Consider the following 247,047-nt stretch of genomic DNA (forward strand, 5'->3'; position numbering starts at 1 on the left):
GGCCCCTGCGTTGGAACCTAGTGTAGAAGGCAGGACTAGGTTCCCCTACCAGGTAGGTAGTGGCACAGGGCGTTGGAGACGTCAGCTGGACAGCTGGTCCAGAAAGACTGCAATTTCCCCAGAAGGGGAGGAACTTGGCGACCTGGAGGGAGGGCCAAACCACAAATCAGAAGCTGCCGCTCTGAGAGGGAGAGAGAGGCTACAGACAGAGAAGAGGATGAGTAGAGGGACTGCTGAGGAAGGCGAAGCACCTGTCAGAGCTGATCCCCTGAACAGCCAAGAAGATGCGCCACAAGCAGTGAGGGAACCTGTCACATGTGGTGGAGAATGTGGGCACACGGTTGCCCTGATAGAAGGGGAGGTACAGAGACTGTGGAGAAACTGTATAAGATAGGAAAAGAGATAATGAACCCCAGGAGCAGGCCACTAATTAGGAGTAGGCTCAGCTGTGTAGGAACAGGTGGGGCCAGCATATAGCCAGGTAGCTGACTGTTGCAAGGTCTGGGAAAGGCTGCAAGGAAGTAGGCTAGAGTCACTCCTTGAGCAGAGAGAGTTGGAGGCTGGCAAACCCAGGGAGAGGGGAAGCCAGAATGTAGGAAGAAGCCCACGGAAACAGCAGCAAGAGGTAGGACTGTACAGGAACTGTGACTGCTTGTTATTGGGTCTCTGGGGTGGAACCCAATGTAGAGGGTGGGCCTGGGTTCCCCTACCAGCCACTGGGGACCGGCAAGGGTGTTGGAGGTACCAGACAGACAGCAGGTCTGGAAAGACTGCAAATTTTCTGGAAGGTGAGGACTTTAGTGACCTGGCCGGAGGGCCAAGCCATAGAGATGAAGCTGCAGACCTGGGAGTGAGCGAGGCAGCAGAGTGAGACAAGATGAGAGAAGACAGCACCAGAGGGAGACCACAAGCTGGCAGAGCTAATCCCAGGACAGCCAACAGGAGGCACTACTTGCAGTGAGTGGACCCCGTGATAGAGGCTGTCAAGGTTCCTCCCCCACTCTGAACTCTAGGGTACAGATGTGGGGACCTGCATGAAAAACCTCCTAAGCTTATCTTTACCAGCTTAGGTCAAAACTTCCCCAAGGTACAAAATATTCCACCTGTCGTCCTTGGATTGGCCGCTACCACCACCAAACTAATACTGGTTACTGGGGAAGAGCTGTTTGGATGCGTCTTTCCCCCAAAATACTTCCCAAAACCTTGCACCCCACTTCCTGGACAAGGTTTGGTAAAAAGCCTCACCAATTTGCCTAGGTGACTACAGACCCAGACCCTTGGATCTTAAGAACAATGAACAATCCTCCCAACACTTGCACCCCCCCTTTCCTGGGAAATGTTGGATAAAAAGCCTCACCAATTTGCATAGGTGACCACAGACCTAAACCCTTGGATCTGAGAACAATGAAAAAGCATTCAGTTTCTTACAAGAAGACTTTTAATAAAAATAGAAGTAAATAGAAATAAAGAAATCCCCCCTGTAAAATCAGGATGGTAGATATCTTACAGGGAAATTAGATTCAAAAACATAGAGAACCCCTCTAGGCAAAACCTTAAGTTACAAAAAAGATACACAGACAGAAATAGTTATTCTATTCAGCACAATTCTTTTCCCAGCCATTTAAAGAACTCATAATCTAACACATACCTAGCTAGATTACTTACTAAAAGTTCTAAGACTCCATTCCTGGTCTATCCCTGACAGAAACAGCATATAGACAGACACACAGACCCTTTGTTTCTCTCCCTCCTCCCAGCTTTTGAAAGTATCTTGTCTCCTCATTGGTCATTTTGGTCAGGTGCCAGCGAGGTTACCTTTAGCTTCTTAACCCTTTACAGGTGAGAGGAGCTTTCCCCTGGCCAGGAGGGATTTCAAAGGGGTTTACCCTTCCCTTTATATTTATGACAGAGGCATAAATAAACATGGAAAGTCACAATCCAATTATTAGAGTCACTTTTCAGAGGATATTTTAATCTTTACAATGTGTAATACTTACTCCCAGTTCTTGAGATATTGGACCAAAGGATAATTATACTTCTAAAGAACAGACTGCACTCTGGTATGCCTCAATGTCCTGAGTACAGATAAGCTCCCCGCAAAAGTGCTTTGAATTACCTCAACTGCTTTAGCCTGCAAAACTACGCTATGTCTCCCAAGAAAAAGTTTTCGTCTGTTTCTATCCAACCTAGAAAAATGACCTGGATAAACTTGCTTTATGACATGTCAGCAGCTCTGGTCCCAGTTGGAGCTTGGGAGTAGGGCTAGTCACAAATTCTGTCAAAACTGTTTTTCTGATGGAAAACTTGGTTTACAACAAAAAAAATTGTAATAAGTGTCATCTGTCCCTGGAAAATTGATATTCTACCGAAAAACCAAGAACTTTTTGGTTTTAGGCCAAAAACGTTTCAATGTTGGAGATTTTCAATTTTGACAAAAAGTCCAGATTTTCCGCGGGAAGAAGAAATATTTTCTGGCCAGCTCTATGTGGAAGTGCAGATGCACAAGGAATAAATGCAGAAGCAGGCAGAGAGAAGTTTAATTTTTCAGAACCTTCTACAAGGTTTCTCTCTAAATTGCACTTCTTCCAGTGCAGTCACTAAGCCATTTACTTAGCTTTCAAGGTTTAAACAAAAAATCCCAACTGCACCAAAAGCCTTCTGTAGGGACAGAGGGGAAGTTACTGTTTACCATAAATTGCAAGATCCTTGGGACAGGAGGTCTGTGTATTTCAGGTTTGTACAGGGCTGAAAACACTAGTGGTGCTTAACTGCAACTAATACTGAGAACATATGAATCTCTGTGGGGGGGAAGGGGCAGAATGACAAAGGAAAAGCTGTGTTTACACTGTCCATTTTTTAAAAAGAGCTGCTCAAGTTCCTCACTGAAACAAAGCCCAGCATAACATATGGATGAGAGAGACATTCATGTTACAACCTTCCTGAGCCATATGGTTTGCTGTACTTGATGCTAAGACCATGGATGTCTCATTGCTACATCTGCATGTAGGGGTGTGAAATGCTCTCTGAATCCTACAGTCTGTGCCTAGCTTAAAGACAAGGCTGAAAAGGCCAGGAATTACTCAGAATTACCTGCTGGCAGCTGTATTGCTTTACTATAATTAATGCAAAATGCTGGGAAGCTGTTCATTGTCTGGGATTGCCACCGAACTACAAAATGATTCAGCATTTGTCCTAGACATCTGAACGTTAAGACATGATCCTGTGAGGTAATGGCACTGGGAGCTGAGGTTGCTCAGCACCTGCCAGGATCAGGTCCTATGGATCCTTAAAAATATTCCGTGTATAGCAAGGAAGTGAACGTTGCATTTAGTTTTGATGCTGCAGACTGTGGAAAGCATGTAGGTTATTCATACTCAAAACTAGACTCTAAATGGGCCATGGATTAGGAAAGCGTGGACTGTGCATATTTAAATGTCTGCAGAAGGCAAATATGACAGTACAAGCTACTATTTTTATCATAACAAAAACCTTATGCATAATTCAGATCTCATGAATAATTTGCTAAGGGACCTATTCCCAAACATATGATATTACATGAATTTCTTAGCTTTGAAACTAAACAAAGGGAAATGTCATCCACCAGGCATAAGAAGGGACAGACAGTCTAGGCAGCCCCATGGCAATTGAAGGAACTTGAGATTAGGAGACAGCCCTTGAGGAAACAAGTCCACAGCTGTGTGAACAGCTTTCACAGTTTCATCTCCAGCAATCCACATTGATACGCAGTGGATAGTGTTTCCATGAAGAAAATGAAGTATGTAGATAACATTTTAGAATCACTAATTTTATGGCAACATTACACAAAGCCTTTAAATTTCTGAAATATTTATAAGTATTGTAATGAGTTCCAAGCTGGCTGTTTATAAGCATGCACAATTTTAAGTAGAGAAATAAAATCCAAGGAAAATTGTGGCCTTGTAGGCATGCTGTCACTCCTTACATTTAGTAAGCAAGGAAATGATATCAGCTGTTATTCACCAATCTTTCCCTTATTTTTTTGTGTCTGAAATCCTTGAGTGATGTCATGGGAATAAAGATTAGGAATAAGCAAATTCATTCAAATAAAGCAACCTGTACCCACCTTTCTCTGCAGACCTTTGCCCAAAATTCATGCTACACATCAACTGAACATTTTTTGAGGTTTGAAAAAGGTTTGCTAATTTCTCCACTTGACCATTATTTTTGGAGTTCTCACTTTGGCCCTTCCAGGTTCCTGCTGGAAGCAGAAGTCACAGTAGCTGCATATTGAGAACATTGACAAATTTTGAGCTTAATTTTTGCAGGCTCAGGAGTTTCAGCAGCTTCAGAGAAGCACTCAAATTTATGGGTGCTTAGGTTTTGTAAAGTATTAAATTAACAATACTATTTCCTCAATCTTAATCAAAACAAAAACCTTTTATTGGAATTGAATATGCCCTTGCTGTGTTTTAGAGACATTATGGTAGTTCATGAGAAACAGGAAGTAAAATCAGCTAAAAACAAAAGTAAAACTTTTTGTTGTCCAAGCTGAAAAATGTAAAAAAGTAAACCATCTGCATTAATGGGACAGAGTTAGGTTCAATGCTCCATTTTAATCAGCTCAGGTGTTAATGCAAGAAGGAAACCTGTTTTTTAAAAAATATTATCCCTCTTTCACAGAACTAAATCAAACATCTGCTTATTTTGAGATTCACCAATCAGAAAGGTGTGTCGCAGTAATCCAACTAGAATGACATCTATTTTATATCTTGGTAACCAACCTGACTGGCTATTTTAAATGATATGCTTCACTACTTCCAAAACAAGATGGAGCTCAAGTATTTAAAAATCCACAAACATGGTCACCAGTGAAGGAGAAGAATGTATCCAATGTAACTCTGCCAAATTATGCTCTGTTACAAGGGTTTAACTCAGGGTGACTTGCACCTAGGCTCTATTTTTAGCTTACCAGCCTGCACAGCTTATTCCGTTCAAAGCATCATCTTTTGAAAAACTAATTCCCAATTAAGCCATAAGTCATAAGAAAACAGTAATGCACACAGAAATAACCATCCTTCTCTGGGAAAAGCAATAAAAAGAAAAAAGCTTATTTAATTCTCCATACAAGGAACAAAATAATCCTTCTCTTAGATCTGTAGAGGAGACTCCCAGTTGTTGGCTGGCTGTATGTTGCACTATTCTCCATGGACAATCTGGTCATCCTTCAATCTGCAGGGAACAATATAATTACTATTCCAGTTTAACAGCCACCAGAACACAACCTCATTATTTTCCTCTAGCATGTACTGTACCCGAGTAGGCTAAGTACTCCTTACACTATAAGCTGGAAATAACTGGTTGCTTTAGTTTTTATTTGCTTAGCCTAGATAAAGTGGTCCCTTCCCAAACAGTACAAGTTTAACCGGAGGACAGCTGCTTACACTAATTCCTTTTAGTGTAGGGGTTCATCTAGACACAAACTTGCACCAAAATAACTAAGTTGTTTTAAATTATTTTGCTGCAAGTTTGTGTGGTTACTCATTTCGTATTAGTTTTCCCCACCACCACCTCCTGTGGTGCTATTAGGTTGCTGTTTGCTGACTCAAGCACAATGGAAATAGGACACTTTTACTGCAAAATAAGTGTCCGCATTCTGAATATCAAAACAAAACTCAGGGAGAGCAAATTCAAACCACTTCCAGAAACCCGAAACTCAGTCAACACAGATTAACTTCACCTAGATTCTTGGCTGTAGTATTTTAAAAAAATGTGTGTACTACATGAAACCATCATTTAACCCACGTTTGCTTTGTAAGGGTTAAACATCAGCAAAGCTTTCGAGCAGCCTAAGCTGAGCTTTGAATTTATAACAAAACCTGAAACCAAACAAGTTCACTTTGGTTTCAGTTTTCATAACAAAACATTTGCCCATCTCTCTCCTAGGGTATTTTTAGTCATAATGTAAACCATTTCCCTCAATTTGTATTTTACTAACACTTGCTTTTCCTTCATTTTTCTCAGGTTAACTTGTCCCTATTTTAGTATTCTGAGCACAGCATGAAGGTGATTGATATAATAACATTGCTCAATGTGGTCTCACAGTGTTTACTTTGGGGGCTTTTATGGAAATTCCAAGTCAGTACTTTTAAGTACAAGTATTTAAATATGCAGATTACTAAAAATATGATTATAATTTTCATCTCAAAACTTGTAAATTACCATCTGCAGGTGACTTGCTCTGAGGCTTAGAAGCAGCCTCAGATATTTTTCTAATTTTTGTACCATTCAGTTTTTAATTGACAACAGGGCTTTAACCAAAAAAAAAAGTGAATATTTATTTATTTTTGGTGTATGCAAGCCACAGCATTCTTATCAATGATGTTCAAGGCATGAAAACCTCCAGGAAGTTGTCATTTTGCGGTCTTCAATGGTATGTGTCATGGTTTGTAGCTGCCCACATTGACATAGTGGACTTTCTCTAAAATGCCACCGAAATTCTGCGGCAGCACAAATTCCATGTCTGGTACAAAACGAGTTCAGTAGGCCTTCACGGTAAATCAAACCTGGGTTGATGTTGAGTGGGGTCTAAGACAAGATTATTTGTCACTTTCTCTGTGGACCATAAAGCTTGCCATGTGACATCTACTGTAAATCCCTCACCCGGTAAACTTATCCACAACATGTGACATGAGGGCAGATGACCATGTGGTGAATAGTGAAAGACTTTGAATGCTGGTGCTTCAGGTTTCATTTTAGAAATAGTGATACTCAGATTTTGGCTTCAGTGGAATTTTATTAATTTTAACCAAAACAGACACCCTCATCTAAACTCACTTATATGGTAATCAAAGGTTTTGATTCTTCCAGTGCTTATGCACATGCTTAACTTTACACACATGGCTACTCCCACTGAGTCATGCAAGTCAAGTTAAGCACATGCTTAAGCATTTGAAGACTCAAACCCTAACACTGAATGCATGAGAATCCTCCCTAGGGGAGGCTCTTTAAGTTTGGGAAACTGTTTTACTTCCCACTTGCTGTTTTTCCTTTGGTTTTCAGCTTTGGCCAGGGCTGGGGTTTTCCAAGATGCTAATGGAATTAGCCACCCAAGTCCTACTGAATATCAGTGGCATTTGGGTACCTGACTCCCACAGGTGAAAATATCTCAGTGAGACATGAACTGATATTATATTCTCATTCAAGCAATTCCCAACTTCAGGAGTCAGGTTGAATTGTTCAGGGTAGTGTGGTATTTTGTTAAACTGCTCAGGCTCCTAGATTGCAGAAAAATCTGTTTTAATTGCAGAGAAACCTCAGTAACAAATGGTAACAGAGACATTGTTTAATCTCTCATTGAAAGGCAAATTAATTGAAATCAAATTCTAAAGTTTAGCTGGCTAGTATTAATCAAATGAAGCCCAATCCAAGACAGTGTTGCCAGCTCATGATTTTATCATGACTCTCATATTTGGTGTTTGTTGTAAGAGCCCCAGCTTCTGTAATTATATTCTTCCATGATAAGCTCAAAGAAAAGGAGTACTTGTGGCACCTTAGAGACTAACCAATTTATTTGAGCATGAGCTTTTGTGAGCTACAGCTCACTTCATCGGATGCATACCGTGGAAACTGCAGTAGACATTATATACAAACAGAGACCAGTTTTAATCTAAAAGAAAATTAAGTTTTGAGCCCCTGTGGTTGCAGAGGAAAGACTGAAAATGTGAACAGTAAACATTCAAAGGCAAATAAAAAGAACTCTCCATTATTTTGGGGGTAGGAAGGTCTGATAATTTGTGAACGCTTGGGTTGAGCAATACTGCTGCAATCTGTAGTCAGGTTCATTGAAATCAATGGGAAATTTGCCTGAATAAGAGTTGTTGGATTGGGGCCATTATGAAGACGACTTGTTTGTGGGTAACAGTTACTGATTTAATGAGTTTTGTGGATTATAATTTAGTTAGCTGTTGTATTAGTAAAGAGAGCTTTTCTGGCACACATCTTTACTGTACCACAGCCTCCTTCTCTTGAATAGCCGCTAGACCTAAATAGTTGCCAAAATTCCACTTGATAGAGGTTTGACCCATTACATGGAGAGTGGAGCTATACTAATGAATAAAGGAGGGCTTGAAGCAACAAGCTATGGCTTCTGTACTTCTGTGGAACCAGTGGCCTAGATTCATTCTATATGGCATGTAGAAGGCCAGCAGCTCAGCAAATGGACTGAATTGCAGCTCTGCAATTGCAGGTTGGGCATGGATCCTTCACTATTACTTACTTCACTACACACTGGCAGATTGCTTTTGTGCAGGATGGGTGAACTTTACTCCAACATTACTAAATGTAAGAACCATCCCCAACTTTCACCTAAAACATGTATCAAATCCATCTTTCTTCAGGTTCAGAAACGTTTTTAACTCCGCTCTTCATTTCCACAGCAACCTCTGCATTTTGTCATTCTGTCCGGCACTGAAAGCAGAGATGCTGAAGTACTTTGATACAGGCTGCTCTCGTGGGATTTCCAGATAGAGTGGTAACCAGATGTCCTGATTCTATCACCAGGTGCATGTCAAGGATAGTTTGGATCTGGAGTTTTATTCTGGGCTCATGTCTAGTTTTCTAAGGAAAAAAAACCAGCAAGTCAGATTTATATTTGTTTCTTTAAAAAAAAAATCAGCTAAGAAAATATAAATACCTTGAGTGAAGCCCCTTAAAGTTCCCTCTTTCCTCACCAAACTTATCAAGCATCCTTACCCAGAGTCCTCCAGGATTATGCCACTCAGAACAAGTACAGCTAAACTCATTTTCTAAACTTTGGCTACAAAGCACAAGCTAATTTGGATGTTGGTATTGTAACAGTTTCTAAAAGATTTTTGAGCACGGAGAGGATGATAGAATCACAGCAGCTCTGCCTCCAGATGCCTACCCTTACTCCTATATAAACCCATTAATCTTTGCTGCACAGTAATGACTGTAGATTGATCGAGAGCGAGAAGTCCTCCGTTGATTGCATAAGACCCCCATTTCTTTATTTAAATATATATGTAAAGCTTCTGAGTTAAGGATCCTTCCCTCCATTTTAGCACCTCTTAAAAGACTCAAATTGGCTTCTATAACAGATGCACACAGCAGTCTGTGGGTGAGGATTAGACAAGTACAGATTTACAATAAAAGGAAGACTCAAATGGAGAAACATTCCTTCTTTTCACCCTGTGGGGGAGCATGTTCAAATGGAGAAATCTTCACACTGCTCGAAGCTTGCTGGCTATTAACTACCTTTTTGCTGTTTTCCTATTGATTGTGCACGAGTCCCACACAATCCAGTTTATTTAACCTTTTTATATATTTATATATATATATATATATATAAGGATTGAGGAAAAAGCTTGTGCAGTGTTATTTATACAGCAATTTCACATTGTAGCCAGGGTTGCTGAGGGGAGTAGACCCATAATATTAGGGATTCTATGGATTTATAGAAAGTTAAGCTTTCAAGTAAATATTTTAAGAATGTACTAGATGTGATAGGCAGTACTAGAAACTTGGGGGAGGGTGTCAAGATTTTTTAGAGTGATTAGTGATTTTGAACATTCAACCACCTTGAAAGGGACTGATTTTCAGAGATTGTCACTCAGCACTTTCTGAAAATCAGGACCTTTTTAAGGTGTCTCAGTTTTTGCACATAAAATGATTAGGGTACCCCAACATTAGGGCATCAGCACTACAGTTGGTCAAAAATTTTCAATGAAAAATTTCTGAAGTGGGGCCTAAAACAACTTTTTTGTGAAAAAATGGTCAATGTTGTCAAAGTATTTTGTTTTTCCACAAAAAATAATGCCATCGTTTGAATTTTAAAATATATAATCAAAATGGTTCATTTAATAAACACCAAGTTATTAAATAAAATATAAACAGTTTGTGTAAAAGTTTGAAAACGAATCTGAGCCTGTTTTGAACACTTCAAAATGAACAAGCTTTGTAATTTTGAAATTTGAGGAATAAGTTAACTTTTTCAGCCACCAGGAAGCCCTACACATGTATAGTGCTCCAGGCAGAAATAACATGCCTTCTGTGTTCCCTGAATACAGGTATGAGGATGGCCGTTAATTCAGCCAACAGGGCTCAGACACCCAGAAGCATGTGCCTCGATTCACTGGGGAGTGGGTTGCGGCCTAGTGTTTTTCCACCCACCCAACAGGGAGGAAGTGTTAGAAGGCCAGTGGTGGAGATGGCACAAGCAACGTCTTTTTTTTAATGCATGACAAGGGGTCACCAGCACGGGTTCTCCCCCTAGCACGCTGGGAGGTAGTGTGTCTGTACCAGGCCTACATAAGCTATATGTCTCCCAGACACCAGTAACAGCAAGTACATCACCTCTTCTTTCCCCTGCTGTCGGTCTGGAACTAAGAGAATTAATGGAGTCTGGTGTAGCATTGACCTTAAAACAAGAAAGAGGAGATGTACTTGTTGTTACTGGTGTCTGGGAGGCATATAGTCTGTGCAGGCCAGGTACAGAGACACTGCCTCCCAGCGTGCTAGGGGAAGAACCTGTCATAGGCCATGCTTAAACGCTATGAATGGAAAAGAATTTTACCAAGATGCACAATTTTTGCACAAACTCATTTTTACAAAGTTTAAAGCGTCTTTGTTACCTTTTACTAATATACTTTAGTAAGAATTTATAGATAGAATTTACATTTTGCTCAGTTTGAATACTGAAATTTGACTGGACAAATACTGTACATTCATCTGAAAGGCTGTTCTATTTTATACTGTCCGTACTCCCTTGCATATATGTGAAGGAGGTGTATATTCTAAAAGGGGAGGAGAAATTGGGAAAAGGGTAGCTCCCAAGAGAGCCAATTCCACTTACTCTGGAAAACAGGAGTTTTTTAAAATAGCCACTCATATAATAGAAAAAGGGTGGCAGTCCTTTTGAAGTATTACAGGGTCATTTTCATGCTGATTAACTTTTCAATTTTTTCAGCACATTCAGCTCGTGCCTGTTTTTCTTTAACTACAATGCTATTGTATTTACTGTTCCTTGGAGTTAGGTGCTCAACAAGTTATGCATCTTGATGGACAAAACCAGAAACCCTTCCCCTACATGGTGAGAGAATATAGAGTGCTTTGTGTGTGAATGTGTGTGATTTCCTAGCAATATGCTCCCAGCAATGTAGCTGTATTGATACTTGTTTTCTCTCAAGTTAGGATCTGTTTTTAATTTTACTTTTCCTCATACTGTTGTGGCAGTTGCCAGCCCTGAAGAGAAGAGCTGTGGTATTTTGAAAAAGAAATGCTTTCTCTCCCCATCTGTCATGGCTGGTGATATTGTACAAATTCTCTCACAGTATATTGAGCACAGATACCTTTATTTAGCTAACTGCTCCTGTGTTCCTTGCCTTTGAAAGATAAACATGATCAATTTATTCAAGTTATTGAAATTATAATTTACATAACTACAGTAAAGGTTTATATTGTAGCCCTCCTGGTCAAGTAACAGTTAGCGTAGCGTTGAGGGACACTGCAGCAGCTGTTGGAGGTATTCTGTGATTCTGTCCTCCCCTCAACCAGAATACAAATATAAGGGTTCTCATAGGAAGGAAACTACTGCACCATTTATAAAGATGCAACATGGACTCCCTGCAGCACCAGCCTCAGACTAACTGGTCTAGAAGATAGACGTGTAGTTGGCCATGTGTAGTTTGTTTAACCCTTTGGAGTATCTAATTGAGTTGATCAGAAAAAGGAAAGTTTTCTGTGGGGGGGGAAACACATTTTTGAAAAAAATTCATCTGGAACTCAGATAAAATATCAAAAAAAAATTGTGGGAAGGGATTTAAAGAAAAATTCTATTTCAGGAGAGCAGTAGTGGAATCTTTTGGCTTCCTGGCAGCCTTCTGAGGCGGCAGAGAGCTAGAGTGCTCAGCCTTGGCAGCATTCCTGGAAGCAGGCAGAAAGTAAAATTTACAATAGCTTTGCAGGCAGGCAGCTGGGGAGCTGTCATTTGGATTTTCTTGATTTTATTTTTTTAAATCAAAGTTTAAAAGGGCTTTTTTTCCTTTATCCAGAAAGCACATTCTGACCAGTTCTTGTCTCTAATACTGTTAGTTGCAGTATAACACTTACATCTTGCTGTCAATATGATCAAACCTGCTGGAGTCTGGTGGCTTTTTGCATAGGAGGGCAAAGGAGCAGTGGGCTCCATTTGTCCTCTGCATCTGTATTTGTGTAATCAGAATCTGCCCCTGCAATATATAAATAAGAACTGCCATGAGAGGAGCAAAGACCCAAGGATATTGGAGCTACGTGAAAATCAGGTTCATTAATGAACCTCTTACTTCAGTTTTCACTTATATGAACATATATTTTGGTCTCTGTCTGCCTGGCTTCCCCCGCTCTTAAGTTTCACATTGAGATTTGGATGCAAAAACTCAAAGTTAAATAAAAAGAAAAGGAGTCTAAGGTGCCACAAGTACTAACAAATTTATTTGAGCATAAGCTTTCATGAGCAACTGCTCACTTCATCGGATGCATTCAGTGGAAAATACAGTGGGGAAATTTAGATACACAGAGAACATGAAACAATGGGTGTTACCATACACACTGTAAGGAAAGTGATCAGTTAAGATGAGCTATTACCAGCAGGAGAGCAGCGGTGGGGTGGGGGGAAGAAAACCTTTTTTAGTGATAATCAAGGTGGGCCATTTCCAGCAGTTGACAAGAATGTCTGAGGAACAGTGGGGGGTGGGGGGTTGGGGAAATAAACATGGGGAAATAGTTTTACTTTGTGTAATGATCCATCAACTCCCAGTCTCTATTCAAGCCTAAGTTAATTGTATCCAGTTTGCAAATTAATTCCAATTCAGCAGTCTCTCATTGGAGTCTGTTTTTGAAGATTTTTGTTGAAGAATTGCCACTTTTAGGTCTGTAATCAGGTGACCAGAGAGATTGAAGTGTTCTCCGACTGGTTTTTGAATGTTATAATTCTTGACATCTGATTTGCATCCATTTATTATTTTATGTAGAGACTGTCCAGTTAGACCAATGTACAGGGCAGAGAGACATTGCTGGCACATGATGGCATATATCACATTGGTAGATGTGCAGGTGAATGAGCCTCTGGTAGTGTGGCTGATGTGATTAGGCCCTATGATGGTGTCCCCTGAATAGATATGTGGACACAGTTGGCAACGGGCTTTATTGCAAGGATAGGTTTCTGGGTTAGCGGTTCTGTTGTGTGGTATTTGATTGCTGATGAGTACTTGCTTCAGGTTGGGGGGCTGTCTGTAAGCAAGGACTGGCCTGTCTCCCAAGATCTGTGAGAGTGATGGGTTGTCCTTCAGTATAGGTTGTAGATCCTTGATGATGCATTGGAGAGGTTTTAGCTGGGGGCTGAAAGTGATGGCTAGTGGCGTTCTGTTATTTTCTTTGTTGGGGCTGTCCTGTAGTAGGTGACTTCTGGGTACTCTTCTGGCTCTGTCAATCTGTTTCTTCACTTCAGCAGGTGGGTATTGTAGTTGTAAGAATGCTTGAAAGAGATCTTGTAGGTGTTTGTCTCTGTCTGAGGGGTTGGAGCAAATGCGGTTGTATCGTAGAGCTTGGCTGTAGACAATGGATTGTGTGGTGTGGTCTGGATGAAAGCTGGAGGCATGTAGGTAGGAATAGTGGTCAGTAGGTTTCCGGTATAGGGTGGTGTTTATGTGATCATCGTTTATTAGCACTGTAGTGTCCAGGAAGTGGATCTCTTGTGTGGACTGGACCAGGTTGAGGTTGATGGTGGGATGGAAATTGTTGAAATCATGGTGGAATTCCTCAAGACTTCTTTTCCATGGGTCCAGATGATGAAGATGTCATCAATGTAGCGCAAGTAGAGTAGGGGCATTAGGGGACGAGAGCTGAGGAAGCGTTGTTCTAAGTCAGCCATAAAAACGTTGGCATACTGTGTGGCCATGCGGGTACCCATAGCAGTGCTGCTGATTTGAAGGTATACATTGTCCCCAAATGTAAAATAGTTATGGGTAAGGACAAAGTCACAAAGTTCAGCCACCAGGTTTGCCGTGATATTATCGGGGATACTGTTCCTGACGGCTTGTAGTCCATCTTCGTGTGAAATGTTGGTGTAGAGGGCTTCTACATCCATAGTGGCTAGGATGGTGTTTTCAGGAAGATCACCGTTGGATTGTAGTTTCCTCAGGAAGTCAGTGGTGTCTCGAAGATAACTGGGAGTGCTGGTAATGTAGGGCCTGAGGAGGGAGTCTACATAGCCAGACAATCCTGCTGTCAGGGTGCCAATGCCTGAGATGATGGGGCGTCCAGGATTTCCAGGTTTATGGATCTTGGGTAGCAGATAGAATACCCTTTTTTTTTTCTGAATCTTTTTGCGAATACAGACTAACACGGCTGCTACCCTGAAACCTGTCAAAGTTAAATGAAACTCTGCTCTCCTAGGTGAGTTTAATACCGCAAAACAATGGATTTCTTATGGTGTCAAAATGAAACCTTGACTAGTGAACTCTGGCTCCAGCTTTACCCAAAGGTTTTAATCTTTTTTGGTTTGAGTCTCCTGAAATCTGGGGACATTCATGTGCGCTGCAGGGGTTATTGCAACTGTTTTGCAGAGCTGTAAAGTGTTGCTGATCTTCGGACTCTCTCGCACTGCAAATATGCATACAGCACAACAAGCCCCAGGCACGAGCAGGTGAAATCATTATGGAGGGATACGATGAACATTTTTCGTGCTGATTGCCTCTCTTGTCTTTTACAGCTTAATGTTGAGTTGTGTGAGTGAGTGGTTGTGTGACTGACAAAGCCATGTGCAAAACTGCCAGTATTTGCTTCACGAGTAGGCTTGTTTAACCACTAACAGAATCAACAACCACAGTAGAGATGAGCCAGAGGTGTAAAACTCAGGTCCTGTTTCGAACATAAGTCTTATGCTTAAAGTCTGAGCATTCAATACAAAGCTGTGCTTCAGCCTTTAATAAAGAATGGCTCTACTCATAATTTGGGCTTGCATTTCAAACCCCCTCACTCCCAGGTGTCGCGGTGTTCAGGAGTCTAACACCATATAAGTCCATGGTATGCCCACATCTTGAATACTGCATGCAGACAGGGGCAGCAGGTTTGTATAATTTTTGGTGGTGCCCAGAACAGGTCCAAGTCCTGCCCCTCCTTTCCCCTCCCCCACCCCCCGCAACCTCAGGTTCTAGGAGGGAATTTGGGTATGGGTTGCCAGCTCTGGGCTGCGGCAGGGGGTTGGGGTGCAGGAGAGGTTCAGTGCTTACCTCTGGCAGCTCCTGAAAGTGGCCCACACATCCCTCTGGCAGCAGCTAACAGATGGGGGAGCCGGGCGTCTCCATGCACCACTTCCCACAGGAACTGCCCCTGCATCTTCCATTGGCCACAGTTCCAATGCCAGAGTCGGTGCTCTGGGCGGGAGTGCGCACGCACGCACGCACGGGGGCCGCAGGGACGTGCTGGTCGCTTCCAGGAGTGGCGTGTCACCCAGAGCGAGGCAGGCAAGAAGCCGCTTTAGCCCCGTTTGTGCTGCCGGTGGTGGCTGCGGGGGCCCCCACGCCCTTTTTAATCACCCAGAGGCAGCAGGCAGGGCCAGAACACACTTTGGGGAGGCGTGGGGGGTAGCAGGCAGGGCCGGGGGAGACTCGGCCCCAAACATTGGTGGATCTGGGCTCCCCATGCTCTGAATATTCCTGGAGCATGGGCACCAGGGGCCCATACAACTTGACACCCCTGCATGCAGATGTGGTTGCCCCATCTCAAAAGAGATATATTGGAATTGGAAAAGTTTCAAAAAGGGCCACAAAATGATGAAGGATATGGAATGGCTGCTGTATGAGGAGAGATTAATAAGACTGGGACTTTTCAGCTTGGAAAAGAGAGGGGGCTATGGGGGGATATGATAGAGGTCTACTTTCTCCACACCAGTCATGATTTTATAAATAAGGAAATTTTATATACTCCTTCTCATAACACAAGAACTAGGGGCCACCAAATGAAATTAATAGGCAGCAGGTTTAAAAAAAACAAACAAAAGTATGTATTTTTTCCCCACACAATGCAGTCAACCTGTGGAACTCCTTGCCAGAGAATGTTCTGAAGGCCAAGACTATAGCAGGGATCAAAAATAAATAAATAAATAAATAAATAACACTAGATTAATTCATAGAAGATAGCCATTGATGGACCTATTAGCCAGGATGGGCAGGGATAGTGTCCCTAGCCTCTCTTTGCCAGAAGCTGGGAATGGGCAACAGGGGATGGATCACTTGGTGATTACCTGTTCTGTTCATTCCCTCTGGGGCACCTGGCATTGGCCATTGTTGGAAGACAGGATCCTGGGCTAGGTGGACTATTGGTCTGATCCAGTATGGCCGTTCTTATGACCCTTCTCAATCTGGGTTCAGACTCTTTTCAGTCTGAGGAGAGTCTGAATTCAAGCTTCCAGTCTGGCCCATGGTAGAAGCAAATCTTAATTTATACTCAGATCCATGTTTGTGGCCCGATTTAGTTCAGAGAGGTCTGGATTTAGGTTACTAATCCAGGTTCCTTTTTCTATCATCTTCTATTAGAAAGCAGTGTGGTAGGACAGTGAGACCTGCCAAAACATCTCCTTAGGAGAGAAAATACAGTTGCCCTCAAGCCACTTGGACCCATGGCAAGTATCTGGACTAGTGCAGATCCACCTCAGAATCCAAGGGTCAAAAAATTGGCAAACCTCACCTTTCACTGAGGATTACTGCACTGACTATATTTATTTTCATTTTTATTTCAACAGCAATGTCTGAGTTTACTCTAAAATGCTGTTAATTACAGAATTCAGCATCAGGTTACAGCAGAAAGCAGTGGTTCTTACTGCAGGATTTAGGTCCTGCTCGCCACAGTTTACAGGGCCTTATTTAAGTTGAACTCAAATGAAAAAAAGGGCCAGATTCTCAGCCAGTGTAAGCAATCATAGCTCCATTGAATGGAAATCAGTGAAGCTATGCTAATTTACACCAAGTAAGATCTTACCTGAAAGGTAAGCAGGAGAGTGAGTTTGTGTGTGTATGGGGGTGGGGGGGATGTGAGAAAACCTGGATCTATGCAGGAAATAGCCCGACTTGATTATGTAAAGAGTTGTCACTTTGGATGGGCTAGCACCAGCAGGAGAGTGAATTTGTGTGGGGGGGTGGAGGGTGAGAAAACCTGGATTTGTGCTGGAAATGGCCCACCTGTTGATCACTTTAGATAAGCTATTACCAGCAGGACAGTGGGGTGGGAGGAGGTATTGTTTCATATTCTCTGTGTGTATATAAAGTCTGCTGCAGTTTCCACGGTATACATCTGATGAAGTGAGCTGTAGCTCACGAAAGCTCATGCTCAAATAAATTGGTTAGTCTCTAAGGTGCCACAAGTACTCCTTTTCTTTTTGCGAATACAGACTAACACGGCTGTTCCTCTGAAACCTGTTAATTATGTAGGAAACCTCACTGTAATGTCTGATTAAGTGCAAATTCAGAATCTTGCATTGATGATTCCATACTAATGTTAGAGGCAGAAGGCTAGAGCCACAATTGCTAACATTAATAGAGCATAGGCATTGCTACAATGAAGGTATGACACCTCCCCCCCTCCCCCCCCCCCCCCCAAAAAAAAGCACATTGGAATGGGAGAGTGCAGAAGCAACCCTATCCTCATTCAAATTCTGCTTTGACGATGCCTGGCTTCTCATACAATGAGAACTTAAAGAACAAGAACAAAAGAAGGAAAAAATGTACAGCATGATTAAAAATACCAACTCCAGCGCAACCCACTTGCGTGGAAATTGTGGCTTCTCTTAAGAGGTAAGGAACAGGTTTGTCATGTGTTTCTACGGAAACAAGATGGGACTGCAGTGATTTCAGTGGAACTACTCAGGTACTTACAATTAAGTAAGTGCAGAGTGTTTTCCTGGATCAGGGCCATAGTGTTCAGCACTTTGCAGGCTCATGTTCTACATCAGCAGAAAAGCAAAAAGAGTGACTGTAGGGGAAGGTGAGAATGAAGGAGAGTTTCTCCCTCCCTTCTTCTTCCTATCAGTGTGGGTAGTTGTGGAGGCTGGGTGGAAAGGAGCATAGAAGTGTATATTTCATTTGTTCTGTATGTAAGGGAGCAGTATGACTGCTCAGAGCTCCGGTACGAAACTGCAGAAAAACCTGAGTGTCTCTGGATTAAGTTTAGAAGTGTGTGCAACAAGAGTGATGTAGTGGTGGGAGTCTGCTATAGACCACCGGACCAGGGGGATGAGGTAGATGAGGCTTTCTTCCGGCAGCTCACGGAAGCTACTAGATCGCACGCCCTGATTCTCATGGGTGACTTTAATTTTCCTGATATCTGCTGGGAGAGCAATACAGCGGTGCATAGACAATCCAGGAAGTTTTTGGAAAGCGTAGGGGACAATTTCCTGGCGCAAGTGCTAGAGGAGCCAACTAGGGGGGGCGCTTTTCTTGACCTGCTGCTCACAAACCAGGTAGAATTAGTGGGGGAAGCAAAAGTGGATGGGAATCTGGGAGGCAGTGACCATGAGTTGGTTGAGTTCAGGATCCTGACACAGGGAAGTAAGGTAAGCAGCATGATACGGACCCTGGACTTCAGGAAAGCAGACTTCGACTCCCTCAGGGAACGGATGGCCAGGATCCCCTGGGGGACTAACTTGAAGGGGAAAGGAGTCCAGGAGAGCTGGCTGTATTTCAAGGAATCCCTGTTGAGGTTACAGGGACAAACCATCCCGATGAGTCGAAAGAATAGTAAATATGGCAGGCGACCAGCTTGGCTTAATGGTGAAATCTTAGCGGATCTTAAACATAAAAAAGAAGCTTACAAGAAGTGGAAGGTTGGACATATGACCAGGGAAGAGTATAAAAATATTGCTCGGGCATGTAGGAATGTTATCAGGAGGGCCAAATCGCACCTGGAGCTGCAGCTAGCCAGAGATGTCAAGAGTAACAAGAAGGGTTTCTTCAGATATGTTGGCAACAAGAAGAAAGCCAAGGAATGTGTGGGCCCCTTACTGAATGAGGGAGGCAAACTAGTGACAGAGGATGTGGAAAAAGCTAATGTACTCAATGCTTTTTTTGCCTCTGTTTTCACTAACAAGGTCAGCTCCCAGACTGCTGCGCTGGGCATCACAAAATGGGGAAGAGATGGCCAGCCCTCTGTGGAGATAGAGGTGGTTAGGGACTATTTAGAAAAGCTGGACGTGCACAAGTCCATGGGGCCGGACGAGTTGCATCTGAGAGTGCTGAAGGAATTGGCGGCTGTGATTGCAGAGCCATTGGCCATTATCTTTGAAAACTCGTGGCGAACTGGGGAAGTCCCGGATGACTGGAAAAAGGCTAATGTAGTGCCAATCTTTAAAAAAGGGAAGAAGGAGGATCCTGGGAACTACAGGCCAGTCAGCCTCACTTCAGTCCCTGGAAAAATCATGGAGCAGGTCCTCAAAGAATCAATCCTGAAGCACTTGCATGAGAGGAAAGTGATCAGGAACAGCCAGCATGGATTCACCAAGGGAAGGTCATGCCTGACTAATCTAATCACCTTTTATGATGAGATTACTGGTTCTGTGGATGAAGGGAAAGCAGTGGATGTATTGTTTCTTGACTTTAGCAAAGCTTTTGACACTGTCTCCCACAGTATTCTTGTCAGCAAGTTAAGGAAGTATGGGCTGGATGAATGCACTACAAGGTGGGTAGAAAGCTGGCTAGATTGTCGGGCTCAACGGGTAGTGATCAATGGCTCCATATCTAGTTGGCAGCCGGTATCAAGTGGAGTGCCCCAAGGGTCGGTCCTCGGGCCGGTTTTGTTCAATATCTTCATAAATGATCTGGAGGATGGTGTGGATTGCACTGTCAGCAAATTTGCGGATGATACTAAACTGGGAGGAGTGGTAGATACGCTGGAGGGGAGGGATAGGATACAGAAAGACCTAGACAAATTGGAGGATTGGGCCAAAAGAAATCTGATGAGGTTCAATAAGGATAAGTGCAGGGTCCTGCACTTAGGACGGAAGAACCCAATGCACAGCTACAGACTAGGGACCGAATGGCTAGGCAGCAGTTCTGCGGAAAAGGACCTAGGGGTGACAGTGGACGAGAAGCTGGATATGAGTCAGCAGTGTGCCCTTGTTGCCAAGAAGGCCAATGGCATTTTGGGATGTATAAGTAGGGGCATAGCGAGCAGATCGAGGGACGTGATCGTTCCCCTCTATTCAACATTGGTGAGGCCTCATCTGGAGTACTGTGTCCAGTTTTGGGCCCCACACTTCAAGAAGGATGTGGATAAATTGGAGAGAGTCCAGCGAAGGGCAACAAAAATGATTAGGGGACTGGAACACATGACTTATGAGGAGAGGCTGAGGGAGCTGGGATTGTTTAGCCTGCAGAAGAGAAGAATGAGGGGGGATTTGATAGCTGCTTTCAACTACCTGAAAGGGGGTTCCAAAGAGGATGGCTCTAGACTGTTCTCAATGGTAGCAGATGACAGAACGAGGAGTAATGGTCTCAAGTTGCAGTGGGGGAGGTTTAGATTGGATATTAGGAAAAACTTTTTCACTAAGAGGGTGGTGAAACACTGGAATGCGTTACCTAGGGAGGTGGTAGAATCTCCTTCCTTAGAGGTTTTTAAGGTCAGGCTTGACAAAGCCCTGGCTGGGATGATTTAACTGGGAATTGGTCCTGCTTTGAGCAGGGGGTTGGACTAGATGACCTTCAGGGGTCCCTTCCAACCCTGATATTCTGTGATTCTGTGATTCTCAGTGGCAATATTTTTTAGGATCTGAGGGCACAGCTCCTCTGGGAAATATTCTGAGGTCTTGCTTAAGCTGTCCATCTCTTGGCATAGCATGAATAAAAGGAAAAAATCAGCCTGTGGCAGCTGAATAAAACAAAATTGGCCTTTGACCCTTTAGTGAAGGTAATTTCTTTACAACATGTTGGTTGTTTTTGTTTTTCTGTTTTAACTGAGAAACTAATATCAGAGTCAGGCACTTGTCTGTTTACCTCACCCATGCAAAGAGGGTGAATGACTGTTCAAGAGGTACCTCAATCAAGACGTTGTTTGCACAATTCTGGACTGTCTTGAAAGCTACTGTCCTTTCAGAGGGATTGTTTAACCCACTGATATGGGAAGGCAAAAGCTGCTCTCTTGGATCTGAAGTAGGGGCCTGATCCTGTGCCCTTTCATGTCAATGCAAAGCTTCCACTGATTTCAGTGGTGCAGGAACAAGGCCTAGGTTTTTCACACTAATGTGACGTAGTAGTATTGTTTTAGTACAAAATAGCCCTAGTCTGTGACACTAGCTCCAGCAAACTCGTACTGTTCGATGCAGGAAATGACAGAAGCCTATATGCTGAGAACCTCAATTGTCTCCAAATAGATCAACAAAGCAGACTGGAGATGTTCCAACCAGCAAAGTTTCCCTTCAAATTCAGAAATATTAGGATCTCAGGGTTTGGGGAGTTTTTTGTTCATCAGAAAGAGATGGAGTGCCCATGAAAAGTGCAGCCCTGGATTCCAAACCCTCCCCCAGTTTTCAGGGTAGGCTGATCTAATTCCTAGAGCTTTTTGAAATCTAAAGTTTGTTTCCATTAGAGCTGTCGATTAATTGCAGTTAACTCATGCAATTAACCCAAAAATTAATCATGATTAATTGCAGTGTTAAACAATAGAATACCAATTGAAATGTATTAAATATTTTGGATTTTTTTCCTACATTTTCGAATATATTGATTTAAATTACACCATAGAATATAAAGTGTGGAGTACTCACTTTATACTATTTTTATTATAAATATGCACTGTAAAAATAGTATTTTTCAATTCTCCTCATACAAATACTGTAGTGCAATCTCTATTGTGAAAGTGCAACTTACAAATGTAGATTTTTTGTTACATAACTGCACTCAAAAAACAAAACAATGTAAAACTTTAGAGCCCACAAGTCCACCCAGTCCTACTTCTTGTGCAGCCAATCGCTAAGACAAACAAGTTTGTTTATATTTACGGGAGATAATGCTGCCCGCTTCTTATTTACAATGTCACCTGTAAGAGAGAGCAGATGTTCACCTGGCACTTTTGTACCCAGCATTTCAAAGTATGTTCATGCCAGATATGCTAAACATTTGTATGCCCCTTCATGCTTTGGCCACCATTCCAGAGGACATGCTTCCATGCTGATTACACCTGTTTAAAAAAAAAAAAAAGCGGTAATTACATTTGTGACTGAACTCCTGGGGGGAGAATTGTATGTCTCCTGCTTTGTATTTTATCCACATTCTGCCATATATTTCATGTTACAGCAGTCTTGGATGATGACCCAGCACATGTTGTTTGTTTTAAGAACATTTTCACTGCAGATCTGACAAAAACACAAAGAAGGTACCAATGTGAGATTTCTAAAGATAGCTACAGCACTCGACCCATGATTTAAGAATCTGAAGTGCCTTCCAAAATCTGAGAGGGACAAAGTGTGGAGCATGCTTTCAGAAGTCTTAAAAGAGCAACACTCCGATGCAGAAACTATAGAACCCAAACCACCAAAAAAGAAAATCAGCCTTCTGCTGGTGACATCTGACTCAGATGATGAAAATGAACATGCGTTTGTCTGCACTGCTTTGGATCATTATCAAGCAGAACCCGTAATCAGCATGGACATATGTCCTCTGGAATGGTGGTTGAAACATGAAGGGATATATGACTCTTTAGCGCATCTGACACATAAATATCTCACAACGCCAGCTAAAACAGTGCCCATGGAAACGCCTGTTCTCACTTTCAGATGGGATTGTAAAGAAGCAGACAGCATTATCTCCTGCAAATGTAAAAAAGTAATATTTGAGCGATTGGCTGAACACGAAGTAGGACTGAGTGGACTTATAGGTTCTAAAGTTTTATATTGTTTTGTTTTTGAGTGCAGTTATAAATGTATAGTTATATACAAAAAATAAGTTCAACTTTCATGATAGAGATTGCACTACAGTACATCTATTAGGTGAATTGAAAAATTAGTATTTTATTTTTACAGTGCAAATATTTATAATAAGAAATATAAAGTGAGCTCTGTACACTTTGTATTCTGTGTTGTAATTGAAATCAATATTTGAAAATGTGGAAAACATCCAAAAATATTTATATAAATGGTATTCTATTATTGTTTGATCGTGCGATTAATTGTTTAATCTCTTGACAGCCCTAGTTTCTACACAATAGGGATGTTCAATTAAGTTGGGTGCTGTATCCCCAGAGGTGTCCCTGACACCTATATGGATTACAAACCATTGAAGCGATGTATGGAATAATAAATGTATCAGGAAACAGGACACTGATCCCTCTTAAAAAAAAAAATGCAATGTTACCAAAGGCTTTCAGTACATTGGCAGCTCCTTTTAATTTGTACCTGTAGCTTTGCTTTAGTCACAGCTGCTTCTTACAGCTAAGTCTTGTATTCCACTGACAGGCTGAGTCCAGTGCAAGAAAGTAGTGCAGAAGTAGTGAGAAATCTAACTAGTGCATAAACTTTCAAAGTTACAGTCAAGCAGGACTGACAAAAGCTGGCCAGTGAAAAATTACAGATATCTCCTATGCAATGCCAAAGACTTATACAAACAGTAGAATGTTCAGAACTGTAGGCTAGTTGCCACCAGGTTCCCTTTTATCTGGGAGATTCAAGGAGCAAGTAAAACTTGATAGAAATTAATATATTATTCGAATGTGGCTCGGCAGATATTTTGCTGGTATCCTAGAAATATCCAATTTGCCGTTGTAACAAAAAGGAAATGTGTTGAAGAGAAGGTCAGACACAGACTTCCTTTATGGAAAATATAAATGTATATAAAGGTCACTCTGACCATTTCCTCAAACTACTCAGCTCAGACCATCTTACAGTACATTTGTACAAGAACACAGGTTGGAGAATTTCATCTGGTTACTCCAATACTCAGCCAGTATCTAGTGTATAACTCTTCTGGAATCATTTGGATCTTGCATTTTTGCGCTCAGGGAGGTTCAGGCAGGCAGGGATTGAGTGCTAAAATAGGCAATTTGTATATTCTTTAAGATTACCAAAAAAATCAAAGGCCAGTAAACAAAAACAAATCTATGCTAAAAACAAAATCATTCTGATTTATGCCCTCTAAAATTAGGAGCTCTAGTGCTAAACAGAGATTGTTTGTAACCTGTCCTGTTGTGAAATGTGACTATGTTGCAACCCACATAGTATGTAAAATACATAAGGGTACACAATCATACCTTGAAGTTCCAATTCATGTCTTCAAGTGTTTGTGGGGGGTCAGGCCCTAAAACTGTAGGGAGGAGCGTGTAAAGCTAGTATGGAAGCCTTAATTCTGATATTCCAGGCTCTTGTCAGTCTAAGCCAAACTCTTCATATTATATTGGTGAGGGTTTGTATTATCATGGCAGCCAGAGGTGAAGAAGAGCTGTTAAATCATCCAGTCAATCTCGAGGCCAATACAGCACTGCTCCCTTCATTACATTTTCAACACATTGCCCAATCTAGCTTTAAAAAGTATCAAGTGAGGAGTGATCAACACTTCCTTTGGGAGACTTTCACAACCTAATCCATTACATGGTCAGGAACTATTCCCTTGACAGTCCAGTCCAAATTTTTGCTATTTTAATTTTTCCCCATTACTCCTAGTTAAACCCCCCATATCCTTGGTGTGATGGTAACAACCATATCCTGAGCTCTACCACAGCTCTAAGGCCGTGATGTGATGGGGATTCTGTGTGGTTTACTCTCACATATGTTTCCTCCAATGCATGTATTTTTGTGCCTTACTGCTGGCAGCACTGCAAGAACATGATAGCTTCGAAACTCTGTTTTCTCCAGGTCTGAAAATAGAATAAAAGTAGTATTCAGGTCAGCTTATCTAGGGCCTGCCTGCAGTGGAAGGTGGGAATGAGCTACACTCAGCAACTGGAATGATCTTCTTGCATCGAGCAAGAGCTTGTGCAAGTGTGCCCAGGAGGCTTGTGCTGCGGGCCAAAAAAGGAGGTAATCTTTGGGATGACGTGATTTACCAAAGGCCATATGACAGGTCAGTGGCAGAGGCAGGAATAGAACCAAGTCTCCTGAGTCCTAGTCCAGCACCCCACCCAGTGGATTTTACTACCAGTTGCACTCTAACATTATCTAGTAATATTAGTCTAATACACTGGGTGTGTATATTTGCTTCAATAAGGTTAATTACAACAAATATTCTATATACAGTCTATATAGACCATAGACTATATTTTTCATTTCATTTATGTGAAGTATCCAAGAATAGTCTGCTTTCAACTGAAACAGAATGTGCTTTTGCCCTTCATCCTTATTCATGGGGCACAGTGCTTGTGGGCTGGACCACATACAATGAAGTTAGAGAACTATTGTTTGTATGGCAGCTGTATAGTATTGTTTATTGCAGGAGAGTAAGCCCACGTTGTGTTCTCTTTGGCTTTCCTGTTTTCTAGTTTTCAAATCTTTGCATTTTGACACTTTACTATCAGTCAGGAAAGCTTACCCCTATTAAATAGCACTAAATGTGTATATATAAGTGCTTACAGAGACCCCACTCTGAACTATTTAGACATGTGCTTTGCCTATAGTCATAGAAATGGAACCCGACCTCCCAAATGCTTACTCATGTAAGCAGCTCTTTCTTATTCACGCCTTTGGTTTCATTCAAGTCAATGGGATGATTGCTGTGAGGAGACTTTTCAGGATTGGGTCTAATACCTGGGCCCTAAAAAGTTGCTCTCTTTCAGTATTTAACATCAGATTTAGTGGCTGGTATATTAGATGAGCTCATCTTTTAACTTGCAGAGTTTCATATGTTCTGTCAGTTTCATAATATCATACATTAGGTTTATCAGGTGGTACATTAATATTTTTGAAATGAATGCATTTGATTTTGTATCAGTTTTTGAACTTGGGTTATACACACATCTCATGGTAGGAATGTTTGATTTATTATAGCATGAAGTATCTTGTTCAGCTGGTGTGGCATCAGGTGATGCCTTCCTAAATAGTGGATGCATTTCCTGAATTTTGTTCAATGTTTATAAAATGTGGTAACCAAGTTAAGAGATCTGATATGCTTTCAGAACATCATGGCCTGTAGCCAAACAGGAGCACTCAGAGTATAAAAGCATGAGTCAGAACTCATTAACCCTGTCACATCAGTGTTGCCAGTTTTACAAACCAAAAAATATGCAGGAGAGGTATAAACTGTTAGTTGCTTCACTTTGTCCTGGTTAAAATGTATGTATATGCATTTAGATGCTGCACAGTACAGTATATTTTACATGAAAATTTGATTTTATACTACTTAAATGATATACTAGACTCTGTAGGTGGTAGCTTCCTTTTTAGTACATGTAAAAAAAGACTGCCATAAGTATTTGCCATAACCTTGTCAAGCTGTCACGTTTCTTTCATTATTTCCTAAGAGTTGCTGGTTACTGATTTGTTTGTGTTTGATGAGATGCTCTCTTTTCTAGTCAACTTGATCCTTTGCCTGATTATGTCAGGGCTGCCCACACACCATTATCAAGTTAAAACTAAATGTGTGTTGTGTATCCTGTAGAACAGACCATCCTTATGAGGCAACCTCCCACCCTGATAGCGGAGGCAGCTATCTCCAAATCAAGTAAGAACAATTCTACAACTAGAAGAACATCTCAGCAACAGTTTTTGTTGGTCCCTTAGGATGGGGTTGTGTGCATGCATGAGAAATATTTTCAGCTGGCAAGGTCCTTTAAAAAGGCTTGTTTGCTGTGTTCAGGAAACAGTGCTAGCTATGACCATGTTGGATAATATCAAGCATGATTCTGCAAATTGTCCCAATAATAAGCAATCAAAGAGAAAGGGCCTATGCAGTAGAATGGCTTCTAAAATGCTGCTTTTCAAATCTCAGAGAGACTTGTGTGATTTTGTTTGGTTCTATGTTGCCTCAAAATGTCTGTCATGAATCACCGCTTTACTTCCACAATCAACCATCCACGTCTTTACATACAAGCTATTGCTAAGAATTAACTAGTTCTTTATCTTTACATACAGTAAATTTTAAACACTACTTAATAGCAAAGAACAAAGTGTCAAAAGAAATATCTACAGAAGAGAAGGGAATTAGAAGAGAGAACCAGTTAAAGACAGATAGAAGGCAGTCACAGAGGAAGGGGTGGGAGAGGCAGAAGAGGCCACAGAGATGTGTCAGGAATGTAGCAAAGGTTGGATATTGTTAACTTACTTCATTGTGGATTAATAGGAAGATTTACTGTGACCTCATTTTCTGGCCTTTCTTGATGTACTGAATATGGTTCTGATTTATCCAAACCAAAACAAGGCCTTTGGCAAGGTATGGCTTCTAGAAATGAGCCAGAACTTCAGGTTATTCCCCATATCTTAATTTCTGATTTGAAAGCAGTTTTTCATCTGACAGGTCAAACTCAAAAGATACTAAAATTCAATTATTCTTCTGTTCTACTTGCCAAACTAAAAGGGTGTCAAATAAAAGGAATTAAGTGGATAAATTGTATCAAATAAACCAACACTGAAAGCAAAATACTAGAGTTTTACCACTGTAGTAATTGCTTAGTTATTTGGAAACTTGCAATTAGCACTAATGAATCAGAGCTTCTCTCTGGTGCCTGTGACAATAGAACATTTTACCATCATGACAGTAGATAGAGATGTTACATGAGTGACTGATGTAACTCCAAGCTTTACTACTCTGTCAGGCTACAGGTAAAAAAAGAGTTCCAAGCTTTGCATTTAACTTCTAAAACTTTCATCGATTCTGCTCCAGTTTAAGCTGGAAATACACAAATTGGCACATTTGAACAGACCACTAGTCTATCTAGTTTGGTGTACTGTCGCTAACTGTAGCCAGTGGTGGATGGATTCAGAATAAGGCATAATACCTCTTCCCTCCTTATTCTCATGTAATTCATTGGGTGCAATACTATGCCATGGAAGAAAATTTCTTCCTTACCCCAGGTAGGGATAAGCATATGCCCTGAAGCAAGAGCATTGAGAGCTCTTATGTCTTCATCCCTGCTAGATGTTATTTTTGTTTGTGTAAATGTCTAATCCTATTCTGAAACACTAATTTCTGAATCCTGTGTGTTTTTCACAGGTTAGATTACAAGTTGGTTTTTTAATTTATTTTCAGGAGCTTTTTTTTTTTTTTTAAGTGTTGACTGCTCCCTTCTGATAGAACAGTTAAATAGGGCTAATTTATACCATTAGTCCATATTCTTCTACCATATTTTCTCTCCTTTCAGTATTAAGAAACCTGTGGGCAGAATTCTGTTCAGTGGATTTCAGTAGTTCCTCTCAGTCTTATTTGTGTACCAGCAGAATCTGGCCCCTTTTCTTAATTCTATCTTGCATGCAATTTGAGATCCACCCTGTATTGATTCTAGTTACTTTGACTGACATTCTCTCATCTGTTTCTGGTAAGGATAATTTCAAATCAATGAAACTAGAGTAAGTTCTACTTGATGTAAGAGCTGACTAGTGTCAGACATACAGGCCTAAATTTTCCATCGTGCCTATTGATTCTGGTTTCCCAACTTGACACCTAAAGGGACTTTTCTGTGAGAAGGTACTCAGCACTTTTTGAAAATTATGCCCTTTTGCATCTCCAGTTCAACATTCAAAAATCAAGGCACCAAAAATCAATCACTTTTAAAACTGTAGACCGCAATACAAATTTTAAAAAAGTTAAAATTACTTGTATCCAATTCATCCCATCTCCGACTATTTTAAACCAAATCTTTATCTGGATTCAAAATGGTTCATCAGCTAATACAATACAGGCAAGAGCTTGTTCTATTTCTCTTAATTTATTCTTGTCCCTCACATTTCTGCAGCGGATATTTTTGTTGTTGACATACACAGAGTACACTTCATCAGCTTTCTTATACACTGCACTATAGAAGAAGAAACACTTGATCTTACTTGGCTTGTCTGTTGCTAGAACATTTTCCAGATGGGCACAAACCCTGCAGCCTGTCACAGCGGAAGATTAAAAGGCTGTACAGCTGCAGTCCTGCCACTTGGGGAGAGGGTTCTGTCAATCTGCTAATTATCTAGAAATAAGTTGGAGGATTGAATTTCTCTGCTCACCTGTACCACAGTCTGCATCACACCTCTGGTTTCGTGCCAGGCAACATTACGAGTTTCATCCTGTTTGAACACTAAAGCTACAATTGTGGACAAGTGTTTGTTACTAGCATTCTTATAATTCAGCTTAAGGTATTTTTCTGCTTTGTATTGATTTGTAGAAATGTTTTACCATCTTCCTGAATATATAAATGTTTAAAAAAATATATCTTTCTAATTCAAATGGAAAGCTAAATGGGGCTAGCAACAATCAAGTTAACTTCCTTAGGATGTGGAGGCCTTGCCATTCCAAAGCCCAACAGGGAGGAATTAAAATCTAAACCTTCAGCCCACTACGCTAATTAAGGACATAGAACAAAAGAGTTTGTGTGTGTGTGAAAGCATGAGTTGATTCTCATGCAGGATTTTATGAAGGCCAAAAGAGGATAGTCAATGACTGAAAGTCACAGTGAATCTGAGAAACAAGAGAGGAGGAGGAGTCTGGAAGAGAGTGGGAACATCAAACAGTACTGCTGAGGAGTCCCTAGCACCCAAGCTGTAAATGCAAGCAACAGGAACAGTCAAGATTAGAGTTGTGGCAAACTATTAAATTAACCATTGTATAGGGTTGTAGTAGACTGTTCTAGAGAGTGGTATTTACCTTCTAGTCAGTGGTGTGGTAAGACATAATATTTGTACATAGCTTTGAGAGCCTCAGATCAAAAGGTTCTATTGAAATGCTAAGTATTTATTAATATCCTTACCATCTACTGAGCCCCTGTATGTCACTTTCCCTTAATATTGTGTGGTATGCTAATAGAGTTTGGTTTAGGAGAGGGGTTGAAGTTCTCAGGTTTTAGAATAGTACATTTGTTTTCAATCTTCCTTACTGTTTCAATCTTCCTCTGCACTGTAAATCTAACAGAGCCTATCTAAATCTCTAAAGGTTTCCAGATGTATCTTTTAATATGTTATTGGAAGGCAATAACTTTCAAAGGGCAGAGGGGCTCTGCTATCTGGCGAGTTCAATCAAAACAGATGCCAAAGTAGAATTGGGAGATTCACAGCAGCACAGTCTGCTTGCAGAAAGCTAAAGAAGCTGGCAAGAAGCAAGCAAAATGGAACTTCATACCAGAGTCAGGCTCTCTTATGCAGGGAAAATATCAACCTCACTACATGTATGTTATTAAGATATGACTGAAGAGATTGCAGAAGGGAACAGTCAGGACACTGCTGTATGTAGCTCACTGAAGGGTGTTTGGTGCTAAAGGTTTTGATGGGCTAAAGAATGTGGAGATCATAAGGAGAAACTGTGAAAATATATTAAAGAAGACTTCAAGCAGATCACAGTGGCTGTGCCATTTTTATATAGAGTGTTTCCCTCTCAAGCCTACATAGGAATTACTTTACAAAACAGTGTAATATTGAATGACTTTTAAAAGTGTTTTAAAGGTGATGCTGGATGTCAAAGGGAGGTCAAAACTCTCCAGAGTTTAACAAAAAGTAACCAGGGCCAGTCCAGAGTGATGCCACACTGCTATATTTGTGTACCTGGGCAACTCTCTCTCACTGCTTTGTTGGAGTTTTTAGCAGAGCTATTTATCAGTAGGAGTTGGCTACTTTGGAAGGGCAGGCCCACCCCATTTATGGCACAAAAAGTACTAAGGAAATCCAAATAGCTCTGCTTTTTGAAAACTTTAAAGGGATCATGGAAGGAGATGACTAATACTACATGCAACAAAGATGGTTTCAAATGTTTTAGTGATAATGTATCAATGGAATCTTTAAAACAGGAAGCTGTAGAAAATCACCTATCAGGTTATGCTATAGCAAGACTGGGTGTTGCATACTCAAGTTTTCTGATCTTTTAATCGTAAGGTATTTCCCAAATCTGTCACCTTCCTAAAACTGAAGAAAAAATTAGAAAGCTATGGTTGAGCAGGTGAGGTTTAGCCAGGCCATCACATTAGGTTTCCATGAATAATGGGAGGAGCACACACCTAAATGATCAGCCTGATTCTTGGAGTGCTGCAGATTAAATGAATGACAGGCATCAAGTTGTGTTAGAAATTTAGTCCTGGGTTTTCTGGGGTGCAAAGAAGAGTGAGATACCAGTAGTGAAAAATACAGGTTATTGAATAAATGGTGTTAGTAGTTTGTTTTAAGTTTCGCAGTGAAATGTTGACCGGAGTTTTACAGACTGCTGTCTCTGTTCTAAATTGTGGGATAGAGGAGATTTACCAATTTGGTTGCTCTTTTTACAATAATGGGAAGATAAACCAACTTCAACGCTGAGTTAATACATCCATATTCCCTCTCTAGCACAATATCACACATCCAATCTACCTCATGGACAGGTAGAAAATCTACTGCAAGTTAGTGCTTTGCTACAGACTACCCCTCTAGCAGGGCTCAAAGATGATTCTGTAATACGCTTTCCTAACTGTGTGGGAAGGACCCATTCAGGCTGGCTTGCAACATGCTTTTACATGTAGTTTAGCTAGACTAATCTTAGGGTTCATGTGTTTTTCTTCCTTTTGTGGTCATTGTTTGTTCATATGAGAAGTATCCATATGGTTTTGGGCACACAGTTAGATCTTGGTGGAAACCATGCTGATTTATTTCCTGCCACACTCTTACAGCCGTAACAATCATTCCTTCAACTCAGTCTTGTTTCCTTTGGCCTTCCTTGTGCCAAAATCTAGTTTAGTCACATACCTCCTCATGACTGCCACTTGAGTGTGTGCTGTGTTCCCACAGAGTTTCAGAGGTCATATTAATAGAACCCGCACAAAGTAGAGTGAGAGGAGGAGCCATTTGTTGCTGATGCAGCAAAGGAGATGCCTTTATCGCCCCACTCTTAAATTTAATCCTGTAAACCCTTCCTGACAAGAGTATCTGACACATGAGGAGTCCCACTGACTTTGATGAAAGCACTCATGCAAGACTAGGTACATGATCATTCTTTATTGGCTAGCCTTTTGGCTTCAGAAGTTTTTAATCTGTGTATCCAGGAGTATTAGCATTTTCCACTTGTATAATGAAGCAACCTGAAATAAATACAGTTAACTTAAAAAAATGCATATACTGGACGTACCATTTGTGTGTGTAAATATTTAACTATAGCCATTTTTAAGGGTCCATTTCTGATGCTTAAAGCAGGTTGAATCAGATGGAATTTTAGTTTGGTCAATCACTGTGTATGACAAATAGCAGTTCATGAAAGTTCTGAATCTCACTTCATTGATTCAGGATTAACAGGGTTTCCTTGAGGCTTATCAACTATTCTGTTTAGAAATTTTTTTAAAAAAATTAAAAGGCAAGGACTAGAAGCTGGAATTGGAGAAAAAGTTGACCAAAAGCTATGGCAGCACAGGCTAAAGTTACTGCTGATGCAACAGTTTACTAAAATGGTGTTAGAGCTTACAGAGTATAATGGTACTGAAGAATGCACTAAAAATCATTTGTATCTGGGCTATTTCGGCACAGGATACATTAAGTAAGGCCTATTAAGTGCTAAAGTTCTGCATTCAAACCTGCGTAATGCCACTGGTAGAAATGTCAGCATTTAAGTCTGAGAAATCTACCTCAAATGTCAGGGAATTTGAGAGACGGTGATGCTTACCTTGGCAATATTTTCTGCTATTGTAACAATTATTGTGCTGGCTGGGTCAGTGTGTGGCACATCCATCCACAGCCTCCTTAACTGGGGTGGCTTATCCCAGATGGGAAGAGTCCCTGTCTCAGGGAGTAAGTGAGAGGAAGATGAAGTATTTTTTCCCCCCTGCCTTGGGTAGTAGGAGACTGATTGTAGGAGTAGCATGGGGAGGAGAATGGGGGGAGGGGAATTGCTTTTATCCCCTTTGCCAGTAATAAATAGATGTTTTGTTAAACTGAGCTTCTGAAAGTGTCACTCTTCTGGGAACTCTGCATCTCTGTGCTACCCCACTAGTACAAAGACTTCAAGGGCATGTAACAGTATAGTTTTAAAAACTGAAACACAACTGGATGAACTGCTTACTGAAGATAAATTGGAGACCTGGGCTATTGACAACAAAATGAAATTCAACAAAGGCAAATGCCAGGTGCTACACTTAGGGAAGCAAAAAACCTAAATGCACAGATACAGAATAGGGGCTAACTGGCTTGGCAACAGCACTGCTGAGAAGGATCTGGGAGCTGTGGTGGATCACAACCTCAACGTGAGTCAACAGTGTGATACTGTTGTGCAAAAAACCAATCCCCACACAAATGCGATTTTAGGTTGCGTTAACTGAGGCATAGCATGCAAGTCATGGGAGGTGAGAGTACTGCTCTATTTGGCAGTGGTTAGGCCTCAGCTGGAGTACTGTGTCCAATTTTAGTCACCAATGTATAGAAAGGATGTAGAAAAACAGGAAAGAATCCAGAGGCAAGTGACAAAGATGATCAAAGGGATGGAACAAGCCATATGAGCAAAAGGCTGAAAGAACTGGGTATGTTTAGTTTGGAAAAGAGGAGATAATTGGGGGGTGGGGGGAGTGTGATGGTCTTCAAATACTTGGAAGGCTGCCATTAAAAAAAAAATGGAGAAAAGTTGTTCTGTCTTGCCACAGAGGGGAGGACAAGAGGCAGTTGGTTCCAACTATAGCATAGCAGATTTAATTAAATCTCAGGAAAACTTCGTAACTGTTTCATTGTCTTCCTGTTCTTACAGACTGCCTAGTAAGGTCTTGGAATCTTCATCACTGGAGGTTTTTAAAAAGGAGGCTGGATAGCCATCTGTCTTCGATGGTTTAGGCACAACAAATCCTGCATCTTGGTTAAAAGGGTTCTATGATTTTGCAGTTTTTTATTCATTAAGCCTGGTTTTTGCTCTTACAACTTATAAGTATTCACTGAATATTACAAACATTTCAATTTGTTCACCACTGTTCTTTCATTCTAGTATTTGCTGTTTGTGATGTGTGTTTGGAAGGCCTAAACTTTTTGGAATAAGTAGTTAAGTGAATGCGTAACAAGCTTTTGTTAAAAGATTTTTGGATGAACAATCATTTGTTAAAATGTATTAGCCTTTTGAGGTTTACAAACATTTTCATTGATACTCAGTGGCCACAGAGATAAATTCAGAAAAGTGATTTGATGCTGACCGATACCAGCAAAGCTAACCAAACCAGACTTGTTTTTATTCACAAACACGTTCATGAATCCCTTTCTGTAGTATTTGCCTAGTTGTAGTACACACTTAAAGAAAAACAGAATTATAAGAAACTAGAGCTGGAGAAGAATTCAAACAAGATTCCTTAAATAGATCCATTCAGACCGGATGATCACAACAGTCCCTTCTGCCTTGGAGTCTGTGAAAGATGTATAGTTGAGAAAGGATGATCTTGTACTTAAGGGACTGGGCTGAGACTCAAGTAAACTGTGGTTCTACCACAGACAGACCCCAGACAAGTCACTTAATATTTTTGCCTCCGTTCCTGATGTGTAAAATTGGGGATAATAATTACTTTCTGCCAGCCTTTGTCTTGTCTATTTAGATCTTAAAAAAATCTTCCAGGTACTGATGTGCATTTGTACAGTACCTCTGGGGCCATGACATCGGTCAGGGCCTCTAGGCAATAGACTGCAATATGTTCACACTTTGACCATGTGTGTCACATAAACATTTGTGTAGTTGAATTTTACTGGCCAAAGTGCATGTAGGAAACTAGTTTCACTTATGCCTAAGTATTTGTGGAAAATGAATTTTCAGTTTTTACAAGCAAATATTCACATCAAACATGCTTGTGCACTCATCCAGTCAGGGAACAGAATAAATATTATTCCTGAGCAACAGCCTGCCTTTCCAATATTCATAGAGTGTAGGGTAAACCTTGTGAAGTTTAATCAACTAGTGAATAATATGAGGAAATAGTGATCAGCTTGTGTGTATTTCATGAGCAGAATGCAGGCAAATTAAGTTACTCACTGCAAATTATTCACCTCAGTTTAGAATTCATAGATATTAAGGTCAGAAGGAACCAATTATGATCATCTAGTCTGACCTCCTGCACAATGCAGGCCACCGAATCTCACCCACCCACTCCTGCAATAAACCTCTCACCTATGTCTGAACTATTGAAGTCCTCAAATCATGGTTTAAAGACTTCAAGGTGCAGAGAATCCTCCCGCAAGTGACCCGTGCCCCATGCTGCAGAGGAAGGTGAAAAACCCCCAGGGCCTCTTCCAATCTGCCCTGGAGGAAAATTTCTTCCTGACCCCAAATATGACATTTAAATTTGTTTAAATCCTAACTAGTTATCTAACGATTAAGACTATGGTTTTGTCATAGAGGTCGCAGAAGTCACAGAATCCATGACTTCCAAAGACCTCTGTGACTTCAGCCCTGGCAGCTGGGAGCTGCAGGGTCCCACCGCCTCCAGCAGCAGCAGGGAGCTGTAAGGTACCCCCAGTGTGAAGCAGCAGGCCCCCAAACTCTCAGCTGCCATAGGCAGCAGAGGTACCCCACAGTTCCCAGCCGCATGTGGGAGCACCTTGGCAGCTCCCCTGCTGCCACTGCAGGGCAGGGGGACCCCTGCTGCCATGAGGCTACAGGGGGATCTCTGCAGCTCACCACTGCGGTGGTGGCAGGGAGATTCCTACAGTGCTCCCCGCTGCTGGGGAGGGGTTAGGGGGTCCCTGCAGCTCCCCTCTGCCTCTGGTGGCAAGGGTGCCCTGGAGCTCTGAGCTCTCACAGGTGGTAGGGGCCCTAGAGCTCCCAGCCCCCCTGCAGCTGCCCAGTCCCTTCCCATTTTATCATGGATATTTTTAGTAAAAGTCAGGGACAGGTCACAGGCTTCCGTGAATTTTTTTTTTTAATTGCCCGTGACCTGTCCGTGACTTTTACTAAAAATATCCATGACAAAATTTTAGCCTTACTAATCCTTAAAATCCCATTCTTAAAAAGGGGACACAAATTTCAGAGTTATTTTCAGATGAATGTTTTCCCCTGTTAATCTTACAATTAATTGCCAAAATGACTGGCCCAGAGATTAGGGGAAAGTAAATTTTATTTTTACTTTGTGCTCTTTATATGCACTTAACATAGGAGCTGCAACTATCAAAACTATGAAACTAGCAATATGTAAAGTTAATATTTTGGTATACAGAGGTGAAAATTAACTAAGGACCCATGTTCCCCTTTTGTTTCTTTGACTCTCCAAATTCAGAGTCAGAATTAGAATATGATTCCTGACTCTCACTTGCCTACTGATCTAAGCAGGATATACTCATCTCTCTCTGCATCTGGTTTGGTCCCCCGCTCCCCTTTGGAGACATGTTCCTTTCTCTGATAGTGTTCAGGGCCTTTCCCTCTTTGAATTTTCTAATTCCAGAGCCCAATTCCTTTTGTGCTTGTTGTGCTTTGTTATGGTAGCAACTAGAAACTCCGGTCATGGATTAGGGCTCCAGGGTGGCGTACAGACAAATAAGACAATCCTTGCCTCAAAAAGCTCACAGTCCAGGCATCACCGGATGTAACAGAACTAACCAACAAATATCAAGGGGAAAGGAGGAATAAAATGAATAGAGTTTAGCAGAAAAATGTAAGTCAGCCCCATTTATGTACTTTATCACAATGCAACGATTTAACTCAGAACATAGGAAGAAAAATAATTTGAATGATCACAAAAAGTGCTCTGTTGTAACAAGCAGAGGTTGCAGGTGAAATACTGTGACTAATACTAATATTGCATATTCTAGTATTCAAGCCAAAGAGTTCATGTAAACTGCACCACCTTCCCTGTAAAATAATGTGTTGCCCCAAACAGATTGAACCTCTTTCCCAAACCCCTTAAACCAGATATTCAGATTGCCAGCCAGTTTCCCCAAGCCTGGCCAACACAGCAGGATATATCAGGGTATGTCTAACTGGTCTCTCCAATCCAGCTGACTCAGCAGTCTATGAATGGGGTGATGGCTCTGTGTTCTCTGAAGTCTACAAAACCAGTACTCCCCCATTGCTCAACACCATTATTCCAAAGCCTCAGGGATCACCCAAGTCAGTTGTTAATTTATACTGTGCACGAGAAGGAGGTAGAGAACAGCGAGTGTGATCAAATAGCAAGAGAACAAGATGAGCTGAACAGCCAGTTTCAGCAGCATACCCTTGACTTTCTCACCCATACAGATGGGTACAGTTACGTGGGTAAGAGGAGATCACAGGAGTGAAGTGTTACAGCTACAGGATGCCATTTAGACAGAAGAGGATTCATGGGTAACAGGATTAGTGTGTTGTGGGGGACAGAAAAGAAGTGTTAATGAATAGAGTAATGTTTATCATCCATTTTGACCAGGCTTCAGTGATATAAGGGACACCAGGACTCTTTAAAAGGCTGAGCAAAATATTAGTTTGTTTCCAGTGGCTTGTTTGTGTTGTTGGTTTTTGATTTTGGCTGATTTCTGTGCTTTACAATGTCTGTAACAATGTTCATGCCCATTAAAAAATGTGAACTCAAAGAGTCCCTAATTAGGAGACACAGGTATGAGGCATCAGCTCTCCTGCCAAGAGTCTGGCATCTATTCCTTAGTTTCCAGCCCTCATTTCACTTTGATAAATGTTATGAACCTCTTAACATTAGAAATCTTTATTGATCAACTTCAGTGTACATGCTGTGAAGTAGTGGATCATAGGGTCACAGGTGCCTAGCATAGCTGCCTGTTCCTCAGCTAGTCCGACATTCAACTGGCTCACCGTAGGTACCTACTCACCTCCTTTTTAAACACTCTGCTCTAGGTTTTTCTATTACATGCAGCTTCTTTGTGAAGTAGTTACTAATGCCATTCCTGCAAGTCCAAGGCAAATGCATGTTGCAAATTAGAGATAGTCATTGTTCATAGCCATACTTCAACTCCTCTCCATACTATGCACAAACTCCCTAAATGTATCAATTCAGGGTAGGGTTTCTTTTTTCCCCCCCTTCAGAATAGTTTTAATGAGTCTAATCAGCATAAAGGATTACTATGAGTGTCTGGCCCCCATCTGTACAGTCCAAATCAGTATTCTATTTCTTCATGAACACATGCTTTGAGGTCTGAAGTTCAAACACATCCAAATTTTGCAGCTCAGGCTCCTTGGAGTTTAAACCATTCTTCTGAAAAGGTGACATCTTAACTCAGTTTTGATGTCTATATTGAGCCCTAATGGAGAAACACTAGACCAGATTCCGCTCTCATTTACACTACTGTAAATTTCTCCTTCAATGCAGATCTCTAAAACCAACACAACTGGGGGTTTTAGGCAGTGGTATTAATACTTTACTTGAACAAGAAAGGTTAAATGAAAGCCAGTAATCCAGAGAAAATACAATCTGAAGGAAAACACCCATTCTTCCTGAATATTTAAAAATATGCCCTCCAATTTGTGGTTTTGCAGCGTGTTTTGTGCTGGATAGTGAATAAAGTCATTCTTCTCAAGTCTCCAAATATCAAATGCACACTAAACAGACTAGTGGGAGTGTATTCATTGTCTGTCATGCTGAGATGCCTTTGCTTGATTTCTACTGATTACTAGCAGAAAATCATTACAATGAAAACCATTATTGGTATCAATAGAATTAGTAATGTTAAGGCAAACAAAGTAGGGTAGAGTTCTATCTATTTTTGGTACAATCATTTCAAATGTTTTTCCAAGCTGATGATTGTTTTCATTCTGAAGGGGACAAGGCTGTGTTTATTGAGACATAGGAGCATTCACTGGGATGCAGCCTAACACCATTAGGAGTAGAACAGTTGCTGAGGACCAATATCTACTAAGCGTTGTTTAGACCCCAATGGACAGAAGTGAACTATGATGTGCAGGTATACCTCCCTTTGTTCAAGCTGTTAGCAAGAAATGCTGAGTGATGTACACACAACAGTGGTGATGGTGATCACAAATGGATTTCATTGTGCCACAGTACCTTAGTTTCCATGGCTACCACAGAGATCACAGGTTTGTTATATAAATCTGTTAGCCAGCTCAGAACTCAGGCTTATGTGTGACTGCATCACTATAAAACCACTTTTCTACATCAAGAGTTTAGCCATGCTTTTCAGGGTCAGGGAGTTCCAGTAGCAGTCTGTGTAACACAACTTTTCCTAATTGCTACACTGCACTCAAGTGGTTTTAAGGAAACTGAGTGGGTCCAAATTCATCACTAGTGTTACTCTGTTTGATTCAATGAGTGTGTCACCTCTGTTGGCACAGAGAAGAGTGCAGCTCCCTGTACCGTGAAGGGTTGCTATGCCTCCAGTTTTCACAAGTTACGCTTCTGCTGCTACCATCCCTTCAGGGCTCCATTGTGTGGCAGTTGATTTAAGTTCCAACATGGGCTCTATAGGATCCCTGCACAGACAAGCTACAGCAGCAATCTACTGAAATGGCACCATACCATATTCCTACCACTGCTGCCCAATTCAAGGGCTGGGCTGTGTGCATGAAGACCTCCCTCTACAGAGGACAGCCTGCAACTTTCCTACACCAGCACACTTCCGCCCCCCCGCACACACACACCCACCCATCAGACCTGCCAGCATACACTCAGTCTAGAGTGAATGTTGTTTAGTTAGACTAACAGCATAACATTTCAAAAGCAATCCTGCCATCGAGATTAAGCATAGGTCCACAATCCCGCACTGGAAGAATCAGGTTTGTATCAGGAGCCATTTTTTCCTTTAAAATTTTGGAAGATTCTTACTCCGATTAATAATGTACAGTGCAATCACTTAAATTCCCTTCCTATCAAAGTCAATAGGCCACATTTTGTCTAAAGTCAATGGGGTTTGCAGGAATGTAACCCATGGCAGAATTTGGTGCAATTGGAGCTGTGTGCATATATCTGAGGGCACAGTTTGCCCTGACACAGGATTTAGGTTTAAGGTTTATTGCTCAGCATGAATTCCTCCTACACCCCCGCAGAAGCAGCAGTCAAGGGCCAAATTCTGATCTCCTTGAAAATTTTGCCCTTGACTTCAGTCCCAGATTAGAATTTCCAAGTGACATCTGCTGGCACAGCTGCTGGGTGGATATCACTTCCAAGCAGTCATACATTTCTTAATAGTATTCGCTGATTGTTACACTCCCAACCCAGGGACAGTTTAAAACAGGAATATTTAGGGTATGGTCACTTTAGAGAGTGGTGTGCTCGAGAGACTCAGCAGCAGAAGACCTTGTACACACTATGACTGTATTTGGGTTTTGGGATTTTAACTTTAATAAAATAGTCCTGTTTTAAACTGTCCCTGGTCTGGGAGTGTAATAATTCTACCTGTGGTCTCACAGTAAGTTGTTGTCCAGACTCAAATAGAGATAGAAAGGGTTAGGGAAAGACCACTGATTGCTACAAGTGTTAATTAATAATCACCCCCAGACCAAAACTGTGCAGGGAGATAGATCCTTGAGGCACTAGGAACCATATGGCATCCCTCCTCACCTCTTGCCACTTGGTTTTGGGAAAGGAAACTACAGGGAGGAGCCAGCCAGAGGCTGAAGGCAGCACAGCAGCTACAGAAAACTGTTAAACTAGGTACGGGGCACTGATGTCATATTGCTTTCTGCAAGTTTTACTCTGAACATTCTCTCCCTTGTGCTGATGGGCCATTTGCTTCAACTCTTTCTGCACCCTCTCGTGTTCTCCCACTTCCTTAGTCTTGCCATCTAGTTAATCCTCTCTTATCCCACTGAAAGGCATGCAACAAAACCCAAAATAAAAAACAAATCACAGAACTAACATGATGTTTGCTGCTTATATGCTCTACCTGCCTTTCCCCTATCCTGGGTCTGACTTGTCTATTTAGACTAGAAGCTCTTTGGAGCAGGGCCTGTTTCCTATTCGATTTCTCACAGTGCTTACACAAGGGGGTTCTGTTCTTGGCCACTATTTAAAAAAAATATAATAATAATAATAATAATAGTGTTTAGTAGGCACACCATGATATTAGTCACCTGTATGTGTTTTTAATGTATCATTTGCATCTGTTTGAAAGTGAACGGGAACAAAGGTTGCCTTTGCTTTGCATTTGTTATTTAACTCAGCTTGAATTTTAGACAATTTGTTAAGCAGATTTTTTTTTCCAAGACAATGATTTACTGTAGTAGGCAAGTCAAGTGGGTTTTTAAATTCTCATTGTAGCTGGTCATAGAAAAAAAAAAAGTACAGAAGCTGGTAATTGTAAAACACCTAGGCTTGTTCTGTTACAGTATTGAAGTAATGCTGTCACAAAGCATGCAAATACTGAGTGCCCCTGAATTCAACATGTTCCTTGCAATGCGTGCATTACATTGAGGCACTTAGCTAACCAAGAAGTGTGTTTATCTAGTGATAATCAAGTCACTGGAGTGTGTTATTACAGTTCAGTGTGTTATTGCAGTTATTAAATAGCTTTTCCCAAGTTTATAAAAAAGCTATTTTTCAATATCATTTTGTATTATCCCATCATGAAAAAAGTTTGAGGGTTTTTAAAAGGTGTGTTGGTACTGTACCAATTTAGTTAAGCATTGTAATTTTGTAAATGAACTCAATTCATGAATAAAACATGAAATAGATTTAACAAAATGAATGGAATGTTAAGAGAAGATACAAAATCTCTTTTGGCTAATGCACAGGGTATTAATTCTCTTGAAATGCCTTCTGCATACAGTACTAACTGAAACTGTTGGCTATTTAAATACCAACACAGCTGTTTTCTTCTGAATTTTCCATTTATAACTTTGGCCTGGAGCCCATATTGCAGATTAGCGCGCAATTAGGGTTAATCTAAGAGTCACAGTTAGGCAGTCAAACTGCCTTTACCCTGTCCTGTAATGGTGTCTTGCAATAGCAATACAATTATGATTAAAAACATAAGAACGGCCATACTGGGTCAGAACAAAGGTCCACCTAGCCCAGTATCCTGTCTTCTGACAGTGGCCAATGCCAGGTGCCCCAGAGGGAGCGAACAGAACAGGTAATCACCGAATGATCCATCCCTTGTTGCCCATTCCCAGCTTCTGGCAAACAGAAGCTAGGGACACCATCCCTGTCCATCCTGGCTAATAGCCATTGATGGACCTATCCTCCATGAACTTGTCTCGTTCTTTTTTAACCCTGTTATAGTCTTGGCCGTCACAACATCCTCTGGCAAGGAGTTCCACAGATTGACTGTACATTATGTGAAAATATACTTCCTTTTGTTTGTTTTAAATTTGCTGCCTATTAATTTCATTTGGTGACCCTGAGTTCTTGGGGGAGGGAGGTGTTTGTAATAAGCCATGAACCCAGGCTCTCTATTCAGGCCATGAATTTTAGCATCTAGCAAAATAATGAATTTAAACTCCTAGGCTCATCTTTTGAATGTGTGCAGGGTTCATTTGAGGATGAGGACTGATAGGTCAGATACAGAGTGATCGCTTTGTGATACAGAGTGATCGCCCACAGGTCATGTGGGGGCAAAGGAAAGACGGACACAGATGCTAAGTATCTTCAAAGACTGGGCCCTGTATAGACCGCTAAGGGACACCACTATTTACCGCTCTCCATTTTGAAAACTTACCATTTATTCCTACCCTTTGTTTCCTACCTTTCAATCAGTTACCAATCCATAAGAGGATCTTCCCTGTTATCCTATGACAGCTTATGTTGCTTAAGAACCTTTGGTGAGGGACCCTGTCAAAAGCTTTCTGAAAATCTAAGTACACTATATTCACTGGATCCCCTTGTCCACATACTTGTTAACCCCCTCAAAGAATTCTAGTATATTGGTGAGGCGTGATTTCCCTTTACAAAAGCCATGTTGACTCTTCCCCAACAAATTACGTTCATCAATAGGTCTAAGAATTTTATTCTTTACTATAGTTTCAACCAGTTTGCCAGCTACTGAAGCCAGGCTCACTGGCCTGTAATTGCCGGGATCACCTCTGGAGCCCTTTTTAAAAATTGACGTCACATTAGCTATCCTCCAGTCATTTGATACAGAAGCCAATTTAAATGATCGGTTACAGACTTCAGTTAGTAGTTCTGCAATTTCACATTTGAGTTCCTTCAAAACTCTTGGGTGAATACCATCTGGTCCTGGTGACTGTTTAGTTTATCAGTGTGTCCCAAAACCACTTCTATCACCTCAATCTAGGACAGTTCCTCAGATTTGTCACCTAAAAAGAATGGCTTAGATTTGGGAATCTCCCTCACATTCTCAGCCATGAGGACCAATGCAAAGAATTCATTTAGTTTCCCTGCAATGGCCTTATCATCCTTGAGTGCTCCTTTAGCATCTCGATCATCCAGTGGCCCCACTGGGTGTTTAGTAGGCTTCCTGCTTCTGATGTACTTAAATTTTTCCTATTACTTTGAGTCTTTGGCTGGCTGTTCTTCAAACTCTTTTTTCCCCTTCCTAATTATGTGTTTTTAGGTTTCATCTGCGAGAGTTTGTGCCTATTTTCCTAACTAGGATTTAACTTCCACTTTTTAAAGGATGCCTTTTTGCCTCTCACTGCTTTTTACTTTGATGTTTAGCCACAGTGGTACGTTTTTGGTTCTCTTACTAGGTTTTTTAATTTGGGGTATACATTTAAGTTAAGCTTCTATTATGGTGTCTTTAAAAGTTTCCATGCAGCTTTTTGTGCTGTACCTTTCAATTTCTGTTTAACTAACTTCCTCATTTTTGTGTAGTCCCCCTTTCTGAAATTAAATGCTAGTGTTGAGCTGCTGTGGTGTTTTCCTGCCACAGGGATATTAAATTTAATTATATTATTGTCACTATTACAAAGTGGTCCAGTTATATTCACCTTTTGGACCAGATCCTGTGCTCCACTTAGGAGTAAATCAAGAATTGCCTCTTCTTCTGGGTTCCAGGACTAGCTGTTCAAAGAAGCAGCCATTTAAGGTGCCAGGAAACTTCCTGACTGTGTACATGTCACCTCAGGACAATAGGGGGATAGCTGAAATCCCCCATTATTATTTAAAAAAAGGTTTTTTTTTTAATAGCTTCTCTAATCTCTGATCATTTCAGAGTCACTATCACCATTCTGGTCAGTACTATATCCCTACTGCTATATTCTTATTATTAGAGCATGGAATTACTATCCATAGAGATTCTATACTAAAGTTTGGTTCATTTAAGATTTCATTTGATTCTATGCTCTTTCACATATAGTGCCACTTCCCCATCAGCATGACCTGTTCTGTCCTTAGGATATATGGTTTTTGTTGCCAGATTAGATCAGTCCTATTTTAAAGGCATAGGATTTTTCTTATTGCATCTCTACAGGGCACAGTTATTTGTGTGCCTTAACTGCATTTCCATGCCTTAACGTGTATGGATTTCTTTTAAAGTGTAACAAGTTATGAATTTCTTGGGTTTATGGTAATTAATTTTGGAATAATTACAACATCCTGTAATAGGTTTACCCTTAAAATTTAGACTATTCATCAGTAACTTAACTCCATCCTTCGATTTTTGTCTGGCAATTTCTTTAGTTTTTTTAAATTAAAAATTACATACTTGAACATGAAATATATCAAACAGAATGCTACTGTGGCATGTTTTGGCTGATTTTAGGATGTAAAAATTTTAACTTCTTGCTGCAGATTTTCTGATGCACCAAAGCAGTACAAAGGAAACTGTCCACCAGCCCATTAAACTAGGTTTACAGCTGTTTGCATGACTAAACCAAAGTTACTGATAAGTCTGGTTCTTAATTTGCAAGGGATTTATTGGTTTAAGAGGGCTGTTATTGAGACAGGCACTATGGGAAAGGGGCAGGAAGAGTCCAGTTTTTAATACTGTAAGGGCTCTGCCTCAGTTCCTGCCTCAAATCCCCCAGCACTGCTGCCTCAATGTGTAGTGGAGTTCAGCCAGCAGTACCACATGGAACCTCAAGTTAGTATGTCCAAAATAAGATACAGCCACAGAGTCTTTGAAGAGCATTAGAGAGCCAAGGTGGGTGAGGTAATATCTTTTATTGGACCAACTTCTGTTGTGACAGATTCAAGCTTTTGAGCTTACACACAGTCTTCTTCAGGTCTGGGAAGCTACTAGAGTGTCACTGCTAAATACAAGGTGGAACAAAATTGTTTAGTTAACACATTTCAAGGTACCATTCAAGGTGGAGTGGCCTGTTAAACCCCACCAGTCATAGGGTGGAAAGGAAGGGGGAAGTGGGGGTAATAAGCCATAACCCCAGGCTCTCTATTCAGTCCACGATTTTTAGCATCTAGAAAAATTATGAATTTAAACTCCCAGGCTCATCTTTTGAATGTGTTGTGCAGGTTTCATTTTAGGATGAGGACTGACGGATCACTCTGTATCTAGGGTGACCAAATGTCCCGATTTTATAGGGACAGTCCCGATATTTGGGTATTTTTCTTATATAGGCTCCTATTACCCCTCATCCCCTGTCCTGATTTGCTGTCTGGTCACCCTATCTGTATCTGACCTCTTTGTGAAAAGTGTTCACCCACAGGTGATCTGGGGGCAAAGGAAAGACTGACAGATAAGTGTCTTCAAGGACCCAGTTTAATTTTAACTCAAGCTAAACCATAAATTTGTAAATTATTGAAATTCTTTCTATACTCAGAGTAAATGCTGTAAGTTGTGGGAGGATGTTGTATTTTTCATACAAAACAAGGAAGCTGAAACGCTGCTTTAAGTGCAAACAAATCTCTGGAGTTGCAATTAGCCCACCCATAACAATTTGAATTGCTGTAGTGCTTAGGGGCCAGAGTCATGATTCAGGATGCCTTTGGGCTAGATACTGTGCAAACAGAACAACAAAAAATGGCCCATGCCCCAAAGAAATTACAATTCAAATGCAAGACAAGAGGATACAGCTAAGTTGGGAATGTACAGAGATAATACAGGACAAACAAGAAAAGCAGAGGTCACAGCACATCAGCTGCCTACCCATTATCAAGCTTTTTGTAGGCATCATGGCAGAGGAGAGTTTTAAGGAAGATTTAAAGGAAGACAATGAGGTGCCCTTGTGGAGGGCTCTTTCCACACATGGGGGCAGCATGGAAGGAGACTAAAGATGCTTGTTTTAAAAGTTAAATGGGAGATGAAGGGTGGCATCATTGGTTGAGCAGTGGTGAAGACTGGTGTCTTAATAGGGTTAAGAGATTATACATGGGGCCAGGGATAGGCCACTAAAAAAAACTTACAATAATCACAGTGTTCCATCCTTCCCCTCTCTGCCCATTCCTGGCTTCAACATGAATATATAAAAATTCATGAAATTTTTGTGGAAGCAAAAATATGGGGATTGAAGTTACAGTAAGTATCTTCCTCCAAAACAGAGTGGATTTTGAAAGACCACATATTTTCTCAAGCCCCCCCACCTGCTCACTGCCGCCAAGAGGAGCAGATTAATTTTTAGACACCCAGCCTTATAATTTCAGTGCATTATGCGCAAAGACAAATAATGTAGGTCTTACCTTGCATTTTTCACCTGATTCTGCAGTTTGCTTCTGCACACGGCTGATTTACTCCATTAAGAACTGCAAACACATGAACTTAATCCACAGTGAAATGACAGATTTAAACTGGTCATAATTGACTGGCAGTGGTACTTGATCACAGTTTATTTATTAGCTGTCCAGGGGGCTAGAAGAGAAGGAGGAGTCCATAAGCTCCCCACCCCAGTTTTTGCATCTCTTATATTAGTTTTATTATAGTTTTTATATATATATATATATATATATATATATATATATATATATATAATATATAGTTATATTAGTTCTCCATTTCTAATGTCTTACTAGTTGCATCACGTCTAATGAGACAGGACCTTTTGTTTTCATTGTAATTTGAATTTTTCTCATGTAACTACTGAGCATGAGATCTGTTGATTTTATCTGTAGAGCAGCAAGGAACAGAAGGATATTTATGATTAACGTCTAATGCATTAAAACAAATCTAGCACACTGAAAATTAAAGGAAGAAATTACACAAAATACTGAAAGGTTTCAAGTTGTCCATCACCCAGCTACATTGATGGTGTCCTTTGGAAAAATGATCTAGTTTTAAAATGTCTGTTTGGTGTGACAGATATTTCCCATACACTTTTTCTTTACCATCACAAGGCACTACTCTACTTTTAAATAAGTCCTTTTTGGGGGGAAAAAAAGGAGAGCCGAGGATGATGTTACAACATCCATAGCTTAGTAGATGGGGACCTTTATCCCCAAATTATATTTTAATCAAAGAACTTTCTTCATATAGCATCACTTCAGATTAACGATTTATACTTAGGCAGAGGTGAAAGTAAGCCAGTATGACATACAGGCAAGACTCAATACAGCTGACTGTACTTGCAGAGGGCAGCTTCCCCAGGCTGGCGATTTAAAGGGCCCGGAGCTCCTGGCAGTGGCTGGAGCCCTGGGCACTTTAAATCGCCACCAGATCCCCCAGCTGCCACTGCAGCTACTGCTACCATGGGGCTCCAGCAGTGATTTAAAGGGCCTGGGACTCCCAGCCACTGTTGCCGGAGCCCAGGGCCCTTTAAATCTCACTTGAAAGAGCTCGGAGATTTAAAGGCCCTGCCCCCTTCTGGTTGAAGCCCTGCCTCCTGCTCAGGACTCTGGCATACTGGTAAGTCCTTTAAGTTACTTTCACCCCTGGGCAGAGGGGGAAGGGGAGTAGCAGCTGCTACATTGATCCACAGCTCAATAAATTGGACCTCAGTGTAGCCAACATTTTGAAAAGTTATTCATATTCTTGGGCCAAGTTCATCTCTATAGCGCAAACAAGTCCAGTGGAATTACATCTTTTGCATCTTTGGCCTGAGTGGTTAGCCTTTAGTTGGATCTTTGCAGGATTGTTTCCATTAGGATAAGAAATCTGTGCTAGGGTCAGGCATATTTTGTTGTGGGGGCTGGGTTGTAAATAAACAAAAGTATATCAAGTCCTGTTTCCTGAACATAGTAGAAACAGGCTCAGAAATCCAGGCCTGCCACTACAGTAAATTCTGTGTACTAAAAACTATCATTTTGCTTCTTCTCCCACAGAGACTTGGTGGGATAATACACATGACTGGAATATTGGTATAGAAGGGTACAGCTTGCTCAGGAAGGACAGGCAGAGGAAAAAGGGAACAGGTTGCCTTATATATTTAAAAAAGTATAACTTGGCCTGAGGTTGAGATGGACATAGGGGGCAGACTTGTTAAGAGTCTCTGGGTAAGAAAAAAAAGGGGTAAAAAACAAAGATGATGTCATGGTAGGGGTCTACTACAGACCACCTAACCACAAAGAAGGTTGAAGAGGCTTTTTTATACACAGCTAACAAAATCATCCAAGCATCCTCTTGAATACTAATTAACTGAAATTATGATGTAGATACTTGAGCACTGATGTTAACAGGACCCAGTCCATATGGATGTGCTAAAATTAATCATGAGTTACAACCTCCAGTAGTCAATCCGTTCACTCATTTCTTCCTAAATGGCTTTAAAAGAAACAAGCAAACAAAAAAAGCCATTTGCTTCCTTCAGGTTCCTTACATCACCCTCATATTCTTACAGCAGTCCGCTTGAGGCTGCTGTGATCTTTCCCTATAAAAGTACTTATGGATATCTTAAGCTGAACTGCCCCAGATGGTGCACTCTTTGCATAGGTAGGGCACTCAGAAATGTATGTCTGAATTAATGTGTATCTTTAATAAGTATTACATCATTGAAGACAATGGTAAATGAACAGGCCCTGGAAAACTGACAAGAACTTTCATCTGCATTTGTTTTTACTCGAAGTTTGTTCTTAAAGTGCTTAGGTGCAGGGCACTGCCAGACTCCTTCACATATCAGATGCTTTTGTACCTGTATAAGGACTTTCCTTCAAGCCTAGACTACACTGCATTGCTCAAGCCTCCTATGAGTGAGGTATTGTGTGTAGAAAAATCCTAACCAGTGATCAGCTGCAAACAGTCAAGTGATGAGCTTAAGTTTCACCCCCAGGGGTCAAATAAGAGGTCAGGAGCAGTGTCATCCAGTACATGTGGAAATGAGTACAGCATGTGTATGTCTACACTGAGTGGAGTTGCAGAACAGGTAAACTAAATTTGAGGCAGTTTCATCTCTTGGTTAGAGCTTGGGACCTGTAGGCAGGAAACTTTTATTCACTTTGTATTTTGTATCATTACATACTCTCTGAATACCTCTCTCTCTGATGATCTATGTCAAATGTAAATTTTTCTTTTAAAAATTAGCTTTCTGAAAGAGAAACACACTTGAGGTCTAAAAAAAGCTGCTACTCACTACTTCTGAAGTTAACTATATTTTATTTTTGGTGAAAGTAAAGATTTGTTTCAGATACTCACTTTACTTGTTCTATTTAGCTTTGGTCAATATATCTTGATACGTACATTATCAGAAGTCAATTTTCAAAAAAACTAGTTTTAGAGAATAATAAGAATTCACATAGTAGGAACAGGCATGCCTGGCCCATGATGTACTGGATTCCTCTTCCATACCCTATGTCACAGTGCTGTCGTCCCCGCCCCCCACACACCTCTGGGGAGCTTCTCTCTTCCACACATCCAACTTATGCAGCAATCTGGATCTAAGGTCCCATTAACTGGAAATGGCCCAAGCCACAGACCAGCCTTTTGTGGAAGCTCAGCATGACATTCCTCCTCCTGGGCTATTCTTTCTGGTTAACCCTTTGCCTGAGAACCAGCTTGTACCTTTGGCTCCAACAACCCTGTCATCACCCTTCCTGGACAATTCAGTGCCCATGACTTTGGCTGCTCCAGTTCCAGAGGACTTCAATTCCTACTAGGAATTGTTCAGGAGAATGACTGCATCTCTGGGTATTCAAGCTAATCTGGTATGGGAGAATACCCACAAAATAGGTTTCAGCCCTCCAGGCTTCAGCCCCAGGAAGCATTGGCCTCCCTGTTAATGATGCTCTCTTACAGCCAGTGAATCTTTGTGGTGCACACCAGCATCACTAGCCTCAACAGCCAAGTGAACAGAAAATTGATACCACATCTCTTCCTAGACATGTGTGTTTCTACTCACACCTGGCATGAAACTCCTTAGTTATCATGGTGACTAATGAGAGGTCACAACAAGGAAGATTTAAGCCTACCCCCAAAGGAAAAAACCTAAAAGACTGGACTCCTTGGGAAGAAAGACTTATTATACTGCTTCATTCCAGATGATTGCGAACAAGCGAGCTCTTTTAGCGAGATATGATTCTCAACCGAGAGATGTTGAAATTCATGGACAAATTACCAGATGACTCCAGTGAGGAGTTCAAAGCTTTCTGACTTAGGACCAGCTTGCGGTGAAGACCTTGCTGAAGTCAGTTCTCAACATTGTGGATGTTTCCTCCAGAGCACTATCTGGGATAAATGAAACCTATGAGTCTCTTGAAGTTTACTTCAGTGCAGTAAGATTGGGACCAAAAGCAGGAGGCACAATCAACTGATCCCTCCTCTACCCAGATCTGCTGACTTTGCCATGTTATCAAAAGTTACCAAAAAAAATATGGATAGAGAGAGCAGGGATGGTATTGTGGCTAAGGCACTGGGAGTCACCCAGGTTTAGTTCCTAACTCTCCCACAGATTTCTTGTGTGGCCTTGGGCAAGTTATTCGTCCCTATGCCTCAATTCTTCATACCTTAGAGGGGGATGATAATCTCTTTATATTGCCTATTTAGACCAAGCTCTTTGGGGCAGGACATGTACATACACTAGGGTACTAATCTCAGTTGTGGTCTTGATACTACTGCAGTATAAACAATTATGTGCACCACTTTCTGATGTGGTCTTCCTTCTGTACCAGTGGTGGGCAACCTGTGGTCCATCAGGGTAATCTGATTGCAGGCCGCGAGACATTTTGCTGGCCCCCCACAGCTCTCAGTAGCCACTGTTTGCTGTTCCTGGCCAATGGGAGCTGCGGGAACCATGGCCACTGGGAGGTGTGGGGGGCTATGCCTGAAGAGGGTCAATGTCAGCAAAATGGCTTGCAGCCTGCAATCAGATTACCCTGATGGGCTGCCCATCACTGTTCTATACCTTCTTTTGGCTATTCATCCTATCACTTCTTCTGTTGCTTGTAAAATCTCCCTAAAATAGGTCCCATATTACATTAATAGATCTGTTCTTGCTAGACCTTTGATGAAAAGGTGACAAGGCAGAATAAGTTCATATTCTTTTTACTATATCAGTGAATCATATCCACATGGACTTTGGGTTTGTCTATACCATGGGGTAATGTATTCACGTCCTGGTCACTGCCAGGGTAATAAATAGCAGAATTGGAATTACTTATTTATAAGCATAAATTTGACTGGTGTAATTAAAATCTGTTGGGAGGAGTCACATTTTTGGTATGTTAAAATAATTATAATCTATTCAGGAAGGATCAAATGGGCAAAAAGAGGAGAGGGAGTGGCACTCTGTCAAAAATGGTATTTTCCATTTGAGTCACTGACAACTTGGAAGAAAGTGATCTTGAGTGCTTATGGATCAATGTCCTCACCGATAAAGCACAAAATGGAGGTTCTCACTGATACCTGCTACAGACCAGCAAATCATACTAGAGTACAGGATGACCACCTCCACAAGCACTGATCTATATAACATGTAGGAAAAAGTGCTGTGTAATCATGGAGACCACAGTCTGAGTGCTGGAGGTCTCATGCTGCCAGTACTACTAAAACATACTTGTAATTTCTAAATTATAGATGACAATTTTCTATCTTAAGTAGTGTTATATCCAACACAGGGGAATTCTATATTGGATCTCCTCTTGAGAGATCCAGAGGCATTGGTCACAGAACTAACACACACAAAATAATTAAAAAAAAATTAGTGGTAGCTAAGGTACAAGTTATCATGACTTGATCACATTTGTTATGTGAGTAGAGAATAAAATTAAAACAAAATTTGAATATATATATGTACACACACACGATGCTTTAATATAGCCAGTTTCACAAAACTTCCCACTAGGAGACAGATCAGTTGGTAGAAAGAATTTGAACAGAATAATGTGAATGATAAATGAGCTGTTTTAAGAACATTTTATAAGATGTCCAAACAGCCACAAACCCACAATCAAAAAGGCAGCCCTGCTGGTTAAAAACCAACCTGGCTTAGAAGGGACACAAAACAGCTATTAAAAAGTACAAAAATTAACACATGAAAGAAAAGGGAAGTTGATAATTAATATAAATCAGAAGTTAGGAATTGTAGAAGATTGATGAGAGAAGCAAAAGGACACAAGGAGAAATTTATGTCCAGCAGAGTTAAGGACAATTATATAGTTTATTGGGAACAAAAAGAATACAAACTTAAAGAAGTATGGGCTGGATGAATGCACTATAAGGTGGGTAGAAAGTTGGCTAGATTGTCAGGCTCAACGGGTAGTGATCAATGGCTCCATGTCTAGTTGGCAGCCGGTGTCAAGTGGAGTGCCCCAGGGGTCGGTCCTGGGGCCGGTTTTGTTCAATATCTTCATAAATGATCTGGAGGATGGTGTGGATTGCACTCTCAGCAAATTTGCAGATGATACTAAACTAGGAGGAGTGGTAGATATGCTGGAGGGCAGGGATAGGATACAGAGGGACCTAGACAAATTGGAGGATTGGGCCAAAAGAAATCTGATGAGGTTCAATAAGGATAAGTGCAGGGTCCTGCACTTAGGACGGAAGAATCCAATGCACCGCTACAGACTAGGGACCGAATGGCTAGGCAGCAGTTCTGCGGAAAAGGACCTAGGGGTGAAAGTGGACGAGAAGCTGGATATGAGTCAGCAGTGTGCCCTTGTTGCCAAGAAGGCCAATGGCATTTTGGGATGTATAAATAGGGGCATAGCGAGCAGATTGAGAGACGTGATCGTTCCCTTCTATTCGACATTGGTGAGGCCTCATCTGGAGTACTGTGTCCAGTTTTGGGCCCCACACTACAAGAAGGATGTGGATAAATTGGAGAGAGTCCAGTGAAGGGCAACAAAAGTGATTAGGGGTCTGGAACACATGAGTTATGAGGAGAGGCTGAGGGAACTGGGATTGCTTAGTCTGCGGAAGAGAAGAATGAGGGGGGATCTGATAGCTGCTTTCAACTACCTGAGAGGTGGTTCCAGAGAGGATGGTTCTAGACTATTCTCAGTGGTAGAAGAGGACAGGACAAGGAGTAATGGTCTGAAGTTGCAGTGGGGGACGTTAGGTTGGATATTAGGAAAAACTTTTTCACTAAGAGGGTGGTGAAACACTGGAATGTGTTACCTAGGGAGGTGGTAGAATCTCCTTCCTTAGAAGTTTTTAACCCTGGGTCTGGGATGATTTAATTGGGGATTGGTCCTGCTTTGAGCAGGGGTTTGGACTAGATGACCTCCTGAGGTCCCTTCCAACCCTGATATGCTATGATTCTATGAATGGTATCAATCTGTTACTAGATTTAAATGGTAGAATTGTCAGTAATTCAGAAAAGAAAGAAGTGTTCAATAAATATTTCTGTTCTGTGATTGGGGGATAAGCCAGATGAAGTCATATTATGAAGCTGCTGAAACACTTCCCATTTGAACAGAAACCCATGATGTAAATCAGGTCCAGGTAACTTGCACCCAAGAGGTTTAAAAGAGCTGGCCAGGGAGCTCTCTGTAGTATTAAAGTTGATTTTCCAATAAGTTTTGGAAAACTGAAGAAGTTCCAGAAGACTGGAAGAAAACTAATTTTGTGACAATATTTTAAAAGAGTAAATAGGACAACCCAGGTAATTATGTCAGCCCAACATGGATCCCAGGCAAAATAATGGAATGGCTGATATGGGACTCAATTATGAGGACTTAAAGGAGGGTATTATAATTAAAATGCTTGCTAACATGGGTTTATGGAAACTAGATCCTGTCAAACTAACTTGATTTTTTGTATGAAATTACACATTTGCTTTATAAAGGTAATAGTGTTGATGTAGACTTTTGTAAGGCATGTGACTTGGTGCTACATGATATTTTGATTAAGAAACTAGATTGTGCCACATTAATTTTGCATCACATTAAATGGATTAAAACCTGGCTACTAGATAGGTCTCAAATGTAATTGTAAACAGGCAAATCACCAAGCAGGTGTGTTTCTAGTGGGGGCCCTCTAGGGATCATTCTTGGCTCTATGCTATTAATACTTTATCAATGATCTGGAAGAAAACAAACCAATTACTGAACATTGCAGGAGTGGTAAATAACAGAGGCTATGTCACTGATACAGAGTGATGTGGATTGCTTGGTAAACTGAGCACAAGCAAACAATGTCAAATGTAAAGTCATACACCTATGAACAAAGAATATAGACCTTCCTTACAGGATGGGGGACTATCTTGGGAAGCAGTGTCTCTGAAAAGATCCTGGGGTCATATCTGATAATCAGCTGAACATGAGGTCCCTGTGTGATGCTGTGGCCTAAAGTGCTAATGTGATTCTTGGACATATATACAGGGAAATCTTGAGAAGGAGTAAGGCAGTTATACTACCTCTGTATTTAGGACTGGTGCAACTGCTGCTGGAATCATAGAATATCAGGGTTGGAAGGGACCTCAGGAGGTTATCTAGTCCAACCCCCTGCAGGACCAATCCCCAATTTTTGCCCCAGATCCCAAATGGCCCCCTCAAGGATTGAACTCACAACCCTGGGTTTAGCAGGCCAGTGCTCAAACCACTGAGCTATCCTTCCCCCCTCTTGGGGGGAATGTTGTGCCAGTTCTGATGCCTACAATCCAAGAAGGCTATTGATAAATTGGGAGGGTTCAGAGAGGAGCCACAGGAATGATTTAAAACTGGGAAAACATGCCTTATAGTTAAGGCTACATTTTAGTCACAGGTATTTTTAGTAAAAGTCAGACAGGTTACGGGCAGTAAACAAAAATTCACAGCCTATGACCTGTCCATGACTTTTACTATATACTCGTGACTAAAACTGCCCCCCCCTCCCGGGGTGCAGCCCAAGGGGGGCGCCGCGGGTGCTGGGAGGGGCTCCCTACCCAGCTCCTGAGCTCCACCTGGCTGGGAACTGCAGCCAATGGGAGCTGCAGGGGCAGCGCCTGCAGGCAGAGGCAGCATGTGGAGCTAGGCGCGGAAGAAGGGGAGTTCCTGTTGCCCTTTCAGGGAGTCCCTCCCCCCAGGTAAGCACCACCCCACCCCCACACAAACACCTGCTGTTGGGGGGCAAGACTGCCCCAGCAGCGACAGGTGCAACTCGCCCAGGGGCTGCCTGAGCTGCTCACGCAGCCCCTGCGCCAGGCACACCAGCCGCTGCCGAAGTCACAGAATCTGTGACCTCTGTGACAAACAGAGCCTTACTTATACTGAAAGCCTTAAGGAGCTCTATCTGTTTAGTTTTACAAAGAGAAGGTTAAGGGGTTGACTTGATCACAGTCTATAAATACTGATATGGGGAACAAAACAAACAAAAAATAAGACTCAAATCTAGCCGACAAACATATAACAAGATCCAGTGGCTCGAGGCTGAAACTAGACAAATTCAGGTGCAAATAAATAAATTCCAGATTAACAGGGAGAGTAATAACCACTGGAACCAAAAATGCTCAATCTGTAGAAATTTTAAAATTAAGATTTTTTTCCCTAAAATATATGCTGTAGTTCAAACAGGAATTAGTTCAGGGAAGTCCTATGGCCTGTATTATAGAGGTAGTCATTCTAGATGGCTAGAGTGGTCATTTCTGGCTTCATAACCTATGAACCAGGTTCACATGGAGCAGCTTAATCAATTGTATTGTCCCATAAAGGGATACTTGTTAGTGTGGCAAAGCAAAGTGGAAGCATTGGTTGGTGAATGCTATAAAAGCTGAAACTACTGCTTTCTAATATGGTCATAAGCATTAAATAGCACTCTGAAGTGATTAGGTAAAAAAAGTGTCCCTTCTTACTCAATAAATCTCTCCTTCTGTGTGTTTAGAGTTTCACTTTCTGAGAAGGATTTGTTGTTGCGTTTTACTACTGAAGAGCAAACATAGCTAAATGAGCAAGCTGAATTCTGATGTTTTGCAATCAAACAGAATTGTTGGCTGTATTCCAGCCTGTTACACTTGTAAAAACCCATGAAGACAATCAACATGGAATCCCCAATGTACTATTTTCAGTTGGGTTTTTTAATGTATCCATACTTGAATGCCTGCATTTCTAAATGGTTTCACCATAATCCATAGATGAATAAAAATGCTGGGGTTTTTAAGTAGTCAGATTATTTTAAAAATACCATCTCAGTGAAATGTTTATTATGCAACTTGAAACTGTGAACTCAGCCCAGTTTGTGAAAAAGTGTGCAAATATGGGCTAATTTATGGTTTCACATCAAAACCAAGTTAAGATAGAAACTTCACATGATTTCAAGGTTAAATCCAGAAACTATTTTGAGTGATTAGTGTTGTTAGAGGAAAGTTGGAACCAAAGCAAGTATGCAGAATTCCCTGGGAAGCAAAACCACCAATTTGGCACACTCTTGCGTGATGGTAGCTCTTGTGAAAACAAAAAATTATATTCATTTTTAGTATAAGGCTACAACTATTAATTGTGTGGGAATAGGTTTTCAAGACCGTATGCAGGGGTATAGCTATATGATAACGGAATAATTGCCCTGGATTCAGAAAGACAAGGATTAAAAAAGTTAAAGGTATTTGTACCTGAAATTCAGTGCACCACTTGAAAAATATTCAACTGAGACAACCACATACTACTTACTATTAAGGATCAGATAAAGAAGATATTTTTCTGCTTATTTTGATTACACTTTGTCATCATTGCTCAGTTGTTAACTGACAGGTCCAATGACTATGTATTCAATAATCATCCTGGAAGAGGAGCTCATTCTTAATACCTAAATACCTCAGGTGTGAGCTTTGGGAAGTCATGTACATTCTGGGGGCGTTAGAACAACGCTTCCTTAGCTCTCGTCTCCTAACACTCCTACTCTACTTGCGCTACATTGATGACATCTTATTCATCTGGACCCATGGAAAAGAAGCCCTTGAGGAATTCCACCACGATTTCAACAATTTCCATCCCACCATCAACCTCAGCCTAGAGGAATCCACAAAAGCGGTCCATTTCCTGGACACTACTGTGCTAATAAGCGATGGTCACATAAACACCACCCTTTACCGGAAACCTACTGACCGCTATACTTACCTACATGCCTTCAGCTTTCATCCAGACCACACCACACGATCCATTGTCTACAGCCAAGCTCTAAGATATAACCGCATTTGCTCCAATCCCTCAGAGACAAACACCTACAAGATCTCTTTCAAGCATTCTTAAAACTACAAAACCCACCTGCTGAAGTGAAAAAACAGATTGACAGAGCCAGAAGAGTACCCAGAAGTCACCTACCACAGGACAGGCTCAACAAAGAAAATAGAACGCCACTAGCCGTCACCTTCAGCCCCCCCACTGAAACCTCTCCAGCACATCAGAGATCTACAACCTATCCTGAAAAATGATCCCTCACTCTCACAGATCTTGGGAGACAGACTAGTCCTCACTTACAGCCAGCTCCCCAACCTGAAGTAAATACTCTCCAGCAACCACACAACAAAAACACTAACGCAGGAACCTATCCTTGCAACAAAGTCTGATGCCAACTCTGTCCACATATTTATTCTAGTGACACCATCATAGGACCTAATCACATTAGCCATGCCATCAGGGGCTCGTTCACCTGCACACCTGCCAATGTGATATATGCCATCATGTGCCAGCAATGCCCCTCTGCCATGTACATTGGCCAAACCAGACAGTCTCTACGCAAAAGAATAAAATGGACACAAATCTGACATCAGGAATCATAACATTCAAAAACCGGTAGGAGAACACTTCAAACTCTGGCCACTCAGTAAAAGATTTAAGGGTGTTAATTTTGCAACAGAAAAGCTTCAAAAACAGATTCCAGTGAGAAACTGCTGAGCTTGAATTAATATACAAACTAGATACCATTAACTTGGGTTTGAATAGAGACTGGGAGTGGCTGGGTCATTACCCAAATTGAATCTATTTCCTCATATTAAGTATCCTCACACCTTCTTGTCAACTGTTTAAATGGGCCATCTTGATTATCACTAAAGTTTTTTTTCCTCCTGCTGATAATAGCTAGTCTTAATTAATTAGCCTCTTACAGTTGGTATGGCTTCTCTCTCTCTCATATATATATATTTATATATATTTTATATATATAAATATATTTTATATATATAAATATATAAATATTTATATATTTTTTATATATATAAAATAATCTACTTACTATATGTTCCATTCTATGCAGCCTGTAGCCTACGAAAGTTTATGCTCAAATAAATTTGTTAGTCTCTAAGATGCCACAAGTACTTCTGTTCTTTTTATCAGCCCATGTAAAATATTATGGATTCTCTTCACCTATCAACCCAGTAGTAGCCTTGCCTGGACTAGAGAATTGAACCAGCAAATGAACTGATTTAAGTACCAATGATTTTAACATTCTGGATTACTTTAAACTTTGCTCCACATTCTTACTAGCAATGTCCTACACGGCTTAGGGGCAATGGCCTCTAGAGAATGATACTACAATTCCCAGCTAAACTGCAGTGGCACTAATTAGTTCAGACTGAACCAGTTAACTTTGAAACAGTTATTATATTATTTGTAAACTTTGTGACCTGTTTGTACGGATGAAAAATGTTCTACAGGCATTCAAGGGCCTGTAAGCTCTCTAATGTGGACCCAGTTTAAATGAAATACTGTGCCCTTCAACCATATACATAGCCAAATCCAGCACCCATCTCAAAGCCTCAGGGGTAAGAAATAGCTTTAGCCTCAAGTCAGACTAAAGATGTTAGGACAGGATAGGAAGGGAACTAAGTTCCAGTGTAAAGGGCCCTTCACAAAAACTCCTTAGCAATATGCTTAATAAGATTAGTTGATGCAGGGTATGATGGGATGCACTCACCACTGTAGCACCTCCTGCTGGCTGTCTGGGAAATTGGTGCTGCACTCTCTTCTGGTGGTCACTCACCCACTGTCACCTCTAGGACCTGCAGTCTACTGTCCAGCCACTTCCTTCAGTGGCTTCAGGAGCTGCCTTTAGCGTGCGTGCGTGCGTGCGTGCGTGCGTGCGTGCGTGCGTGCCATAAGGTAGCCAGTCCTTCTCCCTTCTCAAGCTCCAGGGAGTGACTGACCATGCTTTCTTCTGCAGCCCTTCTTATATGGGACATCCTGGCCCTGACTGGCTGCTCCTATAAGCCCTTCTGTGATTGGCAGCCTTCCTAGGGCTGTGTTTAACCTCTTTTCTGCCAGTGTGGGGCAGACGCCCCATCATACAGGGAAAATAGTAGAAGTCAGCAGAGCCAGAGTTCTCATGGATGCTAGCAATGATGCAGCTGAGCCCAGGGTAGAACCACTGGGAATATTTTTTGTAGAATTCTTTAGTGTACACAAGACTATATGACTCAACTGCATCATGACATTTGTACCAGTCTGAGCAAAATACTGCTCTCATTGGAACATTGCAAAAATCTTCCCTGAATTTTATTGAAAGTGGGTTCAGGTCTTTTTTGAGCAACATTGAGAGGTGGACTCCAACAAAAATTGTCCATTCACTCATCCCAAAGTAACGTGGCTAGAAGACAAGGTCTTTGTGTACTTGAGGGGGTAGGGTTTTGAAATATGGAAGGGTTTGGGGTGCTATCTGGAACACATCATATCAGAAATGAAAGGCTAAGCACAAATTTCTTTATATACAGTATAGATGAAGCTTGTTTTAAATACTAAGGGTCTTATTCTCCCCTGCTTTTTACTTTGTACAGTCAGGTTTTTTTAAAAATCCATTTTAAGTGGCATGAAGAAGGGCTTCATTTTCCCTTTTAATTAAAACTTCTCTGCACACTAGTATTACCAAGAATTAAAATGTCAGCTAAAAAATCCATCTCCATAAATGAAGCAGTCAGTTAAGTACCAAAATACAGCACAGTGTAATTTCATAATTTTCTTCAGCACACAAGCTCCCGCAGCATAGTAAGTATCACTTTAAAACACCTCAGTCCTTTAACACAGGTCATTCCAGGGTTAATCTGCTGGAATGCCAAGACCACATTCTCTCCTACATGGGTTTTTCCAGATAGGGATTAGAAACTGAGTGTCAACAAAGAGGAGTTTGTTCCTCCTCCCTCACCACCAAAGCCCGGGAGATTTGGCCTCCTAAACCTGCAGCAGGCCCCATATTTGGATGTATCTTGGGATACCCTAAAGGGGCAGGAGCATCCACATGATGGCTGGGGACCTTTTTTTACCTCTCTTCCTCCTTCCCCGTGACCACACAAATCTTATGTGAGAGTAAAGAAATTGCTGTGGTGATCTAGAAGTCGGATTTTTAAGAAGTTCACTGTAAAGGGAGGTAAAAGGTAGTTTAAGAACAGACATGGAACATACCTCTCCACTCCCATACTAAAAAAGAGATAGAAGAGCCTGCATTTTAAAAGCCTTTAGACTTCTCCTTCCCAGCATGCTTTGTTTAAAAGGAGATTCATAGATTTACTTTCTTTTCAAACTTTTTGAACGTTTTGTGTATTATTTCTTGAAATTGTTCTCCATCCAGTTAAGGACAAATTTTTATGGCTGGTTTTTAGTTTTTGTCTTTTCCTTTTCATCCTTCTTCGAGCTAAAGTATTTATTCAGTAATTTTGAGTTACAAAATGGTCTCCCCCCTCCTCCCCACTATTCTAATCTCAGGTTTGTTTTAAACAAGCAAACCAGAAGGAGTAATTCCAGCTTATTAAAAGGTATAGTTTTCTTTGGAGATTCTTTTCTGAATCCTAGTAATGGCTTGTTCTGTCATGGAGAGTTTCTATTTTGCATTCCTGGGCCTGGTTTCCTAGTTGTAGGGAAGATGTCTGCTGTTCCTTTAGAGGAATATGCTTGGGGAGGGTTATGGTGCCACCATGATAGGAATGGGACTATAGTGGAGTCTTGGGACTCTGCTGAAGTGAGTTTTACCAGTGGAAACTGCATTGACTGCAAGAGCTTCTTCTGGTGAAACTTCGTATTATTAAAATGACAATCTTTCAGCATCCAGCATTTTTTTCTTCAGTTTGAATTATAAGTGACTCATTACATTATGGAAAATCCTTCTGTGCAAGTCTGGAAAACAGGTTAGTCATCTGTAGCTTTTAACCTTCTAAACTCTAAACAGAGTAACAATTAAAGCACCTAGTAGCCCGTTAAAACTGAGAATGAATTCCTCCTTTGTTTTCCAAAAAAAACCCATCACTATAGTCTCTTCTACACTTATATCTATTCCCTCATCATTTCTTTTTTCCTCTAGGGGAGAGGGAATGAAGGAGACCCTCTCACTGTCCTCTCAAGAGAAGAAGAGGATAGGAAACAACTTTGCTCCCCTTCCTCCCAGGGGATAAATAGTGCTGGAGCAACAAACTGGCCCTACCAGCTCCTCTTCCCTTTCCAGTGCTCCATGGGAGGGGAAGTTAAGGTGTAAATCTGAGAGGTAAAAGGGAGAATGTGTAAGGATAGGAGGGAACAGGAAAATAGAGATACTACAGGAGGAAAGAGAAGGAGAGCAGGGAAAAATCAGGAAGAAAACAGTCACAAAGAAAACTGAAAAATCAAGGGAAAAGCAGAAGGGAAGGTAATATTTGGAGTGATTGAGGAAAAGGGGGAGTGTGGGAGAAGCCTTCCCTCGGCCTCTGCACATTCAGGCTAAGGCCAGAAAAATCTTCTCTAAAATTATTTCAGTTTCCCAACATTTTAACATCTTATCTGCCCTCTGGGATCCCCATGAACTGACAGTTTCTTACACTCACTGCCTTTTACCTCTGCTGCCATGGAAACTTCTGGAACCTTCCTCTGCAGCTGCCCTTGGGAGCTCCTCTGATTTGCCAGGCTTCTAATTGGAGCTGGCTAGCACTCCATGTGCTTTCATGGTAGCTCCCTTATTAACGTCAAACTGCAACTCCGCACGTACTGTTTTACTTGCAGTTCCCTGCTAAGTATCATGGCTATCAGTGTAATTCCAAAAGATGCCTCATTCCACATCACAGGTAGAGAGACTGCCTATAATCAGGGTATAACCTGTGTGGTGATATAAACAATTGGTGAGTAACAGGCAACTAGCTCCAACAGGGAGCAGATGAAGAGGGAATCAAGGCAACCCCTTCCCAAGAAGGAAAAAAGATCAGGTTGAAAGTAAGGCCCCAAGGCTTGAAGGGTGGGGTGATCCAGGGAAATGGTCTTAGGAGGGCTGGCTCAGTGTTGTAGGGGGAGGGATACATTCTGTGACAGTGTAAATGGCATCATCCCAATTTGCAAATGAATAATAAACCACCTGGATAATTTTTTTTTTTAAGGAGGCATTAGTAATTGAACCCATCATCATTTTGCATGGATCCTGTGTTCCAGTCAAACCTTTTCATCAGGCTTATGGTTTGTAGGGTCAGCTGAAGGATGCTGGGACAAAGCTGATACAGCAAGAGGGAGGTGGGGGCTGTGCTGAACATTTATTATGGTTCTTCCTTTGAAGTGGCTACTGGCAAGTGACATCAAGAATAGCTCATTTCCTCTTGATGATAGGCTAGGACTAAAATGTATTGGTGGTAAACTCCATGTACTATAGGCATGGGGTAGTTTACTAATTATGTGGTAAACAATATTACAGATCATATTTACATCTAATGAGCTATCAGTTTCCTTACAAACCAGATTCAAAACATACATGGGGATAAAATCATGCCCACTGGCACAAGAACATGTAAATTGTACCTTCTTGCACTAGCAAGACCTGCTGCACCTGAGGAAATCATAGAATATCAGGGTTGGAAGGGACCTCAGGAGGTCATCTAGTCCAACCCCCTGCTCAAAGCTGGGCCAATCCTCAATTTTTGCCTCGATCCCTAACATGGCCCCCTCAAGGATTGAACTCACAACCCTGGGTTTTGCAGGCTAATACTCAAACCACCGAGGTATCCCTCCCCCATCATCCTGGGGAAGGAGAAAACTGTGTCTCATTTGCTGTCCTTTCTCAAGTGTTCTGCTGCAGGAGGACAGCTTTAATTTCTGCATTGGATCTCCAGGAGTGGCAGAAACTAAAGTTGCCCCATTCCCCAGCAGAACACTTGAGAAAGTGCAGCAAAGGTGTAGGCAAATAAGGCCTGGCCAGCAGTATCTAACCAAAGTTTGCATTGGTCTGAGGGGCACAGCTTCACTGTCTTTTCTCCGGTTTCAGAGTAGCAGCCGTGTTAGTCTGTATTCTCAAAAAGAAAAGGAGTACTTGTGGCACCTTAGAGACTAACCAATAACGTGCCACGAGTACTCCTTTTCTTTTTGTCTTTTCTCCCTACTTCTTGGGCTTTATGGCCTGCCTGGCAGAAGTGAGGTTATGGTGAGTTTGTACCATCATCTTTATACCTCTCTTCGGGTATGGACTTTCTATCACCAGGACCTGTGGACTGAATATAACCAGTTTTTTATTAATTGGAGTGAGGACAGTAACTTTACTCACTCTTATGCTGCCCTCCTCAGGCATAATTGCAGCAATGTCACACCACAGTGATTACAAATTATTCCTATTTCATATTCAACAATCAGAGCTCTGGCAAGCACAAATGAAGCACCTTTCCTACAACATAGCTTCTTGGCTTTCTTCTAATCCAGAGGGTGGAGAATGCTTCAGAGAACATAAAAACGGCCATACTGAGTCAGACCAATGGTCATCAATCTAGCCCAGTATCCTGTCTTCCAGCAGTGGCCAATGCCAGATGCTTCAGAGAGAATGAACAGAACAGGCAATCATCGAGTGATCCATCCCCTGTTTGTCAAAAGTTGGGAGTGGATAACAGAAGCTAGGGACATGGTGTTGCTTCCCTGCCCATCCTGGCTAATAGCTTCTTTCTTTCCCCTCTCAAACTTACTTGCTCTTTATATTTTTCTCAAGGCAACAGTATCTTTGGTATCAAAAGACACCTACCTAATCGAGTTCCTTCCCAGCCAATGATGATAGCCTGGATATTCAGTTTGTCTGCTCTTCTTCAGGTCTGGGAAAGAAGAGCTCTGTGTGGCTCAAAAGCTTGTCTCTCTCACCAACAGAAGTTGGCTCAATAGAAGATATTACCTCACCCATCTTGTCTCTCTAATATCCTAGGACCGACATAGCTACAACTACACTGCATACTTCTCCCATGATAGTCCCCTGAGCCTTTCTTCTGTGTCTGTGTTTACAACATCCTTCCTGAACTAGTGCACAAGGCCGCTAACCCCTGTTTTTCAAATCCCTCCTTAAGACCCACTCCTGTCAAGATATCTACTGTCTTGTTTCCCATTGGGTATATTACGTTTGAAATTGGATCCAAATCCTGCTGCATCTGGCCCTTTATTTGTAAACATATACTGGTAGTTTGAGGTGCCTCACATGCTTCTGGGCACTGCCAAAAATAACTCTCATGTCTAACTATGGTGCCAGTGCTACATTAAGTAATACTTTTCAAGCACAAAGACGTACAGTTTTTATAATCAGCATGTTCCAGAGACTGAGATGGATGATGAATAGCTAATGCATTGTCTACTTCCTGCTGCTGTTTGTAAGTAAGCAATAAAACTAACAGAGTTCACATAACTCATCTAAAGTGAATAACTGTTTGCAAATTATTGATTGTTGTCTGTAAAATTAACATTTAGGAATGATGAATTCATTTCTCATTGAGAAATAACTGGATACCGATTACTTGTGTCATGCATGTGAACTACACAGTGAAACAGGCCACGCTGGCAACACTCACCTTCAGTACCAGGTTGGCAGGATTAACAAGAAATGACAAACTAAGGCATTTTTGAACAAAGTATTGAGGTTCTGTCTCAAGTGAACAGTGGAAGTATATACTGAGTAAAGACTTTGGGATTTGGCTCCTTTAGCTCAAGATAGTCAGGAACATTTTTAGGATTTTTTTTTAAAGTAATGCCTCTGTAGTTACTTTACCAGTCTTTAGGGCAGTTTCATGTGATTCTGATGAGAGGAGTTGGCTCTCTTTTATTAGAGCTACAATAATACCTGCTTTTATAATAAGCCTTTATTATTTTATTTTGTAATTCATTATAGAATGAGAATGGGATTTAAGAACTGCTGAGGTTTAGTCTAGTGCTTCTTTGGTGAAAATGAACTATTGTGTACAAATTATATTTATGCTGTTGAACAGTTAGCCCCTCAATGGCTTTTCCCATTCTATTTGTACCACTTATTATTGAAAACAAGATTTATTCTCAGCTCAGTAAGATCAAGTGATTGCTTCTAATTTTGTGAATCTCCTCTGCAACATCCTGATAACCAAACTTGGCTTCAGATTCCTGTGATAACTTGGAGTGCCAAGTGCACATGAGAAAGAAAATAACCTGGTTTACAGTTGGCTAGATTGATCCACAAAATAAGAGGTTATAAATTGTAGCAGAGGTGTTGACACAACTAAATAAGATAATACCATCCAGTACAGCTATCAGTATAAATAGGAGCATCTGAGATCATCTCAGATCTGCTCTGATACTAAAGGGAAGTATCAACATTGTGGAATTAAGGTGTATTGTGGGTTCTTCAGGGGCCTCTGTTCATTTCCCCCTTTTGAGCTTGTCACTCCCAGTATCAAGCTCATGGAGCCAAACCCAAAAATAAGAATGTAGTGGGGGCACAAAACCCACAAATGGGATTGCAGAGGCAACTCTCAAAATAGCAGTTACTAGTAAGCAACCCTTATCTCTGTAACAGCAAACTACAAATGTAATATGATATCTAGACCTTGCTTGCCTCACTTATAAAAGCAGTCCCATTGACTGTTGCCATCTCATAAATAAGGCAACCAGGGTTTAGCTGTTAGTCATATTATACAAATATAATCCTGCAATCCTTATGCAAGCAAGCATTGTTCATATGAACAAGAGGCTTAAATTCTGTCCTCCAGAAGCAAACATTGTGAGAAGGAGAGAGTGCTGAAATTCCTCTTACAGGGTTTCTTCCAAATCCTCCCAGTGTAGCAAAGGGGTGTTTTAACTAACCTTGAGATCAGGATTTGATTTTTGCTATGATTCATAACATAACAGGGTAACATTCTGCTGACACCTATTGCCCTATACTCACTCCAAAAAGTTTTGGAGGTTCAAAAACTCCATTAATTTCCCCCAGTTTTTTGATTTTGTATATTTTGTGTTGCTTGCTTCTAGGAGCAAAATTTGCACAATACTACAAGAAAGGCTGTCTTAGCACTATTGCCGCCTGATGGAAAGCAGGAGTTAGTGGAAAGCTCGAGAGCCTTTTTTTTTTTTTAAAACAAGGTTTCTATGTCAAAGTTTACATGCAAGAGATCCTTATACTTTGAATTAGGTTTAACTGAACATCAGAACATTTAAGTGCTTATCTAGGTACAACCACAAACTCTGAATTGGAAGCCTGATGGAGTACTCAGTGAAAAGACTTCCACTGACCTCTATCGGAGTCAGACCCTTAATGAGGGTTGCCCATCCATGGTACAAGTTCAAAGCAAACTACAACAATCTATGTTTGAGCAAAGAGATGGACATTTTAATTTTGAAGATGATTAGTACAATACATTTTAGAAATGCAACTACAGTAACCTGGGAATTTGGAAGAGGGCAAACAGAAGGCCTTTGCTTTCAGGTAGAATTCAGTTACACTGTTTTTTATCGGGCTAACTGAAAATTTTGCAGAAAAAAATAAAATGTTGAGCTTTCCTTTTCATCTCAGTTTTGTGAAATAGGTTGTCACACACAAATCTACAAAATGTCTTGTTTGAAAACAGAACCATTTTTAATGAAATGGGCCCTCTAATTTAAAAATTGTCCTGTTTAAGAACAAAATGCAAAATATAATTCAACTAATATTTGTGCACCAAACATGAAATATTGCAACTTCACTTTTCATAATTTGAGCCACCAAATGAAACTGAGATTTTTTTTTTTAAACTTAAAGGTCAGAAAATACTTGGTGCCTGCACTTTTGTAATTCATAGTCAGAGACCTTGAATGTGAATGGAATTTCTGTGCCAAGCTCCACTGAAGATAATGGATTTTCTTGTAGGCACAGTTGTCTGCCCCCTGAACTAATAGAAGGTTGGGGTCAAAGATTCTGAGGGCTAGTCTACATGGTAGGGCAATGCACTTTATGAGGGTGTGATTTCTAAAGCGCACAAATGTGTTGTGTTTTAATTAGTTTGTGTAGACCACAGGTTTTCAAACTGTGGGGCACGACCCCCTGTGTGGGTGTGGAAGAATGTTGGGGTGGGGGGGGCAAGTGGTGATGCCAGGCTACTCATACCAGCCCTGTGGGGGTGTGGAGGGAGCGCCACCTCCACCCCCTGACTCACCTCAACAAGGCACCCAGCCTGTGGGTCATGACTGCACTGATTTCCACACCCAGCATCCTCTGCACCCAGTACTGGCTCCACCCCTAGAGACTGTCGCACATGCCTTCCTCTGCCCCCCCAAAAAAACCTGAGGTAGGAGAGTTCTGGGTTGGGGAGGGGCAGAAAAGTTGTAATTCAAATGTGGGGCTCATAATATAAGAACAGCCATACTGGGTCAGACCAAAGCTCCATCTTGCCCACTGTCCTGTCTTTCGACAGTGGCTGATGCCAGATGCCCCAGAGGGAATGAACAGAACAGGTAATCATCAAGTGATCCATCCCCTGTTGCCCATTCCCTGCTTCTGGCAAACAGAGGCTAGGGACACCATCCCTGCCCATCCTGGCTAATAGCCATTGATGGACCTATCCGCCATGAACTTATCTAGTTTTTATATAGTTCAACTCAAAAAGTTTGCAAACGGTTGGTGTAGACTTGATTGGTGCACAGTATAGGTTCCCTTGTGCACATCAACACAGTACTGTTTCAAACAGCACTAAATTAAAGCAAACCAGGAGGATCTATGCAGACCAATTCTGGGCACCACGTTAGTGCACTGTGTTTTAGAAATCTCCCCCACGCAGAGTGCATTACCCCACTGTGTGGACAAGCTCTTAATGTTCTTAGCTCTCCTGGAAGTCAACAGAAGTTGAAAGTACTCAGAACTTTCCAGTGGATGCTCAGCACCATACAGGGAAGGGCCTCAGTGACAATTTTATCACCTCTGGAAAGAGACTCTTTGAGAGAATTAAGATTTCTCAAGTTTTCCTAGATTAAATTTTGTCAGGGCTAGATCCAAATTATGACTTAGTGTTTTAGTAATATTGCCAAACCTTTACTTCATCATTTTCAGGGAGCTCTGTAATTCTTTAAATACTGGGTAGACACAAATTGGCTGTTTGCACCCCAAAAAAGGGGCGGGGAGGATGGGGAGGCAGCCTCTGTACTGCCTGTACTATCCATGCCTGACGTGGTTCTGGTGGGGTTGTAGTTTGACTTGTTGACCCATCACCAAACTAGAAAAGAATATTTTAGAATGAGTGGGCTTGTGTCCAACATCTGCCACAAATATCTTGCTCCATGAGCATCTCTCTCTAAAAGTGATGCTGAAAATTCTCTAGGGCACCTTATGTATGTTTTCTCCATGAAGAAATAGCAGGTAATATATATTCATTTTAGCTCACTTTTGTTTTAGATTAAGACAAACAACAAATACTTTCTCTTTGAGAGTCACGAAACTGACAGACTTCTGTAATATCTACATCTGAACAGGAACACAAAATGGCAGCTGTCTCTGCCGCAGGGAAGGTGGACTTAGTGGACCTTAAATGTGCAAAGTGTAGAAAAAAGAACAACCTTTTGTGTTATACAGCTACCTCCACCACAGTAATACTTAGTGCAATGTTCTCAAAAGTCTTAAGTAACATTAATTATAACTTTATAACAAGCTGACCTATTACTGTTATATTCTCTTTGCAGATGGATATATTAAAGCACAGAAAAACTAAATATTTCCAAGGTTTTGCAGTCAGTAATAGAGCTGGAAATAGTACCTAGTAATCCTGATCAAACAGTAGGTTTCCTTTAAATATTATGCCATGATTCTTTATTTTATTTTCCATTAAGTGGGGGCAATGAGGAAGGGACAAATTTAATTGAGAAAACAAAAGTAAATGTCCAATAAGTGTTCCCGTTAATTCCCACTGTTTGCATTGACTGGAGTCATTCAAAAACTCTGTATTAAACCTATTATGCTTCTCCCAGAAGCATTCCTTATCAAGAAACAGCATATTGAAAGGTGAGCTGAAAAGAGTTGTTAAATGAATAACATTTTGAAATGTCTAGGTTCAAATCAGTATGGGAGCATGTGGGCATTTAAAATATTTGAAAATCAGTTCCTCTTAGTTAGCAAAGTAATTTGCTTTGTCTTGTTTTACTATTTCTTCTGATTTTTCTTTTTCACTTGTAAATTCCCATTCCCTCTGCCCAGTCTTATTGGTCTTGGATATAAGCGTCTGTTACAAAGTCTGAGATGAGCATTCTACAGTATTAATTGCTTATGGTTGCTCTCATAACGCTCCAAACAAAGTATAGACACCGTCTCAAAGAGTTCACAGTCTAAAGGCAGACATTCAGAAAGAAATAATGGAAAAAGAGTACAATATAGAAATAATTGGTCAAAGTGGAATTCAGTCATGTTTTAGATCCTAGTTCATGGCTGTTTTCCAGGATGCCTCATATTGGGGAGAAAAGTGGTGGTGCTTTCATTTTTGGTTACAGTAAGTATTTCAGCACCGACTGGTCCTCAAAAGGTTCTGTATGTAGATTGTGTCTAAATGAGTGCCCGAAAATGGGGATGTTCCTCAAAATACTGCAAATATGTCTGGAATCACAAGTTCTCTCAATTTCTTTCTTGCTTGGCACAAGTAGTTGAACAGAAATAGGGATGGATTTAATAGATTTTCTATTGAATTCACCCACTTCTGATAAGTCCTGAGAATCTGTCTTAGCTTGTCATCTGTTTTAGTCTTTAGAAGCATATTCATTTTGCAGTCAGGGAAGATGAGATTTTGCTTGGTTTTGAAAAGCTTTACTATTGAACATTAGAAAAGTATAAAGCTTGCTGGTGGTTTTTGGATGTCTTGAATTCTGATGCTGGAAGTGCTGAGCGCTTAGAACTCTCAGGAGGATTTCACGGACACAATGTGAAATGTTGTCTTTCATAGTATTTAGTAAATGTACCTTAAAAGAAGCTAGTAGAAAACTATATTGGGCAGTTGGTTTCCAAAATAGGGTGGTGTTTATGTGACCATCATACATTTTTATGACTGACTTAGAACAACACTTCCTCAGCTCTCGTCCCCTAGTGCCCCTACTCTACTTGCGATACATTGATGACATCTTCATCATATGGACCCACGGGAAGGAGGCCCAGGAAATTCCCCCTGGATTTCAACAATATCCACCCCACCATCAACCTCAGCCTGGACGAGTCCACACAAGAGATCCACTTCCTGGACACTACAGTGCAAATAAGTGATGGTCATATAAACACCACCTTATACCAGAAACCTACTGACCTCTATACTTACCTACATGCCTCCAGTTTCCATCCAGGACACATCACACGATCCATTGTCTACAGCCAAACTCTACGATACAACCGCATTTGCTCCAGTCCCTCAGACAGAGACAAACACCTACAAGATCTTTATCAAACATTCTTAAACTACAATACCCACCTGGGGAAGTGAGGAAACAGATTGACAGAGCGATACGGGTTCCCAGAAGTCACCTACTACAAGACAGGCCCAACAAGGAATATAACAGAACACCACTAGCCATCACATACAGCCCCCAGCTAAAACCTATCCAGCACTTCATCAACGATCTATAACCTATCCTGGAAAACGATCCCTCACTCCCACAGACCGTGGGAGGCAGGCCAATCCTCGCTTACAGACAGTCCCCCAACCTAAAGCATATACTCATCAGCAACTACACAGCACACCACAGAAACACTAACCCAGGAACCAATCCTAGTAACAAACACCGTTGCCTACTCTGTCCCCATATCTACTCTAGCGACACCCTCAGAGGACCCAACCACATCAGCCACATCATCAGAGGCTCATTCATCTGCACGTCGACTAATGTGATATATGCCATCATGTGCTAGCAATGCCCTTCTGCCATGTATACCAGCCAAACCAAACAGTCCCCACGTAAAAGAATAAATGGACACAAATTGGACACAAGGAATAGTAACATACAAAAGCCAGTAGGAAAATACTTCAATCTCCTTGGACATTCAATGACAGATTTAAAAGTAGACATCCTTCAACAACAAAAACTTCAAAAACCGACTTCAAAGAGAAACTGCAAAGCTACAATTCATTTGCAAACTTAACACTAATAATTTTGGCTTGAATAGGGACTGAGAGTGTCTGGCTCACTACAAAAACAATTTTCCCTCTCTTGGTATTGACACTTCCTCATCAATTATTGGGAGTGGACCACATCCACCCTGAATTGACTGAATTGGCCTTGTCAACACTGGTTCTCCACTTGTAAGGTAACTGCCTTCTCTTCCTGTATTTATGCCTGTCTTTGTAATTTTCACTCCATGCATCTGAAGAAGTGGGTTTTTTACCCACAAAAGCTAATGCCCAAATAAATCTGTTAGCCTTTAAGGTGTCACTGGACTCCTCATTGTTTTTGTGGATACAGACTAACACGACTACCCCTCTGATATCTTATTGATAGTCATCTCAGCCTGCAGGGTAAGGGAATTAGAAGCATGTATGGCAGATCCACCACTCTGCTTTCCACAAAGACAAGGTTATGCTCAGGCCTCCTGGAAAAATTTTTCCAAAAGTGATTTCCAACTTACATTCACTTGTGTTCTTTCTTAAACCCCACTCCAGCCAAGGGGAAGCAAGACTTCAAACTTTGAATGTTCTCAGGGCCCTCTCATTCTACCTGGACAGAACTAAATCATTCAGGTCTTGGTGAGGCTGTTCATTGCCTTTGCAGAGAGAAAGAAAAGAAAAAGCCATATCCTCCCAAAGGTTATCAAAACGGATCCTGACTGTGTTAGGCTATGTTATCGACTATCTAATTTAGAACCTCCTGGTCAGATCAAGGCTCATTCCATGAACAGTTTCTTTTAGGGGTGTTCCCATCTGGGGGGATCAGTTAATACATTTGCCAAAAAATATTCCCTTTTACAGGCATCTAAGTCAGATGCCTGTTTTGGCAGAGCTATCATACAGTCTATATTCAGGTAGGCTCTGAGCAACTGCCTCCATCATGTCAGGGTACTGTTTGTGAGTCATCAAGAGTGGAATAGATATGGACAAGCATTTGAAATGGTTACTTACTTTACAGTAACTGTGGTTCAAAATGTTGTCCATGTATATTCTGTGACTTGCCCCATCTTCTCTGCTACTATGGAGTCTGATGACACCTGGATTCTGAGGGTCAGTTGGCCCTGCTCTGCCCTGTGTGCCCTTAGGTGGGGAGCTTGAGGTACCCAGGGTGCAGGCATAGCCCAACAGACCATGCTGAACAAAAGATTCTGATTCGAGTGCATGGGGTGCATCTGCACCCAAGTCTGGAACATATATATGTGGACAACATCTCTAAAGAACCCCAATTACTGTAAGATAAAGAACCATTTGTTTGTCTCCATCATTTTACTGTTCAAAAGGTCCCATTCCCGGCTCTCACCCGCAACATGGTGCCAGTTGAGCACATGCATACATGCTTTACTGGACAGGGAAGGACTTAATCATGTGCTGCTGATCAGGGTCCTTCTCTCCTCCTCCTTTGTATTTTCCCATCCCTTCAGAACATGAGTGTTGTTTACAACACTTACCTTTCTCACAAAAGTTTTCCTGTTTATAACCAGAGGAAAATCTGCTAATTCTAATAGGTTTGTATTTTGAAAATGTTTTTTGTCCACTATTGCCTTGGCCATCTAAATGGACTTCACCTCTTCAAGATTATTCTTAACAGAAAATAAAACTGTGAGCTCAAGTAGAGAATGACATTGGCTGTTATTTTCATGTAATCCTTGAAAGCAAACACATCACACATAGCATAGCGGCACCCAAAGAACAGCCTTATATTGGGCTATAGCATCAAAGGTAGCATTTAAAACAAAATGAAGTACAGCAAAAAATGACCTTATGACCTCAGTGTGTTCCGAAAAAGAGAGGGCAGGAGTTCTTATTTAAAAAAGACAGAGGATTATATACAAACTTGAGTAGTGGGAGAAAAGCTGAATGAAAGGCAATGAGGATTTCAAGAAATAGGAGCCTTTCTGGAGATCTGTGAACACTCCATATTAAACACAAAAAATTGCCATGGTACCTAATGCAGCCTGCCTGCATACAGGGCAATCTGTAGCTGAGCTGTGCATTCAAACACAGATTGGTTTCCACAAGTATGATTCAACACATTGTGTGTGTTGATTTATTTTGCTATCTTCCTCCTGCAGCGATAGGGAGACAAGAAACCACTTTGTGGGTATCCTAATATATCTAATGGCAACCCACTTTCAGATGGAGTATAAACGATAATAAATATTACCAGTCACAAGGAAAAAGAAACGATAAGGCACGTTAATTTTGAAGACTAAAAGCTTAATTGAGGAATATTGGCTTTGTCATAATGGAGCAGACTATTGGTCCATTTGATACAGTATGCTACCTCCAGTTGTGGTCACTAACAAAGGACTTAAAAGAAGAAAGAACAAAACAAGCAAAAATGTGCCTTCCCAATTGTACAATGACTTAAATTGGGAGGGAAGAGATTGCTTTCTGACCATGTAGTGCTCATCACTTTACACATTGAAGCATTAGAACTGACTGTTTCTATCCTAAGCATGCTATGATTTGTTCTTAAACTTATCTAGCTTTTTTTAAAAAAAAAAAAAAACAGCCATAATATAAAGTATAATATAACATTCTGTGGCAGTGCTGGCTGTAATCTGAAGCATCTTTTATGTTCTAAATTTCCTTCTTCATGGGTAGGATATTACATGTCATGTAACTTTCCCTTAAATAAGAGGAGAAATCAATGAATATTTAAAACTGCCATTAATTTGGATTGTCCCTTTAATATAGTCACAAACCTGTGCTGAACCAACAGATAGTGGTAGTACTTGCCAAGTATGACTGATAAGAATCCAAGGATCCTTTTACCTAGAATTCCTTCAGCTGTCTTACTTTTGTCTTCTCCTCCATGCACACCATTAGCAAACAAGCCAGACATGTTGCCAGAACAAAATTTGGCTTCTGAGAGACCCTCCTAGAACATGCAAGTGATTCCCCTGAACTAATGGAAATCATTCCATTGCAAACCAGTAATATTTTTACAGTGACTTTTTAAGTGACTTCAGTAGTAGTGAAAGCTGCCAGATTAGCAGCCCTAGAGACTGAACACCTCTATTTACTCCCAGAATAGGTACAGCAGGAGCTATAATAGTGAAGCTTCCAATGAAAATCAACTTAACAACATGCCTCAACCTTTCCCACCCCAGAGGGAACATCTGTAAAATTAAGAGGTCAGTTCATTCTCTGTGCACCTTTCAGTTCTTGGCTTTTGTTTCTCGTCTTGGTTCTGTGTCCCCAAAGGGTTTGATTCTGTCTTTAATGCATATAGGTGTCTTATATATATATATGGGAGCTAACCAATATGAATGCAAGAGGAGACATAAGGGAGCACTGCCCTTTGTGTAAAGCAGGAGCACCTCTATGACCTGGTAAATTATTTGCTTTCTTTGCTTAGTAATTTTGGTCCTGATAGTACTTTTAAAAGATAAGATCATTTTTTCATTCACGTAAAATATAGGGCCATATCTGCTATTTAAACTTCACTCCTGCAAAACTCATTAATGTTGGTGCTGGTTGCATGCACAAACTGAGGGCAATACAGTATATGGGGTATATATGCCAGTACTGAAAGACCTGCAGTCTTCTCACAAGACACACAAAATAACTTAATTAAAGTGAAGATTGCAAAAATTCAGGAGATTCTACTTCAAAGATGCTTGGGTCTGTCCCCCACCTGAATTAAAAAAATAAAACCCACTAGTAACAGGATTCCTGACACCTGAAAATTTATAAATCCACAAGCCAAAAAGAGAAATTAAACAGGCCTGGCTGCTCCATGGTGGTATGTTGTGGGTTTGTAACAAGATTTATAGGTATTAAAAGTTAATGGTGTAAATTGGTTATTTAAAGTTAATCTTGATTTGTTTCCAAGATTCTGCATATCAAAGGTTATACTTGAATGTCCATTACTTTAGCTCAGAAAGAAATATTTCCGCATGGCTGCATGTATTGTTTGGAAAAGAATCAGTTTTCACCAGTGGAAGAGGGACAGGTTGTTATTTAGGGTCACACGGTTTGTCCAGGGTGGTGCAAATAGGGAAACGAAAAGATGCAGCCAAGATAACTTATTTGATAGGTTATTTTGGGAAGAAGGATAAGAGTATGTTCCTGGATAAAGTAGGAGGCTTTCTGAATATGTTGACTTATTAGCAGGTAGAGTTAAATTTCCATTTGATGTTTCTGACTGGCAGTTAATTTATTGGTATATTTGTATTTAATGCTGCTGAGTAGTTGTCATTAGTGGAGGTTTAATTATTGTTATCATGCTCAGAGCTTCTGTATGGTTGTTCTTATCCTAAATAAGATAATCATACTTCCTCATCTGTTGTTAATGAAATTTTGGAGCATGTCTTATTAACTTCTCATGGTCATGGTTTACTTTGTGCATTTCATTCAGCTTGGTAATGAAACTAGACAGGTCAATTTAACTCTGTTTGTAATCTGCACACCTATTCTTTTCTTGAGCACTAGCACAATGCCATTCTTGGTTTCCAGAATTGCAAAGGAAAATTGAAATGTAAAAATACCTCTTTGTATTTAAATTAAATTAAAACTTCTAAAAATTAATGCAAACATCTATTACTAGATTTCATAATATGTTAAGTGTTTTGCACAACATTATTTCGGGTCTTAATTTTGTCTAGATATTGCATGCCGCCCTGCCCTTATTATATATCAAAGTGTTTCACGCTAGAAAATGCTGATCCCTTGATGTCTCTTTAACATACAGTAAAAGCTGTTGGCAGAACTATAGTAGAATATGGGATCTGCAATGTCCTCTTGTGTTTAATCATAATAAGAATGTGGTGGCCTTACCTAAATATAAGGTGTATTAGTTTTGGGGGGGTTAACAACAACAATTACCCTACAGGGATGTTAGGCTTAACCTACTGATATTTGCAGAGTGCTGATAAATTTTCAGAAGGGCATTATACATATGCAGATGAGTACTATTATAGTAAAAATAGAAATTACTCTGCTTCTTTACAGGACTGCAATATTCTAGTTTTAAAAGGGACTTGTCCAGAGCATATATTATATATTTTAACTACTCACTGTACTGAGACTAATTGTAGGCCTTGTATGCAATTTTTTATTCTGTGCTTATTGGGCCCAATCCTATTTCCATTGAAGTTGAGGTAAGTTTCACTATGGTGGCTTATGTAATGAAGTGGCTCTCTATGCAGGAGCATATGAGCCATGAGGGTGCTGAAGCAGCAGCCAGAATCTGGATGTTTACCTGCTCTGTATCCAGACACTGGATGGTAACACTTCATTTCTCTTCTATTCTCATGTAGTTGCCCTGTACAAAGACCATTTACTAGGTCTTTGTGATGGTTGAGAACTTCACCTTTTGTGCCTGGAAGTGGTCTGGTTCAGCTGAAGCCCTGACAACCTATTTAGACTGATGTATGTACTGAAATGTGTTCCTTTTCCCTATATTGTCTGTTCTGTCATTTATTATCTATTGATTGAACAGCTCATGAGAAACTGAAGGAGTTAACACTGGGGTCTCTTGTACATTGCTTTTAACATCACTATACGGGAAAATTCTACCCAGTTTAATCTATTTATGTTTCAAAATAAAGCAAGTCGACAAAAATTGATGAAACAATGAGAAATATGACTTGACAAAATAGTAAAAAAACAAATCTGCCCAGCCACCTAAAAGGCCCAATCTTCTGATAAATATGGAACAAATCTACTCCAGAAATCAAAGTATCTGAATATATAAACAAATAGCAAATTAAAGTATTATATTAAATAAGTGAGGTTACAGGTATACTCTTTCCTATATGTCAATTTCTTCTACTTTTAAAAGCACCAGAGAATCAGCTAGTATGCTTGGGTGGCTGTAAAAGGGTTAAATAATAGCTCCAGTGAAGACAATGACTCTGCTGTGCCAGTTGCTCATGCTTCAGAACAGCTTATTCTGCAGCATAAGCACTGACTGTACTCTGCTGCTCACACTCAGTACGTGCTGTGATGACTAACAGCGTTGCTACATCTCTAGTGTAGGCAGTAACCATTTTGTGCCAGGCCACATGCTCCTTAGGTAACTAGCAGCAAGCCATAGCTGCTGAACACATGATGACCGACTGCTGCAGTAATTGAGAGATGTAATCTTCCTTCTTCCTTGCATTTTTTTAAATGTAGAAGTCCAAATTCCAGAAAAATGTCTTGCCCATCTAACTAGAACCAAACCTCCTGTTGCATCTCAACATGCAGGCATGAAATTAAATAAACTGTTAAAGAATGTTTCTAGGAGCGGTGCAGCAGCTATACATCACAGTGATGTAAACATCACTAAATACATTTTAATGTTGTTCAGAACAACCAACAAAAGCAAAGAGTATTTGAACAAATACTAGAGGACAGGTTTTCACGTCAAACATCACCTTCATAATTGTGCCCTAGCTGGCAATTTCATTAGGTCATTATTAAGAGATTGTCCCCCCTCTGACTGCACAAGTGGATATTTTCTCCTTGCCTCACAGATGGGGAGTTGAAGATCAGCCACCTCTACAGCAATAAGAAAAGGAGTACTTGTGGCACCTTAGAGACTAACAAATTTATTTGAGCATAAGCATCGGATGAAGTGAGCTGTAGCTCATGAAAGCTTATGCTCAAATAAAGTTGTTAGTCTCTAAGGTGCCACAAGTACTCCTTTTCTTTTTGAGGATACAGACTAACATGGCTGCTACTCCTAAACCTGTCTCTACAGCAATGTAGAGCAAGAGCAAGGTGGGGTAGAAACGTGGAGTCCCCTTCCAGGCTAAGGAGCAATCTTTTAAGGCAGTTTCCTGGGAGAAGCAGCAGATGGGAAAAGGCCGGGTAGCATGGCTCTATTGGACATGTGCTGTCAGGGAGCAGTAAAAAGGGGGCAGATCTAGTACCAAGGAACAGGGCATCTCTGGATGACCATTTGCCAGTAACCCAGATCTGCAGAGTCTGGCAGCAAACACTTGTGTATGCAATGGCATTGCGGGAGCCAACCATCCCTTTCATTAAAAGACTTGGGGAAACTGCAAGGAGAGTCTCAGTTTTCCTCCCCTACCCCTCCCAAGCTGTACCCCATGGATTTCCTTCCCCTCCCCCCCCAGCAGAAGGGGCAATTTCCACCCCTCCTGTGAACTTTTAGCAATGCCATGTGTATACTACAATCCTCAAATATTTAACTACAAAAAGGAGCTGCATAAATCAGTTCATATACAAATATCCAGCCATGAGAAAAATGCTTGAAGTAACCAGCAGTGGGCATGAATAAAAACACCCTCTGAAGACATCAAAGCTGTGGCTGCTGTGTTGGGGAAGATGCAGATTGCTGCACTTGCTCTGCTTCTCATTCAGCAGAATCTGTAATAAAGGGGCATTGTGTCTGCAAGTGTACAACCAGGTTTTTTGAACCTGCTTGTATTTTGAGATTAAACTCTCACCATCTCCCCACCATTTTCGGTTATATATTTAGGCATATGTAGCAACACTTCTGTTTATCCACACTGAGGTGCAGATTTCTGCTGAAAGGTTATTGTACTCACAGTGGGGCTGACTTGTAAGCAGTTGTCTGCTTGCACATTCCCTCCTCAATAGATAAGTAGAGGACTTCAGTTTCAAGGACAACAACTCCAAAACTAAACACATTAAAAAAATTAAAACAATGTAAAATTCCAGAAAGGTAACATTAAAAGGAGAGCCCTTGTTTTGCTGGTAAATTATATGTTTGATGCAGAAAATATTTTTTTATTTCTTAATTCCCCCCTCTAAGGAAAAAAAAAGTGTGTGTGTGTTTATATATATATATGGGCTGTCAATCACAGTTAACTCAAGTGATTCACTCAAAACAAGTTAACTAGATAAAAAAACTTAATCGCCGTTTTAATCACACTGTTAATAATAGAATGCCAAGTTAAATTTATTACAAATATTTTGCATGTTTTTCTATATTTTCAAATATATTGATTTCAATTACACCACAGAATACAAAGTGTACAGTGCTCACTTTATATTATTTTATTATAAATATTTGCACTGTAAAAAAGAAAAAATAGTACTTTGCAATTCACCTAATACAAGTACTTTACTGCAATATCTTTATCATTAAAGTGCAACTTACAAATGTAGAATTATATTTTTTTACATAACTGCACTCAAAAACAAAACTTGAGCCTACAAGTCCACTCAGTCCTACTTCCTGTTCAGCTAATTGCTAAGACAAACAAGTTTGTTTACATTTATGGGAGATAATGCTGCCCGCTTCTCATTTACAATGTCACCTGAAAGTCAGAACAGACACTCACATATCACGTTGTAGCCAGGTTGCAAGGTATTTACATGCCAGATAAGCTAAACATTTGTATCCCCCTTCATGCTTTAATTTGTAGATTGTACTACCTTTTGTTTATCTTTTTTACAGTGCAAATACTTGTAATCAAAAATAATAATATAAAGTGAGCACTGTACAGTTTGTATTCTGTGTTGTAATTGAAATCAATATATTTGAAAATGTAGAAAAACATGGAAACATATTTATAATAAATTGAAATTGGTATTTATTATTGTTTAACAGTGCAATTAAAACTGAAATTCTTTTTAAATCTTGCAATTAATTGCAATTCATTTTTTTAAATAATTTGACTCTGTGTATGTGTGTGTGAGAGAGAGAGAGAGAGAGAGATTATAGACACTTAGCCCCCCATAACTGCTGTACAACTCTGAAAAGGATACTAGGCTTCAGATAGTGAAGGACTCATTTAGGCCCTAATCTTGCACACACTTATGCACGTGTTTTGACATTAGTGCTAATTTTATTACAAAACACTGTATCAGTCCCTTTATTCCCTTCATATGTAGGGACCTAATTTTGTCGTCTTTGCTCAGGAAAAATTCCTATAAGGAAGTCTGTTCTCATGTACATACATGTATTATTTGTATTTTCAAATATGTTTATTTCAATTACAACACAGAATACAAAGTGTACAGTGCTCACTTTATATTTTTATTACAAATATTTGCACTGTAAAAAAATAGTATTTTGTAATTCACCTCATACAAGTACTGTACTGCAATATCTTTATCATTAAAGTACTAAGGACCCCAACCAAGCCTGGGACCCATTACGTTAGGCACTGTACCAGCAGAATAAGATAGACATTGCTCAGAGCAGCTTAGTCTAAATAGACTAAACAAAGGATTTGGAGTAGGAGAAGGGTATATCATATAAGTAGAGTGAAAAATGCTATGGTTAGCAAATGTCATGATAGTTCCATTTAAAAAACAAAATTATTTTGAATGGAGTTTTGTTGGGAGAGAATTAGGTAAAGAGAGAAATGTAAGGTACAGCAGATATTAAAATGAGAGGGTAAAGAAGAAGGGGAACACAGAGGGAAGGTGGGGTGAGGATGAAGCGAAGGAGGATAGGCAGAAGGGCTTCTGAAAATGATCCGGGGGTTATAGTGGACCACAAACTGAATGAGTCAACAACGTGATACAGTTGCAAAACAGGCTGATATCCTGCTCTATTCAGCACTGGTGAGGCCTCAGCTGGAGTAATGAAACGGGTTTTAGATGTCACACTTCTAAGAAAGATGTGGACAAACTGGAGAGAGTCCAGAGGAGACCCACAAAAATGATAAAGGATTAGAAAACCTGACTTGAAAAGAAGATTGAGGAAGGGACACGATAATAGTCTTCAAATATGTTAAGGGCTGTTATAAAGAGGACAGTGATCAATGGTTCTATACATCCACTTAAGGTATGACTAGAAGTAATCAGCATAATCCACAGCAAGGGATATTTAAGTTAGATATTAGGAAAAAACCTTTCTAGCTACAGGAATAGTTAAGTACTAGCATAGGCTTCCAAGGGAGGTTGTGGAATCTCTATCATAGGAGATTTTTAAGAACAGGTTGGAAAAACGCCTGTCAAGGATGTTGTAGCAGATTGCAGACTCACGCCCCAGCACCTCCTGCTCATCAGTCTGGGAATTAGCTCAATTCCAGCACTTAGAGCACCTCCGCTAGCAGGTGTCCCTTCTGGACCCTGGTGCTCTTTACTTTGAGATTCTGCCCACAGCAGTACTCCCACTCTCTGGGTCTCCCCTCTCAGGAGAATCCCCAACCCTCTAAATCCACCTTGCCTCAGTGACTACCACTAGTCATCATCAAGCCCCCTTTCCCTGGGGCAAACTGAAGTCTGATAGCCACTCATCACTAGCAAGGGCGTTGGACCTGCTGCCTTTCTTGGCCCAGCTGTCTCCCTGCAGCTCCAATACTTCCTCCGGCCTTCAGCAAGGCCTCAGCCTAGGGACTCGCCAGGCCAGAGCTCCCTAGCCCTGCTCTACTTCAGGTACTCCGTACACCCAGTCAGCTAGGGCCTTTCCACTCCAAGGCTGGAGTGAGACTCCCTGTCTCCTGGCTCACTGCCCTTTTACCAGGGCCAGCTGTGCCCTGACTGAGCTCGCCACACCTGGGCCGGCCAGCCAGCCAGCCTCCTTGCCTCAACTGCTCTTAATCCCTTTTCTAATTGGGTCCCAACCACAGCCCTCCCCAAGGGTTGCTTTTAATCCCTGCTCTCCAGGAGTGGGGCAGTTGCCCCACTACAGATGGTCTATACTTGGTCCTGCCTGAATGCAGGGGGCCAGGCTAGATGACCTCTTGAGGTCCTTTCCAGTCCTACATTTCTATGATTTTCTGACCGTCAGAGTGTGGGAGCGAGCAGCTAGTCAGAGGGGAGAGAATGTCTTAAGAACTGTTAATACATAAAAAAACTATTTGGATGCTGCTGACATCATCAGAGTTCAGGGGTGCTGAGATCCATTGAACCAAACGGTAAACCCTGTATGTAATGGAAACTACTTCAACCCCAGTGCACAGCAGCACCCCTAGTTCCAGCATCTATTTCAGAGTCTGCAGGTGATTTCCTTTATTGTTCTGGCTGGTTCTTTCTAGGTGTTTTTGTCAGTGACCTAATGTGGCTGGAATGGAGAGAGGGGTGGGGCACATGAGTCTTGAGGCCCTCCACTATCCAATTCTGGTTCTGGGGATACTGTGGAAGGGTAAACAGAACTGGGTCTTGGCTTCCCCCTGCTCCACTGGTATAGCTGTACCTGTTTCAGCATGAATGCACTCCTACTCAGATTGATTTATATGTGAAGGATTAACTGAGTTGTTGATGCAAATGAGAGACATGTTTCAGTAAGGCTTGGCCCCTAATGTCAACATTGCAAAAGTAACTATCACATCTGGCACCTATTGGGATCTTTGCTGGCAGTGTCACTGACCAGGCCAATGATGAAAACAATATGAATTGCACTTGCCTCTAAATGTGGTCTTTGTCAGTGTTGAAGTATGTTGAAGGCACATTGTGGGAGAAATTTATACTACGGCAGAATGTGCTGCACATTAATCTGTGTTGTAGCTGTTTTTGTGAATAACTACACAGGGGTTGGAAGCAGACTATGGGACCTGTTTTGTTCTCATGTCGGTGAAAGGTTAAACTCACTGACTCCAACAAGAGCAGGATATGGCACTAAATTGCTTTTAGTGGGCCCAATCTTGCAGTCCTTAATTAAATGAGTCTTCTACCCATTTGAAGCAGGTAACTAAACTTGTAAACTAATGACTTTAATTAATTAATATTAAATTGGATATACATAACTAAAAGTAATTAATTGACCCAGGGTTTCACTGGCAATGTTTCTGATCCTGCAGACACTTAAACTCTTAGTGCCGTTGAATACTCCCACTGAACTGAGTAGGAGTACTCAACTGCATGAAGTTACATGCACGATTGAAACCTAAATCTTACTACCATGTTCAACATGCTGCATCGTCTGATAAAGGGCTTGAGCTTACTATTTCTGCTTCCAAAACTTCCATTGAAGTTAGTGGGGCATCTGGGTGCTTACAGATTGCAAACTTGTGCCATAATATGTAACATAAAAAACAAATGTAAGATGCATTGATATTTAGGATTATTAACAAAAGTGTAGTCAGTGCTCAAACATTTTTTCCATTAGTTTCCAATGGTTATAATGGAAGGTTTGGCTAAGCATAGCCTACTGGTGCTGGCATTTGTGTTTGGAGACTTTGAATGACTTTAGGTTACTCCACAGCCTGAACAACATATTGACAAACTTAACTCCAAGAAAGTGCTTCATTTATTATGATGAAAGGACAAAAGGATATGCTGAGTGTCTTATTAGTTATCTAATGTTCATGTGGCCTGCCAATATAAATACAGAGTTAGGACAAAATCAGGAGCACTTTCTAGTCACTTAAAGTAATTAGTTGAACATGTGTTTCTCCTAAATATGTTGCTCATAGTCTTAAAAATATTGTGTTTTGTTTTGGAAGATGTCTTTATTGTTTAACTTCATAGAAAGGATTACTACTTAGTATTGTCATTGAAGCAAAGGTAGCATTTGCATTAGTAAAATAGGGGGACTGTCTATATAGGTTCAGTGGTTCATTTTTTAAAAGATTAAACATACTTTGGAAACTTGAATGATCAATATTTTATTCCATGCTTATTTCATTTTAAATTTCTGCATGCTTTTAAACTGGCTTCAAGCCAGTTAGGTTGTATCATCCGCTTGCCAACCAAAGAGAAGAGGAACATGAACAAAAATAGCTTACATCAAGGAGAGCCTCTATGAATTGCCACTTGTTTTTAACAGTTGTTAAAGCCAGCATAATGAGCTACTGATACTTTTTCTATTGAGGAGTTGTGGGGAAACAGCTTAAATGTGATATTTAATATTTAGGTCCATGCTATCTGATCTTAGAATTAAGCCAGAACAGTACGAGACTGAAAGTACCAAATAATGAAGTCCTAATTGCCCGCAGGTCAAAGACAGCTCATGAAGATTTTATACAGCAGTCTCTTCAAGTTTTGCTCACAGGTCCTAAATTGACATGGAGAGACCACCCTCTAGTGGGCAGACAGAGTATTTCACTCTCCAGTCATTTATTTCTGTGCTTTACAGGAAGAAAAATTATGCATACTGCAGCCCAATATCTGGAAGTGTTTGTAATAAGCATGAAATTGAATTGAAGTGAGATAACGTAGGCCTTTTCTCACTTAACACCTTCGCCACCCCTGAGGATAGCTTTCACTTAGCTTTGCTTATGCTAAATGAGAGTTTTTCCAAGATGAGGCAGAGGCAGTGAGACACCAGGTCCCCCTGTGCAATCTTGGTGCTTCATTTTTTTTTATGTCCAATAACCTTTACATATCCGAAAAAAAGCATTTTGTTAAATAATGTTCTAACTCTATCCAGCAGCAGATTCTTTAAGCATTTTCATGAGTTAGTCAAGATGTCTATGGAATTTTATTTTAACCAAAGGGTATTGCCTTTGTTAGTTTGTTATCAAAATTCCCCTTGAAAAAAAATCCATTTAATATAAAAATACATATCTGGAATAATTTGACTTCACTGTATCTCTCAGATACCTCTCCTTTGAGAGAATAAAGAACAACATACATTTTGCCTCTTGGATACCTAATTATCCTGTTCATGCTTACATTTGTTCTTCCTGTCTGGAGTTCCAGCACTGTTTGGTCTATTTATTTCTTGGCACATCTCTGCTTCAGGAACAGATGATGATAGCTTATTCTGTACCGTGTGTCTTTCACCTCTGAACACTTATTTTTATATGCTATCAACTGGGCGTCAGCCACAATGGGATGAATATATATAAAATGCACAGTCTCCCTAGTAAATGTTAAAATGTTGCCTAAACACTAACACTGGTAGCTTCCATTCTGCAGATCATTTAAGGCGGTTTGATATTTCCAAACACAGCACTAGTGCGATTCATTCAATGGGATGTGCTAACGAAGGGGGTAGATAATAGAATAAAAGCGGTGTGTTTTCAGTCATATGGATGTGTAAAGTATTTAAAACCAATTATTAAAGAGCATGCAGTTAAATCAGTGAAGCAGGGATTTAGGTGGACAATGTCTTCTTTCTTGGGTAACGTGGTGAAATCCAAAGTAAAACTGGATCTGGGATTTAGCGTCAACTTTTTTTCTAATAGAATTCTAAAGCTTATTTTCCATTAGGGGTTCAAATACTTCTTGCCTGCATTAGTCTCCCTGCCTAAGTGGCTTGTGCGCTGTGGAAGTCGATTGCTTTCCCACCCTTCCCTCATTGTACAGGCATCTGGCCATGAGGAGCTTGGTCTTACACAATCCGCTTCCCTTTTCTTCCTGTTTTATGCTGTGCTTCGGTGTTTTTATAGGGGTTTAAAAATAGCGTACGCTGTCTTTCTGCCTACCCTTTTCAAGAGTAGATCGATTTAGGGCCCGCTCCCTGCAACCTTTACTCGCGGAAGCAATTGCTGGTGCAGCGGCACCTCGTTCCAGTGAAATCGTGTCGGGAAATAAATCCGTGGGGTGTATTTTGTGTATGTTGGAGCCAGCTCTGAGTGCCACCACTATGAACAATTCTGCATTCTCTTTTCTATTTAAAAAAAAAAATAAGTCGGACTTATTTCAGTGAAATCAAGCGTCAGGGAGCAAACCCCGGCAATAAAACATCAAAGGGAAGAGTGTGGGGGGAAGATCTGTGTGTATCCTGGTTTCGAATGGAATAGACCGTGTTTCCTTGCTGTGGACAAAGTCCTGCGATGAAAAGAAGAGGCCGGGTGAAAGGCTCCGGGGGGCATGTGTCATACACATCCGCCCCTCTCTCTTAATTTAACCCCCGGAGCGTGACTGAGCGCTGGATTTTAGTGGGTTAAAACGGGGCACCCCCTAGCCTTTTTCTGCTTTTACCCTCGCGTCCCACGGCGCCTTGCTCCCCAGGAGGCAGGTGCCGGGGCAGAGCCGGGGCTCGCGCCGCAGCGAACGGGTGCTAGGGCGGGGGGTGCCCAGCAGCTGCAGAAAGTCCTGCCGTGCCGACGGGACTGAGCGCCGGGGATCGGGACGAGGCGTGGGGGCTGCCTGGCCCGGTGCCGGCGCAGGTGGATGCCCGTCCCCGCCCCGCGCAAAACTCAGCAAGTCGCTGCGCGGGGGCGTCTGAGCGCCCAAAAAGCCGGGAGGGAGGGGAGGGCAGAAGCGGGGAGGCGGCGGGCGCATGCGCTCCGCCTGGCCGTGCCATATTGGAATGAGGCGGCGAGCGGAGCGCCGGAGAGCCCGAGCCCCGGCAGCCAGCGGCGCAGGGCTGGAAAAACTCGCCGCAGGTAAGGCGGGCGCCGGCCGAGCCCCCCCGCGGGCGGAGCGGGGCCGGCCGCAGCTGCTGGGCGCGTTTTGCCGGCCGCTTGCGGGCCCCGCCGGCTTTTTCTCGCCTCCCGAAGTTTTGCTGCGGGAGGCGGCCAGGCAGGGCGGCAGGCGCAGCGCAGGGAGGAGGGAGCGGCGAGCGCGGCTCCCGGAGAGATGCGCGGGCTGGAGAGGGGCCGCTGCGGATGCGCCAGCCCCGCGCGCAGCGGGCGGCCCCGCAACTCCCCGCAAAAGTCGCCGCGCGCTCGGACGCGCCGGCCGCAGGGGAGCCCCGGCGGCCGCCCCAGAGGAGGCGTCCGGCTGCGCGCCCCTTGGCGAAGGGAGCCCGCGCGGCGGCCGCTTGCCAAAGTTCCCCCTGGGGGCAGGGGCTGTTCCTGTTCTCTGCCCCGGCCTCGCGGGGGGAGCCTTCCACGCGGGGTCTGGGTCTCCCCGCTGCTGCCCGGCCACCTTCCCTAAAGCTCTGGCCCCATTTCTGCTCAGCAGCCTGGGGGGCCCGGCGGGGAGGGGGTCAATCCCGCTGGATGTAACCTCCCCCTCCCTCACTAACTGTGCGGCGGTGTGTGTTTTTTAGTTCAGCCTGAAGTCAGGTAGTTTTGTTCCCCTCCTGCTCGTTCCAAATAATTAAGTTAGGCAATTACAAATGTGAGCTGTCCTACTTGTCCCACGCCTCCCCCCTCCCCCGACAAAATGGCGTGTGGACGGGGATCTTTAAACGCAGGGATCTTTTGGATCTCCCTCCCCCGAAGAACAGCAGTGCAATATGCCGTGGGGCCGCGCTGCTCATGTGTTTTCCAGTCGGCCAGTGCATCCCTCCCGGGCGGAGACGAGTTCCACGGGGATCCGTGGGCGCTGCCCCATTCCGTGAATTGGCCTTTAAATCACTGACAAGGAGGTCATTGCTTTTATGCTGTGGCGAGAGCGGCAGAAGCCACAAATGCAGATTCCAGTTGTTTTAGTAAACGTTTCAATTGCAGAGTTGTATGAGGCCTCCCCTCCCCCCCAATGTAGGAACTGCTGGCAGCTCCCTCAGGACTTTTCACTGTGTTTAAAAACAATACTGCTCGTACTGCCTTCCCATTTTATATTTTGCTGCTTCTCCCCAGCCCCGTTTTCTTTCACTAACGGGATGTGCTCAAGAAAACAAGATCTTTGTTTCTTTAGGAGTTCATCTGCCTTGATAGCTCATTCTGCCCCTGAAGTGGTAAATCCTCCATTTGTGACACTAGCACTTGGTTGCTGTGGAGATTATGATGATGCCATAGGACTCGAACTTCACTTTAGGGGAATAAGATAGGGGGGAAACAAAAGTAAACTGCAGAGGAGAGGAGAAAATGTGACACAAGCACAATTGTTCCTAAATGGGCAAGATTCTGAAAGCTTTCCATGGGCATCAGCAGCAATTATTATTCTCTCTCTTCCCTCCTCCTCCCTCACCCCGCCCCCCAGCCAAAAAAAAAAAAAAAATCTTGGCTGGGTGAGGGGAATGAGTCTAGGGTAGAAATAGGGCAGGGAAAAGAAAAACAAGCCTGGCAGTTACTGTGAGTTTCTAACAAGGTGGGCTATTAATATCCCACAAGGCCTTCCTTTAGATTACATAATAGGCCAGGGTGATGGCTGTTTAATGGTCCCAGGTGGGCTCTACTGGAATGATTACATGTACTTTGGAGAAACTTGTTGCCATCATAAAAAGTGATTAAAAACAGTAACATTCATGTCATAGTTTTACCCACTTTGACAGTAGAATTCTACTGTAAGATGTTTTAGTGGTTTTTGTAGCGAAGAAAAAAGGCCTACATTGCTGCTTCTCTTCTGTCAGCTGCCTCCAGGGAGCTTGTTGCTGACAGTAGCCTGGGAGGTTACCATAGTGAACATTTTAGTAATCCAGAATGTAAGGTGCATGATTCTGAAATCACTGGAAAAACTAAGATCTATCTTGCAAGTTATAAAGATAACTTTGTGTTGCAACATACAGTAGATTTATGGTGAATGTGGATTAGTTACTTAGCAGTTGGCTTCTAATGACAAAGAATAAAAGTTTGTAAACTCTCCATAGCAGGGAATATCACTTATTGCTTGTATAGCACCTAGTACAATGGAGCTCTGACTTAGTTAAGGCCTGTAGTGTTACTGCAATATAATTATTCTTTGAAGTAAAGTAAATCAATGTAAGATGGCAGTAAGCTAGTAAATTGTGAACATTTTGAGGGACTTGCTTACAGTTGGTGTTCTAGCTATACACTTAACAATTTAAAATGTTAAATATGCATTATAAAATGATCTGCTACGGAAACACATCTGTTTGCCTCCTTTCTTAATTTCAGTTTTCTTAGGTTTTGCAAAATAATTGCATTTTACTTTGATTTGTTTCTTGCCACTCTGGTTGGAGGATGAGAATGTGATCTGTCTATTCCAGCACCATTATTAGTGGAGTAATAGGAAGAGATACTTGAATGAGTTATGGAACAACTTAGGCTTCAGTGGCTGTACAACTGAAAGAGCTCACTTCAAACACCTTTTTGTGGTTTGTGTTGCTTTAAAATGAAAGGGTGGGGAGAATGCAGTTTACTAATTTTTAGTTTACTTTTTGCTGGGTGACTTAATTTCACTTGGTAGAACAGTGAAGTGTTCCATGGCCCTAAAGCTGGTGCACAGATTTCACCACAGGAAAAATGCTGCACAGAATAAATATCGGAGCTAAAGTGACTGACTTAGTAATTATTGATCCATCACAATTTTTCTTTTATTCTTCTTCATTGACTTCCTACTGTTGAATTACCTTATCTGATTCTTTAACTGAACAATTGTTTAGTAGACTGCTGGTTTTACAGCATGGGGAAAATAGAGTGTAAGGAAACAAGCTAGCATCTGACAGTATTCCTGATTGGATGCTTGGATTTTTATATTCTCTGCACCCTTTCAGTGCCTTGCATCTGAGGTTTTCAAAGGGCTTTACACAGAATTGATCCTCACAACTGTTGCCAATCAAGGATTTTGTTAATATTTTATGGATAGTTTTTGGTGGTGTGTTCCTCAGCAAACCAGTGGCAGGTCTAAGAATAGCATCCTGGCCTTTTGATTTTCAGTCCCTGTGCCCTTCCACGCACACCTTTTCCAAATCCATACTGTTCCACTCTGCGGGTCGCTTGTAACTTCACAGCACTGCTTCTGTTTACAAAGTCCTGCCATGGTAACATGCCGCTATGATGCGGACATTGATACTGTCACCTTCTGGTAGCCAGACATAAGTAACCAGATTTAAGTAATGCAGTCCAAAGGGTTGGGAGCTTATTTACATGAGCATGTTATTTACAGAAGGGAGTAAATTAAACTTACTAACGGTTTCAGAGTAACAGCCATGTTAATCTGTATTCGCAAAAAGAAAAGGAGTACTTGTGGCACCGAAAGCTTATGTTCAAATAAATTGGTTAGCTTTCGTGAGCGACAGCTCAGTACTTGTGGCACCTTAGAGACTAACCAATTTGTTTGAGCATAAGCTTTCATGAGCTACAGCTCACTTCGTAGCTCACGAAAGCTTATGCTCAAATAAATTGGTTAGTCTCTAAGGTGCCACAAGTACTCCTTTTCTTTTTGCAAACTTACTAAAATGTGCTGTAAATGCAGGGAAAATCGAACATGGAGAAAGTATTACATGAGGAGGTCATATTAGAAGTTCCTTCTAATACATCAAAACATCAGTCTTACTACATAACTGAAATTCTTGTCATATGTGATCTTCCTGTATCAGTTAGCAGTGCTAACAATAATTTTAACACTACAGGAGAACAGGTAGATTGTCTTGTTATCCTTCAAGGTAGTTTCCTTTTCAGGTGCATATTTTCATAGTACTAGAACATAAGTTAATTATGTAGTATACAGAGGATCTTACCTGTCATGTCTTCTCTTATTAAATGCATGCTTGTAACATAAGATTTATGGGTTCTGAGGAAGTGAAGTGTTTACTACTACTACTACGAAACCTGTTTAGCCAGTGTACATATAATGTAGCTATGTAGAATAGCAAACAGGGATACTACTTGATGTCTAATGGATTTTAAATATTTGCCTGTTTGTGGTTTGGAGCAGTAGCATGTTTCTGTGCTAGACTGGTAGGGGATGTCAGTTTCTTCTGTTTATTTTGTTTTCCCCCCAGTGCTGCTGGAATATGGCTCTAAAGTTAGAGAGGGACTCAACTAGTTTTAGGCCCCCAATTTAGATGTGACAGACTTTTGTTTGTTTTCAGGGACTTTTACAAAATATGATAGCTCTTAATCTAAACAAGCTTTAAGTAAAAACAAACATTTTCCTGACTTTCTGAAGACAAACATCGTTTTAATAGGTAGGATCCTGAAAGTGAAACTCATTAGTCCACTTTTTCCAAACTGAGTAAAGGTGAAAAGGAAATTAAATTTAAAAATATGTTAATTTTTAATAATCTCATTTTAGTAACAAGCAAAGATTTGCTTTTTAAACTGAGTTTCATATGACTGACTTCCTAACAATCCGTAAAATACTCTATTCTTGCTAATATGAGACAAATATTGTAAAAGTGTACAAAAGAGGTATCAAAGTGCAACTTCCATGCTTTACTGCTAAGTGAGCAATGCGGGTTCCAACAGCACAAAATATATAAAGTCTACTGTTCACATTGCATTAAAACAGCATGTAAGATGCATGTCGATCCATAAAACTGTCAGCCAAATCCAACAAAAGGGAGGGAAAATCTTTGCACTTGCAGAGCAAAAGAAAAATCAATGTTCTCAGGGCGCTTTTTTTAAAAACAAGCTTAACTTATGATAAGTGAGGTCATAGTTCTAAAACTTACTCTGAAACTCACAAAGAAATATCTCTCCTGAAGTACATGACATTGAGTACTGCTGTAGGAATGTTACAGTGCATTCTTAATATGGCATAGTTTATGGGAACCCACTATTTAAAAATTTAAGAAGTGACTTTCTTTTAGACAAAGTGTGATCTGAGTATAGGTCAGAACCAGAATCTCCTGAATTTTAATTTCACCTCTAGCAATGACTCTCTATGTGGCACTGTGAAGCTTCGTATTTCCTGTCTGTTTCAACATATGTAGTAATAGGGCTATGCTCATATGGTTAATGTGTGGATTAGTGTTTGTAAAACACTTTGAAGATGTAAAGTATAAGTGCTAAGCAGTGGTAGCTTTATACTTCAATGTTGTTTTTTTGTTGTTTTTTTCCCCCACTACTGAAGTAACACCTAGAGTCTCCAATCAGGATTGCAGGGCACTGTGCCAGGCACAGTACAGACAAAACTTAAAATATATGTCAGCCACTTTTTGCAGGGACATGTGACTGTTGGGTAGTATACAGCAACAAGAGAGCATGATCAAGACTTGCAAGAACTGAATCTTTCTAAAGTGTTTTTTGAAAAACACTATGATTTCAGCTTTCTCAAGCCTTATGTATTTATTGGTAATAAACATAGCTGTGTGTACGGCTGCTAACTTTCTGCTGCAGTGAGTACTGTTGGCATGTAGTGCAAGGACTGCAAACCAGCTTTTGAGGATACCTTCCTCTTAGGCTGAAAAGGAGGTCCCTAAATTTTCAGTATTTAACAAAAATTTCTTATTGTAACTGGTTTCAGAGTAGTAGCCTTGTTAGTCTGTATCTGCAAAAAGAAAAGGAGTACTTGTGGCACCTTAGAGACTAACAAATTTATTTGAGCGTAAGCTTTCAGTCTCTAAGGTGCCGCAAGTACTCGTTTTTCTTTTTATTGTAACTGACAACTTTCAGCACAAATAACCCTGGTAAATTAACCTGGTTGCAGCTAATTATTTATGGACACTATAACTAGCAACTGACCAGTATCATAAATCTTAACAATTTGTGGGGGTTAAATGGACCATAAGCAGTCCTTTGCTCTCTTTTTGGGTCAGCCTTGGCAAGAACTTGCTGGTATTCAAAGTCACTGTTTGTACTACTGAGCCACTTAATTTATAGTGGTTTGGTTTATTTGCCATTACATTTTAGGATATTCTTCTTCATTACAAAAATGACCTCCTTTCTTCAGAGACATCAGTTAGAAGGGATTTTCCTTTATAAGAAAGAGATGAATCTGATGTTATCTGGAAATGATGGGGCTATCAGACCAACTTTGATATTCTGTGTGTGTGCAGATCTTGGCTTTTAGAACTAAATCCTATGCAGTGCTGAGTACTCTCATCTCCCATTTTAGTTGATAGGAATTGAGGGCTCTCAGTGCGCCTCAAGAGCACCTATCTTGGAGGATTGGGTCTTCGGTTTGAAAATAAGAGTAGAAATTGTGGAATTTGGTAGTAAGAAATCCTGCAGGCTCTTGATGTTTGTGTCATTGCTAATATTTTCCAGGAGTGCAGGTGGGTGAAGCAGGAACGCTGCAGTAGATAATTTTTGGGGAAAAGTGTTGAATTAATGTAATCTCAGACTTCCTTTCTTTTGGGAACAGAGATGAATTCTGGGAACAGCATGTTCAGGATCTTCATTTTCTTTTCCCCAAAAGAATGTGATTGAGTTGGAAAGTGAAGACCCTTCCCCATAATGTTGTCATGCACAATCAAAACTGATATCATGTTTCACTTCAGAGGTGGCTGTTTCTCACCTTTGGGTTAAGTAGTTTGTCAGTGTGTGTCTTGTCAATTTCTTAGTGTCCTTTGGGATTTGAGGTGTCAAATGTAAGATTTTTTCTTCTCTAAAAAGAGCCTGAATGCATAGCAATAAAGTGTCCTACTAAGATATATATGGATTATCTAGGTACCTGGGAAAATTGGGAGTTGAATTGTGAAGGTTCAGATATGGTCCAAATTCATCCCTAGAGTAATTCCATTAAATGCATTGCTTTTCTCATTAGAGGCAATGACAACCTTATTTCTAAACATGAATTATTTGTCTTCTGAGATGCATTTAAGGGCCATTACATTTTGGAAGCATTTTGTATAAAGTTTAATGGTGGCTTATTTCAGAATTTCTGCTAGCAAACCTCTTCATTCTGTAAAGGCTAGCCTAAACTAGGGACATCTGACAAGTTTCCCAATCTTGCCACCACTGTCTCTCTTGCAGGGAGGCTGCCACTGGCTTTCATGACCAGATTTGCTCTGAAAAAGGTTAGATGAAACAGTGCATAAAAAAAGCTGCCTTTCTAAATTTTAAAACTCTCTTAAAATAACCTCTTCTGTATTGCAAGCCTGACAAATATGCATATACACTTTCACTTTTTGTAATATCTAACTCTGTGTGGCAGAATATCTAATGGATGCAAAGACTTACTGCAATAAGGTATACTACATAAAAAGAAAACGGAGTACTTGTGGCACCTTAGAGACGAACAACTTTATTTGAGCATAAGCTTTCATCTGATGAAGCGTATGCTCAAATAAAGTTGTTCGTCTCTAAGGTGCCACAAGTACTCCTTTTTCTTTTTGAGGATACAGACTAACACGGCTGCTACTCCTGTCAGTATACTACATAGTTGCACAGTATCATATAAAGAACTAACCAAATACTAAGAACTTGAGCATATAAAAATAGGTGCACAACTTCTCACCAAATGCTATCGGATAACATGTGTTGCAGTTTGGCCCACCCACCTCCTCAGTACAAGATATGACAATGTTACACAAACTTCAATAGAGAAATAATTGAAGAAAGCAAGTGTTCCTTTTATGGTTAACTCAGTTCAGTGTGACTCAAAGTAATACCATGAGGGTTAAAATTGCCTAATGAATAAAACTCAGAACCAAAGTAGGAACAGTTTTAATCATACAACACTAATTGGCCAGCTGGATAAGACTTGAACTCTTTTAACTCATTGAGACTTGGAAAGCCAGGCCCCAAATATCTCTTCCATCCTTTAAAATGATTGTGACAGGATCGCCTGGGTGCAGCCTGGGACTGCTGTGCCCCCTAAACTCTCCAGCCTGGGCTATCTCTCACAATGCCTTGCTAGTGAGGAGCAGCAAACCCTCCAGGAGCTGTTATCACTCAGCACAACAGCATGTGGTGCCCCACACCCAGCTAGATTGTATGAATGCTCCCAGAGCCACTCCTGAATCATGCAGGGAAAGGCACCAGCCAAATCCCCACCCCAGCTCGCAGCACTGTACCTCAGGAATATACCATCTTGCACTGCTCCAGATGGGTAATGCCAATTTATTAATTGGTTTGCCACTTCATCTATGGAAAGTGGGTATACACCTGCCTTTGTAAACCTGAGCAGTTTTGTCACATACTTCATACAAACTCACTGGTAAAGATAAACAGTTAAAGAAGTTTGATTACTAAAGATTTTTTTAAATGACTATAAGTGATAGGCAAAAAGTCAGAGTTCATTACCAAAATAAAATATATAAGCACGCAGTCTAAACTCTCAACCCTATTAGACTAGGCAACAACTAGATTAAGCAGTTTTTCTCACCGCACTGGCTATTGCAGTCCTTAATATACAGATTTGCCCCTTAAATCTAGGTCAGTCTCCTCTGTTGTTGACAGGTTTCAGAGTAGCAGCCATTTTAGTCTGTATCCGCAAAAAGAAAAGGAGGACTTGTGGCAAGATAGACTAACCAATTTATTTGAGCATAAGCTTTCATGAGCTACAGCTCACTTCATCGGATGCATGTCCTCCTTTTCTTTTTTTTCTCCTCTGTTGGAGTCTCAAGTCTTCAGTGTCCTTGCTGGTTTCAGCATAGTGGGGGCAGGAGAAAAGCAAAGCATGGGCCTGCTATGTTCTGTTTTATACCCTCATGTGCTTGGGGAACACACAAGTCCAGGCATGTCTGGTGGGCATTACTGATTCTCTAGGCAAGCTTTCCCCTGGTGTGGCCTCCTGCAGGTGCATCACTGAATTGTAGCTTGATTGCTGGACGATGGTTGTTGATGTGTTGTTTGATACCCCACCCGGGTGTTGGTTAATTTCCTTGATGTTGCCTCTGGGGAGCTGATATTTGGCTGATTCCCTGATTTACAGCATGTTTTAGTGACATCCATACAACACAGTTCTCATAATTTCATATGCATTAATGATATACATATATGGATAGCAAAATTTCTTTCAGCAGATCATAACCTTTCTGCTGATACCTTACAAGGCATGCTTTATATGTAAGATCACGATTATATAAAAATGAGGAATATGAGCGTTACAGGATGCTCCCCCAAGGTATAGAATGTCACAGTGATAGATAAATATTTTTTTTCTTTCCTCCCTGCTCTCTTTCAAATCTGGATGCAACGAAGTTATTGGTGAGGTGCTATGATCCAGCATCCCATCAAATTGCCTTGAGACCCTGGAGCAGGGTGCTGCTTCTATGGTATTAGTATTGTAGAATGTAGATATTAAAAGTCAGTTTCACTTAATTATCATTAACGCTTGGCAACTGTAAAAAAAAAAATTTTAATTTACCTGGTAACAATGGTTTATAACAATTGTATACAAACTATATACTGTATCTATGGCAAAAATATCAGCATGGGATGTTTCCAAATAGTCATCTTTTCAGAAAGTCAAACTATAATAAGTTGGACTGATTCAGGGAGTTTTTCAAATGTATTTCAGAGCCCATAGACTTCTAGTCTAGGAATTCGGAATCAACTTATCCTGTAGAGGGATAAGTTTCAGAGTAGCAGCCGTGTTAGTCTGTCATCGCAAAAAGAAAAGGAGTACTTGTGGCACCTTAGAGACTAACCAATTTATTTGAGCATAAGCTTTCGTGAGCTACAGCTCACTTCATCAGTTGTGGGATAAGTACATCCAGTCATGAAGAAAAACACCTTATTTCTGAGAAATTGGATTTTGGTGTACTGTGGAATATCTTCCGCTCTTTACTTAACCCCTTTGCAAACTTTTACCTTTATAGTGGCCCTGGGGGTTCTCACAATAAATTTTTTGGTGGCCTCAAAGTGCGACCACCAACTCTCACTGGTGGCTGCACTGACACTTCTTCTGAAAAGTCTTAATTAACTTTAGGGAAAAGCAATTAAGTATGCACAGATACACATCCAAATAATAGTAATTTATATTTGTAGGTTGCTTTGGCAGACTCAATAATAAAAATAATGCTGCCTCCCCCTTGGGGAGTGATATTTGTATTAGGGCTGTCAAGTGATTAAAAAAATAATTGCGGTGTTAAACAATAACAGAATACCATTTATTTAAATATTTTTGGATGTTTTCTACATTTTCAAATATATTGATTTCCATTACAACACAGAATACAAAGTGTACAGTGCTCACTTTATATTTATTACAAATATTTGCACTGTAAAAACAAAAGAAATAGTATTTTTCAATTCACGTAGTGCAATCTCTTTATCATGGAAGTTGACCCTACAAATGTAGAATCATGTACAAAAATAACTTCATTCAAAAACAAAACAATGTAAAACTTTAGAGCCTACAAGTCCACTCAGCCCTACTTCTTGTTCAGCCAGTCGTTAAGACAAACAAGTTTGTTTACATTTGCAGAAGATAATGCTGCCTACTTCTTGTTTACAATGTCACCTGAAAGTGAGAACAGGTGTTTGCATGGCACTGTTGTAGCCAGCATCACAAGATATTTACATGCCAGATGCGCAGCTGGGGACTGGAACTGCGTAGCCAGGGATCAGAGCCTGCGCAGCCAGAGGTGGGGTCAGCGCCCTCGGCCAGTGCCTGCCGCCACATGGCCAGTAACCAGGGCTGCATGGCTAGATCCAGGAGTCAGTGCCTGCTGCTTCGTGACTGGAGCCTACACTCACTGCTGCGGGCCAGGGCTAGGGTTGGCATGCGTGGCCAGAGCCTGGGAACAGGGCTGTAGATTGACGCCTGCCGCTGGGGCAGGGGATCAGGGGCAGGGGCTGCATGGCCAGAACTGGGGGCCAGAGGCCAACTGCAGCTCTGTGGATGGAGCCGAGGGTTGGCACCCAAAGCCTTGCGGTTGGAGCCTGCTGCCCCAGATGCAGATTACCCACAGCTGCACGGCCAGCGCCCACCACTGTGCAGCCAGAGCTTGGGACTGGAGCTGGGGGGCAGTGCCTGCTGCCACAAAGCTGGAACCAGGGCCCAGAGGCTGATGCCCTGCAGCCGGAGCAAGGGGGTGTCAGTACCCACTGCCCCATGGTTGGAACCTGGGGTTGCATGGCCAGGCTCCTGAAATCCTACCTCTGGAGCCTGGAGCCAAAATTCCCTCCCCCCCCCCCCCCAAGAACTCACCTTGCTACTGCAGCGTTGTGCCCCACCTCCCCTCTCCAGAGGTGGTGCAGGGTGGTGCATCCAGGAGCAACAAGGGGGAGGGGGATGGGCAGATGCTTTACCTGCCTCCCCTCCTCCTCCTGCCCCCGCCCCCGTCCACCCCCACCAGAGGCTGCACAAAACCCCCCGGCGGCTGATAGACTGAAAAATACTAGGGAGAGTCTGACAGCTGTGGTTGAAGAAGAACTGCAGGGAGCTGAATAAAGCATTTTTTGTCTGTCTTCTCTGGGATCAGGTTTCATGTCTAGCTTTAGACCATGTCTACACTTCCACTTAAGTCAGTAAAACTTACGTTGCTCAGGGGTGTGAAAAAAATCACATGTTTAGCAGGCATAAGTGGTAGTGTGCACAGCGCTATGTCAGCAGGAGAGCTTCTCCCACCAATATCGCTGCTGCCGCTTGTTGGTCTCCCATTGACATAAATTAAACCACCCCCTCTCTCCCATTGGCGTAGAGTGGCTAACTGAGAGATCTTACAGTGGCTCAGCTGCATCAGTACAGCTGTACTGCCGTAAGGTCTCTAGTGTAGACGTTCATTAATAAATGAAATAAGTTTGTGGTCTAAGCTCCATCCACAGTGGAGAGGAGTCTACAGTGGAAGAACAACGCTATATATGGGCCTCAATTCTGCAAGCTGCTTCGCTTCTTTGTATTGTAGATGCTGAATGGGAATTCGGGGTGCTGAGCACTGAACAGGATCAGATCCATAACTGAGCACAATTGGTGGTACATGCACTGGAGAAGCTGGCACTCAGGTGATAGACTGTGCTCTCTCTGATTGTACTGAAACTTCCTAGAGTAGGTGGTCTCTAAGTTATGTCAGAGTTTCATAATAGAGTATGAGGAACAATATGGGGGAGCCAAGAGAGCAGCTGTACAATGGGTATTGGCCTTTGGGCCTATTCAGAGGGAACTTCAGTTTCTATTGCTGTCAGTCTCTTAATGTTTATGAACACATGTATTCTGAAACAAGAAATTTAGCCGATGAAGCCTAAATCGAATTATTTTAATACTGGAAAATTGTTCCCATATGCTCCTATGTGCAGAGGATTCTAATACTGGCAACTGTTATATAAAATGAGTTTTCTGTTTGTGTTTAATTAGTAAAGGCATTCTGTTTCAATGGTGGAAGGTTGGGGTATATGACAGACATCCTGAGGACACCCCTTTTCTGTCTCTGTAAATACTTTGATTTGTCCTCAGACTTGATTTGATCTACTCTATTCACTTAACTGTAGTGCCTGTATTTTGTTTTCATTATAAAATGACCTCTGTCTCTGCAACCATGAAATAAAGCATCCTTTAGTTCTGCTGTGCAGCACAGAATATTTTAACTAAACACTGATTATTGGCTGCTAGAAGAGCCTGTTGCACTCTAGAGCCCAGGTTCACTTATTTACATTTTTACTAAACCACAATAAAATCACCTAAGCAATGCTTGCCAACCATTTCAATGTACACTAAACACATAAAACAGTTACCCTGATCAAATAAATAGATTTGTTAACTTTACGTTGTCACTAACTTCTCTCTGCACGATCCCTGTTACAGTCCCACATCCCCAACACCTCTCTCATGTAAGCACAAGGATATGGGTCTTGCTCGTTCAGTAAGGTTAATCATAGCAATATGTTTATATTTTTAAAATCTAAGGGCCATATCTCCTACATGAACCACTCTTGCAAAAGACATGGAGTAATTTAGAGGGCCTAATGTGCTGCTACTTCATGCCTTGCAGTCAGTTACACCTGAGCAAACCAAGTGTAAAATGTTACCCTTGGTAAAAGTGAATGGAGAAGTTGGGTTAGCCAGACTTCTAAAAACATACTAGCCTAACTGAATCCAGTGAAATGAGTTTCCTTGCTGTTAATGAGTGTATCTGTTCAGTCTCAGTAAAATTCACTTCTTACCTCTCTGTACTCTGCATGGTTTCCTTTTCCGTTTGTGACAGTTTGCTCAGCTCTTCTGAGTTTACATTTGTCTAATTTAGATAGAGAGCACTGCATGGATTTAATCTTCGTTTGTGTTTCAAGGGTTATCTCCCCAACCATAAGGGCTAGAAACTTTTTTTTTTTTTAAATGAAAGCTTAGATTCTGGGGAATTTGAGGCTCTCCATTGGGAAAAATTCCTGGGTATTTTTGTAGCCCTGTTCTTTACTCATTTTGAATGTACACTTTGTGTGTAGGTGTGATGAGGCCTGAAGTAATTATTTAAAAAAACAAACAAAAAAAACCTCTTGCTACTCTTAGAAGTAAATGTTCACAGCATTGCTCAGCTGTGCATTTTTCTTTTGGAGTTGAGGGCAGTGCTTAAACCATCTCTCTCTTCTTAAAGTTGCACACAAGACCACACTGTCCACTAGTGTTCTGTTAGCAGTTAGATGGGGATTTATGCTTTCTTAGCACCAGAGGGGTGTTTTTGAAAAACCCTGTACAATAAAGATTTTTTTCAAAATTAAACGTTTCTCATTTTATTAGAATCTATCTTTGCTGATGGATTTGTACAGCATTCTGTATATATGGCACTCTAGAGAGCATTTAAAAAGCATGGTCCCTACTCTAAAGAGCTTGCTAATATATGTGAGACATGTTCAGATACAGCAGAAGAGTACCCAGAAGTCACCTACCACAGGACAGGCCCAACAAAGAAAATAGAATGCCACTAGCCGTCACCTTCAGCCCCCCACTGAAACCTCTCCAGCACATCAGAGATCTACAACCTATCCTGAAAAATGATCCCTCACTCTCACAGACCTTGGGAGACAGACTAGTCCTCACTTACAGCCAGCTCCCCAACCTGAAGCAAATACTCACCAGCAACCACACAACAAAAACACTAACTCAGGAACCTATCCTTGCAACAAAGCCCATTGCCAACTGTGCCCACATATCTATTCAGGGGGACACCATCATAGGGCCTAATCACGTCAGCCACACTAGGCTCGTTCACCTATACATCTACTAATGTAATATATGCCAGCAGTGTCCCTCTGCCTTGTGCATTGGCCAAACCAGACAGTCTCTACATAAAAGAATAAGTGGACGCAAATCAGACATCAAGAATTATAACATTCAAAAACCAGTTGGAGAACACTTCAGTCTCTCTGCCACTTTTAGGTCTGTAATCAAGTGACCAATATTACAACAAAAAAACTTCAAAAACAGACTCTGAGACTGCTGAATTGGCATTAATTTGCAAACTGGACACCATTAAATTAGGCTTGAATAAAGACTGGGAGTGGATGTGTGATTACACAAAGTAAAACTGTTTCCCCATATTTATTCCACCGCCCACCCCCCACTGTTCCTCACACGTTCCTGTCAACTGCTGGAAATGGCCCACCTTGATTATCACTACAAAAGGTTTTTTTCTCTCCTTCTGGGAATAGCTCGCCTTACCTGATCACTCTCCTTACAGTGTGTATGGTAACAGCTATTGTTTCATGTTCTCTCTGTATATTCCACTGCATGCATCCGATGAAGTGAGCTGTAGCTCACGAAAGCTTATGCTGAAATAAATTTGTTAGTCTCTGAGGTGCCACAAGTACTCCTTTTTCTTTTAGTAAAAAATTAGTCCTGTATTTTATATTTAGAAAGTAGCAATATAACAATGGATTTAACTTTTTGGTTAGTCTCGCTTCTAAGTTCTCCTGCACCAACATAGTGCTGCACTGTGACTTAAAATGGAGTTGTATTGCATGGAGTTGTGTATTCATTTTATTCTACAAATTTTAGCTTTCTAGATTTTTTAAAACACTTTTTTTTACATTTTTGTTTAAAGAAAAAAAGACAATATTGTCAACCCCAAGCATTAGTGTTTGTGTTTTCATTTTTAGTATTTGAATTACCATAGCACTTAGGAACCCTAGTCATGGACCAGGTCCCAGTTGTGCTAGGTGATGTAAAAACATCTCTGTCACTGTGAGGGCTAGAAATTTATTAAAATGAGAGCAGATCCTTGTGTAATTGCATCACTCTAGGACCTGAGGCTTTGACAATGCAATCAAATATTGTGAGACTTTCAGTAAAATCATGAGCTGCCAATACTGTTGGCCTGTAGACTACCTGGCAGTGTGCCTATGATGTTTAAAAAGTGTGTTGTAACTTGTCAATTTTCAGTCTTCTGTGTCTTAAATCTAATAATGGGAAATAACAGGACACAGCGCTACATTTTTAGGAGTTTAGGACCATTGTGTGGAGAGAGACAGCTCCTTGAGGCAGTACAGCATACTGAAAATATTTTGATTCCACTACTATAACAAAAGAGGTTGAAGGAAGAACTGATCCCCATATTGTATGGTAGCTTTGGAAGGTTATTGGTTGTGATTCACAGTGGAGCTCTCTTTTTCCAAGAAATTAAAAGATTTCAGTGGTTGATGTAAAAACATTTCATAAGTGATCGTGAAACTAGGTAGCCCTTTGATCCACTTGTCAAGGAGCTTGAAAGTCATGCTAGGTGAAAGAAGAATACTGAATGTGGTGGTTGTCATAGTCATGGCAGATTCTAAAGGGACACGGTCTCCTTGCAGATCAAGCACCGCCTGGTTGATCTCTGGCTGAGTTCTTGAGGTGGCCTGGTTGGATGTTAGTTTATGTCCATCATTGGCAGTCCTATTGTGCCTTTGAAGCTTTTGGCATCCATGTGCTCTCTGGCCATGTAGCAGCATTCCTCGGTAAAAACACTTCAAAGTTCATTGGTCTTCTGTTGTTAATATGGCCAGACCAAGGAAGTCAACAAAACCGAGGCAGTTGCTGGGTTTGGATTTGCTGCTTGCGAAGAGAGGGAAGAGCATCTTCGCAAGCAGGCTGGCTAACCTAGTGAGGAGGGCTTTAAACTAGGTTCACTGGGGGGAAGGAGACCAAAGCCCTGAGGTAAGTGGGGAAGTAGGATACCAGGAGGAAGCACGAGAGCACAAGAGGGGAGGGCACCTGCTACATACAGAGAAAGCAGGACAATCGGCGAGTTATCTTAAGTGCCTGTACACGAATGCAAGAAGCCTGGGAAACAAGCAGGGAGAACTGGAAGTCCTGGCACAGGCAAGGAATTATGATGTGATTGGAATAACAGAGACTTGTTGGGATAACTCACATGACTGGAGTACTGTCATGGATGGATATAAACTATTCAGGAAGGACAGGCAGGGCAGAAAAGGTGGGGGAGTTGAACTGTATGTAAGAGAGCAGTATGACTACTCAGAGCTCCGATATGAAACTGCGGAAAAACCTGAGAGTCTCTGGATTAAGTTTAGAAGTGTGAGCAACAAGGGTGATGTCGTCGTGGGAGTCAGCTATAGACCACCAGACCAGGGGGATGAGGTGAACGAGGCTTTCTTCCGGCAACTAGCAGAAGTTACTAGATCACAAGCCCTGGTTCTCATGGGAGACTTCAGTCACCCTGATGTCTGCTGGAAGAGCAATACAGTGGTGCACAGACAATCCAAGAAGTTTTTGGAGAGTGTAGGGGACAATTTCCTGGTGCAAGTGCTGGAGGAACCCACTAGGGACAGAGCTCTTCTTGACCTGCTGCTCACAAACCGGGAAGAATTTGTAGGGGAAGCAAAAGTGGATGGGAACCTGGGAAGCAGTGACCATGAGATGGTCGAGTTCAGGATCCTGACACAAGGAAGAAAGGAGAGCAGCAGAAGACTGACCCTGGACTTCAGAAAAGCAGACTTTGACTCCCTCAGGGAACTGATGGGCAAGATCCCCTGGGAGAATAACATGAGGGGGAAAGGAGTCCAGGAGAGCTGGCTGTATTTTAAAGAATCCTTATTGAGGTGGTAGGAACAAACCATCCTGATGTTTAGAAAGAATAGTAAATATAGCAGGCGACCAGCTTGGCTCAACAGTGAAATCCTTGCTGATCTTAAACACAAAAAAGAAGCTTACAAGAAGTGGAAGGTTGGACAAATGACCAAGGAGGAGTATAAAAATATTGTTCACGCACGCAGGAGTGAAATCAGGATGGCCAAATAACACTTGGAGTTGCAGCTAGCAAGGAATGTTAAGAGTAACAAGAAAGGTTTCTACAGTTATGTTGGCAACAAGAAGACAGTCAAGGAGAGTGTGGGCCCCTTACTGAATGAGGGAGGCAACCTAGTGACAGAGGATGTGGAAAAAACTAATGTACTCGATGCTTGCTGCTTTTTTTTTTTTTTTTTTGCCTCTGTCTTCACAAACAAGGTCAGCTCCCAGACTGCTGCACTGGGCAACACAGCATGGGGAGGGGGTGACTAGCCCTCTGTGGAGAAAGAAGTGGTTCAAGATTATTTAGAAAAGCTGGATGAGCACAAGTCCATGGGGCTGGATGCGCTGCATCCGAGAGTGCTAAAGGAGTTGGCGGATGTGATTGCAGAGCCATTGGCCATTATCTTTGAAAACTCATGATGATCAGGGGAGGTCCCGGATGATTGGAAAAAGGCTAATGTAGTGCCCATCTTTAAAAGAGGGAAGGAGGATGATCCTGGGAACTACAGGCCAGTCAGCCTCACATCGGTCCCTGGGAAAAATCATGGAGCAGGTCCTCAAGGAATCAATTCTGAAGCAGTTCGAGGAGAGGAAAGTGAGCAGGAACAGTCGGCATGGATTCACCAAGGGCAAGTCATGCCTGAGTAACCTGATTGCCTTCTATGATGAGAACTGGCTCTGTGAATGAGGGGAAAGCAGTGGATGTGGTGTTCTTTGACTTTAACAAAGCTTTTGATATGGTCTCCCACAGTATTCTTGCCAGCAAGTAATATGGGCTGGATGAATGGACTATAAGGTAGATAGAAAGCTGGCTAGATCGTCGGGCTCAACGGGTAGTAATTAATGGCTCCATGTCTAGTTGGCAGACGGTATCAAACGAAGTGCCCCAAGGCTCTGTCTTGGGGCCGGTTTTGTTCAGTATCTTCATTAATGATCTGGAGGATGGCATGGACTGCGCCCTCAGCAAGTTTGCAGATGACACTAAACTGGGAGGAGTGGTAGATACGCTAGAGGGTGGGGATAGGATACAGAGGGACCTCGACAAATTAGAGGATTGGGCCAAAAGAAATCGGATGAGGTTGAAGTGCAGAGTCCTGCGCTTGGGACAGAAGAATCCCATGCACCACTACAGACTAGGGACCGAATGGCTAGGCAGCAGTCCTGCAGAAAAGGACCTAGGGGTTACAGTGGACGAGAAGCTGGATAGGAGTCAACAGTGTTCCCTCTTGTACCAAGAAGGCTAATGACATTTTGGACTATATAAGTAGGGGCGTTGCCAGCAGATCAAGGGACGTGATCGTTCCCCTCTATTTGACATTGATGAGACCTCATCTGGAGTACTGCCTCCAGATTTGGGCCCCACACTACAAGAAGGATATGGAAAAATTGGAAAACGTCCAGCAGAGGGCAAAAAAAATGATTAGGGGACTGGAACACATGACTTATGAGGAGAGGCTGAGGGAATTGGTGTTTAGTCTGCAGAAGAGAAGAATGAGGGGGGATTTGATAGCTGCTTTCCCCTACCTGAAAGGGGATTCCAAAGAGGATGTATCTAGACTGTTCTCAGTGGTAGCAGATGACAGAACAAGGAGTAATGGTCTGAAGTTGCAGTGTGGGAGGTATAGGTTGGATATTAGGAAAAACTTTTTCACTAGGAGGGTGGTGAAGCATTGGAATGCATTACCTAGGGAGGTGGTGGAATCTTCTTCCTTAGAGTTTTTTAAGGTCAGACTTGACAAAGCCCTGGCTGGGATGATTTAGCTGGGGATTGGTCCTGCTTTGAGCAGGCGGTTGGACTAGATGACCTCCTGAGATCCCTTCCAACTCTGATTATTCTATGACTTCTGATCTTGTCCTGTCACTTAACATGGAGCAGCTGATAAAGACGGTGAGTAGGGGGAGTTGAACTGTATGGGATTACTTTAAATACTTAAAGTTTGTGAAGAAGGGTAAATCAGCTTAGATTTGTTCTGACTTCACAGCCAGTTCTTAGAACGTTTGGTTTTTTCAGCTCTCGATTAAAAATTCAGTACTCAAGACGTGGTGGTTAGTGTGGGGACTTCTTGAAACTCTTGTGGAACTTTGCTTATGCTCGGTACAGCACAAGCCCTGCAACTATATGGATGCTACATGTGTGTTATGTAGTCCAGCCAGTGTGGTGAGAAGTAACAGCATTACTTCTACATGATCATCTGAATCTGATAGCTGGTAGGAAAGGGATTTGAGGAGGCTGCTGACGTGAGAACTGAAAGGGTGGATAAGTTTTGTGGTGTAAATAAGAGCAGTAGGAAGAAATTTTTTTCCTTTTTTTTTATATATCTATATCTATAATCTATATCTAATCAAAAATACTCTGTGGTATTAAATTGGGTGCCAGTAGCTTTTATTGGTGATAAGTTCATTTGTGTGTCTTTCTGAGACATGGTGAACTCTATAGAGGAGAAAAAACAAACAAAAACATGGACTGCAGGTAAGTGCAAGATCTTGCAACTTTCTATTTAATAGGAATAATTCTTTTCATCTGTGTCTAAGCTCTATGGTAAAGTTGTTATGAACCTCTATATTATTGAGGTCCTTGTTTGGAACTGTTATGGGTCCCCTGCAGTGCTGTTTATTTTGTTATCTTTATCATCTTCCAGTATTCATAATTCCTATGAAAAACTATCGACCAGCCTGGACTGGAAGTCCTGAAAACAAAATGTGAAAGAATCCCTGGAAAGCTCTGGGAGAACAGCGCACTTTATTGGCCTGTCCAAAAGTACAATTCTTTGGGCCAAATTATGCTACAAGGTGCACCCAAGAACAGAATATGGCCTTTTAATTATGTTTTTTAAATCTCTCTACAGCAAACAAAATAATCGTAAACAAAAGCCACTACACCAAGAAAGACGACTCTTAAGTATAACATTAAGAGAGGCTGTTAATGTTGTTCTTCATTAATGATTTAACTGCCCCTCCCTTTGTCCCTTCCTTGCTTCATAATTGCATTTTCTTTTATTTCCGAAAAGCTGGATTTATTCACAAGAGGCTCTAGAAGCCAGAGTTCTAGGAGTATCTCACTTATTGCTCGCGTCTCAATCTTTTTAAAAAAATAAATAAAGCCCCAATTGAAGAGCGGCTTCTGCTTTTTCCCTTAACTACCAGAGAGAGGAGCAGTTGCCAGCACTACCCATCTTCCAGCTGGCAAGGCAGCAGATAAAACTAAAACCAGAACAGAGGCAGCTCCTTCATAAGACACTGATCCCCAATGCCTGCACTTATTTCTCAAAGTCTAGTAGTTTAACCCCTTCCATGCTCTTATTCTCTTATTTTTAAATGTTACGCTCTCTTTACAGCTTAAGTGATAAAAACGACCTTATTGTAACAAATTCACAGCCATTTTGTCTCCATGCCTCTGCACATCATAGTCATTCAGTGTCATGATGGCAGCACGGGTAGAGTGCATCTCTGCCTGGGTTGTGGGGTTTTTTTTTTCCCTTCTTCAAAACCAAAGGACCCTTCTACTTGAGCTAAAGAAATTCTGTTTGCAGTATGGTGCCTATGATAAATCAGTTCTGACTAAGCGTCTAAAAATCAAAGGCAGAATCCTAAAGCATTGATCAGTCATGGAAATTTTCAGATTTGGTACACAATCTACTTGCCTGTCTTCATTATGAAGGATGATAAATTACATTTTTACTTGCCCTGGATGATTACCAGAGTATTGTTTTGCACAAATAGCGTATATAAATATAACAGGGTGCCTAATATTAAATAAGACTCATCCAGCATCAACAATGCACTGAACTTGCTAAGTGTAAAATATTAGCATAATACCATATGGCTATATCTGTGACCACAGATGGCTTTAAAAAAAAAAGAGAGAGGAAAGTTGCTTATTTGGCATAGTGTAGATAAAATTTTAATTGCAAGAAGTGAAGTTTCCAGTTTATTAAGAATTGGAAACTGGGGATTTTAAGACCTAGATAAGGGCGTGTCTACACGGGTAAGTTTTACCAGTTATATTGTTATAGTTACATCATTAAAACTCCCTATGTGCACCCTTTTTTCAGTAGGAGTGACTTTTTTTTTCTTTTTTCAGTTTAGTTTGTTGCTTTCAAAGCAGTTTAAGCTAAACTGAAAAAAGCTGCTCTCATACTTGAAAAAGTGTCCACACAAGGAGTTACAGTGGTATAACTGCAGCAGATTAAATCATGCCTTAGCAAACACGATATAACTTTCCTGTGTAGACAAGCCCCAAGATCCCCTTTCAAAGAAAAGCAGTAGAGAAATGAGATGGATGTTTTGGTTAATGAATAGGTTGGGGGGGGGTTCTTTTTGTTTTTTTGTGGGTTTTTGTGTGGTTTTTTTTAAATAAAAAGGTTCTCATGGCACTGAATTAAGGATGTAGTTCTTGCCATCACATAGGACTTTTCCGTCTTTTGTGATCAGCAGTAGCAAAAGGCCTGCTAATTCCAAAGATTAGGGTCTTTCTAGCAGAGTTTCATTTAAGCTGTTTTGGTTGTGAAAACCTTCAAATGTAAACTGATTCACCCTTGTCCTAATGCCCTTTTCTATTCTAGGCTTATTTCTCTAAAGTTTGTTGTGAGCACCCATGCAAACAAGGCACCAAAGATTTACGTAGACCTTAGCAGAGTATAAATATCCCCATTTTTCTCAATGCGATGTTAATTCTGAAGCCTAATTACAATTACCACTAGCTTTGATCAGTTTTACTCACATGAGTAGTTCCATTGCAATCAATAGGACTGCTCACATGTACATATTGAAGTATTTGCAGGATTAATATTATGTTTAGGACCATTTACAGTAGTTACTAGGTGACCTGATAACACAGTTCCAGTGACCTTAAGTCCCATGTCTAAACATACAACACTGCAGCAGTGCAGCTGTACCGATTCAACTGTGCCGCTGCAGCACATCTGGTGATAGCCTGAATAGAATAGTGTTATACTGGATCCCCTATCTCCATGGCAAATCGACGGTAAATGGGACACTTACGACTCATTTCACTACTATTAACCTAGTCCAAAAACAAAAAGTCAAAACTCTCATCTAGTATATCTAGGGCCAAATCCACTTTGGGTTACAACCAAATCAAGGATCAGTGCTTGAGCTGTGTTTAAACAATCTAAGGGTTTATACTGTTTTGAGTGTGGACGGCGACACAACTGTGCCGCTGAACCTCTTCAGTGTAGACACTACCTGTGCCAACGGGAGGGATTCTCCCATTGGCATAGCTCATCCACCTCCTTGCGAGGTGATAGCTAGGTCAACAAAAGAATTATTTTGTTGACTTAGTGTCGTCTACATGGGGACTTAGGTTGGCTTAACTATGCCGCTCAAGGGTGTGGATTTTTCCCTGAGTGACTTAGTTGTGCCAAGCTAACTTTCCAGAATAGAGCAGGCCTAAATACTTACCTGGCCCTCCAATAAAAATCTGAGTTCTGGTCTGCACTAGAAAATTAGGTCAGTTTAACTGTGTTGGTCAAGGGTGGGAAGAATCCACATGCCTGAGCTGTGTAGTTAAGCTGCCTTAATTCCCTGTGTAGACAACAGTAGGTCTACAGAAGAATTCTTCCATCGACCTGCCTACCGCTTCTTGGAGGGCTGCATTACCTAAGGCGAAGGGAGAACCCCTCCCATCGATGTAGGTAGTGCCTACACTGAAGCACTACAGCAATGCAGCTATGCTGTTGTAGCGTTTTAAGTGAAGACAAGCCCTCAATTAGAGCTAAACTAGCTCATATGGATGGAACCAAAGTCTTTAAACCAACTGAACTGTATGCCTATCCGGATGGTAGAAGACTTCTGGGTCACCTAGGCTGTAACATGATTGGCCTAAAATCATTTAACTTGGTGGTTGTTATTGACAAAAACTTAAGAAATAGTTTACCAAGAGTCATTTTTACTTCCTTTAAAGGACTTTTCAGTGAGGATAATGCCAGGGAATAAAGTACCGATTTTGAAAATGAATAGCTTCTTTCTGTCCTTTAATGGTGACCTCTGAGGCTTCTTAAAAATTGGATGTTATTTTTAGCTGTGTGAGTCTAAAAGCTGTGGGGGTGTGTTTTTTTTGGGTTTTTTGTTGTTGTGTCCTGTCCCCCGTGGGCCCACCCCCACCCCACAACTTGGTTTTTGCCCCATATGTCAGGCATGTCAAGTCCTGGTCTTCCTTGCTTTTGTTGGCACACTTCTTGGTGGTGATAAACATTAACGAGCATTTTATCCTAATTTTTCATTGGGCACTAAAATTAAATGAGTTAACAAGAGTCTGAGTAACATCCCATGCCCACAAATTTGTAGTCTTATGATAACATTTAGTTTCTTTTCTGATCGCCATTGTCTTGGAGAGTAAAGAAGATTAGAATTTTTAGTATTAAAAAAAACCCCAAAAAACGGCAACTGTGGGCACGCTTACACTTTTAAAAAAAATTTTAAAAAAACCTCTTGGGCCTTTACATGTAATAAAGTCAAAACAAACAAACCCAATTTTCCCCTTTTTAAAAAATAGCACCATACTTACAGTAAAAATACTGTTCATAGTTCCAGCAGCAAAGAAGCGTTGGATTTCTGTGGTGCAACTTTTGGGATTTGGTGGGTTTTCTGTCACTCCTTCAGCTTCAACTTTAACTGAATACATTTTTAATGGATTTCTTGTTTTTGAATAGTATCTGGTATTGAAATCCGAGTAGGTCCAAGTAGAGTAGAAGATACCTACCCTATGCCCCCTTAGAGAGTAGGTGGGAAGGTCAGGGAGTTCCTGCAGGATTGTCCATAATGATCCATGTATTTTCTGTGGCTAATGTTTAAAGAGGTGCTTCTGGAGCTTGAAAATTCTTCTTTGGGTCTTTGTCCTCCAGGAGGGGGGAACAAGGTGCTTATGTACAGAAAGGACCTCTCACATCCCATTGGCCATCTTGTTAAGGTTGCTGTTTCACTTTTGACACAGACTCCTAATTTTGCCCACAAGAGTAGGGACCTGCTGGGAGCAGCCATACTGATGGTGGTGGTTAATCCAACTGGTAATGTATTGGAACTGAACACTATACCAAGGGTAGCTTGTTTTATGTGCTGACTGCCTGTGAGCTCTTTATCACTGAAGATCTTAATCATCTTCATGAGAAAAATGATCAAATTGCAAGAAGTAGTTTTACTTCTGAAACTCTCTCCACTGAAATGGTGTAGCACGCTCTGGGTAGCACAGACTTCACCAGGCTGGTTACCGTCATCCCTAAATATGAATCTTATTTTGTTCATGGCTTCTCTGCCACTGTGATGGTGGTTCTTGAGATGGCTTTGTGACATAGGATATCAGTGGACATACATCTAACTTATTTCACATAGGCCACATTTAACAGGGTGGTCTGGCCTTTAAGGGGTGGGAGGCATGGGGCAAACCCAGGCCTGTTCAATCACCCCCATCTGTGCCATAATTAACTGCATTTCAGCATGAGAGGGCAGAACTAAGGGAGTTACCATACAGCTTCTGGTCACCATACTAAAAATTACTTAAGAGAACTGTCAGAAAGAAGCTGGGGTAGAAACCCCAGGCTCCTGTGGGAAGTCCTGAGATAGGATCTAGAACAAATAGGGCAGCCCTTGGAAGACACTGCTGGAGTCCCCAGGGAGGGGAAGCAGTAGGAAACCTGTCTGGTCCAAGACATGGTTTGGTTTGTATGTTTGGTTTGGCGGTTTAATTAGACTTCTGTTACCCCAATATGGGACTGAACTTTAAGCATGAGACCTGGCCAGAAGGTTGAGTCGGCCAGAAGAGGACCATGGCAGAACTTGATGGGTGCTTGAGCAGAAGAGTCCCTGTGATGTGATGTGATACTCTGATGCCAGGGTGTGTTATGGCAGCAAGTAAAGTCGCTTGCACCACTTCACAGCTATCGGATGATGATGGCTTTTGGTCACTGCCTATTTGAGCTGTTCTCACACCTGTAGCCTAGGGCTTGTCTAACCACACAAATTGCAGTAATTTAACAAATTGATTTAGAAGCTGATCTGGTGCAGACCCCTTACGTGGAGAGTCTTATGTTAGTCTGAGTACACTGTATCTGTTAAACTGTTTCCCCCTAACTTAAGCTAATCTGAAATGTGCTCATATAAGAGGTTTGCACTGATTTAAATGCATCCATTTCTGAATCAACGTTCAAACTGTGTAGACCAGCCCCTAGAGGTGATGTGCTCTAACACCTTTCTAATTCCTTGAGCCATCATGTCCCTTCAATACGTATGTTTTTTGAGTGACATTTTCAGCTAGTTAATTATGCTTACACTTATTCATAACATACCAAAACTTCATATAGCACATACATATTTCTCTGCTTTCCTCTCCTTCATAACATTTTTTTCAGAATTGGTAGGCTTCCTGTTTTTGCAACTCTACCTGTTTTTCCTTCTCTATTTGAAAATTCTCTATCCAATTTGTTAAATGTAAATGCAAAAGGAAGCTGTGGACAGCTGAGGGAGCAGGTGAAAATCTAGATCATTTTCTCCTTGTTTATTATAGTACTTGAGGTGAAGATGTTAACACACACATTTTAATAAGTGGGAGGACAATAAAAACTCATTACTGGAGAAACACTTGAGATTACAGAAGACAACTTGACCTAGAAATTTTGAGTAAAGTGGAAATGGGGTGAGTTATTGCAGTAGGCTTTTTAAGTGCTGACGTGTCACTCGTGGAATCCTCCCAGCATGAAAACTGAGATTTCTCCAAATTCCAATTTAAATGGAGGTTTCCTTCATGACCGTGCAACATGCTGCCATCCTGCAATTAGGCATCCCTTGAAGGACCTCATTCTGCATTTTTTGGGTGTCAGGAATGGCCCATTTGGGGTAAGTTTTTGATGAAATCCTGCACCACACTTTTTGATTTTAAAAAAACCAAACTCCTCCAATTTAGCTTTTTATTTAGAAGAATTTTTTTTAATTATTCCCCTGTCCAAGAGTATTTTCCTTTAATAAAAAGTAATCTTGTGGTTAACACTGGACTGGATCTCAAAAGACCATTGGTTCAATTTCTGGCTCTTACACAGAATTTCTCCATGCTGTAGGACCAGGCATTTATTTGCTTCTGTTCCCTATCTGTAAAACAGACAACACTCCCTTTTCACTGCCCTTTGTTTTGTCTGTCCAGATTGTCAATTCTTTGGGGCTGGGACTATTGTTGTATGTAGAGTGCCTCCCACTGTAGAGCCCCAACTTCTCTTGAGGCCTCAGGGCACTACTGTAATGCAAATAAATTAGGGCTGTCAAGTGATTAAAAAAATTAATTGCATGATTTATCGCTCTGTTAAACAATAATAGAATACCATTTATTTAAATATTTTTGGATGTTTTCTACATTTTCAAATATATTTCAATTACAACAGAATTAAAAATACAGTGTTCACTTTATATTTTTATTACAAATATTTGCACTGTAAAAGATGATTTGAAAAATACTATTAATACAAGTACCATAGTGCAATCTCTTTATCATGAAAATTGAACTTACAAATATAGAATTATGTACAAAAAAATAACTGCACTCAAAAATAAAACCGTGTAAAACTTTAGAGCCTACAAGTCCACTCAGTCCTACTTCTTGTTCAGCCAATTGCAGGAGATAATGCTGCCCGCTTCTTGTTTACAATGTCACCTGAAAGTGAGAACAGGTATTTGCATAGCACTATTGTAGCTGGCATCACAGGATATTAACGTGCCAGATGCGCTAAAGATTCACATGTCTCTTCTTCTTTGCCCACCATTCCAGAGGATATGCTTCCATGCTGATGATGGGTTCTGCTCGATAACAATCCATAGCAGTGCAGACTGGCAGACATCCATTTTCATCATCTAAGTCAGATGCGACCAACAAAAGATTTATTTTTTCTTTTTTGAGAGTTTGGGTTCTATAATTTCCGCATCAGACTGTTGCTCTTTTAAGACTTCTGAAAACATGCTCCACATCTTGTCCCACTCAGATTTTGGAAGCCACTTCAGATTCTTAAACCTGTGGGTATAACCTGTGCTGTGGGTATCTTTAGAAACCTCACATTGGTACCTTCTTTGCATTTTGTCAGATCTGCAGTGAAAGTGGTGTTAAATCGAACAGTATGTGCTGGGTCATCATCCGAGACTGCCATAACACAAAATGTATGACAGAATGCAGGTAAAACAGAGCAGGCAACTTACAACTCTCCCCCAAGAAGTTCAGTCAAAAATTTAATTGTATTGTTTTTTTTAACGAGCATCATCGGCATAGAAGCATGTCTTCTGGAATGGTGGCCAAAGCATGAAGGGGCATACAAATGTTTAGCATACTTGACACACAAATATGTAGCAATACTGGCTACAACAGTGCCATGTGAACATCTGTTCTCATTTTCAGGTGACATTGTAAATAAGAAGGGGGCAGCATTATCTTCTGTAAATGTAGGCAAACTTGTTTCTCTTAACTGAACAAGAAGTAGGACTGAGTGGACTTGTAGGCTCTAAAGTTTTACTGTTTGTAAGTTGCATTTTCACAATAGAGTGTGTCCTACTGTACTTATACGAGGTGAATTGAAAAATACTATTTCTTTTGTCATGTTTACACTGCAAATTTTTGTAATAAAAAATAGTGAGCACTGTACACTTCGTGTTCTGTTGTAAATTGAAATTGAAAATGTAGAAAAACATCCAAAAATATTTAATAAATTTCAATTGGTATTCTGTTTAACAGCACAGTTAAAACTGATTAATTTTTTTGCGTTAATCATGTGAGTTAACTGCGATTAATTGACAGCCCTAAAATAAATAAATGTCTGAACTTCCAGGGAGAGCGGTTTGAGCAGATATTAGGTGTTAGGACTCCTGGTTTGTCTTGCAAATTCCATTATTACTTTCCTCTCTGACCTTGGGCAAGTTACTTAACATCTTTCTCCATTTCCGCATCTTTTATTTGGATACTCACTTCAGATGGAAACCACTGAAAACTGCCAAGTGTTTCTTATTGCTGTCCAGCAGAGAGCATTCCCATATTGCCTTCTGTCTCTTGTGACACACAAACGTGTCTTTGCAGTAGAATAGATATTTTTAGTTTTATAAAATACGAAATGCCTCCCTGAACACTCTAGATATCTGACAAAATACTTAAACATACAATAAATAAACTTTTAAAATACTAAACAGGCAGCATAAAAATAAACCATATTCACTATCTTTTCCCTAATATCGTCCCAGAAATATCTGCATCTTGAGCAGCCCTCATAAGATGTGCCTTGCATTGTCCCCTGAAGGTCAGTAGAGTTTTGAACTATTTTAGAAGTTGGCGAGTCCTTAGGACATTTAGTTTTACTCTTACAATATTTAGTGTTGTGATACTGCATATCTCATCTTGAGCATCAATGCACAAGCACAGTTGCAGAAATAATCTGTGCGTGCCCTCTGCTGGCTACCTCTTCAGCACAGCAAAATATTACAGGTGGTGACTACTTCTTTTATTTTTTTTTTTTTTTTAAACTTTGGAAGGCAACAAAATTGTCTTTGAGTTTTTTGTAAAATCTGTATAGACTCTGGAGGACTTTCCTATGAAATCAAAACGGTCTTACATTTATTTAGGAATAGAGTTCATTTAGGCCTTTCCAGTGAGTAATAAGTGTTTTCCCATAATAATAGGTGATTTTGGTTAAATGTTGTGCTGTCTTTCAAGAACTGGCTGTGCTTAACTTCACTAAAAATGCATTAGCAGCAAAAGTATCATGAGGCATTGCATTACTGTGAAATTTTGTGGAGGTGGGCAGTCAAGACATTAGATATGGCCCTAAGTCTTAGTCATATTAAGGATACTCCAAGTGTTCAGACCTAAAGTGAAGTTTTCCTTACAGGTGGGTTGGAGGTGGGGGGACAGTTCGAAACTAAATTGAACAAAATATTTCCAGATATTATTTTTATTGTTTGGTTTTTTTTAAATGCAAAGGCTTGTTTTTTACTAAGTACTTTCCTGAAATGCTGGAAATAGCCACAAAGCAGCACTCTTAATTATTCTAAGTTTCATTAGAATGAGTACTTGTCTGCTTACAGCTTGGGTTCGGAACCAGACCTATCAGTCACAGGCAACAGGAAAATGCCCAGCCTCCTGAACTTGGGTTGTTTTTGGTAAAAAGAATGTCCTATGCTGTGCAATTTGAGGAATCTGGCTCTTTTCTCAGTCTATTCAACAGTCTAATCTTAGGAAGTAAAAATGAATTATCCTGTCTGTGGAACTGTGTCAACTGGAGGAAACTTGTGGGGAGCTGGACAATCCTCTGTTGCCAGTCACTGACTGATCTGGTTCTTCCCCCAAGCTTCCGGCACCCATTGTAGTAGTAGTACCCATTGTAATGGAATGTAGTACCCATTGTAATGGAACTTCAGACCTTATTCAATGAGAGGAAACTTTCTGGTAAGCACAGATCCTAGAATCCTAGAATATCAGAGTTGGAAGGGACCTCAGGAGGTCATCTAGTCCAACCGCCTGCTCAAAGCAGGACCAATCCCCAAATAAATCATCCCAGCCAGGGCTTTGTCAAGCCTGACCTTAAACTCTAAGGAAGGAGATTCCACCACCTCCCTAGGTAATCCATTCCAGTGCTTCACCACCCCCCAAGTGAAAGTTTTTCCTAATATCCAAGCTAAACCTCCCCCACTGCAACTTGAGACCATTACTCCTCATTCTGTCATCTGCTACCACTGAGAACAATCTAGATCCATCCTCTTTCAGGTAGTTGAAAGCAGTTATCAAATCCCCCATCATTCTTCTCTTCTGCAGATTAAACAATCCCAGTTCCCTCAGCCTCTCCTCATAAGTCATGTACTCCAGCCCCCCTAATCATTTTTGTTGCCCTCTGCTGGACGTTTTCCAACTTTTCCCCATCCTTCTGTGGTGTGGGGCCCAAAACTGGACACAGTAGTCCTCACCAATGCCAAATAGAGGGGAATGGTCACATCCCACAATCTGCTGGCAATGCCCCTACTTATACAGCCCAAAATGCCATTGGCCTTCTTGGCAACAAGGGCACACTGACTCATATCCAGCTTCTTGTCCACTGTAACCCCTTGGTCCTTTTCCTCCGAACTGCTGCCTAGCCACTCGGTCCCTATTCTGTAGCAGTACATGGGATTCTTCTGTCCTAAGTGTAGGACTCCGCACTTGTCCTTGTTGAACCTCATCTGATTTCTTTTGACCCAATCCTCTAATTTGTCTAGGTCCCTCTGTATCCTATCCCTACCCTCCAGCATATCTACTGCTCCTCCCAGTTTAGTGTCATCTGCAAACTTGCTGAGAGTGCAATCCACACCATCCTCCAGATCATTAATGAAGATATTGAACAAAACCAGCTCCAGGACCGACCCTTGGGGCACTCCACTTGATACTGGCTGCCAACTAGACCTGAAGCCATTGATCACTACCCGTTGAGCCCGACAATCTAACTAGATTTCTGTCCACTTTATAATCCATTCATCCAGCCCATACTTCTTTAACTTGCTGGTAAGAATACTGTGGGAGACCGTATCAAAAGCTTTGCTAAAGTCAAGGAATAACATGTCCACTGCTTTCCCCTCATCCACAGAGCCAGTTATCTCTTCATAGAAGGCAATTAGGTTAGTCAGGCATGACTTACCCTTAGTGAATCCATGCTGACTGTTCCTGATCACTTTTCTCTCCTTCAAGTGCTTCAAAATTGATTCCTTGCGGACCTGCTCCATGATTTTTCTAGAGCCAATGGCTCTGCAATCACAAACTCCTTTAGCACCCTCGGATGCAGTGTATGGACTTGTGCTCGTCGAGCTTTTCTAAATAGGCCTAAACAACTTTTCTCCACAGAGGGCTGGTCACTTCCTCCCCATACTGTGCTGCTCATTACAGTAGTCTGGGAGCTGACCTTGTTCGTGAGGATGAGCAAAAAAAGCATTGAGTACATTAGCTTTTTCCACATCCTCTGTCAGTCGGTTGCCTCCCCCATTCAGTAAGGGGCCCACGCTTTCCTTGACCACCACCTTTTTGCTAACATACCTGTAGAAACCTTTCTTGTTACTCTTAACATTCCTTGCTAGCTGCAACTCCAAGTGTGATTTGGCCTTCCTGATTTGACTCCTGCATGTCTAAGCAATATTTTTATACTCCTCCTTGGTCATTTGTCCAATCTTCTTGTAAGCTGCTTTTTTGTGCTTAAGATCCACAAGGATTTCACTGTCAAGCCAGGCTGGTCGCCTGCCATATTTACTATTCTTTCTACACCTCAGGATGGTTTGTTCCTGCAACCTCAATATGGTAGACTTTCCTGTTATGCTAGTGTAGGGGTTGGCAACTTGAGCCTAAGAAGGAGCCACAATTTACCAATGTACATTGCCAAAGAGCCGCAGTAATATGTCAGCGGCCCCACCATCAGCTTCCGCCCTCAGTGCCTCCTGCTCGCCAGCAGCCCCACTGATCAGTGCCTCCCACTCACCATAGTCAGCTGTTTCACAGCATGTCGGAGGCTCTGGGGGCAAAGAGGGAGGAGCAAGGGCATGGCAGGCTCATGGGAAGCAGCAGGAGCCTTGGGGGAAGGGGTGGAGTTGGGTCAGGACCTGGGGAAGAGCTGGGATTGAGCAGTGAGCACCCCTGGCACATTGAAAAGTTAGAGCCTCTAGCTCCAGCCCCAGAGTCGGCACCTATGCAAAGAGCCGCATATTAACTTCTGAAGAGCCGCATGCGGCTCCGGAGCCATAGGTTGGCCGTCCCTGTGCTAGCATATGAGCAAGAGAAAACAGTCAGTTTCACTGAATGTATTTTTCTGTTTTAATCTCAGTCATTACTGAGGCCTGGTCTACATTACAGAGTTAGGTTGACATAAGGCAGTTTGTCAACCGAACTCTGGAAGTGTCTGTGCTACAATGGGTCTCTTGCCAACGTAAGTCTCCCCCCCCCCCCCCCCATAGATCAACTTAACTCCACCTCTGCAAGAGGCATACAGTTTAGGCCCCTGTAGTTAGGGTAATAGTGTCCATGTAGACATTGCATTACTTACTTGGTCTTTTGGCTGTCAGCCCGGCATAGGACTCACAGCGGAAGCCCACAGGGCTCACAGTCCAGGCTATTAGCCCCGGGGGTAGGAGAGCTCCAGCTGTGAGTCCCACACCAGTCTCACAGCTCAGGCTATCAGCCCCGGGTAGAGGGGCCTCTGTCAGTACACCACTTCAGTTGGTGGAAATGCTCCTGGTGAGGATGCTCACTGCCGATAGAAGGAGCATAGCATTTTCACTGCTTTAATTACTTCAGTGGCTGTACATAGATTTCACTTAAGTTGACTTATTTTTGTAGTGTAGAGAAGGCCTGAGTGAAGTGGCAGAGGTATTTTTAAATGTTATTGAAATGAAGAATTTTGGTTAACACTACAAAAAATGGTAATTAAGCTTGTTTCAGGTGTGTGGTTTTTTTAAAGAATTCCTCTCCTTGGAACCAAGCGTAAGAATTGTAGAGACCAAGTTTACTCATTAAAATTTCAGAGGTTCTAGACTACACTATAGTGTAATACAGCCGGTGTAGAATAGGGTGACCAGGTAGGCAATGTGAAAAATTGGGATGACAGTGAAGGGGGTGGGGGGTAATAAGGCCCCAAATACAAGAAAAGGCCCCAAATATCAAGACTAGATGTCCCTATAAAATCGGGACATCTAGTTACCCTAGTGTAGAGTGGAATAACCTGCAGTCTTGCATTTAAAATTTATGGATGTCTACACTTTAACTGCCGCAGCTGCATTGCTCTAGCACTTCAGTGTAGACACTGCTTACACTGATGGCAGGGGTTCTCCCATTGGCATAGGTAATTGATTTCCCTGACAGGCAGTAGCTAGGTGAATGGAAGAATTACGTAGACCTAGCACTGTCTGTGCTGGGGTTCTGTTGCCATAGCTATGTCTCTCAGGAGTGTGGATTTTTCAGACTCCTGAGTGATGTGGTATATACCACTATAAGTTCCTTGTGTAGACCAGCCCTCAATTTGAAAAATCCACACCCCTGATGTAGTTAAACTGACCTAAGTCCCCTTGTAGGCCTATGTCGACAGAAGAATTGTTCCTAGCTACCACCTCTCAGGTAAATGAACTACCCATGCTGCTGTAGCATTTTAAGTGTAGATAAGCCCTATATAAATCACCAGATGAGAGAGACATTCGTGTCAAGTGTTGATGTACAACAGAAGTTATGTCCTTCCAATGGAAAAGGTCCAACACCAGACACAGTATTGTGGAATGTTAGAGGACAGAAGACTTCGTTGTTCTAATGTCCCACTCATGAACATTCCATCATGAACATCCTTCCATCAGCTGAGTTTGCGGCTCAGATCACATGGCCAGAGGGGGATTAAAACCCCCCCAACAAAAAGGAACTTATCTCTATGCTGCTTGGACTCTGGGGGGGCGGGGTGGGGGCAAGGGTTTCCTTGGCATAAGCAAGAGATCCCCAGCTGCTTAGCATGGGTTAGATCTAGAGAATATATAAAGTTTGGTTGTATAGAAGCTTCTCTTTTTTATCTTTTGAAACTTAAGATTTGAACTCATTTGTATGTATGTATGTGTATCTGTTACCTGCCTTAACCTTGTAAACAACGCTCTAATTTTGTTTTTCTATTTAATAAATCTGTATATAGTTTATTATAGGACTGATTTCAAGAATTGTTTTTGGTGTGAGATCTAGGGTGCAACTGACCTGGGATGAGTGACTGGTCCTTTGTGACAGGAAGTAACCTGAATATTGCTGTGATTCTTGGTGAAAGAGACCATCTGTCACAAAGGTCTACTCACCTGGGTGGCAAGATAGATTGGAGTCTGTGACTCCACGTTTAGGTTGTTTATACTACCTGAAGAGTTCATGCTTGATTGTGGTTGTGAGTTCTGTAATTAGATTTCACCAAGCCATCTTGGGGGGTTTGTGCCCTGCTTCCTAACAGTCTGTCCTTAGGTTCATAATGATACTTCAGGCAACATTACATATACCAGACAAATACAGGGGCTCTTTCCCAAAGAGCTTACAATGTAGTACTGTGAGCAGGTATAATCTAACCTAGAACAAATTGCATACACTAGTTAACTTACGCGTTGGTGGTAACTGGTGTCAACATAAGGTGCAAATGAACATGGTTTAAATTGAGCAGCCCCAGGCCTTGTCTTCATACAAATTTACATCAGTTTAGTTAAATCTCTGTGTAAACACTTTTATATTGATTTCAGTTAAACCTTTTCCCAATTGACTTAAGCCCTTACTTTTGATTTAGCTTTTTCCAATCTCAATTTCTGAGAGAGAAATCAAATTGGATTAAACTGTGATTGAGTTAAACAGGTGCAAACTATGGTGTGAATAAGTTTTTCAGCTTAAACCTCATTTTGAGTTTACCTTGCACCTGTAACTTAGATGCAAGCTAAACAGATAAACCTAGGAATAAACTGACACAAGTGTCCACACAGAAGCTTTCACTAGTTTAACTAAATCCATTAATGTTTGCATTCAGTATTGCACCGTTATAACCAAATCGAGTTAAAATCACACCTTGAACTAAAATAATACAACTGTATTTACAAGCCATTAGCGTTAACAGTGGTGTGAAATTTCTGTCCATGCTTCACTGTGGACTCAGACCGACCTCAATTACACTTATTACCAAGTGTAATACTTAATATCCTGAATAAGGCCACTGATGGAAGTGGGACTACATCAAGATTGTAAATACTATATTCTTTGGGAAGTGGTTGCAGGACTGGACTTTGTGGTTTAAAAGGGCAGTGTCATTGTCTTATGTCTGGAAAACATGGTGTAAACTTTTTGGAACTACTATAATAAACCCCTAGAAAGCAGTGTTTAACCCAAGAGTTATATAAATGTGAATTTCTGTTTCTGATACATAAATTGCCAGATAAGGATTATAAGAAATAAAAATAGAGGTCCACAAGATGGGCATGTTTTCTTCTTGATTATTGGTACAGAACTAGGGCTTAGAAAAGCTTACTGTTCTGAAAGTATTTGTCCTGGTCCGGCAAAGTCTTTTCTCAACTTGGCATGTTGTGAAATAAGACTTTTTTTTTAAATGTATTGATATCTGCTTTCAATTTCTGTACTGTTCCAGGTAGACTACATAAAACTTTAGAAGTTGCAGGTGTAAGAAATAGGACTGTCAAGCCACTAAAAAAGATTAATCCTGTGATTAAACGATAATAGAATACAATTTATTTAAATATTAATGTTTTCTATATTTTCAAACACATTGATTTCAGTTACACTTTACAACACAGAATACAAAGTAATTATTTTTGATTACAAGTATTTTCACTGTAAAAAAAATATTTTGCAATAAAAGTACTGTAGTGCAATCTCTTTATCATGAAAGTTGAACTTACAAATGTAGAATTATGTCCAAAAAAACCTGCATTCAAAAATAAATGTACAGTTCTAGACCCTGCAAATCCACTCAGTCCTACTTGCTTAGACAAACTAGTTTGTTTCCATTTGCAGGAGATAATGCTGCCTGCTTCTTGTTTACGTCCCTGACACTGAGAACAGGCATCCTCATGGCACTGTCATAGCCGGTGTTGTAAGATATTAACGTGCCAGATGTGCTAAAGATTCATATGTCCCTTCATGCTTCAACCACCATTCCAGGTCTGTAAAGGAGCAGACTCACCCATGCAGCACCTCCTGTTGGTCATTGGGGAATTAGCTCTTTCCAGCGCAGAGTGCCCTCTGCAGGCTGGTGATCCGCACAGCTCTGGCCCCCGTGTCCCTCACAGACCCCAGTGGCCTTTTCTCTGGGTTCTGCCCCCAGCAGCACCCCCACACTCTACCTCTGGGTCTCCCCTTCCAGGGAACCTCCAACCCACTGTCCCCACCTTGCCTCAGTCTGGGCTACTGCCAGTCATCACCAAGCCCCCTCTCCCTCAGGCAGACTGCAGGATAAAGGCCACTCATCATAGGCAAAGGGGTTGGGACTTGTTGCCTTCCTCTGTCTCCCAGTACCTCTATGGGCCTTGGACCAGGCCCTACAGCCTGGGGAATTGCCAGCCTGGAGCACCCCTGCTCAGCTTGCTCCTTCCCCAGCACTGCACCACCCTCAGTACCCTGTTAGGCAGCCAGGCCCTGCTCTCTCCCAGTCTGGAGAGAGACACTCCTTAGGCCTCTGGCTCACAGCCTTTTTATACAGGCCAGCTGGGGCCTGATTGGGGCATTACCCAGCTGTGGCTGCTTCCCCAATCAGCCCTCTCCAGCCACAGCCCTCTCCAGGGCTGCTTTGAACCCCTTCTATTTTAGGAGCAGGGTAGCCACCCCGTTGCAAGGTCACATGCATCCATGTTGATGATGGGTTCTATTCTATAACAATTCCAAAGAAGCGTGGACTGACGCAAGTTCATTTTCATTACCTGAGTCAGATGCCACCAGCAGAAGGTTGATTTTTCTTTTTTGGTGGTTTGGGTTCTGTAGTTTCTACATCGGAGTATTACTCTTTTAAGACTTCTGAAAGCATGCTCCACACCCTGTCCCAATCAGATTTTGGAAGGAACTTGAGATTTTTAAATCTTGGGTTGAGTGCTGTAACTATCTTTAGAAATCTCACATTGGTACCTTCTTTGCATTATGTCAAAACTACGGTGAAAGTGTTCGTAAAATGAACTAAAGTGTGCTGGGTCATCATCTGAGACTGCTGTAACATGAAATATATGACAGACTGGGTAAAACGGAGCGGGGACATACAATTCTCCCCCAAGGAGTTCAGTCACAAATTTAATTAACTCGTTATCTTTTAAAGGAGAGTCATCAGCATGAAAGCATGTCCCCTGGAATGGTGGCCAAAGCACAAAGGGGCAAATGAATGTTTAGCATATCTGACACGTAAATACCTTGTAATGCCTGCTACAAAAGTAGGAGAGTTGCCAGCAGATTGAGGGAAGTGATTTTTCCCCTCTATTTGGCACAAGTGAGGCCACATCTGGAGTATTGCATCCAGTTTTGGGCCCCCCCACTACAGAAAGGATGTGGACAAATTGGAGGGATCCAGTAGAGGGCAACAAAAATAACTGGGGAGCAGGGGCACATGATTTACAAGGAGTGGCTGAGGGAACTGAGCTTATTTAGTCTGGAGACAAGAAAAGTGAGGGGGGATTTGATAGCACCTGAAGCGGCGTGCCAAAGAGGATAGAGCTAGGCTGTTTTCTCCATGCTGGCAGATGACAGAACAAGGAGAAATGGTCTCAGTTTGAAGTGAGGGAGGTCTAGGTTGGATATTAGGAAAAAACTATTTCACTGGGGGGTGGTGAAGCACTGGAATGGGTTACCTAGGGAGGTGGTGGAACCTCCATCCTTAGAGGTCTTTTAGGCCTGGTTTGAGAAAGCCCTGGCTGGGATGATTTAGTTGGGGTTGGCCCTGCTTTGAACAGGGAGTTGTACTAAATGATCTCCTGAGGTCTCTTCCAATCCTAATCTTCTATGAATCTAAGGGTATGTCTACACTACAAAATTAGGTTGATATGATAGAAGTCAATTTTTAGAAATCGATTTTATACAGTCAATTGCATATGTCCATTAAGCACATTAAGTTGGTGGAGTGCATCCTCACTACCATGGCTAGCATCAACTTATGGAGCAGTGCCCTCTAGGTAGCTATCCCCCAATTCCCACAGTCTCTGCTGCCCATTGGAATTCTGGATTAAGCTCCCAATGCCTGATGAGGCAGAAACATTGTCACAGGTGGTTTTGGGTACATGTCGCCCCTTCCTCCATGAAAACAATGGCAGACAATCGGTTTACGCCTTTTTTTCCATGTGGACGCCATACTGCTTTCAGCAGATGGTGCAGTAGGACTGCTAACTGTCGTCATCCACTGCTTCTGCTGCAACTCTGCTCTGCTGCTGTTGCCTCAATAACGAATTTCTCCATGTTGTCTGTCAAGGGCTCCTGGGTACGTGTGTTCTTCCTTGGGTAACGTGTGCAGTGCTAACCGTCATCCTCTACCGGTTCCACTGCAACTCTGCTCTCATGAATCCACCTCGCAGGTCCTCTTGTCGTTCTCTATAAATATCTATTCTCATGGCATCTGTCTCAGCCACCACTTCCGCTGCAACTCTGCGCTCCTGCAGACACCATACCATGGCAAGCATGGAGCCCGCTCAGATCACCGCAGTAGTTTGAGCATTGTAAACACCTTGTGCATTATCCCACAGTGTGTGCAGAATCAGAACTTGCAAAAGCAGGTGAGGAGGCAATGGCAGCACAGTGATGAGAGTGAGGACATGGACACAGATTTCTCTCAAAGTACGGGCCCCAGCAGTTTGGACATCCTGGTGGCAGTGGGGCAGGCTCATGCTGTGGAACATGGATTCTGGGCCTGGGAAACACCCACAGACTGGTGGGACCGCATAGTTTTGCATCAGAAGGGACATTTCACCAACATCAACGTGGAATGTTCAGGAAAGATACATGATGCTCGCATCTTGAGGAACTCTGGTCTGTTTTGAACAGCTGTAGGAAGGGACTTACTTCCCAGACCAGAAAATAACCGTTGGGGATGTTGAAATGCCTATAGTTATCCTTGGGGATCCAGCCTACGCCGTAGTCTCACGGCTCATGAAGCCATGCACAGGCACCCTGGACAGTAGTCAGGAACTGTTCAACTATAGGCTGAGCAAGTGCAGAATAGTGATAGGATGTTCATTTGGATGTTTAAAAGCACGCTGGTGCAGTTTACTGACTCAAACCTCAGCAAAACCAATATATTCCCGTTGTTGCTGCTCCACAATATCTGTGAGTAAAGGGGAGACGTTTATGGCAGGGTGGGAAGTTGAGGCAAATCACCTGGCCGCTGATTACATGCAGCCAGACACCACGGTGTTTAGAAGAGCACAGGAGGGCACGGTGCGCATCAGAGAAGCTTTGAAAGCCGGTTTCATGGCTGGCCAGGCTACGGTGTGACAGTTTTGTTTGTTTCTACTTGATGAAAACCCACCCCCTTGGTTCACTCTACTTCCCTGTAAGCCAGCTGCTCTCCCCCCTTCAATCACTGCATGCAGAGGCAATAAAGTCATTGTTTCAAAATCATGTATTCTTTATTAATTCATCACACAAATAGGGGGATAACTGTCAAGATAGCCTGGGAGGGGTGGTGGAGGAGGAAAGGAAAAGGCCACACTGCACTTCAAAACTTATTGAATGCCAGCCTTCTGTTGCTTGGGCAGCCCTCTGGGGTGGAGTGGTTGGGTGCCCGGATCCGCGCCTCCCCCCCCCCCCCCCCCTGCGTTCTTGGGCATCTGGGTGAGGAGGCTATGGAACTTGGGGAGGAGGGCGGGCAGTTACACAGGGGCTGCAGCAGCAGTCTGTGCTTCTGTTACTTTTCCTGCAGCTCCACCAGACACCGGAGCATATCGGTTTGATCTCCCAGTAGCCTCAGCATTGCATCCTGCCTCCTCATCACGCTGCCACCACCTCTCCTCTTGCTCCCGTAACCTCTCATCTTGCTCGTCCCTCCTGTCCTCACGTTCATTTTCTGCTTTCCTGGACTCTGCCATTGTTTGCCTCCCCGTATTCTGCTGAGCTCTTTCAGTGCGGGAGGACTGCATGAGCTCAGACAACATTTCATTGCGAGTGCAGGGTTTTTTTCGCCTTCTTATCTGTGCTAGCCTCTGGGACAGAGATGATGGGAGCATTGAAACATTTGCAGCTGCGGGAGGGGGGGGAAAGGGAGAGTAGTATTTAAAAAGACACATTTTAGAGAACAATGGGTAGACTCTTTCATGGTGAACCAAGCTGTTAACATTACATGGCACATGTGCTTTCGGTACCAGGTCACGTTTTGCCTCTTATATTGAGGGCCTGCCAGTTTGGTGTGAGAGATCACACATGCAGGGCCAGGCAACAGAATTTGGCTTGCAGACAGCCATGGTAAGCCACAGTCTTTCGGCTTCTTCAACCTTCATAACATGTGGGAATGGTTTCAAACAGCAGGGCCCTCCTTTCCCATACCAAGCACCCATTGGGTTGGCCATTTAAAAAGAGGGGCTGCGGTTTTTGGGTTAACGTGTAGCACAAACCCAACTAAACCCCAGCCAGTTCTCTGGGATGATCACTTCACCCCTCCTCCCACCACGTGACTAGTATCAGGGAAGATCCCTGCCAGCCAAATGTGAACAGCTCAGCATGAACGGACCCCCTCCCCACTGTGTGGCTAAAAGGTGGGGATGATTTCTTTTCAGCCACAGGCAAACAACCCAGCAGGAACGGCCACCTCTGAATGTCCCCTTAATAATGTCCCTGGAGGATTTCCGCTCCATCCCCAGACGCGTTAACAGACTTTTCCAGTAGCTGTAGTGGCCGTGAATGCATCCCAAGTCTTCAGGGCAAATTAATCATTGAACACACTTGCTTTTAAACCGTGTATTATATTTTCAAAGGTACACTCACCAGAGATGCTTTCTCCGGCTTCATGGTCTGGGAGCCCGCGTTGGGAGAGTATTGGCTCCAGGGTGATAAACAGTTCCTGGCTGTCGGGGAGAACAGTTTCTCTGCTTGCCTGTTGTGTGCTCTCCTCCTCATCATCTTCCTCATTCCCAAAATCCTCATCCCTGTTGCATGAGACTCCCCCCTTGCAGGTGTCCACAGATGGGTGGGGTAGTGGTAGGGGCACCCCCTAGAAATGTATGTAGCTCATCATAGAAGCGGCATGTCTGGGTCTCTGACCCGGAGTGGCCATTTGCCTCTTTGGTTTTTTGGTAGGCTTGCCTGAGCTCCTTAATTTTCACATGGCACTACTGCAGGTCCCTGTTATAGCCTCTGTCCAGCATGCCCTTGGAGACTTCTTTTTTTTTTTTTTTGCCAAATATTTTGGCATTTTGTCTTTTGGAACGGAGTTCTGATGGCACGGATTCGTCTCCCCATGCAGCGATCAGATCCAGTACCTCCCGTTAGGTCCATGCTGGAGCTCTTTTGTGATTCTGGGACTCCATGGTCACCTGTGCTGATGAGCTCTGGATGGTCACCTCTGCTGATGAGCTCGCCATGCTGGCCAAACAGGAAATGAAATTCAAAAGTTCCCAGTGCTTTTCCTGTGTACCTGGCTAGTGCATTTGAGTTGAAAGTGCTGTCCAGAGCAGTCACAATGGAGCACTCTGGGATAGCTCCCGGAGGCCAATACTGTCGAATTGCGTCCACACTACCCCAAATTTGACCCGGCAATGTAGATTTCAGCGCTAATCCCCTCGTTGGGGAGGAGTACAGAAATCGATTTTAAGAGCCCTTTAAATCAACAAAAATGGCTTTGTCATGTGGACGGGTACAGGGTTAAATCAGTCTAACACTGCTAAATTCGACCTAAACTCGTAGTGTAGACCAGGGCAAAGAAGCGGGCAGCATTCTCTCCTGTAACAAATGTAACAAACTTGTTTTCTTAGCGATTGACTGAACAAGAAGCAGGACTGAGTGGACTTGTAGGCTCTGAAGTTTTACATTGTTTTGTTTTTTTGTACACATTTTGATTTCAATTACAACACAATACAATATATATGAAAATGTAGAAAAACATCCAAAATATTTAATAAATTTCAATTGGTATTTGTCAAGGTTCCTCCCCCACTCTGAACTCTAGGGTACAGATGTGGGGACCTGCATGAAAAACCTCCTAAGCTTATCTTTACCAGCTGAGGTCAAAACTTCCCCAAGGTACAAAATATTCCACCCTTTTGTCCTTGGATGGGCCGCTACCACCACCAAACTAATACTGGTTACTGGGGAAGAGCTGTTTGGACGCGTCTTTCCCCCCAAAATACTTCCCAAAACCTTGCACCCCACTTCCTGGACAAGGTTTGGTAAAAAGCCTCACCAATTTGCCTAGGTGACTACAGACCCAGACCCTTGGATCTTAAGAACAATGAACAATCCTCCTAACACTTGCACCCCCCCCCCTTTCCTGGGAAATGTTGGATAAAAAGCCTCACCAATTTGCATAGGTGACCACAGACCCAAACCCTTGGATCTGAGAACAATGAAAAAGCATTCAGTTTTCTTACAAGAAGACTTTTAATAAAAATAGAAGTAAATAGAAATAAAGAAATCCCCCCTGTAAAATCAGGATGGTAGATATCTTACAGGGTAATTAGATTCAAAAACCTAGAGAACCCCTCTAGGCAAAACCTTAAGTTACAAAAAAGATACACAGACAGAAATAGTTATTCTATTCAGCACAATTCTTTTCTCAGCCATGTAAAGAAATCATAATCTAACACATACCTAGCTAGATTACTTACTAAAAGTTCTAAGACTCCATTCCTGGTCTATCCCCGGCAGAAACCAGCATAAGACAGACCCACAGACCCTTTGTTTCTCTCCTTCCTCCCAGCTTTTGAAAGTATCTTGTCTCCTCATTGGTCATTTTGGTCAGGTGCCAGCGAGGTTACCTTTAGCTTCTTAACCCTTTACAGGTGAGAGGAGCTTTCCCTTGGCCAGGAGGGATTTCAAAGGGGTTTACCCTTCCCTTTATATTTATGACAGTATTCTATTGTTTAACAGTGTGATTAAAACTGTAATTAATCACTATTCATTTTTTTGAGTTAATTGCTTGAGTTAACTGTGATTGACAACCCTAATAAGAAACTAACATTTATACCTTTGCTGTGTGTTCCTCTCAATAAAACTTGAGTGGCTGGCTGGGGTCCTGTGATGCTCCTGTGACTGTCATAAGTAGTTCCAGTTTTTGCTCTTCATTGGAGTAAGCTACTGAAACTCTTCTTAAATAAATAAATGGCTGATATTTTCTTCATTTACTCCAAGTCCAATATTTTCGAGTGAGCTTAATTAGGTTGTGCAACCACACGTGAATGTAAAAGAGTTGCTTATGACTGCATCAGCATAGGACTCACCAGAAGCAAAATTTTGAGTATTAATGTTCTTAATTTTTGTGAAAGTAAAGCTTGTCAACATAGATTTGGGCTGGGGGGGGATAATGAGCTTCACATGTGCTTTAAAGTAAAGTTACTCTGATTAATTTTTTGCTTTCTTCCCCCCTTGCTCCTAAGCATGAACTCCAACATTATAGAAGTCTGGATATAGGGATTAATATTTCATTACATTTGAAAGTTGGAGTTTGAGGCTTTGAGATATTGAGCATTAGTTCTAGCTCTAACAGGTATGAAGGTGGTAGCCACAAGTAACCTCAGAACTGTTTTGAGAGTAAGGTGAGGCGTGGAGGGACAAGACTGGTGGGGTAAAGGTTGTTGTGGTTTATATTATATTATGATAATGCCTACGAGCCCTGATCAGGGATTATGACCTCCTTGTACTAAGTGCTACACCACATACAGTAAGACCGTTCCTGTCCTATCTGTGCCTGTTACATCAGTCTAAATACTTGTAACATTAATGACTGAAATTGCTGAATGTATGAGATCTCTCTCACGGTTGATGCAAGAAATGAGTGCTATACATCTCTAGAAAAATAGATCTCCAGTAGGGTATAGTAACATTCATAATGGATTGATTTTAGATCAAAGTGATTTTGAAATCTCCAATTTTAATCAGCAAGCAGGAAACCTTGATTAAGTCATGGATTTTAATCTGGTTTTTTGTTACTTTTTAGTTCTCTTCTTAAAGAAAGATTGATTCTCGTGGGTTAGTAATTATTAAAAGATGTTGATTTTGTGACTCAATTTAGCCTTTACAGTAAGTTTAGTGTGTCTTTCTGCTGAGTAGGAGGATGCGCTATATCGATATGCAATTATATAGCTTAACTTACATACAGATTCTTAGTTTTTATCTTTTTTATAGTGAATGGGATATACATTTCCCATTAGAGGATTAACTTTTTTTACTTCTGATTTGCGTCAAGATGTATTTGGATGGAAATTAGAGTTCAGTTAAAATACACAAAAGAAAGTATTTTTAGTTAGTGAATTGGACTGATTTTGGTTAACATGCCCTTCAAGATTTTAGAATTAATGATCTTCTCTTCTCATATCTAATTTTTATTCATAGATTGAAAGAGGAAACAAGCTTTCCTACTTTTTCAACTTCAGATATTTTTAAAAAAAATTTTGGACTGAACTAGCTGAATAAACTGGATGAAGAAAATGTTCTGTGTACCTGCAGAAGAGGCTATTGATGTCTAAAGTTGATTTAGTGCTTCAACAAACTTTGCATTCTGGGTGCTTAGCTGGTGACTTCCACCAGTTTGACTCTTTCTTTAAAACTTTCTGGCCGCAAACATGTACTACTTAGTATTTAATTTAATTCTCTTAATAGATCATAGTAACTTTAGGCGTTAACCTAGGTTGTCTTAATTTCAAATTTAATCTGTACTTCAATAACTGATCTTTTACATTGATTTGTATCGATCCTTCTAGCATTGTGAAAGTGCGTGAGAAATTAAACAATGAAAGCTGTAACTAGACCTTCAGCCAGCAATGGTATTTTGGCATAGGTCCGGGATTTAATAGCAAGCTCAGTATTTCAGAAATCAAATGAAGATGAAATGCAGAAATAGACACTGTAGATACTATAAAGAGGGGAAAAAATGCATGTTTGTACATAGTACAAACCAAATCATGTAGCCTTCACTCAGGCAAAACTCTTATGCTTGTGGGAGTTTCCCTGAGTGAAGCCTGCAGGATTTGATTCTACACTTGTTAGATTTCAAAGTCTCTTCAGAAAATGCTCCCTTAATAGGAATAATTCAGAGTGGGACCTGCATTTCTCTGTTTGTGCAACACCTAGCACGATGGGGCCTCAATCCTGAAAGAAGTTGGAGGTTACTGATATTAAATTAGTAAATGGTTACGCTATGTTCACTGGGAGGTTGGTAAAACGATGTCTAGTGGCCAATTGATGACATTGGTATGTTGGTGGATTTGCACAAAACACAGAGCACAAAAAAACCCACTAGCACTTAACCGAAGCAAAACATGAAGGTTGTCATCTTGCTAAATGTGTAGTTGTTGCTATCTACCCAAGCCATATGAAAGAAGTAGTAAATGGTTGTTACAACCTGTCAGATTATTGACAGATTTATTCTCTTGTTCCATATTGCATAGGCAGTTAACAACAAAAAGAGGAGCTGAAATTTCATTTCCAAAATGTAATGCAAATTGTGAGGTAACCATTACAGTAACTTGTGAAATGAGTTATGTACTGAGGAAATGAGGAAAATAACTATCTTTAACTTTTTGATTTAAAAAATAATAAATGTAAGCTTTAACAAGCTGAGTAATGAACGTTAACGTTTCTAGTTAGCTAACCATCTTGATTGGTTTTTTTTCTCCCTCTGAATCTGTTGTGCTGTCTGATTGCAGCCAGTTTTTTTTTTGTTTGGTTTTTTTTTGGAACCAATTGTTTTTAAAAATAATTTTCTTCACAAAGTATTCATTTGGGGCTAGAGGAAGGTAATGGAAAATGTGATAGAAATTTTAGTGTCATAAAATTATTTCTGTATGGCTGTTACTATTTTTATTCTGTGGTACAATATGTTTTTAAAGTGGTTAGTTTCTGTTATGAAGCATGCTGGAATGTGTGAGATGTAATGATTCTGTCCTTTACACTTACAGCTTCTTTTGGAGCAGGTGGCATCCAAGAGAACCAAGGATGAATAGAGGGATAATGCACTAATTTTAAATTAGTGCCCTACATATGGTGCATGGGAATGAGATGCATTTTGTCAGATTTCCAGTGAAGTGTGTTGGTTATTAAAGTTAATCTTGAGCCTTAGGAAATACTTGGTGAAATAATTTTTACTTACAGATATGTGTTTAAAACCAGACATACAGTATACTTATTTCCAACTTAAACCACATTAGACAAAGCCACCTGTCCATGGCACCAGGCAGCTGCTGTGTGAAATTGCAGGACAACTGGAGATGTTCACAGCTGCCGGGTGCTGAAATCCACAGTAGGACAGGGGATTAAGATCACAAAAAACAAATTCTGCTTTGTTACATCTATGCTACCCCATTGAAGTTAGATTATATGGATATAATTGAGCAGAACCAGCATTGGTCATCTTTATTATTTAGAGCATTCCTTTTCCGGCTCCCACACACCAAACTGACTCAAGATTCAAAGCAAGAACTATAGTTTAGAGCTGTCCTTTGATATGTAAAAAAAAGCTTATTTTTAGTTGCATCTTTAAGGAGAAGTTAAAGTTAGGCAATCGTTCACTTCCAATTGTTTTCAAACTTGATGCTTGCGCCATACAAATAGCTGACTGTAAACCATTGCCTTTATACAAACATTCTTCAATTCAGTTTCTTGTGCTGTGTATCACATTAATAAATATTTCAGCATAAATGGGTATTGGGGAAAGTGGAAAAACTCTTGAGCTTTGGTTTATTTTTGTCTGCTAGAAGTTGTTGATTTGTATTAGTCTGCAGTTGTCAGTCCCTGGAGTTATCTGGTCTCCAGTCACTGAATACAGAGTGCCTTTGAAGATTATTTTAACACAGATCCCCTTAAGATAAAATTCAGGTGACTATGGAAGCTACTAGAACAAAAACTGCCTAGCCTTTTCTGAGGTTAGAGCCTATATGTTACTACTCTGCAATATGATCTGATAGATCTAGGCAGGTGACACCTGTGGCCTTCTGTTAGCTGACCTTGTTCATTTTGGAGGCGTTGTCACTGGCAGCCATGGTCTCTGATTTAAGCCAAGGCAAAGTAGCTGCAGTGCTGGTCTTGGGGCAAAGCTTTCTAGACTCTTTTCCGGGATGATGGTGGTGTGAGTGCTTTCAAAAGGTAAGTGCACGTGACCTGTTGGAGGACTGATTGCTGTTTGTACAGAGCATCAACTCCTCTGGGACTTCTCTAAAGAAAAGAGATAAATTGGTGTTCCTACAAAGACAGGCTTAACCAGATTAAAATGAAAACAAAACAAAAATGAGATGTCTGTGTGATATTCCCCTGGTGTTATCTGGACCGGTGATCTGCTATGTCCCTCCAATCCTTGACTCTGGGAGCCAGCCTTACCCTACTCTGCTGTGAGAACCCACGCTCCTGGGCTGTTAGACACAGCTTCTGGCATGTAAGCTGCTCCCAGCTACTTGCAACCGAATGACACTGGCCAGTGTCTCCGGTCCCAGACACAACCCTAGAAACCTTCATCTTGCAGTTATGCCTGCTGGATGTTGCAAGCTTATACAAGTTCATCAATTTAACAAAGAAAGTGATATGTACCAGGCTTCTTATCCCAAGGGGAGTCTCTGACACGCTTCAAACCAAACACTCTGCTTCAGGTAGAATAAACAATTTATTAACTATGAAAGTTAAATCAAAGCATAACAAGTCTGATTTGGTCAAATGAAATAAAAGCAAAATGCATTCTAAGTTGATCTTAACACTTTCAATGCCCTTACAAATTTAGATGCTTCTCACTACAGGCTTGCTGGTTGCCCTTCAGCCAGGCTCTCCCCTTTGATCAGCGCTTCGGTTGCTTGGTGGTGGTATCTGTAGATGGAGGTGGCAGAGAGAGAGAGCATGGCAAACATCTCTCCCTTTTATCATGTTCTTTCTTCCCTCTTGGCTTTGCCCCCCTCCTTCAGAGTCAGGTGAGCATTAGCTCATCGCAGTCCCAAACTGACCAAAGGAAGGGGGGGTGACTCACTTGAGAGTCCAACAGATCCTTTGTTGTTGCCTAGGCCAGTGTCCTTTGTTCTGCAAGGCTGGGCTAGGTTTGTCCCATACATGGCCTGATGAGGTGTGAACTGCCCCTCTGCTCTTGGAGAGTTTGTGTGGGCTTTCTTTAAGCCATGAGGACTCATTCTCAGTCTCATAACTATATACGTGAAATTACATATATAACATAACTATAACATACTATAGCAACAATTCTCAGTGTGTCATGAGCCTTCTGAAGACACCTGACATGACAAACTTTGCATTAGATACCGCACAATCATATTATAAGGATGAACGTGGGGGTGCAGGGTATTCCCATGAGGTACAGCACGTCACAGCTTTAACCATTTTCAGAAGAGCTTTCAAACTTTTGAGTAACTGGACTCTTCCCTATAAAGCAGCAGTTCATTTGGACAAATCTATTATCTGATGAAAGTGATCATGTAGCATTTGATCTAACTCTGTAACCATCTACTCTAAAATGTAGCTCCCACCGATGTAACTCGCCTACTACACCAATTTAATAACTTCACCTCCAAGAGAGGCATAGTGCTTAGGATGACGTAGTTTGGTCGACGCAGTTTCTGCATAGACACTGTGTTGCTTACATCTGCTTTTACTGCACTGCTGCCTCCCACAACGCCCCAAGCTGACAGTTAAATCAGTGCAAGTGCTCCTCTTAACTTACTTCAGCTGTGGAAATTTGTATTTATGGAATAAAAATTTCCTTTATCCTGTTTCACTCATGGGTCTGTACCTTGATCACAAGCTGGAAGTACTTGTTAACCACGGAAACATATACATAGTGGTTGATGGGAATAAATGTCATTTAAAATAAGAATACTTAAGCTCTGGTACAAGTACATCCACCTTCATTATGGTAACTGACAGACTGACCTGACTTTAAAATTGAGATACATTAAATTAACAGCCTCCCTCACAACCATATTAATTTTACCCAGTTTTTGCTTAAGTTGTTGAAAGGGTCTTGACAGCAGCACTTGACCTTTTGTATCATCATGCAATGTGGAGACAGAGCTGGGCAAGTTACTCTCCAGTGGAGTCCCAGCTTCATATCAACCTGCTGGAAATACGAGTGATTCTAAATGCCTGTTCTCATTTCCTACCATTAATCCAAAACAAAACGGTACAGCGCCTCAGAGACAGTGGGGCCAGTATGTTCTACATAAACAGGCAAGGGGGAGAGCGGTCACACTCCCTATGTGTGAAAGCCATGCATCTTTAGCAAACACAACGTCCATGTTATAGCGTCATACCTACCTGGATGCCAGAACAATACAGAAGACGCTCTGAGCAGGAATGGGAGCAGAACACACAAGTCATCTGAGAGATTTTTCGGAGGTCGTGGTTCCCAGCAATAGACCTCTTCGCAACCACGCACAACTCCAGATGTTCCCAGTTCTGCTCCAGAACAGGACTCGGTTACAACTCTCCAAGCGACTCCTTCCTCATCAAGTGGAACGCTCCCCTGCTGTATGCTGTCCCCCCCGCCCCCCCCCAGCCCGTGTACTCCACAAGATAAAACAAGGTGGATCCAGAGTGGTCCTAATAGCTCCCACATGGCTGCAGCAAACGTGGCATGCTTACCTCCTCCACACGTCAGTCCATCCCCCACGCACACTCAGTCTTCTGCCTCAGCTTCTATCGCAGGATGCAGGTCGCATCCTCCATCCAGATCCCCAAAAGCTTCATCTCAAAGCCTGGTTATTACATGACTCTCGGGATCTGAAATGACGACATGTTCCTCAGAAGTACAGAACCTATTATTAAATAGCCGTAGGACAACTACCCTCCACGTATCTATAGACGTAAGTGGAAACAGTTTGAATCATGGTGACAGTGCAAATAGACTACACCTGCATCAGCCTCCTTATTTCTTATCTTAGATTATCTACTAGAACTGAAACAAACAGGCCTCTCCCTGAGTTCCATCCATGTATACCTGTCGGCCATCACGATGTTTCATCATAAACTTGACTGATTCTCTGTTTTCACACATCAGATTACTAGAGTCTCTCCAACTCCTATGCAGAAGTGAGAAAACCTACCCTGCCATGGGACCTCAACCTAGTCCTGCACACCTTCGCTGGGCCCCCTTTCAAGCCCATAGCCAAAAGCTTGTTACTGCACCTCTCTGTGAAATTTGCCTTCCTAGTGGCCATTACACCTGCCAGGTGGATGGGAGAACTAGCTGCTCTCATGACGAACCCGCCCTATACAATCTTTTTCAAAGATAAAGGATCTCTCAGGCCCCACCCCAAGTTTTTACCTAAGGTGGCTTCATCCTTTCACCTTAACCAAACTATATACCTACCTACACTTTTTTTTTTAACCACATACAGACAGTCGACAATCCAGACTATACTCCTTGGATGTCTACAGGGCTCTCGCCTTTTATATTGACAGAACAAAATATTTTCACAAGTCTCCAAAACTGTTCTTTTCCATCACCAAATGATCCAAAGGCAATGCCATTTCCAAACAACACCTATCCAAATGGATATCAGACTGCATTAAACTCTGTTATCTCCAGTATGAACGACAACCCACACTGCATTGGTTTACAAAATGGGGGGGCGTGAAGAAATTCCAAGGGGGGTGTGAGGCTGCCTGGCCCTTGAGCTCCCGGCCGGGGAGGCTAGCCCTGGCCCCTCCCCTCCTGTTCACCCTTCCTCGTAGCTATGCCGCTGCGTGGGTAGCGTGGCTTGTGCCCGCCCACCTCCCAGGCTTTCCAATAAACCCGTCCTGCCACTCTTAGCGGCCTGGTAAGGGACCAGAGGGAGGAGGGATTGGATAAGGGGCAGGAGGTCCTGAGGGGGGTCAGTTAGGGGACAGGGAGCAGTTGGATGGGGCGGAGATTCTGGGGGAGGGGGTGGTCAGGAGACAGAGAGCAGTGGGGGTTGGGTAGGAGTCCCAGGGGGCCTGCCAGGGGTTGGGAGTGTGGATAGGAGTCGGGGCAGTCAAGAGACAGGGAGCGGGGGGGTTGGATAGGGGATGGGGTCCTGGGAGGGGGCAGTCAGGGGACAAGGAACAGGGGGGTTGGATGATTGGTAAAGGACAGGTGTGGGGCATCAGGGTTTCTCGAAAATTAAAAAGGGGGTGTGGTGCCAAAAAGTTTGGGAACCACTGCCCTTTGGGGATCTGTACACACTCTACTAGGAGACTTTCAACCTCCATAACATTTCTTAACAACCACCCTATTGTGGAAATCTGTAAGACCACAACCTGGACCTCACCACACACTTTTACACAACACTACATATTGCAACAACACTCATCTTCCAATACCCTATTTGGTTACATGGTGCTTTCATCTGATACGACTTCAATTCCAAAGCCCCCTCCTTCCACCTGAGGGCACTGCTCTGAAGTCACCTAAAGTAGAGCACCCACAGGGACACTACTAGAAGAAGAGAGTTACTCACCTTGTGCAGTAATGGAGGTTCTTCGAGTGTGTGTCCCAGTGGTTGCTCCACTACCCTCCCTCCTCCCCTCTGTTTTGGAGTTCTATCAACCAGACTCTGCAGTAGAGCAAGAAGCGGGCATGGGGTTGGTCACACAGTGCCAGTTAACCGCCTGAAGTGGCATGAGATGAGGACTGTGCATGTGCAACTGAACCGGGCATTGCTACCATAAATCTCCAGCTCAGAGCGCAGGAGCGCATCGACACCTAAAGTGGAACACCCACTTTATTTTCTTCTGGAATAAGAGTGCCTTATTCTAAACTAGTTTTAACCACTTGTGAAGTGGATTATTCTAATTCAGAATAAAGCACTCTTCTGAAGTAAAAGCTTCAGAGTAAAGCATTCTTATAATGGAATAAATGTGTTCACACCTGGAGTTAATCAGGAGTAGCTATTCTGCAATAATTCCCCCTATAGACAAGCCCTAAAATGAAATCTGTCCCAAGAAGCTTGATTATTCTAATTCCGGTTTACCATAACCTGTGATATATATGTGAACTTCTGACTTGGTTCCCAATGCAGTTGGGGTTCTATCCGTTACCATTAAACACACATTTTTAATGTGCATCTTCAGGGGACGATATGCAATTTGCAGTCTGGAACAAGTTATCAAGTGATAGCCAACCTTTCCCACTATCTTTGGCTTGACTGAGCATTGTGTGTTCTGATGCTTTTAGTGCCTTGTTTTCTGTAATGTATGCACCTCTTTTAAACTGTATATGCTAAATACAAACAAGTCTTAAGTCTAGGCCTAATACCAACCTTACCTTGTTACGGTTGTTCTAACTTGCAGTTTATTTGAAAACATTCCTAAATATACTGCTTTTATTAAATCTGTACTCGCAACCATACAATACAATACAAACACAGTGGCAGAATCAATACTGAGTAAGGACACTGCCTTTATTTGCTGAGGATCATTGCAAGTAACAATGAGGAAGATCCTTTGGGAAGTGGCTGTTTTTAACCCCTAAAATCAGAATAATTCTAAGATTTAAACATACGGAAAATTACTTAACATCTCCAAGCAAGCAGTCTACATAAAATGTGCATTGAAACCCATGTTCAGTGTGTCATGGAGTACACTGTTCAAAATCTAACTTGCTCTAGAGAGAATTTTAAACTAAAGAGTTTGGAGACTAAAACCTGTTTATATTACTAACCTCATCACAACATGTTCACAGCTAAAGGAGTCCAACCTACTACATTCCCTTATTCCTATCCTCGGCAATGCATCACCCCAGGAGGCTTCACAAGCACTGTTTTGGAGTCTTTGCCTGAACTGTAGCTTTGGGTTTCTTATCACATGGATTGTATATGAATCTCATAAACCAGTGTGTTAAATTAATCATTTAGTTTGTGAATAGATCTTGTGGCTTGTTTGGTGCAACCTCCCTTCTTCTCTTCCTCCATATCAAATTATAGATTCTCCCTTGTAAAGCCTTGCCCTCACACAGATGCCAGCTCAAATGAGTTTGCTTGAGTTTAACACCTTACACAAGGAGCACTTTTTTATTTTATTTTTTCCCACTGAAATTGTGTTTGCTTTTTAGATGACTGCAGAATTTCATGTTGCTTCTCTTGGCAGGTGAATAACCCTCTTTCAGTCCAGGGCCAATGTGCTCCCGGCATGGGTCATCATCAGCGGTCATCACACTTGCCTTTTTGGTCTGCAGCATTGTTCATTTTATGAACTAGAAGCTTGCGATAGCTCCTCATCTGTGTCCCCTGTCATGAAGAACCAGTGCCCTGCCCTATTCCACCATTACTGTATTTCAGTCCAAAACTTGCATGTTAGAGACACAGTCAGCTAAGAAGATAATCCCTCTTGTAGGGGAACATGCCGTTTTCCCCTGATGGAAAAGGAACAAGCTTGCTGAGATGTTCCACAGTGACTTACCTCATGTTAGCACAAAGCTATGCAATAAGTATTTCAAAATTAAAATTCAGGTGGGGGGATTTATGCAGATTGCCTTATTTAAATATTATTTAAATCTTCTGTAGCTTTTTGATGACTGCTTTATCATTGTTTTCCATATATATGCAGTGATGCTCATTTACAGCCTTCCCCAATCAGTTTTTATACAGCAGATACTACTGCTATAAATAAAATGTCATTTGTAGGAGGCACAGAGAATTTTGTAAGTTAAATGAGGTGGAAATTCTGCCTTTGAAAGAACGCTCCCAGTGCGCAAACGAACTCTCAGTGCTGCTGTTGAAGAGGTGGACAAAGTCCACTTTTTCGCACCATTTTTTTCCCCTTTGAGGTGTCTGAAAAAAGAATCTAATTATTTTGTAATGTCTGAAAGGAACTGAAGTAGGGGGAGTAAAGATCTGATGAGTGAAGATTTTAACAGTGGCAGACAGTGATGATCGTCTTTGTATAACCACTTTCATTTACATTAAAAAGTGTTCCACAACTATGGACCAAACTGATCAGGGATACATTTTGAGCTACTTACATTTGTGTGGCTCTCTGTGATGCATACTCCAGTTTAGAGCAGTCTGGTACTCACACAGGCTCTCAGAATTCCCCTTCCTCCTTGTACCAAAGCCAATTTGTTGTTTCATTCTGCCTTTTCTCACCCTGACAGCTTTTGGGGCTAGAGCGCAGAACTGGTAGCAGAAAGCTCATCTCCTGGCTAGGTACTATATGGTTCATATCACCATAGTATCTGAGCATCTCAGTCACTGATTCCCTGCATGCACCCTTCCCCCTGATCTTTTGCAGTGTCTTCATCTGTGATGTAGGGCTAATATATATTGTGACAGGTTCCCCCACTTAGGATGCCACCTGATGTGCGGAGATACCACTGAGCCTGACTGTTATGCCAGTTTGGGCACTCTTTTTTTTTACCTGTCTTGCTGAGTCAGGCTGTTAAGTGTGCGTGCGCACACACCCTCCCCTCCCCCCCCCCCCCCTTCCTTGGAGTTCAGACCCAAAGATATATTATGAAATCTGCCTCCTCCCTCCAATGTGGAGGAAGGTATGCACAACTTCCCCCCCACCCCAGTTAGAAATTACAGAAACTGCGTTTAATCCTAAATGAAACAAATTTTATTAACTATAAAAGGCAGATTTTAAGTGGTGAAAGGGGTAACAAACAGAACAAAGCAGATTACTAAGCAAAATAAAACCAAATATGCAAACTAAACTTGTTTCACTAAAGAAATTGCTTACAAATCTCACCTAGATATGGCTGCGGGCAGATTACAGAAAGCCTTGAAAGGCAGATGCTCTGGTCTCCAGCTTGAAACCTCAGTTATTATTACTCACAAGCTGGACGCCCTTCCAGCTTGGGCTCAACAGTTCAGTTCTTGCTTCCAGGTGTTTTTTCAGTGTCTCTTTGGGTGGGGAGACAGAGGAGAACCATGATGATGTCACTCCCCTGCCTTATATAGCTCCTGTGTAAGGCGGGAACCCTCTGTCTTCTAGTGGAAAACCACTGGCCTTCCAAAAGGGGAAGAGGGGTATCCAATACCAGGTGACTGGGACCCATGTCTCTGCATGGCTGTGGCAGCCATTGCTTCTGATAATCTTCAGCATCCATAGGAAGACTAAGTCCTTTCACAGTCCATTGTCTCTGCTAATGGCCCATTAGCCCCGTGTGGCTTTTCCATTGTTGTACCTGAAGGAGTAGTTGGGGGTGACACCCAAAGCAACACATTTGAAATACACATACATAGTTAATATTCCTAATTTCAGATACAGAAATGATACAGGCATACAAATTGGATAATCATATTCAGTAAATCATAACCTTTTCCAGTGATATCTCACATAGCCCTCCTGCATAAGGTACATCTCAGTTATGTCATTCATATAAGCATATTTTCATAAAGAATATGGAGTGAAACATCACATATCTCAGAGGATTGTTGAGGCTTACTGCATCTTTTGCAAAGCGGTTTGAGATGCTCACAACTTAGATTACTTTGAGATGCTTATACTGACAATTTATAAAGTTATATTTTTACAAGCACTGTGCAATCTAATCATAACACTAACTACAATCCTTGGGAGGGATTTGAGTACCTGAGGGTGGACGTTGCTCTGGGGAGGGAAAATTGCAGCTGTTTGACAGGAAGCCTTTACAGCAGATAAGGGCATTAAAGTATTGACTGTGAAACTGAAAGTACAGGGAGGATGTGGGTTTTTTTTGTTTGTTTTGTTTTGTTTTTAGTTTGGCACAATGTATTTGCTTAAGCTTGGTCTATGCTAAAATGTTGGTGGACCTAGCTATGTCACCTGGGGATGTGAAAAATCCACACCTCTCAGTTAAGCCAACCTAACCCTCAGTGGAGACTGTGTTAGGTCAATGGAAGAATTCTTCTGTCAACCTAACTTCTGCCTCCCAGAAAGGTGGATTACCTACACAAACAGGAAAACTCCTCCTGTCAGACTAGGTAGAGTTTACACTGAAGCAGTGCAACTCCTGTGCTGTAGGTGTAACACTGTCGTGTTTCAAGGATAGCTAAGCCCTAAGGGCATGTCTACACTGGCAGAGTTACAGCGCCAGGAGTTACAGCACCACTCGGAGCGCGCTGAAGGGAAACGACTGTTGTGTGTTCACACTGTCAGCTGCCTGCGCAATAGCGTGTTCACCACACTCCTGGCAATGCCCCTGTTATACAGCCCAAAATGCCGTTAGCCTTCTTGGCAACAAGGGCACACTGTTGACTCATATCCAGTTTCTTGTCCCCTGTAACCCCTAGGTCCTTTTCTGCAGAACTGCTGCCTAGCCATTCGGTCCCTAGTCTGTAGCGGTGCATGGGATTCTTCCGTCCTAAGTGCCAGCAAGTTAAGGAAGTATGGGCTGGATGAATGAACTATAAGGTGGATAGAAAGCTGGCTAGATCATCCAGCTCAACGAGTAGTGTTTAATGGCTCCATGTCTAGTTGGCAGCTGGTATCAAGCGGAGTGCCCCAAGGGTCTGTCTTGGGGCTGGTTTTGTTCAATATCTTCATTAATGATCTGGAGGATGGTGTGGATTGCACCCTCAGCAAGTTTGCAGATGACACTAAACTGGGAGGAGGGGTAGATACGCTAGAGGGTAGGGATAGGATACAGAGGGGCCTAGACAAATTAGAGGATTAGGCCAAAAGAAATCTATTGTGGTTCGACAAGGACCAGTGCAGAGTCCTGCACTTAGGACGGAAGAATCCCATGCACCGCTACAGACTAGGGACCGAATGGCTAGGCAGCAGTTCTGCAGAAAAGGACCTAGGGGTTACAGGGGACAAGAAACTGGATATGAGTCAACAGTGTGCCCTTGTTGCCAAGAAGGCTAACGGCATTTTGGGCTGTATAATAGGGGCATTGCCAGGAGATCGAGGGATGTGATCATTCTCCTCTATTTGGCATTGGTGAGGCCTCATCTGGAGTACTGTGTCCAGTTTTGGGCTGCACACTACAAGAAGGATGTGGAAAAATTGGAAAGCGTCCAGCGGAGGGCAACAAAAATGATTAGGGGGCTGGAGCACATGACTTATGAGGAGAGGCTGAGGGAACTGGGATTGTTTAGTCTGAGGGAGAGAAAAATGAGGGGGGATTTGATAGCTGCTTTCAACTATCTGAAAGGGGGGTCCAAAGAGGATGGATCTAGACTGTTCTCAGTGGTAGCAGATGACAGAACAAGGAGTAATGGTCTGAAGTTGCAGTGGGGGAGGTCTGGATTGGATATTAAGAACTTTTTCACTAGGAGGGTGGTGAAGCACTGGAATGCGTTACCTAGGAGGTGGTGGAATCTCCTTCCTTACAGTTTTTTAAGGTCAGACTTGACGAAGCCCTGGCTGGGATGATTTAGTTGGGGATTGGTCCTACTTTGAGCAGGGGTTGGACTAGATGACCTTCTGAGGTCCCTTCCAACCCTGATATTCTATGAAATGGGCTTCCCTAACTGCGGAGGGGTGACAGAGATGGCATGCATATTCCAATTCTGGCACCAGACTACCTAGCCCACGAGTACATTCATCTCAAGGGGTATTTCTCTATGATTCTCCAGGCTCTTGTGGATCACCGTGAGCATTTCACAGACGTTAACGCAGGCTGGTCCTGAAAGGTGCATGGCGTACACATTTTTCGGAACACTGGCCTGTTCAGGAAGCTGCAAGCAGGGACTTTTTCCCCAGACCAGAAGATCACCGTAGGGGAAGTCAAAAGCCCATTGTGCTTCTGGGAAACCCTGCCTATCCCTTAATGCTGTGGCTTATGAAGCCATACACAGGACAACTTGACAGCAGCAAGGAGCGATTCAACAACAGTCTGAGCAAGTGCAGAATGACTGTTGAGTGTGATTATGGCCGTTTAAAAGCCCGCTGGCCCTGCCTTAATGGGAAGTTGGACCTGGCTGATGACAATATTCCTATACTTCTAGCTGCATGCTTTTCACTCCATAATATTTGTGAAGGGAAGGGGGAAAGCTTCACTCAGGGCTGGACCGCTGAGGCTCAGTGCCTGGAGGCTGAGTTTGAACAGCCGGAGACCAGGGCTATTAAAGGGGCGCAGCGAGGGGCCATGAAGATCAGGGATGCCTTGAGGCAGCAATTTGAAGCTGAAAGCCACTAATATTTGTTGCTGTGCTCGGGAGTGCAGTGCTTGTAATACAAGGAGGTGATTGGTGCAGACGATGCAATATGTGGTTTAACATAATTGTATGTAGCTTTGCAGGGCTCTTTTTGCTTTCAATTAATGGAATAAAAGTTGCTTTCAAACCAACACAATTCTTTTATTAAAAAACAACAACCGGAGGAGACAGTGAAACCAAAAAAAAACAAACCATCAGCAGTGAGGGGGATGGGGGAAGGGAAGGTCCCGGGAGGAGGAGGGGTCCAGGGATGGCTAAAGATTTGTGTATGTCCAGGGATTGTATCCAGCCTTCTCCTTTGGAGTACAATGCAGTGGGTACTGTGCTTCAGCAGGGCCAAACTGCAGAGGGATGGGTGTTAAGTGCAGTGGGTAGTGGGAGTCCACAGTGCTGGACTCTGAGGGGGGGAGGAGTGGAATGCCGTAGGTACAGACTGCAGCCAAGAGGTTGATAAGAGTATGTTGGCGGGGGGGGGAGTGTGGAAAAGAATTTTGTGATAGCAGCTGCAGGGGAGGGCGGGCTCAGAGCTGCTCGATTTTGAAGAGCTAGTATCTCCTGGAACATGTCTGCTTGGCATTCCATAACCTTTAAGAGCCGCTCCGTGGCGTCGTTCTGGCGTGCCGCGTTCTCCTTTCGGTCCCTCTTCTTGTAGTCCCATCGCTCCTTCAATTCCTGTTTCTCGACAGTGGAGTGCATCATAACATCATGCAGAAAGTCCTCCTTAGTTCTTCTTGGCCACTTTCTAATTCTGCGCAGCCATTCAGCCACCGGTAACAAAGAGGGAGGCTGGGCTCCCAAGGTCATCTCTGAAGTTTAAATACAAAATTTTACAAAAGCACTATTGTTTGCAACACAGAGAACACAGATTCAGTGATTATAAAAAACAGGCAGTACTCACACACCTGTCACTACTGGCTGACCCTAGGCAAGCACACGTGAGCCACAAGACACCCAAAATGGTGTGTAGGGGCAGGGTAAATCACTCTTCCCGGACCCTGCTGTACACTGGGCACGTGGCTCTTGGGGAGAGCCAGCACTGTAGGGGGGGCCTGATAATCATTCCTGTCCCCACACTTTCCACAGGATGTGATCATTATGGAAGATATCTCACTGCTGAGGGTGAGCAGGGAATTGAGGGACGGTCTTCTCCAAGACTGCGGCTTCCGCCCCTGCCCCTGTGTGGCTCGCCTGTGTGCAGCAGCTCTGCCAAGGAACCTGCGGCAGCGGATTGCCCAGGATCTCCACAAGAGTTTCCTGGAGATCTGAGGGAGATTCCTGTGAAGTGAGGGAGTCAGTCAACAGCCTGTACCACTGCTCAGACTAGGCAGTGGGAGACAAGCCTGCTTTCTGCAACCCTCCTATCCCCAACAACTCACTTCAGCAATTCCCAAAATCAAATCTACTTACCAGGGGCCTCCTCTCCTGTTTGCGCTTGGCCAAGATCTGACAGCTGTGACTGGCTAGCCTCCTCCGGAGTAGAAAAGGGCTCCTGGCTGCATGTATCTCTGGCCCCTGAGTCATCCTCGGCCTCTGGGTCCCCCTCCTCCTCCTGGCTCGGTCCACTTTCAGCTTGCACGCGAGCCACCAAAGTATCCACAGTGGTCTTCAGAGTGGAGGTGGGGTCGCCGCCGAGTATCACGTCCAGCTCTTTGTAAAACCGGCAGTTCATGGGCACAGCACTGAAGCGGTGGTTTGCCTCCCGCGCCTTCTGATACGTGTTCTGTAGCTCCTTCACTTTGACCCTGCACTGCAGTGTGTCCCAGTCATGGTCCCTTTCTGTCATGCATCGTGAAATCTGTCCGTAGGTATCATAATTCCTATGGCTGGTGCATAGCTGGGATTGGACAGCCTCCTCTCCCCAAATGCTGATGAGGTCCAGCAGCTCGGCATTGCTCTAAGTGGGGGATCTCCTGGTGCATGGGGCAGGCATAGCCACCTGGAAAGATTTTCTGAGACCACTGCACACAGTACTGAGCAAACAGGAAGGGAACTTTCAAAATCCTAAAGGAATTTACGGGGGTGAGGCCGATGGTTGGTTACCTGAGGGCAGGGCAGTAGAGGTCAAACTGATGACCAGACAGGCGAGAAGAGACCTTGTGGGACACCTCCCAGGGGCCAATCGCAGTGCTGTACTTGACCAGGGTGTCTACACTGGCACTGCAGTGCTGTAGCCCCAGCACAGAAAGCTGTACGCCTGTTGGGGTGGGTTTTTTACAGCGCTGCAACTGTGCAGTTTCTGCGCACTAAGTAGCTTGGCATGTGTACATCTTGGTAGTTACAGCGCCGACAGCTGCTTTACTGCACAGAAACTTGCCAGTGTAGACAAGGCCTTAGACTGCAGTGTCTCCAGGAAACAGGGTAATGCCCATACTGTGGGCGAACACTTTTCACAAAGTGATCACTCCATATCTGACTTCTCTGTCCTTCATCCTCAAAGGAAATCTGCACAACACCTTCAAAAGACAAGCCTGGGAGCTTAACGTCATAACTTTGCTATACACTAAAAATAATGATCTTAATAAGGACATTTTGTTTTAATAAGCCATAAATCCATCTGTAACCCACTAATTGCCCTTATCCTGTCCCTACAGGGGTATTAATGAGCCACTTCATCTTGAATGGTCCCTTAGGGTATGTCTACGCAGCAACTAGACACCCGCAGCTGACCCGTGCCAGCCGACTTGGGCTGGCAGGGCTTAGGCTGAGGGGCTGTTTTGTTGCTGTGTAGTATTCCTTATGCCACCCTTTCCTAAACCATTTCGGACCCCTTGATAATCTATACCTTATTCCCTGATAACCAGAAACTTCTATACTTAAACACTGTACCGTTTTCTTTTTACTTCAACATCATCTTAATAAAATTATTAAATCTGGGTCTCCTGCCTTAATTACAGGGGGGACAGAACTGTGAGAAGGTTGAAAATAAACTTCTAAGACCCCTTCTGACTCATTAGACAAACATCCCAATTACTAGTGAGGAACTCTTCTCCCTTCTAATTATGTACCTAATTCCCTGTTAGCAACAGTCAATTGCACAGTAACAGGCTACAAGTGAGTGACTTTTTAGTGTGAATAAACAGCAGGACACAATTGGGGCCCAATTGGGAGAGTTAAAAATGAATCAGCCTTTGCATGTGGCCAGCTTCTCCCCCCCACCCCACCCCCAAATAGTGATGCCCAAATTTTTAAAATATAGGGACCTAAAGTTGCACTATTGAATCCATATTAGAAATCTGAAAAGTATCCAGTTCTTCAGAAGTATTGAGCATGTAACAGCTCCCATTGAAGTCAGTGGAAACTGCTGAGTGCTCAGCACACTTGAAAATGTGGCCACCTTTTTTAGGCTTTAGGAGCCAAACTTTATGTTCCTGTTTTTGAAAGTCAAGACTGAAGGTTAGGCTGAACCAGGGGTCTCAAACACAAGGCCTGCAGAGTTATTTGCTGCGGCCGCCAAGCTCCCCTCATCTGCCGACCCCCTTCTCCCACCCCCCAGCATGCTCACCTGCCACCCCCCTTCTGCCACCCCCTTCTCCCCCTTGCTTCTCTGCCTACCTCCAGGCTGTTTGGTGGCACTTAGCGCTTTCCAGGAGGAAGGGGGGAGGAGCAGGGAGCCACGGGCTCCGGGGAGAAGGCAGAGAAGAGGTGGGGCAGGGGTGGGGATTTGGAAAAGCGGTTGGAATCGGGGCGGGAGGGGGAGAGTTGGGGTGGGGACGGGGTTGGAATGGGGGTGTGGAAGAGGCGGGGCCTCATGGAAGGGATGGTGTGGGGGTGGGGCCAAGGGCAGAGAGGGTGGCTTTTATATCTTTATATGAAAAGGTGTCAGTGATGTGGCCCTCGGGCCAATGTACTAGTCCTCCTGTGGCCCTTGTGGTGATTTGAGTTTGAGATCCCTGAGCTGAACCCTTAATGTTTATCATTATAGAGGTAGCCACATTTAAACATGAAACACTAAACTCAGACCTGGTACAATAACTGCAAATATATCCATGACTGACCACATCTGAGTGTGTCCTGTGGTCTACATGGCTACGTGCTAGTTGCTCCTCCACTTAAGCAACTTAGGTGCAAAGTGTTTTGGGGAGTTGCCTGGTTTAGGTAAATAGTTTGTGGTTTAAAAGCTGTTCTGAGAAGTGGGTGAAATGTGTTACCTTAATATTTTGATTGAAATAGTATTTAGTGCAGAGCAGGAAGGAAATAAGCAGGAGTATGTATTTACACGTTAAAGTTTTTCCTCCTTGATACTTCACTGCTTGGATTTAGCGACCTTCAGGAGAAGCAGCAATTTGCCTAGGATTTTCTGGATGGAGTAATTTAATTTCAGGGGATGAATTAGGTAGATATTGCACATTCATGTTTCCTTTACATGACTTAAAAGCCCTGTTTCAATATTTTATTAAATGTATTTTGTATATTGTGCTAGAACCTGGGAATTGACAAAGAGGACACACTTGAATGAATCAAGTCATATTACGGAGGCATATAGCACAACTCCATAGTTAAGACCTCACTGGTCTTTGCATTTAAAGCGGAACTAAAATCATTCACACTGAATTTAGTCTCCAAATCTAACACAATAACCATTCAAAAAACATCTGAATTTTCTGTTGATCTTTCTACGATCTTTATGCTCTAGAGCATTTATGGATAAATAGATGTTGTGGTGCTATTAGCAACAATAGCACAATAGCAGCAGTTACTGGGGAAAGTGTCACTTACTGTGAATCCCTATTTAATGCTGTACTTCTTTGAAAATACAGAAGCTTTTCTTCTTTCATTTCATGGAAGGCATGTAACCAGTATATCTTATTTAAAAAAAAAAAAGTTTTTTTTCCTATCCTCTTTTGTTAAAAGTACTGAATTGGTTAGTATTTTTCTTCATAATGGTGTCAGCTTGAGTATGTTGTAGTTAGAGAAAATCAACACTTGAGTTGGAGGAATGTATTTAACAGTTTGTTGACAATGGAAGTGTTCTCTCTCCATGTTGTAAAATGGGCATGTCTTTGTCATTTTAAATCTCTTAAAGCTATATTCATTTGCCCCGTCCATGAACTGTGGGTGCCTTGTAAGCTCTATGACATGACTCGGCTCACACCTTAGCCTCAAGTTGCCTTTTAGTTGTACCTTCTCTGCTTTTGCACTTCCAGGGTAAAGAGCCAAATTGATTGCAGCTACCATTTAGACAAGTTTTAGGTTTACTCCAAGCATGCACTTGAACTATCTATGTCCTTCACTTCTACATATCAAGTTGCTGTTAGTAGAAAAGGAGGACTTGTGGCACCTTAGAGACCAACAAATTTATCTGAGCATAAGCTTTCATGAGCTACAGCTCACTTCGTCGGATGCATGCAGTGGAAAATACAGTTGGGAGATGTTATATACACAGAGAACATGAAACAGTGGGTGTTACCATACACACTGTAACAAGAATGATCAGGTAAGGTGAGCTATTACCATCAGGAGAGGAAAACCTTTTGTAGTGTTGATCAAGGTGGGCCATTTCCAGCAGGTGACAAGAACGTGTGAGGAACGGGTTGGGGGGGAGAATAAACATGGGGAAATAGTGGCTGTCAGTGTAATTGGAGCCTCTCATTTCTAGTTTGTGCTGACAGCAACCAAAGTTTCTTAACTCTGATGCTAATTTCAGTGGTTTATGATAGTGATCTTAATCCAGTTTAAATTGGATAGTAGTCCATATCACAGACACCACAGTTGACACTAACTTGGGGATCTCATTAAATAAAGGTTTCAGTAAGAGAGGGAGACTGCGTTAGTTTTTTGCCCTTACAGGTGGCCTTTTCACAACATGATGCACATTGATGTGGTGCTGTGAAGAAACTTGCCTATTCTTTTCTTCACGTAGAAGACCTCATTTTTCAGGACTATCAAGCTGGCACTTTGACCTAAAAGCAGATTCTCTTACTTTTTTTTTAAAAGAAGCATTAATGTATTATCCTTTAGGCAGTTGCTTGGAATCATGCTGTAATGTAGGTAATAAGACTTCATTGACTGTAGAACTGATTAAATCTGCTCTTTATGGTTTCTATATGTCTGCCAAACAATCCCACAAAAGTGCACTTTGAAGCCCTTTCTGCTGTAGTAGCTAGCTGGAGAGAGCAGGGGTTAGATTGCTTTAAAAAACCTTCTAACTCTGACAGGTTTCAGAGGAACAGCCGTGTTAGTCTGTATTCGCAAAAAGAAAAGGAGTACTTGTGGCACCTTAGAGACTAACCAATTTATTTGAGCATGAGCTTTCGTGAGCTACAGCTCTGATGAAGTGAGCTGTAGCTCACGAAAGCTCATGCTCAAATAAATTGGTTAGTCTCTAAGGTGCCACAAGTACTCCTTTTCTTCTAACTCTGGCTATTGTACCAACCAGGCAATCACTTGTCACTCATCTACCAAAAGATTAGAGAATTGCTGTTCCCAGATGGCAGGACACAAGTAATTTTATTATTTAAATTTTAACATTTTTTAAACATCAGTTATTTGGCATGCATTTCCCTTGAATGTATTTTTCTGAAGAATATAATTTCTGCTTGGGGAAACAAGTAGGAAATAGATGAGAAGGCTTTTTGGGTACCCTGTTTGTGTATTCATTGGTTCTCAAATTTCAGTCAGTCAGTAACTGAAGTAATAGAAGAGGAAGCATGGTCTAGTGTGCACAAGGCTGAGAGCAAGGAACTCCTTTATTCTAATCCTGGCTTTAATACTGCCCTCGCCATCCTTCTCCCCTCCCTCTCACTGGGTGGGAAGATTGTTCCGAGCAGCAGCTAGATGGGCAGCCCAGTAAGATGAGGGAGTGCATGCCTAGGAATGCAGGGCTGGGTTTCTCCTCTAACTCCAGATGGGGAGCCAGGAGTGGATTGGCCCCTGGCTCCCCCATCATTAATTTAACTCTCTGCCTGAGCCTCTTGCTCTTCTTTAGCTTCCGTGTACTTGTAGTTTTAGAATGCTGTGGGTCTGGCCTGTTTTGGGGGTCAGGAAACCTTAGTTTTAGATAAAATGGAAGTGTTTTTGTCCTTATGTCTAAAAGGCTTTGTATTTTCATGCATGGCAACTGTCCTGTTAAAAGTTTCATTTTTACTGGAAACACTTATAGTACACACAAATTATATGTGGCCAGAGAACTTTATCCTTCTGAGATTATTTTTGTTTGTATAATATCAGCAGAGTGCAATATCCCTCCTGGCATAAGGACAAATTCCTTACCCCAAGAACTTAATATTGAAATATATATAAATAGTTAGCTGGTTCAATTTATTATTTAACTAAACTATAGGTAAATATTGAATTCCATATAGTTTGGGGGAGGGCGGGGTTAGTGTGTTCACTAGTGATCCCACATGACTTGCCATAAACGGGGGGTATTTGCATGGTGCCATCTTATCTTTTGTCTTAACCTCCATTTTTATAACATACTCAATATCGTAGTATGAGTGCCTGATCTGTAGCTGTGCAGCATGCTGTGTGCTGGCTGACTATTCTTCGGACCAGAAGTGGCTGCATTTCAGTGTTGGTTTTACAAGTATAGTTTTATGAGGGACTCTGGAATCCTTCTGGATGAAAGGAATTGTGTTCTATTGTGTAGGCTTTAATTGTTGCTAATTATTATGACCAGTCCTATTCATCAAACAAGATCACTGATTTTTTTTTTTTCTTCCCTGCTTCTGTGAATTTCCCCAGAAGTGTATTGGTGAAAGGTTTGTGTTTATCAGAGACAACATTCTTGTGTGCAGGTGCTCCTTGTCATTTTCATACAATTATCCCTCCTTTCAGGAATTTCTGTCCCAGAATACCAGACCAATTCCTTGTAAAGCAAATGTCAGTTCATAAGGGTGTTGGAATTCTTGAATTACTACTTACTTTATATATTTCCAAGGCTAACCCTTTCTGATGTCTCTTTAGCCATTTTCTAAAAATTTAAAGAAGTTTGGCGGAGGCAGAGGAATCACTTGTACAATGGAAATGTTTAAACAAAGGAGTCTTCCCAGGTGAGTGGAGAGGATCACTGCATGTCAATCGCTATTCTCTGGTCCTTTTTAGATCCCATCTCAGGAGTGACAGGGATAGCAGAGGCCCTCAATCAATCTGGGAGGAGGCTTTTTCTCTTTAGGCAGTCTCTCACCCATTCCTCCTTCTGTAGACCAGGCCGGTTTTATACCTGTGTATCCATTGATCCCTTGGGTTAAAGGCCCCATTCAACTGCATTTGCAACCAGCTTGGATCTGTTTGTTTATTGATAACAAATGTGTTGTGCTCAGTACTTTGCTGTATACAAATCATTTTTATGTTATATGCCAACCTTCTCACCAAGGCCCACAGTGTTTCTCTTCTCATAATAAAACAGGCCATCTCTGTTGTGCATGGTAGAATGCAGTGGTGCTAGTACAGGAGGATTGTCAAAAGATTACTTAAAAGTTGAGCTGGTTACTTGCCATAAGCCTCAGGGTCACTTGGTTTGAGTTGGACCTGCAAGTACTGAGAGAGGTATTTTCTGTATGATGTATTTTTTAGCGATATGGACATGGCCCATGGCAATATATGCTGAATACGAACTCTGTGGTCTACGCTCTTGCCATCTTTATATCTGATTTCAGAGTAGCAGCTGTGTTAGTCTGTATCCGCAAAAAGAAAAGGAGGACTTGTGGCACCTTAGAGACTAACCAATTTATTTGAGCATAAGCTTTCGTGAGCTACAGCTCACTTCATCAGATGCATTCAGTGGAAAATACAGTGGGGAGATTTATATACACAGAGAACATGAAACAGTGGGTGTTACCATACACACTGTAAAGAGAGTGATCAAATAAGGTGAGCGATTACCAGCAGGAGAGTGGGGGCGGGGAAAAAACCTTTTGTAGTGAGAATCAAGGTGGGCTATTTCCAGCAGTTGACAAGACCATCTGAGGAACAGTGCGGGGCGGGACGGAGGAATAAATATGGGGAAATCGTTTTACTTTGTGTAATGACCCATCCACTCCCAGTCTTTATTCAAGCCTAAGTTAATTGTATCCAGTTTGCAAATTAATTCCAATTCAGCAGTCTCTCATTGGAGTCTGTTTTTGAAGTTTTTTTTGTTGAAGAATTGCAACTTTTAGGTCTGTAATCAAGTGACCAAAGAGATTGAAGTGTTCTCCGACTGGTTTTTGAATGTTATAATTCTTGGTTCATGAAGTTGATAGATTTCCACTCCATATGGCTAAATTCAGTGCCTTGCATAATGCCAGCAATGCCCCTCTGCCATGTACATTGGTCAAACTGGACAGTCTCTACATAAAAGAATAAATGGACACAAATCAGACATCAAGAATTATAACATTCAAAAACCAGGCGGAGAACACTTCAGTCTGTTTTGGTCACTCGATTACAGACCTAAAAGTTGCAATTCTTCAACAAAAAAACTTCAAAAACAGACTCCGAGAGTCTGCTAAATTGGAATTAATTTGCAAACTGGATACAATTAATTTTAGGCTTGAATAAAGACTAGGAGTGGATGGGTCATTACACAAAGTAAAACTATTTCCCCCCCCGCCCCCTCCGGCCGCACTGTGCCTCAGATGTTCTTGTCAACTGCTGGAAATGGCCCACCTTGATCATCACTACAAAAGGTTCCCGCCCCCCTGCTCTCCTGCTAGTAATTGCTCACTTTAAGTGATCACTCTCGTTACAGTGTGTCTGGTAAGACCCATTGTTTCATGTTTTCTGTGTATATAAATCTCCCCACTGTATTTTCCATTGAATGCATCCGATGAAGTGAGCTGTAGCTCATGAAAGCTTATGCTCAAATAAATTTGGCACCTTAGAGATAAACACAAGTCCTCCTTTTCTTTATATTTGATGATATGCTAGCAGATCTGGATTTAGTTCCCTGTACAGAGGTGGACATAGTATACCTCTTCTGAGACTGTAGGAGGAACTGAATATTTGAACTACCAGTTTAACGCTGGTGAAAGACACTTCAAACATCTAACCTTTATATGAAGGGTTTTCAGAGAGAGAGAGAGAGACTATAGGGATACTATTTCCATATCTGACTTTTCAGAGAAGGGGATGAACTTGAATAAAAGAAGTCATTTACAGTTCATTATAACGCCCACTATACTACTTAGTGGGATACCACCTAGATTCCTGCTTCCCTATTTTTCAATGGCAAAAATGCTCTGATAATTCTATGTGAACTTTTCTATTTGCTCTGTTGCATTGGTGCCTATAGGTTTGATTTCTCATAGCAGTGCATGAGCTCAGTGTAATACTCCATATCGTGAGAGTCCGATATAGACCCAAACTGATTCATCACCTTGAAATACTCTATGCAAACAAGCTTAATGCTTCTTCCATTCACTGTTGAATGGTGTTTGCTTTGAGTTTGCAATAAAGATTTATTTTAATGGGGGAGGGGCAAAGGAGATCTGCATAGCGTATCTGTGGAGTAAGCAGATCAGGATGTGGGTCATAGAAAAATGTGGTGGTTCAGAAACACTTTTGAATGACTACCCTGCATCTCAAATACTGTCTCCTGGTTTCTGTGGATTTCAGGATTACTACTTTTTGCAGGGGCTGGAATTCTGCTTAATATGATAAAGTGTATTCCTTTATCTCTTCAGTCTGCCCTTGTTCTTCATGTAAAGGCATTGATTTAACAAGCAGAAAATAAGTAACAGTGTGATTATCATACATATTGTAAGGAGAGTGATCACTTTAGATAAGCTATTACCAGCAGGAGAGTGGGATGGGGAGAGAGAGAACCTTTTGTAGTGATAAACACCCATTTTTTCATGGTCTGTGTGTATAAAAACATCTTCTACACTTTCCACAGTATGCATCTGATGAAGTGAGCTGTAGCTCACGAAAGCTTATGCTCAAATAAATTGGTTAGTCTCTAAGGTGCCACAAGTACTCCTTTTCTTAGTGTGACTCTGAGTGAATGTCCAGCTTTCCTAGTACCATATTTCTTTAATTTCTGGTCCTCAAGCTTTTATTTTAATGGGTGACTTCCAAGATTTCTGAGCTACAAGGTTGAGGTGTGGTTTCACCAGTGACTAGTTTATGAGGCTGTGGTACTTCTGGGGAGCGAAGAGGGTCATCCCTCCATAGAGGGGGAATACGGAACAGAAATGTCATAAATATAAAGGGAAGGGTAACCACCTTTCTGTATACAGTGCTATAAAATCCCTACTGGCCAGAGGCAAAATCCATTCACCTGTAAAGGGTTAAGAAGCTAAGGTAACCCCGCTGGCACCTGACCCAAAATGGCTAATGAGGGGACAAGATTCTTTCAAATCTGGAGCGGGGGGACAAAGGATTTTGTCTGTCTATGTGATACCTTTGCCGGGAACAGATCAGGGATGCAAGCCTTCCAACTCCTGTAAAGTTAGTAAGTAATCTAGCTAGAAAATGCGTTAGATTTCCTTTTGTTTTTTGGCTTGTAAAATTCGCTGTGCTGGAGGGAATGTGTATTCCTGTTTTTGTGTCTTTTTGTAACTTAAGGCTTTGCCTAGAGGGATTCTCTTTGTTTTGAATCGCCTGCCTGTGAGATTATCTTCCATTCTAACCTTACAGAGTGTTTCTTTTGTCTTTGTTTTGTTCTTCTAATAAAGTTCTGTTTTTTTAAGAATCTGATTGGGTTCTTAGGGTCCTAAGAAGCCCAAGCTGGTCTGTACTCAACTTGTTTATTCTCAAGCCTCCCCAGGAAAGTGGGTGTAAGGGCTTGGGGGGATATTTTGGGGGAAGACATCTCCAAGTGGTCTCTTTCCCTGTTCTTTGTTTAAATGGCTTGGTAGTGGCAGCATACTGTTCAAGGACAAGGCAAAGTTTTTATCTTGGGGAAATTTTAACCTAAGCTGGTAAGAATAAGCTTAGGAGGCCTTTCATGCAGGTCCCCACATCTGTACCCTAGAGTTCAGAGTGGGAAGGAACCTTGACAGGAACTAAGGAGCAAACTTCTGCTGTAAGCAGAACTAGGTCTGGTACACTTTTTTTTTTTGGCTTACAGTTACCAGTGCAAAGGACAAAGATTTAAATGTTTGAATAAACATTTCAACTAGTAAGTGTTCTCAGTTTTTATAACAAAAAAAAAAAAAAAAAAAAAAAACCCAAGCAAACAGTTCCAGCTTCTGTTGTCTGTTCTTCTTCATATCTAATTTTGTAAATTCTCTTTCCTGATTCCTCTTCTCTACACAAGAATTTTCAGTAGATAAGCACAATAGTCCAGTAAAGTCTGTTGCACAGGACTAAACTTTATATATTACTAAATATGCCCTAATACACACTGCAAAATGATGGAACTAACATGAAGGCAAACAAAAAGCACAGTTCTCAACGCATCAGCAGGAATCTTAGGCTAGTCTACACTGGCAGTGTTAAAGAGCTGCCACGGCAGCTCTTTATCGTGGCTTGTGTAGTCATGGCAGAGCACTGGGAGAAAGCTCTCCCAGTGCTCTAAAAAAATCCACCTCCACGAGGGGTGTAGCTACCAGCACTGGGAGCGCGGCTGCTGGTTCACTGTCTACACTGGCGTTTTACAGTGCTGAAACATGCTCCCCTTGGGGGGGGGCGGGGTGTTTTTTCACATCCCTGAGTGACAAAGTTGCAGTACTGTAAAGTGCCAGTGTAGACAAGCTCTTAAAGTAACAACCTCTGCTACAAAAACTACTTGTAAACAAAATAAGTTTTGTTAGACTTAAGTGCTTGTGTTTTTGCCACCAAAAAAAATTTTTTTTTTGCTAGTTAGCAGAGCCCTTTCTTTCAGAGGAAACACTATTCGTGTAAGGGCACTAGCTTTATATGGACACTCTTTGACCATTCTTTAGCAAGGCAGGTTCTGTGGTGGATCTGTAGCCTTTTGTTGCACTGTGGTGGCAGAACAATCCTGTCCTTTGCTGGCAGGCAGTATAGACCCAGGCTCTGAAGAACCCAACACCTTGTCTTTTCCTCTAAGCCCCAAGTGGACGTTGTCAGGTGGGTAGCCAAGATCCTAGTTTGACAGTTCAGATTTTGATTTGCTCTTTTAATGAGTGCCTCTATCCGGGGGATCAGTCTGAATCTGAATTTCTGAGGCACTGCAGACACATCATTATTTGGAGGGTGGGGATGTTTTCCATAAGCAGAAGAATCTCTTACAAGTAAATTAAGCCAGAGGTTCTCACTCAAACTGTGGTCCGTGAGCCCCAGTCAGGTGGTCTGTGGATAGTTCTCTCTAAGGTGTGCGGCCACCCAGGCACGCACAAGAGAATGAAGGGCCACCCACCTAATTAGTGGAGCTGCGCAGGTGTGGTTCCACTAATTGGGAGCCTGGCCCCTGTAGAAGATGTACATGTAAGGTGAGGTGGTGGCCTTGGGGTGAATGGGGGTATGTGGGAGGGGGCAGTGAGGTGAGAAAAGAGAGTGGGGGGAATTTGGGATGTGCAGGGTTGCGGCGGCCAAAGAGGCGACTTTCCCCAGCTCCAGGGCTGCGGCTGCCGGGGAGAGAGAGAGACACCCCCCCCCCCCCCGGCCCTCCTTCCAGCCTCAGCTCTATGGGTCTCCCCTGCCGTGGTAGCCCACCTCCTTCCCAGCTTGGGGGGATGCAGCATCAGGGGAGACAGGGCACATCCATTACATTAGAAAGGTAAGACTACTGATATTAAAATACGAGTTGTGTGCTTTTATTTGTAGAACAAAAAAACATTCATGTATTAAGATTTTTTTTATATAGTGCTTTTATCCAAAGTGTTTTACAGTAGTTAGCTAACGGTACAAACGACACTTGGAAAGATCATTAAATGGTCCACAGAGACCCTCAGCAATTTTCAAGTGGTCCGTGAAAAATAAGTTTGAGAACCATTGAATTAAGCATTAATGAAACTAAGATAGGTCTGGTATCTTGATTTCTTTTCTTGGGTTTGCAGCATATGATGCCACTTCCATGTCCAAGAATCTGCCTCTCTGCAGTGCAACTACTTTCATGACTGTACATTTCCCACTGTACTAACTGCATCCACCTCAGACACCGATCACTGGCCACACACACTTCCTCATTGTTCTCCTATCCCCTCATTTTAAAAACAATATTAGACCTCAAACACCAACCAATTTACTTTAATTCAGCATCCAACTTGAATTTCTTTTCATATTCAAGTGAGCCATCTGGCTTTAATGAACTGTAATTGGTTTTAATGTTGCTTCCAGTTGTTGCCATCCCACTGAACATATCATGTGTCACAGAATATGCAGTTAAGAGTTCTAGGAAGGTTTGTAATACTGAAATAAGTGCTGTATGTTGCAGTCTACTTCCAGAGGCTGGGTTCTTTTCTGTCATTTGTAATCTCTTTTTTGGATGTCGAGGCTAGATTTAGCCAAGGGATATTTTGGGGGGTTTGAACTTCATATTCCTATTGGTAATTCAGCTGACTTCCAGTTCTGTCTGTATAAAAAAATCAGTGCTTCTTGCTAAATAAAGAGGACCTTACTCAGACTTTACTAGGGCAAAACTCACATTAACTTCAGTAGGAGCTGTGGGTATTCAGCGTCTCTAAAATAAAATAGTAGCGTGATTTACGTGTTTACATGTTACTAGGTTCCTAAATTTATACACATTTAGGTATGTATTTTGCTCTGTTTTAGTTGTGGAAGATACTCTGGAGAGCTAGGTAATATAAATTGTGAAAGTTTAATTTAATTAAACTATCTATGTGAGTAGAGCTTCCAGGACCAGGTCCTAAGGTAGTAGGGCTTCATTTCAAAGCATGTGAGACTGTAATGATTAACAGCACTCCATTTTGTGCCAAGTCCCCCTATTTGGTTTTGTACTATGACAGTTTGAACACAAAAATGTATTACCAGCTTTTGCCAATCCCAAGAAATATATTGGTTTACAAGAAACTATGATAAATGTATTCTGTTTGGCACTCGATGGTAGAGTCAGAATATTTTATAGTTTTTCCATGGGGTAGCCTCATCTTCCAGCATCCCACACCACTTCAGGCCTATGGAGATAAATGATATATGGTTTAGACTAAGGGCTTGTCTACATGACCCGCTGGATCAACAGGCAGTGATCAATCCCAGCGGGGGTCGATTTATCGTGTCTAGTCTAGACGAGATAAATCGACCACCGAGCGCTTTCCCACTAGGGCGAGAGGCCCAGGCAGAGTCGACGAGAGAGCATCAGCCATCGACTTACCACAGTGAAGACACCATGGAAAGTAGATCTGATTACGTCAACTTCAGCTACGTTATTCAAGTAACTGAAGTTGCGTAACTTAGATTGATTTCCTTCCCTGCCTAGTGTAGACCAGGCGTAAGTAGAAGCATTGTAGCAGGAATTTGCCATTTAAATGACATGCATTAGTATGCTGAATTTTGGTAACTATATCTACTTTTGTAACTTTCTACAATTTGTAAACTTCTGTAGAGAGTAAACTGATATTTGCTGAGGGCTGTTTCTGAATTACTTGATTTTTAAATCTTGGCACATCTATTTCTTTCCATAAGGTAACTAATGTAAAAAAAATTGGACTCGTTTGTTTTTTGGGGTTGTACCTCAGAACTAGTAGAACACCATCAAACAGTTTTAATTGTCTTATTTATTCCTTAGCTTAGACGTATTAGTTTCTTTTTATTATCTGTTAACAATTTCATTCATACCTGTTCATGAATGGATATTTGATGCAGAAAAGTTGCCTGCGCACAACTATTTGTACCAATTTAACTATTTCTAAAACTGCTGCAAACACTGTAGACAAGACCTCTCTATGGTTTTGTCTAGGCTATTGTTTTTAGTTGAGTTGTAACTGAAGTTTAATTGAGAGCATTGTACAATATCATCAAGTGATAAATCTAAACTCTCAACAAATGGTGGTTTCAGGACACACACACTTATGAAGTGTCTAGATTCACCTTTGGAATACAGCTGGGCAGACAAAGTCAATTATTTTTCATGGAGGATTTTGATACCTGCAAATATTGGGTTTGTTGCAATTCAGAATGAAAACCAACATTTTCAAAATACTCTATGAAAGGAAATGGTGCCTTCATTCAGAATCAGTCCACTTGGTGGAATACCCCAGAGCCAGGCATCCCAGAAACCCTGGGGTCCCTGACTCCAAGGCAGTCTGCCTAACAGGCTGCCCCAGAGCCTTGGGCCCTGGGAGAGCTCTCTGTTGGACTGCCAAGGAGACAGGCAGGTAAGCTGGAAGGAAACCAAGCAAGCTCCAGACACAGCAGAAACATCTCTGTGAAATATTTTGATTTAGATAAATTGGCAAACTATGATGAAAAAATGTGATCTGAATTTTCTAACCAGTTCTAATTCACAATCATGTTAACTTGATTAGTTGACAATTAACTCGCTAAAACTATAGCCTATGTAAAGATTCAGTCCCATTCAGACTTAATGTGAAAATGACAGACCCATGGAAAATCTTTCTTTTTTTTTTTTTTAAATAGATGTCCAGGGTACAAACTTCCTCTGACTCACTTATAATTTTTTTTTAACTAACTCTGGGGTTTTCTTAAGTGGTAGCACCTTAAAAGGCTTAATTTGTGATTTTCATGATCTTGATTAAAGTCAGTTTTACTGTTTTCCTCTTGATAGTCATTTCACTTGTTTGCATGGGTCTTTCACCCAGTAGTGTAGGAAAAAAAGACACATTTAAACAATTAATTGTAAGAATGGTAGGGTTGTCTCTGGAGCAGACATACAGTTGCCAGCTCACACGTTGAGTTTTGGTGTTTTTCCTTAAAGCCCCCAGCTTCTGGAGGTATGTGATTAGGAAAGACCCTCCGCTTTCGTTTTAAAAGCAAGTTTCTAGTATTTGTGGTTATGGAGAATCAGGGGCACCCTAAAACTCAAACCAGAATGCAAATAAAAAGTACCCTTCATGTATTTTTAAAATGTTTTCTGATTTAGAAGTCAATCATGTTTTGGGGTTTCGATACATTTTGGATGCTTGGGGTTTTTTTTCACAATACTTGATGTACTGCTGGAAATGGCTTTTTCGAGAGGGAAAAAATGACAGCTTGATTCTTCAAATAAATGTAGCTTCATTTGTTCTGGCTCCGAGGCAGTCAAGTAGGTATCATTACTTTCTCAGAACCTGTTCATGAATTGGCTCCAGTGCAGCAAGTCATAGTTAGTTACATGCTTAAATCGTACTTGTGTGAGTCTTAAGCTCATTCTAAAGTGCTTTGCTGAAAACTTCAAAGGTTGGTGAGAAAATGATCAAGGTTTGCAGCCAGTTAGGAGCTATATTCCCTTGGGAGTTTTTCATATGCAGCAAAATGTGATGCATTTTCTGTATTATACAGTAGTGTGAAGCAGTAACTTACTGCATGACAGAATACATTTAAATTTAGCTGTCCTTACAGTTTCTCCATAAGCAACTCTTGAGTGCAATTAGCAAAGGCAGTGATTTGATGTGCAAAAGTCACTTCAAGTAATTAACTAAGTGGATTTACACCCACTTATGCCAGTGGGAAACTTGTCCCTTATAATTTTAACATAACTAAACTAGACAGCGATGTGTTGGGTGGCACTTTGCATAGTCTGATCACGCTTCACTGGTGATTGAGGACTTCAGTTTACCTAGCAAGAAAACACTTCACTCTGTTTACAGGGGAAAATATAATTATCCTTACTGCATTAGAACTTAGCCAATAATTACCCATCTTCCACCAGGTTTTTACATGGAGTGCATTTGTGAGGCATGACGAAAGTTTGTCATGTTTTGAGAAGTTTGACACCTGTCTCTTCAGAAATTAGTACTTTATTGGATGGCTTCCAGTCGCTGATAAATATAACAGTAGTACTCTTAAGCTTTTGAGAATGGTAATCTAGGCTTTTTATGAAAATGAGTACTCCTTTAAGCACCCTAGCAGTAAAATAAAATATATTAACTTTCCATGCACAGAGCTGGGCAAATCTGTTTCAGGACAGCAGATGCCTCTCAAATTAATATTTTAAAGTAACATTTTTATGCACCACAAAGTGAAATATATTAGTTAAATGAATTGCTAAAGAAATATCTTCCTTTATATTTTATGATAATAAAATCATTAAAAATGATATGGTAAAAGAATATACATGAAAAGGCAATTAAGTCCTCCATCCTGGTGCATGGAAATGTAACAGTTTTTTAAATTTGTATAAAAAGACATAGTATTCAGGTACTAGACAGACCTAATAGATGATTTGCAGCAAAATGGCTTTGCTAGTTTTATTTCTGTTGATCCTGTTAAAGTGAGGGAGTGATGGCTCATTGGCTAAGATCTTTAAGCAGTTTTTTTGTTTAATAACATTGTGACAGAAGACCAGCATTGCTGAATTCCTTGAAGACTTATGAAAGGTGTGTTGCTAAAATGTTTAAAATAAATATCCTTAAATGGACATATAGTTGGCCAGATTCTGATCTCAGTGACACTGACTCAAGGGATGTTACTTGTCCATTTCACTTATATAGTTGTGATCAGAGGGAGGGAAGGATGGCCTTTTGTTAGGGCACTGACCAGGGACATGGGAGACCTGGGTTCAAGTCCCTGATCTGCAGCAGACTTCCTGTGTGACCTTGGGCAAGTCACTCACCCTGCTCAGTTTCCCATCAGTAAAATGGGCATTGGCTTGAGGTGGCTGGCAATCTAGGTATCAAAGCCAAGAAACTGACAGAATATGGCCCTGTCCAGCCTTTCCATTGGAAACAGGAGAGGAGTTGAGCTGTATAACAGGTGAGATATGTACAGTTTGATAAACAGTAGTAGTTTAAAAAAAAATCTGTGCTGATAGTTCATATCTCTTGCTGAGTCCCATACCACATGCCACTGTCTGGGATCTATCATGCTCTTGTAATCCATTTGAAGGTGGGTTGGAGAGCAGATTTTTTTGTATGTGTTATTGCAACACAAATTCATGATGTCAAACTGGCTTTACTAATGAGAAAAATGAGGGCCACTAGCTGAAAAAATGTATTAAAGTGAACAGTTCCCCTTTCATTTTCCTCAGCAGTAAGCCAAACACTTGTCTTGCGTCTGGAAAAAAAAAAAAGTGATTTTTTTTTTTTAAAGCTTTGAGCCTCCTTTCTTTCTTGTTTTTTGTTGTTGTTGTTGTTTGCTTGTTTTTTTAGTGTTCTTGCTTGAACTTCCTGGATGTCTGTAGAAGCAAAGGTGGGAAACAGCACATGAGCACCAAACAGTGACAGGGTTGGCTCCCAAGACTTCCTGCTACTGCGCATTACTGCTGGATTGCTGTGGAAATGAATGGAGAACAGCAGCATGATGCAGGTAGTACCACTGATGAGCCCAGGGCTAGAGGCTCTCTCTGCACAGACATTTTACAGCCAAGCTGAATAGGATCAGCAAATGAGTGCAAATGTTTTCAGTAAAAGTGCGTGACACTAATTTTTGTGTATAAGGGAGTAGCTTCACATTGCAATTACTATGGGATAAATTCCAATTTCCTTGCACATATTCAGTAGTGCCTTACTCCCCAAATAGTATCAAGGAAACAATGATCTGGCCCTATGTTAAGAAATGATATTTTAAAAAGTGAGCTTTTTCTTTGCATTGTAAATATGGGCTATTCACACATGTTGCTTCCATTTAGAACAGAGAAGTCTTATTTGGGGGTGGGAGAGTGAAAAGGGCAGAGCAATTATGATAAAAAATATTTTGTACACTTAAAACATGCTGCAGATATAAACTAAGTTTACTGATACCCTTGTGAAGTAAGTCAAAATGATTTCATGTTTACTCTTATATAAGCTGAACTACAAAAGTTGAGTGGTATGCTTCAGTCACTCACGATTCTCCTTCAAACTTCTCCTCAAAACTGCCCTCTGCCATGATGCCTACCAAAAAAAAACAAAAAACTTGACAACAGTTAGGCCACTGGTGTGCTGAGATCATTGTCTATCACACAGACCATTATTGTCTCGTTTCCTTGTACTCCTCCATCTGTCTATACCCGTCTGTTGTCTCTTGTCTTGTACTGAAGCTGTGTCTACACCAGTGATGCCCAGCCTTATTACACAGGAGGGCCACACAAACCTAAGCACAACCTTGTATGGGCCAAACAGATTCTACATATTTTAATAAGATTTAAAGTCACCTGTATTGATAGTATATTTTAAGTTTTATCTTGTTTTGTATGTGTATGCGTAGCCCTCCCACTTTTAAAAGTGATGGAGCCTTAACTCCCCCATTCTGGCACCCTTGACCAGGACCATCCTTTTCCTCTGTCTTTGTACATTACCTGGCACCAATGGCTGGTCCTTAACTAGGACTTCTAGGAACTATATTAATACAAATAAAATAATAAGAGCTTTGGGTAGTCTTTAATTTTGATTTCTGGTCCCATAGTCAAACCACTGGACCAGGTTACCTTCCAAATTTCACTTTGCCTCAAGGAAAAGTACCAAAGAAAATATTTCCCCTCTACCATTGCTATTGTAGTTTCCTACATTGCTTTAGGAAAGTATAATTACTGTTACTGCTACTGTAGCAGTGCAAAAAAATGACTACATACAATGCATGCAAAAACGTTTTACCTGACCATGACATATGATCTCTGAGAAATAATCACAGATAGCCTGCTGCTAACCTTGTTCCCTTTGAAGTATACTTAGATGAACAAAAAAGAGCAACAGAGAGGTGGGATAAGTGTTACCCGGCATATACAAACCAGTTTTACAGTAGCAGCCAAAGATTTCTAAAGCACTTGCATAAACAGGTATCATGTGCAAAAAAGAAAGGGTAAAAATAGTTATCTGACTCTGAAAAGATCATAACAAATGTTAAGGCTGTACAGAGGTCAAAAACTCATGTCTGTGCATTAAGGCACATACTGGATTTTTATTTTGCCAAAAAAAGGTAAGTGCCATTAGCCTCTGATACTTACGGAGTGTCTGTAAACATTTCATTGTTTCTTGAATCTTCTGTCTTTCCATTCACCATGGCTCAACTGCAAATATTCTAAATTCAAGGTGTTACTTAGTTGTGATTTTTGTCTGAATCACATAGTATTGTTTTGAGTACAGTAAGCATGTGAGAATTTCTGGCATGAATTTCAAATTGAGTTTCCATGAATACTGTCATATGCAACTTTTGAAATTCACTTTAAATGAACACTTTTTCTCACAAAATAAATACACGAGATGCAAACATGGTCACATAGTCAAAGTAAATTTATTAAAAATTTAAAGAGGGGTTTATTTTTGCATTATTTATTCACCTCTATTTACTTGAGAATTACAATTGTATTTACCTTTTTTGAAAAATATAGACAGAATATAGTGAATTAATACCTGTCAGGTCCTTCCTTCAGTCACTTGTTGTTGTAAAAGGCATTTCTACCTTAGTCCTCTCTTCAGAAGTGTTAACAAAATAGTTAATTGAAAATCTTCACCCTCACAAAAAAACCAAATAATTAACAAGATGTGCTAACCTCAGTTCAATCACACTGCTTTTAGTCACACCCTCGTCCCCTTACTGCACTCATAGCACACTGAATTTGTTTATAAACTGTAGGCTGCTACAATATAAATATACGTTTTGACAGATTTTTATTGGGACTTCCCCCTTCCCCCCCCATCTTCTCCTTTGACTGATTTAATTTTTCTTGTGTATGACTTTTAAATTGCTTTCTCCTTTACCTCTCCTCCTTTAAGGTAACTGAAAATAGCCTCTGTCCTATTTTCTTTCCTGCCAACTCTTTCCCAGTGTGAGAATGTGGACTGTTATCAGAGAGATGGGATGCTTTCCCATGCCACAGGAGGAAAAGACAATGCCTACTCTTGTCACTTTCGGTCTTTCAGCTACCAGAATCCCAACCTGACTTCACTTAATTATGGCCTAACTAATTATATTGATCAAGGATACTAACCATAGTTACAACCAGGTTGAAAAACCTGGTGGTTAGAACTTGGTTTCAGACTGAGAGAGTCTGAAGTTAGCCTTAATTTCACGTCTTGCACACTGTAGTATGATGTACTTAACTCTATCCGTCTGACAGTCTTCTAAGTAACCCACATTAATTATGTATGACAGTTATTGGCCACGAGAATTAACATGGGGCAAAGGTCCAGATTTAAAGCAGAGCACCTGTAGTTGAACTTCTTCCTTGGTAAGACCTGAATGAAACTCTAGTGTGTCATTTCACCACCTTCTTCACATAGTAACAGTGTCAAGTGGTGGAATTCAATATCCCTGTGTTCCTGTTGTATCACAGGATGGATAGTCAAACAGATGGCAGAATTAATGCGGAAACATTTGATACTGAAGACAACACTAATGCAAATAGTTCTGGGTAGTAAGTGATATACAATAGTACTATGCTGGTTTGACACTACTAATCCACACACATAATTTGGCCACAAAAAAGCTGTCTTTTCCCCACTTTTTTCTAATTCCTGAAATTTAGGCTCTAAAACCAGTTAGGCATTACAATGCTGAGCACAGCCATGCCTAAATACTTTTTAAAAAACTGGCCCTTTCTGATTTATCAGTCTTTCACAGTTGGTATCACTCATTAGTACAAATAAATAAGATTCTATTGTATTGTCTGAATTCAAACTGATTAGTACATTAAATAATAAACTCACAAGACACGTCTGAAATGCAAATTGAGTTCAACTGGTCCTATATGCACCAACTGACTAGATCAAAATATATAATTTAAATGGGGCCCTACTCCGTCATAACTACCTTACCAAAAAATAAAACAGCAACTGAATGCTGACATTTGACGGTTTCCTGTTATCTTAAGCCTTCATAGTGGGACAGACTTCAGCCAAACTTACTAAATACAGTAGAACCTCAAAGATACGTTACAGACTGACCGGTCAATTGAACACTAATAAGCAATCAAGGAGCAGAAGAGACAAAAAGAAAGCAAATACTGTACTGTACGTGTATTGCATCTTAGAGGTAGGCACATCTGGGCTGCCTGTTACCACCCTTACCACCCCCCACTCCCATGCATGGGACAGCCACTTACAGCTAGGAGGTGAAGACACTGATGCTGCCAGCCCATGGCAGCTGGAGCCAGCCGAGCAGGAGCAGCGCGGGGGTCTGCACGGCTTTCATCCCCTCCCCTGGCTAGGAGGGAGACAAGCTTGCAAACTCGGTCTGACCTCCGGGAAAGAAGCTGCCTGCAAGGGAGCTGCCAGTGGTGAGGAGGGAGCTGCTGGCCTGGAGTGTCAGCTGCTGGAGCTGGAGCCTGAACTGTGCTTTGTTCAGAGTTACAAACATTTCATAGTTACAGACAACCTCTATTCCCGAGGTGTCCGTAACTCTGAGGTTCTACTGTATTTCTGAATTCTCTGAAATTGAATGCAGAAATTAAGACATTTGTTCACTGAATATATTCATGCATAATGTATCTATCAATGGGGGAGAATGAAATTGTTACCTTTCTCCCTATTTAACATAATGCGGCATTTTAGTGTGGGGACATTACTCAGTAAGCTTTTCATGTTTCTTATTCACCCAGTAACAGCTACAGTAAATTAACTGGAAACTTCAGCACTGTAGAAAGACATGGGTACAAGGCAGACAGATTTGTCACATGATGCACTAGAGTTTAAAGCATTACAACACTGAGAGTTTAGTTATGAAAATTGGAGGGAAAGTCTTAAACTCACTTCCACAAAAGTGAGAGTAAAAGTTTGTAATTTCTTTCCAAAGTTCACTTTCAGTAATTTATTGTGCTTGTTATGCTTTGCTGAAAATAGTGATTTATATAATGTAGAAGATAATAGCTTCTGGTTTTCTACTACAGGTGTGATGAGTGAATAGCTCATATGCAGCTTAGAGCAGACAATGTATATTAGAGAAGTAAAAATAGACACATCTCTCAGTTCCAGTTCATTCAGAACTGTTTCTGACAGCACTGTAATAGTGGGTATATGATACCTAGAAAAGCAGGCAAACACTGCTTCTTTCCTGGAGTTCCTTGTAGTGATTAGGTAGCAACATAAACTAATTGACCCTTTCAGTGTGTTAAGTGACCTCTGCCTCTTCTAAGGAGCTTAACTGCCCCTTAGACAGTGATCTGCTGATCATCATTATATAAGACTTTGGTGCTGTAAGCAGCTCAGCAGTGAGTTTAGTGTGGCTGCATATTCTCAAAATCCATTTAGTATTCCTATGTTTAACCACTTTACTTTCAATCAGTTTGTTTTAGGGCTGTCTTCAAATGGGAGTCATTACCTACAGGTTTCAACCAGTGCCTTCAAAATAAGGACCCATTTGTGACAAATCAGGAAATTCCTGGGTTGTTTTTTAATAAATATTTTGCAGACCTCTGTTCAGTTATGAAGGGTTACTTGGCTATGTATTGAAATCAAAGGAGGCTGTAAATGGGGAAATTCATAGGCAAGCATCAGGCAACCTCCAGTACACATCTTCCATTCAGATAACAGTGGCTGGGCCACTGAAGGGGAAGAAACTGACTCCATCCAGGCTAGTTTTACTCTTTCCCAAGGCTGTCTGGGATCAAAGGGAATTCTAAACTCTCGAAGACCCTGGGAAAGGGAAGGATTTTGGGTGAGCTCGGAGATGCTAGCCACTGTGTCAATGAAGAGCTGACAGGAAGAAAAAGTCACACAGGGAGACAGACTTAGATGCTATGGGCAGATGCTGTCTGCTTCCCCCAGCTATTCATGCTTTGTACCTTTTGAGGAATTAATAAATAATGCTTTGTTTTGTAGATATTGTTTCTGTATCACTGCAAATTTATGCTCTCATAGCCTCCTTCAGGGAAACTCATACAGGTACCAAAACTGAGTTGGACCTATGTTATAATATGGTTGGTAATCAGGTGTAGCCCAGAGATCCAGTCTGAGTAGTTGGTGCCCCTTGGTTCCACCCAAAATGGGGTGTAGGAAGCCAGGCCTGTCACCTAAAAGTTCATCCAGTAACCATGACCCCATTTCCCCACTGAGTTCATATTCAGTATCTGAGTATTTTGAACTCTAAAACTTCTCAAGGCCAATATGACCAGCTTATGATTATTTCCATTATCAAAATCAGATTGAGAGTAGGTTCCTTTGGCGCAGGTATTGCCATCAACAAATAAGTGCAATCAACAAATGAGACATGCTTTTGTAAACCTTGAAGGAAATCCCACTAGCACTGTAGAATACCTACCACTAAAGTGCTTTAAAACAAAGGATCACCCTTTCAACATCTCCCTTAACACTATTACTCTGTTCAGAAAAAAGGAACCTCCGAGTTAGACTGAAGACTTTGTTATATTCTTTGTATTTTTTACATAAAGAATTTCAAGTTTTCCATTTTGGACAAGCCTATGCCTTTTTATGTTTGAATGAACAAAAATTGCTTAAGAAGTGAATCTGTTTTGGCTTTCAGGGCAGAAAGGTGTGATAAGATAAGATGGTTTTAAAATCTTACTATTTCATCACTTGTAGGACAAGTGGCTTTCTCCACCCAACCCACTCTGTCTGCAAGAGTGTTTATTACCTGTCTGAAAAGGGCTGAATGTGTGGAAATGCTTAATGCTATACAACCCTCTAAATAAGCTTAATGAGCCCCACCTAGAATTTACCAAACAAGTAATATTTGTTATAACAACTAAGTACTAAATGATATTTCTTCATGTGCATTTAGTTTACAAACTAGATATAAAATTTCCTGATGTTTTTAGTTACTTTATAAAATGCAGCCATGGTATTCAGTTTATATAATCAGCTATAAAACTGGAGATGGGAAGGTCCTACTTACTGTATTAGTCATCTTGTCATTCCTTTACCAGTGCAGTGTTTGTTACAAGTACTCAAGTGTCTCTTGCCCATTCTAGTTTTAAAATGCTTCCAGCAATGGGACTTCCCTGCTTCTCTGAAGATGCTGTTCCATTGTCAAACAGACTTCATGACTAGGCAGTGTTTCCTGTGACTCATCTTGAATGGTGTATCAAGCTGTACTCCCTTGAAACCACTCTAATTCCTTTCTTCTCTGTCCTTGGTGTTGACACACTTACGTTTCCTTGGTGCCTCTCCCTTCCCTTACCCTCTTCAGCCACTGTTTACTCAATCAGTATTCATTTCAGTCTTCTAATCTTTCCTTTCAAGACCATTCATCTCTTGTCTTGGTACCTTCTGAATACTCCCTAACTTAACATCATTAAGGCTGGATGTATGTAGAATTCTGTCTCGTTCTAAGTGCCTGCATCAGTATGAACTCTCCTTTGCCAAAGATGTGAACAGCTTGTATACCAACAAAACACTCCGGATCTTCCTTTGCAGGAGGCATACCACTGTTGTTGTTTGCGGTGTTGCAACTGTTAATGTTAGAGAGACAAGGTGGGTGAGGTAGTATCTTCCATTGGATCAACTTCTGTTGATGAGAGAGGCAAACTCTTGAGCTTATATAGCTCTTTAGGTCAGTTCTGTGTAAGCTTGAAAGCTTGTCTCAGAAGTTGGTCTGATAAAAGATATTACCTCACCCACCTTGTCTCTGAGGTATACCAAACAGTCCAAAGTGAAGGACGCTTTTAGTTGAGGGCTTGTCTACACTCAGGAAAATTAAGCTAGATTTACTAATGCTGTGGATTTAAAGTCCCTCTCATTCGGAACAAAAAGTGGCCTTAGTTTGCAAAGAATGCTTGTTGTTTCCTGTTTTAGTGCTGCAGCTATGCTGGAGCCAGCTCGCTCCATGTACTCTACACTGAACCCTTCCATGTCTGCTCTTATAGCCTAGAAAAATTTAGACAGTTGGACTAGGACAGGGGTGGGCAAACATTTTGGCCTGAGGGCTGCATCTGGGTGGGGAAATTGCTTGCAGGCCGATGAATGTAGGGCTGGGGCAGGAGGTTGGGGTGCGGGATGGAGTGTGTGCAGAAGGGGCTCCGGGCAAGAGTTTGGGGCAGAGGAGGGGTGCGCAGTGTATGAGGGTGCTCAGGGAAATGGTGCAGGGTGTGGCAGGGGGTTGGGGTGCAGGCAGGGGGCACAGGGTTGGGGTGCAGGGTATGGCTGGGGGCTCAAGGCAGGGGGCTGGGGTGTAGGGTGTGACTGGGGTGCAGGAGGGGTGTGGGGTGCAGGAGGGGGCTCAGGACAGGGAGTTGGGGGACGTGCCTACAGGAGGGGTTTGGGCTCTGGCCCAGCGCTGTTTACCTGGAGCGGCTCGGGGGTGGTAGCAGCCCGCTCTGGGGCCAGGGCATGCTGCCTCCTGCACCCGTGCTGCTCAGGGAGGTGGCTGGCACCACGCAGCCCCTGGGGGAGGGGTGGGGCGGGGCAGAGGGCTTCGTGCGCTGCTCTTGCCTTTGGGTACCTCCCCCAAAGCTCCAATTGGCTGCGGTTCCCCGTTCCCATTTACATCTGGCGCTATTGTGATTACTGCTTTCAAACTGCTACATATTTCTAAAGCACCAACAACAGTTTACAGACAGAAAAAACAAGGGAGAGTTTGCAAAAAAAAGTGTGTACATGTAATTTGATTCTGGGCTGCGTGCACAAGCCCTCATGGGGAGCTCTCTGCCCTTGCCTGTGGGTTCCCCCCACCCCGAAGGTCCCATTGGCCTGGAACGGGGAACCGCGGCCCCTGGGAGCTTCGGGGGAGGTACCCACAGACAAGGGCAGCGCATGAAGCCCTCTGCCCCTACCTCTCCGAGGGGCCGCAGGGACGTGGTGCTGGCTGCTTCCCTGAGCGAGGCGGGGCCCATGGCACCACTGGGGTGGCAATCCTGCTGGCCGTAGTTTGCCCACCCCTGCACTAGGGTCACTCATGTGGATCAAAGGTCCAACCACCCAACGGTCTTTCAGGATTCTGTTAGGTATTGCGATACTGCTTCACTAATGTCCCATGGAAAGGGCCTGTAGCCTCCTTGCCACATGAGGGCTTATGCACGCAGCCCAGAATCAAATTACATGTACACACTTTTTTTTGCAAACTCTCATCTGGTTTTTCTGTCTGTAAAATGTTGTTGATGCTTTAGAAATGTGTAGTAGTTTGAAAGCAGTAATCACAATAGTGCCAGATGTAAATGTAACTCCATAAATGAATGAATATCAATGTTTTGGGTTATTTCCTTCTCCAGGCTTTTTTATGGCGTGAGGCTCTTTTATGTTCTCAGTATTTTTATCTAGAGATGACCTAAATATACCCATTAATTGAAGGAAAAAGAGTAATTACCTCTTTATTATTTGCCCAGCTCCATTATAATTTTTCAATCCATTTGAAAACCTGTTGTCCTTGTTAGTGTTGATAAATGATGCCTTTTTGCCTAAATTCCCAATCACTGATAAAGATGTAACACCAAGCCCTGGAGCATTTCACAGTTTGCTTTACCTGTTGGCTTCTGTATCATTCTCCAGCTACTTTTCAGTCCATCTGACAGTGCTCATATGAAAGCCCATGACTGAATCTCTGCCAAATTAGATTTCATTGCAGCACCTCATCAGAAGCTTTGTAAAGTCCAGTTGCAGAGTGTCTACTACAGTCCCTTTTCTTATTAGTATTTGTGATACAAAAATCAAGCTTCTTTAGAATCCCTTTAATTTTCTCCTGGTATCTCCTCCGTTTGTAAGCTTGCCTAGAAAATTGCTAGCAGATCAGTAAGTTTATTAGCTAATTAAATAGACCTTTTACCAGTTTCTCTATAAATCCACACCTGCTGCTACTGATTCCCTTGCAATTTATAGGTAACTTTTCACGGGCACAGACTTGTCATTTGATCTTTCCACTAATGCATTCACAATAGAAACTGTGTTAAAAGGTGTTGGATGAAGAGGAACCAAAAATATATTTAGTTTGGTGATTAAAGCAGTAAATCAAGTAACATACTCTGAGAGGTACTACATCCATGTCAGATACTAGACTGAGGTTGTTTGTTCTATTCTAGATGCGGGGTCTGGAGTGGAAGAAGCAGAATTCAATTGGGATGAGTATCTAGAAGACACTGGAGCAACTGCAGCCCCGCATGGATCTTTTAAACATGTAAGAGTTCTTTGTTTCTCAGCTCCCTCCTTCTTTGCCTTTTTTCTTTCCTGTATCCTGAATGTATAGGGTTTCTTTGAGTTAGCACGCCTGCAAAGCTGTCTTGCCAATGGAAGACTTGTTGATCACATACATTTGAGAGCAGTGGAGAATGCATTTTTTTGCTGGTCTTTGGATTTTCCTGTCTCCTTGGTTATCAGGAGGTGACCTCATTTCCAGTTGGTAGTAATGGAATGATCTAGAGTCTCTTGAGCACTTCACTATTAACTCTGGATCTCAGCACCTTCTGTGATAGTGTTGATCTGCCCAGTCCCTTTATTTCCCTATACAGTGTGCCAGTGAACTTTGCTGTGAGAACTTGCTCTAAGGGAGCTGTATTCTGGAAAGTAGGAGCTGAAGTTCTTGGCATGCAAAGTATTTGAAACTGACCCAGGTGTGCTCTGAAGGGGAAAATTGCATGATGGATTGCAAAGAAATTGGCAGAAAATATTACTTGAATTATGTTGTGCTTTACAAACACTCTCTCGATTACAGTAAAGAGTCTCTTAGGGCATAGGGCTCCGGGGCAGTGTGGAGTGGGAGGGGATGCCTGGGTTCCCCCCTGACTTCCTGAGTGGTGGTGAGTAAATCATTTACAGCAGATCCCCAGTATGAGATGTGGTTACATTGTGCCACATCATTGCTGGTGTATGATGATAATTGCTGAGGTGTAGAGCCTGTGTATCTGGCCCTGGGTGGGGCATCATTGCAGGTGTAGAGACTCCTATACTAGCCAGCCACCCCCTGCTGCCAGCACAGGAGACTTAATTAGAAGAAAGTCTCTCCTTCCCCCCCATGCTATTCCATGATCTGGCTGCAATTTTGGGCCCTTAGGCATTTCCCATAACTTAGAGCAGTCCTTAGGTTGTTCCTCAGGACTGGCCCTACACACAGCTGGCCTGGAATTAGGGAAGTGCAGATGGAGAGCTTTATGTGGCCTTTTCACTTAATGCCCTTCTCCCTCCTTTGTGCTGTGTGGTTTGTGGCCAGAGGCCAAGGATCTGACCCTTAATCTCTACTCCTGTTTCCTCACCTATAAAATAAGGATATTTACCTGCTTACTAAGATTGTTGAGACTCTATTCATGAATAAAGCTGGTCAAAAAGCAAGGGAAACTTTAATTAAAAGTTTGCAGAATTCCACCCACTCCTGTTTGTTCAAAATTTTGTTAAAATTTTGACAACTTTTGATCAGCTATATTCATGGATGTTCACAAAGTCCTTTGAAACCTCAAGATAGGTTGATAACTGCTGCAGAAGTGTGAAACACTAGAAAACTTTTTAAAATTCAGAACATGCTTTCTTTTAATTTTTTCTTTTTATATACAGTAAAGTTTTTTAGCCTTTGCAAAGTCTATTCCATGCATTTTGGAAAATAATACTTATCAAGTAGATCACTGAGTAAGAGCTCAGGTATCCAGCCTCCGAAAATGTGAACTATTAATTTTAATTTCTAGCATGTTAGGGTTATAGCATGAACTGAGCTTATTGAGAGTTACAGTACTGATTCAATCCAAGTTTGAAGAGCACATTTTCTGTTGGACTGAACTTGATAAGGAATCAGGACCTTGGTACTCTGACAGTTACTGAAAGTGGATTGCCGTAATGCTCCTGAGGTACATCCTATCTATTTGATCTTTGTTATGGGATTCAGTATTTTAACTGGGTGATCTTTGATGTCAAGAGTCAGTGTAGGGTTGAGTCAGTAAATGTAGCAACTTTGTTATGTTGACCGTACGTGCATCTTGGTATTCATTAATGAGTTCATTAATGCAAGCATTCATCAGTATGCTTGTAACATTTTATTAAGGCCATGGTTATGATTCAAACTTCTGCCAGCATATCAGTGTTTGTCAGGGGTATGAAGAGGTGTGATCTCTGACCAACATAGCTGTGCTGACAAAAACCCCTGATGGAACTGCAGTTATACCAGCAAAACTGCCCTTTTCTAGCATAGCATATTTTGCTGTGGGGGGAGGGTGGGTTCTGGAATAAGCTATACTGGGAAAAGCAGTGTTTTGCTGGTATAAGTTGTGTCCTCACTATGAACACATTGCAGGTATAGTATTGATTTACTGGCAAAACACTCCTAGTTTAGATATGGTCTAAAGTGTCTTCTAATTCTACTTCCCACTTCATCAGTGTAAACAGTGGGTGACCTGTTGTTGCCAAGATAATGTCTTGACCCAAGTAAGTAACATTGTCATGTAAGTTAACCGAAGACAAGCTTAACCAGACTCTCTATTAAACAACTTGTATTACAACTGAATTCAGACTGTTAATACAGTAGTTCTGTGAACTTACTTTCTTTTACACTTGTTGATAGACTTTTACCACTGCCTTCTAGAACAGTTCTTTTGCTTTATAAAACATTGTGCATTAAAAAAAAAAACATGGGTAGGATGAGAGACAAGATGAATAAGGTAATATCTTTTAGGATAACAGTTCAGCCACACAAAAATGATATTTATAAAACACAAACGAGACTAACAAGTGTTAGATACTCAAATAATTGAAACAAGAGGATTAAACCCCCCTCCCCCCCCCCCACACACACAAACACACACACCTTGTTCAGAGCTCCATTGTATAGGTATGAGAAGCTTAGGAGAGGTTGAATAAAATTTGCTGTAATTATCTTTTCTAAATTGGCCATTTAAACGTGTAGCACTCTGGCTATATCTTAAAAGCTGTCACATCTTCATAATGATGAACTTTCAAAATCCTTTTTTCCCCCAAACCAATGTTTTGAGTCAGATTTTTCTCACCAGTTTTACATATGGGTAGGTAGTCTGTGGCTGGTAAATAGTTCCTCTTTTATCACCTTTGTATTAAAGTTTGTTGAACTTTGAAAATATTAATAGTTCACAAATCACCTCAAGAGGCAGCAAAATGTGTGCCTGGGTGCACCCAAATGTGTATCCATCCACCAAAAATTTTCAGATATAGGTGGTTTAAAATTAAATACCCAAGTGGCCTGCTTTTCAGAAGTGCTGAGTACTCACATCTCCCATTGACATCAGTTGCAGCTGCAATTATCTCCTTCTGAATAAGGCTGCCTGTATAAATGCCTAACTGAAGCATGGAAACTTTGCCCAGAGTGAAATTCAGGCAGAACGGAATTTGCAGGTGAATTTTTAAAACATTTGTAATTTCTAATTTTTATAAGTAGAAATTCATTTTTGTGTATGTAGTTCGTGATACAGCATGGCCAGAAGGCAGCAGGAGAGTGATATAGGAGAGATATGTAAGCCCCAGGATGAGGAGAAGCCTTATTCCCTGTAGAGGGAAGAAAGGTTACTATAGATTAATTAAAAGCACCTGAAGCCAATTAGAGCACCTGAAACCAGTCACCTGATTAAAAACCCCCTGCTTCAATCAGCCAGGGGAAGGAGTCTGAGCAGAGAGCAGTTTAGAGGAGTTGAAGTAGAGGAGAGTTTGGAGAAGTGCCGTGGCTGGCTAGAAGACCAAGACCCTAAGTAAAGAGACACGCAGCTTGTGCAGAGAGAGGGCAGGAAACCCCACAGCTGAAGATCAGGAGAGGGAAGTAGCCCAGGGGAAGGAAGCACTAATTCAAGTGGTTTGTCACTATCCCTAGGGCCCCTGGGCTGGGACCTGGAGTTGAGGGCGGGCCCGGGCCCTCCCTTTCCACTACCCTTCTTTGGGTTACTAGTGGGACAGTAGACACCCTAGTTCAGGGGCAGAAAAGTGTGCCCTGAACCTTCCCCCCTCCCCGCCACAAGAAGAGGAAGCGCAGGACCCATCATAATTGTGCCGGCAATTTGCCACACGTGGTGTCAGGAGTGGTATCTCCACGCTGGGGACTTAAATCAGGGTTAGCCAAAACCATCCCGTCCCCAAGATGGACGACGTGGTCAAGGCTTTAATACAAGCCGCTGCAGCCCAGCTGGAGGCTACCTGACTCCAAGCAACCACCCAACAGAAGGCGACTCAGGTGAAGGAGACTAATCGGCTGTTGATGAATCAGGCTGCCCAGGACCGAGCTCTGCTATAGGAGCTGGCAAACCAGATGAAGGCCCTTATGGAGCGGAACCACAATTGCGATGGGACCTGGACTATATGGGCCAGCCACTGCCTACAGAAAATGACACAGGAGGATGATGTGGAGGCATATCTCCTGGCATTTGAGAGAACAGCCCTGCGGGAGGCCTGGCCCCAAGATCAGTGGTCTAGTATCCTCGCCCCATTCTTGTGTAGAGAGGCCCAGAAGGTCATCTACAATATGTCTGCAGAGACTGCGGAAGATTACCCCCAGCTGAAGGCAGAGATCCTGGCCAGATCCGGAGTAACTACGACGTTGCGAGCCCAAAGGTTTCATGAATGGCAGTATACAGAGGACAAGGCACCCCGATCGCAATTGTTTGACCTGATCCACCTGACCCAGAAATGGCTGAGCCCTGAGGCCCTCAGCTCTGAGAAAATGATGGAGCTCCTGGTACTGGACCGGTATATGAGGGGGCTACCACCAGGCCTCCAGGCTTGGGTTGGCCAGAATGACCCCTCTACTTACGAGGAGTTGGTCTGCCTCGTGGAAAGACAGCTGGCAGCCCATGAACTGTTCCAGACCCCAGGGGGTGAGACACGGCAAACCAGGAAGCCAGCCCCAAACCCAAGGCCCCGGATTGTCGAGAACTACAGAAGAACCATAACTGGGAGGAAAGACACTGAGGAATGGCCCGAGGCCAAGAAGGGACCTGGGGGTTTGGGAAGAGAGGGCTGGGGGGGCCGACCAAATAGCCCCAGGCAGAGGGCGACAACCGGGATAAGGGGTCGGTGTTACGAGTGTGGGGAATTGGGGAATATAGTAGCCCAATGCTCCAACAGGGAAGAGCCTATGCAGTGCAATCTGTGGGATCCTGGGGAACAATGTGGCCTATCGGCCTGGAAGGGGTCACAGTGACCTCACATGGATATACAAGGTCAGTAAAAATGAATGGTATTGCAACCATAGCATTAGTAGATTCCGGGAGTGCTGGCACGCTGGTCTCGGGGAAGTTGGTGGGGCAAGACCAACTAACCCAGGCCAAAACCACAGGGGTAACGTGCGTTCATGGCAACGTAAATTTCTACCCCACAATCCCAGTACGGATTGAGATCCAGGGAAACACTACCAGGATAACTGCAGGGGTGGTCCCTAGGCTCCCCTACCTGGTCTTAATTGGTAGGGACTTCCCCAGGTTTGAGAACTTACTCCCCCCAGTAGAGCCAGGGGAGGGTAGCAACCCCCATGCTGACACAGATGCACCTACAGATAGCCTCACCCAAATTTTTGCTGAATTTGCCCCAGAGCTATTTTCATCCCCCAGGAAACCCCGAAAGTCTAGGCAGGAAAAGAGGGCAGATAAAAGGGCTAGGGACCAGGATTCCAGCAGAGAACCAGAAAGTCTCCCTTGTTGGTAAGCGAACCCGTTGAGGAGGCCAGGAGACAATTCAGGCCAGTGAGGACTCAGAGGCAGTTCCTAGTCCAAGTAGGGACAACCCAAGGGGCGGAGTAGAAATAGGTCCCATGGAATTAGGTCAGATCGGTGCCTCATGTGAGAATTTCAGGCAGGACCAAGCCAATGACCCACTATATGCGAATGTGAGGGAGGAGGTAGTGGAAGTAAATGGTGTACCCATGGAAGGAAAGACCAAAGGCCCAAGGCTGTATTATGTGATCAAACATGATCTGTTGTACCGAATAGTGCAAATACAAAGGGAAGAAGTAGAGCAGCTCTTAGTCCCACAGAAACACACAAGGGCAGTACTAGAGTTAGCTCACAGTCATTTATTTGGGGAACATCTAGGAGTAGAGAAGACACTGGATAGAGTCCTAAGAAATGTTTTACTGGCCAGGAATACGCACGGAGGTCCAACGCTATTGTACCTCCTGCCCGGAATGCCAGTTGCATAGCCCCCCACCGCACTTGCAGGTCCCATTGGTACCTTTGCCTGTTATTGAAGTCCCTTTCGAAAGGATAGCCATGGACCTAGTGGGCCCACTGGAAAGATCAGCACGAGGCTACCAAAATGTATTAGTCATCCTTGCCTATGCCACACAGTATCCAGATGCCATTCCTTTAAGAAACCCCACATCCAAGGCAATAGCAAAAGAACTACTCCAGGTTTTTGCCAGAGTGGGCATCCCTAAGGAGATCCTGACTGACCAAGGAACCCCTTTCGTGTTGAAATTAATGAAGGACTTGTGTACCGTGTTCCGCATCCATGCCATACAGACCTCAGTCTACCATCCACAAACAGATGGACTGGTCGAGTGGTTTAAAGATCCGGAAGGTGGTAGCACAGGATGGAAAAGACTGGGATACCCTTCTACCATACCTAATGTTTGCAATATTGGAAGTCCCCCAGGCGTCCACTGGTTTCTCTCCCTTTGAGCTGCTATATGGGCGCCACCCACACGGAATATTAGATATCGCCAAGGAGGACTGGGAATAACAACCCAACCCAGGAAAGAATGTCATTGAGCACGTGACACAGATGAGAGAGCGAATAGCTCGAGTAACCCCTATAGTACGAGAACATTTGGAAAAAGCACAAGAGACCCAGCGGACATATTACAACCACCGGGCAAAAGTACAGAAATTTCAGCCGGGAGAACAGGTGATGGTGCTAGTGCCGACAGCGGAAAGCAAACTCCTAGCCAGCGGGCATGGGCTGTATGAGATAGTGGAAGCCATTGGGGAAGTGGACTGTAAGGTCAGACAACCAGACCGCCAAAGACCAGAGCAGATCTACCACGTAAACTTACTGAAGCCCTGGCGTGACCGAGAGATGTGCCTGGTCATTCGGAGAGCTCCACCTCAGACGGACAACCCACAGGGGCAGGTGAGGATATTCCCCGAGTTAGCCCCAGAACAACAAACAGAGATCATTGATATGATCCAATGGAATCAAGATGTGTTCTGTACGCAGCCGGGCCGTATGACATTGGTCCAACATCATATTGTCATCAGGCCCAGAATAAGGGTGACAATAAGACCGTACCAGATACCGGAAGCTAAAAGAGAGGAAATTAGGACAGAAGTGAAGAAGATGTTAGAACTTGGGATTATTGAAGAGTTCCGCTGCCAGTGGTCCAGCCCTATCATCCTAGTCCCCAAGCCTGATGGCACCCTGAGGTTTTGCAACGACTTCCAGAAGTTGAATGAAGTATCCCAATTCGATGCTTATCCAATACCACGTGTCGACAAATTAGTTGATCAGTTAGGCAAGACCCAATACCTAACTTCTCTGGACCTGACCAAAGGATACTGGCAAATTCCCCTGGCCAAGAACGCCAAGGAGAAGACTACTTTCTCTACACCTGATGGCCTGTTCCAATACACTGTCCTCCCTTTTGGACTGCACGGGGCCCCTGCAACATTCCAACAACTTATGGATAAATTGCTGCGACCCCAAGCCAGGTATGCCGCTGCCTGTTTAGACGATATAGTCATCCATAGCCCTGACTGGGAAACGCACCTAGGGAAAGTAGAAGTGGTACTAGATGCCCTGTGGAAGGCCGGCCTCACGCCAACCCCCTCAAGTGCGTGATAGGACTAGCTGAGGCCGGATACCTCGGGTATGTAGTAGGGAGACTTGGTAAAACCCCAGTGGAACAAAGTGGATGCAATACAAGACTGGCCTCGGCCAGTCGGTAAAAAGCAGGTTAGAGCATTTCTTGGGTTAGTAGGGTACTATCGGAGATTCATCCCTCATTTCACCACAAGAGCAGGGCCATTGACGGACCTGATAAAGCCTCGGGGCCCCGAGATAGTAAAGTGGTCTGATGCAGCAGAAGGAGCAGTCACAGTTTTAAGGACAGCCCTTTGCTGTCATCCAGTACTCATAGCCCCAGGCTTCAAGAAAAAAATTCATCCTGCTAACAGATGCGTCAGAGCCGTCCTTTCGCAGATGGTCGGGGGGGAGGAACACCTGATCCTGTACCTCAGCCGGAAGCTCCTCCCCAGGGAACAAAAGTACACTGTCGTTGAAAAGGAATGTCTGGGGATAAAATGGGCCATGGAAACTCTCTTCTACTACCTACTGGGGCGGCGATTTACCCTGGTGACAGACCACGTCCCGCTCCAGTGGTTGCACAGAAACAAGGAGAAGAATGCAAGAGTGACTAGATGGTTCCTATCTCTGCAACCCTTTCATTTCCGAGTGCAGCATGGGGCTGGAAGCCAACACAGCAACACAGATGGCTTGTCACGAAAGCATTGTCTCTCATCCCAAGTAGCCCAACCCCATGGTGTTGAGCAAGGGGGAGGATATGTGATACAGCATGGCCAGAAGGCAGCAGGAGAGTGATATAGGAGAGATATGTAAGCCCCAGGATGAGGAGAAGCCTTATTCCCTGTAGAGGGGAGAAAGGTTGCTATAGATTAATTAAAAGCACCTGAAGCCAATTAGAGCACCTGAAACCAGTCACCTGATAAAAACTCCCTGCTAGGGGAAGGAGTCAGAGTAGAGTGGTTTGGAGTTGGAGCAGAGAGCAGTTTGGAGAAGTGCCGTGGCTGGCTAGAAGACCAAGACCCTAAGTTAAGATTCGCCCGGCTTGTGCAGAGAGAGGGCAGGAAGCCCCACAAGCTAGAGGGCAGGAGAGGGAAGTAGCCCAGGGGAAGGAAGCACTAGTTCAAGTGGTTTGTCACTTGACCCGGAGTAGAGGGCAGGCCCGGGCCCTCCCTCTCCACTACCCTTCTCTGGGTTACTAGTGGGACAGTAGATACCCTAGTTCAGGGGCAGAAAAGTGTGCCCTGAACCCCTCCCCTCCCTCCCCCCCCCCCCCCCCCCAAGAAGAGGAAGTGCGGGACCCATCATAATTGTGCCAGCAATTTGCCACAAGTTTGAGGATCTGAAAAGCATCAAAATCAGGTTTTGGAGGGTGGGGTTGCTTAAAATATAGCAGGATAAAGAAGTGATGTCAGTAATACTTCATTTCCTCCCTACATGCTGAAATAGATTTTTAAAGATGAATCTCTGTAAACTTCCCCCAGAAAAATTAAGGATTTTCTGTGACCTCTCATGAGCCTTCCCTTCCCAGTCTAAATATTAATAATCTATAAAGTGGAAGAGCAAGTCAGATGGCGGCACAGCGATATATACAGTAGCACCTCAGTTACGAACACCTTGAGAATGAAGGTTGTTCATAACTGTGAACAGAACATTATGGTTGTTCTTTGAAAAGTTTACAACTGAACATTGACTTGGTACAGCTTTGAAACTTTACTATGCAGAAGAAAAATGCTGCTTTTAACCATCTTAATTTAAATGAATCAAGCACAAAGAGTTTTCTTATCCTGTTGAATCATTTTTAAACTTTCCCTTCATTTTTTAATAGTTTACGTTTAACACAGTACTGCACTGTATTTGCTGCTTGCTTTTTTGTGTCTGCTGCTGGCTGCTTGCATACAGTAACTCCTCCCTTAATGTTGTAGTTATGTTCTTGAAAAATGCAACTTTAAGCAAAACGATGTTAAACAAAACCAGTTTCCCCATAAAAATTATTGTAAATGGGGGGGACTGGATTCCAGGGAATTTTTTTCACCAGACAAGACATTATATACATATACAGTATATATTTTTTAAAAAATTTTAAATGAACAATATAATACTGTATTCAGCAATGATGATTGTGAAGCTTGGTTGAGGTGGTGGAGTCAGAGGGTGAAAGAGGGTGGATTGTCTGGCTGCTCCTCTTGCTGTTCTTTCCAAAGTGCTGGGGGGGGGTGCTTTACCCCAGACTTTGACCCAGGCCTGATCCCACTCCACCCCTTCTCCCAAGGCCCCACCCCCACCACGCCTCTCCTCCACCCCCTCCCACCGGGCATGCTGTATCCTTGCTCCTCCTCCCCTCCTGAACAAGGGGAAACAGCCGATTGCTGTAGGCAGGAGGCACAGGGAGGGAGGGGGAAGTTGTTGATCCATGGGGCGGCTGGCGGGTGGGAGGCACTGTGGGGGAGCTGTCAGGGGGCTGCTGGCCCACCCTGGTTCCCACGGCCAAACAACGTTATAAGCAAACAGTTCACAACTTTAAATGAGTATGTTCTCTAATAGATCCACGATGTAACAATGAAATAACTTTAACTGGGATGACATTAAGTGAGGGGTTACTGTACTTCCAGTTCCAAACGGACCAGTTGAGTAGTCAGTTCCTAACTCTGGTGTTCCTAACTCTGAGGTTCTAGTGTAAATGGTCCTCTAAACTTCAAAATGTGATAAAGGATCAAATATCTGACTTCAGACCTAGTTTTTCACTCAGTGTTAGAAATATTGTGAGGGCATTTTCAGCACTTTCTGGGAGCCCTAATTCACCACCATGAATGATTTATATATAAATATTTTATTAAGGAACCAATTAAAGGCTTTTACTTTGGTCAGGCAAATACTTCATATCTATTTTTTGTAAAAAAAAACAAAAACAAAAAAACCCAACCAAAAAAAAAAACTTCCTCACCCATCTTTCCTAATAAACCAGTTTTACATCCCACTGAATATAGCTTGGACTCTAATCAGTGTTACCGTAGGGCATGAAGTTCAGAAAGTGAAATGCTTGATGTCTTCTTCACAGAAACTTGAGTAAAGGGAAAACTGTATTTTTTTGCTAACAAAACAGCTGACAGTAAATAGATACATTTAATGGCATATTTGGGTGGGCCTGTAAAATACTCCCTGACAGTTGCTTCTCGCCCACCTTCTGCCTCCATCACACGTACCCGATTCCAGTCCACAATCACCCTAGCTAAAGGATTTTGGGGGAAAGTTAGAAAATGATTCATTGTGCTGTACTCAGACTGAACTGAACTACTTCTATGCTGTCTGGAGGGCTCTCTTGTTTCCTTTCTGCCATCCCTCTGCGGAAATGGGAGCCACACTCTTTGGTCCTTTTTAAGCACTGGTTTACATCAGTTTGCATTTTCAGGGTTTTTCACTAGTGAAGATAGCGATTCTTTGCATTTCTAGTACTTTATGGATCAGGAAGGCCCCGCAGTTGTGTGCTTCACAAGTCTCAAAGCTGTCTTAACAGATCAGTGTCATCTGTCATACTCCCGCATCGGTACAATATTAGAAATAACATACTTGACTATGTTCGACCCTATTTGTTCTGGTGGCACATTTATTTGGAAACATTTTAGTTACTAAAATTAAATAACAAAAGAATGAGACACAACTAAGTCCCTATATAATGTAACAGGTCTATATTTAAAGAATATTTTGTAAACTACAGATTTCAAGTACAGTTCCATAAAACATTTTTCCAAGGTAGGAAAGGAATTCATTTCACCCCTACTCTTGCAGTGGGAGCCCCATTCAAGTGTGGTGGTTAATATTATGAATACTCTATAGTACGTGTTTTTTAAAAAAGGTAACTCAGAGGCCCACCTTTGTTGTCTCATGCTATCAGGACTTTGTGGCAGCCCTGGTTAATCCATCTTTTGTCTCCTTTGCCATTTTAATTATCAACAATTGCTTCTTTTTTGAAGTTTCCTTCAGTCCATTTGTCTTCCTGCATGGCATTCTTTCCATGGTCTTTTTTTGCCCTGCATTTTACCTGTGTTCATGCTATTCAGTTTAAGAGAATATAGTTGTATGGCACACATTACAAAATCACCATGGCTAGAATGGCCTGAGTTGGTGATCTACTCCAGTGATTCTTAAAATGTGCTATGCACTAGGAAAAAGTTTAATAGGACCTCATGCATACTCTCCCTTTCCTCTCCCCTCCCAAATTCGGTGTCTTATGTGACATCTCCCCTCTGATCTCATAATATCACTTGGTAACAACAGCAATTGCTTTAATTGAAAGTAATATTTTCTAGCTTTTAGTATGATTTATATGCATGATAATCTGATGATAAATATATACATATGCTATATACAAAATTAATGCAGAACATATTAAAAACTGGCTTAGTGATGGATCTCAAAGCAGTTGCGAATGGGGAATCATCCAGTGGGGGTATTTATAATGGGTCCCACAGGGATCTGATGTTGGCCAAATGCTATTCAATACTTTTACCAATCATAGGAAGAAAACATAATGCTTAACAAAAAATAATGGTCTTCTACTGAGTGATCTGGATCACGTGAAAAGCTAGGTTTACTTGAACCAACATGCGTTTTAATATATCTCAATGCAAGGTCATCTATCTAAGAACCAAGAGAATATGTAAGCCCCTTCATTTTCAGTTTAAACCAATTTTTACCAAAAAATTCTCAGGTTTTACAAGAAGTGGGTTTTTTTCCCGATTTTCACCCTACTTTGGTATCATTATGGTAATACATTAGTCTGCGTGTAAATGCAAAGCTGCCTGTTGAAGTAAGGCTATGTATTAGTCTAGAAGATACACACAATAAACAAACAGGCACGCATGTTCTGAAGTGTGCATGCATCTGAATGTACTGATGAATCTCACTCCCACCACATACACATTTCAAGATGTTAGCAGATGACTGTTTAAAGATTTGACACTAAAATGGGAAGAAACACAACAAAGTATTAAAAGGTTTTTAAAAAAAAAACAAACCAGGAGAAAAGGATGAAGTTGAGTGTGTGCGCTGCAAATGGTGTGGCCCAATTGTTAAATGTAAATATTTATAGGCTAATAGTTCTAAGTCTACAATAGTAAACTGTTTAATCCCCAAATAATTTTTTTTATTTGAATAGAGATACATTGTTTTCTTAAACTCAGAGGTGGCATTGTGTTTTGAGTTCTGTTTTAGTTCCTCATTGATGAATGGAATTCAAAGCATTAATCTACTGAATACTACTCCCCCCCCCCCCCTTTCTGTCCACCAAAATCAACCCGTTATTTACCCAGAAAAATTAATAGGTTTTTACACTGATTTTCACCTGTTTTAGTTGTTGTGGTAATAAACACTGATAAATTGTCAGGAAAAATAAAATGAAATAAATGAAAATGAAGGGCCCTAAATATAGGTCACCCTTACTAGATGTGGGACTGTATTTTGGAAAGCAGTGTCTCAAAGAACCAAGATAGCAAATGCTTGGATGTATAAGGGGGAGCCTATCAATAAGAAGTGGAGAGGTGATGATATTCCACTGTATATGGCATTAGTGAGAACATCCCTGGAATATTATGTCCAGTTCTAGTGTAAACGCTTTAAAAAGGATGTTGGCAAATTTAGAAAGAGTTCAGAAGAGAGCTATGAGAATGATCCGAGGTCTGGAAAACCTGTTTTACTGTGAGGTTGAGAAGTTAAATTTGTTTAGCTAACAAGGAAGGGTCTGAGGTGACTTCCTCAGCTCATAAGACTTACATAGGCAGTAATGTCTAATCATAGATGGCTCTTTAGTCTACAAGACAAAGGCATAACAAGATGTAATGTCTGGAAGATAAAGCTAGACAGATTCAGCCTAGAAATAAGGTGAGGTTTCTTTAGTGAGGGTAATAACCATCAGACCACTTGATGAAATTCCAAGGCCAGTATTATGCAGGAGGTCAAAATTAGATGATCATAATGGTCCCTTCTAGCCTTAATATATGAATCCATGAATGATTTTGCAGCTAGGAACAAGGGAATCAGCACTATGTAACTAAGCTCTTCATGCAGATATACCATTACCACTAGCATATGTACAGATGGGGAACCTTTGATCTAGTCTGTGACACCTGAGAGAAGTCCATGGGCCCCATGGGTTCTAGTCCATATACTGAGTTGACTCAGGAACCTGGAAGCATTTTGTTTCCTCTTCACATGCAGTTAATAGCAGGTGACTGGGAGGGTGAGGACTGTGATCAAGTTATTTTAATTTATGTGCTCTCAGTGACCAGGTGTCTAGCTTCCTTGTGCATTCTTATACTTGTTTTCCCTGGACTAATAAATCTGTTAATCTCTCTGCCTATACATTCCCATCCACTTTTTCTCATTCCCCTATAGTTGGGATGATAGCCAGCTAGTGATGCGAGGCTGATTGGCAATTGGAGATGGCTGGATTTTTATAGGAAGACCTGGAAGCATTGCCTATAATTCAGATTGCCGGACACTTCCTATTATAAGACACTCTCTGTTTTCAGTGCTTATAACTTTGCTAAACTTTAACTGTTCTGGCTGAAATTTTTCCTGCTAGGTGTCTGCTTTTGGCTGAAATTTGTTGGAAAGTTTTTAAGCTAAGAGTTCATCAGTTCCCAAGAATGAGATTTGGAGAAAAATTGTGGTTTTGCCCATGTGAAAAAAGAAACACCAATTAACCCCTCCCCCTAGCTCTAGCCATCGTTTTCTTTGAGAAGCTCTATTGCTCCCATGTTTTTTGCATGTGTAATTTGTGTATGGCCATGAAATTGAGCACATCATTGTCTTATGTACCCACATGATCGTGGTCCCTTATTCCGTCTGTGCAACCCCTCTTCCCTCCTCCTGTTATACTTATTGCATCTTGTTGTTAATCAGTGTTGTCGTCTTAGGACAGAGAGAGTCTTTCTGTATTTGTAAAGCAACTGGTACAATGGGGCACTGTCCTACTGGGGCCACTATGTGCTATTGCAATACAAACAATAATGAGATGTATCCTTGGTCAGGCAACTCAGTTTTATGCTTGCAGGACATAACATTCTCTTCTCTAAATTCAATGCTTGAAAGTTTAACAGATTTTCAGTGTTGTTACCCAGGGTGTCTCATCCGTTTGAATCTCGTCAGTGGCCAAGTACAAACAAACCATACATTTTGTCTACAAAATTTAATTTTGTTGCAGATTTTTTTCTTTACCAGAAGAGGGCACTCACCTCTCTCTCTCCAAGGGATCCTCTGGTGAATGGGCAAACTTTTATTGCAGTTATATGGGACTTTGGCACTACAGTACTTTCATAGGTGGCTACTTCTGTCGGTGTTCATTTCTAATTCCACTTGATTATCTCTGTAACACAGTGAGACAGGACCCCCACTTACTGTCATGGAAATAGAGTTGCTTTGTTGCTTTGCCTCCTTCAGGTTTTGTACAGATGTTGCCAGCTGCAGTAGAGAAGGGAGCTTGTGGCTTTCTTCTCTAGATTTAGAGTGTAAAATATTGTCCTCTTTAAATCTTTATTTTGAATAGCCTAGGTTTTAGGTGATTTTTTTTTCTTAAGGGTTCTGAATGGCAAATAGACAAGGAATCCAAAGATGAAGAGCAAGAGCTTAAGAAGCTGAGCGCTTAATAGGCATCTATAAACTTATGCCTTGGTTTTCTTTTGGTGTTCCTGACACTTCTATGTATAATAAACTTGTGCTTAAATGGATGATTGATAAAAATCTAATAATCCAAGTAATTACAGACCAGCCAGTAACAAGAAGGTTGGTAGTCAATAACACACACAAATCAATCAATCAATAACTTGTGTCTGACGTGCGGAAAAGTATTTCTAGCAGTTAATCCAAGAGAAATGGGCCTTTGGACCAGCCATGTATATGCACCAATTATTCAGTCAGCTGTGGAAAGGAGCATGAATGCTATATTTTTGAATTAAAATTGGGAACAGGGATGTAGAATAAAAGGTAGCTCAGATGTATCCTGTAGTGGTAAGGTAGTTAAGGTCTTCCTACCTTGTCAGAACTACTTCAGCCACTGGAAGGGAAGCATCCTGTACTGCATTCTCATTTTGAGAAAAGGATAGAAGTTTCTGTGTGGAAGACTGTGCAGCCAGACTTCTTTTTATCTTGGAAAGAAGTTAATGATGGTGCTAATGGGGTGAATATGATGAGGCTCCTCAGTGCTCTTAATGTTCTACAGATTGTGTATGTCAGTCTTAGGCTTTATGTAGACATTACTGGAATGCAATCATAGAATCATAGAATATCAGGGTTGGAAGGGACCCCAGAAGGTCATCTAGTCCAACCCCCTGCTTGAAGCAGGACCAATCGCCAATTAAATCATCTCAGCCAAGGCTTTGTCAAGCCTGACCTTAAAAACCTCTAAGGAAGGAGATTCTACCACCTCCCTAGGTAACGCATTCCAGTGTTTCACCACCCTCATAATGAAAAAGTTTTTCCTAATATCCAATCTAAACCTCCCCCACTGCAACTTGAGACCATTACTCCTCGTTCAGTCATCTGCTACCATTGAGAACAGTCTAGAGCCATCCTCTTTGGAACCCCCTTTCAGGTAGTTGAAAGCTGCTATCAAATCCCCCCTCATTCTTCTCTTCTGCAGACTAAACAATCCCAGCTCCCTCAGCCTCTCCTCATAAGTCATGTGTTCTAGACCCCTAATCATTTTTGTTGCCCTTTGCTGGACTCTCTCCAATTTATCCACATCCTTCTTGTAGTGTGGGGCCCAAAACTGGACACAGTACTCCAGATGAGGCCTCACCAATGTAAAACCATTCCAAACCTCTGAGATATCAGAAGTAATAATGGGGTGCAGTGACTGGGGTGAAGGACAGAAACAAACAGAGAGCAAGTGCAGTTGAAGGCAAGCAAAACATGAAGAGAGTAAAATTTGGAACAAATGTGACAGAGCAGAAGCCATCTGTTTAGCGAAAGAACAGGACATTGTGCTGACCAGGACTCAGAGGGAGCAGCCTCAGAAAATTCATTAAAACCTGGAATTTGCTGTGCAGTTGAGTCCGATCTTATGAGACAAAGAAGCATCAGTCCCTGGAGGGGGAGGTGGTGGTATTTCAGTATGAAGCATTCATTTACACTTTCCACAAGAGGGTTCTTGAGCCAACGAGGTTAGAGAAAATAGGATGGATAGGTGCCAAGTGGGATAGCTCAGAATAATGAAAATGTTATTCTTTTACACCAGGGATCAAAGTATGTTGAAAGATTTTACTTTTAGCGTCAACTGGCCTGAATGCTCAGTTGTGATTTTACTGAGCTTTTGGGTAAAGGATGGTGTACTGCAATGAGTAGGTTTTATTTTAATTAATGATGAAAAGATCCCTTCACACCACTTAAAATGAGATCATGTTTAATTATTTAGATGATCATATATGTCCCTGAGGAGGCAGACTGGCATTTTGGGAGGTGACAGTTGTCTGGTAGGGTACTGCTGCTGGCCAAATATAAAAGGGTGTGCTTTACCTCCCTTACCTTAGAGTTTGTATAAGCCACTGAGCTGTGGTTGTTTTTACTTTTTTCAGGTGGACACTAGTTTGCAGAATGGCTTTGCCCCTGGTATGAAGCTAGAGGTTGCTGTCAAGTCTGACCACAACACCTACTGGGTAGCCACCATCATCACTACTTGTGGGCAGTTGCTCCTCTTACGCTATGATGGCTATGGGGAAGACCGCAAGGCAGACTTTTGGTGCGACATCTTGACAGCTGACTTACACCCAGTTGGTTGGTGTGAGCAGAACAAAAAGATTCTCAAAGTGCCTGAAGGTAACAACTCCCCATGGAAATGAGGGAGTGTGGAATTTAGTTTTTGATGTATGTTTGCCCTTTGTAACTGCTAAGAGAAGCAATTTGCACTTGCTATAAAACATCTCAAACTGTTAAGCTAATTTGACTGCCCACTTCATCTCAAAAACTTCTATATACTTGCAGTTATAATGGATCCTTTTATCTGAGATGCACCAGTAGCTTGGACCCAAATTAGACTTGCCTTTAAAACATAGATTTTTGGTACTCACTAGCCATTGCCACCCAAATTCTTTGGTTTTGCTATTTTTTAGGCATTTGCCATTGAGACACTTTTTTTTTTCATAAAACCACCTGTTTTTACGTAAAACCAACTCTGTAAACGACTGTGCCTTGTACTTGTAATGAGTTTAATTCCCAAATCTATGTTTATATCAGTGGCCGTGATGTACAAAAAATAAAATAAAGCAAATACAAGGTTAATTTTGAGCTGCACAGTCGGTGCTTTACACTTACCTACTTTGCTGTCCCTCCTTGTAACAGACTCTCCGTATGACCACTCCAATATAGGCCTTCTCTACATAGAACGTCGTCCTCCTTCTTAACACTCTTTCCCCCTCATTGCCGTATATCTGTATGGTGCTCCCATTGATGTCAATTTCCAGACTCTGGAAAGAAAGCAGCCTGAGAATGATCTTTGATATGAAGATGCTGTTGGGGTTGTGCTCTTGGTTTTCACCTGGTGCCTGCCTGTGGAATGGAATGTCTGATTGGCCATCCCCAAGACGGGCTTGTGTTTGCTCCCTCGCATCATTTCTGGGTAACTGCTGAGACCTGATGCCCCAAGAGCAGCTCCCCATACTGGTTCCCTGTGAAACCTGTTTATCAAAGTGGTTGAAGCTCACACTTCAAGGCAGGTGAAACAGAGATCAGTTATTTAACAAAGTTCACTCACACGATTGATTTTATTTAAAACTTCAGACCCGCCCACTTTCTCCAATTCTTGTCTGTTATCTGAAGACATTGTACTCTTGTATTGAAATGAAGGAAAGTTCTGAGTTGACCCTATCTGTTGAAATAACACTAATGTGAAATCTTGCTTATCTTTAAGTAAATCTAAGGTAAAGTCACACTCTGATGTAGGAGCATATGGGCCTTCTTATTGACGTGTGGATGAGAAATGTACCCTCCTGAATGAAATGTCACAAGGGCACTCAAATGACTTGTTGCTTGAAGTAGCATTTTGCTGGCCACAGAAGTAATCTCACCCTTGTTTTTTGTTTAGGTATCAAGGATAAGATATCTGACCAGGAAGAATTCCTTCGACAGACACTGACAGGAGCATGCAGTGCTCCTGCTAACCTGCTAGAGGGTGTGAGTGTTTATTCAAATAGACTGAATTAACTCACTTGAAACAACAGTGAGGCTTCTTTTTTAGGGCTACGACACTCTTAGCATCTTTAACCACAGTATATAAAGTAAAGCCCTTTGTAAGTGAATCATTTCTACATCTTTCTTAATTTTAAATGCTATTGCTGTAAGCTGTTGAAATTCAGAAAAATATGTTGGGTCCACCTTCTGGTATCTGTGTAGCATTTGTGTTTTGTCAAATGCTTTCCTGAACGTGTTTGTAACTGCAGATTCAGATGATCTCTTCCACCCATTAACGCCTGTCAGAGTAAAGGAGCTCCTCGCAAATTCCCTGAGTGCCCAGCCCTTTCTCTTAGCCTGTTCCTCCTTCCAAATAGCTTTGTGGAATCTCTTCCTTGTCTGATCTTCAAAATGCCTCCTTCCTTAGTCATGTCCCCTGTTAATCTTCTCTTTACTATTGAACAGATATTTTTTTCATTCCTTTTGTCTCCTCCTTAACTCATGTACCTCTGCTTTAAATGGGACAAATTCAGAACCTTTTTAACTGTCACCCATTTCTCTGTAGCTAGATCTTTGGTATGAATAAAATCGAATCAAGAACAAAAACCTGGCTACCTCATTCAATCTCTAATCTTAATCTGTTCCCCATATAGGGCAGTGTGATGGCACTTTGGAAAATGAGTGATATGCTTACCATTTAAACATTGTTTATATTCCACCTTTCAACATGGGCATCTTTGCTTCTTTTCTATCCTGTCCTCTTACATATTAAAAAGATGTCTGAATTTTTAAAGGGTGGGCTGTATTACTCCACTTCAAGCCCTGAATGTACAACTGGCAAATGCCTCTGAAACAACAGATGACCAGCACACTGATCCCATGCCTTTGCAAAAAACCCTATAATTTTATGACCATGACTGCAGATACCACAGGAGCTCTGATGCAAGCAACCATGGCTAGTGAGTTCTGTAATCTCTTTGGTTAAGGGTGCTATGCTATTTGACTCCTGTATTCATGTTTCAGTTGGACAAGTGGTCCACAGCACAAAGGTGTGTCTAAGACACAGCATCAGTGACAGTGCAGAATCTATGTAACTCAGTCTATTCTGAACCAGTTCTGTGAGTCACTTACCTTATGGTCCTCTTTTGTTCTCTCCATTTTGGCCTGCAGCTTCACAGAGGGAAGAATCCCTTGGATCTCATTGCACCAGGCTCCAGACTGGAATGTCAAAACTCCCAAGATTCCTTGGAAGCCTGGATTGTCAAGGTGGTGGAAAACATTGGCGGGAGGCTCAAGTTGCGCTACGAAGGGTTGGTAGATTCTGACCAGTCTGATCAGTGGATGTTTTACTTGGATCCATTTCTTCATCAAATGGGCTGGGCAACTCAACAGGGATATGACCTCCAACCTCCAGCAGGTACCAAGTAACATTTTAAATCTATTGTCGATAGAGCTGGTGATCGTGAGCTTGAGACTGGAGTCCCCTCTTCTGTGCTCTAAATCTGGATTCCAGATCCATGTGTGTTCACACCACGAGACTGAGATCTAACAAACATTCCACTCTTTAATGAAAGAGCGTTTCATTAAGTAGTATGACAGAGGTTACACCCACTTGTTTTAATGTTCATAGCTGTTTTTGCCTGTCACCATCTTTATCCTGCTTGTAGTAGGCATTGAATATGGGGGAAGGATTGCCTTTTGACATTTATTTTAATGGCCTTGGGTTCTGGTATGAGGAAAATAATTTGTAATTAAGTGTAACTAATGTAATGCTATATTTCATCTCTTGGGAGGCTCCATCCCAGGGCTTTTCACAAAGGTCCCCATTTCTTGCTCCTTAACAGCACACTTCTATTAGACCCAGGCCAATAGAGACTTTCCAGCCCACTATGATACCTAGACTTCCATCTGAAGTAGGAGTACAACAGTGTATAGTAGGTTGTCCTAGAAAGTTAATACACCCTAAGGAATGTGGGGGTGAACAATGCATGTAGTGCAATGCCGGTCAATGTAAAATGGCTCTCTCTGAAGTTCAGGGAAGTGGAGATGGTGCCACGCCAACTTCAGCATAAGTACCTCCTCCATTAAAAAAACACACAAGATAATTTGTCATAATACATATTTTAAAAGAGGAGCTAATTAAACTTTTTATGATAATTGATTATCCACTATAATCGGGTGTCACACCTTCGGCAGTAATTAGCTAAACAGAAGCAAGCTTCCAAAGATGCTGTTTTGCTAAGTATCTTTACTCCACTGGTGGTTTTGGGTATGTGGCCGCAACTCCCCCAAAGGGGTACCGTTCCTGCTAATTACATTTTGCTGTGTGTTGTAGCTGGCTTAACAGTTGTTGGGAGTGACTAATCACACGGCTGTTTTGAAAGTATATCCTTCCTCTGCCTTGGAAATTACCCCCTGAATCACAGTAATTCTTGGTTTTGGTCACCAGCTCAAAAGGCAGTGACTCTTCTGATATAAACTGAAAAGTGTTGGGCTTTTCTCCTAAACCCTTAGCTGCAAAAGACAAATTACTTCAGAAACACAAGGTGCCCATGGTCTCAGTGATGGGCGTCTACATTAAATTCTAACTTTTAAGCAGTGCGTGTACATTTAGTTTTTTAAAAGTCACAATTTTTTTTTTTTAAACGGTTAGGGTAGAAGCCCAATCCATCTTCCTGCTGATGTCAATGAGAGTATTTCCCTTGTTGATAATTGTATCAAGTCCCAAACCAGTAGGATGTGGAATCACACTGAAAAATTAATATTCTGCTTGTTTCACCTGCATCACTATATTGATGGAAAATAAACAAAATTCTATCAGTCTCTCTCTCTCTTTAAGGATTTGAATAGTGCAGTTTTAAAACACTGGGCATATGGACTATTTTCTTAATCCAGTTTTGGGCTGCTTCCTTGATATTCTGTGAGAAAAGCCTTTTGGTATCCAGTTATATGAATCCCTTAATAAATCTTAGCAGGAACCCACCATTGGAGGTGGTAGCAACCTGTGATGGGGCATACTAAAGGAAATAGCCCCACCTGACTCTGCTGTACTCTGCGATACTTCATTGCTTGCTGCCTGTTTAACCTGCAGCCATAAAAATAGAGGAAATGACCAACAGTAAATCTCATTTCATTAGTAAATTCAGCATTGTACATTCTTTTATTACACTGTGGCTGTGATCAGAATGACCCCAAGCTTGCCAACAAATTAAAGATGTAGAAGCATATAGTTCACACAGTGGAACTTGATTTATGTAGTCCCTCTTCATACACAAGGTATCCTAAAGCTTTTAGAAAAGTTGGGAGTTCTTAGCCAGAGCTCTGAGGTAAGGCAATATGGTTTCTTAATGGATGCTCTGCTTAGCATTTAATGGGTCAAAAATAAAAGTAATTTAGCTTCACCCTCTTCATTTTCTGTGGGAGATACAAGAACTCTGCTCGTTCACTGTGCTACCTTTTTTTTTTTGCTGAAGCTATCCGGTGCCTGAAAAGTGAGGCAGAATGGCAGGACATTTTGACAAAGGTGAAAGAGGAAGAAGAAGGGTCCTCAGTACCCACTGATCTCTTTAAGGTAAAATATCCAGTGCATAGAACTTGATCGAGCAAGGCTCCAGATAGTGTAGTGAGAACTGATGACTTTTGTCATAGCTGTAAGAATTAATTGTGGGAGAGCAAACCATTGGAGCAAATTGAATGAGGGCTTGCTACTGCTGACTACAATGATGTATTATGTCAGGGTCAAGTGTTTATTGAGCAGTGTTGCCATTTGATGCAGGTTCTGATATTCCCTATTCAGGTGGCTGAAACTTAGGAAACAACTACTTTGTCTCACTTTGTTTAGTGCTGAGGGTTAGAAAAATATTTTAACTGACTTGTTTGGCCTCTGGCCACATTCTGCTGCAAGTTTGCAAAGAAATCTCTTGGGGCCTGTCATAGGGTGGTCCCACAAGGAACATCTTGCTGTGGCACAAGTGCGCCTGCCTCAGTTTCCTCTCTCAGGCAACCCAAGAATTCCACTTCAGTCTCTCTTGCTTCAAAAATAACCTTCCTTGGGGCCAGTTTATTTTCAAAACTATAGTGCAAATCAGTCCATAACAAAGGTCCCTACATAGTCCCTTCAGCATCCTGGTTTATAGAGTCCTTAAAATCCCATGACAACACACCACATACCATACACCAGCATCTTCCACCACCCCAAGGCTCCTCCTCAGTCCTCTTATGCCTCTCTGACAAGACAGCCACGCCAGCCCTTCCAACTAAAGTGCAATCCTGATCTTCCCAGCAGAAATTCCCCCACAGTCACTATACTGGGAGATCATCTTCACCAGGGAAGCATCCCTCATTGCCCCCTGGTCCTCATGCTTTCCCTTACTTCTTGCTTTCTAGCCTTGGAGATAGCAGCAGGTTAAGTTCCTCTGCTGCTCTCCTGTCCAGCTAAGGAGTCGGCACACAGCTCCCTCTACTGCTCTCTCACAGTCATCCCTCTCCAGCCTCCCTTTCCCCGGAAATCTGGCTTGGAGATACCAGCCAGCAAACCCCTCATGCTGTGCTCCTGCCTACAGCCTTCTCCCAGGAACCAGCTACAGCATCCTTCCAGGGCATTCCTCAGTCTCCTGGTCTCTGGCAGCTCTCACCTGCAGGAGCGCTGGACCTACTTCCTTTACAGGGTCTGGCCACCCCCTGATGATATGGAAAAACTCACAGCTTCAGTGGAAGGACAGTTGCCCCTTATTTTCATTATACAATTCTTGCTGGTACTCGGTCACCTGTGCAAAACTTACAATTTACTAGAACAAGGCAGGATGAGCTAAAAAAGTCTTAGTTAACTTCTAGGTGCTTAAAGGTGAATACTGTCAGTTTTTTTCCATTAAAAAACATGGTTAATCTGTGCTCTAATCTTGTGGTTTTCAGGACAAGCCTGTGATTGGAGTGCATTCATTCACTGCAAGCATGAAGTTAGAGGCTGTGGATCCAGTAGCACCTTTTGTCCTCTCTCCTGCTACAGTTGTTAAGGTACCAGGATTCGTTCTGAACTCTCCAGCTATGGCTGAAGCTCAGTTGCTCTTTTAGTTCTGTGCTTGTTGATTGAGAATTCCCTGCATGCTTTCTAAAATTTTACATTAGAGTTTAAGCTGCAGACTTTTCATAGATCACATGTGGGTCAGGTACCTGCCAGGTGACTTTGACCCAGGGGTGAACACTTTTTAGTTAAAAATTGGAGCAGTGAGAATCATAGCCTGAAAGAATAAACAGCTAAAATTATCAGTGCTGAGTGCCTAAACTTTGACTCCTAAATCCATACTTGGTCATGTGTCACGGAATCACAGGGTCAGTGCTATCTTGGCTCCATAATGTCTCTGGGAGGAAACCCCTTAGGTGTAACAGCCCTCTCAGGAGTCACACACTCTTGGAGCTTAAGCCCTAGGTTTCACTGCCTCCTGGAACTGCACCTTCAGCTTGCCTGTCTCTCTCCATGAGAAACCCTCTCCCCAGGGAGTCCATTAACTATGGACCCCTTGGGGGGCCTCCACACCCAGAGGGAGTAATGCAACCCCAGTCTTTAGACTGGAGTGACTCTCAGCCAGCATAAAAACAGAAAGGTTTATTGTATGGCTGGAACACAGCACAGAAAGTTCTCAGGGGCCTCAAGCATAGAAAATCTTAGCAAAGTCCAGCATCCAGGTGGGCTCCGGCCGCTCTTCGCGGTCCAGAAGTGACCACTCCTTCCAGCGGCCCACGCTGTATCACCTCCAAAGCCTATTCTCTGTTCTTTGTCATCCTTTCCTTGGCAAACAGATCACCTGGTGTCTCTCTCTAGCCCTTGGTTGTCTCATTGGTCAAAACTGTCTGGCTCCCAAGATGGGGTAGGCCGTCAGTTGCTGAGTTACAAAGTGTCCAGGCTGCCTGGGTCCCGGCTGCTAGGCAGGGTCACACTTGGTTCTTTACGACAATAAACACCCTTTTCTACCACCTCATTAAACATGCAGCACATAGGTGGAAACTGAGGCACACAGCATTCATACAAAAATTCCTCACTTCATCACATCCATGCAACTTAGAATGGCCTGATTTTCCCATGATGCTGAATCCTTATAGCTGCCATTAACTTCAGTGGAATTTGTTCATACTTACTTGGCATCTTTTGAAAATTGTATGGATTTAAGAGCCCAGCTTTAGACTCCCGTGTTTGACAGCTTTTACCAACATCTTTGTTTTTAGTAAACACCTAAGAGGTTCCAGAAGAGACTGTACACCCACACACTATGCAGGTTCCAAAAGAGACTGTACACCTCAGATTATACAACTTTTTAGTCTTCCTTTATGTATTTTCAAACAAATGTTGTGCTCCCTTTTGCTTTTTGCTATAGAATTAATGTTCTTTGAATCTTTGCTCCTACATCGTGTCTTACATTTCAGACATTTTATTTCTCTCTCCTGTGAACTCTAACTTATCAGTCTCTTTAAATATGCAGTACTAATTTAATACTCTGAAGTACAGCCAGTTCTGAAGGGAGTAGAATCATTATGGCACTTGTTGGGGTTTTTTTTGGTTTGTTTCTGTTTGATCTGACATTCTAAGTGAAAACACCCAATATGGCGTTTGTGTGTGTGTTTTTGTGGCAGCACTGACCCATCCTGTTTAGCATCCATTCTATCATTTTCTGTGGCTCAAGTTCCTAACCATAGTCCTCATTCTTTAGTTATGTATTTTGCTTACTCCTTGCAGGATGTCATACCGTTATGTGTCTGATTTTTAAATATTTCTTGGACTTCTCAGTTCTTACATTTGTATTGTATTCTCATAATCCTGGCCTCCAAAAACATATTGGACACATCTCTCCAAGCTTTGGATCACACCTAAATTTAATCTTCTCTCACGCTCTCTTTCATCGTCAGTCGCTGTTGAAAATAGTGAACTTATGAAATAACTAACCTCTCTAGGATCCCACTCAACATTGTCACACATTAAATAGTTCATTATTGTGAGATTTAAAACAACCAACCTAAGTGCATGTGTTTTTGTTTTGTTTTAGTAATATTCCATATATCTTGTATGTACTGTGAGGAACATGAAGCCAGGATATAATATGTCCACTCTATTTCCTTTTTTCTACTAAGCTTGTTATCTCATCAAAAAGAAACAAATTAAGTTACCTTAATATGGATTGTTTTGATGAGCCCATTTTTATTTACTTGGAGTCATATAGCTCTCTCTGCAATTACTTATTGCTAGCTATTTATCACCTCATTTGTCTTTAAGTGCCTATAAATTGACTGCTTTATTAATTGTTCTATTACATTTCCAGATATTATCGTGCAGTCTGCTGGTCTGTGATTCTGTAAATCATCCTGTCTTTTTTTCTTATCCCTCTAATATTTGCAAATGCAGAATTTGGAAAATACCTGACAGTAGATTAGCCTTCAAAAATTAAGATATTGTATCTGCTACCCTAAGGCCATCTCTCTGTCTCTTTTTGGATAACTTTGCAGGTGTTCAATGAAAAATATTTCTTGGTAGAAATTGATGACTTGCGACCAGAATGCAAAACCAGCCGGTCATACGTTTGTCATGTCAACAGTACTGGTATCTTTCCTGTGCAGTGGAGTCTGAAAAATGGTTTGCATCTCAGCCCTCCACCAGGTATATGTCTGTATTTTTGTCTCACTCACTGAAGTAGGCCTCTTTGAAAGTGAGAGATTATTATTCCTCAGTGCACTGTGTTAAAAATCTACAAGCTGGGACAGCATTTTTGCAGAAGAGATGTCTGTTACCGGCAGGAGGAAGGGAAAGATCCAAATTCAAGGAAGCAGCAGCACTAAGCTGGTGGAGTCTGGTCTTCTCATGGAGATGTACTTGGGTTTGAGGGCTGTAGGCACCCCATGCTTTTCTTGGAATGAAAGCATATGGTTAGCCTTGGAGGAAGCATGCATTCCAGGGTGCAGGGAGTTAGTGAGCTATAGCCTCACTTCCTGGGATATCAGATTGCTGTAGCCAGGACAGTGGCTGTTGAATTTTCTTCTTCTTCATCCTGCCTGTTCAGCTTTATTTTCTCACTCCCCAAGTGTCCAATGATGAAAATGTGTAGGGAAGAGGGCAAAGATCTTAAGGTTTTATACTGCCACCCCTCACCATAGTGTCTGAGCTTCATTTTAGCATTTCACTGGTTAATAGGAGCAGAAAGTGAAATGAGGTTTGCCTCTTCCCTTCCTTTAAACTAGGTGTACTAAGGTACTGTGGCCAAAGCAGCACTGCTCTTCCAGCCATCTAACTCCCCAGGGCTGTATTCAGAGACCATTAAAAGGTTTCAGGCTTCTCTTCGAAGCAGCACCCACAGAAATGGTGTCTCCTCTAGAGGAAATGTGGTGCCTTCGAGATTCCTATTAGACATAGCTTTGTCTGACACAATAGAAAAAACCTAAATAGCCCCTGTCTTGGTTAATCCCAGGAGAGGTTAGATGGAATTACTGCAATTTAACACGAAACAGTGTCATAGATGCTGTTTCATGTGTAGCTTTTTATCTTTTATAAATTCCTAAACCCCAGTCATGGTACTACTCTGTACCATGCTGTCCACTTCGAAGAAGTATTACAGCAGTTCTATAGTTCTTCTGTTGCTCAAACCCTGCTATTTGCAATCACATGCAGTATCCTATGCAGGCAGAATAGCATAACAGTGCAGTTTCTTGGTCCCTGCTTCCCTTCCTCTATGTTCATCTTGTTTAGACAGAATACAGGAGAAGGGAATATCTGCTCCAAGAAGAAACTCTTTTGCCTGGGTACTGGAGATTTTGGACTCAGAGCTCCCTACAGCTCTGCATTAAGGCTCCCATATCCCAAATTAATATAGATTTATTATAACAATAATTATGGAGTAACAAAATAGATTATCAAAACTTTTTTATGAAAGATTAACTACGATGCTTAATGGCTACATAATGGATTTGCATAGTGATTCATCCTCATCACACTACACTAATCGCCATTTATTTAATATACAGTACATCAGTGCCTAGCAAATTTAAGGCACTATGTAAATAATGACTTCTATTAAATCTTAAGTCTTTCTGGATTACAACCCTTCATTTAAAAGTGAGAGTCTCTTCAGCTGTGCAGTCTAATCTTGTGGGACACCTTTCAAGGAGTCCTCATGCATTCTCCAGAATGTGGTCAACCTGCAGTAACATGTTCTGGTTAATGCCCTCTCATACCTAGCATGTCCTAACTATCTCCAAGCAGACAGTCTCTAAAGAGAAACGAAGACCCAGATTTTTAAAGGTATTTAGGTGTTGCTGCACTCAGTGTTGCAACACCAAACTGTGATAGGAGCCTACACCTCATTTTCAAAAGGGATCTAGGCAAGCGTCTAAGATGCAGTTGAACATATCGCAGTACAGCTTCAATTGTAATAACAGAGAAGCTAATGCCAGGACATTGTAAACTTCGTCTTTGCTGCAGTGTTATCTCCTACGGAGTTAGCGGCAAATAACACTTGAACAGCATAGAGTGTTTCCATTAGCAGCATAGAGTAACTGAGTTCTCCCTGCATTACTAGCTCCGGTGTTAGCCGCACTCAAACTTCAAAAAACACCGCCTGACAAGCCAGCTAGTTTGAGTTTAAAGCAATACTTATCTTGGCTAGAGACTTGTGTGTGTGAACGGGAGTCAGGTAGGGGCAGCACTCGAGTTATACCTTGAGCTAACGCTGCAGTGAAGACAAACTCTCAAGCAGTAGGGCATAACTTAAAACATGCAAAACCACCCAGGGCCTGATCCTGAGTTGCTTGCTTGGCAAAGCTCCTATATTCTGTGAGAGTGGTGCTGGATTAGGCCTTTCATTGGACTGTGCAGCCCACAGGCCCCAATTGGGAATTAAATCATCCATATCTTGGATAATGCAAGCATTTGGTTGACTGGAGTCATCTGTTTGGTGTAATACAATTAAGCAACCACTTTGCTTGCTCTTTGCTCAGGTTATCCCGGGCAGGACTTTGATTGGGCAGACTACCTCAAACAGTGCGGTGCTGAGGCTGCTCCCCAGAGCTGCTTTCCTTTGGTAAGCTTTTCTAGAATAACGCTTTTTCCTGTACTGGTGGCTACTCCTCATGATGTCCACTTACATAAACAACACCCTTGCTTCTTGTGATTGTTACAGGGACACACAATGCTTTTGACCCTGTGACCTAAACAGCGCTCATAGTTGTTCATGGAACAGAAGTGTCTAGAGAATGTAATAAAGGTGAACTGAAGTGTTTGTGCAAAAAAGTCAGAGTTCCCAGATTAACAGATTACAGTGGCAGTGTGAATCTAACGTAAAAGGCCATTTCACATGAGATGTAACTGTCCATGGAATCACTGCCACTGCACTGGTCTTTCATGTGTGCATCTATGTTAAAATGGTACCCTTCCCCTGCTCAACCCTTGCCACCTATCTAGGGTTTTTTTTCCCCACTCTTCTTCCTTAACTGTAATTATGATTTGACTTGAAAATTCAATAAAATGTTCCAATGGGAAAAAATTATGAGCTAATTTTAAAAGTAAACTGCTAAGACTTGAGTTTGGGTTTTGTCATTCTGTACCACAGTGGTGGTATTACTAGCTGAACACTTTGTGAAAGCAGCACCAGAGGGCTGTTTTCTTAACCCTTGCCAACCCTCTCTCTGGAAAATATTGAGGCAGATGTAGTCATCAGGGAAACACTCAAACTTCCTGGTTTAGAAAAGGGGGATGCTGGCAAAGCTTTTCTTTTCATCTTATCCTCCTCTTGCCCTCTCTCCTCAGTGTCTGAAAATACAGACTCTGGGCTTTTCTGAGAGGAGTGGGTTGGGAGGTTCTGGGGATGACTGTAGGGCATCTTTTACTAATTGATAATACTTAGCCCTGCCTTACAGGGGACAAGAAGACCTCTTGAGGTACCTTACAGTCCTACAATTCTATGATTCAGATAAGTGTTGTAAGTAGGGAGGGAAATAACATAAAACCACTTTTTTTTCCCCACCAGAAAAGCCTGCCTTGCTGTCTGCAGTACCTAGTATCCATTTAGATGAGGAAGGAAATTTAATTGGGATTTAGTGCAGCTGGGATTGTCATGGGTGCTGTTTTTTTGTTGTTGTTTTTTTAAAGGGCTTTCCTAATTATTATAATGGAAAAAGGCAGACTGAGGTTGCCTTCTGCCTGTCAGTCTAATTATTTCAGTTTGCTAGCTACTGATGTTTCACTTGCAGGTAAATAACTGGGAGGAGTTTCTTGATTCTAGTTTTGGTTAAATCTCTGTCAGTGAGTCTCTCAGCTGAACTTTTCTCATGCTCCAATGCAAATGCAACCCTATGTGAGTGCGTCATTACATGCTATTCTGCCTTGCTTCTCTGAAATTCCCTTTAACCTGAAGTACGGTTACATATTCAGATGTGTTAATTACACTGAAAATTCTTTATGAATCCTTGATTACCCACATGAGTTTGCAGTCCCCCATCATGGTCATGTAATCCAGTTTGTATGTTTTAGTCCTCCACATGGCTGTTTACATCTGATAGGCTGGTAAATTCACATATTTTCTCCAAACATCCCTTGATCTGTCATCTTTTTATTAGCTAACTTCCAACCATGGATTTAAAGAGAACATGAAACTTGAGGCTGTGAACCCTGCTGATCCAGGGGAAATTTGCATTGCCACAGTCACCAAGGTGAAAGAGTCCTACCTTTGGCTTCAATTGGAGGGTAAGTGCCCCTTAAGAGAACAGGAGGCTTGTCCCGCTCTGACCTTGCCACAAATCATGTTAGTACACCAGTCTCACCTGGAGATTGATGGATTGGTCATAAATCATCAGCCACAGACACTTTCTGCTAAAAATGGCCAGCAAATCCTTGTCTTCTGTAATTGAAGGATGATATTGTTAGCCCTTTCTCTTGCTCCTCTCCTAGTTTTTAAGATTTAAAATGGCAGCGTTCACTTATCTTGGGGTTAAAATCACCCCATGCAGAGAGTTGGCACAAATCACTGTGTAAATCTATTTTCAGCATTATTCTCAGAAAATAAATAAATAAATAAATAAATTCTGGGACTTAAGTGGAGCATGGGCCTTGTGGTATCTCTCTGCACAGGGGGTGACTTTCACTTAAGTGAAGGTTTTACCCAAGCTCAGCAGCATGACACCTGGAGGAAATAATTTGCAGCAGAAAATCTAACAAGATAGAGCTGGCCTTTGCATGCTTCTTTATATTCCTTTTATTTTTCAGTAGAACTTCAAAGATATGAACACCAGAGTTACAGACTTACCAGACACCCTATGGAACTGGAGGTCCTCAATCAGGCAGCAGTACAGACCAAAAAAAATAAAAGCAAATACTGTACTGCCTCAGGGCTTTAGCGAGGGAGGGCAGGGGCTGCAGCCATGGCAGGGGAGAGGTCAGGGCTCTGGGCTGGGTGGGGAGTCTCGGGGCTTCTGACCCTCACAGCACTAGGATTCAGGGCTTTAGATGGGGTAGGGGGAGCACTGGCCCCGCAGCTCTGCTCCTGGTTTCCAGTTTCATGGGGGTGCTGGGGCTCAGGGGTTCAGCCCCGCGTCTCTGTTCCTGGCTTCAGCCCTGTGGGGGGTGCTGGGGCTTTAGCTATGAGGGGAGCACCAGTTTCAGCCCCAGCACTCCTCCCATAGCTAAAGCCCCGAGCCCTGGTGTGGTCCTACCCTCCCCCCAGCGCTCCCCCCAGGTCTAAAGCACTGAGCGCCAGTGCTCCCGTGGGGCAGAAGCCCCGAGCCCTGGCGCCCCAAGAGTCCGAAGCCCGGACTCCCATCCTCTCCCCACCCCGTTTTGCAGCTGCAGTCCCAACCCCCCGGGTGGCTGACATCCATAACCTCTTCTTCAGATTTCAGAGTAACAGCCATGTTAGTCTGTATTCGCAAAAAGAAAAGGAGTACTTGTGGCACCTTAGAGACTAACCAATTTATTTGAGCGTAAGCTTTTGTGAGCTACAGCTCACTTCAGTATGCATCCGATGAAGTGAGCTGTAGCTCACGAAAGCTTATGCTCAGATAAATTGGTTAGTCTCTAAGGTGCCACAAGTACTCCTTTTCTCTTCTTCAGAGTTACGGAACATTTCAGAGTTACGGGCAGCCTCCATTCCCATGGTATCCATAACATTGACGTTCTACTGTATTCTTCTTAGCGTATGAACAACATGCTTCAAGTGGCACGTGACTAGGATTCATCACCGAATTTGGTCTGCTAGTTGAATCATTAGCTTCCCTGCCCTGGGCCAGGTACTGACGAGGAACATGACGTGAACACCGATCCATGCCCCCCTTCATTTTATTTAAAGATTTTATATAAAGGTTCATTTACTATGCATTGTGCTACTCTGCTGAATGAAAGATGACAAACTCCTCCTTTCCCAGCTTTTAGAAGTGAACAAATAAAATCAGGAAATAGTTGCTGATAAATGAAGGAAGGGGAAAATACTAAACCAGTGGCACTATTTTGCAATCACGTTGACATACAGATAGCAGGTCCCAATGCAGAATTTTGAAAACTGCTGTTTCGGTTACATTTTGCTTCTTTTAACTGAACAGGCTCCAAAAAGCCAGTTCCTGAATGCATAACGAGTGTGGAATCGATGAATATATTTCCAGTGGGTTGGTGTGAGACCAGTGGATTCCAGCTCAGACCTCCTCGCAGAGCAATAGGTACCAGTTCTGTTCTCTTTGTAAATTACTAGCAGTCAAGGTGGGGATGGAAAGTCTTTGAAGCTCTAACAAGTGCATCTACTGCAGAATTATCCCCATCATACATCATGAAACTACAAATGAAAGTGTCATCTCATTTTTTAAAATGTATGCAATTACTAGTGTCTGCATAAAATAGGAACATGTAATATTTTTAGGAACCTTTCACTTGCAAAGGGTGGGGTGAAAAGCGAGACACAGTACAGACTTGTACATTCATATACTTCATATGCATTATGCAGTGCAAAATGACTAGGAATACAGTAGTACGGGCAGCGTACAACCCTTATAGTCCATTCAGAATGAGATTTAAAGTAATGCAAGGGGCATATCAAAGGGGTGTCCCCCAGCAACACTACTCTTGATTGCAACACAGTTTGTGTATAAAATACATAGCAATCTCAAACTGGTCAGTCAGTCAGTCCATAAAGGCAGTTCATGTAGCTTTAAATTCATCATTCTGTTGAACAGTTCTTCGAGGTGTCTAGTTTCTCCAAGCACAAGCGTAGGCCCATGTTCACTAAATCCACGTGTCTGTCTTTCTGTTATAGCAGAATTGTTTTCACTATAGCAAATGCCTGGATTGTAACCTGTATTGGTAGTTGAACACTGCACTTAACATGTAGCTATTTTTATATAACTTCACAGCATTATCTTGGTCACATCACCTTCTCTAGAACTTCTTGGTGACATTAGATTGCCCAGTTAGACCTGTAAAATACTCAGATACCACAGTATTGATGGGTGAGAGAGAAGGCAGGCATGCAGATTTATTTCTTTTTGGCTGTTAAACATACTTTGATGACTGGCCTGAAAAGTACAAGTTTGTGAAGAAGATGGTTCTGTGCACAAAAGCTGAGATTTTCACAGCTGGCTAGGGGATCTGATGCCCAACTTTCGTTAATTTCAGTGAAAATAGGGTATGCAAATCCCCTAAACATTTTTGGATAATCTCAGCCCAGATGACTGGTATAAACCTTGTATCGGAAGGGTAGCCATGTTAGTCTGTATCCACAAAAACAAGGAGGAGTCAACCAGACTTGTCCTTGTTTCGGTATAAACTTTGTGTCAGCTGTTAAATGATTGCAGCAATTTTTGCATGTAGATACCTTTGTCTTAAAACTTAGAGGAAGTGCTGCCATAAAAAATATTTTGTAATGGAAGTTTAACTTGCTTGGCTTTTTTTTTTTTTTTAATTTATTTATTCATTAAATCAATCAATCCTTTCCCTTCTCCTCCTCCTCCCCCCCCAATCTGGATTTACAGTGAACAAACAGAGGAAAATTGCTGTGGTTCAACCAGAGAAACAGTAAGTAACAAGTTTTGTACTATTATTATTTCTTATTATTATTATTTATTATTATAATCCTTGTGGATGGTGATTTGTCTTTGCAACTTTGGTTTCATAGAAAAGGGACAGTGAAGTTTGTCAGGCTTGAGTTTATACCTATACTTAATTCCCACTGATTTTGAAAAACAATCTCTGCCCTTCTGAAATGAGAGCTACAGCACTGTTCAAGGACACTCTTTATGAGTGGGAAGCTGGGATTTTAACAGTTTAGTGCATATAGACTGCACTGATGGTTAATAGATCATCTCACTCTGGGATTTTAATTGTTGCTTCATCCCTTGTTTTAAGGAGCTGAGCCATCTTCCAGTATTGGAGGACACTTAGGGTTTTTTGCTGTCTAAAAATATTTGTCAGCATTGTCATCATGTGGATTTCATGATGGAAGCCTTAAACTACTGTAGTGGTTATCCTAAGTTGGGATGATTGCTTTAACTCTTTTCAGTTCATTTTCAGATTCATTCTCCCTTCAGAGCACACAGCCACCTTCATTAGTGTTAATGTGAGTGCCGTGTACATGTGCTCTGAGGAACAGAATCTGACTTCCTTAGTGTTCTGTTGTGCAATTGAGATTTCCACATTATTTGATAGGAACGTTCAGCTGTTCTGTGTGAGAGCCCTCATTCAAATAGTGTGCAGCTAGTGTGTTCCTCCACAGTTGGCGTTGTATTACATGAGATGCTTACCAGATTGAAAAAGGAGAGAAAAGTGGGAGGAAAAAATAGTTCAAATAGAGACCATCCTTGTGTTCTCATCTTCAAAGGCTTTGTGAAACTATGTAGCATGAGCTTGTTCAAGTGACACATACAATGGATCTCCCTACAGTTAGTCTTGCTGATCTTGATATCATTGCAGGTATCGGATTTTACATGGTTGGACATCCCAATACTTGGTCCACTGTTTTCAGTAAAATAGACTCTCCTAACATGCCAAGCCACCTGTTTTTTAAATGGGGCCATTAGAAGTGTTTTTTAGTTTTTTGTTTGAATCCACATCTTTTCAAACGTGAAATGTAAAAACTGTGATGGTGTCTCCATGATGGAGTGGGCTGTGTTACCAAGCACCTTTGACACACCTGGCTTTTTCAAACAAGGGAAGAACACCACTGGCATAGAGCTGAGCTAGATCAACACAATTGCCTCTTCCTACAGCCTGAGTAAAGTTGTTAAATATTACAAAGATAATTGAAACCTTAGGCTTGACACACTAAGTTGGGAGTGAGAAAGGACCTAGCCTTTTCGCAATCAAGATGTTGATGTATCAACCTTGGTCTCTTTCCCAACCTCCTCTCTCCCATTTCAGAATTTTGTCTTCAAGGACTGTCCATGAGAGGCTGAAGAACCAGGAACTGAATTCCACTGACTCAGGTAAGCATCTTGTTTGTTGGGTTAAGAAGGTGTGAGAGTTCTGTATCTTTATGGCATAATTGTCCAGCTGCTTAGTAACTTCAGCAGTCCTGAATTAGTACAATAGGGTAAAAACTTTTCCGAAGGATAATCTTTCAAATGGCAAGGAAGACTTAACTTCAGAACAGCATACAATTACTGCTGCACATGGTACAATGAGAACATGTTGTCTTGATGCTGGAAGTTGGATTACTGTACCACTTAATCTTTTCTCCCACCAGTGTATGTGCTGGGAGCACCTGGAGCCAAAATATTTAGTCTTAACCCAGTTGTTTACAAAACACTTTCCTCTAAGCTATATAAGTGGTATATATACCTGTAAATCCCATATGCTGTGAGTGGGAAGGAAATTAATTCATGTCTAAGCATCCCCCAACAAAAATGTTTTAAAATAATATTGAGAGATACATAAAACTGTGACACTTGGGTTGGGCTATTATAACAAACACGTCATACTCCACACCGAACTGTTAGAATACTATACTGATGTGCAGGTTTGTTTGTCTTTGTGATAACTTGATCATCAGTCTAAAGCAAGACTGTTCAAAGTGTAAAATAACTCATGTGCCAAATGGCAAAATCTGCTCATTTTCTAAAGTGTTGAAAGAATGTATACAAGTACATCTGCTGATGAAACAGCTATACAATTCTATCCGTATAGCATCTAATCCTAAATTGCTCTGTTTCCCACACAGTAAAATGCATGTCTAAGGCTGTACCACTTTGCATATTAATTGGTTTTAAAATGGAGATATAATGTCATTTCATCTGTTTGTCAGTTTATAAACCACTGGAATTATGGCCTTTTTAGATTAAAGTGCTTTTCAATCAAAATTATAGGACTACAAGCGTAAAATTACTTTACTTTTTATATTTATTTATACATCCATAAATATATTGCATCCATATATAGCAGCTTAAATTCTGAAGGATGCCAAGGTGTTTTACAGACTTCAACTGACATGCAAACTAAAAACAAGGATTACTTTGGCAACATTAAAGTGTAGCAACTGCTGGTGGAAAAAACAGCAGTTGTATAATATTGCTTTGCATTGTTAAACAGTTTAGGATAGGAAGTAGCAAATAGCTTTTCTGCTTGAAACTGCAAGGGGAATTTGGGGAGCAGTAATTACTGCACTTGAAATTTGTCCAGAACTCTGCTGCTTGATTTACTTATCTTCTCCAATTATATCAGGTGGCTATGACCTTTGGGGTTTTTTCCCCCCTCCAACTGCATAGTTTCCCTTTAGAATCAGGCTTACTTAGAAGAAAGAAAATCTCCCGTTAAATCACCAGCACCATTTCCTTCAGTACGTTGGAGTTCCTTTGTGGACTGCCCCAGGTGCTGACCCACTGTGACCCTGCCTTGCTTGTTCTAACACCTTCCCAGAAGAAGATAGCATGGGTGCAGGTCATAGACTTGCATGAGATGTAATATATAATCTCATACCATACGTTGCAGAGCCACACACTAGTGTAGGTTTGTCATACTTCTATGCCCATTTCACCTGTATAATGCCCTCCAATCCACCTCCACCGGGACTTCCAAAGTTTCAAACATCTGAAGAACTTTAAATAGCCAGCTTTTGATTTATGTTTTTGTAATAAATTTACCACAGAAATGTTTCCAGACTGTTCCTTTATCCCCTTTCAACTCCTCCCTCTTTGAACAATATTAGATTTCCCCAAAATGACAATGGCCATAGGTCTCTGACACCAAGTGATCAGGACCAATGACTAGCAGTAAGTTCCAGTATTTTCCATCAGGACTAGAAATGTGTGCTTTATACCTTTTGGAAAGGGAAACTGCCTGCTTTTAATGTGGTTGTATCCTATACTTCTAGCCCTTTTCAAGAAACCTCTAAAACTGAATTGGTGGTAACTTGCATATCTTTCTGCGTCTAAAGTTAGGTACCTTGTTAACTCTATCTAGTATAAGGCTTTTGAAAGGGTATGCATTCTGGAACCTTTTAAAAATGACCTAAAATAGCAAATTCTTATGTCTGCTTTTTATAAAAATGCTATGGCTCAAAAAAGCGCTGTGAATTCCAGTGGAAAGTTGGTAATCTGCTATTTTTAATGGCCTGAAACTCCCATCTCTAGCCTGGATAAGAAGACATGTGACCTTAAGGCTGTAGCTGGTCTGGGAATGAATATTCCCTGTTGTGGGCCTCCGAACATGGACACTTTGTAGGCAAAGGAGGCAACCTTTCTCTTGCTGATTCCCCCCCCCCCCCAAGTGTTTTTTGCTGCTTAGAATGTTAGAAGTAGCTGCAGAGAATGGATCACTGGCAGAGCACAGATGAGGTGGGCAGTCAAAGGCTCATGATAAATTGCATAGCTGTGTGACTGGATTTATTTTTGGGCTCACTTTGTTATATGGATATTGCCAATACATAAACGGGATGTGACTATGCGTGTAAAATACAAGAAGTACATCTCAGCAACGTCAATTACGGGCAATGCTATAGCTGCAAATGTGACACTTTAACTCCCAAAATGTATGTGGCTTAAACTATTTTACAAAATATTAAGCTTTTTGAGAAGCCAGTCTTGGCTGGGGAGATTGCATTGCATGATCTAAATCTTTGCTGCTGATTTTCATTTCTCAGTTGTAATTAATGGAAAGTACTGCTGTCCAAAAATCTACTTCAACCACCGGTGCTTCTCAGGGCCTTACCTTAACAAAGGGAGAATTGCAGAGCTGCCTCAGTCCGTGGGACCTGGGAACTGCGTTCTTGTCCTTAAAGAGGTGAGAGGATTATGAGTGTGTGGCTGTGTGTATAGTACTGCATATTAAACTCCAGAGTGACTCTCTAATTAGAGATAGGTAATGGACTAATCAGTATAAGGCAAGGGTTCTCAAATAGGGGGTTGGGACCCCTCAGGGGGTTGCGAGGTTATTACATGGGGGGTTGCAAGCTGTCAACCTCCACCCCAAATCCCTCTTTGTCTCCAGCATTTATAATGGTGTTAAAATTAAAAACACATTTTTATATATTTAATTTAATCAGAGGCTTGCTATGTGAAAGGAGTCACCAGTACAAAAGTTTGAGAACCACTGATATAAGGGAATGATTATTGTTGGTGAGTGTTCTATTTCTTGTCTAAAATTAAGCATAAGGTATTGAGTGGTTAGAGATTTGGTAAAATACCTCTGATCCACTAGAGATGTAATCATTTCATTATTATTGCATTTCTTATTTTTGTGTCAAGTAAACCCTAATTAACACTACTGAAAACTACCAGCTGATGTTAGAATAGTTCAGCCCTATTAAAATCCCTATAATATCCAATTAGTTCATAGTATTTTAGCACTTTTTTTTTCTTTGTGCAAAAAAAAAAAAAGCATTTCAAGCAGCCCAAAAAGCTGCTGTGGTCTATTGTGTTGTGTTGGAATATGTGAAATATGGTTTCTGTCCTATGAAAAAAAGTAGAGCGGTGCAAAATATTCCCAACTGAATGGGAAAGCTGTCTTTTTTTTTAAATAGTTCTTTGTATTTTGTTGCAGATACTTAATTGGGCCTATGTCTGTGCAAATCTGCCAGATTCATGACTTTTTCACTCACAGGGAGCATTGTGAGTGAAAATGGATACATTTTCCAATTGAAAACTGCCTCTTTTCAAGAAAATATTACACAGCAAATCACATGAAAATATCTCTTCTGACAATAGTCATTTTGCTGAATTTTCCGCAACAATATGTCTGGGGTACGATATCTCCTGAAACGAAATGGTGAATGTTTTTTTTCTTGGGAAGTTCCTCGAAAATATTTTTCCCACTTCAGCACAACTCTCCCAAAATGAATAGAATGTGGGTTAAGTGTGGGAGTTAACTCTCAGTCCTCTGCTTTATTGCATCAAACAAAAAATCAGGAAGCAAAGATCATAGGGAAGACTTTCTCAAGCCTCTTGTGACAGCCACTTCTAAGTTTGATTTTAATGGAAAATTCAAACCATGCCATGTATAAAAATCACGGTAGTCTTGCATACACTAGGAAAATCTGTAAGCATTTTCCTGTCCTTTGATGACAGCCAAGATGGTGGTCAAAAGACCTGAACCCCAGCTACAACTTCTACCATTGTTATCATTTGCAGAGTTGCACCACTGCAGAAATGTACGTTTTTCTGATGCATATCAACTTTCTCTGTGTGTGTGAACAATTTGCATGAACTGGAGGTTTAAAAAAAAAAAAAAAAGAGTAAGCCACAGTTGAATACTGTAGCTGAGTTTTCAGAGTTAGATAAACTAATACCCTCAATAAACTTGCAGCTAAGCAGGTTAAAAATAATCAAATTGTATGCTTTGGGTGTAAGGTGACTGCCATGAGTCTTGGTTAATTGTAACTTAGGGTGTACAGTTGGCCAGGCAGCTTTATGGGGGCACAGGAGTCTCCTTCCTCTGAAGCATATGGCATCAGCAACTGCCCAAGGCAGGATGCTGGCTTTGATGAACCATTGGTTTGATCTGTCATGACAAATCTGTATTCCTGTGAGAAAGCACCAGATTATAGAAGCTGCCTCTGGGAGGGACCTTTGTTGCATGTTAAATGTCATTAATGGGTGTTTGTTTTTGTTTTTGTTTTTTTTTAAGTAGTAGCTTTTGTGCTCATTGAGTAGAGAAATGGTGTTCTCTCATGGACAGAATATGGTACAAATGCACAAGATCCTTTGTGGAGGAGCTTTTGCATCCTTTCTAGGAGTGATGATCCTTGGTTTGTCTCTTCACTTGTTAAACTGCAAATGTTGCTAGCTCTTCCCACGTTGGATTCTGTTATGTTGATACAGATGTTTCATTTCGTAGAGGGTGAATTGAATAGTTTAATTTGCTTCACTATGGACTTCTACAGCTCTTTTGAGCAAGGCTCGGGGTACTCCACAGCAAGCTGAGCCTAGATATACAGCAAGGCTTCTGGATTCTGCAGTACCCCCAGTGTGGCAGACTGGAAATTCTGTGGCAGCTTCGTTTAAATTAAAAAAAAGGCCTGACTTTCAGAAGTGCTGATGAATACCCACAAATACTACCAAAGTCAGTAGCAGCTACAGGTGTTCAGCGTCTTTGAAAATGCATCCAAGAGTTGAATTACAAAAATGACTACTACAATCAATATAGTACCCCTTGTGTTTATATTGATGTGCTCAATATATTTTATCCTGCCCCTCATTTTTGGTTTTAGATGTTTCTGAGTTTTGAGCTGATGCATATAATCACCTTGAAGAAGCTGATGGGGTAAAGCTGGAGATTTGGCAAATTGAGGCCTTTGACACCTGGGAATGTGTTTGGAAGTGGTTTGGGTCTGTAGGGATAAACATCGTATCTAGATCTTTCTGCTAAAAAGAATAGCGCTAAAATAGTTAACTCTGAAACCTAAAGATGGGTTGAACGTCAAAGTGATTAACACCCCACTGACATATGAGGTTGCTAGTACTTTTCAGAGCTCTTTACTCAGGTTGTCTGCAGAATCAGGAAGGCAACACTGCACTGATAAAATTGCAAATGTGAGCAGATGATCACTGTGACAAAGGCTAGAAACTTTTTTTTTAAATGAAGCCTTAGTTCTGGTGCCCAGTTCTTAGCACATGGCTGATTCCACAGCCAAGAAGTCATTGAGTACACAGGACCATACCTTTGGGTGATACCCAAATTATACCCTTTTTCCCACCCAGAGTCTGTCTTATCTATTTAAATTACAAGCTTTTTGGGGGCAGGCAATCTACTACTCTTCATACAGTGCCCTGCACAATGGCATTCTTGGTTGTCTTTTAGGAACTACCATAATAAACATGATTAATAGTAAAAGCTCAAGAATGAAGTAGCATGCATAGGCAGCAAAATGTCACTGGCATTACCCACAACTGCCTGAGCTTTATAATGTCTACCCTTGAATTAAGTTGAGTGATATGAGATAAGGACAGTGAAGCTCCAAAAATTTCTGGGAGCTGCTGAAATCAGTAATCTTTTGGCAGTCAAATTTTGAAGGCTTGGCAAGACCCTACTTACTGTCTGTTATGATTTATCATGTAAGCAGTTGCCTTTTTTCCAAAATCCCACTATGAATGAGTTTTTTAATGCTCAGATAGTAGTGGTTTGATGCTAGTTAATTCAGATAAATGGAATTAATCTGCCAATCCACCCTAACCCGTTAAAACATATTTACTGTATGAATAACCTAATGGGTTTTTCCTCCTCCTTTCGTTTCCATTTGTAGGTTCTCACTTTATTAATCAACGCAGCCTACAAACCTAGCCGTGTCCTTCGAGAACTCCAGCTGGATGAGGATGCTGCCTGGCATGGGCATGGAGAGACCCTGAAAGCAAAGTAAATTCCTGCCCCACATCCCAGTCCAACTGATCCCAGCAGTAATATCTTCTACAATCTACATTTTTGTTTAACTATTTGCCTTTTAGGAAAATTACATGAGATTTGTTCAAGGGAGGGAGGGATAGCTCAGTGGTTTGAGCATTGGCCTGCTAAACCCAGGGTTGTGAGTTCAGTCCTTGAGGGGGCCATTTAGGGATCTGAGGCGAAAATTGGGGATAGGTCCTGCTTTGAGCAGGGGGTTGGACTGGATGATCTCCTGAGGTCCCTTTCAACCCTGATATTCTATGATTCTAAGACAAATAAGGACATTGCAAAACTTAACCCTCCAACTCGTGCAAACTGTTTCAGGAACATCCAGCAGAGTGCAGCTGGTGTGCTGTTGCTTACTGTATCAGGCGTGCTCTGATACTACTTTGGTTTCAGTGCAGTATTACTGGAGTAACTAGCACAACATATTGACAGGTTTCAGAGGAACAGCCGTGTTAGTCTGTATTCGCAAAAAGAAAAGGAGTACTTGTGGCACCTTAGAGACTAACCAATTTATTTGAGCATGAGCTTTCGTGAGCTACAGCTCACTTCATCAGATGAAGTGAGCTGTAGCTCACGAAAGCTCATGCTCAAATAAATTGGTTAGTCTCTAAGGTGCCACAAGTACTCCTTTTCTTTTAGCACAACATAGCATATGCGCTAGCAGATCAGCAGCAAAAGGGTAAAAGATTTGTAATTTGATTGAAGATAGTTTTGTGTTTCTGCTTTGAAAGTGTCAGGAAAGGTTTTCAGGCTGTCAGGACCTTCAGCCAAATTCCATAGTGGAAAAAGGTTTCCCTTTAAATATTAGCCTATTTACTGAGCTGGAGTCCAGCACTGGGAAGAGCTGGGTTGGGGAATCCCTTTTACATTTTTGATGCAAATATGCTGCCCAGTGCTCCTGCTGGGCCTTACTGGTCTATGATTTCACTGTTACTGAGAAACCAATATGTGGCGAGGAACCACAGTGAAAGAACGTTGTGATCATGTTAACATAATAGAATTATTAAACCCAGCAATTTTGAGCCACTTGGTTAACTACCCAAAAGAGAAGAAGGATCGTCCTGTAGTTGAGGCACTGGACTTTTACCCAACCAGGAGATCAGGATTCTTTTTCCAGCTCCACCACAGACTTACTGCATGACCTTAAGCAAGTCACTAGCTCTCTCATTGCCTCCGTTCCCCAGCTGTAAAATGGACATACTTACCTACCTTGTCGGAGTTCTGTGTACTCAGATATAGTGATGAAGAGTCCATAGAAAAGCTTATGTAAATAAAATAGTGTGAGAAAGGAAAGGTCAGTTTTGAGTGGCTTACTGCAGTTATTAAATATATTCATCTGATTTAACAGTGAGGTCAGAGATGAGTGGGCAGGCTACCTATGAAAATCACTGCCTGTTTTTTCTCCATGTTTCAGATTTTTAGGGCCATTATGCAATTCTAAATAGAAGAACTGTGGTCTGAGGTATCCCAATAGACTCACTAGCACATACCACTGGATGTACTAAAAAAGCAAAGCTTGGGAATGATGCTTGACTCAGCTATGCACAACACCCCCACAGCATGTAGTTCCTCCATAAAATCTGTCTGCATCATATAAGGCTAGTGGACAAATAGAAAATGCCCTTTCTTATTGCTTCATCCTCCACAGGCACCAGGGAAAACATTAGTTTGTTGTCTGTAGTCAGAAGAGAAGTTGTCATTCTGGCACATAGAGCCATGGTGTTAGTAGCCTTTCCATTCCTTGATAAGTTGCTGAGTAGGTTGAGGAAGAGTGGCTGGTGGCACAGGGGGGTTGGTAATGTGATATGTAGCTTTCCACGTCCAGATAACCTGCCAAATGAACCTGAGTTCACTAGGGGCTGTAAGTTATCCATTTAATCGTTGTTCAGTGGCCTCTGCAGTGAGTTGGAGTGAATCCAGATCCTAGTAAGCAGGTGTCTACATCCAATGGACATTAATTGGCAATTTTTGCATTACCATCTTAGATTAGCTGGTATCGTCTCCATACTCATATAAAGTATGGGAATATTTCTTCCAAATTATATTGGAAACATACTAGCAGGGCAGTGTGCAAAAGCTTGGCACAGCAACTGCCCATGCTGTACTAGCTTGTTAATATGTATTCACATGTGCATCTGTCATTTTATATTGCTGAAGGGAGGACTTGGTTTTTATGATTGTTGATCCAAAGCCTTTCACAAGCTCTCTTCAAACTTATTTTGAATATGTAATGTCTGATGTTGATAGTGTAATATAGCATCTTTATCACAGTGAATAACAGTATTAGGACCCGCTAGATTATGATGATATTCTCCAATGGCAGGTACAAAGGGAAGAGTTACCGTGCCACTGTGGAGGTTGTGAGAACAGCAGATCGGGTGGCAGATTTCTGTAGAACAACCTGCATCAAATTGGAATGCTGTCCAAATCTCTTTGGCCCGCAGATGGTGCTAGATAAGTGTTCAGAGAACTGCTCTGTCCTGACAAAGACCAAATACAGTGAGTAGATACCAGGGTTTTTTGCCAATGTAATGATCTTCATTTAGACCATGCCTTTGATCCAGAAGGATCTCAAAGTGTGTTACAAATTATATATCACTTCATTCACCCTGATGAGCAGCCCAAGTGCTAATGATATAGACCTAGATACCCATATCTTGGATCAAAACAATGATTATCTAACAGTGAACTGCAACATCATAAAACCAACTATTATGCCTAATGTTGTATTAATTCCTGCTGATGATTTCTAGGACAAAAACTGATTCCAGGATACTTTCATTAAAAGTTATGTCTCTCCTGCCACTCTGCTTTAGAACAAGCTGCCTCCATAATGTATTTTACTAATTTGAACTCCTGGCCACTGTGAGTGTAGATTATGTATCATCTCAATAGATCTGTACAGGGCATGCCAAATCCTGCAGAACCCCACCACCACTATCTGCCACTCTATAGCTGCTGATATTATTTGCACCAAAATCTGTTCATTTGAGGCCTTTCTCAGAACTAAAGAAATATAATCTCCTTTTGTCGGGTGATTAACTTTATTAATAAACACATATTTAATGTATTGTATTGAAGGAAAGAATAGACCCATTCATGTTGATGTTCTCCACAGTTGGGATTTCTGTTGGAAAGCTTTCTGTTAATGATTCTGCATTCCTGAGGGCTGATAAGTGATAACCTAATGATGCTGAAGTTCCATTGCAACACAACACATGTGAAGCACACACCCTTTGCTTTTGTCTATGTAGCACACTATTATGGGAAGAGGAAAAACAAAAGGATTGGCCGACCACCAGGTGGCCACAGTAATCTGGAAGCAGGCATGAAGAAACCAAGCAAGAGGAGGAAGAGGCGAAAACACTTCTTTGTCCATAAGAAAAAACGTTTGTCCACCTCAGTGGACAACTCTCCAGTTGGATCTCTCCAGGTATGCAGCTAGAGAAAACTTGCACAGTACAGTGTATGTTCATAGATTGCCTCAGTGTTGGAACAGGACTCTGTGCACAGCCAGTTACCAGTTCCTTTAGACTCTGTGCAGCCAAACGGTTACTGTAGATCAGAGAGACAAGGTGGGTGAGGTAGTATCTTTCAAAGTCTTATCTCTCTCACTGGCAGAAGTTGGTCCAATAAAAGATATTACCTCACCAACCTTGTCTTTTTAATATTCTGGGACCAACATCATTACAGCAGCACTGCATGCAACTGTGAGCGTAAAGATCAGAGACTATCATAGGACTTTTATGTACTAAATTTCCCATTCTAAATTTATTATTTCTCTTCTCTTTCAGGGCAGTGGGGGAGAGGAAGAGGATGACCAGGATGACGTAGATGAAGAATCAATGAGTGAGGACAGCACCTCAGAGCAGCAAGATGAACTGCTTGAAGAGTCGGAAGTGTCGGAGAAGAAATCGCGGTCCTCCTCTCCCACACAGAGTGAACTGTCCCACTGCCTGGCTCAGGATCAAGACAAGCGGAAGAGGAAGCTCCGGACCTTTTCCTTCTCTGATGATGAAAATAAACCCCCTTCACCAAAGGTACCTCTTAAAGCACAAAATCTTTTACTTCCTCAGTGATTTGGTCACTTCCCCAGGTGTGGGGAGGGAGATATCATTAATTCAGAATTTTCCTCCATTTGGCAGTTTGCTGTGAATTTCACTAATCATCCTGATTGAAAGTTGCTTTTAATTTCCAGTGTACACCTGGAGCATTCTGTGTCCTGTCTTCCCAGTGCTAAATGCAAAAGTGACATTCCTTGAATTGCAAGGAGAAGGGTTGACAGAGCAAATGTTGACTCTCTAAAGGGGTTTAATGTAGCAGCTGTGATGATCTAATCTGTTCACTCAGCCAAGGCCAAAATTCTCTTGTAAGAGGATCATATCTTTGAAAATTATTATCAAAATTATCAGCAAATTTTGCTATTTCTTAAAAATAAAAACCCCCTATTTGTGATGAAGTGACAAGCTGCTGCTGTACCAAACTGTTCCTTCAGAACTCGAGTATGCATTGAATCTGTAATTATTAAAACTTAAAATTAACATAACTGTAATGAAATGTAGTTTGATTATATCAGGACCCACCCAAAGCTTAAGAAGCTTCTTAAGCATGAAAATAAGAAGATCCAATGTGCCATTGTCATATTGCTTAAAATGCCATCAGAAGCACTCCATAACATTTTCACTTCCATCTCCAGTAGAGGCTGAACAGCAATACATATCACAACTATCACTTCCACACAACCTTAATGGTGACTTCATATTCTCAGATCATCTCATAACGGTCTATTCATTTGGAAAGTTATTTTGCCCTAATATTGCCAAGGTCACAGCTAAGATTTTGCTTGTGTACTGTATGTGATGCTAGTCTAGACTTCTGGTGTGATACAGTGATAATCAGGGGGAGTTCTGCACCTGAATGGGAAAGATGCATTCTCTTGTTTTCAAAATACGTGTTTTCAGGCCCTGCAGCTACCTGGGAATCCAGGAGCAGAGAGAAATCCAATAAGAGCCTGAGATTGTGCACCACCATGCCTGGTGTTAGGCAGGGGCCATGAACTTGAGGGGACTAGCCCTTCCCATGCTCAAAGCAGCATACAGATATTACTGATCTTCACGACTTGTCTGGGAGGGAGGCGAGGATACTACCCCAATTTAAAAAATGTTAAAATAACGAGTTTGGGGAATTTTTCCAAATGCTGCACAGCAAGCCATTGGCAGAGCTGGGATTTTAGAACTCAGCACTTCCTGACTTCTGATTCTTAGCATTCTGCTAGACAATGCTACCTCTCAAGTTCAGAGTTATTTTAGAAACATGCTATGTGGACATGGCAAATATAACGTTTTGGTATTTGGGGGGGGGGCGGGTGGGTTAGGAAATAAAGAATGAAGTTGCCGAAAAGCTGCAGCTGGACAGTAATCCTCTGGAATGGAGCGTGGCTGATGTCGTGCGGTTCCTCAAATCCACAGACTGTGCCCCGTTAGCCAGAATTTTCCTGGATCAGGTATGCAACGCTTCTTTTTAAAATACGTGAACCTGCTGCTGCATTATCTGCTGATTGACTGACCACATGAAACCAGTTTTAATTACTAAAGGGTAAAACATAGTTGCTGCAGTTTTTATAATGTTTTTGATATGGCAAAAAACTTTACACTTTGTTTCTTACAGCTCGTTCTAGCATAGAGGCATTCTATTATGTTCCATTGCCTACTGAACGTTTTGCTGCATTTGATTTCCAAAACTGACTTGGGAGAAAACTGTTAGGCAGCAACTAAAACAGGTCACAATGAATTCAGTGGCCTATTTGAAAGAGGATATAGAGCTTGTTATCTTGACCCAAGTAGCACTCCCAGTGTCAAATGATTGGTAAATATTGTACCGTTTACTATAAATAACACTTACAGAGTGCTTTGTAAACCTTAAAGTTTGGAGACTGCTCAGTATTTATTACCAGGCATCACACAGTGCTTTGCTGATGCACTAATGAAGAGGGAGTGTGATAAATAAACAGGGGGATAGCTCCCTTTGATGGACACCCAGCCAGCCAGTTAGCTGTAAAATATCTCTTGGTAGCTGTTCTTTACTTGCTTTACCTGTAAAGGGTTAAAAAGTCCCCCAGGTAAAGGAAAAAAAAGTGGGCACCTGACCAAAAGAGCCAATGGGAAGGCTAGATTTTTTTTAAATGGGGGGAAAAAAACTTTCCCTTTGTCTGTTGTTTCCTGGACTGCAGGAACACGGAGCAGCAATGCTATAAGTAGAAATGCTGTGTAGGGTTTGAACCAGGTATGAACAAGTATTCTGCATACCTAGAAGAAATAATTTGGATAGAGAATGTTTAGTTAGATGCTATCTGGTTTATTTCTTATCTTGTAACCTTTAAGCTAAACCCCCAAGAAGTTAGTTTGGGTGCTTAATTTTTGGAATTGCTCTTTGAAAATCTAGCAAATGCCTATGTTTTAGCTGTATTTTCTTTCTTTTTGTTTTAATACAATTTACTTTTTTTAAGAACAGGATTGGATTTTTGGTGTCCTAACGGGTTAGGTTTGTGCATGCTGTTTGATAAGCTGTTTTCTTTGGCTATCAGCTATGTTTTCTTTCTCAGCTCTTCCCTGGAGGGGGGTGAAAGGACTTGAGGGTACTCCACAGAGAGGAATTTCCAAGTGCTCCTTCCTGGGTTCAAAGGGGTTTTTTTGCATTTGGGTATTGGCAGCATTTACCAAGCCAAAGGTCAGAGAAAAGCTGTATCCTTGGGAGTTTAATACAAGCCTGGACTGGCAAGTATTAACTTTTAGAATCCTTGCGGGCCCCCACTTTCTGCACTCGGAGTGACAGAGTGGGAATTCAGCCTTGTTTATCACAGGGAGTCATTAGGGAAAGAAACTTTAATCCATATTTAAGAGGGTATCAAAAATACAGCACAAAAGTGAGAATCCTTTTAATGTATTTTTTCATATTACATCTATTTTTCAAAGGTGGATTTTGCTAGTCTTGCCTATTAAGTGCCCAGTACTACAAATTGCCAGGCCCCTCCTGGGTGGTGAACACAAATTTTGCTAAGGGCATAATATGAAGGCTGTAGGTGTTATTGAGGGTGTAATTTGGCTGGCACAACTTGTATTACAGTGTGGGGATGCATGAGAACACAACCCAGATTGCTTCTCTGAACACAGATTGAGTTTGCAGGGCTAGAAATTAGGACAAAAACATTACTTGTAAACTGAATACATTTTCTCTGGAACCATTGAGACAGTAAGGATGAAACCATATGATATCGCGTTTAGACAATTTAGAATGGACCTGCACTTCAAGATGAGGAAGGAAGGAAGCAAGTAGGTGATGAGGGAGATTTCTAGCTAAATGAAGCAGCACAAGTGAAACAGCAAATTCCTAGAGGTAGAGAGTCATGAGCTGAAACTTGAGGAAGCCAAAATTTGAATGGGAGTAAATGAGCAACTAATTCTACCTTACCAGTGTTTTGTTTGTCTCCTGACAGGAAATAGATGGTCAGGCTCTTCTCCTGCTCACCCTCCCCACTGTTCAGGAGTGCATGGACTTGAAACTTGGGCCAGCTATTAAACTTTGCCACCACATTGAAAGGGTCAAACTTGCTTTTTATCAGCAGTTTGCTAACTGAGGAGTGGCCAAATGGAAGTGGACCTTTGGAAGCACAACTGCAGCAACATGCTCCTCCCTTTCTGGCAGCAAAAGCCAAATGGGGTTAAAGTGAGGCTCCAGTTCTGGTGACCTACAAACATCTGTTCAGCCACAGTTTTGCACTTTGAGGGAAGGAAGACAACATCTGGAGCAAAATGTCAATGCAAACATAGCAGCTACCCTACCAGCTGGCTGCTAGCTTGGGAACATGAGTCTCTCACTCTGATCATGCCTTTTTTAATTTTTAAAAAATGGTTACAGAAACGTTTCCTATAAGGAGACAGACGTTTCAAGAGTTCTGGTGGTGCAGAATTAAAAAAGATAAACGAGAGACGGATGCCATGTAAGTGAGAAGGCAGCTACTGGAAAATGTTTTTCCTATTCCTAACCAATCAAGAAGAACTCCATTTCCTTTCTCCGAAAGAGAACATTTGCTTTAAGACAGCACTAGCTTTGGGATGTGCTCTTTACACATCAGCGCTTTTTTTTTTTTTTTTAATTTAAATTAGCTCATTGTCAGGACAATGATGTGGCCACAGGGTTCTGAATGTACAGTATAGCAAGAGTGTTTCTTTTATATTCGTGTTTTGGGATTTTTTTTTTTTTAAAACTACCTCTGCCGCCTGCACAGTAAAAGTGGTTACTGAGGATGGGAGGGGGTTAATTCTTTTGAGAAGTTCATTGGTAGCTGTACAGGTTTGCGTGCGCTCTCGCTCTCTCTCGCTCCCCCCCGCCCTCCCCCCCCCCCCATGTGTGTGTGTTGGGGGTGGGAGAAAGGGAAAGGGCTCCGTTTTCTGCATCCTGGCTGTCAGGTAGAATTACTGGACCTATCTTTTAAAAACATGGCTTGAATCTCTTTGTCCCTTTTCTACATATACAAAGTAGCTGGGATCATAGCAGAGCATGTTAAATGCTGCTCTTCTCCCTGCCCCCACTACGTGAATCTCAGGTCCATGTGTAAACTAGGAAAATTCACCATCAGTTCAGCTCCACCAGAGAAAGCAAGTGTGGGAGCTGCAGTGTGGACATGACTCAGGTTTTTTTTACTCAGAGAAGGCCATTTGGTAAAAGTGATTGAAAACTAAGCCCTGCCTACACTGACTTCTTCCAGTGGAGCTGCGCTAGTGGTGACCTGCATGTCAGACCTGAATGGAATCAGATAGCCATCATAAGGAGCTCTGCACAGCTGTTCTCTTCATAAGCTTTTAGTGGGCAACAGAGCCAACCTTACTGTCTAATATGCTGTGTGAAATGGCATCAATCCTCGGACCCACTTGAAAATGAGCACTGAGTTCCAGATTCCATTCATCAACCTCTGCCTGTATTCATAAATGTCTGGGGGAACATGAGCTGAGATTTTACATATAGGTGGGAAATCAGAAAGCATGCCTCCCCTGTTTTTCCCTCCACTCAAACTCACTCCTGCAGAAAGCCCTGAGGCAGGTACTAGGATACTTGAAGAAAGTAGAGGATGCTGGTGCTTGCTAAGGGAATTTGTTTGAGGAGGCAATGCAGGAAAGATATGTTTAGTGGCTTCCAAGATGTATGGTAGCTAGAGACTGGCCATAGAGGCAGTCTGAGCTCCATGCAAGCCTACTGGGTTTAGTTCCTAGGATGTTGTATGAACCAAACTGTAGGGTTCAGTTGGGGAATCCTTTATAAACTGAAAACTGTAGGATTCACCTTGTCCTATGTCCATTCCTGGCCTATCCAAGACACTGAGGGGAAGTGAATGCAGTGAAGCCTCTTTCACTGAGAGCAGCTCTGGATAAGCAGAGTGTTTCTTTTGCTGCAAGTCTCTTAAAATACTTCAGTCAAGGCAAAAATATTTAGAGAAGTGCTAAATTCCAAAGAATCCTCCTCCTCCACCCTAAAATGAAAATCTAAATGTAAGACAAACTATTTACCCGTTCGTACCCTTGCGGGGGGGGGGGGGGGGGAGGGGTTTGAGAATGAGATGCACACTCCTTTCTTTTGTTTTTCAATCCATAGCTAGCGAGGTTTAAAACAAATTTGTATTGAAATCCTGTTCCAAGCCCCTCCCAATATGCATCTAATAATGGAAATTTTGGTCTGATTTTTCCCTTGGGGAAATGGAATGACTTTTGGCATTTTGCCTTGACAGACTTGACCAACAGGCCACATCAGAGCTGGACGATGATGCAGAACAAAGTTTCCACGACCCTCTATTTAATTGAAGGAAAAGCTGACTCCAAGCTCTGATGGCTCTGTAGCCAAGACTGCTGCATTTCCCTCCTGATAAAAATGGGTGTGTTTAGGTAGATGTCAGAAAATAACAGAACTTAAACATAAAGAGATATTTAACTAACTTTTTATCACAAAGTCTAGGGTTTTGTTTTAAAGTATCGATTTCATACTCCATTTGTGAGCTGCTTCAGAGGCCAGTGAAGTAGCTACAGGTCACCTTGGACATGTTTTGTAGGCTGATTTTTCTGCCTCACTTCGGAAGGCATTGGCAGTCTGGTCCCAATGGGATCCACTTTTATTTGAGTTTTCAAAAGGGATGTTTTCCATTGTTTGTGTATAATGTTTCTATGCTGCACACGTGTTCTTGTACACTTCACTTCCTGGGGAAAATGCACTCTGTCTTTATTGCTAGATTTAAAGGGGATATTTGGGGATTGCCTGTGGATGGTCTTTTTATTTGATACTGTTTTAAAAGATCCTTTTCCATCTACAATACAAAGACGTATTTTGGCTTGTATCTGTTGATCTTGCACTGACATGACTTGAAATAGGCTCACATGCTACTGTAGTTCCTTTGTTTCTGCAGAATTAGATAGCTTTGAGTAGCTTGTTGGGTGATCTTGTCATTAGGCTAATCATATCTTCATCAGCAGGTATTGCTGTGACCTCACCTGGCTTCAGGGATTATACTGTATCCACTTGCCATAAGCGTTGCATGGGAGGTGGGGGGAATTAAAGGCAATGGCATTTTGCAAGTCTCTAGGGAATTATCACTACAGGAAAATGAGCTCCTTATTAGGTACCACTTATTGTATATACAGAGGTAAAGGAGGCTCTTCCATGGCTGACTAGTGGAGGAGCACAGGATTTACTTTTCCTGCCTCCCTCACTTCTTTTAATATTATAAACTTGAGTGGCTGCATTATACAGTCTGAGTTTAGCACATCATAGCTTTAGAAAACTTAGGGTGCTACCCGCATAGCATTTACTTACAGGGCTACATTTAGCCATGTTGGGCAAGCAGATTTCATTAGTGGGTATTGAACTCCCTGCGCTAGTAGAAAATGAGCCCATAACAGAGAGGTGCTTGGTCTCTAAAAATGTGCATATATAACGTCCCTTGGATGGCAAGTTAACATGACCCAGTTACTATCCGGTTCAAGAGCAGCTTTTAGCCTACTCTCCCAAACAGGCAGAGATGAATGGAAAGAGACCCTTCCAAAAAGGGAAAGGTACAAGACTGATCTAAAGCTACTTTCAATTTTTTTCTAGAATTTTTTAAAAAATCAAGTCACTGCCTGAGGAACCAAGTAGAAAGCCATTCACATTTGAGGATGGTACAGAAGTCCAAAGAGCTTGCCAGACCCTTATGGATTTGATAAAGACAGCGTGTTTGGTGAGACTCAGGTGTAGTTTTTAGATTCTGCCTATCACAACACTAAGAGTTCTCTGTTGTGGTAACAGACTTTGGTGCTAGATTTCTTATTCCCAATTCTAATGATATATATAGAGAAGAGAGGACTGTTAAGTTCAAAGCAATATAAATATATTTATTACTTGCAGGACTTAGCACTCCATTTTTCCACATGATGTACAAAGATTTTATACATAACTAGCACGAGGCTTGATTGGCTTATGAGATCTTGATGGCAGCCAAATAGGCTCAGCAAACCCATCAAATTCTGCAGTTTAAGATTGGATAGGAAATGGATGCCTTTGCAAATCCATCCCACTGTTGTGTTCAGGACAAAAGAGCAAGGCAAGTACGTTGGCAAGAAAAGTCACTGGATTAGGTAACCTTATCATAAGCCAAAAATATGATACCATACATAGCTTCTTCCGAACTAGCTGCTGTAGGACTGGTTACTGCCTACTGTGAGTTTTTAATACATTCACTAAGCACAAAGGCCCAGTCCTCACAGGTATTTAGGCTCCTAACTTCCATTGAAATGAGTTGAAGTTAGGAGGCTAAATACCTTTGAGGATCTGGGCCAATTGAACTGAGTGTGTCTGAAGACTTCTTAAATGTTGGTTGAACACTCTTTCAAATTAATGATGTTCTGAGCCACATTTTAGTGTGTTGCCTAACTTTTCCCAAATCATACAAATAGCCTTGTTTTTGAAGGCAGCCTTATGGGTGAAAGGTTAGAGTGGGTCATGGTTGGATACACTAATTATGGTATAAGCTTCATTATTGTAATTTGCCTTTTTTTAATATCATATTTGAAAACTGACCAGCAAAAATGGAGCAGAAGATTGGTAGGACTTCAGTGTCTCCATGCTGGATTCTAGCTCACCATAAATTGGATCTGTCAATGTGCTGCAGCATATCACGCACGGCAGATGAAATTGTTTGATCAGAAGACAAACGTGCTCTGTTTAGTCTGACAAACTTCAGAAGCAGAGGATCTAAGTGACTTAGCACAATCAAGCTGACACCTGTGATTGGCTCTGCTGTCCCATGAGTACCTGTGAAAGTCTCCAGCATTGCGTGAGGAATCAGATCTGGCTTTAGTGGTGAGGCTGAAGCTCTTGGTCAAGCAGAGTGAATGCATAGCTGAGTTTGTGAAGTCCAGGCAAAAATGAATACCTGCCTCTTCCAGAAGTCATCTAGCTCCAGTTTCCAAGAAGCCTCGTGAGAAGATACTTCCTGTGTTTCTCTTAAGGTCTCACGTTTCTCCTCCCTGTTCTTTTGTTTGTTTTTTTACTTGTGTTAAAGCCTTTGTAGACAATCAGAGGTCTGCTGGGAGGTTCCATCGTGGCTAGTATCACCGTGCATAGGCCTCTTTCTTATACTAAATCATTGGAATTGATGCACTTTTCCTGTGTTTTGCCTTTTTAAATTTGCTGCTTGTTCTTCAACCAATCAACCAACAAAACCCAATTTAAATGCATATTGTGTTTGTGTCCTTCCTGCTTGCTTTTTTTCTTGTTTTTTATATAATATATGCATTGAGAGTGAAATATGAAATGGAGAAGAAATATGCACAAGAAAATATGCCTATCAAGTCCCATCATTTTTGATAGGTATAGCAATTTAATCAAAAGGTTTTTAAAAATATTTTGGATGAATATTTTGCTTCTTTCTCTGTAAATAAGAGTGTATATAAGTTTGTGGTATATTATGACAGTTTTAAGTGGTTGCAAGAAAATTAAAAAACAAAACAAGAAACAGCTATTGCAGGGTTGTTTTTGTTTTTAATACAGTTGGGGGTAATGTTTTGTACACAAGATGGAAATAGGGGGAAAAAATGCAGCTTCCCTTTCCAATATGATAATTTGGGAACTTCATATGAAAGTTAAGTGCAAAGTACTTTACCACATCAGTTAACTAAGCCACACAATTCTTCTGTTAGTAGTTTTTCTGAGGTTGTGCAGCCCCATCACGTGCTAAGTCCTGTTTTTTACCTTTGCTTTCTTCCTTAGGGAGGACAGTTTTGGTGTTCTGTAAGTTGGAAAAATTGAGGCAAAGAAGGATGATAGCTTCCCCAGATCATGCAGTAGGTCAGTGGTGGAGATGAAAATAAAATCTTAGGAGTCCTTTGATCCATATTCTTCATCACTTTCCTTAACTGACCACAAGAGTGCTGTTAAAGTACAATTAAAACCAAACCATGTGGCAGCCTAATTATGCTGCTGCTGGCACTCCATCAGAACATAATTTATTTTTATTCATTTAACTCTGCACTTTTTAAAAAATAAAATAAAATAAAAAAATCTGGCTAAGCTCTGTCTCAATATCCTGTGGCACTGAGTTTCACAGGGCAACTTTGATTTAAAAAAAATAGCATTCCTTTCATGAGGTTTTTATTCTGGTTTTCAGTAAATGAGTGAGTGCCTTAAAGTTTGTTCCTCTGCGTACAGCTTAATTGTCCTGTACACATTTTACACCACCCACTTAAAACAAGTGAGATGTAGCAGTGGGAGTGGGATAGAATTGCTTCTTCTAAATTGAACTGAAATCCTGTATATTAAAAGATATTTTTAAGTTACATCAGCATTTGCTTATATTGCACCTTGCATCACAGAGGTGCCTAATATTTTGCAAATTGTGTAGTCAGTGAAGACTGTCTTTTGCCCCTTTTAAACTCTGAGCTTTGTCAGAGGGGAGCCCCACAAGAGCCATGTCAGCTTGCAACTGCTGTGAGCCCTACAAGAGGTGTTACGGGAGATGCTCAGTTGGAAGCCTGGAGTGTGGGGCTCCTTGGTGAGTAAAAACTTGGTCCCAAAGCTATAACTTATTTCTGTGAGGTGTCCATGCAGTTCTGTGCATGCCAGATGCACTATAAGTTTAACCAGCCTGAGATTCCTATTCATGGAAAATACAGGTACAAAGGCCTAACGGAGTTTATAACCTTATAACCAGCCAAGTCATCAGAGCTTGGAACCTGCATGTGCACCACTGATGAAATATGGGAGTGAACTTACTCATGTAGAGTGGTGGTGTTAAGGGGGTGCAGTGCTAGACAATACCGTGGTCCGTGTGACTGTTACCCCTCCTGGGTGAGCTGTTGTTTGGTGAGCTGTGCCCTACTTGAATCCTTCGAGCGATTGCCCATATGTATTCCCCAATAAATGTGCATGCTCGCCACATGCACCGGTGCCGGAAGTTTTTCCTCTAGCGAACCCTGGAGTGGCACCTCCATGGCGCGGTATAAAGGGCGCTGCGCATTCTCCCCACCCTCAGGTCCTTCTTGCCGCCAGTGGAGATGCTTCAGAACTGCTCTGCTCCAGCTTCTCTGTAGCTCGTCCCCAGAACTGCTTGTTCATTCCATGTATGGTACCTGTAATTAGTTAGTTTTAGTTCAGCTAGAGCTCCAGGGCCAGGGCATGCCCCATGCCCCGGGTTTTAAGTCGTGCGACACTTGTAGGCAATTTATGCCAGTGAGGAATCCACACGTGGACAGTTTATGCTGTTTGGGGGAAACCCATCTCAGCGATTGCTGCAAGATTTGCAAGCCGCTTAAGCTTCGGACCAAGAGAGAAAGGGACATTAGGCTCCAGGCTATTCTTCAACAACTATTCTGCTATGTTAGCAACAAGAAGAAAGTCAAGGAAAGTGTGGGCCCCTTACTGAATGAGAGAGGCAACCTAGTGACAGAGGATGTGGAAAAAGCTAATGTACTCGATTCTTTTTTTGCCTCTGTCTTGACAAACAAGGTCAGCTCCCAGATTGCTGCACTGGGCAGCACAGCATGGGGAGGAGGTGACCAGCCCTCTGTGGAGAAAGAAGTGGTTCAGGACTATTTAGAAAAGCTGGATGAGCACAAGTCCATGGGGCCGGATGCGCTGCATCCGAGAGTGCTAAAGGAGTTGGCGGATGTGATTGCAGAGCCATTGGCCATTATCTTTGAAAACTCATAATGATCGGGAGAGGTCCCGGATGACTGGAAAAAGGCTAATGTAGTGCCCATCTTTTAAAAATGGAAGGAGGAGGATCCTGGGAACTACAGGCCAGTCAGCCTCACATTGGTCCCTGGAAAAATCATGGAGCAGGTCCTCAAGGAATCGGTTCTGAAGCACTTAGAGGAGAGGAAAGTGATCAGGAACAGTCAGCATGGATTCACCAAGGGCAAGTCATGCCTGACTAATCTAATTGCCTTCTATGACGAGATAACTGGCTCTGTGGATGAGGGGAAAGCAGTGGACGTGTTGACTTTAGCAAAGCTTTTGACACAGTCTCCCACAGTATTCTTGCCAGCAAGTTACAGAAGTATGGTCTGGATGAATGGACGATAAGGTGGATAGAAAGCTGGCTAGATTGTCGGGCTCAACGGGTAGTGATCAATGGCTCCATGTCTAGTTGGCAGCCAGTGTCAAGTGGAGTACCCCCCAAGGGTCGGTCCTGAGGCCGGTTTTGTTCAATATATTAATGATCTGGAGGATGGTGTGGATTGCACCCTCAGCAAGTTTGCAGTTGGCACTAAACTGGGAGGAGCAGTAGATACACTGGAGAGTAGGGATAGGATACAGAGGGACCTAGACAAATTAGAGGATTGGGCCAAAAGAAATCTGATGAGGTTCAACAAGGACAAGTGCAGAGTCCTGCACTTAAGACGGAAGAATACCATGCACTGCTACAGAATAGGGACCGAATGGCTAGGCAGCAGTTCTGCAAAAAAGGACCTAGGGATTACAGTGGACGAGAAGCTGGATATGAGTCAACAGTGTGCCGTTGTTGACAAGAAGGTCAATGGCATTTTGGGATGTAGAAGTAGGGGCATTGCCAGCAGATCAAGGAACGTGATCGTTCCCCTCTATTCGACATTGGTGAGGCCTCATCTGGAGTACTGTACAGTTTTGGGCCCCACACGACAAGAAGGATCTGGAAAAATTGGAAAGCGTCCAGCAGAGGGCAACAAAAATGATTAGGGGACTGGAACACATGACTTATGAGAAAAGGCTGAGGGAACTGGGATTGCTTAGTCTGCAGAAGAGAAGAATGAGGGGGGATTTGATAGCTGCTTTCAACTACCTGAAAGGGGGTTCCAAGGAGGATGTATCTAGACTGTTCTCAGTGGTAGCAGATGACAGAACAAGGAGTAATGGTCTCAAGTTGCAGTGTGGGAGGTTTAGGTTGGATATTAGGACAAACTTTCCCCCTAGGAGGGTGGTGAAGCACTGGAATGCGTTACCTAGGGAGGTGGTGGAATCTTCCTCCTTTGAAGTTTTTAAGGTCAGGCTTGACAAAGCCCTGGCTGGGATGATTTAGTTGAGGATTGGTCCTGCTTTGAGCAGGGGGTTGGACTAGATGACCTCCTGAGGTCCCTTCCAACCCTGATATTCTATGATTCTATGATGGAGTCGGCGCTGACCCCGGCTCTGGTGTGCCGCTCCAAGTCTGCACCAGGCACTGTGGTGTTGGTGCATGGCAACCCTTCAGCACCATCAACTAGTAGGCACCGCTCCCGTAACCGGGGCATGCCAAGAAGACTAGCAAAAGGCCTTCTTCACCGCAGCACCGGAGTAAACCCGGAACAGAGGCTAGACCCACGTTGTGCAGTCCTCAATCCCCACCGGCCCCTAGGCCTCCGACTCAAGTGAAGTGGAGTAGCCTGGCCCATTCGGAGCAGGCCTCCCCGGATGTCCGGATGCCCTCCACATTGGACGCTCTGCCGGCAGCCCAGGATGTTATGTCCATGCTGGTACCCGGAGCACCGCCGATGTCAGCCCCACGCTCCAGTGGCAAAGCGCCATGGGGATCTCCACAGTCACCCGGCTTGATTCCGGTCTCGGTCGAGGGAAGGTTCACCACCCAGCGACCGTTCAGGGCAAAGTCCATGTGGATCGCCCTCGACGCCCACCAGACAGTCTGATTGGGTTCCGTCTGACCGAGACACTCAGCACCACTCCGCCTCAAGGCGCGAACGCTGACGGGACCGAGGCAGACAGTGCCAAAGGTCCTCGTCTTGGAGGAGCTACCGCAGCCGGTCACGGCACGAACATCAACATTGTTCCCATTCGTCGTCCCACTCCAGGACCCCACCACGGCACTGCCTCCACAGCCCCGGGTGTCAGTCGCCGGCATCTGGGCATCGTGGGTCTGCCCGCCGGAGGCAATCATGGAGCAGCTGTTGCCAACAGTACCAGTCCTCCACGTCGGGATCGCGGTCCCATGGTCGGCATCGCTCCCGGCGCCGCCACTCTTCCTGGTCCAGGGACAGCGGCAGGTCATGTGCCAGCCTGGCCTCCCTTCGTCGTTGTCCATCGATGGGCCAGGCAAGCCAAGCTGAACAGCCTGCAGGTGCAGTGGCACCAGGCCCCGACGCAGCCCCCGGTGGGGGCCCGCTCGGTGGCTGGAGCCTCAGAAAGGCCTTCAGCCTCCCTCTCCAGACCCCCAAGGAAGGAGTCAGTGGGACATGCATCCTCGGCACCATGCCCGGAGACCGACCAGGTGGTGGACCCTCTAGTGCCGGTTGACACACAAAGTACCACATCGGCCGCCTCACCCTCCCCAGATGAGGCAATTACGGCCCCTCCTTCCTGCAGGAGGACTTGAGGGCCCATCAAGAACTCTTAAAAAGGGTGGCATCAAGCCTCCACCTCCAAGCAGAAGAGATGGAGGAGCTCTCGGCCTCCCTGTTTAGTGTACTGTCCTCCTCGGCACTGGGCAGGGTGGCCTTGCATCTCCACGAAAGGGTGGCAAATATTTCAAATGCCCTGTGGCAAGCTTCATTGGCCCCCATCTCTGAGAGCGGAATGCAAGTATTTTGTACCTGCCATGGGGCATGAATACTTATACACCCACCTTGCTCCTAACTTCCTGGTGGTCAAGTTGGTCAACCACAGGGAACGGTAGGGCCAACCAGCCCCTACCCTGAAAAATGAAGATTCAAGGAGGCTGGACTCATTTGGAAGAAAAATGTATTCGTCCTCGAGCTTCCAGTTACAGGTGGCAAGCCACTAGGCTCTCCTGGCTGGTATGAGTTCAGTCTGTGGGGCTCACTGCCCAAGTTCGAGGACTCCCTCCAGGAGCGCAACAGGAAGGAGTTCAAAGTGCTGGTGGAGGAGGACACAGTGGCTGCCAGGGCAACCTTGCAGGCAGCGTCGGATGCAGTGGACGTGGCCGCATGGTCCATGGCCTTCACAGTGTCTCTGAGAAGGGTGTAATGGCTCCTGCTCTCTGGGCTGTCCAGTGAGGCGCAGACTTCCCTGCAGGACCTCCCATTTTATGGCAAAGCTCTGTTTGCGAAACAAATGGATATGAAGCTGCATGGACTGAAAGACTCCCGCATGACTTTCCCAATTCTGGGTCTCTATGTTCCAGCTCCAGCTAAACCTAAGTTCAAGCCACAGCAGATTCCCACTCCGGCCACCTATTCAAAATACGAGTCTGCTTATAAGAAAGAAATGTAGCAACCACTTTGACTACATTCTATCTCAGCTGTGTGTGAACAGCTCTTTCTGCCATCAGCGAGAGCCTGGCATGGACAGTAGACAGCAGAGTATAGTGCTTAAACTTCATCAACAAGAAAGAAAATAATGTTGAATTAGGCAGACACTTTAGTACATCTGAAAACAAACCAAAACAGTATCAAGATCAATTTACTACCTCAGTTTCTGGAATTTTAAAGCAAACTGTTGTTCCTGTATTAAAATTTAAAAAAATAAAAACCTAAGCACACGTATTACTTTTAACACACAATCAATAACATTAAGAAAAATCAAAAGAAATTAAAACACAAGGGAAGAAGAGGCATTCACAATTTAATCAATTTATATGGTGCCTACTGTAAGGTAGCAAAGCACTGCACAAAATCTGCGGAACAAAACAAATCACTCTGCCCAAACATCAAAAACTGGTGCAAGGACAAACCCAAAAAATCGTCCAGCAAATGGCATGCTAAAATTTTGGCTGCAGGCAAAACATCAGTGCTCAAGTTATTTGGTTCTAAAATGTGATAAACAACATAAAATTTCTATGTTAAACCTGGGACAAAAGAAAACAAATTGTACCATTATTTATTCAGTGCCACAAATTTGTATGGCACACTACATATGTTTTTTAAAAAGTCCCTGCCCTAAAGAGTTTCCAGTAGAGGCATAGACATTCTGCAACAAGCAATACCAGAGGCAAATAGGAAATGGAGAGGAGAAAGTAGGACAAATTTCCATTTTAAGACTATGCATTTGTTTTGGTAAATTATGTGTGCTTCTGCTCTCCTTGCACCCTCTAGTCTCTTCCATTCTTCTCCTTGATGCCATATTTCCTATTATGCATTTATATATTACGCGCACACACAAGTATGTTAAAAGGACATTATTAAGGCTGAAAGTCAAGCACTGGAAAGTTATGACATGCCAGCTCTTTTAGGATACAGTCTTTAATTATATGATTGCGTTATTTTTTTCTTTCTGATTAAAAGAAACCCAAGCAAGAACATCTCCTTGAGAACATATAGCATGTTTCACCTGTTGCATTGTTAGCATTAATGCAGAATGCAACAGCAGAATCCTAAAGAATTTAAAAGTGCACTACAATGAAAACAAGATAATAATTACATACCTACCTACTGGTTTTCTCCCAGGCTCAGCTTCATGCCTGCCCCCAAGGAAATCTCCCCACTTACCTCCCAAGCCCTCTCACCTCCTTTAAATTTATCCATAAAACTGACTATTTCCAGGAATCCTCTCCAGTTTGCTCATCTCCCCAGTAATCCTCACATTCTCCCTCTTGAACTGTTATGCTATGTGGTATTCTGTCTTTCATAGATTGGAACAGGGATCACCTCTTACTTTGCCTCTCAGGCAATGTATAGAATTATATCCATGTTGTAATAATTCCTATTTCAAAGAAAATTCTTCTAATTTCCTATTTAATGGTTATATACATTCTTTCAAACTATTGCAGAACAAAATGTGAATGCTTGCGGTTTTGCAGTCGTTTTTGTCAACTAGGCTGAAATGGTGGTCGTCGTGATGTATGGTATGAATGAAATGGTTTAATTTACTGCTTTGTAATGGACTCAGTTGTCAGTCAGAACAGTACTGCTATCCAGATACATGAGCAGCAATAAGGATTCTGTTGTCAGCCCTGATTCAGTATCTTAGTGCTGCCCTTGTGTAGTGAAGTAGGGAAAGAACTTTGTTTTAAGTGCTCAGTTCATAAGATATGTGGAACAAAATATTGCTGATAAAGACTCTGCATTATTTAAGTATAGAGACTATGTTGGGAATGTGTCCATAATTGTCACTATGACGGGTCCCAGTGGGGGGCCAGCGGAGGTCACTCCAATTAGGGTGAACTGTAAAGAATGGGGCAGACAGACCCCAAAGCTGGTGGATAATTCAATACTTAGATTTACCAAGCCAGCATAAAACAGCTTCTTTATTACCTCACTGGTTATTCAGAAGTTCATAACACAGTTCCCTTAAAGTACCCAGCCTCAAGTCTCCATCCAGGTATTCAAGTCAAATATGATGAAGATTTCTGAAAATCTTATTTCATCATATAAAATAAAAGGTTCTACCAATCCCAAAGGATCGGACACATTACCTCCCAGGTTAATGAATATTCCAGATCTTACCCAAATACACGCTACGGCCAATTCTTATTAAATTAAAATTTATTAAAAAAGAAAAGAGTATGGTTGAAAGATCAAGATACATACAGAATGAGTTTAATTCTTGAGGTTCAGATACATAGCAGAGATGGTGAGCTTTGTAGTTGCAAAGAGTTCTTTTAGAATTTAGTTCATAGGTTATAGTCCAATGTCCAATATCACCTTCAGGGACTACCAGCATAACTGGGACCTCAATCTTGTGACTCAAACTTCCCCTGATGAAGCTAAAGCAGATCTGAGATAAAAGAATCAGGACCCAACCATCTTTTATACAGTGTTCTAGCATCCACTTGACCACACAGTCTTGGGTAAACAATAGGCTTTTGATGCAACCTTCAGCTTCCTAAACACCACCAGTAATTAGTTACACAAATTAACATAGGGCAATGTATCCATTAGGCAGTCTATCAAACTTCAAAGAGACACATAGACAGTGACATTATTTCACCCAAGATTCATAATACTACCTCTAATTTCTAACAACATAAGTTTGCATTTCAAAGTTCTAGCCTATTTAGCATGCAATGGCCCTAATTAACATTTCTAACCTGTCTTTAAAGGTCAGCTTTGGGTTAATTAGCCTGCAAGTTGTTTAAGCCTTTCTGGCCATGAGTTATACTTTTGTGTAAGATTTGTTACAATTATATAACAAAAAGAAAAGGAGTACTTGTGGCACCTTAGAGACTAACCAATTTATTTGAGCATGAGCTTTCGTGAGCTACAGCTCACTTCATCAGATGCATACCGTGGAAACTGCAGCAGACTTTATATATACACAGAGAATATGAAACAATACCTCCTCCCACCCCACTGTCCTGCTGGTAATAGCTTATCTAAAGTGATCATCAGGTGGGCCATTTCCAGCACAAATCCAGGTTTTCTCACCCTCCACCCCCCCACACAAATTCACTCTCCTGCTGGTGCTAGCCCATCCAAAGTGACAACTCTTTACGTAATCAAGTCGGGCTATTTCCTGCATAAATCCAGGTTTTCTCACATCCCCCCCCACCCCCATACACACACAAACTCACTCTCCTGCTGGTAATAGCTCATCTAAACTGACCACTCTCCAAGTTTAAATCCAAGTTAAACCAGAACACCTGGGGGGGGGGTAGGAAAAAACAAGAGGAAACAGGCTACCTTGCATAATGACTTAGCCACTCCCAGTCTCTATTTAAGCCTAAATTAATAGTATCCAATTTGCAAATGAATTCCAATTCAGCAGTTTCTTGCTGGAGTCTGGATTTGAAGTTTTTTTGTTTTAAGATAGCGACCTTCATGTCTGTGATTGCGTGACCAGAGAGATTGAAGTGTTCTCCGACTGGTTTATGAATGTTATAATTCTTGACATCTGATTTGTGTCCATTTATTCTTTTACGTAGAGACTGTCCAGTTTGACCAATGTACATGGCAGAGGGGCATTGCTGGCACATGATGGCATATATCACATTGGTGGATGTGCAGGTGAACGAGCCTCTGATAGTGTGGCTGATGTTATTAGGCCCTGTGATGGTGTCCCCTGAATAGATATGTGGGCACAATTGGCAACGGGCTTTGTTGCAAGGATAAGTTCCTGGGTTAGTGGTTCTGTTGTGTGGTATGTGGTTGTTGGTGAGTATTTGCTTCAGTTTTATTAGGAGACGAATTGGTAAAAACAGCCCAAATATGCACAATTGTACTCTATCGTTGTATTTATTTTTTTGTTTGGGGTTTTTGTTTTGTTTCAGAGAAGTCTTAAACAAATGGATTAAGAATTTTTCATTTCTCCTGCTTCTGGCAATATCCTCAAAACTCAGTTAAATATTGTCTGTACAAATTCAGCCATAGCTTTAAAAAACACTCTTTGAATATGCAGATTAGGTTCCATGTACATATTTGAATTTTTAAAGGAGGCGCAGTACCATATAAGGTGACGGTATCATCTACAGTCTAATTTGTTGACTGCCTTTTTACTGGTTTCAGAGTAACAGCCGTGTTAGTCTGTATTCGCAAAAAGAAAAGGAGTACTTGTGGCACCTTAGAGACTAACCAATTTATTTGAGCATGAGCTTTCATGAGCTACAGTTCACTTCATCGGATGCATACCGTGGAAACTGCAGCAGACATTATATACACACAGAGATCATGAAACAATACCTCCTCCCACCCCACTGTCCTGCTGGTAATAGCTTATCTATAGTGATCATCAAGTTGGGCCATTTTCAGCACAAATCCCACAGGCTGAAATTCTGGATGAAGAAGTCAAGCTAGAAGAGGATGTGGTGCTCCCAGCGGGGTCGCCCAATGGGGCAGGCAGCCAGTAACTTTTCTCCACCCCAGAAATGCTCTCTAGAGAGCAGGAAGCAGATGAGATGCTGGGTAAGTTGCTGTGGCTTGTGTAGGGAATTGAAAAGTGGGAGCTAGGTAGTGTTTTCTGTCACATTGCCCTGTGTAACTAATCTCCCTGGCCAAGCAGGGTGTCAACGGACATCGAGACCTGCAGGGAATCCTCCAGAGAGAGCTATGGAAAGTTTCAAAGAGACACTTGTTAATCCTCTGCCGCAGATTCCAAGGGATTGCAGCCTTGTTAGTTCCCCCATTGTAGGAAACTGTACCATGCCATTTAGCAATCACTGGAGCTAGGACCAAAGCAGCACATAACTGAGCTGCATATAGACCAGGATGAAAGCCGCAAGCATTCAGCATCTGTGCCCTGGTTTCTCTAGTCACCCGCAACAGTGAGATGTCAGCCAGCAGGTTGGCCGTCTGTGAAAAAGAGTGGGATAATTTTAGAATGAGTTCCCTGCAAAGCTGCCCTGCAAGCTGTGACCTTTTTGTCCATACGCAAAACCGTCTTTCCCCCCCACTCCCGACATTCACCATGATTGGGGTGCTCGCGGAGCTGTGTGCCTGCCTAGAGTCTCAGAGAGAAAGTGATTTCTACTAGCAAAATGCCCTTTTTACTAAAATGTTTCAATCATTTGCTGGAATGTAACAATCCGTCTTCTGTTCAGCAAAGACCTTGAAGAACATGCCACGCACCCCCGTGGACAGGCTTCAGCAGATAAGAAAAAAAACCCAGCGCACTAAAGAAGATATGTTCCGGGAGGTGCTGTAGGCGCGATGAGAGACAGACTAGGGAAAGGAAGAGTGCTCGGAAGATGAAAGGCAGGGCAGAAAAGAAAGAGAGTGCTGCTTTTGCTAGGTGGTGGAGGATCAGACAGAGATGCTCAAGTCTTTGATTCTGCTGCAGACTGAGCAGATCCGTGGTCGACCTCCACTGCAGCACATGCAGATGCACAATTCTTTGCCAACCCCACCCCCTCTATGCCCACACATTCCTTTTCACAGCCCTCCTGAGTTTCCCCATCCGCCCCCCTCACAGCTTGCACAATGATAGCTGGAGCTACAAACAGTTGTGAGGTTTTACCCTTTTTAACAATAAATAAAGGCTAATGGTACAGTGTGTTTGTTCTGTGTTCTACAAAAGCATACAGCAATCAATTCACTCTTGTGTCATGCACCTTTCCAGACCAGCCTGCACTGATGTCCTTGAAATGCCCCTGGTGATCCACAAACACCTGCAACACCATGGAGAAGTATCCCTTCCTATTAATGTATTCACAGGCAAGATGGTCTGGCACTAAAATTGAAATATGTGCACCATCAATTGCCCTGCCACAGTTAGGGAAACCCATTTCTGCAAAGCCATCAACTATTTCATGCATATTTTCCAGAGACATGGTCCTATGCAGAAGGATGCGATTTATTGCCCTGCACACTTGGATTAATACAGCCCCAAAAGTGGACTTTTCTACTCGAAATTGATTTGTGACTGACCAGTAGCAGTCTGTATCCACCAGCTTCCACACGGCAATTGCAACATGTTTCTCTACCAAAAGTACAGCTCTCAATCTGGTGTCCTTATGAGACAGGTCGGGGGACAGCTCAGCACATAGCTCCATGAAGGTTGCTTTACGCATCCTAAAGTTCTGTACCCACTGGTTGTCATCCCACACCTGCATGACAATGCAATCCCACCAATCAGTGCTTGTTTTCCTAGCCCAAAAGTGATGGTCTACCATATGCAGCTGCTCTGTAAATGCACAAAGCACTGATAAGTTGCTGCCATCCATATCACACTTGGGTGCCTGCAATTCATCCTCTGCTAACTCTGCAAGTAACTGTGCTGCCATGCATGATGTCCTCACGACAGCTAACAGTGCATAGGAGAGAAGTGCAGGATCCATCCTCTCTTACTGCAGATGCTGGCACGCCCTACAAAAGAATGACAGTTGGAAAAACAGCGCGAAAGGAAGCCTGAACCCTTTGGAGGGGTGGGACACAAAGTGGTGCATGATGGTACATTTTCCCCACACAGTTTCCGCATTCCCACAACACCTAGTGATGGATGGTGTCACCAGGCACTGTGGGATACATATCCACCGTCCATTGCTCTCGCTATTGACAAAGTTGCCCTGAGTGTGGACACAATCTGTTTACAGAGGGAGCAAATATAGACATGCTTTTGCCACTTTGCTTTTGTCGATTTTTCCTTGTCAACATTCGTTTCATCGACAAAACTTGTCAGTGTAGACGAGCTTACAGAAAGTGTGTTTTTTCCTGCAATATTTTGGAACAGGCATGTTGAAGTTTACTTTTCAAGATCATTGACGCTAGCAAAATCAGATTGCATGAATGCACATATAAAGCAAAAGTGAACAGGATGAAAATAGGAGTCAGACCATCTAGTTTAGGAAGAAATAGCACTTCAACCACCTTTAATAATGACTGCATTGGTTGTCTAAAGTACATCGATTTTGTGCAGCTTCTACTCTCCTTAATACATGCTGAGACTGGGTTTTATTCTTAGCCCTGGTCTACACTAGGACTTTAGGTTGAATTTAGCAGCGTTAAATCGATGTAAACCTGCACCTGTCCACACGATGAAGCCCTTTATTTTGACTTAAAGGGCTCTTAAAATCGATTTCCTTACTCCACCCCTGACAAGTGGATTAGCACTTAAATCAGCCTTGCCGGGTCAAATTTGGGGTACTGTGGACACAATTCGACAGTATTGGCCTCTGGGAGCTATCCCAGAGTGCACCATTGTGACTGCTCTGGACAGCACTCTCAACTCAGATGCACTGGCCAGGTAGACAGGAAAAGAACTGCGAACTTTTGAATCTCATTTCCTGTTTGGCCAGCGTAGCAAGCTGCAGGTGACCATGCAGAGCTCATCAGCAGAGGTGACCATGATGGAGTCCTAGAATCGTAAAAGAGCTCCAGCATGGACTGAACGGGAGGTACGGGATCTGATCGCTGTATGGGGAGAGGAATCCGTGCTATCAGAACTCCCAGTTTTCGAAATGCCAAAACCTTTGTCAAAATCTCCCAGGGCATGAAGGACAGAGGACATAACAGGGACCCGAAGCAGTGCCGCGTGAAACTGAAGGAGCTGAGGCAAGCCTACCAGAAAACCAGAGAGGCGAACGGCCGCTCCGGGTCAGAGCCCCAAACATGCCACTTCTATGATGAGCTGCATGCCATTTTAGGGGGTTCAGCCACCACTACCCCAGCCGTGTTGTTTGACTCCTTCAATGGAGATGGAGCCATCATGGAAGCAGGTTTTGGGGACGAAGAAGAAGAAGATAACTCACAGCAAGCAAGCGGAGAAACCGGTTTTTCCGACAGCCAGGAACTGTTTCTCACCCTGGACCTGGAGCCAGTACCCCCCGAACCCACCCAAGGCTGCTTCCTGGACCCGGCAGGCGGAGAAGGGACCTCCGGAGAGTGTACCTTTCAAAATACTATACATGGTTTAAAAGCAAGCATGTAAAAGGATTAATTTGTCCTGGCATTCGCGGCTCTCCTGGATGTACTCCCAAAGCCTTTGCAAAAGGTTTCTGGGGAGGGCAGCCTTATTGCGTCCTCCATGGTAGGACACTTTACCACTCCAGGCCAGTAACACATACTCGGGAATCATTGTACAACAAAGCATTGCAGTGTATGTTTGCTGGCGTTCAAACAACATCCGTTCTTTATCTCTCTGTGTTATCCTCAGGAGAGTGAGATATCATTCATGGTCACCTGGTTGAAATAGGGTGCTTTTCTTCAGGGGACACTCAGAGGTGCCCGTTCCTGCTGGGCTGTTTGCCTGTGGCTGAACAGAAATGTTCCCCGCTGTTAGCCACGGGAAGGGGGGAGGGTTGAGGGGGTAGCCACGCGGTGGGGGGAGGCAAAATGCGACCTTGTAATGAAAGCACGTGCTATGTATGTAATGTTGACAGCAAGGTTTACCCTGAAAGAATGTAGCCACTGTTTTATAAAATGTCTTTTTAAATACCGCTGTCCCTTTTTTTTTCTCCACCAGCTGCATGTGTTTCAATGATCACAGGATCTTCTCCTTCCCAGAGGCTAGTGAAGATTAGAAAGAAAAAAAAACGCACTCGTGATGAAATGTTCTCTGAGCTCATGCTGTCCTCCCACACTGACAGAGCACAGACGAATGCGTGGAGGCAAATAATGTCAGAGTGCAGGAAAGCACAAAATGACCAGGAGGAGAGGTGGTGGGCTGAAGAGAGTAAGTGGTGCGCTGAAGACAGGGCCGAAGCTCAAATGTGGCGGCAGCGTGATGAGAGGAGGCAGAATTCAATGCTGAGGCTGCTGGAGGATCAAACCAGTATGCTCCAGTGTATGGTTGAGCTGCAGCAAAGGCAGCTGGAGCACAGACTGCCACTGCAGCCCCTGTGTAACCAACCGCCCTCCTCCCCAAGTTCCATAGCCTCCACACCCAGATGCCCAAGAACGTGGTGGGGGGGCCTCCGGCCAACCAGCCACTCCGACACAGAGGATTGCCCAAAAAACAGAAGGCTGGCATTCAATAAATTTTAAAGTTGTAAACTTTTAAAGTGCTGTGTGGCATTTTCCTTCCCTCCTCCATCACCCCTCCTGGGCTACCTTGGTAGTCATCCCCCTATTTGTGTGATGAATGAATAAAGAATGCATGAATGTGAAGCAACAATGACTTTATTGCCTCTGCAAGCGGTGATCGAAGGGAGGAGGGGAGGATGGTTAGCTTACAGTGAAGTAGAGTGAACCAAGGGGCGGGGGGTTTTATCAAGGAGAAACAAACCGAACTTTCACACCGTAGCCTGGCCAGTCATGAAACTGGTTTTCAAAGCTTCTCTGATGCGTACCGCGCCCTCCTGTGCTCTTCTAACCGCCCTGGTGTCTGGCTGCGCGTAACCAGCAGCCAGGCGATTTGCCTCAACCTCCCACCCCGCCATAAACGTCTCCCCCTTACTCTCACAGATATTGTGGAGCGCACAGCAAGCAGTAATAACAGTGGGAATATTGGTTTCGCTGAGGTCTAAGCAAGTCAGTAAACTGCACCAGCGCGCCTTTAAACGTCCAAATGCACATTCTACCACCATTCTGCACTTGCTCAGCCTGTAGTTGAACAGCTCCTGACTACTGTCCAGGCTGCCTGTGTACGGCTTCATGAGCCATGGCATTAAGGGGTAGGCTGGGTCCCCAAGGATAACTATAGGCATTTCATCATCCCCAACGGTTATTTTCTGGTCTGGGAATAAAGTCCCTTCCTGCAGCTTTTGAAACAGACCAGAGTTCCTGAAGGTGCGAGCGTCATGTACCTTTCCCGGCCATCCCACGTTGATGTTCGTGAAACGTCCCTTGTGATCCACCAGAGCTTGCAGCACTATTGAAAAGTACCCCTTGCAGTTTATGTACTCGCCGGCTTGGTGCTCGGTGCCAAGATAGGGATATGGGTTCCGTCTATGGCCCCACCACAGTTAGGGAGTCCCCTTGCAGCAAAGCCATCCACTATGACCTGCACATTTCCCAGGGTCACTACCCTTGATATCAGCAGATCTTTGATTGCGTGGGCTACTTGCATCACAACAGCCCCAACAGTAGATTTGCCCACTCCAAATTGATTCCCAACTGACCGGTAGCTGTCTGGCATTGCAAGCTTCCACAGGGCTATCGCCACTCGCTTCTCAACTGTGAGGGCTGCTCTCATCTTGGTATTCATGTGCTTCAGGGCAGGGGAAAGCAAGTCACAAAGTTCCATGAAAGTGTCCTTACGCATGCAAAAGTTTCGCAGCCACTGGGAATCGTCCCAGACCCGCAACACTATGCAGTCCCACCAGTCTGTGCTTGTTTCCCGAGCCCAGAATCGGCGTTCCACAGCATGAACCTGCCCCATTAGCACCATGATGCATGCATTGCCAGGGCCCATGCTTTCAGAGAAATCTGTGTCCATGTCCTGATCACTCACGTGACCGCGCTAACGTCGCCTCCTCGCCCGGTATCGCTCTGCCAGGTTCTGGTGCTGCATATACTGCTGGATAATGCGTGTGGTGTTTAATGTGCTCCTAATTGCCTAAGTGAGCTGAGCGGCCTCCATGCTTGCTATGGTATGGTGTCCGCACAGAAAAAAGGCGCGGAATGATTGTCTGCCGTTGCTCTGACGGAGGAAGGGGCGACTGACGACATGGCTTACAGGGAATTAAAATCAACAAAGGCGGTGGCTTTACATCAATGAGTATTTCAGGCAGGACTTCACGGAGGGTTCCAATAAGGAATGGTGCACCTAAGTAATTGTTCTTATTGGAACAAGCAGGTTGGTCTGGCCTCTGATTGATACATGCCTAGATTTACCTCACTGCATCTTCTCTGTGAGTGACTGCAGTGTGACCTAGAGGAATGAGTCCCCTAGACGGCGGAGGGGGGGAAGCAAATGAGAACAAAACAAATCTGGTCTATTTCTTGTTTTGATCCACTCCATCTTTCTTCTACATCTTTGGCTGGCAGCAGACAGTGCAGAAGGACTGCAAGCCATCCACATCTCATGTCTGCTCGGCAGAAGACGGTGCAGTAGGACTGCTAGCCATCCTCATCTCTTGCCTGCCTAGCAGAAGATGGTACAGTAAGACTGCTAGCAATCCGTATCGCCTGCCTGCTCACCATAAGATGGTTCAATAGGACTGACTGCAGGACTAAAGAGAATGACCTGGTCAAGTCACTCCAAATTTAGTCCCTGCGCCCATGTCTACCCAGGCACTCCTGGCTGACGTGGCCAGGAGCACCTTGGACATGATGATGACTGCTACCAGTCGTACTGTACTGTCTGCTGCCACAAGGCAATGGGTTGATGCTGCTGTGTAGCAATGCAGTACCACGTCTGCCAGCACCTAGGAGACATACGGTGACGGTTACCTGAGCGGGCTCCATGCTTGCCATGGTATGGCGTCTACACAGGTAACTCAGGAAAAAAGGCGTGAAACGATTGTCTGCCCATGCTTTCACGGAGGGAGGGAGGGAACGGGGGCCTGACGATATGTACCCAGAACCACCCGCGACAATGTTTTAGCCCCATCAGGCATTGGGATCTCAACCCAGAATTCCAATGGGCAGCGGAGACTGCGGGAACTGTGGGATAGCTACCCACAGTGCAACACTCTGGAAGTCGACTCTAGCCTCGGTACTGTGGAAGCACTCCGCCGAGTTAATGCACTTAGAGCATTTTCTGTGGGGGGACACACACTCAAATATATAAAACTGATTTCTACAAAACCGACTTCTATAAATTCGACCTAATTCCGTAGTGTAGACATACCCATAGAGTTGGTTCAGTTTTCCCTCTGAAAGAAAATCAGGGGAAGGTAGGGCTGGAAGGGCCTTCAAGAAGTCATTAAGTCTATTGCTCCATGCTGAGGCAGGACCAACTAAATGTAGACCCTCTGTGACAACTGCGTTTTCTAATCTGTTTTTAAAAACCTCCAATGGTGAGGTTTCCACAGCCTCCCATACCTACCCATACTGGTATAAAAAGGAAAAGGAGTACTAGGGGCACCTTAGAGACTAACAAATTTATTTGAGCATAAGCTTTTGTGAGCTACAGCTCACTTCCTCGGATGAGCTTATGCTCAAATAAATTTGTTGCGAATACAGACTAACACAGCTGCTACTCCGATACTGGTAGAAAGTTTTTCTTAATAGCTAATCTATATCTCCCTTGCTGCAGCTTAAACCAGTTTTGTGTTTTCCTACCTTCAGTAAATATGGAGAAAATTGATCACCCTTCTCTTTATCGCTCCCTTACCATATTTGAAGACTATTATTAGATCCTCCTTCGTCATCTCTTTTCAAGACTAAACAAACCCAGTTTTTTAACCTTTCTTTCTCATCCTTTTTCATAGTTGTGTGTTGCTAGACTCTCTCTAATTTGTCCACAGTTTCCTAAAGTGGGGGCTGAGACTTGGACCTCAGTACTCCAGCTGTGCCCCCACTGGTATCAAGTGGAGCAGGACAATTAGCTCTTCTGGCTCAGATACACCCCAGAATATTAGTTTTGGTTTTGTAGCTATATCACATATTATATTCAGTTTGTGATCTATCACCCCAAATTCCATTTCAGCAGTACCCCCATTTATGGAGATATACCTACCTCATAGAGCTGGAAGGGAGCTTGAAAGGTCAGAGAGTCCAGTCCCGTCTTCACAGCAGGACTAAATACCATCCCAGATCCCTAAATGGCCCCCTCAAGCATTGAACTCACAACCCTGGGTTTAGCAGGCCAATGCTCAACCACTGAGTTAGCCTTCCCTCTAGCCAGTTCCTCCCCAGTGTGTAGTTATGCATTTGATTTTTGTCTTCCTAGGTGAAGTACTGTGCCCTGGTCTTTATTTAATTTCATTTTGTTGGCTTCAGCCCAATTCTCTCATTTGTCATCATCATTCTGAAGTCTAACCGTGTCCTCCAAGCTGCTAGCAATCCCCTCACAGCTTGGTGTCATCTGCAAATTTTGTAAGCATATGCGCTTGTCTACTTTGTTAATGAAAATGTTGAACCGCTCCTGGCAGGACCCCACGGCGTACACCGTCCCCGTTTGACAGCAGGCCCTTTAATACAAATTCTTCATGTGGATTTCATGTGGTTAGTAGTGCAGCGCCTGTCACGTTCCGCTGAGCCCGGGAGCTGGGTTTCCCCGGGCTGGGCGGATGCGTGGCGTGGCGGAGGGATTCCCTCCCCTGAGGCAGCCCGCTTTGCGGTGACGTCTTCGCAGAATTTCCCCCGCTGGGCAGAGCCTGAAAATCCCCCCACTTGCGAAGGGCTGGGGTGGGGGAGGGCGCGTCTCTCGCTTTCCTCCC

At 42.2% G+C, this 247,047-nt stretch overlaps 1 protein-coding gene across 3 annotated transcripts; it reads left to right on the plus strand.

The window, feature by feature from the left end:
• The first annotated feature begins 86,469 nt into the window (after positions 1-86,469).
• SFMBT1 (Scm like with four mbt domains 1) lies at positions 86,470-242,880 on the plus strand. 3 transcript variants are annotated; one of them, XM_048857129.2, is made up of 21 exons: positions 86,472-86,581; positions 163,607-163,763; positions 173,338-173,432; positions 190,555-190,795; positions 192,060-192,148; positions 193,316-193,562; positions 195,619-195,716; positions 197,057-197,158; positions 199,637-199,787; positions 202,118-202,200; positions 203,735-203,861; positions 205,709-205,822; positions 207,128-207,170; positions 208,512-208,576; positions 211,228-211,367; positions 214,825-214,934; positions 217,291-217,466; positions 218,222-218,400; positions 218,762-219,007; positions 220,342-220,470; positions 222,460-228,000. In XM_048857129.2, the coding sequence occupies exons 2-21, from the start codon at positions 163,736-163,738 to the stop codon at positions 222,598-222,600; spliced, it is 2,604 nt and encodes an 867-aa protein (XP_048713086.1). In that variant the 5' UTR covers positions 86,472-86,581; positions 163,607-163,735; the 3' UTR covers positions 222,601-228,000. The 3 variants fall into 3 exon arrangements, with proteins under 3 accessions (XP_074986670.1, XP_074986671.1, XP_048713086.1); XM_075130569.1 differs by lacking the exon at positions 163,607-163,763 and having other exon boundaries at positions 86,470-86,581; XM_075130570.1 differs by lacking the exons at positions 163,607-163,763; positions 220,342-220,470; positions 222,460-228,000 and adding an exon at positions 242,244-242,880 and having other exon boundaries at positions 86,470-86,581.
• Positions 242,881-247,047: the final 4,167 nt, after the last annotated feature.

This window comes from Caretta caretta, chromosome 7, assembly GCF_965140235.1.
Source record: "Caretta caretta isolate rCarCar2 chromosome 7, rCarCar1.hap1, whole genome shotgun sequence".
Lineage (NCBI taxonomy): Eukaryota > Metazoa > Chordata > Testudines > Cheloniidae > Caretta > Caretta caretta.

What these genes read in the sequence shown, in the direction of transcription:
- SFMBT1 (XM_075130569.1), top strand. Translation starts at nt 86,476, where the DNA reads ATGCGCTCCGCCTGGCCGTGCCATATTGGAATGAGGCGGCGAGCGGAG. An exon ending in CTCCTGCTACAGTTGTTAAG is followed by an intron (nt 197,159 to 199,636) that starts GTACCAGGATTC and finishes ATAACTTTGCAG; the next exon opens with GTGTTCAATGAAAAATATTT. An exon ending in GTGGTTCAACCAGAGAAACA is followed by an intron (nt 207,171 to 208,511) that starts GTAAGTAACAAG and finishes CTCCCATTTCAG; the next exon opens with AATTTTGTCTTCAAGGACTG.